Source organism: Zootoca vivipara, chromosome 5 (assembly GCF_965207765.1).
Source record: "Zootoca vivipara chromosome 5, rZooViv2.hap1.1, whole genome shotgun sequence".
Lineage (NCBI taxonomy): Eukaryota > Metazoa > Chordata > Lepidosauria > Squamata > Lacertidae > Zootoca > Zootoca vivipara.
The window spans coordinates 72367629-72655986 of record NC_142588.1 but is presented as its reverse complement, the minus strand read 5'-3'; the positions used below and the strand labels follow the sequence as shown (position 1 = coordinate 72655986).

General features: G+C 42.9%; 2 protein-coding genes and 1 long non-coding RNA gene across 3 annotated transcripts in view; 1 reads left to right on the top strand and 2 right to left on the bottom strand.

Annotated features, from left to right (window-relative positions):
- Positions 1-168746: 168746 nt before the first annotated feature.
- On the bottom strand, positions 168747-256147 carry LOC148685728 (uncharacterized). Its single transcript, XR_015949873.1, has 2 exons — positions 255944-256147; positions 168747-169145 (listed from the first exon to the last, which is right to left on the bottom strand). It is a non-coding gene; the product is annotated as an uncharacterized LOC148685728 (long non-coding RNA).
- Positions 256148-264748: 8601 nt separating this feature from the next.
- On the bottom strand, positions 264749-270111 carry ZIC1 (Zic family zinc finger 1). The gene is made up of 3 exons (XM_035133215.3): positions 268247-270111; positions 266956-267119; positions 264749-266024 (listed from the first exon to the last, which is right to left on the bottom strand). The coding sequence occupies exons 1-3, from the start codon at positions 269229-269231 to the stop codon at positions 265827-265829; spliced, it is 1347 nt and encodes a 448-aa protein (XP_034989106.1). The 5' UTR covers positions 269232-270111; the 3' UTR covers positions 264749-265826.
- Positions 270112-284086: 13975 nt separating this feature from the next.
- ZIC4 (Zic family zinc finger 4) overlaps positions 284087-288358 on the top strand; it is a 7198-nt gene continuing 2926 nt past the window's right edge. The window contains exon 1 of the mRNA XM_035133437.2: positions 284087-285281. Within this exon, the coding sequence (XP_034989328.2) occupies positions 284087-285281 (1195 nt within the window). The remainder of the gene's footprint in view (positions 285282-288358) is intronic.

Genomic DNA, 288358 nt, shown 5'->3' with positions numbered 1-288358 from the left:
AAGAGAGAGGGTGGGAGACATAATAGGCTGTAAAGGAGGTTAATGAACAACCGTTTACTGTAGCAAACCATCATTAAAGTCAGTCAAATCCACACACAATGGAAGATGTGGGTTTTCCCTACCAACGTTCAGCTTCACCTCAATATCTGTTATTTAGTGTTACAACTTTTGATGTAGACGAGAATAAAACACCAAACTTATCTCCAGGCTACATTCTGGCAACATTATAGCACTGGAAGAAAAATCTCACGCAAAACTTTTCTTTGGGGTTTGCAAAGGATTCCATGGCAAGTGACACAACAAGAAAGACCAGCACAATTAGCTTTGTACAGTATATGTGATATAATTTAGTACTGATTTAATGAATTATATGGAAGGTACATGGTGGCAGGGGCGGGGACGACGACTAGTGGAACACCTTCAGAATGGGGAAGCAGACTGACAGCTCAACCTTTCACATGTTTACTGGGAAGCAAGCTCCATTGTGTTCAGTGGGACTTACTCCAACGTACAGTATACATAGCTGCCAAGTTCTCCCTTTTTTAAAAAAGGGAAATTCCCTTATGCTGAATAGGCTCCCTCGCAAGAAAAGGGAAAACTTGGAAGCTATGACAGTATATGATATGACATACTTTTTAATTTATGGTTTAAATATGAAGAGTTTGTAAGAACATTCACAGTGCATACATTGGTTTGGATTCAGAATGTCCCAGAAGGCCCTTCTGCTCCTATATGGAGGTATCACTAATTCCCACCAGTTTCTGACCCTGCTTATGCCTGCCCTTCATGTTGTAACACATGCTGTTCCAGATCTTCAAGTGTGATTTTGAGAATATGTGATTTATATTTTTAGAAACAAATAACAGAATGGTCAACAATAATATAAAGTCAAGTAGGTAGCCATGTTGGCCTGACGCAGTCGAAATAAATAACAACAACAACAACAACAACAACAACTGTCCAGTAGCACCTTAGAGACCAACTAAATTTGTTCTGGGCATAAGCTTTCATGTGCACACATTTAGTATCAGAAGAAGTGTGAATGCACACGAAAGCTTATACCCGGAACAAACTTAGTCAATAATATAAAGTGTCATGGTATCTTGCAACTGCAGTAGAAAGACAATTCCTAGTTCTCTTTCATTTGCCTCCAACTTATTTCATATTCATTTATCAATAGATTTCTAGACCACTTTTCAAGGTGTAATGGTCTTCACAAGACAGTATACAAATCCCAGAATGAAGCTTGGTAACATGTAAAAAACATCAAATTTAAAACATTTTGCTCCTTAAATGTCATCAGCTAAGTTTAAAGCAGTCGTTTATGGACTGAAATTAATTATTACCATGGTTTTTCATTCTAATTTCTTCAAATGAACAACAGAAAAATAGGTTGACATAGAAATGGGGCGTATGCTTATGTTTTCTCAGTTTAAAAGTCTTCAGCAACTGCACCTCTTCCCCTCATACAAATACAAAGTAAAATACAGACAGGACGTGCTGAAGAATTTCCCTGGAAGATATTGGATTTTCTGTTCATAAACAACTTTGGCTAACATCAAAGACTTCAGCTCATATAGCATGCTGAGTCGAAATGACACACCTCCAAAGTAAAAGTTAGTAAGTTACCTCAGTAGCAAGCTTTTAAAAAGTCTTAATGAAATAAAGATCAAAATGATATCTCCTTTGTTTTTGTTTGTTTGTTTGTTTGTTTAACTAATTCAGCCTTTTTTGTATTCTACCTGTGTTCAGGTAAAGTACATTAAAACACTACTTCAAAGGCAGTCACAGTACAGTACTGCTTTATTCTGCCTTGGTCAGACCACACCTGGAGTACTGTGTCCAGTTCTGGGCAGCACAATTTAAGAAGACCATTGACAAGCTGTAACGTGTGCAGAGGACAGCAACCAGGAAGTCAAAGGGTCAGGAAACTAAGCCTGATGAGGAATGGTTGACGGAGTTGGGTATGTCTAGTCTGTATAAGAGGAAGCTGAGAGGAGATATGATAGCCATCTTCCAATATCTAAAGAGCTGTCACATGGAAGCTGGAGTAAGCTTGTTTTCTCCTGCTCTTGAAGGTAGGATGTCAACCAATGGATTCAAGTTACAAGAAAGGAGATTCCGGCTAAATATCAGGAAAAACTTTCTGATGGTAAGAGCTGTTTGACAGTAGAACAGACTCTCTTGGGAGGTGATGGAGGTTTTTAAGCAGAGGTTAGATTGCCATCTGTCATGAATATTTTGGTTGGGCTTCCTGCATTGCACGGGGTTTCACTAGAGATGACTCTCAGGGTCCCTTCCACTTCTGTGATTTAATACTGATTGATTCCTTTATTTATTTTATCAGTTGCCCAGTAACAATTGTTCTCTAGGTATCATACAAAATAGTTCTCTGGTTGACATAAAGTGTAATGTGTTAGTTATCTAATGTGTCATAATTACTAAGTCTTCCTAATTATTAAATAAAAAAATTCCTTCAGTAGCACCTTAAAGACCAACTAAGTTTTTATTTTGGTATGAGCTTTCGTGTGCATGCACACTTCATCAGATACACTGAAACAGAAGCAACCAGACCCTTATGTATATTCAGAGGGTGGGGGGTGGAGGTGATGGGAATGGGTGATGGGCTGATAGGAGTGGTAAACCTGTTGATGACTGTTAATGACTGTTAATGACTGCAATTGGTCTAGCAGGGGGGGAAGCAAGGGCTGAGGTGCTAAGGAAAGCTTGATCATGTATAATGAGATAAGAATCCAATGTCTTTGTTCATTCCAGGTGGCTCCATGGTTTTAAACTTATTATTGTAACTTTGCAGCACACCAGGTTGGGGGAGGCTGACACAAATCAGACTCCCATCGTGCTCCCCAAAATATACATTTGTATTGTTAGAGTTATTCAATTGCTTGGGTTGACAGTGCCGGATATTTACGTATAAGCTAAACAAGCTATAGCTTTTTTAAAAAAACCACAAAGAAAATAAACCACTGGATGTACATTTCCAAAATATAAGATAAAAAATAAAATAAAATAAAACCTACATATAGCAACAGTGTTTTGTGATGTAAGTAATGGGCCCGACCTGCTAGCCTGCTCCCTAAAATATCACCGGTTTGCTCATTTCTATATATAGGGTGCCTACATTCTGCATGTGCAAATGGCTTTAGATACCTGTTAGGTCCATAAATTACCATATAGCATATATTCAACACAAAAAACAACGACAATTTGTTGTTGACAAAGGCAGCTGGACATATAAAGAGCCCCACTACATTCAGTAGCTTAGGGCCTCATCAAACACAAATCCGGCCCTGGTTGAACATCTCCTTCCGAGGCATTCTGCGTATCTGTTGGAGTTTCACTAAGATTGCAATCTTATACCCACATACTTGGCCCATTGAAGTTAAGGAGGGGTTACTTTTGAGTAGACATATATGGGATTACATTACATGTCAAAGTCAATTATCTTCAGCCTTAACCAGCTCCCTATGCAGATACTCCACTAAGCCTGTGATGCACCATCTTGTTTAGCCCTAAATGGCCTTGGCAAGGTATACCAGAAGCATAGCTGCCAAGTTTTCCCTTTTCTCACAAGGAAGCCTATTCAGCATAAGGGAAAATCCCTTTAAAAAAGGGATAACTTGGCAGCTATGACCAGAAGGAGTGTCTGCACGCCCAACATTTAGCCTCCTCCTTTAGATCCTCCTCCAAGGATCCTCTGCTGGTTACCTCACTGCAGGAAGTGAAGTTACAGGGAACCAGGCAGAGGGCCTTCTCGGTAGTGGTGCCCTACCTGCCTTCAGATGTCAAGGAGATAAAAATTACAGAACTTTTAGAAGACATCTGAAGGCAGCCATATATCAGGAGGTTGTTAATGCCTGGTGTTTTTATTATGTTTTTAGATATGCTGTAAGCTGCCCAGAGTGGCTGGGGAAACCCAGCCAGATGGACAGGATGGTATTATTATTATTATTATTATTATTATTATTATCATCATTGTTATGTTGTGAGTGTGATTTCAGCTCTTCGTGAAGTCAGCTCAGAAGTGATTCAGCATACTAGCAAGGAACTGCTAGGAGTCAAGTATAACAAGAACAGTCTTCTTTATTGCAGTAGGAATCTTGACTGGCTGGAGGGAAAGGGTGAGCTCCTTTTATACTCTCAGGAGCAGGGGTTGGGGAAAGGATACATTTAGATTTTGGCGGGAACCTATCAGAGTGAGGATCCAAATTGTGCTAACAAGTTAACCAATAGCAACTGTCCCCGCACCCATTTGAATCGCCCAGGAGCGGGAAAGGTAGTTACAGGACTAGCAGAGAAACTCATGAACACAGATTAAACCAATACATAACACCCCTTCCCTCCTAGTGCGCGAAGCACTCAAAGTCCCTCAAGTAATTAGGTGGCCGGCGGTTCCGCTGGGGCCTCCTAGGAACAGGAGTGGCTGGAGTCTGCTGCACCGGAACTTGGGGTGACGGTGGTGTTGCAGGCAGGATGGGCAGTGGAGACACATCCCTGGCTGGGGGCAGCATCTCTGAGGAAGCGGGGATGCTGCTACCTTCTGGTGGAGGCATTTCCAAATCGCTGGAACTGGCCTGGGTAGGAGGCTGCAGGGATTCGGTGTCAGGCAGTGTTTCCTCTAGGTCGGCCGAGTTCCCATCACTTTGGGTACTGTTGGGGGCACGCCGACGCAGCTGGTCTATATGGCGTCGCATCACTCGACCGTCGTCCAGCGTAACGAAATACGAGACTGGACCACTGGCACGGGTGACAACACCTGGCACCCATGCCGGACCTCTGGCGTAGTTTCGTACCCAGACTAGCTCTTCTGGGGTGAGGTAGCGTGTGGTGTCCCTTTCGGGCTCTGGCTGAGCTCGAGCAGGACGGGACGGGTTTTTGTCCGGGTGTACAAAGTCCATGATGGTGACCAACCGACGGCCCATCAATAGTTCAGCGGGTGACTTGCCCGTGACAGTGCAGGGCGTGGCATGCTGCAAAAATAGCATCCGGGCAATTCGGGCTGCCCAGTCCCCCTCCAGCAGGCGAGCGATAGCCTCTTTTGCCGTCCGTACCATCCGCTCTGCCTGTCCATTAGACGATGGGTGGAACGGGGCCGACGTTGCCCCCCTAATAAAGTTGTCTGCCAGGAATGCCTTAAACTCCTGAGATACAAAGGCCATTCCATTATCCGACACGATAGTCTCTGGCAGACCGTGGGTTGCGAACAGCTGCCTCAACACCCGAATGACCGCAGCGGAGGTCATGCTGGGAACTACTGCCACTTCCAACCACTTTGAGTAGGCATCCACTACTACCAGGAATACTTTCCCTTGGTGGGGTCCCGCAAAGTCAATGTGCAGACGGCTCCAGGGAGTCCGTGCCTGCTCCCACCAGTGGACTGGTGCCCTTGGTACATCAGGTCTCACCTCCTGACATAAGGTGCATGTTCGTACCCATTTCTCAATGTCCTGGTCCATTCCAGGCCACCACACATAGCACCTAGCCAAGGATTTCATTCGGACCATACCTGGGTGCCCCATGTGGAGCGTGCCCAGCACCCTGTTCCTGAGGGGTTCTGGAATAATCACTCTGTCCCCCCACAGCAGACACCCCCGGTGCAGGGAGAGCTCATGCTGCCTGGTTTTGAATGCCCTGAAACACTCTGGCTGGGGACCCTCTGGCCATCCCCTCCCCACCCAAGCAAGGACACGGGCAAGGACGGGGTCTCTCATTGTTCGGGTGGCAATTTCGGGGGCCTTGACCGGAGGGCCCGGCAGCGCCTCTAGCATCATGACACACTCAGCAGGTGCAGGGTCCCTGTCGGAAATATGGGGCAAGGGCAAACGGCTTAGGGCATCCGCATGGCATAGATGTGTACCCTTTACATGACACAACTCATACTGATACCCATTTAAAAATATGGACCAACATAGCATGCGAGGAGAGAGCATCTGAGGAGTCTGTTTGTGAGGGACGAACAACCCTAGCAGGGGCTTGTGATCAGTCTGAATGGTAAAAGGCCGACCATAGACATAATCATGGAATTTTTTAACACCTGCCACAATGGCCAGAGCCTCCTTGTCTATTTGAGCATAGTTGCGCTCTGTATCGGACAGAGTCCGTGAGTAAAACGAAATTGGCCTCTCACTCCCGTCAGGGTCCCTGTGACTAAGGACAGCCCCCAGACCATACTGTGATGCGTCACATGCCAACACCAGTGGCTTGGACTCGTCAAAATGGGTGAGAACACTCCGGTTCGAAAGCATACCCCTAAGCGCATCAAAAGCCCTCTGATGGACCTGGGTCCAACACCAACTACTTTTTTTTTCTAACAATCTGTGGAGGGGCTCCGCAATGGTCGCCTTATGAGGGAGAAAGGTGTGGTAAAAGTTGAGAAGGCCTAAGAAGGCCTGAAGTTCTGTTTTGTTCCCTGGCCGAGGGGCCTCCGCAATGGCCCTTGTTTTGGCTGCTGTGGGGTGGATGCCAGCTGCATCAATCTCGTACCCTAAAAAATCGACTTTGGGCACCCCAAAAACACACTTCTCCTTTTTAAGCTTAAGCCCCGCATCCTGCAATCTGATTAAAACAGCACGGACACGCTCAAGCAGGTCCTGAACATTTTTCCCAGCGATAAGAACATCATCAAAATAGGGCAAGACCCCCGGAAGCCCTCGTAAGAGGCGCTCCATAAGCCCCTGAAAGATTCCCGGTGCCACACTGACCCCAAACTGGAGCCTTTTTACGCTAAATGCACCCTTGTGGGTGACAATGGTCTGAGCCTCAGCAGAGTGCTCTGACACTGGCAGTTGTTGGTATGCCTGAGCCAAGTCAAGCTTTGCAAATACCGTGCCCCCAGATAACGTGGCCAACAACTGAGAAACTACTGGAATAGGGTATGAATTGCCCCGTAACGCTTTGTTAATTGTACACTTGTAATCTGCGCATATGCGCACTTCCCCATTTGCCTTCAAGGGCGTGACAATCGGGGTCTCCCATCTGGCGGATTCAACAGGTTCTAATACCCCTTGGGCTACAAGTTTATCTAATTCAGCATCAATTTTTGGCTTAAGGGCGAAAGGAACTCGCCTGGGCTTAAGCCGGATGGGAGCAATACTTGGATCAAGGGCAAAATCAATAGGGGCCCCCTTGTAACACCCCAGGGATCCATCAAAAAGCATTGCAAACTCCTGGTACAAGACATCAAATTTTTCATTAGTCACTGTAACAGAATTAAGCCCCGAAATCCCCAGTCCCAATGCTGGAAACCAGTCCGTGCCCAACAGACTGGGACGGTTACCCTTAGCAATCACAAGCTTCAGTACGGCTGTCCTGGCTCTGAACTGTACCTTGACGGAGCACATTCCCAAAATTGAAATGCGGCCTGCCGTGTATGACTGCAGTGTGACTGGAAAAGTCTCCAATGAGGGAAACTTACCCCCCGGAAAGAAGGAGCGGGCAGTTCGGTCGGAGACCATGGAAAATCCTGACCCAGAGTCAACTTCCATGTCGCAGGGATGCCCTTCAATCTGGACCCGGATGGTTGTCTTCTCCTGTGCGGGGAAGGGTACGGTCTTCCCATTTATTACGGTGAGGTAGTTGCAGTCATCAACGAGGTGAGTGCTGGATGCAGATCTGCGGTGCGAAGATCTCGGGGACACTGCAGAATCAGAGGTGGCAGAACGACAGACCCTTGCAAGGTGGCCCAACCGGCCACATGCCCGGCACGTGACGTCACGGAAACGACAATTTTTCCTGTCGTGGTTTCCCCCACAGCCGGCACAAGCGGGGCGATGGTTTTTGGATGCAGTGGTACTCTGGCGGACCAACTCAACCCCTTGCACGGGGCTCTGGTCTGGACTGGCTACAGGGTCTCCTGTGAAATGGGTGGTGTTCAACGGTGCTTTCGCTGGCTTGATTACGTCAGCGGACTCTTCCTTCTCTGTGGCTTCCGTGGCAATGGCTTCCTGCAGAGCGGAGGCAAGGGTGACCTCTTCTTTCGCGATGATGCAGCGGCGGGCCTTGCTGCTACTGAGGCCACAGACAAAACGGTCTCTCAGGCTTTCCTCGAGGTTGGAGAACCCACAATGCTGTGCAAGCTTCCGGAGCTCAGCTAGAAACGTTGCCGCAGGCTCCCCTGCTTGCTGCTGCCGTTTGTAGAAATCGACCCGCCTGGACATCTTGGTTGCAGTCGGAGCCAAATGACTAGTCATTTTGGCTATGATGTCTCTCAAAGAGGCATCCTGTAGTTTAACTGGTGCCAGCAGTGCCTTTGCTAGCTCGAAGGTCTCTGGGCCACAACAACTGAGAAATGTGGCCCTCTTCTTGGCGGCGTCTGTAATACCCCTTGCTGTTGCATAGAACTCGAACCGCTCTGCATAATCTTCCCATTTGTGTGGAGAGCTGAGCTGGAAGGGTTCCAACACTCTGCCGGCCTCCATTCCGCGGCTGGTCAGGCTGACTGATGCTGGTCGGTGAGGGCTTGAGCGTGAACAGCAGTTTTCGTTACTCAACCCTCGAACTCGGAACCTGGGCCAAGGGAATGTCTCCTTGCAGCCTCAGAATTCCGATCCCATCCTCGTCGCCAGTTGTTATGTTGTGAGTGTGATTTCAGCTCTTCGTGAAGTCAGCTCAGAAGTGATTCAGCATACTAGCAAGGAACTGCTAGGAGTCAAGTATAACAAGAACAGTCTTCTTTATTGCAGTAGGAATCTTGACTGGCTGGAGGGAAAGGGTGAGCTCCTTTTATACTCTCAGGAGCAGGGGTTGGGGAAAGGATACATTTAGATTTTGGCGGGAACCTATCAGAGTGAGGATCCAAATTGTGCTAACAAGTTAACCAATAGCAACTGTCCCCGCACCCATTTGAATCGCCCAGGAGCGGGAAAGGTAGTTACAGGACTAGCAGAGAAACTCATGAACACAGATTAAACCAATACATAACAATCATCATCATCATCATCAACAACAACAACATCATCATCATCAACATCATCTAGAGTACTTGGATTTAAACTGATTCAAACCTATTGAAGTTAGCCAGAGCCAACCTAGGGCATTTTGTTCTCTGAGGTCAAGGATAAGATGATGCCTTCACCTCATTTCATGTGCTGAAAGTGGCCATCCTGGAGAGAAGTGACTAGTGGGGTGCCATAAGGTTCTGTCTTGGGCCCATTCTTATTCAACATCTTTATTAATGACTTGGATGATGGGCTTGAGGGCATCCTGAGCAAGTTTACAGATGACACCAAATTGGGAGGGGTGGTTAATACCCCAGAGGACAGGATCACACTTCAAAATGACCTTAACAGATTAGACAACTGGGCCAAAGCAAACAAGATGAATTTTAACAGGGAGAAATGTAAAGTACTACACTTGGGTAAAAAAAGAGAAAGGCACAAATACAGGATGGGTGACACCAGGATTGAGAGCAGTACATGTGAAAAGGATCTAGGAGTCTTGGTAGACCACAAACTTGACATGAGTCAACAGTGTGATGCAGCAGCTAAAAAGGCCAGTGCAATTCTGGGCTGCATCAATAGGAGTATAGCATCTAGATCAAGGGAATTAATAGTACCACTGTATTCCTCTCTAGTCAGACCTCACCTGGAATACTGTGTCCAGTTCTGGGCACCACAGTTCAAGAAGGATATTGACAAGCTGGAATGTGTCCAGAGGAGGGCAACCAAAATGGTCAAAGGCCTGGAAACAATGCCTTATGAGGAACGGCTTAGGGAGCTGGGTATGTTTAGCCTGGAGAAGAGAAGGTTAAGGGGCGATATGATAGCCATGTTCAAATATATTAAAGGATGTCATATAGAAGAGGGTGAAAGTTTGTTTTCTGCTGCTCCAGAGAAGCGGACACGGAGCAACGGATTCAAACTACAAGAAAGAAAATTCCACCTAAACATTAGGAAGAACTTCCTGACAGTAAGAGCTGTTCGGCAGTGGAATTTGCTACCAAGGAGCGTGGTGGAGTCTCCTTCTTTGGAGGTCTTTAAGCAGAGGCTTGACAGCCCTCTGTCAGGAATGCTTTGATGGTGTTTCCTGCTTGGCAGGGGGTTGGACTGGATGGCCCTTGTGGTCTCTTCCAACTGTATGATTCTATGATTCTATTCTATGATTCTATGACAACTGAATCTTCCTTTGACACTGAAAATAATACTGTGTTCTCTACTTCAGCTGAGGGAAACAGGCTAACAGCCCCTCATTGCATGCTATTCTGAGGTGCTTTCTTCCTTCTCTCTTGTCTCTGTTCTTTTTACTGTTTAATTGTTGTTCGTTTACTGTGTGCTTTCATTTTATCTACTGGTGTATTATTTTGTTTGAAGAATTTGTAAGCCATCTCAAGTGGACATATTGCAGAATCCAAGACTATCTTGGCTGTGAGTCCTGGAAGACCTACTCCCTGCCTTGCAAGCCTTTTTCTGCCTGGCCTAGGAGAGCAAGGCCCTAACTGAGTCCAGCTACAAAACGTGAGGCTGCTGAACAAACTCTTGAGCTGGGGTTTTGCTTAGGGATTTTTTTTGGGGGGGGAGGCGGTTGTTGCTGTTATTGATATTATTATTATTTTGTATCTTTCTTATGATTTATGTAGAAGTTATTCAATTTCATTGTGTACTTTTTGATGTCTTATTTCTTGTTTAGGACTACTTTTGTTGTATTTGTAATTATGTGATTTTTTTTTGTCGTGCTGTAAGCCATGAGCATGGTTTGAACTATGGAAAGGCAGCATAGAAATGAAATGAAATGATATGTGCATGTTAATGTTAATATTTAAAACAGCAGCAACAATTATTGATGGTCCATAGAGATTAACTGTTTTCAGTATTACATTACAGAAACTAAAACCCCTTAAAGGGCAATTTTACAATCATTTTTATTCTCAAATGGCACTGTTATCAGAATTTGGTTGCTTGAGGAAGTTCCGATCCAATGAGTTTTGCACTTCTCAGGTGGCTGAAGTTGCTTGACCTTCAACCTCATGTCTTTAAAAGTCCCTCGGAGGTGTGCTAAATTGCCCAGAAATGCATTGCCTGTCATATCTTGTTGCTTAATGAAGGGCCAGCCCGGATGGTCTAGAAGCATTGGCTTTGAGTCATTGCTAATTGAACTTCTCCTCAAGTAAAATCATTACGTTCCTTAGCTGCCACCCTGTCGCAGGGGATTTACTCAGATTCATGTTCCTTCACTAGGTAAGAGAGAAGTGGGAGCCTGAAAGGCAATGGACTATAGAGTCATCTTCAGCATTCCAAAGATGTCCCACATCCTTTGAGCAATGCAGGCAGAGTTGACAGTTAACTGAGTAAAAGCCCTTTTTTAAAGTAGCCAAATCTTCTCAGTAATGCTGCAAGAGCCTGATTTTGCACAATTCCCAGCCCTATCATTGGCCAGAGTGAGGCAGCTGCCTCAAGCAGCAGATGGTGGACTGGGGGGAGCAGTGTCGATGTGTTGGGAGGGCTGTAGGGGCCACACAGCCTGCCCTGTAAACTAGCTTGCTGCATTCAGGTGAGGTGGGAAGCATTGTCCAATTAGTGTTGAAATAAGATTCAACTGACAGTCTTGTTAGCTTCTGCATGCTATCTCATTTTTTCCCTCAAGCAGGGAAATGCATTGGGCTGGTCCAGATTGTAGTGCAAAAATCGCAGTTCCATTCTCTTCACCCTATTCTCTTCACTGGTACTAGGAGAACTGGGCCCTTGCCTGATGACAGGCATAGCAGGAGCTATTAAAGTCATTGTCACACAAGGTAATATTACAAGCTCTGTGATTCTGGCCCCTAGCTGTGGCTAATGTCAAATCACTGAAGTACACGATACAACCTTTTATTTATTTTTTTATCTTCATAAGTTTTTCAGTCTCTGATTATTGTATCAGAGCAATGGGGGATGGGAAGGCACAGAGCAGCTCCTAGAGGAGGTGCCATGTTTTCCCCAAGATTGAGGAGGCCTGGCACCCTTAAACAAACATTGAGGGGGCCAAGGTACCTTTGGCCTCCTAGAGTTGATGTGCCTGGCTCCTGGTGATCAAGACAGAAGGCTGGGGCAGAGAAAGTTTTGTTGTGTCAGCTCCCGGCTGATAGAACACAAGGGCCTAAATTGGCTCCTCTCCCATTTATGGGTTAACATGAGTCCATAACCACCCCTGGTCTGTCCCTACCCCATAATGGCCAGTTTAAGGGGCCCATAATGACTACCACCAGTAAGAACACCACCACCACTTTCAGTGGGCACAGTAGGGACCTCCATAACAGCAGAGACCCCGGAGTGAACCCTAATGAAGGGACACCTCTGCAACATCTTAATCCACTCCAAAAGAATGAACCAGGAATCATTCATTCATTTCTTAATTACATTTTATTTCCTACCTTTCCTCCATGAAGCTCAATGGTTGTCTCCCTGCCATTCCCAAGGATTTCTGTTAAGGCAATCATTTAAGCAATGAATTCAGTTAAATGAAATAAACACTTCGCCAACAGTAGTGCACCAGAATAAATTATCCATTGGACATTATATATATAGACATGTATCCTGTTCATTGTGAGACCATCTTCATTTTGGGCTATTTACAGATGTTGTGGTGTGTTGCATGTGGATGGCTTCTTCAGAACCCAAAGTGGAGTGTTTTCATCCTGGCCTGTAGTATATTACCTTTCTGCGTAACATCCCCACCCCACCCCTGTTAAGTTTATTTCGTATCCTCCTTCGTGTTGTTACGGCATTCTGGCATAGGTTGGAATTCAGAGCATCTGAGCAAAATGTAGCAGAAAAAGAACTTTTGGATGAAATGTCTGGGATTGTTCAGATCTGTTAAAGTAATAGGGGGGAAGCACAAAAGGATAAAGAAAAGAAAGGCCTTAATCTTTGTTCAATGAGTGATAAAGCAGCCATCACATGGGTGAAAATTGGCCTGACCTTCACCCACATGATGTTGCTGCTGCTTCAGCTACTCTTTTTTTCCTTTTTTTGGCGTGCTGATTAAGTGAAGATAGCCTCTTTCTCTGCGAGGAAAAGTCAAAGAACAAAAAGCGAGGGGAAAAAACCTTGCCTTAACTATAAAAGGCATATTTTTTAAATCACAGTTGGGCTCATGCAAGGCGGTTTCTAATCTTTATTTTTTTCCTCTCCCCCTAAGTGAAAAATGTGCCTTTTTAGAATTTCTTTGGTTCAGTAGTTTTAACCCTCCTGAACCTCGGGGTCTAGATCTTCACTCGCTTCCCCTTGGATGTTCTCTCTCCCTCCTGCTCATCCCCACTTTTACACGATAACTGTTTGACTTAAATGGATTGTTCTCCAAAGTGTTGCCCCTTGGGGAACATCAAAACTGGGGGGAGGGAGAGGCGAGGCACAGCTCAGCTGGCTTAAATGGCAAGCCTAGTCTATCTATTGGCAGGGTATTGGCAGCCTCTGAGGTAACCTTTACTGCACTTACATATCTCTGGGTTTTCCACTGGCCTGTCATACACCAACGGATACATAGTATTAAGTATCACGTTATCAGGTTATCCTCGTTTGTATAGACAAGGGAGTTTTACTGCTCCGTTGCATTTAAATAGCACTCTGTGTGACTAATATTTTTAACAGCATGATACTTAAAATTTGACAAGGATATAATAAGTCATTCTTCAGATAGTCAGCATTACATGCCAGGGAATAAGGTCTTCCAAGTGGGTCTTCAGTAGCTTTCAGGGTACAATTTATTTATGCTAATCTGTTGTGATGATATGCAATTTTCGTCAAGGACTCGCCATAAAATAGATACCGTATATGAAGAGTAAATTATGAAATATTGGCGAGAGACAAGGAAACTGGCTGAGTTCCAGTGTTCTGCTGCTAAAGTCCACTGGCTAGCTTGAGTTTCCAATGGCCCATCTTTTCTCTTAGTCTGCCAGAGCTGAGACTGTAAGATGTCGTTCAGCATAATGGAATGTTAATGTAGAAGATATTACATTACATGGCTGAGCTGGGGTATGAGAAAATAGTTTTCAACACACACATACCTATGATGTGGTGGCATGAAACAGTAAGATTACTATGCTTCTAGCACAAGGTACTTCTCTAAATTAGGCTGAGGAAGGGTGATTTCCTTAGTGTCACCTTGTTGTTGTTGTTTAGTCGTGTCCGACTCTTTGTGACCCCATGGACCAGAGCACGCCAGGCACTCCTGTCTTCCACTGCCTCCCTCAGTTTGGTCAAACTCATGTTGGTAGCTTCGAGAACACTGTCCAACCGCCTCGTCCTCTGTTGTCCCCTTCTCCTTGTGCCTTCAATCTTTCCCAACTGGGGCGGGTGGGTTTACACCTGAGATTTCTTTTTCTTCCTGTGAGAGACCTGGCCCTACCATTTGGCGGAGTAAACCAGCTGCTTCACACAGCTGATTTTGATTGTCAGGCGGTAAGGGCAGCAAACAGCTATTTATTCCATTCCGTTTTTATTCTGAGGAAGACGTGTTTGTGGGATTTTCTGTTTCAATTGCAAAAAGAAATTGGCCAGCCCTGGGTATTATGCACCTTTACTTGTGGGGCCACCATTTCCTGATTCGTCCCAGGCAGCAAAATGTTAGGGCGAGCTCTGTATTACATCCATATCCATGGGCCCAAGGCAAGTTCTCCAACGTTTTTGTTTTCATTTCTTTTATTTTCTGACATTTATGCATCCAGGCACCAATCAAACCCAGGCCTGCTTAACGTCACCAAGATTTTGTGTGCCTGAAGAATATACCCTGTGATTATTAAAAACTTGATTTAATAATCTCTTAAGCATGTTTTACCAACCAGATATGCAGAAACTGAACACTTCTTCAAATTTAGCCACACTTATGTCCCTAGCAGTCCCTATCAACCCTTCTGTCCCCTAGGGGTGCCAATAAGAATGACTACCCTACATCTCACACTTTTGGAGGGCCAACACCAGCAGTTCCTGATCTTCAATAAATTTTAAAGGGGCATTTAAAATCTAGACATTGTGCATGAGTTAAGAATGATGGGCATGTGGTTAAAAGGCCTGTTTTTGCACCAGAATGGGAGTAGGGGCCTGATTCTTTCCTAGTCGCTTCTTCTATGCTCTTTGCCCAGTAGAAGAAAATTCTGAAATTGAGGTGAGGAAAATATATTATTATTAGTATTATTATTATTAGTATTTTAAATTGCAGCAACTCTTAGCATTAATAAACAAGGACACTTTCCTTACTTTTGGTTCATTGTTTTGCCCTTTATAGAGTGGGGAAAGGCTAGTTTGTGAAGCCCCCAGATATATTTGCCCTGAAATACTGTACTTTTATTTCTGCTTCACATTCCACATAAAAACTGAGAGGTCTGGTTAGGATGAGGTTAGTCCCTCACCCTGAAACCTGTTTGAGCTATTTCCATCCTCAGGTATAAAAGTACCCAACTCACATCTGCTGGTTGGCACAACTTTCCATTTCAAATTTGGAATGTTTCTGCTCATTACTGAGTAATGTGGGCCTGTGACTTTGTTTATTTAAAGAACATTTGAACCTACTGTCACATTATACTGAACATACATTTTTTCTTTATGTTCAGTCTTTCACATGGATTTTCACGACATGGCAGCTGCATTAACACTAGCTTGAAAAAGTTCCATTATTGTCTCTTAGGTCAGAAACCAGCCTTTCTTTCTCAAGCACCAAGATGCATACTTAGTTACAGTAAATTGGTAAGACAATATCCATGCTATAATGTGCATGTTTGGTATGAGTAAAAATGAATAATTTATGAATCATGTTTAAAATAAAAGCATAAATAATACCTACTGTATTCAGCAGATCCCCTTCAATCCAGTGCTAATGGAAAGAGAAACAAGTTTTTACATGTTCACATAGAAGAGCAGAATTGCTCAACATTTGATAGCATGTCTCAGTTAAAACTTATCCTTTACATTATAAATTACACCAGTAACAGAATTGTAATATTTTAATAACTATGGAAAATACCTTCATAAATCATAAGACCAGCCCTGCGGATCAGACCAAAGACCTATCTAGTCCAGCTTTCTGTTCTCACAGTGGCCAACCATATGCCAGTAGGATGTCCACAAGCAGGAGAAGAGTATAGTTGTCCTTTCCTGCTCGGTAGAGAATAAGACCCTTAATCATAAGGTCATGGGTTTGAGTCCCACGTCAGGCAAAATATTTCTGCACTGCAGAGGGTTGGACTAGATGACCTGTGTGCTCTCTTCCAACTCTGTGATTCTATGATGGACAATTGTACATAGCTATCATGAATAGTAGACACTGAACCCATTCAAAGCCATCCAAGTTGGTGGCCATCACTACAACTCGGGGTAGGAGGCATTTTTTCCATATTAAATATCCGTCTTTGACCACTAATTTAATTCATAAAACACAACATTGAACCAACTATCTTCTTTACATACAATTAGTCACCAACATTTTAACCCTTTGTGCAATTTTTCTCAGCTAGGACTTGGTCATTTGTGTCCTGTTTAGTATAAAATAAGCTAGGTTAGCTTATTTGTATCACTTTATATAATATTTTATATAATGGATAGATTTAATCTCTGTATTTATTGGCATTGTGATATATATATATATATATATATATATATATATATATATATATATATACACACACACACACACACACACACACATATATATATGTGTATATATATATATATATGAATGATATTTATTATTGTTTTAGATGTTGTGAGCCACTTTGAGCAGTTTTGTGGAAATAAACAAATAAACAGATTGTGAGTATGATGGACAGGGAATACCCCACTGGGATTGAAGGGTCAGAATGCCTGATCTCACCCAAGCTGTCATCTGACTCTGCGTTTTCCAACAACTGAAGCATATACAGAAAGTCTTTTCATTCTCACCCCACAATTCTAGAGTTTCATCTAAGTGCTTTTACTTCTGTCCATTCATTCAATTACAGGTCCATAAATGGATCAGAATTATTCTCAGAAGGGTATATGTTTAAACTGGCAAAGAAAAAATGATTGACATAAAGTATAAGTATTTTTGTCATGATTCTGGCATGTTATTAGGTGGAAAAACTCTTCTAATGAGCAATGTCCACACTTCCCAGATGTGCTACCAAGGGTTTGCCAGAGATGTACTAAAATCCCCTTTATTGCTGGTGCCAATTGGATCAGAGGCAAACAACTTTATGCTACTGCTCCAGCTACAAATACTGCGCTTTTAAAGTGCATATACGGTAGTTTCAAGCGATGTCCATGCTTCCAAAGAGTATATTGTTTACTCTGGTGACTGGCAGGAAAAATAGATTAGGTTTTGCTCAAACATTACTCCCTGTACAAATTGGGCCAATCATCACATTGCTGCAGAAGATGGAATCTCAAAGGCACTGCCTAGCATGCTAAAAGCTAACATCCACAGTAATTTTGGATATATTAGGCTATCCCAACAAATTAGCCAAGCACAGGGTGACTTCATATCCCACGAAAGTGCTACATGTGGCTCCATCTCTTACAAAACTAAGTAGGTCTAGATTTGACCAGTGGATAAGCTACTGCTTAGGGAAACCTCTTTGAGATGCAAATGTCAAACTAAGTGTTTATATTTCTCAGAAATCCATAACAGTTGATTCTGAAATCAACCTCATGCTACACTGATCTGAGCCAGGTAGAAGTACTTTAATTTGGACATGTGACACAAGTGAACAAACTATCAAACATGGAACTCAATATGTCTTGGGGAAAAGCAGAACATGCATCTAGGACCTTTTTGCTTTGTTGATTGCCGCAAGTCCAGTGCAAAAGATGGTGGCCAGGGGGACCTGCCTTATACTGAGTTTGGACAATTTGTCCATCTAGCTCAGCATTGTTTACATTGATTGGCTCACTAGGTTTTCAGACAGGAGACGTTCCTAGAGCTGGAGATGCTGGGGAATAGATCTGGGACCTCTTGCAGGCAAAGTGTATGGTTTTCCAGGATGTAGCTACAGAACAGCATTGAAAGGTACAGTGTGGGGAGGGGAACTGATAGGAAGTCTGATAGGAAGAAGTGAGGTTATAGGGAACCAGGGAGAGGGCCAGCCTTCTTGGTATTCACACCTGCCTTGTGGAACACTTTCCCTTCAAATGTCAAGGAAATAAACCACCTGAGTTTTAGAAGACATCTGAAGGCAGCCCTGTATAGGGAAGGTTTTAATGTTTGATGTTTTACCTTGGTTTTATAAATGGTTGGAAGCTGCCCATAGTGGTGGCTGGGACAACCCAGTCAGATGGGCGGCACATTTTATTATTATTATTATTATTATTATTATTATTATTATTATTATTATTTATATACCACTCATAGCTAAACAAAACTCTTAAGCGGTTTATAACAGCAAATACCAAAACAAAAAGGAGAAAATTTCTATGTTCTATAAAACTTAACTAAATAAAACATCCCCAATCAGTATCAAAATACATAGCCACATAAAAATCAGCAGCAAAAAATCCATAGTAAAGGACTAAATCCTTGTTGTTGTTGTTGTTGTTGTTGTTGTTGTTGTTAAGTTCACAGTTCAGCACACTCATTTTCTTCTTCTAGCCTCAAGAGATGTAGCTCAGTTGGTAGAGCATGAGACTCTTAATCTCGGGGTCAGAGGTTCGAGCCCCACATTGGGTGAAAGGTTCCTGCATTTCAGGGGGTGGACTAGATGAGCCTTGTGGTCCTTTCTAACTCTACAGTTCTGTGATTCAAAGGGTTAGTTGTGACACACGGAACTTCCAATGGATGGTTTTGTAGCACAGGGCAGCTGTATGAAACCATTATGTGCAGCCTAAGGCGTTAAGGCTAGATGGCCTTTGTTAGCATTAAACACATTAAGCACCCCAGTCCTCCTTTTCTCCCTTCCTTGTTTCAAGTGATTGTGGCTGTTTAGGAGATTAAGAATTTCCCATATATTGAGCTGCCATAGTGCTGCACTAAAGTGTTGCCACACTAGTCTCTTTGGTAGAGAAGAAGAAGAAGAGGAGGAGTTGGGATTTGATATCCCACTTTATCACTACCCAAAGGAGTCTCAAAGCGGCTAACATTCTCCTTTCCCTTCCTCTCCCACAACAAACACTCTGTGAGGTTACAGGTAGGTAGCCGTGTTGGTCTGGATCGAAGTAAAATAAAAAAATTCCTTCAGTAGCACCTTAAAGACCAACTAAGTTTTTATTTTGGTATGAGCTTTCGTGTGCATGCACACTTCTTCAGATACAGTGAAATGGAAGTTTCCAGGCACTTATGTAGAGAAGGGGTGGGGAGGGGTGGGGATGGGGATGGGGGATCACTCAGAAGGGTGGTGGAAATGGGTGATTGACTGACTGATAGCTGTTGATGACCGCAAACGACTGCAAATGGTTTTGCATGAAAAAGCAAGGGTTGAGATGGCTGAAGATCGCTTATCATGTATAATGAGATAAGAACCCGATATCTCTGTTCAAACCAGGTCCCTCCATGGTTTTGAGCTTGGTGATAAGTTGCAATTCAGCAACTTCTCTTTCCAGTCTATTTCTGAAATTCTTTTGTAGTAAGACAGCTACTTTGAGATCTTGTATAGAATGTCCTGGGAGATTGAAGTGTGAGGTGAGTGGGGCTCACCTCACACTTCACCTCACACTCTGTGAGGTGAGTGGGGCTGAGAGACTTCAGAGAAGTGTGACTAGCCCAAGGTCACCCAGCAGCTGCATGTGGAGGAGCGGAAACGCGAACCCGGTTCCCCAGATTAGGAGTCTACCGCTCTTAACCACTACACCACACTGGCTCTCAGTTGGAATGGAATGGAAACATGGTGCACATGGTTATGATGAGCACTTATTTCAGGGCAATTCTAGTCAGCTGGTAGGAGAGGGAAAATGCACGGCTATGCCTGGGTAGCTTTACAAGTGAATCTATAGCTGTACAGAGTCCCCCAACTTCCATTCCATATTACATTTACAGATGCTGATGTTCCTGAACAACAGAATATGTGAGGTTATCCTTTCTTTTAGTACTCTGAAACTGGCTTCACTATTTCCATGAATGAGGTCTCTCCCAGAGGTAACACTGTGTGCTTTTATGTTGTTAAACACCAATATTTTATAGTGGCATTAAATTAACCCCCTAAGAGGTTATTAAAATGCATGTCAATATTAATATCAATACAGAGGTTGATGTTTGTGTTGATCATACCTACTTATGCATGAACCTAATTTGCATTATTTTAATTGCATTCTCCAGAAACAAGATTAAATTACTTCCATTTGATATCTGCTGACTTTTTATGTGTAGCTCACGTGAAAATAGGCTTTTCTTCATTTGCTTTATCAATAATATGAAAAATTAATGGAGCTCTTATTAAGGTTAAAAGTACCTCAGAGACAGCACCATGCATTTGTTGTTATTTTGTTATTCTTGGAATTGCTGAGAAAGTTGTGTGGTTATCACTATCAGAATAATAAAAACTCCATTTGCCTGGCAGGAGGTTAGAGGAGGCTCATTGTTGCTATTTTAGAACAGGAGGTTTATAATAATTGACTAGTTCCACCCTTATGGTTAGACTGTCAACATGATCTGCAACCGAGGTAAATGGAAGTACATGGATTTAAGGCAATTTAAGTCCAAAATACTATGGAACTGATGCATGAGCCAAGCAGCAGTCAATATGCAACACGGGCAGGGCAATTTTTCCAGCAGGAACCTAACAGAACTTAGTTCCAACACCTATTGTCATTATAAGAGAACAAGGAAGGTGTTCATGGTGAGTTCCAGCACTTCTTTTTCTAGAAAAATAGCACTGAACAAAATACAAAATATTCAGTGGACAAAATAAAGGAAGGTCTCGTTTCAGCCAATGCCCCCAGAAGCCACTATCCAGATCTTTAATGATTCCACAACTGAATCTTTAGGGGCACCAGTCTACTAACCCCTCACATTGTGGTCATGAGGACTAAATTGCAAGAAAGAGATACCTAAGTAATGCAGACTGTTATGTATTCAGTGGTCTGTGTTTGCCTGAGCTTGAGTCTGGACTAAGGATCCTGAGCCCCTGTGTTCTGATTCGATAGATGTTATCCAATCACAGAACATTTCAGGATTTGGGCCTCTGCCATTGGCCCTTAAACCCTGAGTTGTGATTTGCAGCTTGAAAGTTTAGATAGCCAATCACGTTGGGAGTGGGAGTGGTCCAGGCCTTCAGAAATGAATATAAGCAGATGCTTTGTCCCCGTTGTCCAGTTCTGTTAGTTCAATAAAGGCTCTTGCTGTTATCGATGTGTCTTGTCTCGTGGGAACCCACCTACACTTCAGACCATAAACAATAGATGCCCTTACAAGCTTATCACTTGCAAAGCAACAACTCCTTATTGTAGGAGAACTACTTGCTCTTCCATTGCAATCATGCCAGACATCTCAGAAATCATGGGAAATGAAGAGCTGATTAGCATTTTGCTTTGACATATACATTTACATTCAGACAGATCGTGAAAGCATAATTCAATGGTTTTTTTTAAATGAGAAATCCTATGGGTGAGGTGCAACATGGCACAATGGGACTCCTCCTTCCTATCCCCTGCAACCCCAACAGCTGCTGCAGTGGTTCTGGGACCTATTACACAAGTGGGTTTCTGTTATGCAAGTGGGCTGCCACAGTTGGATCTCACCCTATGAATTTAGCAGGATCAGGAATCTGACTTAAGGGAGCTTCCCAGGAGGGTAGCTAAGGGGACACAGAATGTGGTGGAATTGCCACCTTGTCAGAGAAGGGCAAGTTCTGCTGGTGGGACAACATATGTGGTCCTAGAGGTCCCCTGGTCTGGTGGGAAACTTAGCTGCCATTACTGCCCCCTATGTGGGGTTCTGTGTATGGTGGGGCCAAAATGGGGCATTCAAAGGCATGTTGAGAGTCAACAGTATTCACTGAAACATAGGTCAGTGCCCACTCTGCATGTAGAAAATCCCAAGTTTCAGGTAGGTCAACCTCTTAGCTGCAGACTGAACCTGCGAACTTCATGCATAACAGGTACTCCACAACTGAGCTGTGTGTCCCCCCCCCAAAATGAATGATGCAGGAGAGGAAATGGGAAACTGAGCCATAATCTTAAACTTCTGCCTCTTTCAGAACGTTTGCTAGGCAATAAACATATTTAAGAGTTGTGCAGTTTCTGTCTAGTTAAATATCTGTTTGGAATAGAGGGAAATGGAAGGGCTGTATCACAGCTGTATCAACAGCATCTTTCTCCCCCCCTTTTTTTAAAGAAGCAGCTGACGCAACATGTCAAGCATGACAGACTTGGCCACGAATGTAAAGTATAAGCTTCATTGACCAATAACACAGCTTTGGACTGGTGCCATAAGAACGTTCTTCTGTAAACTGATGCTACCTTATTCCTTGGATTCTGCGGAAAGCTTTCTAAGACTTAAGAGCATATCAGTGCAACCACCAGCTCCTGACTAATGCTGCTTGATACGTGAGAGTAATACATTTTGATGACATTTTGATGACAAGAGCAAATGAACGTTAGGGTCACAGAGCTTCAGATGTGGAGGCCCATTAGGCTTTGGACAAAGGATTAAACTTTGCTAAGCTGAGATGCGTTTGTTTTACATTGCATGCAAAATATGAAAAAGAGCATTCAGGAAATGAGTTATTATTGGTTATAGAGCCAAGGAGGACAACAAAAACAGCATAAGAATAGCCTGCTGGATCAGAACAATGGCCCATCTAATCTAGCATCCTGTTCTCAAAGTGGCATCAACATCATAGATAGCAAAATAGTAACCACAACAGCAGGAGCAATGACAACAAATTAATACTACTACTGAATGAGATACAGTGGTACCTTGGTTTAAGTACACAATTGGTTCCAGAAGTCTGTACTTAACCTGAAGCGTACTTAACCTGAAGCGAACTTTCCCATTGAAAGTCATGGAAAGTGGATTAATCTGTTCCAGGCAGGTCTGCGAAGTACTCAACCTGAAGCGTACTTAACCCGAAGTATGATTGTAATTGGTTCTGGAAGTCCGTACTTAACCTGAAACGTACTTAACCTGAAGCGAACTTTCCCATTGAAAGTAATGGAAAGTGGATTAATCCATTCCAGACGGGTCCGCAGAGTACTTAAACTGAAAGTACTCATAACGAAGTGTACTTAAACCGAGGTATGACTGTACTGTGATGAGGATGACTGCTGCTGCTGCTGCTGCTAAAATAATCTTCCCTGTTCCTGCCCCTCAAACATCTGATTGGGGGTCTATGAGAGGCTTCTGTTTTGATGACATTATGATGGGCCATTTCCCATGATTCCTGGTCTAACCCCTTTCACAATAATAGTTGCATGCAATAATGCAGATGTTTTAAACATGGGTGTTAATTAAAGGTTATGGAATATTAGTGCTAGCAGACACAACACAATAAAATGAGAAGTCTGGACATCTATTTAGAAGAACTCAGAAATAGCAAACACACACACACACAATATACTGACAAAATTTGTAAAACCATATTTGAGCCTGATGTTCTTGTTGCTCTCTGGCTTTCAGAAACTGCTGCCACAGATATTCCAGTGCTCTTGTAAACAACTGCCACCGTGTTGATATTAATCGCTAAAGGAACAAGAGTGGCACATTAAGCAGGCCATTGAAAAAAGTTGATGTAGCCTTCTGAGGAAAGCAACACAAAATATAAGCGCCCCAAACCACTTAGATGGAAAGGACCTGGCATTCTTTCACGTGCTATTATTTGTTTAATGGCCTAAATAACTCACAGAAGCACACTACTATTCATATTATTGGAGGATATAATATGCTGATTATTTTGAGGCGGCTTCATTTTCTGGGGGAGCTACCGGGAAACTATGGGAATAGAACAATGCATACGCCGGCAACTTGGCTAGTTTAATTTAGGAGGGGGATTCCAGCAGTCCTGTTAGTGTGGAGAACACAGAGAGACGCTGGGGTAGGAAAAAATAGATGGAGTGGGTAACTAAGGGTTTCAAATTAAAAATCTGGGGAAGAATTGTTGTGATGGTGTAGGATATTTGAGAAATATATCCAGAAGGCATTGAAGCCATGGGAAGCAACTGCTGGAATCTTTATAGACATGCACATACACAGGAAACATTTTCATAGGCTGAGCTCTTAAGAGCTTCAGTACAGAAATACAGTGAGGTGACTTTTCTGCCCTTTTCAGCACCTGCCTAGATATAGAGAATGTCGACATGTGTTTCAATCAGGTTTTTAGCTTATTGTTGATTTCACATAGTCGTTTTTTTAAAATTGCTTTTACTGACAATTTCATTGTTTTGTTCTTTTTGTTAACTGCTTGGTTTTTACAATCAAGCAGTATGTAGCTAATTTTTTAGGAAATAATACACAAAACGTATCAAGAGAGGAAGATCTCCTGTACAATATATCCAGAGGATACATTTTTTTAAAAGGTCAGAAGCATTTGTTGGCGACAGAGGAAATGACAGAATTCAAAACGGTCTGATACTCTTTGCGACGCACTTCACTGAAAGGGTGATGTGGAATTTAGTTTGGTTTTGTTTTCTTTGAGGGCAAATTGTATTAAAGAAAAGTTATTGCTATGTTTTTCGTTATATAAGGTAACTGGAGGTTCGGCAGGCAGCTACTCAGTTTTTTGAGGGGCTTTTTTTTTTTGTCAGTGCCTTCAGCTCTGGGGTAAAACTGTTCCCAATACATTCTTGAGAAATTTGGCCTTGTTTCCACTTTATCAGTTTCTGCCTCTGTCCCAGCTAATTCCCAGTCCTCCTCTTGTCACTTTTGTTCCTCTTTTTATTCATGAATGCCTCTCTCTCACACACTCCTTCTGACCAAAGCAAGCTCTATGAAGAAAAGACTGACTTTCCACACACAAGAACTTTTTAATTCACTCTTCGACGTCAGCTAGGCAGATATCCTCCCAAATCGTCTACCTGTCCAATTATCACAGACCTGTCTAGCACATTCCCACCATAAAACCAATACTGGAACCCTGCCACCTCTTGGATCGCTATGTCACTTTCCTAATTTTCTATTCCCCCCCCCCATATTGTATTTGAGCATTTTCATTTTCAAGGTTCACTAGAACGATACAGCTCTCTGCACCTTGTCTCCTTCCTTTGTATTCCTCTCTTACATACCACAGGAAGGTCCATCTTCTTATGTATTTCTCTCGTGTCTCTTGGTGCTAAATTGAGGTCTTTAAATCAACATCTCTTTTTGCCTCTTGGAAAACTATTTTATCCTTCTTCTTCTTTTAAGACCACTAATCAACTTACAAGAAATGTACACATTTCTAGCAGATGGAGTCTTTGTTCTTCATCCGCTAAACCACGCAGACAATCGGTAACAGGCATGGTGTTCCCTGAACATTTTCTTTTTCTTTGCATGTGCAATAGAAATTGATGGATGAATGTGGAGCTAGTCAGGAGGGGAAGAACTGTAGCTCAGTGACAGGTAGGTAGCCGTGTTGGTCTGAGTCGAAGCAAAATAAAAAAATTCCTTCAGTAGCACCTTAAAGACCAACTAAGTTTATATTTTGGTATGAGCTTTCGTGTGCATGCACACTTCTTCAGATACACTAGAAACAGAAGTGTCAGACCCTATATATATACAGAGGGTGGTGGGGGTGGGTGGGAATGGGAGATGGGCTGATGGGAGTGGTAAACCTGTAGATGGGTGTTAATGGCTGAATTGGAAGGGAAGTTGCTGAATTGGAAATCATTACCAAGCTTAAAACCATGGAAGCACCTGGGATGAATAGAGATATCGGATTCTTATCTCATTATGCATGATCAAGCTTTCTTTAGCACCTCAGCCCAGGACTAATTGCAGCCATCAGCAGCCATTAACACCCATCTACAGGTTTACCACTCCCATCAGCCCATCTCCCATTCCCACCCACCCCCACCACCCTCTGTATATATATATAGGGTCTGACACTTCTGTTTCTAGTGTATCTGAAGAAGTGTGCATGCACACGAAAGCTCATACCAAAATATAAACTTAGTTGGTCTTTAAGGTGCTACTGAAGGAATTTTTTTATGTAGCTCAGTGAGACAGCATCTGCCTTGCATGCAGAAGACCCCAGGTTCAATCCCTGGCATCTCCAAGTAGAGCTTGGGTAGACTCCCTGTGTGAAATCCTAGACTGGTGGTCAGTGAGCTAGATGGACCAGCAATCTCATTGACAACTTCCTAGTATTGCCGTCAGTGCCTAATTTGTGTACAGAATTATCAATTTGCTGTCAATTTTGCTAGCCTATCTGCACCAATGTTAGTGCCCTCCCATATTGCTAGACTGTAGGATTATCCTATTCATATCAAGGCCACGTTCACTGCATATGCTAATCAAGAAAGCATGATTGACTTGAATTCCATATTTTCAGATTGCAACCAGCCTTTGTAACATTGTATGCCTGGGGGATAATGTCCCTTTGTCTGATTATCTTCATTTAACCCTAAAATGATTAGGCACCATTACTTCTGATGAGCTCTCACAGCTCAAGGGTTCTTTACATTTTGGTTCTGACAACCCTAAGGAGATAAAAATGCATTCCTAATAGGCAAATCTGTGAGGAATACCAGGATATCTAGAGACTGCATTAGAAATCATTGTTTCCTCTCTTTATTTTATCTTTCCATTTCAAGAACAAAGCAGGGCCCCATGTATTAAACAGATATTGAATCCACTGGCCTGTGTACAACATTATATCCATTAAGGAAAGGGCAGAAATTTGATTCAGTTTGCATTTAAAATTCACACTTCTCCAAATTCTCCCATGTAGTTCTGCAGCCAAGTAGTGTGTGCAAAATGCATTTACTGAAGTTAAGTGTGCATAAAAGTGTGTATATTTATCTAATTACCATGCATTATATCGGGGAAAGCATTTTTAAAAAATATACCATAAGCAAAATAAGCAAAAACAAGCAAAATTGCATACAAAAATATGCATATTGGAGGAAATTCACACTAAAATGCAGATTAATTATCATGTGGACTTTTAAAAACAAAAATTGCAAGTCGATGTGGAAATGCGGCAAACTGAACTTCAGGTTGGACAAATGAGAAACTGAGAGAAACAAAACCTGACAGATTTTAAATGTTCATCCTGCACAAATTTTGCTGGCAGGTAAGACACCATTGACTAATTGGCGAGGTTTCATTTGTTTGTGGGGAGGGTTGTTGTTGTTGTTTTATTACCTACCCTTCACAAGGTTGCAAGGTGGATTATAGCATTAAAGACAGCATTTAAAAAATGTATATAACACTCCATCAAGCAACAGTTGTCCACATTTTCCAGTGCAATTTCCCATCACTTTCTGTATAGAAAAAGGCCATGGTGGGGCAATGAATTTGTTGCGCAAGAGCACCGAATCAACTAATTGCATAAACTGATTTTGCCAGAATGTGATTGAATCCCACCTGAAAATAGTCTGGGAGTACCTTTTGTTAGTAGTTGGAAAGTTTAGTTCATGTATTTTCATTTTATCAGAACAAGTATGCCAAACACAAGACTTAATAATTGGTGATCCACCAAGCTGGTGAACACAGTATACCAGCAATGTATTGTGGCATGCAAGGAGGTCAGTAAAGTTCTTCTGTTTGTTGCTTTCCCTCGTTAAACTGTAATTAACTGCTTTGAGCTGTAGGAGGAATGATGACGATAGAAATAATAAAGTAGAATTTTAGCTGCCAGCAGCAGTTCTATTTAGCCTCTGGGAGCTTGTGACCAAGATTTGTGAACAGGGGCATTGGCAAGGATGTTTAGCGGGGAAGTTTGAGGAGAAGGCCCGGAGCGCTGTCTCATGGTGTACATAGGACCAAGAGACATGGACAGTAAAGGACCTGCTGCAGTTACTTGCAACACCGGTGCCATGTTTGTCTCCCTTCTTGAGAATGTGCAAAACTACATCTATAGCAAGTGCAAGCTGGCTGCCTTGTCGGAAGAGCAACTTGCTGGAAGGTACAGCAACTTGAACCCCACCTATCCCCACTTCGAGCTATTGGACAAGATGAGGAATTTCTCAGTAGAGCAGAGTGGACTGCCCTGGAACAGTGATGCGGAGCGAGGATGCCCCTAGGGAGGAGGGAGATTGCCTATTTTAGGGGACAAAACCCTGGAGGAACATGATACACAGAAGCAGGACTGTCAGGAGCCATGTTGTCCCATTGGAGCTGCAAAATCGATTCCATGCCCTCACCTCAGATATCAATTCTGGGCCAGAGGAATAAGGGCAGCAGTTCCAGACCTCAGAACACCCTGAGGTAGCTGTGGAAGATACGAGGTACAGAATGATTCATGCCACTCCCCAGAGGAAGACACAGGTGGTGGTGGTGGTGGTGGTGACTACCTACTGTGGGGGACAGAGGCAGCTATGTGTGGAGGTAATAGGATGTCTCAGGAGGTGTGCTGTCCTCCAGGTGCAAAGTCTTATAAAGCCCACTGACCACAATCCCTTCATTATTATTCACGTGGGTACAAATAGTACTGCCACACACAGCTTTCAATGTATAACAACAGACTGTGAGACTCTGGGCAGGAATCTGAAGGTCCTTGAGGCACACTTGGCTTTCTCATCACTCTTTCCTGTTGAAGGTCATGGACCAGGAAAAGAGGAAAATACTGGAAGTAAATCACTGGCTGTGCAGGTGGTGTCAGGAAAGGTTTGGCTTATCGGCCCATGGTCTCTCCTTCTTTGAGGAAGGACTTCTGGCAACAGCAGTTGACAAGAATGTGTTTGCTAAGAGTTTGCTAAGAGTCTTGCAAACGTGATCAGGAAATCTTTAAACTAAATCCTGAGAGGGAGGGAGGCAGTACAGGGAAACATCTGTACTGGGGATAATAGCTTCATTGATGCACACAAAATTGAGGTGATGCTTCAGAAACCTGCCAAAGGGCAGAAAACTACAAGAAGGAAGCAGCTAGAGGGAATGAGTCATGGTTTCAGTTGTTTCTATGCTAATGCCCAGAGTATGGGAAAGAAGCAAGATGAATGTGAGCTCTTTAATACAGGATGGCAAATATGACCTAATAGGCATTGCTGAAACCTGCTGGGATAAGACTCATGACTGGAATGTAGAAATTGAGGGGTGTAACCTGTTCAAAAGGAATAGACTAAACAGGAAGGAAGGAGTAGCAGCATTATATGTAAAGGTTGTGTACACTTCTGAAGAGATCCATGACCAGGAGCATGAAAGGCAGATTGAGAGTATCATATATAGGTAAATATTGTAGGAGAGGGAACAAACAGTGACCTTACTGTGGGTGTCTGCTATAGACCTCTAAGCCAGGCTGAAGATTTGAATGATGCCTTCTTGGAGCAGATTATCAAACAAGCAACAAGGGGATCATCTATCTTGTACTTGGTCCTCACCAACAAGGAGGAACTGATCCACAAAGTGGAATTAGTTTAAACCTTGGGAGGACGTGGTTGTGTCCTCTTGCATTTCATGATAACAGAGGCAAGGGAAAGCTGAGTGTAGTTGGACACACACTCTGGACTTTAAGAAGGCTGATTTTGAAAAGCGTAAAGGTGAGATCCCATGGTCAGAAATTTTTTAAGAGAAGGGAGTCCAAAATGGATTGGAGTTTCTTATAGGTGAAATATTGAAGTCAAGATGCAGACAATTACAACAATATAATAACAGCATAATAAGTGGCTGCATAAGGAGCTTACAGGTTCAAAAAGGGCATGTATAAAAAAAATGGAAGGAAGAGGAAATCAGGAAGGAATACACGAGTAACCAACAGTTGCAGGGAGGTCAGGCAGGCCAGAGCTCATAATGAATGGACTCTCCCTCTTTGGAGGTTTTTAAGCAGAGGTTGTATGGCCACCTGTCATGGATGCTTTAGCTAAGATTCCTGCATTGCAGGGGGTAGGACTAGATGACCCTTGGTGTACCTTCCAACTCTATGATTCTATTATTTTATGCACATTACAAACAAAAGCAAAAATCCTACTCCTGTTCCAGTTTGATAAGGTACATTTTAACAATTTCTTCCCCTTTATAAGGTGCCTAAAAATAGACTGGGGACCTTGAGCGTTTTATACCCAAATCCCGCTCACATTAGAAGTCTTTGGATCCGATCTGCAAAGAGGCACCCGTGGACTGTGTATGTGGTCTCAGAATGGGCAGCAGATTGTTTGGCTCTAGTGCCTGAAAGGGAAAGGCATGCCTGAAAAGGGAAATGGAACAATTATCCTCTTCTACAAGGTTGAAATGCCTTAAGTGAGCAGAAATCAGTCACAGGAGACTGCTTGCTTCACTTATTTTTGTTAACTGCTCTAGGCAAATAAAGATTAAGCCATTCTTTTACCAGGCATGCCCTCTCCTCCTCTGTATAAAGACACAATCAATCTCAACCTATGACAACATGAAGATGGATAAAGGTGTTTGGGCAGGTACTACCTTTGCTAAATAGACATAAATGCTTAGACTTCATTTCCATTTGTATTTTACTCCTGTTTCACAAGAGGAAGCCAAAGCTAAACACTTGATGTTGAAACCGTCTTAGCATTTTAATGCATTAATTTGCACAAGAGCTAATAAAACAGCCCAGCAAACTGTTCATATAAATTTATGGCTTTCTCAAATATGGAGATGGCAGTAAAGCAACTCTGGGAACATACTGCTACGAGTGCAAGATCAGTTTCTTTCTCTCAGGAGAAGATCAAAACCGTGATGTATAAAATAAATATTTTTCTCATCAAACCATCCCAGCCCCTGCTGAGCATGAACATTTAATCCTGGATCCTTTTACAGTTAAAGAGATGAGCTGAAATAGCTAAAGAAAGTTCAGGTACTTGGGGGTTATTTGTTGAGATTGGCAAAAGTGATTCTTCAAACAGGCCTTTCTCTCTGTTCCTTTTCCTTTCCAAATTCAATTACTCTGACCAGATGGACTTGGGACTGGCTGGAGCGCATTCACACTGAAACTCCCAACCCTTTCGTTTTGCAAATCAAACCTAACTTTAAAAAAAATTAAAAAAATCAAGTGTGTCCTTTCACGAAGGTTATCATTTATTTATTTGTACAATTTATACTCCACACCTTCAGTAGAAAATTACTCCCAGAGTAGCATTACAATCACTTAAAACCAATTTAAATAATAGAATAATAAAACATCCAATCAATAAAAAAGAAAATAAAACAGCAGGGCTGTCTAAAACACCATTATTATTTTGCATAATCTTATATAATATGACCTATACCTCTGTGAGTCGGCCTGCCTGCCTTCTAATGGACCATAAGCAAGAAAAGGACAAGTATCCCAGAAAAGTTGAGAGGGAGGAGTAGACTGGAGAACCCACAACCTTTCCTTTCAGGGGAGAGGAATTCCCACACAGCTAGTTTGGAAGCATATTACTTCCTCTACATCGGTGCCTTTGTGAAATCAGAAACCTGCATTCCAAACTCTTCTGACCCCCAGTTCTCAGGTGCGTTTGAATGCCTTGGAAACCTTTCCTCCAAAAACATCAGGATTTATGCCTGAGTTGAGGAACCCTGAGCCAGCACTAGTGCCTCTCTATGGTATGGATGGAAGCCCTGGTGTTTGTTGATGCTGGCACCCAGATAAATATTTCTCACCACCATGCTCCACAATGGCAACTCAACTTCCATGCATTTCTTGGAAATGCCTATGGCATTCCTCCTATAGTCCAAGGGTGTTCTTGGTGTAAAAAAAAGTCCCAAGACTCTTCCCCCTCCCCAAGAATACCCCTTGGAATGACACTGCCTGGCAGAACGTAATTCCCATGGGGTCTTCTGCCCCTGAAATGCCACTGCTCTGATGAGGGCAACCAAGCTCCTACTTAAAGTGGCAGCAGGGCTTCTGGAGAAGGAAGGAAGGAAGGATGTAAGATCTCAGGCACTTCATCTTTAAAGGAAAAATCACCCCCGTACAAAAAAACAAAAAAACAAAAAAACCCTCTTAGATTTTTACCCTCCCCTTCAATATTAATCTAATCTTCAGAGGGGGCCAAAACTGACAAGAACCTGCCTTCCACCTTTATTCTGATTAATACTGTCCTGCATTTTTTACCCATCTATTAATGAATTAAACTATTGCATTCAAAAATATGGGGGGGGGGATATCCATGACATTCTCATGGGTTGGGATGCAAGGTTTCTGTTGCCTTTACCCAGTGCTTTTTTTTCTGGGGGTATGCAAGGGTACACATACCCCTAAACATTTTGTGAATCTAAGTTTGTCCTCATTGAGGGGCAGTATTTCAATATGAGCAGGAAAACGAGAGCACCCCTAAACATTTTTTAAAAAGAAGAAAAGCACTGCCTTTAGCTTACATTTGATGTGCCCAAGAGATGCTTGTGTATTTTATTTCAATTCATACTTAAGGTGGCCTGTCACCTTCCTAAATGCCTTCAGTTCTTGGAAAGTGCAGGACCGCAGCAGGGTTTTCTCGTAGGCACAGGAAGATGTGGAGGCTAGCTACTGTGCACCTAATAGATTTGTCATTTTCAAGTGAAGACACTTAGGATATTTAAAGAAATCAGTATGGAAACTTTTTAAAGGTAAGATAAAAGGAAAGATGTGACAGATGCACAGAGGCAGCCAGGGAGACTGCAAAACACTGGAGGGATGTCAGAGCACTGGGGGAGTGTGGAACAAACACCCCACCCACAACCACCACAGGTAAATTCAGTCCTACAATCACCAATCTTTTAAAGAAATTCAGAGGTGCCCTGAAAAAGAGAGAAAGATGGGAGTTTCTTTCACAGGGAAAATGCTTTCCAGAAACAGGACGGCAGGTTTTGAATCAGCAGCAAAGGGTGTTGACGTGCAGAGAGAGATACTGATGAGATCAAAACATGAAAATAACAATGGCACATCTTTCTGCATCCATTTAATTGCAAGAATGAAAAATGTGGCAATCACAACAAGCCATTTCCCTTTCTAACAATTATACACAATCTTCCCTTCAGTTTCAGATTAACATTTCTTTTCATATCACTTCTGCCCTCACATCTTGACACTATTGATTCTAAAGCAAAAAATGGAGTTGACTAGAGTTGCCTAGAATTTTGGCAGAGATTGTTGTGTTGCAATGATAGCAAGGATAAAAAAATCCTGAAGAGATCTGCCTTTTGTCCAGCAGGTTGCAATCAAATAATTGAGTCATTCAGCTTAAGCCAAAATAAAAATAAAAATGGATAATGCCGCAAAATACAAATAAAGGAAAATAATCAATGTATGCTTAATTTACATAGGAATTGTCCAGTTCATTTGAATTGTGTACTGTTTATTTATTTCCTTGTTCGTTTGTTTCAAAAGGAGCAATATCACCTTTGAAAAGAAGCGATAACCACAAATATTACTGTATCATGATGAATAACATTCCTGTAGCTTAGAGCTGGTGGAATTACTTGTAGCTCCTGGTTTCACAAAAAAATGAAAACTTTATTTCTGTTCTTGTGGAGTGTTTTTGTAGGTTTTAAAAAAAGTATTCTGAAGGTTTTTGATAAGATGGTTTATGCAAACATATTTTAGCATATGGATTGCTTGGAAGCTGTTCACAGAGACTGCTACTTTGAGTATAAACTTCTTCTAATTAGGAGTTCATACTGTGTGATTAGTCATCTAAGTCATATGGTATTTCTGCCTCTTGATGGATAATTTCCAGATACACAAAGAGTTTTCAGTGTGACTATAAAATAACATTTTTTACCGAGCATGGATGTATTAGCAAAATTATTTATGACATTCCATTTCTAGTAATGTTTTTGTGCTGTGGGGTGGGGTGGGGTGGGGGGAAATCACAAAATGTCAGGTACAATAGCACCTGTCCTTTTCACCTTCATGCACAAACACATGGCCAAGCTTTCTAGATCCAAAACAATCATGAGAGAGACTGTGAAAGGAGAAATACTAGGGGCATCAGCCCCCTGTAACTAACCCAAAAGGCCCCTGCTGGTTTCATAGAATCATAGAGTTGGAATGGACCCCAAGAGTAATCTAGTCCAGCCCCCTGCAGTGCAAGCATCTCAACTAAAACATCCATGACAAATGGTCATCCAACTGCTGCTTAAAAACCTCCAAGGAAGGAGAGTCCACCATCTTCTAATGGAGTCCATTCAACTGTCAAACAGCTCTTACTGCCAGAAGGTTCTTCCTGATGTTTAGTTGGAATCTCCTTCCTTGTAACTTGAAGCCATTGGTTTGGGTACTGCCCTCTGGAACAGCAGAAAACAACCTTTCTCCATCTTCTATGTGATAGCCATGTGAAGATGGCTATCCTATCTCCTCTCAGTTTCCTCTTCTCCAGGTTAAACATACCCAGCTCTCTCAACCCTTCCTCATTAGGCTTGGTTGCCAGACCCTTGATCATCTTGGTCGCTCTCCTCTGCACTTTCCAGCTTGCCAATATCCCCCTTAAATGCCCAGAACTGGGCACAGTACCTCAGGTATGGTCTGGCCAGGGCAGAATAGAGCAGGTTCCATTGCTTTGGCTTGAACACATGTAACTCTCTTTAAGTTCATTGAGTGTAAACCAAATATACACAGGCTCTGCCTTTGTGGAAAGGGGGATTTCCTTTTGGTTGCAAACAGGGCCGTCTCAAGCAGGTCGGGCGCCCTGGCGCCGTGGTGCGGAGATCGCTCCGGTGCCCCTGCCCTGGTGGGCGGGCGCAGCGCGGCTTCGCCACACAGCACCCGCCTACCAGCACGGCGCCCTTACACCCCACACCACCGAGACTACCCCTAGAGCCGGGTCTGGTTGCAAACTGTAGCTGGGCAGCTCATTCTCGCCTTTGCTTTAGCTCTATGGTTCTTTTGATTCATAACTTCACAGAAACAATGCCACACTGCTTCTTATCATGTTTCTAGAGTATCACACATAGGAAAAGATGTGTACAAGGCTGCAGAAGCATGAAAGAAAATGCATTTGTACAAAGTCCTGGAATCAAATCACTGTAAATGCTGCTGTGCTGCATACAAAGCGGTTGTCAGAGCAGTCCAAATCAATACATTTTCTCCCAGCTGTGAGTATAGGGGTATAGGGAAGCCAATTCTTATGTACACCCCTTCACAAGCAACATGTGCTTGTTCTGCCAAAGGACATCTCATATTTTATCCTTTGCCCATTATTCTCAGTAGCAACTACCACACTTGAGAAGGTACCTAGTTTTAGAAATTCCCATCCATACAAACTGTATTACAATTTATTGTTTATTTGTTTCATAAAATTTATATACTGCTTGTTTGTAGAAAAAACCCTCAAAGTGGTTATAATAGCATAAGAGGAGCCTGCTGGATCAGGCCAATGGCCCATCCAGTCTAGCAACTTGTACTCACCATGGTCAACAAGATGTTTGTGACCACAAGAGCCCTCTCCCATCCTGTGGTTTATATTAACTGGTATTCAAAAGCATACTGCCTACAACTGCCTACTGTTGATAAGTCTATCCATGGCTAGTAGCTATTGATAGACTCATGCTCCATGACTTTGTCTAATCCTTACAGCATTATTAAGCTTACTACATTTCTCTTGCCACCACCTCATCACATGCAGTGGGATGTGGTCTCCATGCTGTAAACACTTAGGTGGGTGGTGGAAAGTGTTAAAAATAAATAAATCTATTGCTGAATTAATTAAACTAATTTGAGGAGATAGTCTGTAGTGGTATATATCATTGCAGCTAGTAAAGTCTTCCAGAAGTCTTCTTTGCTAGATATGAATTGAAACTCTCGAGGTATTTTCTTGACTCTCATAAACATTCAGAGAGTAGTGTGATGACACAAATACAAGGCTATGCTGGTTTAATAATCCACATTTAATCCCCTTCATTGTGGAGGAGTCGGAATCCTGTGAACCCATCTTCTGCCTTCAGACCATGCTCTGGCTGCACATGAGTTATACATGGTATTAGTTGAGTTCTTGCATTGTGTGCTAAGATCAGATCACATTTTTCCTAGGAGTGGATGGGCTTCTATTAACACATCGAGACCGAATGGATGTCCTTTTGGGAGCCTGAAGGGCCCTGCCCTGTTTCTCTCCACCTGGCTTGGGGCAGGGCCTAAGAGGCTCCATAAACTTAGGACTCTTGCTGCTGCTGGACAGAGAGGGCTCCATTTTTGTTTTTGTTTTTAAATTGCTTTTATTTTTTATCCATGCCATTTTAAATTGTGATTGATATCAATACTGTATTCTTAGTTTTAGATGTTATGATTTATGTGGAAATTGTTTTCCATTTGGTTGTGTACTTTTTGATGTGTTTTATTTACTGTTTATGACTTTTGTTACGTTGGCACTTATGTAAATCTTGTCATGTTGTAAGCCACTTTGAGCACTGTTTTAACTATGGAAAGGTGGCAAACAAATAAAATGATGATGATGATGATGATGATGTCCATTCATTCTATTTTTGGCCTAATATATTTACGTACAGATCAGGAGTTACTGAAATATGCCCCTCCTGAATTTCAGTGGTAATTTAAAATAAAAAAATGTGTTTGGGAAGAACCCACAAAGTGCCCCCTTCCTATGCTGGGGTTGCCCTAATTCACATACCTCCCATGGAACCAGGGGCTCTGGAGCAAAGTAAAGGCTCGAGGTATTTTCATGGCTTTAAAAACAGTGTGATATTGGCAAACCCTTATCAAAGTCTTCCTCATTTGATCTCATGGAGTCCTGTGGTATGTTGATTCGCTTCGTTCACACAGCAGATGAAGATGGCAAATTAGTTCAATTGCAGCTGAGGACCCAGAGGCTACTGGACGCTGATTGGTTTGTCAGCAACTGGGAACTTGCAGTATGAGGCACATCTGCCCTAACCACACTTTGCCATGTAGGTGGGGAGCATCAGTCCATATGTATCAAGCTGCTGCTTTGGGATGGGCCAGGTATCTCAGTTTCCAAATAACCAGCTTTGACATTAGGCATTTAACAATAAATTGGTAACAAGTAAGGCACTGCTTTTCCAGGTGGAAAGAAGACAGATGGCCCGGCCGCCTTTTTCTCATTGATGTGTGTCCTCCAGTGAATCAAGTCACAAGAAAAGGGGGGTGAGAGGGGTGCATGGGTCCAGAATATGCTTCCAAGTGCTCTGGAGATTTGTTTCTGTTTGTAACGGATGATCGTTCTATAGAATAGTTGTTCTACAGAACCTCAGCACAGACTATAAGGATGGACAACTTGTAACTGCAGCCATAACTGTGCAGTGAAGAGGCATGGCACAAGTCAAGGTAGGGAGAAAACAGAGGGCCCCAAACCCATATGTCTTTTTGCGTGTGTGATGCTGGCAGCTCCTGGCCATGTGCGCTGGCAATGCCAGGCTGAATATCCTGGTCAGAGGTTGGCAATATACCGGTAACTATCTTTTGATCATTTATCTTTTGATGATTTCTATTAAGCTATGTTGGCCAATTATGAATATGGACTAGAATGCTATAGGATGAGACTAACATGGGTTACCAATGCAACAATGATCTGTTAATGTTGGAAACTTGCCAGGCAAGGTGCGAATGAATTGCAGTAAGAAGCCCTGAACTTGCATTTGTGTGTGTGTGTGTGTGTGTGTGTGTGTGTGTGTGTGTGTGTGTGTTAAGGATATTAAAGGTGTAACTATCAAAGCAAAGACTGAGGACTCAGGTAAAGGTAAATGGACCTTTGACTGTTAGGTCCAGTCGTGACCGACTCTGGGGTTGTGGCGCTCATCTCGTGTTATTGACCGAAGGAGCCAGCGTACAGCTTCCAGGTCATGTGGCCAGCATGTCAAAGCCGTTTCTGATGAACCAGAGCATCACATGGAAATGCCGTTTACCTTCCCACCTATTTATCTACTTGCACTTTGAGGTGCTTTCGAACTGCTAGGTTGGCAGGAGCTGGGACCGAACAATGGGAGCTCACCCCATCGCGGGGATTCGAACCACCAAAGTTCTGATCGGCAAGCCCTAGGCTCAGTGGTTTAACCCATGGAGGAGTTATACAGCTGCAAATAAAACATTTTAAGTGTGTTTTAAGTGCAATATACAATGTGACACTAGATGGCAATGGTGAGCCTTATGGAAAATTCAATGTATTTTTTAAAAAACACTTTTTTAAAAAAAAAAGCATTTTCAGAATGGTTTTTATATGTGTGTAGATTCCACCTGAGACATCTGTAAATCTCAGAGCATGGCCCTCCCATTATTGCCACAAGCTAAAATGAAACAGATCAGTTTCAGTTAAATGAAACAGATCAGCAGGTGTGGAGGACTCCCTGGTCCTGAATGGGGTAACTGTGCCCCTGAAGAACCAGGTGTGCAACCTGGGAGTCATTTTGGACTCACAGCTGTCCATGGAGGCGCAGGTCAATTCTGTGTCCAGGGCAGCTGTCTATCAGCTCCATCTGGTACGCATGCTGAGACCCTACCTGCCCGCGGACTGTCTCGCATGCTCTAGTTATCTCTCGCTTGGACTACTGCAATGCGCTCTATGTGGGGCTACCTTTGAAGGTGACCCGGAAACTACAACTAACCCAGAATGTAGCAGCTAGACAGGTGACTGGGAGCGGACGCTGAGACCACATAACACCGGTCCTGAAAGACCTACATTGGCTCCCAGTACGTTTCCAAGCACAATTCAAAGTGTTGGTGCTGACCTTTCAAGCCCTAAATGGCCTCGGTCCATTATACCTGAAGGAGCGTCTCCACCCCCATCGTTCTGCCCGGACACTGAGGTCCAGCTCCGAGGGCCTTCTGGCGGTTCCCTCGCTGCGAGAAGCCAAGTTACAGGGAACCAGGCAGAGGGCCTTCTCGGTAGTGGCACCCACCCTGTGGAATGCCCTCCCACCAGAGGTCAAAGAGAACAACAATTACCAGACCTTTAGAAGGCATCTCAAGGCAGCCCTGTTTAGGGAAGCTTTTAATGTTTGGTGGATTTCTGTATTTTAACATTTTGTTGGAAGCCGCCCAGAGTGGCTGGGGGAACCAGGCCAGATGGGTGGGGTATAAATAAATTGTTGTTGTTGTTGTTGTTGTTGTTGTTGTTGTTGTTGTTGTTGTTGTTGTTGTTGTTTTCCTCTTCCTGGAAAAAACCTGTCCAATGCCAATGTATTAGATTTTTTCTTAAACTTCCTAATTTTAATTTGTTTAACGTTAACGTTGTGACCATATACTAATAACCCATTTCCCCCATGTACAGCCTTATATAGGCAAAAAGAGAGAGGTATCACAAGAACGAGACATCAGTTGTTGTTGTTGTTTAGTTGTTTAGTCGTGTCCGACTCTTCGTGGCCCCATGGACCATAGCATGCCAGGCACTCCTGTCTTGCACTGCCTCCCGCAGTTTGGTCAAACTCATGTTCGTAGCTTCGAGAACACTGTCCAACCATCTTGTCCTCTGTCGTCCCCTTCTCCTAGTGCCCTCCATCTTTCCCAACATCAGGGTCTTTTCCAAGGATTCTTCTCTTCTCATGAGGTGGCCAAAGTATTGGAGCCTCAGCTTCACGATCTGTCCTTCCAGGGAGCACTCAGGGCTGATTTCCTTAAGAATGGATAGGTTTGATCTTCTTGCAGTCCATGGGACTCTCAAGAGTCTCCTCCAGCACCATAATTCAAAAGCATCAATTCTTCGGTGATCAGCCTTCTTTATGGTTCAGCTCTCACTTCCATACATCACTACTGGGAAAACCATAGCTTTAACTATACGGACCTTTGTCGGCAAGGTGATGTCTCTGCTTTTTAAGATGCTGTCTAGGTTTGTCATTGCTTTTCTCCCAAGAAGCAGGCGTCTTTTAATTTCGTGACTGCTGTCACCATCTGCAGTGATCAAGGAGCCCAAGAAAGTAAAATCTCTCACTGCCTCCAAAGTTTCTAGAAATAGAAAGAAATCTTTAGGAGAAAAATTCCTAAAGAGGTATGCACACAGGCACACAAAGAAAAAAACAGTCCAGTGAGGACTGAGAATGCTTAATGACCTAAGGGTTGAGAAGTCTGAAACCCTTTCAGAGCTGCTTGCATCACAAGCAAGTGTAAAAGCATGTGGACTGAGGAAGCAAGGCAGAAGGAGAAAACTGGTACCCACGATGGGTATAGAAAGGTCACTCTTCAGAAAAAGACCATTCATGAAGGAATTGTCATGGTCTCACATTATTGTTATTTTCAAGTTTGGGAATTCCAGCTTTTACTCAATAACTGACCACTTGTCAACATACACAGGAAAGGGGAGAATTTTGGATCAATTATGGAACAAAGTGAGAATAGCTTCACTAAGACTGTGATTTATGGTTCTTGGGAAATTGAAGAAGGACAAAAATGACAAAACCAAAAAGGAAACCCATGTTTTATGTATTATTTAAAGCAGTACAATTGCAACAGATTTTAGAGCTAGCAATCTTGGAGGCTCTCATTACTAGAAGATTTTTTTTAATTTTATCCATGCAGGTTGTATTCAACCTGACAAGTCATGTAGCGATTAAAAATTGGAATGCTGCAACAAACAGTGTTAGAATTAGGATCAGTGACTGGTTTAACTCTCCCTGACAAGGAGAGCCTGGCAAATGACTCGGCCCCAGCCAGTAGGAAATCTTCGGCCTGACTGCACACAGCCAATGTGTCCTGACAAGTCCCATCAAGACAGCATACATGGACCGAGCAGATGCACATTGAAAAGTTTTCACTTCTTGCCAATCTCAGTCCCAGGTGGGTTGTGGTGGTGGTGCCATACTGGAAATTGGTTTTAGGATGCTTGGGAAGAAGCCTGCAGGAAGCTGACTGAGAACCTGGGCAAGTATCACAATTCGGTACCCACTTGGATGCCAAACACACTCAAAAATAATCAGAAAGTTGGTTCCCTAAAACAAGGCTGAATGTTCCTAAAAGAACCATATCTCAAGAGCTCCTAAGCCACAAGACCTCTCAACCTAGAATCATAGAGTTGGAAGAGACCACAAGGGCCATCCAGTCCAACCCCCTGCCAAGCAGGAAACACCATCAAACCTGTGCTACCATATCCATCAATACACTGGATCATTTCACTGAGCAGAGGGAATCCTTTGCTCACTTGAGAGATCAGCCTCAGTTTTCCTTCCATTATGTCTTCTGAGAAAAATTAGCAAAGCCATTTAGACTTAATTGCACCAGAGAGACAGTTCCCCCCATTTCAGGTTACGTGGTGTGGAGTGGGGAAATAGAAGAGGATTTGGTAACCAGCATTTGCAGGAGATAAGTCTCAAGGCCACCTTCTACTAGTATAACTGGGAGTAATATATCATCATGTATACATATACTGTATATACATAACATTGTGTATGATTAAATATATATAGGTTCAGCTTTGGAATGCAGGGCCCTGGCAGTATGAAACCATGGAACTACTTATTTTAAATTTTCCCATAAAATTTTATACATTGCTTTAAAACCCTCAAATAGGACTAATAACATAGCTGCCAAGTTTTCCCTTTTCTTGCGAGGAAGCCTATTCAGCATAAGGGAAAATCCCTGTAAAAAAGGGATAACTTGGCAGCTATGACTAATAAGCATATGTGTCCACTTTTTGACTAAATGGGATATCTTCCATGAAGTCCCAATTTTCACATACATCTCTTCCTCCTGGAATAACAGACACCTTCTGAATACATGCTGCTAGGGCTTTTGGTGGTCAAGAATGTTCAAGAAACATTTCTCTCCATTCTTCAGCTTTTTGTACACCAACCAAATTGTAGATAAGTATGCCTGCTTCTTTTCAGTTCCTTATTTGCTTGCTTACAGTTACTTACATTCGAATAGTAGGTGGCCATACACCCTACTTTACAGAGGATAGTCCTGTATCTAAAGTTCTCTATTTGAGAGGCTGTCTGGTCTGAGTCCTATTTAAAAACAAAGAACCATAAGAAGGTAGAGCAGGGTGCTTGAAACTGCCCACCAGCAATTCCCACCTGGACAGCAGATTGAGCAGGGACACAGGTCATCTAGAGAGTCTTCTCCAATAGGGTCAGATGTACTATATTTCTATTTTATTTACAGTAAAGTTTCAAAATGTGCACCTAGACATGTAAATTAGCAAATGTACACGTTGTCCTCTTTCTATTGATGATGTATTTTACATTTGCAGGGAAATGTGTGTGTGTGTTTTTTAACAAATCTTTTTTATTGGTTTTCAAGTTTTTACAAATTGGTCACTAATTAAAACAAATTAAATTAAGACAAATGTTGCAATTTTCCAAATATGAACAAATTTAACATTTCTGCGAATCTGACTTTCTGCACGCCCTCCTAGATGTGTTGATGGTTCTCCTTAGTGCTGTGTGGTTTTCCTCGATGAATTCTAGTTGATCTTCAAACCTTACAGATGACCTTACTTTACAATATATTTGCTTTTGGACTTAGATCATTTCCAGACAACTATCCATCAATCAATTCCTGCCCGTGTATTAAATTAACATTTCCAGTTTCAACACGTGAGGTTACTTATCAGATTGTCAGGGGAAATGTAGAATTGGCCATCCTATCCAAAGACTATCAGGACAATGTCCAGTTTGTTCATATTGGTAAGTTTCCAGATTCTTCTTACAGATTTTTGGTACTTGGAACTTTTGTTGGACTGCTTCCCCCCCCCCTCCCTTGTTACATGGAGAAGATCCTGTTTTCACTCCCCCACCCCCCACAATATCTCCTCCATCTAGGAACTAACTGATTCTCTCCAACACTGTACGCTTCTAAATTTCTTTTTAAAAAGGGGTGTGGACACAGAAATATTACTCCACTGCAAGCCTACTTCCTCCAAATAATTGCTCCTTGCATCTGTCACATAGGATCTAGATCATGGGTAGGCAAACTAAGGCCCAGGGGCCGGATCTGGCCCAATCGGCTTCTAAATCCGGCCCACAGACTGTCCAGGAATCAGCGTGTTTTTACATGAGTAGAATGTGTCCTTTTATTTAAAATGCATCTCTGGGTTATTTGTGGGGCATAGGAATTTGTTCATCCCCCCCCAAAAAAAATAGTCCGGCCCCCCACAAGGTCTGAGGACAGTGGACCGGCCCCCTGCTGAAAAGGTTTGCTGACCCCTGATCTAGATATAGTGATATTGGCTTTGCTGGTGGACCTGTGGGTTGCTCAGGTAGATGGAGGGGGGAGAAACATGATGCTAGGATGTGCTTTCTAAAAGTAATGCCTTAGAGACCAGCTGGAATGCTCAGCAAAAGAGAGTAATCAGATGGCTAGTGTTTATTTCACATTAAAACACATTCCACCTCTTATCATTCAGAATGCCACTCTACATAGGTGGGACAAGCAGTGGTCAAAGCAACAAGCCATTCAGAGACGGTGAGATTGCAGGCACTTCAAATTTTCCATTCACCTTCCATGATTAAGGAAAACAGAGCTGATGACATCTTGTGATCCCACCCACTCTGAGTGCAGGCTTTTTAATTAAAATGGAAATGCGATCAATTAGCAAAAAGTACTCGCTGACCGAGTAAGCCATTCATCTTTTGTTCACCCTTGCATCTGCAAAAGGAGTGTTTGCAGATTTGGCAATAACCTAGGCATTCAAAAAAACTACTGCTACTCCCATTTCTCCTCTTCATAATACTAGAATAATGCCACACTGTATACTCTTTAGTGTAAAATGCATCTATTGCACAAGTATTGGCAATAGCAGAATGATAGGTATTACCTAATTAATAATTGTCCATCCTCTCAAAGTGCCATTATAGGCTCCTTTGTTTTTTTATTATTGACTAATGCATTTGATCTCTTTTTAAAAGTTGATAAAAAGCAGAATACAAGCTGCCATGATAAATATGAATCTATAAACAAAAACTAGAATATGTTCATTTCATTGATTGTTGTGTTATTTTGATTTCCCATGATCAAACAGTTTGACCCTTGGTACATCAGACATAGAGAGACGTTACGTGTGAGTCAGTGAAAAGAAAGCTGTGGTTGAACCCAGAAATTTAAATGCTCCTCAGTTAATTGTAGGGAAGTTTAAGGCCTTTTCCCAGAATCAAACAGAATGTTTAGTTTTTGTGTTTTTTGTTTTTTGCTAACTCAGGCAGCAAAAAAGCAGGTTTCTTGAGTCTTCAATAGGCTGCCAGCCATAGCTGGTGGGGTGTGCTTGACTTAATGGAAACTGTCATGATGAGCTCCTGTACTTCAAAATTTACCATTATATCACTGGTTGATATAAGTATAAAAGGAAAGGGTGTATAACTATACGGCTTCTCTTTTACTCCTCAGGATAAATGGGAGAATTTTTTTTAAAAAGAGGTAATAAATAAGCCTGTATAAAGATAGTTACATTTTAAAAACTTATTTTAGGCTTTCAACACATGAAATAAATATCCCCCTAAAGGGATGATGCATGCTATTCATGAACGGTTGTTAAAGCCATTATTCACAATATCTGGGTGTTGTTGTTGTTTTAACTACTGTAAATAAATAAATAAAAAGGAGTGTGATGACCAATCAAAAAAGAGTTAAACCTGTCTGCACAAGTTATACCAGTCATAAAAATAATCTTTTTTATGTATCAGTGGGTCAATAGTTCAGGAAAAGAAGGCACTATAACTTGAGTAGACACTAATTAAAAGAATCAATTCTTATCCTACTACATATGTCCAGTCATATTAACACATTTCTAGATTTCTTACTCAGTGGACTAGTCAAGATTAAAGGATTTGCTAATATGGATGAACCGAGAATGCTTCCAAACTGACTGAGCAGATTTGTGGACAAATTAGTTCATTTAAAATTGACAGTGAAAGATTGATTTTGCACAGAATGAGTTACCTAAGGTATTCATCATTTCCTCTGCTTCCATGCGCAAGACAGGGATCTGCTTCCCCTTTCTTTCTGATTGTAATAGGGCTGCTTACTGAGCACCTTTATTTTGCAGCCTTGATTGCTGCTTGTCAGTTCTTTTAATTTAGACAGATTTTAGCCTCCATAGCAAGACCTCCAGAAATAACTTCCCTAAAAGCCTTCACATAATGACTCATTTCGCGAGTTGCTCAATTCAGCCATACTACTTAAAATTATAATGCAGGGTGGGAAATGGCTAATTACACAGAAAAAGATCCAATTACTGCTGAGACCATTTGATTCATTATTCAGATTGTTTGCAGGGGAAATGCGGGTATCTAAACATGGGATTATAGGTGCCGAACTACAATGCCGCCTATTACCGCACCAGTATTTAATGCCAACTGGCCTTGCACGGGGATATCTGGGATGTTGCAGTTTTCATGGACAGGCTGGAGGTGGTAGGTAGCCCAATCCTATGGATCGATTTTCGCTGACAGTGAGAAATCCTCATCCACTCGGCAAATGTTCCCGACACATCCTTAATGATCAAGGAGCAGTACTGCAGGAAAGCACTGCTCTTCCTAGCTGTGCCGATTAACATTTTGTACATTGCCGCCTAAGGGTCTTTTCCAAGCCTTTGTCCCTGACTTTATCCTGGCACTATGGGTAAAGTACCTTGCAGAGTACAGCTACACCATGCTAAGGCCAAGTGGAACAGCAGCTCAGCAGCCAAGATTGCTGTGCCAATGATGGGAACCCAACAATGTGCCAGTGCTGGCTCAAGAGGAAGTCACCCCTTTTTTAGCCAATGCCTGGGTGACCATCTGCCCAATCACATGAGGCGCCATCACCAATTGGGCCAGAAAAGCAAGTTGCCAAACAGCATCCTCATCAGCTGCAAGTGATACGATTGCTCAGATGGTGTTGGTTGCTCTTCTGGTATCTGTAGCTTACGACTGCATCTGCCAGGTGATCAAACTTCTCGACTGTCAAAAGGGGAGTGTGAGGGAAGGGAAAGACTCTGGGTGCCTCTTGTACTGAGGGGAAAGAGACAGAGAAGCTGCTGAGATACTGCATTATTAAAGACTGTGTAGCAATGAAAAGGTTTGAGAAGACCTGGCTTAAGCTATAAAATAACCACGGTGCCTTTTAGATGTGCACCAGGCAGTGCAGCAACAAACCAGAACTCCTGTCAAAGGACACGGTTGCCTGCTTGACTGCTATGGCTGAATAAAGATGGAAATAGTTCTTGTAACGCATGGTACTCAGACCCCATTGGCATGTTGCATGTCACTTGGGGAAGCAGCATCTTCATGTTGAATTTATTTTTGTTTGTCTTTTGGGTAGTCCATTTACTTTAAACCACAGAGCCTAGGGCTTGCCGATCAGAAGGTTGGCGGTTTCGAATCCCCATGATGGGGTGAGTTCCCATTTCTCGGTCCCTGCTCCTGCCAACCTAGCAGTTCGAAAGCACATCAAAGTGCAAGTAGATAAATAGGTGCCGCTCTGGCGGGAAGGTAAACAGCGTTTCTGTGTGCTGCTCTGGTTCACCAGAAGTGGCTTTGTCATGCTGGCCACATGACCCGGAAGCTGTACGCCAGCTCCCTCGGCCAATAAAGCGAGATGAGTGCCGCAACTCCAGAGTCATCCGCGACTGGACCTAATGGTCAGGGGTCCCTTTACCTTTACCTTCCATATCATTGCATGAGTTGGGTTTATTTTGTCATGAGTCTTTCTGCCATCTCCATGAAATATTACCAATATGAGTTATTGGTGTGAAATTCCTATGTCTTGTCCCTAGCACATGTGGTATGTTCACTATACAACACAGCCAGGGGGTGTTTATAAAGTTTACTTGTGTGCACTTTACACTTCAATTCTTTATTTTATAAACACTTGCACCTATTCTTCTTGTTCACCTGCATAAATTAAACTCATTACTGTCTTCTGGTATCTCCCATTTTTTGCTATGTCTCCCCTTCTGGGGGCGGGGGGAGAGACCCAAACCTGATCTTGGCAGTCTTTCCTTCTGTAATTATCATTCTAATTCTTTCATTATTATTTTTAAACTTTCTTGGAAATCTTTGTCCTTAACATCTGAAAAGGAAGGTTTGAAGTCAGTGCGGAAGAGCAGCATGCAAAGGGATAGATAACTGGTCACCATGATATCTGGTGATTGACTGGTGAATGGCCCCACCCACCTGCTAAAGCTGCCTATTGTGAGCCAGAGAGCTAAAGATCCAGCCCACTGGGCTGAAGAGGTTCTGCCACCCCTTTTAGTGGATGAAAAGTTAATATTGGTACAGAGCTGAGATCTCAGTGAGATGTCCAAGGAGAAATTGCACTCATTTCCTCAACAAGATTATTCTGCTCCATGTAAATGCATATACACCGCAATTTCCATCTCCACTTTTAAAATGTTTTGACAGACTTTATCTAACCAGAAGGCCCATTGTTAGGTTTTGTTTTTCAGCTGGCAAGCTTGCTTATCAAATATTCTTTTCATTGCTTGCTTATCAAATATTCAGTTTAATTGAACCTCACATTAGCCTCCTTGAGGGAATTGGAAAACTGAAGACAGTTTCCAATAGAATATTGCTTTATTAGCTATTCACAATCATATTTTAAGGCACATTGTCCATCTAAAAAAACAGGCTTTGTTCTTGTTTTTATAAACAATAATATTCTGAGGAGAGGTATTGATCACAATTCAGAGAACTGAATGACAAGCTCCTTACATGCAGCATATCTTTTGGACTTGCATTTTTTTTCAGGTGAATTTCCATGTGTTTTTCAGGTGAATTTCTATGCACAGGTGCTCAGTTGCAGCAGGTGGGAGGGAGAGAAACAAACAGGATGCGAGTCAGCCCTTGGGCATATCTAGAAATAGTTTTCTATATTGTGGCAAATGCCTATAATGTTAGCAATTAAAGACATCATAATTGCTGGCTATCACTAAAGATGGCTTTAATTTAAGATCATAAATAGAAAAACTCATTATGCAAAACGCCCTTGTCCATATGTTTTCATTATCTGAATTTCGTGTTTCACTCCTCATAGAGGAAAGGGCCATAGCTCAGTGGCCAAGCATCTGCTTTGCATGCAGAAGGTCTCTAGTTCAATCTTTGCCATCTCAAGGTACAGCTGGGAATGGCCCCTGTCTGAAATTGTAGGCTGAGCAGCAACCTCCATTCAGCTGGTCAATCGGATGCCTGTGGGAAACCCACAAGTCAGGCCAAAGCACAGGAGCACTCAACCATCCCGTAGTTTCCAGCAAGTGATCTTCAGGCTATGGAGACGGGGCAATAACCATCAAACTACCCTGTTTCCCCTTTTTTAAATACGTAGTCATAAAGTAAGCCATGGCAGGGTTTTTAAGCATTTGAGAAATATAAGACATACTCTGAAAATAAGCCATACTTGCACGCCGTGGAAACCAACCCCCACAGGCACCTCCACTCACAGAGTCGCTCCATGCGGCCGGCACTGCAGGAGCGCGATCAGCTGTGAAGCAGCGCTCCAACAGCGCCGCTTCACAGCTGATCGCGCTCCCGCCTTGCTGGCTGCATCCCCGCGCTCCGCCTTCTCGTCCACTGCCGTCCCTGCTGCTTCCATGCTTGCCGCCACCACTGGGCTCACTGCTTCTTCCTTGCCTGGCCCGGCCAAGGAGCTTGGAACGCCCTGCAGTGGCGGGCGGAGTGCCTGAGCCAGCGGCCTCCACCTGGCCCGGCCAAGGATTCCTGCCGCCCCACCACCCGGAACCGGTGGCTGCTACAGCGCTGAGCACACAAGAGAGCCCAGCAGCGCCCTGAGCCAGCGCCCTAAGCCATAAAAACTGTACCAGTAATAAAAAATAAGACATCCCACCGAAAGTAAGCCACCCTGTGTTTTTTTGAGGGGGAAAAAGTTATAAGATGGTGTCTTAAAAAGGGGAAAACACGGTAGTAGCCACTGAGAGCCTTATCCTCCATGAACTTGTCTAATCTGCTTTTAAAGCCATTCCACATCGAAAACACACTGAAATAACATGGCTCCCTCCTGGGAATCCTGGAAACTACAGTTTACTCCTCACAAAGCTACCATTGCCGGCACCCTTCTGGAGCCCATTGGATTCTTTGTGAGAATCCATGTGGTTCAGATGTGCTTTAACTATATGGTGTGGATGTGACAGGCCATCTAACTCAGTCCCCACTTGATGAAAGGAGATTCAGAAGGAGATCTTCCTCAACAGACAGCTGCCCAGCATCTGCTTCAAAGACTTTCAGTGTGGGAGGGCCCACCACACCTTTAGGTAATGGTTCCATTGCCAAACCAATTTTTTAATGGTCAAGGCGTTTCTCCCTAATACTTAACCAAGATGTAACTTAAGTCAATGAGATATAGACCAGCCCAATGGGGAAGTAGAAAACCAGATTTGCCATTACACTAAAGAATGACACTGCAAAGGGTGCGAAAAAGATATAAAGATGAGAACTGTCTGTTATCTATGGAGATGATTTACGGTAGAGACAATCCTCTTATACAGCTGTCCTCATAAATCAACATATGTTACATAATGATAATAGGGACTGGTTTCTCGATAAGCATTTTTTTAAAAGCAACTGTAATCTTGTTATGAAAAAAAATATGTGCAGCCAAATCACAGATAGGTTTGAAAGTGCCACAATATTTCAGGGCTTTGAAGAAAAAAATATAATCGAGAGTTGAAGCTGATTTTATTTTAATTTATTTTCATGTTTCAAAGGGATGTAACAAAGGGGCAAGTTCTGCTCTCATACCTAGGAGGAAGAGAACAAGGTCTTCCATGCTTCTGGACTGCATTAAAGTCCTCACTGTTTATCTGCAGTACATTGTTTTTTGTAGGGGGGGGGTGGGAATACTTGAAAGGGGAAAAAATGAGACTATATTCTAAGCATTGGAAAACAGAGGCAAATGGAAAGGTTAAGGAAAACTATTTCATAAAATGACATAAGGCATGTGGGATGAGTTACCAGAGACAAGAAAGGTAATTTATAACATCTGTTTATGAATAAGTATGTTGAAAAGCAAACTGGATGGGGAGAAGCGAGAATAGAGGAGTGCAAGGAATGCAGGAAATTAGAGATGGGGGGGAGCAGAAAGGTCAGTTTTATGAGGATTAGTTGCTTTTAATAGAGCAGGAGTGTGAGCAGGTGGAGTTCCCACCCTCTCCTGTAACATATGCATAGCATTCATCCTTATGGTTGGACTTTATATCAGTATTTGGATACATGTGTGTATAAACTTAAGATTGCTTCATCTGTTTTGTTGTTTCTAAGATTTCTTTTTAGAAGAATCTCAGTCTTGGAGACTTGCCTCCCTCTTCCCATCTCCCTTAATACCCTGGCGATTAACAGAACACACCTGCCATGATAAATAAGCAAAATTTCCTCAGCTGCTTCAGGGTTGGCCTTGCAGAGTCTATGCCAAGAGAAGGGTTTGGAAATAAGAACCTGAACTCTCAGTTACAGGTCTCTCCTTGCAGACCTAGTAGTGCTGACAAAGCACATTCGTGTTTGAGCGATCCATTCTCAAAAGACTAGAGCTGCAATATACCTTATAAAATTGTAAGAACAGCCCTGCTGAATCCGGCCAATGACCCATCTGGTCCAGCTTCCTGTTCTCACAGTGGCCCGTGAGAAAGCTGCAAACAAGTCCTGAGAGCACAGCAATCTCCCCACTTCCATCCCTCAGAAATTCAGAGAAACCTTGCCTCTAATAATGGAGGCTGAACATAGCCATTGCAGCTAGCAGCTACTGATAAGGTAAAGGTAAAGGGACCCCTGACCATTAGGTCCAGTCGTGACTGACTCTGGCGTTGCGGCGCTCATCTCGCATTATTGGGCGAGGAAGTTGGCGTACAGCTTCCAGGTCATGTGGCCAGCATGACAAAGCCGCTTCTGGCGAACCGGAGCAGCACACGGAAACACCGTATACCTTTCCGCTGTAGCGGTACCTATTTATCTACTTGCACTTTGACGTGCTTTCAAACTGCTAGCTTGGCAGGAGCAGGGACCAAGCAACGGGCGCTCACCCCGTCGCGGGGATTCGAACCGCCGACCTTCTGATCAGCAAGCCCTAGGCTCTGTGGTTTAACCGCACAGCGCCACCCGCGTCCCTTATAGCAGCTACTGATAGCCAGTGCTATTTTTCTAGAAAAAAGAGGTTCCAGAACTCACCACGAACACCTCCCTTGTTCTCCTGGAATGGCAACAGCACCCACCTAAGAGGTGCCAGAACTGAGTTCCGGTGAGTTTCAGCTGAAAAAAATGCCCTGCTGATAACATGACCCTCCATGACTCACCCTCTTTTAAAACTATCTAAGCTGGTATCCATAAGGACAATTTGGCATCAGTTGCATCGGCATTGCTGTGGCAATAATGACTTACTGTCCACTGTTAGAAACATACCGTAGCTGTCAAGTTTTCCCTTTTTCTCGCAAGGAAGCCTATTCAACATAAGGGAATTTCCCTTTTAAAAAGGGAGAACTTGAGAGCTATGGTTAGAAAGAAAACACTGGAATGACAGGGTGGACTCCTGGATTGAACCAGACTGGTCTTTATCAGCATGGTTAGCATCTATGGTCAGGCCTGACAATGACAGCCATTGCTCACCTTCTTTCATGTGTACTCCAGGAAGTTGGTTTTAATAAGGGCTTTTTTTTTCTTCAGCACAAGAGGTGGCGAAACTTATTGACGTTTTTTTAGGGGGAGCACCCAACCGAAGTTATTGAGCTTTTTAAAGTGGGGGGGCTTCTTTTCTTCACCGCCACCAGCGCTCCACCCCAAACACCCTGCCGCCCAAGCACTGTGCTGAACCCCACCTCTGTCACACAGCCCTGGGTGCTGTGCAGGGGGATGGCAACGCAACACCAAAGAAGCGCCAGAACACAACAAAGAGGTGCTGGAACTCAGCTCCGGTAAGTTCCAGCTGAAAAAAAGCACTGGTTATAACGACCTTTTAAAAGTCTCTGGCTCTATCTACACATGCAACAGGAAAAGTTGGGGATGATTTGAGAGAAAGTGGAGGTGTCAGACTGGACTGCAGCACTTCAGAGAACATTATAAGTATATATATATATATATGGCCACTGGTCCCATCACCTCCTGGCAAATAAAAGGGGAAGAAATGGAGGCAGTGAGAGATTTTACTTTCTTGGGCTCCTTGATCACTGCAGATGCTGACAGCAGTCACAAAATTAAAAGACGCCTGCTTCTTGGGAGAAAAGCAATGACAAACCTAGACAGCATCTTAAAAAGCAGAGACATCACCTTGCCGACAAAGGTCCGTATAGTTAAAGCTATGGTTTTCCCAGTAGTGATGTATGGAAGTGAGAGCTGGACCATAAAGAAGGCTGATCGCCGAAGAATTGATGCTTTTGAATTATGGTGCTGGAGGAGACTCTTGAGAGTCCCATGGATTGCAAGAAGATCAAACCTATCAATTCTTAAGGAAATCAGCCCTGAGTCCTCACTGGAAGGACAGATCGTGAAGCTAAGGCTCCAATACTTTGGCCACCTCATGAGAAGAGAAGACTCCCTGGAAAAGACCCAGATGTTGGGAAATATTGAGGGCACTAGGAGAAGGGGACGACAGAGGACGAGATGGATGGACAGTTTAAAAGCAGATTAGACAAGTTCTAGCTCATACCTGGTTGTCCATTTGCAAGGAGGAGGACACTGGAGAGGGGGCTGATGTCACGGGCTGGGCAGAGGAGGAGGAGTGGTGGAGACCGCCTCCCCAGCCTGACCCTTTCAAGGAGGGGAAGGAGTAAGACATTATAGATTTACAACAGGGGGTTGCGGGAGGTCACAGCTCAGAGGCAGATGAGGGGGAAAGTTGGGAAATAATGGGAGAGGAGGAGGAGGCAGAGCCAGAGCAACAGCTGGCTGACATGTTGTCACTAGAAAGCATTCCAGACCCACCATCTCCCAGAATCCGGCGAGCCTTAAAAGTAGGGGAGCAAGGAGCTAAGAGACAGAGGGCACTTAGCAGCGCCCATAGAGGAGATGATGAGAATGAAGAATGAGGAAGAATGAGGAAGAATGAGGAAGAATGAAGAATGAGGAAGAATGAGGAAGTGGGAGAAAAGGGAGGTGGAGATTCACTCGGGACAATGCCATTATCCAAGAGGCTGGGTTCTATAGCCTCTCTCTATAAGTTTGAGATAAAAAATGACTGTAAGAAACTTTTCCTTGTATTTATAATTTCCTGGACCAACAACTGGGAGCCATTGACTGGACCCAGACAGCGGCGGGTGAACTGCATACAAGCTTTGTACTGCCCAAAATGGCAGCGTGGGGTTTGTGTCTGCCTGCCGCTTCTCCCTCAGCTGAGGTGAGGGAGGCGGTGGTGGACTCCATGGAGGCTTCACACAGCACGCCCTGCCCCAGCTCACCCCACCCCGTGAGTGCCCAAGTGGCTAGCTATGCCGCTGCATATGGCAGCCATATGTAATAGAACCTTTAAAAATTGTGATTCCCCAGCTGCAGCCTAATGTGGTATGGTACATTTCCCCATTGCCAGTCACTATTTCGTTTGCTCCCATTTGCAAGTTCTATCAGGCTTGCAAATCTCACCTTTCCAAAGTTCCTTCAATCATATTCATGGCACTATATTGGCGAATAGGTTGCAGAAGGGCAGTGCGAGGAGCTCTGCTCATAACCAAGCAGCTCAGTTATTGGACAACTCATCATGCCTAATTTCCACTTTATCTGCAGACCATATTTTTATACCGCTTTTCAATTGTCTAATTTACAAAGCACTTCACAACATTAAAAACAAAAGTGCAATCCATTAAAAGCAATGAAATAGACACTATCTAAAACAATTCAGCAGATCAACAGCATTAATCCTCGATGCCTTTCAGTAGCGTAGGCCCCTCATTTTCAAAATCCTGGATAAGGGAATTTTACAATAATGGAATTCTATAGGTTATCCATAAAACTGATGCCCTGAGCAAAGGTGGGGAGACATGAGAATGATCCTGTTCAGTGGGGTCTCCCCACTTGTGGAATGCTCTTCCCAAGGAGGCACACCTGACAGCATCATTATCTACTTTTAGGCACCAGGCAAAAACATTTTTTTTTTACTCAGACTTTTGGCCCTTTAATAGTATTAAATATGCCTGTAGTCTCTTCCTTGCCTTTTTAAAAAAATGAAATAGGGTAGGCCTGCCTTTTTATAGATGTAATGGATGGGCTTTAGCTTTTATTTTGTTCTGGTTATATTTGGTTTTTTTGTAAAATGAAAAATGACCAATAAAGGTAAGTTTTAATCATCGATGTAAGGGGGTTATAGAGAACCCCCCCTCATCCGAAGCAGCACGTCTCCCAGCAGTCATGAGAGCGAAGGGTCTGATGGAGGGAGTCAGGAAATGGAAAGGGAGTGCCAGGGCTCTGGCAACATCCAAGAGCCCCTGCTCCATAGGCAGGAAGAAAGGGAGGCGGAGAGAGGACAGGAATTGGTCAGACAGAAGACCTGTCCCCCCCGACGCTGGAATTGAGGAGGAGGAGGAAAGGGAGGCGCTTCTCAGTTCCGAGGCTTTTATGTTGGTCAAGAACGCGAAGGGGGGCAGTGCAGGAATCTGACTCGAGCGAGTAGACATGAAACCAGCCGTTCGTTGCACTGTAAATAATGTGCACTAATAAAAACGTCTGAAAGACAAGCATGTGAAAGGTCACAACAACCCTGACAATCGACAAACCTAAGTGACAGCCTCCAATTTACTCCTTTGTCCAAGTATCACCTTTTAAGTCATACTTCCTGTTCAATGCCATAACCAGGGCAGAATCAGACACCTCTTCTCCACTGTTGTTGTCTTGCAAGCTTCTGGTTGGGCGGTAGTTTCAGCTAAAGCAGAAAAAAGGCTCAGATTGTCTCTCTGTTTGCTTACATAATCTTACATTACAGCAGTTTAGTTTAGCTGCTTTTGCATTGAACTACCCACCTGAATGAGCAGTACTGCATCATTTTAATTATATATTAGGTATGGTACATCAGTAATCACCGTATACTTCTTCTTTTCTTCAGGAGGCAACATACCGTGTGAACTGTTTTCAGTCAGAGATCATTTCCTGTGCGGAACAGTGGTAGCAGATGGTCTCTCTGTAGTAAGATGAGCCTCGGCCATGGTTCTACTGGCAGGGCAAGCCAGCTCTTCTCGGCATGACAGCCAGTTCCGTTTAAATAGCCTAGGGAAGGGAAGGGGGCCAGGAATCCTGGGTCACAAAAGAAACCAGGCCTCCTTCTCCCAAATAGCTGCCAGCAATTTCTGACTATGTAGTACCAACCTACTCTCCCCAAGAAGTTCATCATTGAGAGTGTGAGGATAATTTTAGAATATAAATCCAGAACCTCCTGTGCTTTAAAATCCACAGGGTAGTGCCCCACCTCCTTGGTGCTAGTTCCTCACACTTCAACGATCTTGGAACAACCTATGGAAATATCACCAGAGAGAGCAGCAAGCTGTTTCTACAAAATCGCAGGATGGTTCGCTCAGCTGGTCAGAGCAGCAAGGAAGCAGGGAAGCAGCAAGGAGAAAATCATCTCCTGCCAACAGATTCCCACCCCCACCCCCATTTCCAGACATGCCTCTGACAAGGTCACACTTAGCTGTACCATTTGGTTAACATCCTCTTATCATATAAATATTCCCATTCACGTTTAGGTGAAGCCACCCTCACATTGTTTGCCTAAGGTTCATCTGTATTAATCCTACAGATTTGGCATCTGTGCACGTTTGAAATGCAACATGGTTTTACTAATCTGCAGAAAGAATAGGAGGAATTACAGCTCTTCCTGTAATGGGTACCAGATTTTCTAATCCTTCCAAATGGTGTGTGTGTGTGTGTGTGTGTGTGTGTGTGTGTGTGTACACACCCCACACACTTGTTTTAAAATCTAGATATCCCACCATCCTAGTCCACAAATGAACTCTTATAACTGCTCCCCACAATCAAATAAAACAGAGACCGGGATCTTTGACCTTCTCCACAATTCATGGCAAATTGAGTAGACACTTTTGATTCTCTCTAGAACCATTTCACCACATCTTCCCCCATAGAATCCTGCTTCTTTGTGAAGACATTTATATTGATATACCCTCAAGCTTATTTTCAGTGCCTAAGAAGCTAAAGGCATGTGAAAAAGAAATGTGTGCCTGAATATACCACGCGGATTATGTACAAAGGAGGAAGCAAGCTTCTGGTGAAGGATAATCAGGAGTAGAGATGGGCATGGTTCACAAACCCAGCTGAAGAAAAGCTCAGAAGAAACCTACACTATATTCCCCGCTTTTGAGTCAGGGTTGAATTTCAGCACATATGCTTAATGTTTCTTTTCTACCCTTATGGGTCACACATTGCCATACATTGGTTTCTCGCTAGCCATTGGCACTTGTGTTTAGTTTACAAAGTGACTATGCAGAAATGGTGCAACTAAAGGGATAAAGTAAGAATTATCTGAGCATATGACAAGATGGTGGATACCACTTGGCTTTTGCTGCTGAGTCGCACCAGCAGCTCAGACCACACAGCCACACACACACACAAAATAATCATGATTATAGTATACCGTATCTTATTTTCAATTACAAAACAATCTTGGTATATCATAGTCTAGGTTTTTTGTACATATGAGAACTATCAACTGGCTAGGTTTGTATTGTGGATGGTCTAATAAGGAATTTCAGCATCACCACTACTCAGAGAAAACACCAGGCAGGCATCTAGATTTCCAATCCAGTGGATTAGACAAAAGATTTATCAGATTTACAGCACAATCCTTTGCAAGTCTACTCGGACATAATTCCTATTAATTTCAATGAGACAGTATTCCAGGTATATATAACCCCACCCTTCAGTCACATGAGTCATGCAATGATTACTAAAGGTCAATATTGCAAAGTGATCAGTCAGTGTCACAGATGTCCACAAGATTAACAGACGTGGTATTTCCAGTTCCTCTGTAGAGGAATTCTGTCACAAATGAAAACACTTTTGAATAGACAACAGAGCAAGTTGTTCTTTGCTATGCATAGATTGTTAATGAAATACTCCATACAGAATGATGCTGGGTAGCGAATAATCTCATAAAGTGTTTTTTTTATATTATTATTAGTAGTAGTAGTATTAGTATTATTATTTATACCCCACCCATCTGGCCGGGTTCCCCCAGCCACTCTGGGCGGCTTCCAACAAAATATTAAAATACAAAAGTCTATTAAGCATTAAAAATAATCATATTTTTATTGCCCGGACCACTTACAAATTCTAGGCCATTAAGTTTCTAACATCCATAAAAACATAGCTTTCTTACTAAAATGAAATAATTAAAAAAGTAGAATCTAAGCAAGACAAACAAAACAAACTGGAATGAAAATCTACAAGTCACATCTAAAATTGAGGTTTTTTGTTTGGGCCTTCATATTCTTCTCTCCCTCTCCCATAAGCTGCTGGAGTTCCAGGCCCCAGGGATGGGATTAGTAAATATAAAAAACATAAAACAAATGAAATACGGCCTTAAGTTATTTCTTTCACCAATGCATGGGCGCCTGTTTTTTATGTACAAGAGAGTTCTTTAACATCTTGCACCTGTTATAAATAAATTTGATACACATCAAATTCCAAATATCAAGGTAGAATATATGCCACTCCCTGTTTCCCATTTTATCCTTACCACAACCCTCTGAGGTGGGTTAGGTTTAAAGACAGTGACTTCCCAAGGTCACACAGCAGATTTCATGGCTGAGTGTGGATTTGAGCTCTGATCTTCCAGGTCCTAGTCCTGTCCCTCAAGCCTGTGTTTGTTTATTCAGAATCAAGTCCCACCAGATGCAACAGGACTCATTCTCAGGTATGTATGAATAGGTTGCAGTCTGGTAAGTGCCCAATGCAGCACAGAAGTGTTCTTAAAATCATTGCAATCCATGTTGTGTAAGGTTGTGTGGTCTAAAAACATAATGAAAACACAACAGTAAGCATCTTCTAAACCTTCAGGCTTGTATCCAGTCACTGTTGGATATGTCTTTCTTAGGTCCATTCACTTCAATGGGTCTACTCTGAGTAGAACTTAGATGCAACCTTCTGAGTATGAGTTGCAGAATGTCTGCAATTTACATGCGGGTTATGTTCCAAGGATTGCGCCTAAAGCAAAAATTGCATGTAGTCAAAAAACATTGGAATTGATGGCGACTGGGATTGCCAAAGTCTTTTTCCCCAGAAACCTGCCCCCTTTACGCCCCCTTCCTTTTTTTCTTTTTGCCAAGCGCATTAAGCTGAATGGGTGCATGTTAAATGTGTATAGGTTGTAGACTTACTGTAATTAATTTCAACAGCACACATTGCAGAACAGTGTAAAGAAGGGCTAGGCTTTATTCAACCGCAGGGAGGAAAATGTGCTCGTTCCCCCTTCTGAACCTTCTGGGGTGCTGACAGATGGACACTTTGTATTAACCAATCCCCTCCTCTACATGGTCTCCTGCTATTGGAGATGACATTCTTCAGATGTCTGTTTTATGGATGTCAAAGGTCACATGGCTCTTTCACGCACAACGGCATGGCTGAGACAAAAGGTTGCAATGGTTCTGTACTTCACATCTAAATCTGGTTATGGAAGCAGGAGTCTATTCTCTCCAGAAAAGAACATTCACCCTCAAACATGGCACTTTTTCCACAAAATAAAAGCATATACGTTTAATTTTGACTAACAGAAGGGATTGCTAGCATAATTACTAGCAGAGACCTTGGTAACGACGTGCTATAGAAATACCTTAAATTTTAAAAAGTGTTTTACTTTGGAACTGAAACTTATTTGTCAGTTTTGCAAAGAACACAATGTAGCTACTGATATTCCAAGCATTTGAGATACATTTTTTTTTAAGAAAAAGGGGGTTCTACAGGTATTTGTTATTTTGATGTTACCACTGTTGCTACTGTTTGACTTTTTTGAACTTCTCTTTCCTTGTAGAATGGTACCTTGGTTTAAGAACAGCTTAGTTTATGAACAACTTGGATTAAGAACGCTGCAAACCTGGAAGGAGGTGTTTTGGTTTGTGAACTTTGCCTTGGAAGCAGGACATGTTTCGCTTCCTGTTGAGTGTGTTCCATTTGTAAATTGAGTCCCCCGCTGCTATGGGAAAGCACACCTCTGTTTAAGAACCAAGGTTTAAGAACAGACTTCCGGAACGGATAAAGTTCGTAAACCAAGTTACCACTCTAATTGTTATTGAAAACGTTTGCAATAATAAAACTAAATGCTCGATCTGGTTCTGTGCCTAGGACTTTACTTCTGAGGCTGCAATACTTGGCACACTTACCTAGGAGGAAGCTTGAATAAACTTGCCGGGGCTGAGCTAACATATAGGATATCATATCTAACATATCAGATTGGTGCATTTGGTAAATTAGGCAGGAGCAGATACTCTCTGGAGGGGAATATCCACCCCAAAAGGGGCCCTTAACCCCCAAATAATACTGCCAAACAGTGTTTCTTCCCCCAGTCGATTATCAGCTGATCACAGTTTTATTGCCACCCAAGTGAAGGGCAAAGCACAAGATTGTATTTAATTCATCAAAGTAATCACTTCCTTTTACTGAAAGTGATTAAATGTATTTTACTTTTTAAAAAGGACAAGTACTGGAAAAATACAATAAAAACAACAACAACAACAGTGCTTCAGTCTGAAAATAACCAGAAAGATAAGTTCATTAGCTTGCCTACACTTGTGCATCATAAAACCCTTGTTAAAAAATTACTCCCTAGCCTGCTGTATTAGCTTCTTTATGAGCTAATTTCTCCATACAGTAATAAGATTTTTCTTTGACTCTCCAGTGCATATTAAACCCACTAATCTTCTTTTATAAACTATACTTTCAGCCACTTTCTCAATTTGCTCACTTTAAAGATACTCTCCTATTAATATTAAAGGTGGCAAATGCAGCTATGAACTTTGTAAAAACAATTTCCCCCCAGATTTATTGCAGTATCTCTAAACAGTGTACTACAGGAGCACACACAAAAAGAGGCAGAACAGTAAATGTCAGGCATGGTTTGTAGCTAACCAAACAACATTAGTCCCCACAGAATTATATTCCTATTCCCATTTGCTGTGTAAATGAACCAGTAGCATATTTTCTTCTTTCTGCACAGAATTACAAGCCCCAGATTATCAATTCATAGAACGAAAGTCCCTCTCAGTAATCAGTACAGGTGCCAGAGAGTGTTGCACGATGTTCTCAAAACTCGCCGGAATGGAAGCCTTAAGAGTAGGAAAGACCCAGAAATAAAATTAGATTGCATAAAACTTCCCCTAATAACTAACTTGAGTAGTCAAGGGCCTATCAGTCTGGGAGCAGAATGGAGCCACCCAAAAACAAGGTAGGCATTGCTAGATGCTCAGGAGACTCACTAACAAGAAGTTGTATACTTTTGTCTAGTTAGCGAGTCCCCTAGACATCTAGAAATGGCTACCTTGGTTTTGGGTGGCCCCTGTCAACATAAAAAATACAAAATTCTTACACACCTTCCAAATTGCCTGAGAAGGACAGGATCTATGGAACATTGAAAGGGCAGTAGAAGGGGAAACTGGAACCTGAAAATAAATGGGGAAGTGAGGAGTTAGTTACACAAACCCTTAACAACTCTAGGCAGGAGGATCAAGGTTGGCTGCCAATCAGCTACCAGGCTAAGTTCAAGGTGCTGATTTTAGCATGTAAAGCCCAAGACGGTTTGGGACCAGCATACGGTACCTGAAAGATTATCCCACTGCATATCTATGCAATCAATCGCTGAGCACTAAAGGTGAGGTACCTTTACTGAGAACATGTTCTTAGAACATGGAAACTTTGGAGTCCTATTTTGTTTTGAATATCTTTTATGCTTTAGTCTGGAGGCTTTCAGTGTTTTAAAGCCCCATGTGAACAGCAAAATGTTCTTCCGCAGCTGAAGAAGATATGAATTATTCTTCATGAATATACATGGAAGAAGATGAATTGAAGTCCTGCGTGCCGTACAATAGCTGCTGATGAAGCTGGGTGTCAAAGCACATTTGGCAGCTCTAGAAGTTGACTTCTAAGACTGAATTTAGGACGATCATTTGATTTGTAAATTATTGTTTCAGAGACTGTTTATATTTGAGGTTCCCCCATCTCATTGACTTGATATATTTTATATGTAGCTATTATATTTTTTTTTATAAAAATAAAATAGGTAGGTTGAATTTGCATCCAGCAAATCAGTTCTTTGTGAGTATAGCACTGCTCTGAGATTGCCTCTCTATTTTGCAGGTGTTCGTTAAAGTTTATATTCAGATGTCTATATATTCATCTGACCGCCAGACCAGATGCTGCTTGCCATCTGGTCTACTCAATTTCATTATTCCATGGCCTTACATGGGACGGTAGTGGGGGTGAAGCGGCTGCAATTAGGAAAAAATGTTTCCACTGCAGAGATGCTCGGCTCTGCAGCCTCTTACATCTGTACAGTTCTCAAGGTGATCTTGATGGGGCAAGAGAGGCAACCAAAAGAATGGTAAGGGGAAAGTCGCAAACATTGCTCCAGAGCAACATCTCTCAAGCTGTGGGATGGGGGCCTCCAGTGGACTTTCTCAGCTCACTTCCAGGTGGGAGCAACCCACTCCCTGGTCTAGACTAGCAGCAGATGTCCTATGAACCATCATCGTCGTCGTCATCTGGGAAGAAAGAGGAAGGGGGTAAGAGGGGGAAACAGTTATAGCAGGAAGAAGTAGATGTAAAAGAAGCCGTGGGGGAGGGATGAAAGAAACTGGCTGTTTGGGGTGAGAATAGGGTACAAACGAAGCATGAAACGAGAAGGGGAGAAGAAGTAACAAAAGATAAGTAAAAATATACCCATATGGAGAGGAGAGAAATTATTGTTGCACACACTCCAAATTTTAAAAGTTGAGAGACTCTAGGCATTCTAGTGTTTGCCCAGAGTTCAATTTCCTTGGAATGAAGGTCACTGCAGACTGTTTTGTCTTTAGGATATATGGTTTTATTTACACATACATACAACCTCAACATCAGTTGGAAGGTCTCACAGCATTAAAATCCCACAGATCTTGCCTTCCCATTAAATGCCCAGGGAGATCCCCATGCCATTACTTTGGGTCCAGCACACAGCAAGACAGGCCTCTGCATTTGCAACTGTCTGCATCAGCCAAAATTTGCACACCCAAACTAACTCCCCATGGTAGGGATGCACCCACTCCTTTCTCAAAGCATCTTCAATTGTCACTATGGCAATACATATCTTTTTAACTAACTCTGTAAGACGCTGATGAGGCGGGCCAAGGCCATTACCTTAACAAAGGAACTGGTTTGACTGGTTCACCAGGTTTTCTCCTGTAGATTGTAACCTCACAGATATAGGGTCACAGGTACTATGCATACTGACACACACACACACCCAAACCATAACACTATAAAATAAAAAAGCCTTCTCCATTTGGAGCCTCCAGACCAGGCACCCCCAAACTTCGGCCCTCCAGATGTTTTGGACTACAATTCCCATCTTCCCCAACCACTGGTCCTGTTAGCTAGGGATCATGGGAGTTGTAGGCCAAAACATCTGGAGGGCCGCAGTTTGGGGATGCCTGCTCCAGACCGTCAGTATGTTGCAGGAGGGATTCAAGCACATAACAGATTAAAGGTTAAAATTCCTTTAGGTTTCTGCAGTGGCTTAAGGGGTTCTGTCACCCTTGCATAACAAATCTACTTTTGAAAAGAATCTGACTTTTTGCCGTTTGGGAAGTGACAGGGAAATGAATTGAAAAGTGTAGGATGGATTAATATTCATAGCTGCCAAGTTTTCACTTTTCTCGTGAGGAAGCCTATTCAGCATAAGGGAAAATCCCTGTAAAAAAGGGATAACTTGGCAGCTATGTTAATATTTAACAGGAAAACACTCCACGAGCAAATCAGGCTGAATGTTCATTGTCATATAATGCTCAACAAATACGCAACGAAGTCCAGACAAGGAAATCAGAATGAATTCTCAATAAATAGATCATCCCAATGAAGCCTAAAGAGGAATTAGGTATTAATAGTAAATGATATCATTAAGTGGCAAGTAATCATGCCAATCCCCACCTCCATTTTGTTACTAGCCTTGCCCTTCCACAGCTACTTTGTGGCCAGTGGGTCTCAGTAACCTTTAGCTCTATCAATGGTGACCAATGTGGGTGGGATCTTAACATACATCCCCACCCCATTCACACAAACATTCTCTCTCTCTCTTTCACACACACATTCAGAGGGGGGGGGGAGATTCTCATCACATTTCCTCTATTCCATTTGAAAAATGACGTGTCTTTATTGACCCTCTCTGAGAGAAGAGACACCATACAAATGAGTCTAGCAGACAGGCAGTGACCTGTAAGAAGTTAGCAGAGTTACATTAAATGTATGTTGATCCTACTTGACCTAAAACACAGATGTTTCCCCCTCCCCTTCCACAGCCATACATTTAATGTCCTATGTGGACTTTTCTTGTTCAAAGGACCAAATGGCTCCAAACAGAATATTTCCACCAAAACCTTTTAAGGTTCATCCACATTTATTTTTTCTTCTATTTTTTCCCACTCTTTAAGGTCCTTTCACAAAGAAGATCAAAAGGCGGCTCTTCCAGCTCCCCTCTGCAGGTGGTCAGCTGCAGATTAACTACTAACAGAGCTCTCAAGTATAAATCTGGATGTCTTGTTTTACAGGCCATTATAACACAGTGTTATTACTAGCCTGGGCTATCTTTTCCTACATGGAACCATTGAATTATCAGAGATGTTCCGAGGGACCCCAAGATAAATCTCACAAACAAATCCAACAGGTGAAAGGAAGAGATCGGGATATGCATCTTTTATTTCTCCCTCTCCAGCAAGATGCAAGCTTATCTGAAATGCAATGAGTGTCTGGCATCCCAAGTCTTAAACACACTTTTAGATAAATCCTATTGATTTCAATGCATTATTTTTCCAAAGATGTCTGTGTGTGATCAAGGTTACCTCCAGAAATGCCTCATACCTTTTATCCCCGCACCCAGTCACTTTGATCCTTGAGAGAATCATTCTTAGAATGCTCCAAAAGTTGTAGTTCAGGGACTTTAGTGTAGCAGCACCTGCCATTTGGATTGCCACCCCATCCTACTGCCTATGAACATTAGGTATGTAGGCAAGCACAATACTGGCTTTTAAGCGCCTCCATGAAACTCACCTGGCTTTCCCTCAGAGGTGGGATCCAGCTATGTTGATACATTAACATTTGCAATGTGTTTTGTACTTGTGTTATGAATGTAATGTTATTGACGATTTTATGCTGTTCACTGCTGTGATATTTTTCCCTTAATGTTGGCAATGTAGACTTTTTTTTGCAAATAAAATCAAAAGGTGCCTGTCAGAGGGTCGTCGTGGCTACTCTAGAGTAACTCCACCTGAGTCCAGTTTGTCTTCAAATAAGTTTATTGTGCTATCTATTTACAGTGTAGAGACAGCTTAAAACATGACATCTCATCCCGAATCAGAATCCGGCAATGGCGTACGTCTGTTCCTATGCAAGCAAAGTAGTCTGGGCAGCCTAAAACACCACCCCCTTGACCTGCGTTGCGGTGCTCTCCTCATTCCTGGCGCCGGAAGGAGCGGTACCCTTTCAGTTTCCTCCCTCAGCAGTCGGTTCCCTGGCTCTGCAGTAACCCCAAGCATCTGCCTGCATCCCTCCACCTCCGAGCCTTCCCATTGTTCCTCACTCTGATTTCTCTCCCCCTCTGAGTCTCTTCCTCCCCCTCTGGCTGCTTCAGAACCACTGGTGCTCTCTGTACTTGATGAGGTGGACATTAGGATGATGGGGGCTGGCTCCCTGTAGGGAGTCCTCCTTACAGTGCCATTTAGGGTCAGGGAGCCATCTTCTCCCCACTCCCTTGATTTCAGATCACTTCATATTTATCAGGACAATCCTGAGGCCAACCATTCCTCAGGCCAACACACAAATCCACTTCACTGAGTGGCTAGATGCAGCTAGACATCTTACCATGCATCTGTGTCTTGAAGATCTTGTGGGATTTTGGAGAATGCCTTCTCCCAGTAAGAACTTCTGATGCCAGGAGGACCTTGCAAGCTCCTGAGAACCTGAGGCAGCCTCCTCCTCCCTCTGCGGAAGGAGCACATGGAGCTGTATCTTCCATTAGAGAGGAATGGACAGGTGGCTCAGGAGAAACGACCAAACCATCTGTCATCTGAAGCAATTGCTTCACTCAGCCTAATGGGAGGGCAGGCCTGCATTCCCCCCATTGTGTTCTTGTTGCTCATTTCTCAGTGACCATATTCCTTTATTTGCTTTCTGTCTTGCTAAGCACAGCAGACTTTTTGCCCTTCCATTAGTGCCATGTGCTAGTTGCTAGGTATGCAAAAAGGTCTGAGTGGGGTGGAGTTGATGTCTTTGCTGCTGATGCATGCCTTACTGAGACAGAGGAAACAGTGCTATTTCCCTATGCAGTAGCTCACAATATGTTCACAGATCCACAGCTGTAGCCTCATTTAATCCAGCCCACAGCATATTGGAATTTATTTAGGGTTGCCAGTTTTGTTTCGTGGAAGGCGTGCTGTCCGTTTCATATTTGCATATTGAGGGAAAAATTCACGATTCCGCACTGCTCAATCTGCATAACAAATTTCAAGTACTAAACGTTTGCTGTTAAATGCCAGCTGTTAAAGGCACCTGAGCCCTGAAAAAAGAAGACTGCAGCTCTGCAGGTAGTTGCATAGAAATCCAAAGAAAGACCAATGTGCATTTAAGTCCATCATTCTCACACACTGGTGATTTAAACCTGCACTGATTGCCAATTTGTACTATTGAGTTAGAATTGCACTGGTCATGCAACTTAGGAAACTTGGTGGTGGCGCATATGATCTACATGAAGAAAGTCCCAAGATTAATCCATGGCACCTCCAAGATAGGGAAAATCTCCTGTCTGAAATCCTGGGCAACCACTGCCAGCCGGATAATACTGAGCTAGATAGAACTAAATAGAAGACAACTTCATATATGGGGAACCAGTAGCCCTCCAGATGTTATTGGACTACACCTTCCATCAGCCCCAGTTAGAGTGGCCAAATGTCAGGGATGATGGGAGTTGTAGTTCAGCAGCACCTGGAGGGTTAAATATTCCCCACTCCTAGGGTTTCTTCCAGGCAAGGCTGATGTGAGAATTGTAACATACATTAAAGGCATAGCTTGGGCTCCATCAATAACAGATCACCCATTACTTGATGTTTAAGTCTGATATCATAATCTTTTCTATCTCCCTTTAAACAGGCATGAATTGGGTGAGAGGACATACTTAACACTATCAAAGAGCTTATTAGACTGGATTTGCAAGCTCTCCAGACCTCTTTGTATTTAATGGCACCAATAAGATACCTGGTGCCTCTTCTACAAATAACATTTGGATTAAGGTACCATTAATTCAATAGAGCCTCAAAATGTCATGTTAAAACAGTGGGAGTAAAAAACAGAGAAATCCCTCTTTCGGACGTTATTCACACAGAATAAAGCATTGTTCTTATTCTTCTTAGCAGCAGAAAAGGGGGATCTTGAAAGATTCAAATGGCTCTGAAGATAGTAAAAGAGCACTCTGAAAAAGGTTGCGCTCATGAATATTCAAGAGTTATGAAACCAGCACCAGTTTTTAAGGAAAAGAAAAGATGAAATGCGTTTGTTTCTGAATAAGAGTAATAAACAGTTTATTGTATGCCCTGACCTTAACAAGAAAGCACCACATCAAGACCCCTTCAAAACGTGGTCCTATATTAAACACCATGGGCTTTCTAAAATAATAATGATGGTGATGATTTTACAGCTGCAATGGCTAATTTATCAATGCTACCACACATGTTCTTCCCCTTCTATTTCCCAGGAGGTGATGGGACAAGTGGCCATGATCTTAGTTTTTTTGATGTTGAGCTTCAGACCATATTTTGTGCTCTCCTCTTTCACCCTCATTAAAAGGTGTGTATATTAGGTATAACTGCACGGAAAAATGTGTACGTTACGAGAAATTCACTAAAATACTAGTTAATTTTCATGAGAACTTTAAAAACAAAAACACACACAAACTGATGTGGAAATATGGAGAAGGAACCTTTGAGATTGGAAGAATTAGAATGGGAGAGAAACAGAAATTGACATATTCACCCATCCCTAACTGACAGGCAGTCATGTTCAGCTGCAAAAAGAGGCAGGTGTCCTGTACTTGAAAGCTGCTTCTGGGTGGGTATTTATCAAGGGGTCAGTGCTGCTCATGCATGGAAGTTTCTTGCAGCATCCATATGACATCATCAGCATCAAAATGTCAGCCCTACCTCCCCCCTCCCCATTTAATCAGGATGGTCACTTTCTGCAAAAACAAAAACTAACTAACAAAAACCCTGTTGTCAATGGCTCAGTGACCCATTGCCAGGCTGCTTCCAGCAACTCCCACGGCCAGTTGCCCAGGAACATACAAATACAAGGAAATGTTTCTTACCGTCCACTTTTTATTCAGTATTTACAGAGAGTGGCTATAGAACCCAGCCTCTTGGATAATGGCGTTGTCCCGAGTGAAACTCCCCCCCCATCTTTTCCACTTCCTCATTCGTCAATCTCATTGTCTCTTCTACAGGTGCTGAAGTGCCCTCTGTCTTTGAGCTCTTTGCTCTCCTACTTTCTAGACTCACTGGGAGAGGGGTGGTTCTGGAATGCTTTCTAAAGACACTGTGTCAGTCAGCTGTCGCCCCCCTGGTGCTTCCTCTCCCTGCTCCTCCTCTCCCATTTCCCAGCTTTACCCCTCATCTGCCTCTCAGCTGTGACCTCCCGCAAAACACTGTTGTAAATCTATACTGTCTTCTTCTTCCTCCTCTCTGGAAGGGTCAAGCTGGGGAGCCGGTCTCCACCATTCCTCCTCTGCCCAGTCCCTGACACCCATTTGCAATATTAAGTCCCTATCTGGAAGAACTCTTAATAGTGGACACTATGTTGGGTTGACAGTGCTCACTTGACCCCCAGTCAGCTGAGTTGCTGCTGCTTACCAGGAAGGGGATGGGGAGGCAGTGGGAAGGTTGGTGTAGTGCAAACACATCAAAAGGGGGAGCGGATTGCCTCTGCCAGAGCATTTGCACTGCATTGACCCCACTACTGCTGCATCCCTTCTGGTAAGTGGCAGTGACTCAGCTTTCAGATGAGCACTGTCTACTACTGGCATGAGGGCATCAGAGGGACCTCTGGTGGTCCTTTGTCAGTGGGCCTCTTCTTGTCTGAGTGAGCCCCATAAGTACCCTAGTCACAACTGGACACCTAGGAAGTACCAAATGAATTTTCCATGAACCCCATGATGCATTATTGCTCTGGGACACTGGCAAATCTTCAAATGGTGGCTCCCAGATGATGACTAGATCCAACTGCCCGAGGATTTTGCATGATACTAAGCTTGATAACAACCACTAGACTCTCAAGATATATTTAGTTTCTCTGAAGAAGTGGAAAATATGTAGTGCATGAAGAGAGAGTGCTGTGAATCAGGGGGACCCAGGTTCAGATTTTCCCATAGAAAAGCATACTCTCATCTCAGCCTTAATCCCACCCATTCTGTAATATATATGACCAATGATATCCATATACTATTATAGATTACTGAGATAATATTTGGGAACATAGGTGCCAGCTCCTGGGGGCCAAGGCACTTTGCATCCCACCCTGATTTTTCTTAGGGGGCTGGGCCCCCTCAGTCATCTTGAGAAGCTGGTGCCTCTGTATGGGACAGTCTACATTTATGTAGAATTTTACTGCTTTCAAATTTCAAATATTAGCCTCCAATGTAGCTGTTTGGTCATCTGGTGTATGGTCAACATCTGGAGCTTGAGGTTAGTTTTCTCTCTTTGATTTCCATAAAGCCTGCTATTATTCAGTATACAGTTTTGAAATGGATTGCTGACTATTTTTAAAGCAATGCAATATTCATTCATTTCTGGTTTAAATTTACACATAATCAAGTATTGGTTCTTTCTAACGCACCTTTTATTGGTTTTGAAAATATCTTTATGAAAAGGAGAAAGCCAAGAAATTTCACAGAAATTTATTAGGATGAGAGGAACTCTCTTTTTAGAAGCCAGAGAACACAAGTGGTGATCAATAGCCTTCACATGGTCATCAGAAGCTGCCCTCTCAGTCTTGCTTCAGAAATGCCTGCCCTTGTACCAGGGAGGGTGTTTTAGGGATGCCAGGTGTGTCCTACCATCCCCATGAACTTGGAACACAGGAAACTGCCTTAAATCTAAGTATAGCCATTGGTCTATCTAGCTCAACATAGTCTACAATGCCTGGCAGTGGCTCTCCTGGATTTCAGACAGGGGTCTTCCCTAGCCACACCTTGAGATGCTAGGGATTGATGAAAGGATATGATACTGCATATCAAGGCTGTTTGACACCCATGTGTGGCAGGATTGCTTCATTATTCAATGCACATGTGCAAGATAGGCTCATGCCTCATTCAGTATTCAAAACACTTATTTCCTTCAGGGTTGGCCCAAGACATGTTGCTGCTTCTGGCAAAGTGCAAAATGACATCAACTTCCAGTGGTGTAGCGTGGGTTGCCAGTGACCGGGGCTACGTGGAGGGGTGGGTGAGTGGGATGGAGGGAAACAAATGGAGTACGCATGAGCATTCAACTGCCTAACAGCGTCCACATCACCCAGGAGATCACAGCCACAGAGAAAAGAAAAGAAGAGTTGTCCTGTTGTTTGGAGACGTCATTTCCTGGTTTGCATGGAGGAGCCATTTTCAAGAGAGCCCAGCAATGGAAGTGTGCAGCTGTATTGAGGCAGGGTGTTGAAATTTTGCACCTCTGACAATTTTGCACCGGGGGCAAGTGTCCCTCCCCCCAATGCTATATCACTGTCGTCTTCCCCCACCCATGCATAGAAGTTGACCGGTATGGCAGCTCATGATGATAGTGATTAACAACAACAACAAGGAATTCCCTTCCACAATGGTCCCACAGCAATGTGCAAAAGATATAAAACAGCTGGAAAACAGTTTAAAATAGCACAAAAATATTGGAAGAAACAATACAAAATAAATACCTTTAGCAGAGATTTATTCATCCATTTGGGAAACGATGTCAGAACAAAAATGTCTCCATATCTTGACAGGAATGCTGTTCCACAGAGCAGAGGCAACCACACTGAAAGCCCTGCTCCAAGCTGCAGTTGAATCTTACCTCAACACCAGGTATGAGTCGGACTGCAGCACTTCACCTGGCAAGCAGCCGCCCCACAACATTCTCCCCGCTGCCACTCTTCCACTGCCTCACTCTGCCTAGCAGTAAACTGGGCCCCGATTTCCTGTCATTCCCCCTAAAAGCCCCTCAAGGTGGCTCACACAAGAGACTTAAAAATACAAATTCACAATCAAACAGCAGCAGCATAACAATAAAGGAAAGAGCATAATTAAAACCCACAAAACAGAGTCAGATAAAAATCAATCAAGATAGCAAGACTAAAGCTCAAATCAAATCAATAAGAAACATGTGTAATCTTAGATGAAACCATTTGGGTGTTCTTGTTTTAAAAAGAAGTAAAGCGGTCTAGTGGAAAAGTGTCCATTTTGCCTGTGACTGTGAGACTTTCCAGGATATAGTTTGCCTCAGCTTTTCTTCTGCTTTTGTACAGGTAACATATTCTCTTCCTTTTAGTTTCAGTTATTTAATTATGTCAGCTTATTTGTGCTGTTTTATACAGTGTTGCTTATTTTAAGCAGTTAAATTAGCTTATTGATACTGCTGCGCACAATATTGTATTTTTTAAAATTTAACAAAATTTATACAGCAGCCCCTGTATAAAACTCCTGTTTTGAGTGGGGGTCATGTTCCCAGTCATCACATGCCTCGGCGGAACACACATAAGCCTGATCTGCCCCATCATGCTCTCTTCTGGGTCCAAAAATGGCGCATGGGTGCACAGTCATGTGTTCTTTGAATGCGCACAAAATGTATATGTCTGTATCCATCTTAATTGTACTAAAACCTCTCAGCAGTTTACAAAAAAAAGCATTAAAATAATCAATAAAAGACTGTTAAAACAGGTATTTAGAAACAGTCAAAAGATAATTAAAACCAAGAATAGACTAAAATAGATGGGTATATAATTAGTTGAATGTTCCACAGTAAAATCATGAGCTTTAAATCCCAGAATCAGTGTCAACTCCTCCTCATAAACGTGAGGGACAAGAAGAACCACTCTTTTATTTTCTCTAATAGAAGATTGAAACCGCTTCACTGCTATTCTATGTTATACCTGGCACAGATAGAATACGTTGGCAGTGGTAATAGTACTTATTTATTTAAAATGATATCCTATTTTCAAAATGATATCCTATAGAAGTCTTCAAAGCAGTTTGCAACCATTCTTTTTAACCCAATGGATTATTTTTAAAAAAATTATTAATAATTATTAATAATATTAATAATAATGTTGTTGTTATTGTTTATTATTATTATCATTATTATTATTCTCCAAAAACTAAACAATTGATACAAGCAACATCAACAACAAGGCAGTTGATGTTGCTTGCTATTTAAAGCTTTGGTCAACAGAATGGACTTGGCAATGCAGTTGAATTTTTTGTGAGAGGTAATTTCAGGGGTGTGGCTCCTTGGCTGCCTCTGTCCATTAGACCAATGTTTCCCAACCTTGTGCCTCCAGCTGTTTTCGGACTACAATTCCCATCATTCCTGACCACTGGTCTTGCTAGCTAGGGATGATGGGAGTTGTAGTCCCAAAACATCTGGAGGCACAAGGTTGGGAAACACTGCATTAGTCATCCATGCAACCTTCCACAGTGGGGGCAGATGGAGAAGGGCCTCTGATGAAGATCTTAACTGATGGGTAGGCTGATTTTCGAAGTACCCTGAACGACACCATTACTAGTGGTAGAAGATACAATAGTGGTCGTGTTAATGGCAGCAGCAATTTCATCCATACTAGTCAGTTACTAACCTTGTTCTTGCAACTGAAGCAGATTTTGAGGACTGGGCTGTTATTCATTAAAAGAAAGTTGAGCCTCCCAGACTTGCAACAGATCTTGTTCTTCCCTACATCAAGCCACCATGAAGGGGGAGGGGGGAAGAAACTGGAAGTATGTTGGACATGCCAATAAATTAATGATAAATTATTAAAGCATGATTGGAAATATTGCCATTTTTCACAGCTGTCACTTTACGTATAAAAGCATCAGCACATTAAACTAGTTACTGCTTTTTCATAATTGAGACTTTAGCTCCAAGCTGTGCCCTCCAGCTTTTCATTAATCACTAGGACTGAAGTTCAAGCACAATGACAGCTTAGAAGGCATTAAATGGGCAAAGTATTTTCCAGGTACTGCTAGGAAAGGCCTTTTAGTCCTCTAATCCTCAGCTAATTGTTTTTCAAAGTCTCTAAACAAAATCTGCTCCTGTCGGTCTCTTAGTGACAGAATTACCAGCGGCCTGCCTTCTCTCTTTATCTTGGGCATGCTTTCTCTCGCTGTAAAATCGACTGAGTGCCTATTTGTTGGTTCCATAGAACAGGTGCAAAAGGACTGCGATATGTAAAACTGTAACTGATACTTAACCAAGGAAACATTGATTAGACTGGCTGGGAAACAATACTTCCTGGCTACTTACTCTAATCATACCATTTAATTTGTCATAAAAGAAGCAAGATGGCTTGAGTGCTTTTCTCTCTCTGTGTGTGTGTGTACATGTGTATGTGGCTGCACACACACACACACACAGTTTGCTTCCTTCCATTTGCTAGTAGAGGAAACCCATTCATTTGGGCTACCTTCATTTGACTATTTACTCACAAAATACATGCAGTACACACCACTGAGTAATAAGGCTTCAACTGTACTCTCATGTTTGGTTTCATTCAAACTCTCTCTCTCTCTCTCTCTCTCTCTCTCTCTCTCTCTCTCTCTCTCTCTCTCTCTGTAAAGGGCTGCAGATCAGAATTTAATGGATGTGCCAAAACATTCTTCCTTTTGTATAACAAATTATCAAGTGCATTGAGATTCATTAATTATGTCATCTAATTGGATTGAGGCAGGTGCAAAATACCTCAGATGAAGTGGTCACTGGCAGGAAGGCCTCAGTGCAAGCTTTTCTATTAGAAACCAGCATGTCTCCAGACTCATGGAATTACTTTCTACTTATTGATTAATGGCCATAATTTATTACAGTGCAGAAGATCTTGCATTGAGTTAAATGTGTGATTAATCAATTTTCCATCAAATTATGAACAGCCGCACAGTTGCCAGAAAGAAAATACCAAGTGAATTTTTCCCATGGCGTTGAGAATATAAGGTATGAGGACTTCTGCTTGAGGAGAACTAATAGCTGTCTATCACATGTATAATATTTCCTGCCACACTGATAAATGCTTAGCCCCACAAATAGGCCACAGGTAGGCGTGATTGAGAGACCACCAAGTACAGTTTGTTAGCTGTCTTTCATCTATAATGAAATATTCCTTAAACCCATTTCAAAACAATTTATTAATGCAAAATGCATTTCTGCCTTCAGCCGGAAATATATCATTGTTAAGTCAACAATATTATGTTATAAACTGATAATTGATATTGCAGGAAGGAAGTGGGGGGGGGGAGGAATCCCTAGGCAATGTAGAGATGAATTTGAGATTTCTGTGTACAGTAGCTCATTTTTATTTTCCATCAAAAACACAGACTTATAACTAATTGATGTCACTTCCAATCGGCTAAAAATTCACATTACATGGGTACCATGGGAATACTTGATACTGGGGCCAGTTGATGTTAAGAAGGTCCCATGGCACCTCGGTGACTCTTATTCTAAAGAAGCAACAATCTCACTGCTGCTACTTAAACTGTGCCCACTGTAATGTTTCATTAATTCTCCAAGGGGCTCTCCACCTCCATTACAATGCAGTTTACAGCACTTTCTAAACACAGAGATTGACAAAGAGTGTAACAGAACCTATTAAGGATGTCTTTTCTTTAAAAGCATTAAAAATGCCAACTACCTGCACACTGAAGACATAGGAAATCAGTGTACTGTACAAAACCACTCTATGGCAATCTAGACTCATGAATCAACAAACCGGATAGACTTCAGTATAATCTCTGGCACGGACTTTTTGGAAGTCGTGCATCCCTCTGAAACACAGTACTTGAAAGTTGCATTGAAAACCAATGGCCCTTCATTTCAAATCATGTGCATGACTGAAGTTAAGCACCCCTTCGTTCCAGTGAACTTAATTGTGTAAGAGGAGTACCGTTGCATCTTTACGTCCATGGGGAATATGAGCATGTATTTTAACTTTCTTTGAATTTTGCCCAGCAAAATAAATCAAAGTTCATTTATTTGGTTTTATCTAAAGAAATGTATATACAGTCATGGGACACGGGTGGGCTGTGGGTTAAACCACTGAGCCTAGGGCTTGTCGATCAGAAGGTCAGTGGTTCGAATCCCAGCGACAGGGTGAGCTCCCGTTGCTCAGACCCAATTCCTAGCAGTGCCAACCTAGCAGTTTGAAAGCATGTCAAAGTGCAAGTAGATAAATAGGTGCCGCTCTGGCGGGAAGGTAAACGGCATTTCCGTGTGCTGCTCTCGTTCACCAGAAGCGGCTTTGTCATGCTGGCCACATGACCTGGAAGCTGTACGCCGGCTCCCTCGGCCAATAATGCGAGATGAGCGCCGCAACCCCAGAGTCAGTCACGACTGGACCTAATGATCAGGGGTCCCTTTAACTTTACCTATAGACAGTCATACCTCGGGTTATGAATGCTGCGGGTTACGCATTTTCGGGTTGAGGACCGCGCTGAACCCGAAAGTACTGGAATGGGTTACTTCCGGATTTTGGCACTCGCGCATGCGCAGAAACACAAAATGACATCACGTGCATGCGCAGAAGTGCCAAATCGTGTCACGTGTATGCACAGATGCAGCGCTTCAGGCTAAGAATGCTGCAGGTTGCAAACGTGCCTCCTGCACGGATCATGTTCGCAACCGGAGGTATGACTGTAACTCTCACTAGAGCAAATGCCCACTAAGAGGCTTACAATAGGCAGTCTAAAATATTCATTAAAACACTAATAAGAAATAGAAAAGCAAACATTAAAACAAGTTACATGAACAATTTAAAGTATAAAATAAGCTGTGATTTTAAAACACTGTCACTAAAATAATGTGCTAATATTATATGTCTGGGTAGGCTTGCTGGAACAGAACAGATTTTAGCAAGTGTCAAAGACAATACAGTAAAGGTGTCTGCCTAGAAACCTAGAATGCTGATGTGTTTTTAGTTTATTGCTGCTTATAATTTTCTGAATGTTTTAATTGTTTTTGGTAATAATGCAGTTTTTTTGTTCTTTTTGTAAATTGCTTTGAAGTTGTTGGTTGTTTTTTTTATAAAAACCAATCGAGCAGTATATAAATTTTATGAAATTAGTCAATCAAATAATAGCAGTTCCAAACTGTATCTCTTAGTATATACATAGGAGCTATAGTGTGTACAAAGAGTTACCCATTGCTGATGAGAGTTCTGCAACCAGCATGAAGAATCAGCCCAAGAAGCTCTTGCAGGAACTTGAACTATGCACTAGTGTCTGTTTGCAATACTTGGTTCTTTTATCTTAAGACTCATCCCACGATTCCTTCCCCAGAAGTCCAAGGCATCTCGTCTCTCTTTGCTCCTCTCTTTTCATTTCCCTGTGTCTTATGGGAGACCAGGGGGAGGGGAGCTGGTCACAGCAGGAGGTGGAGACTCCTTGGCTTCTTCAGCAGCCTGCCTCCACTCTGTCTCCTGGCCCACCTCCTCTCCTGCCTCCAAGTCTGGACAGCCCTCTGTCCCACCCTCTCCCTGCTCACTGAACCCTGTTACTTCTTCATCTTCCAACACCTCCTCCTCCCAGTCTGTTCCCTCTTCTCCCTCCAACTTCTCGTCGTCATCCCACCAACAATTCCCTGGCTCTGAGTCTTCTTCCCCTGGGAGTTCCCCAACTGGTACCCCACCACCACCACCATTCCTCTGCATCCAGCCAATCCACGACACAGGCCCTGCTTCACAAGTGTTCTTTATTTGGGTGAAACATCCTTGAAGTCTGGCAATGCCTCTTCCTTGTTTACATGGGGGATAAAAAGGGCTGTACATGGAAACTAGCTCATTGTACAAAGGTAGAATTTGCAATCATTTCTTCACCCTTCTCTGCCTTTATCCAAACCACCAATTGCAAAGTGGCCCTCAGACAGTTGTCCAGGTGGGAATGGGGAGGGGGGAGTGAGGCAAAAAGTTATCCACCCCAGGGGTGAGATCTCTAGCTCTGTCTTTAGCTCCCCAAAATTCAGCTCTGTGTAGCAGTTGGCCTAAAACCTTGTTAGAAAAAATATACATTCAAAGCTGGAATCACTAGTTCCTTTCCTTTATGTACTATGGGAAAACGTTCAAAGTGTAAAGTTTTAGTACAGTGGTACCTCGGTTTTCAAACACAATTGGTTCTGGAGGTCTGTACTTAACCTGAAGTGTACTTAACCTGAAGCGAACTTTCCCATTGAAAGTAATGGAAAGTGGATTAATCTGTTCCAGACGGGTCTGCGGAGTACTCAACCTGAAGCGTACTTAACCCAAAGTATGAGTGTAATTGGTTCCGGAAGTCCGTACTTAACCTGAAGCATACTTAACCTGAAGCGAACTTTCCCATTGAAAGTAATGGAAAGTGGATTAATCCGTTCCAGACAGGTCCGCGGAGTACTTAAACTGAAAGTACTCAAACCGAGGCATACTTAAACCGAGGTATGACTGTAAATGATTGTTTAATGGCAAAGAAATGGCATGCTCATATTAATCTTTCATCACAAATAAGACCCAAATATCTGAAATATTTCACTTGCTCGGTTACCTAGCTACCAAGTAGCCATTTACTTTTCTGTGATGTATTTTGGAGTTGTTGTTGTTAATGCTAACTGCTTCTCCCAGCATAGGGATTTGTTGTTCTTAGTTGCTCACTTTTGGCCCCTAAACATTTTTTTTAATAGGAAAAAAGCACTGATTTTTCAGTTATTTCAATGAAAGCAAAATTATTTCTATTGACAAAAGAGCAGAGTGAGACTTCAAATGTGAGAAAAGTTGGTATGAAATCCCATAAGAAAACATAACAGACCGGGAACTTCTTGTGTTCTTGTGTCTGTACATCAATTATCCGCTCCAAAGGGAATGTCCGGACTCACCTGATTTGCACTTGGGGGATTAAGATTAGGAACACTCCAAGCCTTGTTTGGACTGCCTGGTTCATGCTAATGCTGGAAAACTAAGAGTCCTATTCAAAAAGAAATATTTGGCTTGCTTCCCTCCAATTCACATTATCATTACTCAAGGGAAGTATCTAATGCTTTTCCCTACATAAGTTGTTCTTGTGTGACATCTATTAAGCGTGTGTTTCCATACCCCAGTGCACCTAGTTTTGTGAACACTTCACTTTTAAGCACCTCCGAGATGTACAGCTCTGAAAAAGGGCATCGAGTCAGATGCTAAATAGGCCTGCATAGCTCTGAGGTATATAATGCACATATTCATCAAAAGCCTTTGAACAAATCATTAAAAAGTGGAGAACTACAAGTTACTAGTGCCCTGGGAGAAGCAAAAATTACATGCCGTCCACTCAAGTGAGTAATTGCCGGAGCATACAGTAAGGCAGTGTATGAACTACAGCAGCTTATCTATGAAGTGGAAACCTTTGGCCCATCACACCAAACACAGATATGTGTCCCTGGAGGAAGGGGCTTGTACGTGGGTATCTGTACAGTCTCTGCCAGACTTCAGAAACATTTTTGTGGCAGCTGAACATTGTAAAACAAGTGCAATATTTATTTGATTTGAGGCTGGGATTTATAATGATTACTTCAACAAAGGGTGTAATCACCTCTTCTCCCCTGGTGTTTTAAGAAGCAGTCCAAGAAATCCAATCATGTTCTCATAAGCTGAAGACTAATTTGCACTGCTGAACTGAGCTAGAATTACTGGGTTAACCAAATCGGGTCTAGATGTGGCATAAGGGTCTGACTTGGTGCAAGGCAGCTTCCTATAGGGAAGTTTTTAATGTTTAATGTTTTATTGTGCTTTTAATATTATGTTGGGAGCCACCCAGAGTGGCTGGGGAAATCCAGCCAGATGGGCGGGGTATAAACATATTATTATTATTATTATTATTATTATTATTATTATTATTATTATTATTATTATTACTCCTCATGTCCCAGTGGCTTTATTGCAAATGGCCACATGCTGTCCAGTACCTCATGCAGACACCAAGGCTTTCCCAGCCCTGCCTCTCACTAATGAAGTACAGAGAGATTTGCACACATGGTTCAATTGTATGTTGGATGGGAGTTGAGACATCCTTATGTAAAAAAGGTAAAGGACCCCTCACAGTTAAGTCCAATCGCAAATGACTCTGGGGTTGCGGCGCTCATCTCGCTTTACAGGCCGAGGGAGCCGGCGTTTGTCCGCAAACAGTTTTTTTGGGTCATGTGGCCAGCATGACTAAGCTGCTACTGGCGCAACAGAGCACTGAAACCAGAGCAGCGCATGGAAACTCCGTTTACCTTCCCGCTGGAGCGGTACCTATTTATCTACTTGCTTTCGAACTGCTAGGTTGGCAGGAGCTGGGACCGAGCAACGGGAGCTCACTCCGTCGCAGGGATTCGAACTGCTGACCTTCTGATCAGCAAGCCCAAGAGGCTCAGTGGTTTAGACCACAGCGCCACCCGCGTCCGTTCTCCATACATAGTCTCAGCCTATTGTGGGGAGGAGGAGTGGTTGGCTCAGAGAACCACTGATCTCTGATAATTTCTATAAATGTTCCCCCCATTTTCTGCAAGGATGTGGATTGCCTGAGAAAAATTACTATGCAGATTAAGCTAATTTGCATTGGGAAATTTTCAGTTTGCATTGCAAAATTATCTGATGCCCAAGAGAGTGATCTAAATTAGCACCTTTATTTTACTTGTTATTTAGTTAGCAAAGTGAAACACTTTGAAACTCCCAAACTTGTCTTATGCAGTATTGCATTTGCAACTTGTATCCATTCCACAGAAAAATAAAGCACTGGGGGGGGGGCAGATCTGCCCGTGGTTGTGCTTTTCTGTCCTTCATACTATTCCTGTGAGGCATGGGATGGGATCACTGAGATTTATTTACTGAGCACTTCTGATTTGGAGATGCCAGGGATGGGACTTGGTACCTTCTGCATTCAAAGCAGATGCTCTACCCCAATGGCGCTACTTGCAACATTCCAGCTACAATAGCTAAATACCGTGTTTCCCCCTTTTTAAGACACCGTCTTATAATTTTTTTTCCTCAAAAAAACACAGGGTGGCTTACTTTCGGTGGGATGTCTTATTTTTTTATTACTGGTACGGTTTTTACGGCTCAGGGCACTGGCTCAGGGCGCTGCTGGGCTCTCTTGAGTGCTCGGCGCTGCAGCAGCCACCGGTTCTGAGTGGCGGGGCTGCAGGAGTCCTTGGCCGGGCCAGGCGGAGGCCGCTGGCTCAGGCGCTCCACCTGCCACTGCAGGGCGCTCCAAGCTCCTTGGCCGGGCCAGGCAAGGAAGAAGCAGTGAGCCCAGTGGTGGCGGCAAGCATGGAAGCGGCAGGGATGACTGTGGACGAGAAGGTGGAGCGCGGGAATGCAGCCAGCAAGGCGAGAGCGCGATCAGCTGTTAAGCGGAGCTCTTGGAGCGCCACTTCACAGCTGATTGCACTCCTGCAGTGCCGGCCGCATGGAGTGACTCTGTGAGTGGAGGTGCCTGTGGGGGTTGGTTTCCGCAGCGCGGAAGTATGCCTTATTTTCGGGGTATGTCTTATACTTCTCAAATGCTTAAAAACTCTGCCATGGCTTACTTTACGACTACGTATTAAAAAAGGGGAAACAGGGTAGAACCTCAGTGAACAGAATAGGTATACTTATTCAAGGCATCTGCCGAGGACAAACGAGAATTTAATGATCACCTTGATGCCTTGTTCCTTGTGAGTTTCTCAGAGACATCTGATTGGCCTCTGCTGGAAACAACAGAATGTTCAACTAGATCCTGGCTGGTCTACCAAGGCAATCCTTATGTCTTTATTGCAGTATCTATCCAGCTAGAGAGGAACATTATTCTCCTACTTCTGTTGGCAGTTCACATGTCTCTTTTCACTTTGTCTCCACAATTTTAATGAGTGTGGTCACAGATGTTACAGTGGTCAAGGCATTTCTTGGACACTGATGCTCACTGATAATAGGCTGAACATATTCTTAAATCAAAGTCTTAGCACTGACTTCTAAGGAAGATATGTTCACATCAGTTACCAGAAGCTGCAAAAAATGAAATGAACATTTATTTGACTTATGTCCTATATTACTTGGTGAGCTACCGTAATTAGTTGTCTCCTTTGTATATTTTTGAGAGGGGACTCTGTGCATGCAGATATTCCAGAATTATGTGTACACACTAAAAACTGTTGAGAGCAATCTGTTCAGCATTGGAAACATGTGGGAGACAGATGAGCAAGAGTTACACAACTAATCTGCATATTCGAGTTAGACAAATTTGGCACTTTCATGAACAGAGACATAGTTTGTGTGGCTTGTGAGAGCTGAATGAATTCAGAGAAAACGTCTAACAATTCTTGAACTACTTTTATTTGTCCAACTAAACTCTGAATTATTTTTAAAAGATATTATGTGTGTGACAAGTCTTCTAGCATTTGGTGCACAGTATTCGTATTAAGATAAAAAAAGTCAAGCTTTGCATCTGCATTGTTTTGACCAGGCATCCCCAAACTGCGGCCCTCCAGATGTTTTGGCCTACAACTCCCATGATCCTTAGCTAACAGGACCAGTGGTCGGGGAAGATGGGAATTATAGTCCAAAACATCTGGAGGGCCGAAGTTTGGGGATGCCTGGTTTTGACCCTACCTAGGTATTCATTTAATTGGCTAAAAAGGTAAAGGTCAAGGGACCCCTGACTGTTAGGTCCAGTAGCGGACGACTCTGGGGTTGTGGTGCTCATCTCGCTTTACTGGCTGAAGGAGCCGGTGTACAGCTTCCAGGTCATGTGGCCAGCATGACTAAGCCGCTTCTGATGAACCAAAGCAGTGCACGGAAACACTGTTTACCTTCCCGCTGGAGCAGTACCTATTTATCTACTTGCACTTTTCGAACTGCTAGGTTGGCAGGAGCTGGGACTGAGCAACGGGAGCTCACTCTGTCGCTGGGATTTGAACCGCCGACCTTCTGATCGTCAAGCCCTAGGCTCTGTGGTTTAACCCACAGCGCCACCCGTGGCAGGGTCCTATTCAATTAGAATTATACCATCAGTTAAGATTTTCAAATGAAAAAGGCTGGAGGTTATGACTCAATAACACCAACAGAAGGCCAGCTAAATGCAAAATACCGTGTCACATTTAGAATCGCTGCATATTAGCTTACCTACCAATACAAATCACCAGAAATTCATCCAACCCTGAAGGTCTGAGAGCACACCTGGAAAATGTTATGATTTGAACCTTCTTCAGAAGACTGGAGCTATCCATGTGCTGAGATAAATGTATAGAGTAGGAGCATTACTATACCACTTCACCTGCCCCTGCCATAGCACACCCTGTTGGCCACACCTCCTGAACATCCATGTGTTGAGCATTAATTCTACAAATGGAACCTTATTCACAGAGCCTTCCCATTTTCAGACATTGTGCTCAGCATGCAGGTCTCCAAGGGCTGAACCAACAGGGTGAGTTATGTCAGGATCGGGGCCAAGAAACACAACCCTACTTTCTCTTTGTATATAGTCCAATGCATAGACAGCAATGTCCGAAGAGGCCTTTGGTCTGAAAGGAATTTTGTGGTAACCACCAAAAATGTAACTGCACAACCTGTTGACATGATCAGTGCACAGATGGAATAGTCGATAGCACGTTTATATACGATGTGGAAGATCTATGCTCATAATCTCTCACGTTCTGCTTAATAACAACTTGGGAGAGGCAGTTGTTATTACACTGAAGGAGAGACTTTTAACCCTTCTGCCTGTGGCCCATCAGTCTCACTCCAAATGCTGCTATTTGCACTGAAAGGTAAAACAAACAGAGGGAGAGGTGACTATATCACTTCCTCATGAGGCAAATAGCAGCTTGTGGGTCACCCTGATACACAGTGATATGATAAAAATAGCAACAACAACATGTCCATCAGCAATATGGGACACATTAACCCCACTCTTTTCCATCCTGGCCCTGACTAGATTTGGAGGCTCCATGTCTTCTATTTACTGTAAAATTAGACATGCAGGAAGTCCTGATTTCCAATCTCCCATGGATAGTTGTACCACTCTTCAGATTCAGGAGCTTGCAAAGGGAAACCAGAGAAAAGACAGTCTTCCATGATATATGGAAGTTAAGCTGTTGGTGTTTCGTTTCGTTTTGTTTTTGTTTGTTTTGAGGTGTGGGGTGTTGAAATGACTACCTTGAATTATGATCAGAAGAAAATATTGAATTGGTGCAAATGCTAGGCCACAGGTGCGAATTCCTGCTTTGCAAGGGATTGGACTAGATGATCCTTGGGGTCCCTTCCAACTCGACAATTGCATGATTCTATGATACACACAACACAAGAGACAGACTATGGCCTACAGTTTGAGAATTTGCACCAGCAATTCTCAAACTGTAGGCCATAAAACAGCTAGTAAGAATTCAATAATTTAAAGTTCTGGGGAAAATTCATTAATTGTTCAGCTTTACTCCTTTCTGTAGCAGCATTCCTGAAAGTACGTACCTTGGGAGAGTTCTAGGGGTGGGAACCTGGTCTCCATTAATGCCGCTGCATTTTAAGAAGGGTAACATAAGACCTTAGGAAAGCTGGGCATACATTTTCAAAGGCAAGAAAAAGCATGTGTGGTTTTATGCTTCGTTTTCATGTTTCATTTGTATGCCCTCTGCATTTTTTTTCATGTGGTTAATATCTCTCAAGCATGGCTGATATTTTAGTAGTTCGACTTCATGTTATTTTTATACAAAATATACCCTTGAGGTAATTTCAATCATTCCCAACCTCAAACTGAATTTAATAATAAAAAATAGTCTATTGAATTAAACTGCATATGCTAAATGTTATCATTGGCACAAAGATTAATTTTCCCTGGGCAAAAATTAACAATTTAGGCTGCAATACAGCTACCGCTGCTTGTCTCTAGAAGGGAACAAATGGAAGCTAATGGAGTTGGGTTCATATACACAGCAATATCAGGAGATTAGCAGTGTGCAGCTAGCTTGAAACAAACAGTAAAGGAGGCTCATCAACAGTAAGCAAGGCCCTTAAAGCATAGTGTTCCTATTCCAGAGCTCCATAGGTGTTCTGATGCACTTCTGAAGCATCCATTTGAAGAGGCACATGTGGCGTATTTCCCGTCATTCATGTGGATGGGGAAGCTCTTTGTTTCCATCAGATTTTCCACATATACAAGAATAGCTGGATCTGATTCAAGATGGACAATGGTTAAGTTCTCAGCCAGTTTATGTGACACAAGTTGACCAACGCTGAACATTGCACAAAGGTCAGAGAGAGGGAGTAACTCATGGTTTGTCTTTCCCTTTGCAGGAACAGTTGAGGAACCTTCAGGAGATCACTTGGAGTGAGGCAGAGCAGAGATGTCCCTTATGAAGTGGTGATAATAATCTGTGAATCCTAGGAAGTGATATTTCCTTGTGGGGTGTGTCGCTGTAGTGCTTGAACCTTAGCAGAACCTTAAGGTGCTGCAGCATACCCTCTGTGGTCTCCATCAGTTCTCCTCCTCCTGGGTCACCTGGGAATGGTCTATTCTCAGCTGCATAGGCTTTGGCTTGGCTGTCAAGGGAGGTCTGCAACTGATATCACTGAGAAAGGGGAAGGATTTTGAACCAGGCAATAACAAACTTTGGCAATGTCAATAAATTCAACCCAGACACTGAGGTCTAGCGCTGAGGGCCTTCTGGCAATTCCCTCACTGCAAGAAATGAGGTTACAGGGAACCAGGCAGAGGGCCTTCTCGGTAGTGGCGCCTGCCCTATGGAATGCCCTCCCACCAGATGTCAAGGAAATAAACAACTATCTGACTTTTAGAAGATATCTGAAGGCAGCCCTGTTTAGGGAAATTTTTAATGTTTGAAGTTTTATTCTGTTTAATATTCTTGTGGGAGCTGCCCAGAATGGCTGGGGAAACCCAGCCAGATGGGCGGGTATGTATGTATGTATGTATGTATAAACAAACAAACAAACAAATATTATTATTATTATTATCATCATCATCAACAACAACAACAACAACCGTGGGGGATTACCAGAGGCTTCATTAGTTTCACTATGGCTTCCCTTTTGAGCCATAAGGCCATTTTGGTCAAGCCACACACACTGGTTCTACTGGTTGTTGTTTAGTCATTTAGTCGTTTGTCGTGTCCAACTCTTCATGACCCCATGGACGAGAGCACTCCAGGCACTCCTGTCTTCCACTGCCTCCCGCAGTTTGCTCAGACTCATGTTGGTAGCTCCGAGAACACTGTCCAACCATCTCGTCCTCTGTCGTCCCCTTCTCCTTGTGCCCTCAATCTTTCCCAACATCAGGGTCTTTTCCAGGGAATCTTCTCTTCTCATGAGGTGGCCAAAATATTGGAGCCTCAGCTTCAGGATCTGTCCTTCCAGTGAGCACTCAGGGGTGATTTCCTTCAGAATCGATAGGCTTGATCTTCTTGCAGACCAAGAAGAGTCTCCTCCAGCACCATAATTCAAGAGCATCAATTCTTCGGCAATCAGCCTTCTATATGGTCTAGCTCTCACTTCCATACATCACTACTGGGAAAACCATAGCTTTAACTATATGGACCTTTCTCAGCAAGCAATGTGTCTGCTTTTTAAGATGCTGTCTAGGTTTGTCATTGCTTTTCTCCCAAGAAGCAGGCTCCTTTTAATTTCGTGACTGCTGTCACCATCTGCAGTGATCAAGGAGCCCAAGAAAGTAAAATCTCTCACTGCCTCCATTTCTTCCCCTTCTATTTGCCAGGAGGTGATGGGACCAGTGGCCATGATCTTAGTTTTTTTGATGTAGAGCTTCGGAACATATTTTGCGCTCTCCTCTTTCACCCTCATTAAAAGGTTCTTTAATTCCTCCTCACTTTCTGCCATCAAGGTTGTGTCATCAGCATATCTGGAGGTTGTTGATCTTTCTTCCGGCAATCTTAATTCCGGCTTGGGATCCGTCCAGTCCAGCCTTTCGCATGATGAATTCTGCATATAAGTTAAATAAACAAGGAGACAATATACAGCCTTGTCGTACTCCTTTCCCAATTTTGAACCAATCAGTTGTTGCATATCCAGTTCTAACTGTAGCTTCTTGTCCCTCTTAGAGATTTCTGAGGAGACAGATGAGGAGATCAGGCACTCCCATTTCTTTAAGAACTTGGCATAGTTTGCTGTGGTCGACACAGACAAGGCAGTGATCCATGAAGGAGCCACACACACTAGATGTCATATATTATGTCAGGTGTGTGGCAGGTAAAGGTGTAGCTGGGCTAGAAGAAGGTTGGCAGGCACTGCCAGTCAACTGATCAACAGCACCTGCAAAGCTCTGTGATCCAGCCCAGAGGATGAGCTGATAATTGAGGCTTTTGCACACAGTGCTGTGCAAAAATGGGTCCACCCAATGTCATTGTGACATCACGTGATTGGCAGTTAGATGACTACGCCCACCTGAGGCAGAGAGGATGAGGGTCTGGGTAACAGGTCCACCCCTGCCATAAATTCAGCCTAAAGATCTGATATTATGCATGTGTATTTTGTCCTTAGCTTTATCTATCAAACAAGCAAACAAAATGTAATGTGTAGAGCTGCCCTTAGACACATTGATCTCTGTATAGGAAGCAAATACATACATGTATATATCCCTGCTTGGTAATTGTGCTCTTTGGGGGAATCTATGCTGTTGCAGGTCCCCTATGGCTCAGTTGTGCAGCTCATAACTACCAGAAGCCCGCCAGACATTCAATATTGTGAGCCCAAGCCTGTGGAACGCCAGCTGAGATTAGACAGGCACCTTCTTCCTGAACATCAGGCATGTTCTAGCAGGCATTTTGGTTTTAGGATACATTTCTGTTTGTTATTGCCCCATTTTCTGTGGGTAGTTTTTATGTGCACTGTGTAGAGATGCAAATAATTAAGCAGTATATAAAATGTCTTAATTAAAAATGAATGAATAAAAAACGATCCCTCCCCTCTGAGAGATGGCTGCTGCCAACTCTCATATATTGAAGACATCACCTAAAGATATACCTTTTCGCTGGATAATCATGCCTGTGACTGTTTGTTGTCATTATTTTACATTTTTTTTCAGGTTGTTATTAAGAGTGATGTGCTATGTTTATTCCCGCTGTTTTACTATATGTGTTGTGTTTTAACTTTCCATGCAATCTGCTCTGGTATTGCTATCTTAATGAAGAGTGGGTAATAAATATTTTAAATAAATAAATAAAAAACCTCTATCCTGAAAGCTGGTGGGTTTATATTATGGTGGCTACCTAGATAAATCACCAGATGAGAGCAATCGCTTCCTGATGCATTTACCTACCTATGAGAAAATAATAGCTTCCCCATCTCTCCTCACCAAATAAAGGCTATTTCGATGAAGAGGAAGACAGTTCATGTAGGAAGAGGCCCGGAATTCTTTGATGCTTCCTCTTTCCTTCTGAGACCTTTTTGCATTGGGTGGAAGATCAGGAGGGACAACAGATATTCTCTCACACACATCTAGCTCTGCCACCCAACTACCACAATTTTGGTGGCTACTATCTAACCGCCACCACTACCACACTATGGGATGGATGGTGGCAGTCTAGGAGCCCCAGTGCCACTTTGTCACTGTAGCAAAGTGGTTGACAGAGCCTCTACGGGGCTGTGTGGGTTGCCCATGCCTCATTCTGCGGAAGGCTCCTTCCTCTGGACCAGACACTGTGAGAGAGATGGCTCCAGAGACCACCTGCGCTGCCACCATTTTGCGGCAGCAAGCATTGCTTAAGGTTTCATGGTCACAAACTACTCCACAGGAATCCTTCATAAAAACATAAAGAAAAGGCCCACTGGATTAGGCCAGAGGACTATCTAGACCAGCATCTTGTTCTCAATGTGGTCATCCGGATGATTTTGGGAAGCCTGCAAGCAAGACTGGAGTGCGACCGAGTGAAATATTGCCAGCTGAGAAGATGATTCTGGAGAGATTGTACACCTGCACTGCTGCCACTGATGTAGTGTCAGAAACTCAAACAGCAGGAGGGGGGCCCTAGGAGCTGAAGAGATAAGTGCTGGGGGATGTAGTGGCTGCAAGTATGATCCAGTGTCAGGGACCATGCTGAGGAGGGCTGCACTGAGGAGGAATGGTGGGAGCCTCCCCCTCCCCCAGCTCCTGATTCGGATCCTGAATCTTCCCAGGAGCAAGAGAACAGTATAGATTTGGAACAGTGGTTTGCAGAGGGGCATAGTTCAGAAGGCAGAAGCTGGGAAATACCGGATGGGGAACAACTAGGAGAAGAAACACTGGGAGAGAGAGGGTTAACAGATTCACTGTCTCTGGAAAGCATTCATCTGCTCTCCCCAAAGTCACGAAGAGCTGAGAAAGTGGCAGAACAGAAAGCACACAAAACGCAGAGGGTACAAACTCAGGTTACAAGATGGAGAAGTGACATGGAGTAATAGGGACGTAAGGTCGCGCTGTGGTCTAAACCACAGAGCCTAGGGCTTGCTGATCAGAAGGTCGGCGGTTCAAATCCCCGCGACGGGGTGAGCTCCCATTGTTTGGTCCCAGCTCCTGCCTGCCTAGCAGTTCAAAAACACGTCAAGTGCAAGTAGATAAATAGGTACCGCTCCGGCGGGAAGGTAAACGGCATTTCCATGCACCGCTCTGGTTCGCTGGAAGCGGCTTAGTCATGCTGGCCATATGACCCGGAAGCTGTTTGTGGACAAACGCTGGCTCCCTCAGCCTGTAGAGCGAGATGAGCGCTGCAACCCCAGAGTCGTCCAAGACTGGACCTAAAAGTCAGGGGTACCTTTACCTTTAAGGGGGTGGAATTCTTAATTGGGAGCACTGCCATTTCTAGGAGATGGGTTCTTTGTTCTCTCACTGTGATTATTAAAGTTTCTAACTGGTAAGAAGACTCCCTTTCCTTGTTCTGCTTATCTACTGCCACGGTGGGGAGAAAGCTGATTCCCTGAAGCCTGATATCTAGGCAGCGGAATACATATACTCACAGTCCATTTGACCTGTGTTTTCTGTAGCATTAGATGGCATGGATCCACTGCGTGTCTCACAACCACTGTGAGGTTACTGTGGAATCAGAAACAGATAGAATTAACAAGCCACCATGTTAATCTCATTTCATGAAGAAAGGTATGAGGTTAGAAACCAGAGATATTACTCAGTATGGACACAAGGGCTGTCATCCAGACATATAATAATATAATTGTGCAGATGGAAAGGGACCCAGTGGGCATCTAGTCCAAGCTCATGCATTTCAGGAACATTTGCAACTAGTTCTGCACTTCTGGTAAGATTTTATTTACAATAGGCCACCAACTGCTCAGACATTAGACAACATGGGTGGCCCATTTAGATGCAAGGGTGGGGTTCAAAGAAATGATGTACAGTACCACTGGGTACACATCCTTGGACTCACATAAAGTATATATTTGGATAGTGCCCACACTGCATGAATGACAACTAGCAAACTAGGGGTATACAAGTAAACCAAAAATGGGGAACACATGGATTTAATGGCTTATGACTTTCATTCAGGCTGCTTGATTGGTACAATACAAACTATACCCTTTGAAAGCACTATTTTATAGAGATGATTGTCAGGGGTACAGGTGATGAGGATACAGGGAATGAAGCAACCAAAGCACCTAAATCAGGATAGGTAAAGGTAAAAGGGCCCCTGACCATCAGGTCCAGTCGTGTCCGACTCTGGGGTTGCGGCGCTCATCTCGCTCTATAGGCCGAGGGAGCCGGCGTTTGTCCGCAGACAGCTTCCGGGTCATGTGGCCCGCATGATTAAGTTGCTTCTGGCGAACTAGAGCAGCGCACGGAAACACCGTTTACCTTCCCGCCAGAGTGGTACCTATTTATCTACTTGCACTTTGACGTGCTTTCGAACTGCTAGGTGGGCAGGAGCTGGGACCGAGCAATGGGAGCTCACCCCGTTGCAGGGATTCGAACCGCCGACCTTCTGATCAGCAAGCCCTAGACTCTGTGGTTTAACCCACAATTGTTATTAATTGTCATCCAGTGCTTGGGGAAGTCTATGGGTATTATGGATTTTCATAGACATTTCCTATTCCAAATCAATCAAAGCCAGTGTGGTGTAGTGGTTAAGAGCGGTAGACTCGTAATCTGGGGAACCGGGTTCGCGTCTCTGCTCCTCTACATGCAGCTGCTGGGTGACCTTGGGCTAGTCACACTTCTCTGAAGTCTCTCAGCCCCCCTCACCTCACAGAGGGTTTGTTGTGGGGGAGGAAGGGAAAGGAGAATGTTAGCCACTTTGAGACTCCTTCGGGTGGTGATAAAGTGGGATATCAAATCCAAACTCTTCTTCTTCAAAATGTAATAATGCAACATGCAATGATGGGAATGAAAACAGGTAAGTTCAAAAATCAAACAATAAGGGATTCCATTTTCCTTACATTCAGCAACAAGTGCTTCCATGTAGCTGGCTCATCAAGGGTAATGGATGCAATAGCGAAGGTAACTTTATAATGAAACTGGTCAGGTTAGTAAATAATAATGAAACTAGTCAGAGTATATGGAAGGGCTTTTCTTCTCTCATGTGGCTGTACTATTTCCCAGACTCAGATTGCGTTTTCAGATTTTTACTGAAGATATAAAATTAGCTACGCAAACTTTTCTCAAGTGTTGAATGGATAATATTTGCTGCAAATATTTGGAAGCTTACTCAGAGCTGCTTTTACATGCAACAGCTACAAGTCCGTAGAAAGAATTATTCCCCCAACCCACCCAAGTTTGTAGAGGCCCCCATGCCCATTGACATTTCTCTGTTTAATTGCAATTTAAATTGTGGTGTATTTCATTAGATCTCAGAATGGATTAGTATGCTCCATTAATTTAGTAGTTACATATTTAAAAGGTTTAACCCTTTATTTCGCTAGTCTTACGTGAATCTTGGGCTACAAATTTTAAAGAGCTTCTTCAGTTTTGGTAACTTCAGTGCTGTTGAAGGAGTATTTTAGGGATCAGGCTTTAAATTTCAAAAAGAGTTGATATTTTGGGTGTTATGAAAGTTCTTCACAGGAACTCAAGGCTGATATGGCCCATTCTTCTCTACTGTATTAAAATTACTAGATCGCTATATATTCCATTCACATAATTTATATTTTTTTCTTCTTTGCCTACATGATTTATTTTTTATTTTTGTATATAATGAGCACTCACACTTTACATTGTGGGTGCCCTTTGGGGGATCCCGCATGGTGCTACAGTTCCCAGGGAACTTACTGGCAAACAGGGGCTGGCCTGCCTCTCAGTGTTATTATTCGAGGTTCACGCCCAGCCTCAGTAGTCAAGTTTCACTGCTGGGAGGTGGGGCCAGTCCCATTATATATAGGGGCTGGAGCCAACAGTAGGCAGGCAGTTGGCTCAGGAGATTCACCCACCCTGCCCTTCCTTAGTTTAATGTTTTCTTGATTGCAAGTTAACTTTTTCTTCCTGTTTAGTGGGTGCTGCTACGGTCTTTGACTGGTCCCTGCAGTGGTGATTCCAGGGTCCCCTCTTAAAAGGGGTTATATAATGGGTAAAAGGTAAAGGTAAAGGGACCCCTGACCATTAGGTCCAGTCGTGACCGACTCTGGGGTTGCGCGCTCATCTCGCATTATTGGCCGAGGGAGCCGGCGTATAGCTTCCAGGTCATGTGGCCAGCATGACAAAGCCGCTTCTGGCGAACCAGAGCAGCACACGGAAACGCCGTTTACCTTCCCGCTGTAGCGGTTCCTATTTATCTACTTGCATTTTGACGTGCTTTCGAACTGCTAGGCTGGCAGGAGCTGGGACCAAGCAACGGGAGCTCACCCCGTCACAGGGATTCGAACCGCTGACCTTCTGATCAGCAAGCCCTAGGCTCAGTGGTTTAACCACAGCGCCACCTGGGTCCCAGGTGCCACGTGTATAATGGGTCCCAGGTGTCAGGTGTATAATGGGTGTCACGGGCCATACACTCAAAGGTTGTCAGTGAACCACCCTGTGTGCGGGGATATGGGCTAGGCTGCCTGCCTACACATACATCTCGCAGTGCACCCCCATATCCCATTTACCCTGATGTGCCCCAGTTCCCCTGGCTGGGGGGCTGGGAGGGATACACGCCCAAGGCCAAAGCCAAGGTCTTCCTACATTCAGACGTTAAACAAAGTTGTAGCCTAATTTTAATTCCATAACACATTGTCAGAGTCTTTACTCCTTCCTTATGATCCCTGGGGGCTGGGGCTGTCACAGCCTGATAACGCAATAATAATAATTTTATTATTTGTACCCCACCTATATTGGATGCAGTGGAGGTCTCCCTCTCCTCAGCCCAAAACAGTCCACTTCTCCAGCACACAAATCCTCTCCTCTTTCCACCTGCCAAAAGTGCAGGTGAATGGGACAGCCACTGGCAAGATTCCCACCACTGCTAGCCCATAGAAAGCCTCCCAAATTTGCATTCCTATGAGGGGCTGAATTAGCCCAAGATCCACTAGATCAGGCACCCCCAAACTTCGGCCCTCCAGATGTTTTGGACTACAGTTCCCATCTTCCCCGACCACTGGTCCTGTTAACTAGGGATCATGGGAGTTGTAGGCCAAAACATCTGGAGGGCTGCAGTTTGGGGATGCCTGCACTAGATCCTGAGCTGATCTCACTCCCATCGCTTGATGGCACTAGGCCTGGCCTGGGTCCAGTCACTCTGACAGCTCCAGGCTGGCACAGCATGGAACAGAGGATTGTCTCCTCCCTCCATGCCTTCCATCCTAGCCAGCCAGTGTGAGTGAAAAGGCTGTGGATGAGGTGGCAGCTGTCTGGCAGTGCGGGCCCACTTGTTCTGGCGGAGGCCCAGTCTGCATTTGGGAACGGTAAAGTTAAACTAGTGTCAGGGCCGTCTTAAGCATGCCCGCCGCCCTAGCGTTGTGGTGCGACAGATCCCTTTGGCGCCCCACCCCGTTTCCCAGCGCGGCGGGTGGGCAGGCGGGCGCAGCTGCACTGCACCACCCAGCCTGTTGTAGGGCTGACCCTGGGCCAGGGGGCGCTGCACGCCCCCTGTTGTGACGCCGCTGCACACGGCGGAGGCGGCCCCAGGCCCGCGCGCCTCTGGAGAGCGGCCTGAAGCCACTGAACAGCAGAAGCGCGCCTGGGGCAGCCTCAGCCACGCCTCTCAGTGGGCGCAGCGGCACCCCTGGTGCCCTGGTGCCCCGCGCCACCAGGGACGGGCCTAGAGTCGGCCCTGACTAGTGTGCCAGCCATGCCAATTCCTTGAGTTGCCTGATTTGGCCACAGCAGCACACAACCTTCGGTACAACCCATTTGGATACAACAGGTTCTACTGGTTGTTGTTGTTGTTTAGTCGTTTAGTCGTGTCCGACTCTTCGTGACTCCATGGACCAGAGCACGCCAGGCACTCCTGTCTTCCACTGCCTCCCGCAGCCTGGTCAAACTCATGTTCGTAGCTTCATAGCAGGAGTCTTTTAATTTCGTGACTGCTGTCACCATCTGCAGTGATCATGGAACCCAAGAAAGTAAAATCTCTCACTGCCTCCATTTCTTCCCCTTCTACTTGCCAGGAGGTGATGGGACCAGTGGCCATGATCTTGGGGTTTTTTTTATGTTAAGATTCAGACCATATTTTGCGCTCTATATCAACAACCTCAGATATGCAGATGACACAACCTTGATGGCAGAAAGTGAGGAGAAATTAAAGAACCTTTTAATGAGGGTGAATGAGGAGAGCGCAAAATATGTTCTACTGGGGCTGCCTTCAAAAGTGCTCAGAAACATCAACTGGCTCATAAAGCTGCAGCTGGTGCGCTGACCAGGGCTGGTTATAAGGAACATATGACTCTCTTGTTGCCGCAGCTCCATTGCATCTGAGAAAAGACCCCTTCCTTAGTGTGGGATGGTGTGGGCATTCTGAAGGCCATTTTATGGGCCAATAGGCAGCATTCCCTTGTCCAGCTAGCCAGTTGCATCCACAGTAACCACCAGCAATGACAATTGTCACGGTCCGGTCGGCGGGCGGTTGAAGCCCTGACTGAGGATGTCAGGACCAGAGGCAAGATGGTGATGTAGAAGCAGGAACAGATGCAGGGCTGAGGGTCCAGCAGCAGGCAGTCGCAGGGTCAAGGAGCAAGGCAGAGGCGAAGGTCTGGGAGTCAAGGAGCAAGGCGTTGGCAAGGCAAAGGTCCGAGGATCAAGGCGTCGGCAAGGGAAGGGTCCAAGGGTTGAGGATCAAGGCGTTGGCAAGGCAAGGGTCCAAGGAGCGAGAGGCCAGAGGCAACCAGGCAGGGGTAGTGTTGCTGTGGCAAAGAGCTGAAGGGAAATGCTGAGCTTTTATCCCTCCCAGCTCCTGCCACCAGGTGCAGTGAGGTATCAAGTGGCCTCACCTGACTGACCACTCCTTGCCTCTCCAGCACAAGCTGAGGTCTTCACCTGAATGACCACTCCTTGCTTCTCCAGCACAAGCTGAGACAGGCCCCAGTCCTGCAAAGCACTACAGGCCCCAGACCCTGACTCCTGCCCATACTCCTGACAACAGTGGCCGGTGAGCCCTGCAGGAGGCAGATGGAGGGACATGCAAACCACTGCCCCTCCTGATCCAACTCCTGGCTCATCATAGGTCTGTCCCTGTTGGTTGTGCTCAAGTGTTGAAGCATGTCCGGCAGGGGCATATTTGGCTCTCCTCACCCCCACCTTTGAATGGCAGGCACTTTCCTCCACCCCAGGCCAAATCAGAACCTTCATATGGAACTCCCTGCAGTTTCCAAGCAGGTTTGCCATGCGGAAGACAAACACAGTTCCCAAACTCCCTTGGTGGTGTAGAAGTAGTCATGTGATTCTTTGGATCCAGGCCATAATATACATTACTAGAAATACAGAGGTTGTACTTTTGGAAAACTGGCTTCTCTCTTTGTATTTTACACACTTAAAACTGCAATCCTGCAGAGCACTCAGCTGATTAACTCCCATTGCTATCAGTGGGGATAGAAAACTGCCTAGTTACGTACAGGATTGATGCAAATTATGATTTTCAATATATTTGTGGTTTTGGAAAAAGGTCATCAGGTTTCCTTGGGAAACAGTATACTTTGAATTAAGTGATAAAATGTTGAAATCATATACGGATCTTCTACTGTTTTAAGCTGACTGCCTGAAAGTCTTCCACAGAGAACTGTAACAAAATTTGTTCAGAACATTTAATAAAATTGTTGTGGCTCCATGAACTGCTGTTTGGTTTATTTCTGTTAGGAAGAATAAAAAATATTTTTGTAGGGGGGGGGAACGTATTTGTATTGTGCGTAGATGAGGTCAGAGCTGATTTAAGAAGTTCTGGTCAGGCATCACTCATAGCAATGATACGGTATGTATTTTCATCCTCACCCCAACCTATATACTCATTCCTAAACACACCTGTTTGAAAAGGGGTTTATTAGTTTAGCATTTATTTTCACATTGAGCATGCTTAGGATTTTAGGTTTACAGAAAAGGGGCAGAGGAGGGAGCATTAAAAACAATCCTTCTATTAAAAACAATACTTCTAGCCTTCTATTTTATGGAGCAAGTTCAAGTAGAAAACATGTCAGATTTTCAAGTAGAAAACATGTCAGATTTTTGTAATCATCTCATAATGGTTTTAGCCAACTTTGAATCCCCTGCAGAACATTTTTTGGAAGTCTATTTTAGTTCTAAACCAAACAATAAATTTCAAAACTTTGGTGTTCCTATAAATTTATACTGACATATATGCTGTGAGCCAAACTGGAAATGCAAGAGAAGATTGCTATGCAAGTCATTAAGTGTCATCACAACATCAGTTTCCTTTTATAAAACATATGAATCCACAAGATGCAAATGGGTACTTTTGGGGTGCTCAACTATCAGTGTAATATCGGACAGATGCACTGTGAATTTATCAGAAGCAAAAAAAGAAAGAAAGTAGCACAGTTCATTTGGGAATTTCTACAAACATTACAAAAATCAAGAATACAAAAATTAATATAATTCTGATTTTAGCTGCCCCTCATGTTAATTTGATGATTAAACATGCCAAAAAAACAAGACTGCTATTGACAGAATAGCACTGTCCACTTTTTTAAAAAATGTGATGATTAAATTAATATGCAAAAGTAAACAAGTTAATGTTTCTGCACTAACCAAATACTAACCAATTCAATCATACTTTTTGCCACCGAAATTATCTGAAAGCCCCATCTTTAGGACTTTCATTTTTTACTCTCCTGTCCCATTTTTATCTGTTTTAGGGATTTGTTGTCTTTCAGTTTTGTGGGTGATTTGCACAACGACTGGAAAGAGAAAAAACAGGTTTAAAACAGGGTCAGATCATCATTAACACAACACCTCACGAACAAGGTAGTACTGTACTTGAGAAAGTATTCAGTGCCAAATTAGATTGGCTCAGTTTCTTGATGATTATTTAAAAGTTTCACAAACCCAGTCGTAAACACTTTACACTTTAATTACAGTGGGACTAACATTCATGCAAAATAGTATGTTAGGATTAGAAAGCTGGGGAATAATGTATGAAAATGGCAGAGTGCTGGGTTTGTTTGTTTGTTTCAGTTTTAGGAGGGCATATACTCCTTGAAATTAATGTATCATACCAGCCCAAGCCCCACAAGCTGAAACTCTCATATGGGGAAGAAATTGAACTTATACCTTGACTGCATTTCTGAAAGAGTAGAATTATCTTGGCTATAAACCCTTTATTGATAACTGACCTCCCAAAATTCTAGTTACAGGTAGGTAGCCGTGTTGGTCTGCTGTAGTCGAAACACACACAAAAAAATCCTTCCAGTAGCACCTTAGAGACCAACTAAGTTTGTCATTTGTGTGAGCTTTCATGTGCATGCACACTTCTTCAGATACAATGTGTATCTGAAGAAGTGTGCATGCACACGAAAGTTCATGCCAATGACAAACTTAGTTGGTCTCTAAGGTGTTACTGGAAGGAATTTTTTTTATTTTGTTTTGACCTCCCAAAAGTTAGATTTTTATATGACTGCTCGTACACGAATTCATATATCTATTCCAGTCAACCCACTTGCATGTTCAGCATAGAAGCAGGACAGTGAATCTGAAACTGCATTCTTTGAAAAAACCTTTAAACTCAACAAGTCAAGTTCATAAACGAAAGCTGCTTCAAGCCTTGGCTGAATAGAACAGATATTCCTGTCAACTTATGTTTCCGAGGGACTATTAAGATTCCTTTAGTATATTATACTCTTCTTTGTACACACCAATGAAATCATGTTGCTGCCAGTAAATCTATGTATGATTTATATCCTGGGCAATGCAAGATAAAAACTGTGCCCTTCATGTCCTTTCATTACGTTTTCCTTGAAATTCATTTATTTTAAAATACTTTATATAAAAACCACCACATTTCACAGGCAGTTTGTTTTGCCCTTCTTGAAAGTTTCTTTCTGCATCAGAACTTCAAGCACTAGCCTTCAAAATGTGTGTGTATGTCTTTTAACTCTTTTGTATTCTTTTGCAATAATTTTATATCCATTACAGCCTCACGGTTATCACCAGAAACAATACAAATATCTATGACAGCAAACCCCGGCAACACCATGTTTACATGGTCCACCAATCCATGAGGGTATTCTAACTTCAGTTTTAGCTATATATTTCCCCACCTAATTTTGGGATCCAACCCATTCTATACCTCTCGCAACTCCAGAATTCCAACCCTCCCCACCATCCCATCGTATTTGAACTTGAAAAATAGAGAAGGGAGGAATCAGCTTGTAATTGAGACCGTTACCAGATTACCAAAAACGGGTGCAGGAATTGTTAATGAGTGACACCATTAGCAATTTTTCCCCCTGACTGAAGACCCTGTTCAAATACCTTGGACACCTTGTTAGCACAGAATGAGGTGTTCAATCAAGAGACTGGGAATTGGAAGTACCAAGGCACAGTTTCTGAGTGGTGATTACAAGGGCATGAGTACGAGTGCCAAAGTAGCAGTTTTCTACTCTGCAGGAAGCTGAACAACCTTGAAGTCTACATTTGTAAATCAGCCAGGATGATTATAGAAGTCACAAGTAAAGAGAACATATGAAACAATTATTTGCACCATTCTTTCACTGTTTTAATTTGCTCTTGACGTGAGGAGAGAACTGCTAAGAGCCACTGTATGTTTATTTCTTCTTCTTCTTTTTCTTCTTTTTGTAAATTTGGTACCAGGCATAGCATTTTCAGAGTAGCAAGCCAGAGTAGCAAGCCAAAAGTAGAAATGCAACAAAGAACAATTGTTTGCTGGTGAGCAAACCGCTTTCAGTGCAATAAGTATTTTGCTCTAATCCCTGTTAAAGCGCCTTTAATACATATAGTCTGTAACCTCCACTGACACATACGCACTTTTCTTTTTTTAAGATTCCCTCTTTTCCAAAAAAAAAAGGGGGGGGAGGTTTTCGTTTGCAAATTAAAAGTGTATGTTTTGCTACAGGGAAGTGTACTTCCTAAGCAATTGTGTACTTGCACAAGAAAAAAGTTTGACAACATTTTAAAAAGTTTTTCACTTGTGTCCAGCAAGTGATTTTAATTAGGTACACTGTAAAATAAAACAATTTTCCATGGAATATACAGAAAATCACAGTAGTTTTAAAGAAAATGCTATAGTATTAGCACTTTAATAGTCTGTGTTTACACAAAGTTTAATTAAGTGATGAAAATCATGGCAAGCATATCTTCCCAATTCTATAATGTACAGTTCTTTAGTAATCACCAGCCTTTGTTTTAAGCCTCTGATATGGTAATACGTTCTGCTGAAAATCATAGGGATCACTTTTAAGCATATGAGTCAAATCTCAAATACTTCCCTAGATATTTTTATTTCAAATTAATAAAACACTGATTCCCACTATTATGAGATCTGCATATTCACATGTGTGTGTGTGTGTGTTGTGTGTGTTTGCAATTAGTATTGGAGAATCTACCTCATTTAAATAATTTGCCTCATTTTATGACATGTGTAGGAAGAAAATGCAGTATTACAGTCCTTTTGTTGCCTATATTAGGTATACAACATGGCAGAATAGTATTCTACCCTTAGCTAAGTCTGAAAATTCAGAAATAAGAATTGTGCAATAATGAAGTCTTAAGAATCCATCATAAAATATATTTGGAAATAATAACTTTTTCAACACTTTTCACATCTTTTCTGGATTTCATTTTGCAGCTTGCACAAAAACACAGACATCTTTAATATCAAAGGAATCTGGGTGTGTTTGTGTGTGTGTGAAAGCTTATGGTTTTAATGTTGTTAAGGACTAGAACAACCATGTACTGTATCTAACTGCTGATGTATAAAAATGAGAGACTTTTAATAAATAATCAGTTGCATTAATAATACACTGGATTCTCAAAGCAGAACAGAACACGTTACTTTGCATAAATAATCAATCACAAAAAAGTTTCATTGTAAACCTTAGATATGATACTGAGAAACTTGCTGTTTCTGTCTTTTTAAAGAAGTAGATGCATTTGTTAAAACTGTAAATAAAGCCAAGCAAAACTGATGTGTACTTTGATAATTCTACACACCTCTCAAATTTATATTTCACCATCTCACAGACCCAAGATAAAAGCAGCAATTGACAGAACTGGTTTTTAAATATACTTTTCTGCAAGCTGTACATTTTCTGGGTTTTTTGAAATGTAGAGGGCGCTATTGCTCATGTATTTTTTTTTACTGTTTCCACATTTTGGGGGGAGGAGGAGAAAAACCTCACATTTGTTTAATAGCTTGATGTTTACATTTCAAAAGTTTCCCATACATGGGAAACAAGAACATTTTATATTCTCCATTATTTGAATACAATCACTGTCAAAGTTAAATGTCAATGTTTCCATATAAAACTCACTTGGCAGAGATTGATACGGTACCTCAGCGCCTACTTCTTGATATTCCAAAAGTTACAGAGGAAATAGTTTCATTTTTGACAGTTTAAGCAGGAAAAAAACCATACTTTTTTTAAAACTGAAAGAGCAATTCCAGTTATTCTAAAGCTGATACACAATCCTACACACAAAAGCACGCATTGTATAATCTTAGCATTTTGTGTTCAACGCACCTTACAAGCATAGAACAGTGTGTAAGGTTATATCACCATGAATAATTTTCAGGCATTCCATACCCTACATAGCCCTGCCTTATAAATAAACTCCTGTGATTATATATATATATATATATATATATATATATATATATATATATATATATGGCTGGCAATGTACCAAATGCAAAGTTAAGAACCTCAATAAAAGAAACTTTTAGGCTGCAGTACTTGCCTGGAAGTAAGTTCCATTGAACTTAATAGGACTTACTTCTAAGTAAAGCAATGCAAAATTAATTCAGTGTGATATTTTCTCCCTGAGTGCCTTTTGTATGGCACTTTTATTTTGTTGGTTTTTTTAAAGTATAGAACATTATTTTGGAACACGCTTTTTCTAACTTTCCCCCCAGAATAAAACACCTCAGTAGAACAAACTTCATTGTTCCTCAGCTCCCATTAGCTTTGAAAATTTGACTCGAGAGTAGGTACTCCTGAAGAGTACATTTAACATAAACTACCACCACAACTACAACATTTTCATACATTTTTCACTGAAAACTAAGGGTGGAAAGATGCTAAAAGCATGATCTTCATACTAACTCAGGAGTAAACACATTGGACTTACTTCTGAGTAGAGAGACACAGGAATGTGCTGTAAGTCTGTGTTGGATTGTGACTTGTATCTCTGAGGTTGAAGAGGGAGAAATGGAAAAGCAGCACAGTTAATTCCAAAATGCCAAGTTTCAACTCTGTGTCAGAAGTGTAAGAAAGTTGCTTAGCTGACAATACAAAAGCAGGTCTAGGGTATTTAATTAGGTCTTCTAACTTAGGCACAAAAAGTCACCTCTCCTTCTCAGTGTACTTGTTGAAATGAAATTTGTTGAAATGAAACTTGAAATTTGTTTTGGGATTTAATTATGGTTTGCCCGTATCGTCATCTTTATTTGCTTACAAAAGAAGATGAACTGGCATAAAATGAAACACTACAGTCTCTTTCAATATTCTGCTACATCTGTTGATTACAATGGGTTCTACGTGAATTCTATATGCATCATTTTGGATCCATGTTGGATTCGGAAATGAAAAGGTAAAATGTTGAAAAGAGTGTGTTTTATTTAGACAACTAAATTTTAGAGTGAAGGGATGTGTTCATTTCAAAGAACACTTTAAAATAAATTGACTACTTTTCAAATAAGAAAATAGGCATTAAAAAGAATGTGCTGTTATTTCCCACCACTACCCACCACCATAACTGCCCTTTTATTTTGGTTCAAGACAAGCTGTGGTTGCAAATACATTTATCAAGAACAGATAATACTCATTGTTTGCTTTTGTTCGGGCCAAGATTCATTCAAAAGTTTGGTGTGGTTTTTTTTTTTTTAAAAAAAGAATCTGAAAAAGAGGCTTAAACCTAACAGAGTAACAGTTGCATTTTATGATTATCAAGTCCTTTTGGACCAAGTCACCCAGAGCTTGACTGACTTGGATGCTGAGATGCATTTGGCCCTGTCTTGATGTCAAATCACTGCCATCAAAACAATGGCTCATATTACAGGAAAATCTTGTGCAAATGAGCCATAATGGAAGTGAATGACAATCTCCTAAGAGTATGCGGCAGGATTCGCCTTTGATCTGAAATACTGTTAATCTTTCTCAAACATAACACTAAGTATACTTGGCAAATCCTGTAAGAGAGAGTTTTCATATAGTGCAGGCCTGCAGAATCGAGAACCGTTGAGTGAAATACATGCCTATCAAGAGTTCCATATTAGCTACACAATTATTTGCACTTCTGAGCATTGTTCTGGATATTATTATTATTATTATTATTATTATTAATTTTGTTCCTTTGTAGCAAATGGGGTGGGGTCGAGGTTATTTGCAACCATGTGAAACAATAGATTTAATTCATCATGGGATATTGGTTGCCACATGCAAAGTACTCGATCAGAGGCATTTTAAAATTAAAATTCTGCAATAATTTGCAGTATCAGGGCTGGTCTTGCAAAACTGCTTTGTTTCAAAATGCACTCATTCACCCCTGCTTTAGATTGCAGTTTTATTATATCTGTAGAGCTGGAAACAAGCCAAATTACATACATTGATATTTTTCCTTCGTAACTGAAGCATGATAGGACATCTTAAACAATAGGAGAGATTTTCACGGCAAAATTCAGCAGCAGTACATCTTCTCTTGTGTGAAATATTGTGGATAATAAAACCTCCCATTTTGGCGTGTTTTATAGTCAAATCACACCCTGTGTGCATGTGCAGCCAAATATGTACAGCGTATGTAGACAAATGCAAAGAGGGTAAATCACATTGATTCAGTGCTGGTCGGAAATATGTCTCTCTCAGTTTTGTGCTGCTTTTGAAGTACTGCCTAAAATCAACCCTGGGCTTCAAAGGGATGGGATTATAGCCTTTATCCAGCAATTAATATGGTTGAAACTCAGAATGTCAGCACCTGACAACTATCCAGGCCGGGCAGTAGCTTCATAGGGGTCCAGTTCCCCTGAAGAATTGGAGTATACAATAAAATTAGTGCATAAATAGATTGAAATATTGGGAGGGGAGGGGAAAGAGCGTACAATTTCTAATGTCTAACGACCTGTCTCTATTTTGACATGAAGGGGAGAGAAAAAATGGTGGTGTCCCTTGACCTTTAACCTGCCTTATCCACCTAGATCATTTTAATCTCCCACCAACTGTTAAGCAGAAAGAGTGCTATTAAAGAGAAAGCTATTCCTTTTGCCTTCTTACATAGATCAGATGACAACCATCCCAAGTCCCTCCTCTCCGTCAGAGTTCAAGGGTTCAAAAATGGTCAGGATATCAAGGAAGGGTACGCCAGCAGGATGCAACAAGAAAGAGTTCTGAGCACTTTTTTTAATGCAGAGTAAATAGATATTGTGTGAGGGTGAGGGTGGGTGTACACACACACACATGTTGAAATTTTACTTTGGACTACTTTTCCTCAGAAAGCATCCTAAGGGTTATAATGGGGGGGGGGAGAGAGGTGCAGCGTTTGTGATCATCTGAAACGGCTTGCTTAAGAAGGCATTCAAGAAAAATTTAAGAACGTGACACGACAATTTAAAAAGAAAAAGAAAAAAACAACAGCTCTTTGTGCAGATAGTAAATAACACAAGGATGCATTTAGGTACATGCGTAAAGCATGAATAATTTATGACCTAGCCATGATACCTCTAATGCAGGGGTCAGCAAACTTTTTCAGCAGGGGGCCGGTCCACTGTCCTTCAGACCTTGTGGGGGGCCAGACTATATATATTTTTGGGGGGTGGGGGAAATGAACGAATTCCTCTGCCCCACAAATAACCCAGAGATGCATTTTAAATAAAGGACACATTCTACTCATGTAAAAACACCAGGCAGGCCCCACAAATAACCCAGAGATGCATTTTAAATAAAAAGGACACATTCTACTCATGTAAAAACACCAGGCAGGCCCCACAAATAACCCAGAGATGCATTTTAAATAAAAGGACAGATTCTACTCATGTAAAAACATGCTGATTCCCGGACCGTCCGCGGGCCAGATTTAGAAGGCAATTGTGCCGCATCTGGCCCCCGGGCCTTAGTTTGGGGACCTCTGCTCTAATGTATAGCTGGGCTATGAAATCTTTCCTAGGAGGTAGCATAAAATGTGGAGATGATGAGCTTCTTGCAGTTCTCTCTCTCTCTCTCTCTCTCTCTCTCTCTCTCTCTCTCTCTCTCTCTGTGTGTGTGTGTGTGTGCATAGTAGCCTTGTGAGGCTCACATTTTTAACTGCACATGCTGGTTGTGATGGCATTACCCTGTTTCCCCTTTTTTAATACGTAGTCATAAAGTAAGCCATGGCAGGGTTTTTAAGTATTTGAGAAATATAAGACATACCCCGAAAATAAGCCATACTTCCGCGCCGCGGAAACCAACCTCCACAGGCACCTCCACTCACAGAGTCACTCCATGCAGCCAGCACTGCAGGAGCGCGATCAGCTATGATGAGGCGCTCCAAGAGCTCCGCTTAACAGCTGATCGCGCTCCCGCCTTGCTGGCTGCATCCCCGCGCTCTGCCTTCTCGTCCACCGCCATCCCTGCCACTTCCGTGCTTGCCGCCACTGCTGGGCTCACTGCTTCTTCCTTGCCTGGCCCGGCCAAGGAGCTTGGAGCGCCCTGCAGCGGCGGGCGGAGCGCATGAGCCAGCGGCCTCTGCCTGGCCCGGCCAAAGACGCCTGCCACCCCGCCACCCGGAACTGGGGGCTGCTGCAGCGCCGAGCACTCAAGACAGCCCAGCAGCGCCCTGAGCCAGCGCCCTGAACCGTAAAAACCGTACCGGTAATAAAAAAATAAGACATCCCACCGAAAGTAAGCCACCCTGTGTTTTTTGAGGGGGGGAAAGTTATAAGACGGTGTCTTAAAAAGGGGGAAACACGGTATGTGTTTCTTCCCAGATCTTCCACTGGCTTTGATGAAAGCATTCCAGGTGTGTGTATGTGTGTGTGTTGCTTGCTCAAGAAACACCCCAATAAGTGAGTGAGACAAGCTAAGCAACATGTTTAATTTACGAAAATCCAAACTTTGTTACTAAAAGCAGCTGCAAAACTCTGCGTTGATGGAGGCAGGAGGGAGAATGACTGAACGGCAGAACTTTAATCATGATGATGCTTTGTTGGTTGCTGTTTGTAATACAGCAGGCTACCATAAATAATGGACAAGAGGAGAGAAAGAGATTTTCTCTTTTTTGTATCCTAGTGGTGGTTGTGTCCAGCAGCATTAGTCAGTGATAGGTGGTTAATAAGAACCACAAAACACCAAAAATCAAAGGCTTCAAAGTGCTTCTTGACTTGCTATTTCACAACATGGCATGGAGAACGTCAGGATTGTAAGGAGCAATACATGCACAGGAGAGACAAAGCCACGCACACAAAAATAAGAGCTTTGCTTGCTGTTTTGACCACAATGATGCCTTTCGCTGAAGAGACAAGCCATTTTTAAAACTGAAAAGCCGCTCACCTTTTCAGCAATAGAATCGCTAAAGCAAAAAGAACAAGAAAGGTTTTGGGTGGGTGCATAGGCTTGGAGCCAAAGAAGCCTGAGCAGAATTCCACTTGTACGATAGGGCTTCCCGAGCTCCGCTCCTCCAAAGCTTCTCTGGACCACCAGGGACTCTCTGCAATGACACGGGCACTGTGGAAGGGGACAGAAACCAGGGACTGCCTTGCATCAGTGCAAGGGCCTTTCACTTCAACAGTCAGGGAGACAGTAAGAGCTGTTTGGCAGTGGAATTTGCTACCAAGGAGTGTGGTGGAGTCTCCTTCTTTGGAGGTCTTTAAGCAGAGGCTTGACAGGCATATGTCAAGAATGCTTTGATGGTGTTTCCTGCTCGGCAGGGGGTTGGACTGGATGGCCCTTGTGGTCTCTTCCAACTCTACGATTCTATGATTCTATGACTTCTACAAGAACTGGTTTCCATCCCAATCTATGTTCTCTCCTGAAGTGCGTGTTCTTTCCCCCCCTGTAATCAGGTCAACACCTTATCTAAAGCATAACATGCTGAAGAACCATCCAGCATCTCTCTGCTGTGTTAGCATGAAGAGCAGGTTTTTGCCCAGATGTAATATTTGAACACCTGCCTAGCAGTGCCTTCTGCACTACATTGACATAGTTAGTAATTCCATTCATGGATTTGCATCAAAATACACTACAGATTGGCCTGTTACCTGAAAACAGCTATTCCTCACATTGCCTTTTACCTGGCAGCAGCCAGCCTCTCTCATTAGCTGAGGGCCAATTTAAATGTTACCTAACCCAAATGGGGCCACCCAAAATAGCTTTCACTCACAGTGGCATTCCAACATGCTGGGGGCAATATTTCAAAGTCTGTCACCCCAATATTTAGTGGCATTGCATACTGTGGGCAGTGGCGGACCTTGGGGTCTCAAAATTCAATGGCACCCTGTGCAACACAAAAACTCAGTGTCCCTTGCCTGTCACACTACATCATAGCTGCCAAGTCTCCCGTATTCCCCAGGAAATCCCCATTTTTTCCAGCTGTTCCTGTTTTGTTTTCCCCCAGTTTATTCTGCCGCCGCGGCCATTTTGGAACTGGGCAGAGCCTGCTCAGAAGCGACTTTTGATGCTGCTCTGCCCAGTTCCAAAATGGCTGCAGTGCGACTTCTGGCTGCTACTTCCGCCCGGTCCCTTATTTCTCCGACAGCAACTTGGCAGGTATGCACTACATTCCAAGTCGTAGTTGTGTCATCCCCTGGGGCGCACCCTGGGGCGCACTCTGTTCCCAGTGCAACCAAACCCGCCACGCTCCCCTAAATCCACCTCTGCTGTGGAAAAGTGAAGGAAAACAACAGATTTCAGAAAGCAGGTGTCCATGAGTGCAAAATGCCCAAAGTGTCCCACCCTGGCCAATAACTGTCACGGTGACATCTTCATTGGACTGCAATAAGCAGGTACAAGAATGGTCACTTGAGAAAGCAAAGCTGGAGAGATCCCACATAGGAAAGAGAAGTCTGTGACATTTTAGTTGAGGAAGAAAAATGATTAATGGTAGATAGATAGAAAAGTTGATAGATGATAGTGGGTAGGTAGGTAGGTCGACAGATGGACAGACAGACAGACAGACAGACAGACAGACAGACAGACAGATGATATCATAGGTTAAAAAAATTTCCCGGTTAAGGTTTGGTGACAATAATAGACTGAAGAAAGCCTCCAAGAGGAATAGTGTGATTCCCACTTCAAGTGTATAAATGACCATCGTCCTCCCAACTTTTTTTAAAGCAATCATACACTCCAAATTGGTTATTCTAACATCTTTGTACTCTCATCTTCTGTCTTCATCCCTGTCAAAGCATTCCTGACACTCAGTGGTGATTCAGATTTACTGAGCCAAAGCTTCTATACTGGCAATAACCACCATCTCAGGTGAGGAAAAGAAGCAGAACAGGATACAGAGCTTTTATGTGGCATAGAATTGAGCGGACAGAGGGTGATTCTGATGAAGACAAGACTGCACATTCTCCTAAGGCCATTTTCAGCTATGGAGATAATTGGGGAAAGCATATGTGTATTGTAGCAAGCAGCCACACCCATTTGAAATAATCTAATTACCGTAACAAGGAGCAAAACAGGATAGCTATAGCTATGCCAGCACAAGCTGCTCTCTGTGCCAGGTGTGGCCCTCTAGAGTTTGATGAAGTACAACTCCCATCATCCCTAGCCATTGACCACGTTGCTATGGCTGATGGGAGTTGTAGTTCAGCAACATCTAGAGGGTTAAAGGTTCCCCACACCTGCTCACAACCATGCATATTTATCATACATAGGTGCAAGCAAGTCTGAGTGTTTCATTTAATGTCTCAAAATGCAAACACGAGATATGTTTTCACTAGATCAGGAATGGACCATCTCGCCAACCTTTTTGGACAAGTGAGCACGTTTCAAATTTTGAGAGAGTGCTGTGGGCACAAGATGACTGCCATGGAGGCACAGCATAATATAAAGTCACAGAGTGTATAGTCATGGTGAAGATTTTCCCATAAACGTATTTCCATACTAGAAGATGTTTAACCTGTTGAACTTCTGCCTACCATATAGCTGTGAAAGGCACAAAAATCCTGTTTTCCCCTCTGTGAACCCTAAACCAAAACCTAGGCTGCTATCCTGTCTCATTTACATAGGAGTAATTCCCATTAAACATGAAGAGACTAATTTCTGAGCAGGCCTGTCTATCAATGAACTGTGAATTAACTATAGAGTAAATTCTTAATTGGTGCCTGCTCCTCAGCTCCTGCACAGCTAGAGACATGCCCAAATCTCTTTGCAAAGTATTCAAGTCTGGCATTGTGGCGGGGGATTCTTTAATATTCACCCACACTTTTTGTGTAGTCATATTTGCAGAAAAAAAGTTTTAGGGAGTACCTGATCTGAGAAGAACCCACCACAGGCTGCTAGAGGGATAGGAAGGGCAAACTATGGAGATTCCAAAGTGTAAAAAATAAGACAGAAGCAGGAAAAGTACACTAAAGGGGTGGGGAAATAGCAGCTCTTTAAGGCACCACAGATTCCTATTGCCTTGTGTCCAAACAACTCACTCATCAATTTCAGCTCTGACTTCACTCACTGGCTAGTGAGTGGGAGCTCACTCACTGGGAGCAGCCAGTTCACAAAAATTGCTTAGAAAAAAGTCTGCACGTTTTGCTATATAACTTTTTTCCTAAGAGAGCTATAGCCCTACTCTTGAAAAAATGAAAGCTCAGAGTCTAAGGGCCTTGCTCAGGCCTTCATGGGCATCAAAGCATTGCAGGTGCTGATTTGGCAACCCCCAGGTAATCTGTGGCCCTCTAAATGTTGTTAGACTCTAGCTCTCATCCACCCCAGCCAGGACAGTCAGTGGTCCAGAAAAATTGGAGTTGTAGTCCAGCAATAACTGAAGTGCCAGAGGTTCTCCATCCCATACTCATACTCATCGCCTTACTTTCTCAAGAGATATTAATTCTTTTGTTCTTGCATATTTTGTTTGAGATGCCCATACAGTCTTTGCTCGTGTATTCCATAGCTGTTCCTGCTGTGGTTCTCACTGTTTCCTGGATAATAGATCACTATCAAACAACAATCAATGGTAGGTTACAAACAGAAACAATGGGGTGGGGGGAAGTAACTTGTATACTTGTTTGCAAAATGACAAAAAAGAGAGAGAGAGCAGGATTTGGCTCCTTGGTTCGTTGGCAGTAGCAATCTTAGAAGAAGAAATGCACTGCCGTGATAAACTATTTTCACTGCTACGAGCTTCCTCCTCCTTAGTCTCAGTGCTGCCCATTGTGGAACTCAACAGGAAGGAGGATGGAGACCAACCTAGAATTACATTGCAGGTAAAGTGCTCCTGTTCAGGGTTCCAGTTACCCAGCCAAGTCTTATTTTATAACCATTGGCGGATGGTGCCTTCCGCCTTACCAGTCCCAATGGGCACCAGCTGCCAATGGTTATAAAATAAGACATGGCTGGGTAACTGGAACCCTGAACAGGATCACTTTACCTGCAATGTTTTGTTGCAGATGCCACCTGTATCTAATGTTTGTTAATGGTAGCTGCTCAAGGGAGATCCAGTCCAGAACCCAATGAAGATCCTGGCAAGTACTCCAATTGAACGTGGCTGCTAAAGATGGAGAAGGCAAGAAAATAAACTGAGTTGTGCCATCCCCAAATTCTTCAAAATGTTCCTTTTTTTAAGAGTATAAAACATGACCAGGTTCTCAATAGCTTGAGAAATCCCAAGTTTTTTAGTGAACTGCAGCTAGCTTGTTCCATTGCATTTGGATGAAGGAATCTTTAATTTTGAAATTCACTGCCTCTCCACCATTACAAGACCCTCCAGGGCAATGATCTATCAAGTTCTGACTGTCTCAAACTGTTTGTGCTGGATTCAGCATCTATCACTCCTCTGACTTGCTGCACAATCAGCCAAGAAACAATAATTTTCAATTAAGAAACCTGGAGAAGACTTGGGGACTTGATTTATGGTGCATGACTAATTACCAAATAGCTAGTCTAATGAAAATTAAGCTCCTGGTTACTACAAAGATTTAACTTCATGAAAGGATGTTGATATGACACAAGATATAATTTACTGAAATGTTATTATATGTGTTAAGACAATAAAATGCTATAATTCGTAATTAAAATGATCTCATTTTAATTGCATATCAATGCAGTATTTACAATATGAACAGTTTTGTCACAATACTTTTCTGAGTCCCGTCCCATCCCCCCCATCATATATCTAAAGGCAATAAGGCCCTTCTGACTAGCTTCACTCGCTCATTCATTCTCTCACTCCGGGCCAAACTACATGTTACGCTGGTAGATCTGTGATTGATCTCCCGGCTTTTTAATTTCTTTTTACTGAATGCAGATGTGGGAGCTGTTAATTTGGTTGGGGAAGCAGCATGGGGGCGGGAGGTGTTTAACACTTTCACTCTGTGACATTTTCCTGATCTACATTGCCCGCTGCAAACACCTCTTTGCTGGGGGAGGGGGAGAGAGGAAGTGGTGGTGTATTAACAACACACTCGCCCATATCATTACTGCAGTTTCCCCCCATAAAGGAAAGTTCATTTCAGGTTAAGTATGATTCAGGTTAAGTACAGACTTCCGGAACCAATTGGGTACTTAAACCGAGGTACCACTGTATTTGACCCTGAGGGTGATAGTCAACTAAGGGTTACTCAGAGAAGACTTATTTAAACTTAAGGGCCTAGCTCTGCTCTGAAGAAACATTGTTGAATACCACCCCATGTTCCACCAGGGTCATATAGAATGGCTCATCACTGTAGTCGCTGGACTTCTCATTGGCCCTTCCAATGGCACTGTCAATCCCCTTCAACACTGCCATGGGAATAAACCCTTAAAGTGCTGATCTGGGTTTGCAGCATTGCTTGGATAGCTCAGTTGGTTAGAATGTGGTGCTGATAACACCAAGGTTGCAGGTTTGATCCCTGTATGGGACAGCTGCATCTATTTCCATTGCAGGGGGTTTGAACTACATGATCCTCAGGATCCCAACACTATGATTCTATGGTGTGTGTTTGGGGGGGGCGGTGTTTTAGTGAGGCAGCCTGTAATCATGCAGTCCAGAACTGACACTAAAGGGGAAAGGAAGGGAAACTTAGTACATGCAGGAAACCATTTGCATCTTTACAAAGCCTTTATGGGATTATTCATTTATGGTCAGAAGGACAGCTGGCAGTCAGAAAAGAAATTTCAAATATGTTTCATTTCCTCCCTGACCCTTTTATATTGGTTGAGGTTTGTTTGAGTAGATGTGCCAATCTGACAATGGGCGGAAATTTTAAGTGATTCTTTTTCATCCTTTTCAGCACTATTCTGAAGCTAGTTTATTGATGCTCAAAGCATCCATGCATAGAAAAATTGTAGATCTGGGGTTGCCAACCTTTTCGGGCATGTAGTTACATCTGCAAACTGCAGCAACTGTTGTAGATGTTATTTTTTTATTGTTGTGCTAATGGTTATGATAACAATGTAAGAATAGCCTGCTGGAACAGGCCAATGGTTCATTCTAGTCCATCATCCTGTTCTCACAGCGGCCAACCTGATGCTTGTGGGGAAACCTACAAGCAGGACCCAAGCACAAGAGCCTTCTCCCCTCCTGCACTTTCCATTAACTGATATTCAGAAGCATACTGCCTTCAACAGTGTAGACAGAACACAGTCATCAAGGGGAGTCACTCCACCTCCTTGATCATTTTGGTTGCCATTCTCAGAACCTTCTCCAAGTCTACTATAGCCTTTTCAGTGCTATTTATCTAGAAAAAGAGGTGCCAGAACTCACCATGAACACCTCCCTTATTCCCTTATAATGGTAATGGCATCCACCTGAGAAGTGCCAGAACTGAATTCCAGTGAGTTCCAGCTGAAGGGGGGGGGGGAGCCCTGATCCTTTTTAGGTGATTGTACGTCACTTTGTGAATTGATTGCCTTAAAATGTGATATAGAACTCTAAATACATACATACATACATACATACATACATACATACATACATACATACATACATACATACCAAAGCTTAAACTTTTTTTAAAATAATCTTGGTCATTGATGATTGCCTCCTTGTTTTTTTATGGCATCTTCCCTTCACTCTATAGCATGGAATTCAAAGATATAAACACTTAAAACGTATGTAAATTAAAAACTACTGAGCTCTCCTTTTTAAAAAAAGAAAAATTTGACTGGTGATTTGTGTCTATTTGCATTCTTTATATTTTTTCATATAGAATATATCTTATTTCAGATAAAGTGTAAAGAGGTGTTTTACTCTCTCCCCCTTTCCTCAAGATTTCTTGCACTTCTGCAAACTTTGGGGTTAATCTGATCCTGGTGAAACTTCCCCCTTGTGCGCTGCTGCTTGCTTGGCTACATAAGCAATGGTACTCAGTGCCTAGAGGCAATGATACACTGATGTACATGTTTTGCCATCCACATGAAGGCTGGTGGAATCTGATTCCATGTAGCAACTGCTCCACACTAAACGTGCTGCAGTGCAGTGAGCTTGCCATAGCTTGTAATTACATGCTTCAGAATACAAATTTGTCCAGCTCTTAATACCCTGCTGTGTTATGAACTGAATGACCACCAGCCAAGTTCTCTGCTGGCTCAGAAAGCAGAACGTGATTTTGTAGCATGTGTGGTCACTGTTCTCCAGCAGACCAGGTGCCCAAAGCCTGCCATTTTGTAGGGTCATGTTCTGTAATCTGAAACCCATCGCTATCTCTGAAAGGTTTTAATTGCTGTGAAATTACATGAACCACAAAGCCAGCTAACTTGTAGGACTTTTTCATATTCACCCTTCGCTCTCGTTGAAACTCTCGTCAGTCGCTGGGAACTATGTAACCGGACCAGCTGCCCAACTTAGATGGCCTTGGTTTGGCAAGTATAGTTTCCATTTGGGCTGGTTCTCTTGGTTACTCCATGCAAATATTTTATGTAGTTGCTGTAATCCACTTGATCTAGAAAGCTCTCTTGTTGCTGAGTGTGTCTGCTTGGGGAGGGAGGGACAAAGCAGCCATCTGTCACTGCTAGTGCTGAGAAATCCCAGGCAGCTATGTGACAAAGCACATGTATGTAGCACCACGGTGCACCTGTGTCAACCTTGAGAAATCTCAGAAAACAGGTGAGCTTTACTTATTAAGAAGTCTTATGATTACTAAGCCGATTTTACCAAGCTGCCCATCACTAAACCCTGCATCTATACTACAGGAGAGCAGCAGGAATCTTTGGCAGTACCACATAATCTCACCATAGGTAACTCACGTAACAAGATGCTCTACACATTTCAGCCATGGCATGGAATAGTCACTGAGGGTTTTCATACCGAGGCTTAAATTGCCTTTGCAACTCGTATGTGAAATCTACACCATGCAAAAAGTGTTTCTGCTGGCCTTAAGGAAGCTGGCAGCAAAGGCTGGTGGTTACTTGGAAGGAAACCAGTTTGATTTGAGTAGAAGAGGGCCAGCAGGAACGGAAAAGGGATACATCTCAGTGGAGTGTTGGACTGATGTGACAGAAAGAGGGATACAGTTCTACAACAGAACTGACTTCCAAGAGGCATGTGTCAAATTGCAGCATTAGGCCTTAATCACAGCTAAGGGTTTAATACCCCATACTGAATAACAAGGAAGGTCTCCCTAGGTCACGATCCCAGCTCAGTTCACACCCCGCAGTGGCCCTGCTCTATGCCCTGTGCTTTTGAGCTGTGGTATTGCTTACCTGTATGGAGGATGGCAATACCTCCATACAGGTAAGCAAGTGCATTTGTAGAACTCTATGGCTTCTATGTGGCTGGCAGCTAAGATTGTTCTGCTCACTTTTGTCTTCGACTCCCATCCACAGGTGGCTCTCATAGGTTTCCCTAGTAGGGAACATGGCCTTCATCTGGAAAAAAAGAAAGAAAAAAAGTTCCCTACCCTTGTTCTAGGCTGGCTGAGGGAGTCTTTTCAGATGCTGCAGCGTGGCTGTCAATCTATGGCAGGCATCCCCAAACTGCAGCCCTCCAGATGTTTTGGCCTACAACTCCCATGATCCCTAGCTAACAGGACCAGTGGTCGGGGAAGTTGGGAATTGTAGTCCAAAACATCTGGAGGGCTGAAGTTTGGGGATGCCTGATCTATGGGGTGGGGGAGCCACAGTCACATACTGTATATGTGAATTTTTTGTTGACTAAGCTACAAAGAAAGCCATGCATGACTATTCTGATTTTCTTCCACTTCTCTGTAGGATACTGATTAGCAACTCAACTAAGAAACAAAAGATACTAGAAACAATCAGGATGTCTGGAGAGGTAGATAAATACACTAATTATTGAAACAGAGTAGATGGCTAGTTGGGGGAGCTCAATCCCCAACCATTCCTAAAATGAATGATGAGAACAGTGCCTAGCATCTAGCCTGCTGGCATCAGCTGGTCCAGCATTACGAAACATAGAAGCAGGCAGCCCCAAACTAAGTTCTCCATAGACATCAGCCAGCGATATTTATAAGAACAAAATATCAAGCGTCCATCTAATATACACATGTAAAACTACCAGGGTTAAAGGTAAAGGGACCCCTGATCATTAGGTCCAGTCGTGACCGACTCTGGGGTTGCGCGCTCATCTCGCATTATTGGCCGAGGGATCCGGCGTACAGCTTCCAGGTCATGTGGTCAGCATGACAAAGCCGCTTCTGGCAAACCAGAACAGCACATGGAAACGCCGTTTACCTTCCCACTGTAGCGGTTCCTTTTTATCTACTTGCATTTTGACGTGCTTTCGAACTGCTAGGTTGGCAGGAGCTGGGACCAAGCAATGGGAGCTCACCCCATCACAGGGATTCGAACTGCCGACCTTCTGATCAGCAAGCCCTAGGCTCAGTGGTTTAACCACAGTGCCACCTGGGTTACTCACCTAAAAAAACAGCAGCCATCTCTCTACACATCAGGGAATTTTTTTTGCCTTATAGCCTTTGCTGACCTTCATGGTCAGGAAGGTTAAAAGCCTAAGGGTTGGGCATTAAACTTGAACACATTTCAGATGGCAAGTTTGGGTCTTCAGAGCAGGCATTGTTTTACATGTGGCCAAAACAACAACAAAATACTTAGGTTAAGGCTGTACTGATCAGTAAGGTAGATGGAAGAAGGAGAAGGGTGTGCTCTGGCGTAGTTTGGAGCCCTCAGAAGTGTAGTCATCAAGGCAGGACTATGGGGCAAGAATTTGTGGGCCCAGTTCTGGATGAGCAGAAGAGGCCACCAATGCAGCAGGTCTTCGGATCACATTTTGAAGGAAGTGAAGTAATACAAATTACCAACCATCCAGAGAGCCACCAAAAGACCATATACCATAACAGCACCACTCTGTTTCTTTCTGTCTCTGTCTTTGTCCCCCCCAATCTCTCACACACCCCATATATGACATTTCACAGGTTATTATTATAAACAATGAATCTGTTCTCCATCATGTCCTCTTTATCAACTTGCCTAACATAACTAGCTGTTTTTTGTTTGCAGACTGATTGTTTGCAGACAATTAGCTAGGTCACCGCATTCCCAAACTGGGGTGCCTCAGGAAGGCTCCGCCTGCTAAATTAAAATCAAAGGCACAATTCATTTTTACAGCCCCAAGGTTTCCTGATGACTGGTCCTTAAAGGAGAACACCCCAGCACAAGTCACTGGTCTGGATACGCCTCTTCCTTGTAAAAAAGGCCTCGTGTAGAGAAGTAACCTGGCTCTGCAGCATATGGACCGACAGTGCAGATGTTAAATGTTGTCAACCATATGCCCCCACCAACAGCCTAGCCATTGCATTCTGCACTATCTTGCTGCTTCTGGACAAGGCTCACAGGCAGCTCCACATAGAACACACTGCATAAATTCAGATTTGAGATTGCCAGTGCATGGACTACAGTGGCCAAATTACCCTGATCTACTATAGCAGATGAAAGTGGTAAAAAGGAGTCCTAGCCACAGAGGCCATCTTAAAAAGCAGAGACATCACCTTGCCTACAAAGGTCCGTATAGCTATGGTTTTCCCAGTAGTGATGTATGGAAGTAAGAGCTGGACCATAAAGAAGGCTGATCGCCGAAGAATTGATGCTTTTGAATTATGGTGCTGGAGGAGACACTTGAGAGTCCCATGGACTGCAAGAAGATCAAACCTATGCATTCTGAAGGAAATCAGCCCTGAGTGCTCACTGGAAGTACAGATACTCCAATACTTTGGCCACCTCATGAGAAGAGAAGAAGAGAATCCTTGGAAAGAAGAGAAGAATCCTTGGAAAAGACCCTGATGTTGGGAAAGATAGAGGGCACAAGGAGAAGGGGATAACAGAGGACGAGATGGTTGGACAGTGTTCTCGAAGCTACCAACATGAGTTTGACCAAACTGCGGGAGGCAGTGGAAGACAGGAGTGCCTGGTGTGCTATGGTCCATGGGGTCACGAAGAGTCGGACACGACTAAACGACTAAACAACAACAACAAAAGCCACAGAGGCCACTTGAGCCTTTAATATGAAGATGAATCCAGGAGTACCTCCAAGCTACAGACCTGATCCCTTAGAAGGTCCCCATTCAGAACAGGCAACTGGATATGGGGCTCACTGACCCACAGAGTCTCTATCTTCCCAGGATTCACTTGGTTTACTGATCCACCATTGCATCTGGGCACTGGTTGAGGGTTTGCACAACTTCTCCTGATTCAGATGTCATGAAGAAAAAGAGCTGTGTACCATCAGCGGACTGATAGCATCATACTTTAAAATGATGTGTTGCAGGAAATTCAGTGCATGTGTGAACAGGTGCACATGCATATATCCCAATCACCACATTTAAAGGATGCCAGGTTGTGAGATGTGACTCTAATGTACATGTGTCTTGTCATAGCTTTCTGTTTACAGATGTAAAGGCCGGCTTTGCCGCTCCTGGTTATTCCCGGTTGTGTTTTTCCATTCAAAACACATGTAATGTTCTATGATCTCTTGTTTTAGAACCTTGATTACTCTATCACTTATTTATAGCTTCTAGTTTATGCTGGGTATTCTTATAACTTAAGTGAATGTATGTTATTAATTTCAGACACTCTTCTACTCATTAGCTACTGCATTAGGAGAATAATGCTACAGTACATTCTCTCCGAGCTTTAGAAGGCTGCAGGAATTCATTTGGACTTGAAACTAAAACAATGGCTAGGTTGAGACTTAATATAAAACCATAATTTGCACTAACTATAGATACAGTGAACTGCATAATGTGAACTTCCTGGTGTGCAACTGAAAAACCATGGTTTAGAGTGGCTTTTCTTCTTCTATTTTGTTTCCATTCATTCTAAAAGGCAATCTCAGCAATATTCTATAGGAGCCAGAGGTCACCTCCAACACCTCTGCCTTTACTCTGCCTTGCTCTCAATAAAGGGCTAAGCAGGAGTTCTTCATCAGAAGAGCAAGGCATTATGGGTGAAATGGCTGGGAGACTGCCTTTGTCACCACAATTTTGCTTTAAATTCTAATGAAGTTTTAACAGAACTTATAGCCCAGGCATCCCCAAACTGCGGCCCTCCAGATGTTTTGGCCTACAACTCCCATGATCCCTAGCTAACAGAACCAGTGGTCGGGAAAGATGGGAATTGTAGTCCAAAACATCTGGAGGGCCGAAGTTCGGGGGTGCCTGTTCTAGCTACTGCAACAATATGGTGGTGGTGCAGCCACTCTAACCCAGAATGCTTCACTCTTAAGAAAGGACTCCCTACACTGGCCCTTTCTCAAATGTGAGAGGCGAGGGGAAGAAGATAAGCTAGTGCCAAATGCTCTTACCCAAATAAGTCAGTGGGTGCAAGGATAAAGGAGTTGAGGCAAACGGATAGTGGCAGTTAGGAAAGGAAAAGGGGGCGTGAGTGGAGGCAGCAGCAGCGGGAAAGGAGGAAGAGGAATATGAGTGTTGGTAGCAGGGAGGGGCTTAGCTGCCAAGTATCCCGTTTTTCGTGGGAAACCCCCGGATTTTAATCCATTTCCCACTGTTCTCCCGAATGGAGAAAAATCCCGGAAATCCCCCGGATTTCCTACCTGCCAGGGAGCCTCCATTTTGGGTGCTGCTCTGCCCATGTGTGGGCACCGGAAATAGGGCAGAGCGGCACCAGAAGTCGCTTCTACGCATGCCCGGCAGCCATCTTGGTGGTGGTCGCATGGCGGCCATCACCAAGATGGCCGCCACCATGTGGCCACCACCAAGATGGCCACCGGGCATGCATAGAAGCAACTTCCAGTGTCCCTCTGCCCTATTTCTGGAGCCCACGCATGGTCAGAGCGGCCCCGGAAGTTGCTTCTACGCAACTTCCGGAGCCGCGCCACTGCTGATCCCACATTTTTCAGCAGGAGACTTGGCAGGTATGGGGAGGGGGAGAGAAAGAGTGGTGGGCAGTGGGAGCTGACAGAGAATGCAACCTCATGCACCAACCCTGAGTTTTAGTTTCTGGTTTTTCGGCCCCAAATAAACCACAGTTCGTGAGCAAGCTTGGGTTCAGACATCAAAACAAACAATAGCTTATGAAACAAACCATGGTTTTGCATTATGTCTGAATTCAGTCCATCATTTGGGGCTAAAGCAGCTTGAATGCAAGGACTGTTGCCTCGCTGTTTTGCTTAGCAAATAGTATGCAAGCCTTGCTGCACAAAGCTTCACTGATCTTGAAGTACAGATACACAAAAGTCTATTGGGGCCTCTGTCTTTCAGCCACAGCGCTCACTATAAACAGTACAGCTGTTGCTACACTTGTGATGGGTAATGCAATTCCATTGCATGAACGTATTTTTCTTTCAGTGTTCAAGCAAACCTTATTAAAAAGAGGAAAAAGCAGTATAAACAAAGTAGGGGGGGGGACATAATAGCATCATAACAACGGAAAGCTGAATCATCTCGTCTTCTAGTATTTGCCTGTGATTTTTCAAAGTGCTAAGTTTCTCTATTAAAAAGACATGGAGATCTTGTTTTACAGCATATTTGAAACACACAGAAAAATGCTACATGCTGAGCAATGAAATTGAATTTTTTCCCTCCTCTTGAAAGAGACCTATCCATTTCATTCACATCTGCCATATTTTTAAGTAAAAAAACAATAGGCATCTACAAAAATATTTTGGTAAAATCCATGGAAGTCCACAGGGGTCCTGAAACCCAGAGATATATTTCTTCCAACCTTCATATGAATAACTTATCCATTGCCCCTGTTCTTATTTAGCTCAAATGAAATAATAGCAAGGAGATGCAGAAAACCTATTCTCTGTTCTTCTTTCCAATACTTTGCACTTGTTATAAGGCTATTAATAGAAGCAAAACATTTTGTGTGTTAAATATTGCAGGGTCAGGACAGTTATATGTTGGCACGTAAATATTTACAAAAGATTGTGCTGGATAAATTGTTCATTGATTTCACCCCCCCCCCTTTCTTTTTGCCCTGAAAAAGGATAGATTAGATTATTACCCTATGCAGCCATGGGAAAGCAATCAACACAAGAAATCACGGACAGTGATTTTGCCTTTACAATGGTAGTTTTGTAAATAGCAATCTTTAAAACTGAGCACCTATAACTTACATTGTTTAAGCCTTGAAGCAGAAGAGAAAACTGAAACATAGAGAGTAAGCATATGAGAGTTATTATTAAGTGGATGTTGTTGTTGTTGTTGTTGTTGTTGTTGTTGTTTAGATTTATTGCCCCACCCTTTGGCATAAAGTCCCCAGCATGGTTTGCAGCAATGTAAAAACACAATGTTCAAATCAAGTGAAACAGCCATGTCCAAGGCATGTGTGTGTGTGGAATTTAGTGCAATCACTCCACCAGTGCAAGAATTTCTGCTCGTACAAAGAAAATTCTCCGCTTCTCCTCTCACGTGCCCCCAAAATCTGTTCTAGGGGCTCCCCCAACCCTCTGCAGTAGTTTTTGGACAGACACAGGGCACACACAGGAGGGGAAGAGGTGGGGAAACTCCACTTGCACAAGCAGAAATCCTTGCACTGCTAAGATACCCAGTATTGTGCCACAATGCATGCAATTATAAACAAAGCTTAGTAGATCAGCAGTCTACTACAGCAATGTTGGGATGCCATCTTGCTCTTATGTAGGTTTGCGAAGGGGCAGTTCAAAGTCTCTGCTTTTCTCATTCTTCTTCTGCTCTTGGTAAAGGTAAAGGACCCCTGGATGGTTAAGTCCAGTTAAAGGTGACTATGGTGTTGCAGCGCTCATTTCGCTTTCAGGCCAAGGCAGCCGGTGTTTGTCTGTAGGCAGCTTTCCGGGTCATGTGGCCAACATGTCTAAACCACTTCTGGCACAACGGAACACTGTGACGGAAAGCAGAGCGCACAGAAACACCGTTTACCTTCCTGCCACAGCAGTACCTATTTATCTACTTGCACTTTGACGTGCTTTTGAACTGCTAGGTTGGCAGGAGCTGGGACAGAGCAACGGGAGCTCACTCCGTTGCAGGGACTCGAACCGCCGACCTTCCAGTTGGCTAGCCCAAGAGGCTCAGTGGTTTAGACCCTCAGCCTAATGATTTGGCTAGCCTTCATCCTATCAGAGGTGGATATTGGACAGCACGACCATTTTTGCTGCACGGGGCACCGCACCTAGGGGGTGCTGGAGGGTATCACAATTATGTGAAGTGAGCAGAATGAAAGGTGAGAGGCGGTTTGTGTGTGTGTGTGTGTGCGTGCGTGCATGCATGCATGCATGCATGCATGCACCAGATTTTGGCCTCGCACAGGGCACTGCTGAAATATGAAAGACCAAAGTTTGCCCCTACCCTGTTAGAACCTCCGTGATTTCAGGAAGCAAATGAGGAAAACCTCTAAGCCCTTCTCAAACCTCACAGTTTGCTAATTTCAGAGGAGGAATCTTAGGCCTCCGTCAGGCAAATTCTGCTCTGGAAAGCTAAACCACATTCCAAACATCGCCTGTAAATTTCTAAAACAGATTATCAATATTAACCAAGCAGTTTACTGCTCTGTAACCCAAGTCTCATGCTGACAGAACCCTCCTGTGGCTGGATTGCATGCAAGAGCAGGGCCTCTTTCACTTGGCTATTACTGAAACAGTGTCTTCCGTCAAAGCTTTTACAATAAGGTTGAACAATCATGTTACCACCTTTTTCTTTCAGGAGAGAGGGGACTAAAGGAATCGGTTCCTGTCATATATTCATCAGTTTAATTGTTTATAACTATAGTTATTCAGCATGTAGAACTGATTAGGACAGAGAAATAGGTCCTCCTGAGGAATATAATTAAATACACATGTTCTGGGATTCAGGGGAAACAACTGCCTTCTGTAAATGACTTCCTAAACAAGAGAGGGAAACCTTTAGACAGTCCCATTAGACTGAAGGCTACTACAATGTGCCTTACTTTCCTAGGATTTCAGGTGTCCAATCTGACTGGATAGCCTTCCTAAAGCACTTGCAACGTCCTTATAAATAAAGGCTTTCTAAGAATTTTAAGAGCTGGCTGACTAATGTTTATTCCCATGGTGTGGGGAAGTTGGGAGAGCAACTGCCCCATAAGCCACTGCTGAGTAGAATACAAAGACTTTGTTCTAAAATATAAAGTAGCAGCCATAGGGAAACTGAACAGGCCTTCTCATTCCCACATGCTACACCTCATTTCTTTTTATAGGCTAACTCTCTTCAGCTGGCTATTACTCCCAGCTGTCTTTTCAAAAAGACTGAAAGGGAAAACCCATACTATATCTTCATAGCGTCTAGCTCAGTATTGTCCATTCTGACTGTCATGGGGTTTCCAGGGTTTCAGGCAGGTGATACTCCCAGCCTTACCTGGCGACAGCAGGGATTAGAACCCTAGGACCTTCTGTGTGCAAGGCATATGTTCAACCACTGAGCTATAGTCAAGAAGGAATACTTAACCATGGAAGAACTAGATAAAACCTTGGTTGAGCCTGGTCAATTGTTCCAAAAGGCTAGCTGGCAACCTAAACGGCCACGGTCCTGTATACCTGAAGGAGCGTCTCCACCCCCATAGTTCAGCCCGGACACTGAGATCAAGCACCGAGGGCCTTCTGGAGGTTCTCACTGTGAGAAGCAAAGCTACAGGGAACCAGGCAGAGGGCCTTCTTGGTAGTGGCACCCGCCCTGTGGAACACCCTCCCATCAGAGGTCAGAGAGATAAACAACTACCTGACATTTAGAAAATACCTAAAGGCAGCCCTGTTTAGGGAAGTTTTTAGTCTGTGATATTTTAATGTATTTTGATGTGTGTTGGAAGCCGCCCAGAGTGGCGGGGGAGACCTGGCCAGATGGGCGGGGTATAAATATATTATTATTATTATTATTATTATTATTATTATTATTATTATTATTCAAAGGTGATACAATAAGGGAGAACTTGAGACATCTTTATTTTATTTTATTTTATTACTTTTCAAGTTTATACATTTCACTAATTTTACAATCATTTTGACATTTCAAACTTGATTTCCTTCCACCTTTTTCTGCGGTTCCTTAAATTTGTTTCTAATATCTTCTGCATATCCAAATTAACTTAATTTGTTCATTTATTCATCTTCTTTACAAAGGATATTTTAAACTTGAGACATCTTTAGGCGGACTATTGGGAGGTGAAATATTTGTTCCAGATCACAGGTTGCAGATCAGAGGTTGCTACCCCTCCCACCTTCAAGAAAAATAATTTTAAATCACATAGACACCATCTACATATTCAAACCACCGACCAGTTTGTATTGTGTTTTCATGGGTGAGCAAGCAAGATTCTTCTTACTTTTAACCGCTATTTAAAAAGAGTTCCTTTAATGGCAAGCTGTTAAATGATGGTGGTAATCCCATTAAAAGTTCCCAAGTTTATAATCCTCACCAATTTCCCTGATGATTCTCACACCACCTTCTTCGGGACTTGGAGACAGGGCACTTCTCCCACACCCTTTGGCAGCTATGAAGTGAAGCATTGTGTTTCCCAAACCGGATAATATTGACTGCTCATATAGCCTGGATTTCATAAATTATCCATAGGCTCATCAATTTACTCCCACTGATTTATGATTTGAAAACAGAATGAGTCATTCTTGGCATTATGCAGAAAGTGTGGAAAATAAAAGCAATTGGAAAATGTATCTGGAGAACATCCTTCTAACAAACTACAGTTGGTTGGTTGCTCTACAGAACTCAACATGGAGGGAACCTTAATCAGTGTTACTCTGCAAGCAGGCTTCTCTACTAAGGACACTCCTGACTCCTGCTTCCCACTCTCATGGCCAGTGAGCTACTGGAGGAGGATGTTCTCAGGATGCATCTGTGGCTGCCCTTGTTGCGTGCCCTGGACTTGTCTGCTTCTCAAAATCGTATTTCCCTCCCTGGGTTGGTTTTTCTCCTCAGTGGGCAGTATGATCTCCGCAGGTACGTTTCCGATCTCTGCAGTTCATTTCCAAGCACAATTCAAAGTTTTGGTGCTGACCTTGAAAGCCCTAAACGGCCTCAGCCCAGTATACTGAAGGTGTGTCTCCACCCCCATCGTTCAGCCCGGACACTGAAGTCCAGCGCCGAGGGAAGGCCCTCTGGCGGTTCCCTCACTGTGAGAAGTGAGGTAACAAGGTGTCACGGTCCAGTCGGCGGGCGTCAGGACCAGAGGCAAGATGGTGGTGAAGAAGCAGGAGCAGGTGCAGGGCTGAGGGTCCAGCAGCAGGCAGTTTCAGGGTCAAGGAGCAAGGCAGAGACGAAGGTCCACGGGGCAAGAAGCAAGGCGAAGGCTCAAGGAACAAGAAGTAAGGCGAAGGCTCAAGGAACAAGAAGCAAGGCGAAGGTCCAAGGGTCGAGGAGCAAGGCGATGGCAAAGCAAGGGTCCCAGGAGCAAGGAGCAAGGCGAAGGATCAAGGAACAAGAAGCAAGGCGAAGGTCCAAGGAACAAGAAGCAAGGCGAAGGTCCAAGGGTCGAGGAGCAAGGCGTCAACAAGGCGAGGGTCCAAGGAGCAGGAGGCCAGATGCAACCAGGCAGGGATAGCGTTGCTGTGGCAAAGAGCTGAAGGGAAATGCTGGGCTTTTATCCCTCCCAGCTCCTGCCACCAGGTGCAGTGAGATCTCAAGTGGCCTCACCTGGGTGACTACTCCTTGCCTCTCCAGCACAAGCTGAGGTCTTCACCTGTGTGGCCACGCCTTGCTTCCCCAGCACAAGCTGAGGCAGGCCCCAGTCCTGCAAGGCACTACAGGCCCCAGAGCCTGACTCCTGCCCATACTCCTGACAGTACTCCCCCCATAGGGAAAACGGGGTTCCACCCCCGGTCATGGCCCAGGCTACCTGGGAACCTCCGATGGAAGACCCGAACCTTATCCCCAACCTGGAATGCAGGTCCTTGCCACCGCCGTCGATCCGCTTGCACCTTATAGTCCGCTTTGGCCCTCTATAGGTGCTGTACCAGGTCGGCTTGTGTCTCCTGGATGTGGGAGACCCGATCATTGGCGGACGGCACGAGAGAAGCCGCGGGGGTGCAGGGATGATTGCATGGGTGGTACTCTCGGAGGGCCCCAAGTTCAGGGGCCGACAAGTTCATGGGCCGACGTCCGGTGCGGTGACGTTCCAGGAACAGCCGAACCTTATCCCCAACCTGGAATGCAGGTCCTTGCCACTGCCGTCGATCCGCTTGCACCTTATAGTCCGCTTTGGCCCTCTCTAGGTGCTGTACCAGGTCGGCTTGTGTCTCCTGGATGTGGGAGACCCGATCATTGGTGGAAGGCACGAGAGAAGCCGCGGGGGTGCAGGGATGATTGTGTGGTTGGTACTCTCGGAGGGCCCCAAGTTCAGGGGCCGACAAGTTCAGGGGGCGACGTCCGGTGTGGTGACGTTCCAGGGACAGCCGAACCTTATCCCCAACCTGGAACGCAGGCTCTTGCCACCGCCGTCGTTCCGCTTGCACCTTATAGTCCGTTTTGGCCCTCTCTAGGTGCTGTACCAGGTCGGCTTGTGTCTCCTGGATGTGGGAGACCCGATCATTGGTGGAAGGCACAAGAGAAGCCGTGGGGGTGCAGGGATGATTGCGTGGGTGGTACTCTCGGAGGGCCCCACACCTCCCCCTGAATTTATCTGGCACTGGGACGGGAAGAGTCCGTTGGGCTGGGGCCGCAGCAGGGGCTGTTTGAAGTGCTCACACCTCCCCCTGGAGCGCAGCTACCTGCATGCAGAGGTGCTGCAGCACAGTGGCAAGGTCCATAGCCTGGGCTTTGTTCATCTCGCACCCTGGCTGGGACGTGGGTAGGCCACAGCAAACTGTCACGGTCCAGTCGGCAGGCGTCAGGACCAGAGGCAAGATGGTGGTGAAGAAGCAGGAACAGGTGCAGGGCTGAGGGTCCAGCAGCAGGCAGTTGCAGGGTCAAGGAGCAAGGCAGAGACGAAGGTCCACGGGGCAAGAAGCAAGGCAAAGGCTCAAGGAACAAGAAGCAAGGCGAAGGTCCAAGGAACAAGAAGCAAGGCGAAGGTCCAAGGGTCGAGGAGCAAGGCGAAGGCAAAGCAAGGGTCCCAGGAGCAAGGAGCAAGGCGAAGGATCAAGGAACAAGAAGCACTACAGGCCCCAGAGCCTGACTCCTGCCCATACTCCTGACACAAGGAACCAGGCAGAGGGCCTTCTTGCTAGGGGCGCTTGCCCTGTGGAACACCCTCCCATCAGATGTCAAGGAAATAAATAACTATCTGACTTTTAGAAGACATCTGGAGGCAGCCCTGTTTGGGGAAGTTTTTAACGCTGTATGTTTTGTCGTGTTTTTAATATTCTGTTGGGAGCCACCCAGAGTGACTGGGGAGACCCAGGGGGTTTGCCCGATAGATGGTGACATGTGACAGAGGCTTCTCAGTAGTAGTTACCCATTTTATGGAATGTCCTCCCTGGTGAGGTACATTTGTTTCCTTCATTATTAAATCTTACGAAGAATCTAAAAAAAATCCTGTTTGCTCTGCATTGGGTGACCGAAAGACCAGTTCCTGGCAACTCTGAAATGCTTAGCCATGAAGTTAGTTGATCGTTTCTTATAAGTTTTAGACTGTATTTAGAAGTTTTGATTGTATTCTGTTAGTGGTCTGTTTGCCCTCTTGGGCTCCTTTGGGAGGAAAGGCAGGGTTTAAATTTAATAAATTTAAATTAATAAATTTAAACGTTTATTGAATATTTATTAAATTTATTATGATTATTTATAACAATGAATGAGTGGTTATGAGCAGCATAGATCCTCTTCCTGGACCTGCAGTAACAGGTTCATGGCTGGTTCTGCCACTGGCTTTCATGGAGTGAGGCTGCCATGGCATCATCAGGCATTCTGGGTCATGCAATCATGCAGTCATGCGGTGGGCTCTCTGTTGGAAGTGTGGCTCCATCACTGAGAAGTCATTGCCTTTCTGGGAGAATTCATACCCTCCAACATTTTGCCAATGAAAATAAGGACGTCCTATTCCATCACCATCACCATCATTTTACTATTTATACCCCGCTCCATCTGACTGGGTTGCCCTAGCCACTCTGGGCTGCTTCCAACATATATAAAAACATAATAAGATATTAAACATTTTTTAAAAAACTTCGCCTTCAGATGTCTTCTAAAGGTTGTATAGTTACTTACGTATCTCCTTGGCTCGGGGGGGGGGGGGGCATACCGTGTTTCTCCGAAAATAAGACACCGTCTTATATTTATTTTTCCTCCAAAAAACACACTGTGGCTTATTTTCAGGGGATGTCTTATTTATTTCCTCCTCCTCCTGCCGCAGCTGTCTTATTTTTGGGGTATGGCTTATATTCCTTGAATGCTTAAAAATCCTGCTACGTCTTATTTTATGGCTACGTCTTATTTTCGGAGAAACAGGGTAGCTCCATATCCTCCAATATTTCTCTGATGAAAATGGTGACGTCCTGCTGCACACTTCAATATTTCTCCAGTGGAAACATGGACGTGCTGTGGAAAAGCGGGACACAAATCAGAAACCATGACGGCTTCTGTAAATCTGGGACTGACCCACTTGGAGGGCCTGGGAACTATCAGTGGCATAATTTCTAGCTGATGGGTGGACTTTGGTGATGTTTCCAGGGGCACTAGAGAACACATCTGCTGGTTTTAATGCCACTTCTGCATTTTCTGATGGTGTGTTTTGCTCCTCTCTGGCTGCACATGCATCAAGTATAGCCGACAATATTCTGCTGGTGTAGTTGCAGTGGTGGCGGGGGTCTCCCCAGTCCTGGTGCAATGTAAATTGAGGGCTGCTCTGTGAAGCATTACTGGACCGATGAGGTGGAATCAATGACTGGGGAACCAGACTGGAATTATTAGTGGGAATGCTTAATTTTACTCTTTCTTTTGTTGTTGTTGAAAGAGTCCTTTGAAAAACCTCTTGAACAATCAGAGTTCTTTCTTCTTAGTCACTTGTCAACATTGTTCTCTTGCCACTTTGAAAGGAACTCAAAGAGAACAGCTCTCGTGTTATATACTGCTAAGTGTTACCATATATATATATATATATCAAACTATTTCAGCTGCCTTCTCCCCCCACCCCCTGCCCTCCCGCCCTGTTCTCCTTCCAAGTACAGAATTTCCCTCAAACTTGTCAGGAGAAACAGCAGTGTATGGAGAGGAGGCGGCTGTATGAAAGTCCATTAAATGTGGTGGTGATCTCTTTTTTTAATGATCCCCCCCCACCGCCCCTTTAATGATCCAGCCTCCTCTCTGGTTTGCCAGTAGCAATATGTCAACTTCTTTGTTTATTTGTTTTGCGCTAGTTAATACCGGATGTCACTCCCGATGCTCGTGTAGGGATGGCTTTTGCCAGCTCCCAGCAAGCTAAATACCGTGTTTCATTGTCAAATGCCAGCGCCCTTTCTGTGCAGAACGTTTTTTATTAATCATTCCAGCACCTTGGGAGGAAAAGCTTTATACAAGAGTGTGTGTCACATGCTAACAATCAGTGAGGTGAAATCCCAAATCCATGCACAAAGGCTGCAAGCAGCATGACCCCCACATGCAATGCCAGCTGCTTATTGCTGGAGAGAGATGGAGTGGAGTGTTCTGCTTTGGGTCCCCACAGGGCAAATGTTCCTACCACTACAGCTTCTGTCAGATGGCCTTGGCAACACATGGCTGGTACCCCGTTGTAATTCACAGTGAACCTTTAGACAGTGGCAGAGCAAGCCCATCGGGCGCATGGGGCGACGCACGTGCCCTGCGCCCAGCATAGCTGCCAAGCCTCCCATATTCCTGGGAAACCCCCGTTTTTCCAGCTGTCCCCAGCCGAAAAAAATGGATTTTTTTTGTTTTTCCCCGGTTTATTCTGGCGCGGTGGCCATTTTGGAGCTGGGCAGAGCATGCTCAGAAGCGACTTTTGATGCTGCTTTGCCCAGTTCCAAAATGGCTGCAGCGCGACTTCTGGTGTGGCGGCCATTTTGGAACAGGGCAGAGCAGCATCAAAAGTAGCTTCTGAGCATGCTCCGCCCAGTTCCAAAATGGCGGCAGCACTACTTCCGGTCTGCTACTTCCGGTCCAGTCCCTTATTTCTCAGGCCAGAACTTGGCAGCTATGGCGCCCAGGGGCAGGGCAGGTTACTCCACGGGACCTCCAAGGAGTCTGCCTGCCTCCTCCCACTCAGCCACCCTACAGCTGAGGGGGAGGCGGCGGGCTGACCGTTTGGGGCAGCACAGAGCCTGGGGGCACCCAAGCACCACGTCACCCCCAGGAGAGATGTGTGGCTTGGGCCAGAGATGCACTGCAGGCCCAGCGGTGAGTGCCGCCCAGCATTTTGTCACCCCCCCCCTCAGTGGTGACACCCAGGTTGGACCGCCTCCACCGCACCCCCTCTTCCTCCGCCCCTGCCTTTAGGTGATTGTGCTACGTTTGTAACTCAGCTCTTGCAATGCTTTTGCAGCCATGATATATCTGTATATCGTGATCTTTAGCTGGTAATATATCAGGATGTTGAAAACCAAATATCGCCCAGCCCTAGTCCAAATTCAACCCCTGGCATCTCCAGGTAAGACTGGGAGAGACTTCTGCCTGAATCCCTGGAGAACCTCTGCTGGTCTTTGTAGACAATGCTGAGCTAGGTTTGACTCATGTGGCAGCTTCCTATAGTCTTATGTCCCCTTGAAATCCATGGGGAAATGAAATCTTCCACCAGTTCTAAAGTACAATGGTTTCAATATGATTTAGGCTTCTTTACACACACTTGGGGGACGTGGGTGGTGCTGTGCTCTAAACCACAGAGCCTAGGGCTTGCCGATCGGAAGGTCGGCAGTTCGAATCCCCGCAACGGGGTGAGCTCCTGTTGCTCGGTCCCTGCTCCTGCCAACCTAGCAGTTCAAAAGCGCATCAAAGTGCAAGTAGATAAATGGGTCCCGTGCGCTGCTCTGGTTCGCCAGAAGTGGCTTATTCATGCTGGGCACATGACCCGGAAGCTGTACGCCGGATCCCTCGGCCAGTAAAGCGAGATGAGCGCCACAACCCCAGAGTCATCCACGACTGGACCTGTTGGTGAGGGGTCCCTTTACCTTTACCTTTACACACACTTGGGCTCTATAACTACTGTTCTTGTTAATGTCATTTTCTGCAGTAGTAATGTCAGCGTCATTCTTCATCTTTTACGTATAAAGGGTCTAAAACAACTAGGCAACCTACACACATTAAAAATAAAGCAGGCCAGAGGTCCTTTTAGAGCCTAACCAGTGGTGGCGGCGGCTACAGCAAACAAGGAAAACCTTTCAGCCTCCATTGCTTTAGCAGTGTCATTGAGCAGAACAATTTTAAACTTTGCAGAATCTCTTGGGTGCGATATGTTTGTAAAAAACACTTTGCTGACAAAATAAGCTTCATCAAATCACTTGAATGATAAATTAGATACATCATGCTACATGATACAAAAGACTGCAGGCATATAATTTTCAGTTCCAAGCTAATTTTGGATTTTGTGGCAGAGAGTCAGCCTTAATGCCACCTTCCTGCTCTAACCAAAGAAGAAGCCGCATGAACCACGATGCTTCATTTTCTTCAGTTATTTTGCATGCTGTAATGTTTATGTGATTGCTCCAAAAGTTATCTGCACTGCAACTTATTATGTCCTGAAAAATAATAATATATGGACTGGTTTTGTGATTGGTAGGTTTCCAGTTTGTGGTGAACTGGTGGTGTGTACTCAGTGCCATGCGTACAGATCACATTGACAAGTGCTGGTGGGAGAATCATTCTCACCAATGGGTGCAAAAGCTAAATCCTACACATCATGGTGAATGGCCAAAATAAGCACATCACAGACTCAAGAACAACAGTAGTGTGAGTGGGCCCTGAATCACAATTCAGGCTTATGTTGGACCAAGTTACTACTCTTGTCTGTCTGTATCCAGTGCAAAGCTCCGTTCATATTGACTTCATCTTGTAAACAATGGTCACATGCAAACAGGCTTCAAAAAACTACAGTACTTGAAGGCTTGGAAGACACTTCTCACTTGTTCATGTACATCAGACCCTCCAAGTGTTCCTATTTTCCAGGGACGTCCCTGATTTACAGAAGTTTCTGATTTGATCCAGGAATGTCCCACTTTCTCTTAGGATGCCCCTACTTTCATTGGAGAAATCTTGGAGGGTATGGAGTTATCTGACCCCCTAAGCCATCTGGAGGCAATCCTGTATAGGGATTTTTTTAAAAAAAATGTTTAATGTTTTATTTCATTATTATATATGTTGGAAGCTGCCCAGAGTGGCTGGGGCAACCCAGTAAGATGTGTGGGGTATAAATAGTAAAATTATCATTATGGTATGGGACAGTATTCTGTTTTTAAAATAAACAAACTAAAATGCTGGACAGCTCAAGAATGGTTTGTTATTCCGTTTTCCAGTTTATTACTTTAAAAGTAAAGTAATAATAATATGAAAATTTCACGTGACACATGGATCACTTTTCTCTAGGATATAGTTTTTATATTGTAGGTCATATGTCATGTCTCTGTTGCTATAGGAACTATGGAAACTATAGAAGAGCAAAAGCTTGTGCAAAACCTTTTAGGGAATGGGGAAAACCCTGCATTCTCAACTGTTTTTAAGTTGAGACTGTCCTCACTTCAGAGATTTACAGCAAATGCACATGAAAGTATGATTTTAGCATTAAACATCTCTAATCGCATGTATTTGCAGTCTTGCAGTCTTGTCATTTGGACAGAAAGATCCAAGAGCAGATACCCAGATTGAAATACTATGGCAGTTTTGTACTGTTGTTAGAGGTGATTAATTACTCAAATCCACTGTGAACCATTCATTCAGCGCAGGGTGTGTAAGCCCAGTCCTTTTATCTCCAGTATTCTGTAACATCCAACTGGTTAGTTTTACTCCACTGAACGAAAGAAGGGTGTGGGGCCTTCAGAGGCACACACTTTGGATAAATACCACTGTACATTTGCCAAGAGGGTCTCCAAAATCAGCTCTGTAAATGTCATGATCCTTAGAGCCATTGTGGTCTCCATGAAGAGAGCTCCTTCAGCACATTTGGCGAGGCTGACTAGCGCACACTTTGTTTTCCCAAGAGATGAAAGCAGAGCAGTAAACCATTTTTGTACAATGTCATTCTCCCACAACAGTTTATGAAAGAAACATCTGTGACGAGAATCTCTAATGTTGTTCCTCAAAGCCGCAGCAGACGCTCAAAGGGAGTTGTGCAAAAATCAATCTCTTTCCAAGGCCTTCCAGAGCATGACACTTGATTTGCTCAGTTTCACATGTAGTAGCTCCTTCACATGTGCTGAGACACTGGGATACTGAAAGAGGGGGTTTCATTCAGGCTCAGCCTGAATAAACAGTTTTGCCAGATAGTGTGCAAATGTGTGAGTTTGCATTACCTCAGAACTGTTCAGCATCCTGTTGCTTTGGCAGCAACAGGGGAAAATTGCAAACACAGGCTTCTTATTTGCATCCATTCGATTCTGCGATACATTTACATCCCACATGGTTCTCCCCTTGCCCATTCTATCCTCAAAACAACCCTGTCAGGAAGGATAGGCTGAGAGAACATGATTGGCCCAAGATCACCTTCATGGTTGAATGGGGATTTGAAACCTGGTTTCCCAGGCCCTTGTCTGATGCTCTAACCAATATACCACACTGGCTAGATGGAGACAGATGCCAATTTACTACACGTTTTACCTCACCGCTGCACCTGTTTTGTGGGCAAATTCTCCTTACCACTTGGCAGATGATAAGGTGAGGTCTGGCACCCAAAGTTAGCTGTATCATCTGTATCAATCTGCCAGATATTAATAAGGATTTTTAATATTACTTCTTTACCCTAGAAGTAGGCACCAAAATCAGCTCTATAGCCAAAATGAGGTCCCACAACTTCCAGATGCCATGAATGAATCATAGAATTGTAGAGTTGGAAGAGACCCTGAGAGTCATCTAGTCTAACTCCCTATGATGCAGGAATCTCACCTAGAGCATCCATGACAGATGGCCGTCCAACCTCTGATTACAAACCTCCAAGGAAGGAGAGTCCACAACCTCCCAAAGGAGAACGTTCCACTGTCGAATAGCTTTCTGTCAGAAAGTTCCTGATATTGAGTCAGAATCTCCTTTCTTGTAACTTGAATCCATTGGTTTGGGTCCTACCCTCCAGAGCAGGAGAAAACAAGCCCCATCTTCCATGTGACAGCTTTATAGATATTTGAAGATGGCTATCATATCTCCTCTCAGTCTCCTCTTTTCCAGGCTAAACATACCCTGCTCCTTCAACCGTTCCTCGTAAGGCTTGGTTTGCAGATCCTTGATCATATTGGTTACCCTTCTCTGCACACCTTCCAGCTTGTCAATATCTTTCTTAAATTGTGGTGCTCAGAACTGGGCACAGTATTCCAAATGTGGTCTGACAAGGGGAAATAGAGTGGGAATATTACTTCCCTTGATCTGGACACTATACTTCGGTTGACGCAGCCTAGAATAGCATTAGCTTTTTTGGATGCTGCATCACACTGTTGACTTGTGTTAAGCTTGCGGTCCACCAAGACCCCTAGAATGAGCAATGAATGTGTACAGATGGGAGCCCATTCATATTCTTTGCATTCGTTTCGGACTGAAAGAACAATGTACCAAACGGGCACCATTCAGTCCAGTTTTTCATTTCCTCCCGAATGAACACAGATCTCTAGCAAAATGGACTCATCCAGCCTCCCTCCCACTCTCAAGTCGGAGATCTTATCCAGTCTTAATACCTGACATCTATTAACTGGGGATTTCAGGGACCAAACTTAAGGACCAAACACATGCAGATCATACACTTCACTGAGTCTTGATTATTGTTAAAGAACTGCCTCCTATTAGAGTGCCCTGCAGTTCCAGGAGCCACAATGTATGCTTTTTATTTCACAACACCTCAGCTCCCAGGATCAGACTCACAGTGAGAGGATGCTAATAAAAATCCATTGTTGTTGTTTATTAAGTCTCCTGCCTTTGACAGGCAAAGCCCTTCCGAAATCCCAAATTGCAACTCTAAGGAACCAAGTAACGCAATGTAATAAATCTGGCGCAATGCTGGACACTAAATATCCTCATCCACTGCAGTAAACAGGCTCAGAAACTGCTTACAGAAACAGGGTCATCAGCTTAGGTGCGTAAGCAAATACTTAAAGAGGGTGAATAGTTCTACTGATTTTAAAAGGACTATTCACAAGCCGGTGCCAAGGACCTCCTTAAAATGCTTTATTAACTTGGAGGCCACAGTGAAAAACAAATATAATCAGCAACAGCCAAAGGGGGGGGGGGGACTTCCAACATTAAAGGAAAGCAGCTGGGAGTCAAGTGTGTGCATTCCTTTCAAGAAGATAAACAAGGAATAGGACAGGCTGAATATTCCTGCACAGTGTATATAATGGCAACTTCTTATACAGTATCTGTTGTTGTTTTTTGGTGTAGTTTTTTTGGGGGGTGGGGAAGCATATATTCATCTAGAATAAATGATTTTCCATGTAGTGTTCAGTACATGGAATTAACATTTGATTTCAATTTCCAAAGCCCATTTACTCACAGGGCAAATTAAAGTTTTTTTCCCTCAAGAATGAAATGCAAAGATTCAGTCTCGTGCTACCTCATAACCCCCTCTCTCCCTTGGGAGCTGCAATTAAAGTTTTTTATATGAATAGTCATTTGGTGTGCAAGGTATTAAGCTGAAATACTTGGGATAGTTGAATTTTCCCATCGTACTGCAGCTGGCTTGTACAATGCACCCAGTTTTACTATCAAACATTAGACTTGTGAGTACGGATTATATAATTCGGAGAAACAAATATGTAATGGGATTTACTATGACATGCTGTACCATGATGCTCATATCTGGAATCTTATAGCAGATGCATTTAATAGAGTAATCAGTGTTAATATAGAACTATAATTCAGCACATTCTGTAACAAGATAATGACATTATTATATCACCACTATTGAGAGTTTATTCTCAAAAATGAAAAGATGGCTTCTAGATGTATTGCATTAAGGACAATGACAACGTATCTTTTGTCCGTTCATTTTCCCACACATCATTTGTGGGGAAATAGCACCACAAGATATGTACTCATGACTTAGAGGTTAAGGTAAAGGGACCCCTGACCATTAGGTCCAGTCGCGGACGACTCTACGGTTGCGGCACTTGTCTCGCTTTACTAGCCAAGGGTGTACAGCTTCCGGGTCATGTGGTTCTGGCGAACCAGAGCAGCGCACGGAAATGCCGTTTACCTTCCTGCTGGAGTGGTACATATTTATCTACTTGCACTTTGACATGCTTTCGAACTGCTAGGTTGGCAGGAGCTGGGACCGAGCAACGGGAGCTCACCCCGTCACAGGGATTTGAACAGCTGACCTGATCAGCAAGCCCTAAGCTCTGTGGTTTAACCCACAGTGCCACCCATGTCCCCCTCATGACTTGAGAGCTTATAAATTCCAGGTGCAATGCTGCTAAAGTAGCTTTTCCCACTAGACTTTCATGAACGTTAGTGTGTCCTCCCAGTTGCTGGTTCAGCTAATGGCTGTGTATCAGAACAGTTTACACAATGCATTTCCCCCCTGCAAAAACCATCCCAAGCCAATTCTCCTAAAGCACATGTTCATCTGAATATATTTAATGTGTGCAATGAACAAAGCTTCTCCTCTTCCCATGTATATTATTTCGTCATTAAGTGGGAGATGGGGCCTCGACTCACAACTGCAGATAAGACAGGCAGCAAGAATGGTTTTCCTTCCATCCCCTGCACTCACAGGACACCCGTATGAATGGAGCTTGAGGAGGAAGTTTGACCTCAGCTTGATTGCTATAATCACTTGAGTGCAGAACATTCTTAAAGCAGATTACTTTCTGTACATTTTGACATCTCTTACTTTTTTCTTCTGCACTTATTCAAAAGCTAAAGGACATTTGCGCCAATTAAACCACCCTCCTGGATCAAACCAAACATCCACCTACCATAGTCTAGCATTCTGTTTCTGACAGCAACAAAACCACTGGGAAGTCCATATGCAGGACACGAAGGCAATAGCCCTTGTCCCCCAGCAACTGCTGTTCAGTAGTGCTGTGCTGAAATTTGTCCTTCAGTTTCTCGAAAGTTCTCTTCATCTGCAAAAAAAAGGCTTCTGTTACTCTGCTTCTCTTGCAGGGTTCATTGGAATGTTTTTTTACTTTCAGCGGTTGCAAGGTTGAACATAAGGCGCTGCTCTTCAACTGGTGGGTCAGGACCCACTTGTGGATTGTGGCCTGATCCAAGGTGGGTCGCAACAGGGCCACCATGCAAATATATGATAAAAGATTAAGAAATGGGTCCCCAAATGCATGGGGTCCTGGGTCTGAAATGGTTGAAGAGACCTGATTTAATGTATTGTTATAAAGTGGCCATAGGCGTTGTGTGTATGTTTTCGCCAACTCTCTGTAGCCTCCCCAGCTGCCTGTACTTCCTGAGTTCAAAAAGCTTCATGGGAGGAATTGCCTCGTGGTGTCTCCCTTTCGATTTGTTTTTTTAAAAAATATTTTTATTAGGTTTTTGCATATATTTTTCATACATCATTTTACATCCACACATATCTTATACATTATTTTTGGACTTCCCTCAACCACGTCTAAAGATTTCAAATTTTCATAACTTCTTTTTGTATTCCCTAATTCACTATTACTTTTAATACTCATTAACCAATTTTCATTTCCCTAAATCTTCTCCATAATATTTCATATAATTCTCCTTACAAAACTTCTTGCACACCTACTAGCGTAATTTTTTGTTTACAATTGTTTTTCAAACATTTCTCAAATTTAGTCCAATCCTTCAAGAACCTCTGGTCCCATCAGTTTAGAATTCTTCCTGTCATCTTATCCAATTCTGCGTAGTCCATTAACTTCATCTGCCATTCTTCCATCGTTGGTAACTCTTCTTGTTTCCATTTCTGTGCCAATAGTACTCTTGCTGCTGTTGTCACATATAAAAACAGTTTTTAATCTTGTCTACTAACATCCTCTCCTACAATGCCCAGCAGAAAAGCTTCTGGTCTTTTTATAAATGTATATCATAACATCTTTTTCATCTCATTATATATCATTTCCCAGAAGCTTTTCACTTTCTTACATTCCCACCACATGTGATAAAACGTTCCTTCTTTCTCCTTACATTTCCAACATTTATTACTTGTTTTATACATTTTAGCTAATTTCACTGGTGTAATATACCATCTATACATCATTTTCATTATGTTTTCTTTCAAAGGATTACATGTGGTAGATTTTACTTCTTCTTTCCACAATTTCTCCCAATCCTCAAGCTGTATATTATATCCAAAGTCTTTGGCCCAATGGATCATAACCGACTTTACTTCATCTTTCAAGTGCCATTCCAACAGCAATTTATACATTTTAGACAATATTTTACAAATATTATTCAATATTTCAATTTCAAATTTTTATTTCATATGATCAAATCCACTTTCTTTTGATTTTTCTTTAAACACTTCATTGATTTGGCGATAGTGCAACCAATCATTTACATACTCCTTTTCATACAGTTTCATTTTCCATTTATTTCCTTCCTCTTTTATTAATTTTTCATATGTGACCCATTTTTCACTCATATTAATCTTTTTAACACTCATAACCTCCAAGGGTGACAACCACCAATGTGTTTTACGTCCCATATAGAGATCTTCGGAATGTATAGTTACCAAATCCTTTATGAACCTTTGTTTTATTGTACCATAAATATGCATGCCAAGTAAGCCTATTATCAAAACCATCTAAAGCAACAAATCTGTGTTTTTTAAGCAATATCCATTCCTTTAACAACAAAGGCAAGACGCTTCATAATATAATTTGAAGTCTGGCAGGGCGAAGCCTCCTGTTTCTTTAATATCTGTTAGTAATTTATATTGAATTCTTGGCTTCTTCCCCTCCCAGATAAATCTTGAAATCGTTTTTTGCCATTCCTTAAATATCGCAGCCCCCTTGATTATTGGAATTGATTGAAACAAAAATAACATTTTTGACAGCACATTAATTTTAATAGCCAATATCCTACCCCATAGGGATAGTTTCATCCTTCCCCATACTCCCAGATCTCTCTTTATTCCATTCCACACCGGTGTATAATTGTTCTGAAATAAATCTCATTTATTACCTCATCATTTAACAAATTTTCATTCAGTCTCCATCTAAAAGTCTTTTCTCCCTTTTCTTTAATCTCGCTTTTAATTGCTGAGCACATGAGATTGCAGTCTCCCTTTTGGTTTTAACTGAAAAGCAAGAAGCTGGGACAGTGATTGCTGAGCACATGAGACTGATGTGCCCGCCACTTTCCAAACACATTTCTCTGAAAGTTAAAAGACTTTGCTTTTTTTAAAAAAAAAAATGACCACAGTGACCAGGCACATGGTGGGCAGCACTCCACCATCTGCACTTACAGCAGAGAGGGTGTCTTGGGGTTTTCAGAAACTGTAGGCACCCAGGGATGCTGCAGAGGTCAGAACATCAGGGAGATGGCTTGTAGAATGAAAGAAAGGGTACCCACAAGTTAGGTAAGTGAACAAAACTCCTGCACCCCACATATGGTAATTTCTCCCAAAATGTTTTGTCCCATCTGGGAAATTATCATTGTGATTTCTTTTCTCAGTAATTGATGGAAAAATTGTTTTGTCAAGTGTAGAATAAATGTTCAGTACTGCACTAGTAATCAGAGCCATGCTGTCTCAAAACCTGAAGGCTGTATGTAGTTATTAATATTAGTAACCATTTATAGGTGTAAAGGTAAAGGGGTAAAGGGGCCCCTGACCATCAGGTCCAGTCGTGTCCGACTCTGGGGTTGCGGTGCTCATCTCGCTCTATAGGCCGAGGGAGCCGGCGTTTGTCCGCAGACAGCTTCCGGGTCATGTGGCCAGCATGACAAAGCTGCTTCTGGCGAACCAGAGCAGCGCACAGAAACGCCGTTTACCTTCCCGCCGGAGCGGTCCCTATTTATCTACTTGCACTTTGATGTGCTTTCGAACTGCTAGGTGGGCAGGAGCTGGGACCGAGCAACGGGAGCTCACCCCGTTGCAGGGATTCGAACCGCCGACCTTCTGATCAGCAAGCCCTAGACTCTGTGGTTTAACCCACAGCGCCACCTGGGTCCAGTCATTTATAGGTGTAACCACCATGAATTTATCGAATTCTCTTTTAAAGTCATCAAAGCAGAGAATTGTAGAGTTGGAAGGTACCCCAAGGGTTATCTTGTCCAACCCCCTGCAATGCAGGAATCACAGCTACAGAATCCCAGAGAGACGGCCACCCAACCTTTGTTTAACCAGCCTCCAATGGAGGGGAGTCCACCACCACCTTCCTCATCCTAAACCAGTGGCCATCCCCACTTCCCAGCCTTGCCCCATTATAATACTGTCCTTGTCCATCATGGAGAGCGTTTGCCTGCAAACCAGAGGTAACTTAAATTGTCTCACCATAAGGAACAAGCTGTTGCTATCTGCTTTATCAGAAGTGTCACCTATTTAACCTGGCATTAGACATCACGCAAGTGATCAAACACTGGCAAGAACAAAGGAAAAGAAACAAACATCAAACACTCTCAATTTCATGTTCTGATTTAGGCCATTCCTTCTACTCTGCCTTTATATCTATATATACATAAAAATTTAAGGAGGGCAAACAGACACACAAAACTTAAAACAATATATCAAAACTATCCATTTAATTATCAAGGCTGTGTTTATTCCATATGATTTCTTGAAGCTCTGCAGCTAAAACTGGTGAACAGGGTAGGGACTGTCATCTGTTATTAATCCACCACCTGATCACCATATTGGACTGATCTAAAGCCAATTTTTAAATTACCTAATAGTCGAAAAAGACAAAAATCATTTTCGATGCCAATAATAGACCAGTCTATCAAAGTTCAAAGTTCCCAAAGTAGGGTTTATTTTTTAACAAGGACCACTTATAACAAGATTTATAATGAATATGCTTTTTTATCATTATGAAATCTGTTGATTGCCAAAGGATGTTACATTTTGAAGAAAGAATATTGATTTTAATTCAAGTCAAACAAACAGATATAATAATAATTTTATTATTTGTACCCTGCCCATCTGACTGGGTTGTGCAGTCTTCTTTGAAAGGATGGTTTCCATGAACCACTGTCTTTGCAGGATCTAATGAAATTTTGGATTGGTTTTGTTTTTGTGTACTGTATGAAGTTTTATCATGTGAGCCACTCTGGATTCATCCTTGTAAGGAAAAATATGAGATTAAGGTTATTAAACAAATCATTTACAACAAAAATGTTCATCAAGGAAGGGAGAGAAGCAAATTAACATGCAAAGCAATAATAATAATAATAATAATAATAATAATAATAATAATAATAATAATAATTTATTTAGGTAAAGTTAAAGGGACCCCTGACCATTAGGTCTAGTCATGACCGACTGGGGTTGTGGGGCTCATCTCGCATTATTGGTCGAGGGAACCGGCTTACAGCTTCCAGGTCATGTGGCCAGCATGACAAAGCTGCTTCTGGCGAACCAGAGCAGCACATAGAAACGCCGTTTACCTTCCCGCTTGGAGTGGTACCTATTTATCTACTTGCACTTTGATGTGCTTTCAAACTGCTAGGTTGGCAGGAGCTGGGACCGAGCAACGGGAGCTCATCCCATCACGGGGATTCGAACCGCTGACCTTCTGATCGGCAAGCCTTAGGCTCAGTGGTTTAACCCACAGCATCACCCGCGTCCCTAATAATTTATTTATACCCCACCTATCTGGCTTGGTTTCCCCAGCCACTCTGGCCAGCTCCCAACAGTATGAAAAGCACAATAAAACATCAAACATAAAAAAATTCCCTAAACAGGGCTGCCTTCAGATGTCTTCTAAAAATCAGATAGTTGTTTATTTCCTTGACATCTGATGGGAAGGCATTCCACAGGCCGGGTGCCACTACCGAGAAGGCCCTCTGCCTTTTCATAACAATGAAATCTCACAGGTTAGTTTTATACAGGCTGATCATGTGTTCCTAAATCTACAAAGGACAGTCCTCTATTTGAACAGAGGTTCTAGGCCTAGGAGTGAGGTTTATGATCTGGAAACCTTATTCCAGGGCCATCCCAAGACATTTTGGCACCTGAGGCAAAGCACAAAGTGGCTTTCCCCACTAGGAAAGAAGGGGTGAGTGAAGAGATCCTGGTAGGGCATGCCATCTGTGTCCTGATGGTCAGCCTTCAATGCTTCTACCTAGTTATGAATGAAAGCTTCATAAGCCCTGTCCTCATTTGAGTGGTCGCCCCCTAAGATGGCCTCATCAACCACAGGCACCTCCCAGTATTTACGGTTCGTGCTGTTAAGCTGAACCACTGGTGCATAGTGCTGATTTGCTGGACTACTTTAGTGGAAAGATGTCTTACTAAAATCAATGATCCCATGAGCAAGTCCCCTTGGGCTCATGATGCATATGGGAGGAGAATCTTGGCCAATGGCTCACGCAATTGAGTTGTGCTTTCAGAATTTGAGGGTGTAAGCAAAGGCAGCATGTTTTTCCCCAGGATATGTATCAATGCTCTCTTGCACTTTGTTCGTGTTATACATGTAAAGAAATGTGTTAAACACCATTCCTTCTCTGAATGTCAGTCATCAGATGCGAAAATTAAGACATGGCTTGTTTCTTAGAATTCCATAGTACTTTCTGCAGTTCAATCCAGCCCAACCTGGAAGTACAGTAAGTGCTACATAGCACAGCATGCTCATTTTTAAAATACCAATATCTGTATTGTCATGTACAGGTAGCTCAGTTTCTTCTTTCAGGTGTATCATGGGCTGTGCACAGTGGAGTTCAGATGTTGATTACAATTCTAAACAAAACCTATGCCCAAACATTTATGGAGATTTCTTACAAATGTGTAACTAGAAAGCTGTGTTTTCACATGGGTTAGAGCTCCTGCCAATCTGAACCAAAATTTGAAATTATTTCCTAGTTCCATAAAACTTTTAAGGAACTGGAATACAATTTCAAATTTTGGTGAAATTTGGTATCAGGATGTTGTGCCTGGGACTCCTTTGCCTTATCAATTAACAATTGTTCTCCTCTAGTATCAAAGGGCTGTGGTCTATGGGCTGCTGTTTAGAGATGTGCATAATGTAGCTTTAAATTTCATTGAGAAACCAAACAAAACCTCTGGCCTTAAGGCTGCATGTTCAAATGCTACAGTCCCACAGTGCATTACACTAGTCAACACTTCTTTTCAAATGCCACCCGCATAACAATTAACCTCACTTCAACCTTGAGGTCTCTGATTAGTGATGGCCTATTGTTTAAGTTCCATTAACATAGCCCCTGTGTTGCCCTATTCTCACTCAAATGGACTAATCAAATCAGTCACCAAGGTCTTAAGCTCAAGGTCCAGCCTCTTTAGTGATCAGTGGCTTTCAATTTAAGGAGAATGGTTTATGTCACCAACACAGTCACAATGAGTATTGGCCTAGCATGGAAAAACATCCCTAATGATCCCCAATCTGGGAATATCAAGGGCCCCTGGAACCCACAATATGATAATTTCTCTCTATGCATACTAGAAAAATTACAATATCAATGGAGAAGTCATTAATTCATCCAATTGCAACTAGCTTGTATCTGAAAGACAGCAGACCTTCCATTGGTTTCTGCTTTATTTAGGGATACAAATAGTCTACTGAACTATTGAGACAGGGAAAAGAATATGTTTAGGCATACTCCCCCACCTCCTTTTCCCTCTATATTGTTCTTCATCTGTCTACAATACCATATTTCTCTGTTAAAGAAGTCAGTACTGTTTATTTTTCCAGATATTGCTAAACACAGTGTTGATAATCTACCAAGGCGGCTATTATAATTTGGGGCGTGTACAGAAGTTGATCTCATTCGCATAAAATAATAACTCGCTATTGTGCAGCTTAGTAGGTTTTAGTGATTTGTAATTAAAAATTCTGTAAGTATTATTTTTCTGTTTCTTTTTTTAATGTCTCTTGATTTCTTTCAAGGTAATGAGTGTGTTTATTATGTAACCTACTGGGGTGCTACAGCTGGGAGCATCATGGAAAGTCAGAGCTGCTTTATAGCGTTAACACCCAGCGCAGCTTCCTAACCTATACAATCAACTGAATTCTTGCATATGTATTGACACCGCATTAAAAATGCAAATGGGCAGGAGTCATTGGTGGAAAAGAGAAGCACATTTTGATTGGGTAGGCCCATGTCATGTAGATGAGCTCAGGAAATACTTCAGGTTGGAAGTGAAAGAAATTGAGAATGAAAAATGTAGAGGCCACAAACTTAATTAAGGACTTGCTTCAGTCAGAATAGATAAGAGGCTGAGTCCAGGGAGCAATTCATTTTAGGAGGACAGCTGCTGCCTTCGTCCGCCTAAAACAAAATCGGAGGTGATTTTTACCTGTACAAGGATTTATTTTAGGGGACTCACAAGAATTTCCAGAACGTCAGGAGGCTGTATGACCTAGATCTTGGGGTTACCTCATGTGAAGAGGTTGCTTGGGAACACACAGAAAGCTCCAGTATAAGTGATGATCCCATTAAGCAGCATGGCTTACATTGCATCATGGATCCAAACTGTTTCCCTCTGACCTCTAGGATGAACCCAGCTTCACTAGGAGAAAACAGGGCTGCAAGGAGTCTGCTTGGGTGTGAGAGGAATGCATCAGGTGGATTTTGTAGGCCTGCTAAAGAACAGAAAGGAAATGTTCTGACTGTACGGTCTGTGCCTGATTTCTGCTAGAACAGCAGCTCCCCACTAGTCTTGGGCAATTGCCAACTCATGTTTACATTGTTAACTTTGTCTTGGATCCTGATTGTCTACAGTTCTAGCGCCTGTGCCTGATCCTTACTTGACCCATGACACCTCTGAGGTTGCTTTTAGCGGGAAATTCTCACTTTGGTCTCGGTCCGCTTGGACCCTGATACAGTACAAAGAACTGCTCTCAGACATATAAGAAGATTGAAGTGTCTCTAAAAGTGAAAATAACTGTTCAATGTTTAATAATCAAAAAGTGAGCTGTGAGCCCTGTCCTTTCAAAAGCCAAGGCCTACAAGGGTAGGAGAGTGAAGGGGAAATGAAGAGGCAGGACGTTATTTTGACAAGACCAAATCAATAGTGGTGAGATGGAAGCATGCATTTATAGCTAGTTGGCGCAGGATGATCTTCCCTAGTTGTGCATTTAGCGGGTTGCTCTTAGTCCTCTGGCTGAAGGCAGGAGGAGCCAGAGGGGTTGTTTTGAGGCACAAACCTTGTGTGCTGGCCCCATCCATTCCATTCTGGCCATCACATGTCAAGCATGAAATTCTGAAAGGGGATTTTAAGTGCTCATGGGAATATGGTGGGTGAAGCTGATGTCCTTGTGTGTTGTTTTGAATAGGACAAGTATCCTTCATCTGGTGTGCCCCTTGTAGAGTCAAATTCTTTCTGGTAGGAAGAGGGAAAGACTCATGCAGTAGCTACAGTACTTCTTTGGCTGCTAGCTAGGCCCAGACTGCTCTCCTTGACAGGGAGTTCTCCCTGCTGCCCTTTGTGGTCAACTGCCGCCACCACTGCATACACACAATTTGCCTACTCTCTCATCGAACGTGGGGTCACAGTGAACAGCTGATTGGAAACACTGACCCAGTGTGCAGCCGCTGTGAAAAAGATGGATTCCATTTCAAGGATCATGAGGAGAGGGACTGAAAATAAAACTGCCAGCATTTTAATGGCGTTATGCCAGTCTATGGTGCAAGCACACTTGGGACGTTATGTTCAGTTCTGATAACTGCAACTCAAAAAGGATGTAGAGCTGGAAGAGGTTCAGAAAAGGGCAACCCAAATGATCAAGGAGTTGGAGCAACTCCCTTACAAAGGAAGGTTGCAACATTCAGGCAAGTCAACAGTTGACATGATAGAGGTGAATACAATTACACATGGTGTACATAAAGGAATCGTTATGCCATCCAACGAAGCTGAATGTTTGAAGTTTCAGGACACACAAAAGAAGAACACTACATAGTTAAACTACGGCATTTGATCCCACCATAGATAGTAATGGCCACCAACTTGGATGGCTTTAAAACATTAGACACATTCATGTACTTTAATGCCATCAGCGGGCGAGTTCTGCCTCCACTGTCTGGGGCAGTATGCTTTGGGATGTGAGTTGGTGGGAACCATAGGTGGAAAGAGTGCCTTTCTGCTCATGTCTTGTGTGGAGACTTCGCATAGGAACCTGGTTGGTCGCAGTGGGAAACAGGATGTTGAACTAGACAGGCCTTTGGCCGGATCCAGCAGGGATCTTCTTGTGTTCTTATGCCAGTACAAATAATCTTGGGAGCATTTTCAGCAGTGCAGTAAACTGGAATGGAAGTGCTTACCCAGGGGTTTAGAACACCACTTGAACAAACTGACACACAATCCAGAGGGTTTTATTGATTAGCCTTAAGGGGTCCCTTCCCCATATGAGGAGCACCTTTTAGCCATTTACATGGGATTTGTATGATGGCTGCTAATGTCGGATAGAAAGCCAAACAGAGCTGTTTTAAATTAGCTTACATTTTAGCCGCTGTTGATACATGTAGTGCAAGCCGAAGAAATGAAGGGGGGGGAGAGTGTGAAAAGTGCTTGAAGGCTTCCCTTTTCTAGTAGTTTTGTCCATTTCCTTGTGCTATTCCCTCTCCAAAATATCCAGCACAGAGTAGGGGAAATGCCGAGAGGGGAACGCGTTTTAACACTGTCACAGCACACATTTCTTCAGCCAGTGCATAATTAGCTTTCTGGCTGCATCACTGCCACAGGCTTTGATCATCGTTGTAAACGGGGGATTGACATGTCCGTGTAGGAGAGGACTGGCAACAGTAATTGCAGTGGTAGCTAACTAGAACCTCCAGGTTTAGATGCAGGGAGCCCAAGTCAACAGTGTGATGCACCAGCTAAAACAGCCAATGCAATTCTGGGCTGCATCAATAGGAGTATAGCAGGCATGTCCAAGAGGTAGATTGTGATCTACCAGTAGATCACTGGACGTCTGTGGTAGATCACTGGTAGATCATTGGCTCCCCCCAAAGAAGCTGAAGAACTGTGGCTCCCCTTAAAAAAAGCTCGACATTTTACCTCCTCTCTGGAAAAAAACTCAACAACTTTGACCTGAACTCCCAAAAATGGGGTAGATCACTGCCAGTTTTTAACTCTGTGAGTAGATTGCAGTCTCTTGGGAGTTGGCCACCCCAGGAGTATAGCATCTAGATCAAGGGAAGTAATAGTACCACTGTATTCTGCTCTGGTCAGACCTCACCTGGAGTACTGTGTCCAGTTCTGGGCACCACAGTTCAAGAAGGATACTGACAAGCTGGAATGTGTCCAGAAGAGGGCAACCAAAATGGTCAAAGGCCTGGAAACGATGCCTTATGAGGAACGGCTTAGGGAGCTGGGTATGTTTAGCCTGGAGAAGAGAAGGTTAAGGGGTGATATGATAGCCATGTTCAAATATATTAAAGGATGTCATATAGAGGAGGGTGAAAGGTTGTTTTCTGCTGCTCCAGAGAAGCGGACATGGAGCAATGGATTCAAACTACAAGAAAGAAGATTCCACCTAAACATTAGGAAGAACTTCCTGACAGTAAGAGCTGTTCGACAGAGGAATTTGCTGCCAAGGCGTGTGGTGGAGTCTCCTTCTTTGGAGGTCTTTAAGCGGAGGCTTGACAACCATCTGTCAGGAATGCTTTGATGGTGTTTCCTGCTTGGCAGGGGGTTGGACTGGATGGCCCTAGTGGTCTCTTCCAACTCTATGATTCTATGATTCTATGAAGTGTTTGAGAATGAGCAAGTGGCATCTGTTTCCTTCATGCTCTGACTCTGAGCTTCCAGGAACCAGCTGGTTGGCTACACTTGGGAACAAAATACTGGCCACTAGGAATTTATCATCATTTTTTATTTTTTTAAAAAGGACAAAAGGTGCTGCAGTTTTGCATAGCATTTGCAGATGCAAATTTAGAAATAATGGGTGGCATTCAATTGTTTCTGTTTAAACTTGTAGTCATTGGGTGGTATTCAACTAAATTTTGCTCAGAGTAGACTTACTATAATTAACGGACCAAATTATTCATGTTTATTAATTTCAGTTGGTCTACTCTGAGCAAAACGTTTGTTGAATTCCACCTAGTGACTACAATTTTAACCAAAATGCAATACGTCACACCACAGATGACCAGGTGGCCTAATGTCTGCTCAGTTTGCTATCCAGCTGTCAAATGTTGATGAGCAACTTCAAGGCCCCTCCTACTCTCCCTTCTTATGGATAATTATCATTAAACTGGCCTTGGACCAGGTAGCCCTTCAAATATAGAGGATTCCTTTAGAGGGCTTTCCTTTGTAATGTAGGACATAAGACCACCATACCATCCAGGAGGAGGAGGAGGAGGAGGAGGAGGAGGAGGAGGAGGAGGAGGAGGAGGAGGAGGAGAAGAAGAAGAAGAAGAAGAAGAAGAAGAAGAAGAAGAAGAAGAAGAAGAAGAAGAAGAAGAAGAAGAAGAAGAAGACCGCCCAGGCTCTTACATGATACTAATGGAGGCAGATATTTTACATACTGAAGATGCACTGGTGTAAACTAGTTTATTCTTTTTATATTTTTAAAAAAAATCAGTTTGGAGTCACAGGCCCCAGCTGTGGCACCTGATCCTTAACTTCCAAGAAGAATATGGGTGATTTTTATTATTTTTATTATTCAAGCACTTCAGAAAACTTAAGGTACAATAGGCAGGACTGAGGAAAATGCTTCACATTCCCTAGCCATTGTTTTTGTGACACCACCTCAAGGCTGCGATTCCCCACAAGCACACACCATCTACCTCCTGTTGCTCTTTTGTTAGGGAGGAAACTTGTGGTATAGAGGCTGATTATTAGTTTTCTTCTCTTCTCTTCCCCCAGTCGCCTTTTTAACTAGATCATCCCCCATTTTCGTTCTTTCTTTTTAAGGAAAACAAAACAAAATAAATACCCCCTTCCAAGTCCTTGTCAGAACCCTCTTACTATCCTCATTTTCTCCCCCCTCAACAAAAGAAAGAAAGAAAGAAAGAAAGAAAGAAAGAAAGAAAGAAAGAAAGAAAGAAAGAAAGAAAGCTGCTTTTTAAAAGAAATCAGGAAAGGGCACAAACAACTTTTAAAATTAAGCAAGTTTAAGTTGGTTTTAACCACTTAACTTATGACTCATTTTGAAAGCTTCTCTGTCGTGTGTATGTTGAGCTCAACTTGCCTATTGTGCAAAGTGGGGTTATTTGCCTTTTTGCATGGAAATGTGGCAGCCATTTTGAATGGCAATAACTCCATTCAGACAATTAAAAAAAAAACCGAAAGACTCTGCAGGTTTTGCATCCTTTGGGGTGGTAGCAGAGAAAGAGGAGAAAGAAGTAAAATGGGAAATGACCAACTTGGTGAACATTCCTGTTTTCTTCTTTTTTTAAAAAAAAATCAGGTTAGAAGCTGAAGTCAAATTCCACTTTCTCTGGTCCATTCATTCACCTATCAGAGAGGAAACTGTCTCCCCTGCTTTGAGAGCAGAGTGTAATTATATTTATACCCCAGAAATATGTTCTTCTTTCGGCAAATCTGTATCGCATTCATCATCTGGAATGTGTTCTCAGCGTCCGTAGTGTTGCTACGGACAGAGACTGCAGCTGCTACTAATCAGAACTGATCTGGCAGAGCTGGGCCTGAAGAAACTTCAGCTGGTGTAGCTGCCAGCTTTCTTATCAACACTCCTCAGAGGGACCAAATTACATCCGTTCTCTGGAGAAGCCACTTGCTTTCAGTTCACTTCCAGCTGTAATTCAAGATGGCATTTTGATCCACGAGGTCCTTGGAGGTTTAAGTCCAGTGTAAAGTTAGCGTGCCGCTATAACAAGTCTTAACCTACCATTTAAAGATCAGCTGGGTTACATATGCTGGCTGTGCCTAGGAAGCAGTCCTATGACTCTTTTTGGTGGCTTCACAATTTATTTATTTTTTAAAAGGCGGCTTTAGTTATCTGAAGGAGCTCCTGGTGTCTTTTTGATTATCACCTAATAGCTAAGTAGTTGTTCATATTTATCAATTTATTAGCACTTTCACTTTGCAGGGTGTTTTACAATCTTTGCTTCATTCATCATCACCACAATCTGGTCACTATTATTCCTTTTTTACAGACTACATTTTTGAGGAGTGTGTGATGTGCCCAAGGGAAACCTCACAAGTGTGGATTGATTGATTGATTGATTGATTGATTGATTGATTATACCCCACCCATCTGACTGGTTTGCCCAGCCACTCTGGGTGGCTTCCAACAAAATATTAAAAATACAATAAAACATCAGACATTGAAAACTTCCCTAAACAGGGCTGCCTTCATATGTCTTAGAAGACATCTGAAGGCAGCCCTGTTTAGGGAAGTTTTCAATGTCTGATGTTTTATTGTTATTAAATAGTTATTTATTTCCTTGACATCTGATGGGAGGGCATTCCACAGGGCGGGCGCCACAACCGAGAGAGCCTGGTTCCCTGTAACGTTGCTTCTTGCAGTGAGGGAACTGCCAGAAGGCCCTCGAAGCTGGACCTCAGTGTCCGAGCTGAACAATGGGGGTGGCAATCACATTCACATTCAAATTCAGGTTTCTCGTCACCAAAACTAGATCATTATCTATTGGCTACACTTGCTGTTTGTAAGGTCTCTCTAAAGCCCAAGCCACATGTTATTTTTGGCATGGTGGAAGGGAAAATCAAGTTGCTTTTTCCACAGATGTTTTATATGTTCCATAGTTTTTTTACTGCATCCTCAGACATTGAGAACAGTTATTTTCTGCACCATACTAGAGATGTCATTATATAGTTTGTGTGCCCATGACACTTGTTCTCTAAGTAAGTATTATTATCCCCCAAATTCTTCTCAGGTTCAGATTTTAATCTGAGCCAGAGAAGCACGTTCCCTCCTATCTGCCTGCCCACTTCCAATGCTTCTATGTCTATGCCCTTCATCCCAGCTGTTTACCTTCCTTCCTGTTCCAGCTGTTGTGGTGGTGCAGTGGAAGAAGGCAAAAATGCTACCTTGTTTTTCCCTTCCCCTTTCTGACATCTGATAGGTTGATATGGTTGTGAGCCAGGCAGCATGCTAAGAGTTTCAGTGCTACTAACCATGAACCACTACAGTTTTGCTCTAGCATGAAAAATATAAGCCAGGGGGTCCCCAGACTTACCGGGCTTCGGGCCGGCGCCCGCCGCGCCGACTGCGCGGCGGGCCGGAGGGCAGAGGAGTGCGCGCGCAGCAGGCCGGAGGGCGGGGGAGTGCGCGCCCATGCGCATGCGCACACGCTCGGAAAAAAATCGCCGAAAATCGCTTGTGCGCATGCGTATGGGCCTCCCCCGACCCGGAAGTGCATCGGAAATGACCTCTTCTGGGTCGGGAGAGGCCCATACGCATGCGCACAAAGGATTTTCGGCGATTTTTTTGCCGATTTTGAAGATCGCCGCCGCGCCGTGCGCCGTAAGAGCGGGCGGCGGCAGCGGGCGGCGGGGGTCATCGCGGGCTGGATTGGGAGGCCAATTGGGCCGCATCCGGCCCGGGGGCCGTAGTTTGGGGACCTGATATAAGCTCTCACTATGTGACGACACATTCAAACATATTCCTAATGGAAATGGATGGTTTTAACCACATCAAAAGGTAGAATGCGCCTCACACCTAAACTCTGGTTTCTTTTCTAGAAGAGAACAGGTATGCTGTTTCTAAGAATAGGACCTGTGAGCCAGGAAACAGAATGTTTCAGTTTAAAATTTCTCTATTGTCATGAACTCAGCAGGCAAGCCACTCTTCAGCCACCTATATGCAAAACGAGGGAAATGAGACTGATCCATTTTACAGGACAGCTCTAAGGAATATTACGTTAATGTGTGGATGCCACACCAAATGCAAGGTTCATTTCTTCTGACCTAATAGGATTGACAAATGGCAATATTGCATCCTGAAAATTCACAGGCCAAAGTGGATTCAATAGTATCTCAATGCAAATTCAAGTGACAAGTTGAATCTTATATTTGATGTTTCTCCCCACCCCCAGCAATCTCAAGTCTCAAATCTTCATTGTCTTCTTCTCATAATTCACCTCAATTCATCTTGCATATACTTAAGTGTCTCAGTGAAAACTGACTCTGGGAAAGCACAGAAATGGCAAGATATAGGTTAGAGGTTGCTGCGTATTAGTAACATACTGATATCACTTCACTCCAGTATCATACACATGTTGAACAGGAAATAAGAATAAAGTACCATAAGTGTCCTAAGGATGTGGGTGGCGCTGTGGGTTAAACCACAAAGCCTAGGGCTTGCTGATCAGAAGGTCGGTGGTTTTAATCCCCGCAACGGGGTGAGCGCCCGTTGCTCGGTCCCAGCTCCTGCTAACCTAGCAGTTTGAAAGCATGTCAAAGTGCTCGTGCCCAATGATTTAAAAAAATTGGGAAGTAATTCATGAGGAAATAATAAAATTATTAAAAATATCTTTTGAAAAGAAAGCAGAGATGTATCTATTAGGTATCTTAAATAATAGAATACCGAGTGAAAAAGTAAGTATTTTCATGTATGCTTCAACAGCCGCAAGGAATCCTAATAGCGAGTAATTGGAAAAGTACCAACATCCCATCTAAAGGAGAGTGGGTCAACAAACTATGTGAATATTTAGAACTGGCTAAACTGACAGACATAATTCACCAAAAACCCAAAAACAATGGGAGTGCCTAAACAAGTACTTAGAGAAACAAGATTTGGGAGCAAGAATCCATTTGTGTTTAGAATGACCTTGTTGGAAATGGGAAATGGAATTGGTTTGATTGTACTTTGACGAGTTACAATAATAGTGATATCTATGGAAAGACAGGACCATATATGCTGTAAAACAACTGTATGAAGAAGCGGTGGAAGTCATGACTTACTTTAGTGGACATTAAGTAATGTCCTCACTTTATTTCCTTTTTTTCCTTTTCTTCTTTTTTCTTTCTTCTGTTTCTCTTTCTTCTTTTCATTGTTTAATTATTGAGTTATAATGGATCGGTAATTTATATTCTTTTTCATATGTAATAGTGTTTGTTTAGATTGTCTATATATATTATTAATTTGTTTTTGTTTTTTGTTATTGTTTTTAACTTGAATTTATCAATAAAGGTTAATTTTAAACTCTTTTTCTTTTTAAGAAAGCACGTCAAAGTGCAAGTAGATAAATAGGTACCGCTACAGCGGGAAGGTAAACGGCGTTTCCGTGTGCTGCTCCGGTTCTCCAGAAGCAGCTTTGTCATGCTGGCCACATGACCTGGAAGCTGTATGCCGGCTCCCTTGGCCAATAATGCGAGATGAGCGCCATAACCCCAGAGTCGGTCACGACTGGACCTAATGGGCAGGGAACCCTTTACCTTTACCATAAGTGTCCTACAGTGATATGTAGGAGCAACCACCTCTATTTCCCACTTTGGAACCATCATCAGGCACATATAAAGTATACTGACGTTAGAGGGGCATATTCCCAAACAAGGATACACAGGACTTTAGCCATAGTCACATTAGCAGAACATCATGGTAATGAATTGATAGATAGATGATAGATAGATTATTATATTATATTATATTATATTATATTATATTATATTATATTATATTACTATAGATGGAAATGGGTGGGGGAGTATTGTGGTATGATAAAGGATGTGTGCAGTAGGATTTCCAAAAGAGGCAAGTATAATTACTACTAACAAAGAATATTTGTTTTCCTATGACATTAGCATAACAAATGAGTCATGCAACAGTTTCTTGTCCATAGCAAACATTTTCCCTCTGACCCCATTACATATACTCTATAACCAAAATCACCATTCCAAAAACCACAATCCCCTTTCATTTCTTCCAGGCATTATTATTCTGCAACTTGTGCAGATATGTGCTTATAAAAGTCTCATAATTCATATGGAATGTTGCCGGGATCATTTCTCATAACTATCCTTCCAAGAAAACAGCATGCCATTTTTGCTAAGACTCTCAAAAGCACAGGGTGATGCCCTGCCTTCAATTCGGACAATGTATAAACTGTTAGTACAGTGGAACCTCGGTTTATGAACACCTCGGGTTACGAATTTTCAGTTTATGAACGCCGCAGACCCATCTGGAACGGATTAATTCACTTTCCATTACTTTCAATGGGAAAGTTCGCTTCAGTTTATGAACGCTTCAATTTAAGTACTCCGCGGACCACCTGGAACGGATTAATCCACTTTCCATTACTTTCAATGGGAAAGTTCGCTTCAGTTTATGAACGCTTCAGTTTAAGTACTCCGCGGACTGTCTGGAACAGATTAATCTACTTTCCACTACTTTCAATGGGAAAGTTCGCTTCAGTTTATGAACGCTTCAGTTTATGAACAGACTTCTGGAACCAATTGTGTTCATAAACCGAGGTACCACTGTATAGATTTGGAAATTGCCCCAAAAGTATTTTGAAAATGATGTGCTGTATGAATATTACAATGGTGTGTTTTTCTGATTGTTCCACCAGTGCAACCTACTGCTTGTCAGATGGAATGTGCATGGCTTTCCTTCTCTCACATGTTGTTCTGGGGTTTCTCCTGACCCTCCAAAATGTTTTGGCGGAAGAGAAGAAGAGAGAAAGCTCCATTGTGCTAGTGGGAGCCCTTGTTCTGGCTTCTGCTAGCTCACCAAGTTAGTTGAATCCAAGACAGAGACACCTTTTGTACGATAAATACATACACTCATCAGTGCTTCCCAGAGACTTGGAAGCAACAGCACCCATTAAATTGTGGGAGAAACAAATCCAGATTAGCTATACTATATATGAAGAAACCGGGGCTGCTATCTTGCAATGTTTCGTAAGTATTAAACATTGAAGTTACAGAAACTGTCCCCCTCTCACCCTTTCTTGGGAGAGTCCTCTGAGTGGGGGAAAAGCAACAGACTCTGAGCCCTGCTTGCTTTAGCAGTGCTAGGAAAGGAAGCAATCTGCTCTACTGCTGCCAGCCTTACTCAGCCTAGGGACCTGAGAGAGATGCCCGAGGCTCCTCATTGGCAGTTGCTAGGGAAACATTTTAGGGAATCTTTTTCATAAATTCATAGTAATCTTCATTTCTCAAATGTCAAGGCTAATGACTCACCCTTTGATTACAAATGGGATTTGCTACTGCAGAATTGCTGGCAGCCTTCAAAGCTAAATTGTATTTGTCGGCATTTGAAGACTTTTAGTACGCTGGATACCACTGCTCCCCTTGAGTGAGCAGAAGAAATACAGACACATGAATATTTACCTCTTCCTGCAGCCCATTTAGCTGATGTCCTTACAGTCAGTCAGACAAAGACATCAGCTGTTCCAAAAGGGAGTGGGAAATCTGACAAGAAGGTCCCGCTCCTCCATTTTGTTTCCAGTCAGGAAAAGGTAAACATTATCCCTGCACATACCCATGGTTGGGATAAACCAAGGACACAACTGTTACTAATAATTGTGACATGAATCATTCCTAATGAAAGAATTTCAGTGAAAGTGAACTGGTCCAGACGTGAAACTTTAGGAACCTATTTTCCTCCCACTGTCTCTCCATGTACAAGGTGATTTCGCCTTGTCTTTGAGTGACTGTGTGTCTGATGTTACCAAGGGTAATTTTCTATTCGAAGGGCTGTTGGAGGACGGACCTCAGTTTGAAGGAGTCCTCTCTTCGAAAGGCTCTCCAAATTTGGTTTAAAGGTAAAGAACCATAAGATGGGAGATCACTATCACATCCACACCATACATTTAAAGCAAATGACTTCCCCCCAAGAATACTGAAAAGTGCAGTTTTAAGGGTGCTGAGCACTGTGATGGGCAAACTACTGCTCCTAGGATTCTTGGTGAGGAGTGGATATCAAGTGCTTAAAATATGTGGTGTGGGTGTGACCTAGACATTTAAAGCACATGACTTCCCTTGAAGAATCGTGGGAGGTATAATTTGGCCTCACAGATTTCAATGCCCAGCACCCTTAACAAATGACAGTTCCTAGAATTCTTTGGGAGAAGCAATGAGCTTCAAATGTGTGGTGTGTATGTGGCCTGAATGCCACCCAACAGAAAACTTATATACACATTATCTGCAAATATATGCCCTCTTTCGTTCTCTTATGCACTTATGCGCAATGCATAAGTGGTTGCTCTACCTTGGCTGAAACTCAAGGACAACCAATGGTGCTGTCCCTAGCTTTTTCATGTTAGAGGTATGATCAGAAGCTGTCCTACACACCTACATACACATGTAAGTATTGTGGGCTGGCATGAAGCAGCCTGTCCCAAGAATATTTCCCACGTCAGGTCTCCTTTTGGCTAGTAAGCTTTGCAAGGCAGGGTTTGTGGATGCACTTTCCGCGTTTGATGCCTCAGGGTGCTGATCAAATTAGCCTAATTTTGTACTGCCTAAGCCACAATAAGCACCGCCTAACCATGCTGAACTGAGGAAAGGCACTCTGTCTCTGGGAGTGTAATAAAAAGAAAGGCACTCTGTCTCTGGGAGTGTAATAATAATAATAATAATAATAATAATAATAATAATAATAATAATAAATTTTTATTTATACCCCGCCCTTCCCAATTTGAAAACCAGGCTCAGGATGGCTAACAGCAAATATGAAACAATAATTAAAAGTGACTTAAAAAACAGCTTAAAAACAGCATAAAATACAACACAAATGTAGCATCCATGTCAATAAAATTCAAAAAATTCAGGGTCATTTTTTTTGGGGGGGGGACCCGTTCATTAAACATCAAGTGATTGAGTGTAGAGTAAGTAAAAGAAGGCTTTGACCCCCCCCAAAGTCCTATTTGGGGCCTAAGTAGTACTCAGCAACACTTGCACAGCTACAACACAGAAAGGGCAGGATCCCATAGCCCCATGTTACTGGGGATGAGGCACAGCCAACTTTTAAAGGTGGGCCACCACTCCCAGTCTCATTGGCTAGGCACAAGGACCCTTAAGTGCTCATCTATACTTTATTCCCATGTTTCATTCCAGAGAAGAAGTTAGCAGTAAGCCAAGCCCCAATTGCATGTTGAAGGCAGCTTGGTACAAATAACCAGAATAATTTGATTCAGCACCTCCTCTGAGAATCTTCAGCCCTGGGACAGTTGCAATATAGAAGCCCCCTAGACTGGGCGGTCTCATCACATAGTTTACATCAGTCAATGAGAGTTTTATTGAAAGTGAAGTTTAATGTTAAAGAATCTATGCACATGTGCCTCCAAAGCAGGTGATGTCCCTATAGTTCAGGGGTAATCAGTGTGATGCTCTTCAGAAGTTGATGAGCTGCAACTCCAATAACTTGTTACTCCTTATGTCCCTTCCTAGGGCTGATGGAAGTTGTAGTCCAACAACACCTGGAAGGCGCTACATTGGCTACCCCTGAAATATAGCTGAACAAACAGCTTAGATGTTCATCATCCATCAGAGGTGACAATAAATTTTCTGCAGGCATCTACTGCAGGCATCCAGGCATTACTGGGTCACATCTTACATTCTGAGCTGGGGGATCAGTTTTTCTACATGTATATCTCTTATTCGCTCCCAATGAAGTCAAGTTGTGTACATAGTTTCTCTCCCCGCCCCCCATCAGCAATTTTATCATCACACCAACCCTTGGAGATAGGCAGGGCTGAGATATAGGGTTGCATTCAACAGAGCACAGAGGTGAACATTCTGTGAGTGACAGAATGTTTTACCCACCCACCCCACCTCGCAATATGTTATGGGGGTCCCCCAAACGTCCAGAACAGATTTGTAGATGAGGGAAGGAGGGAGGGGGGAAATGTTGATTTAATATCACCCATAATGACTAGTCTAAGAGAGGCCATTGTGCTTCATAGCTGAGTGGAGAGATGAACCTTTGATCCCCCAGTCCTATACTTTGTAATACAGTGGTACCTCGGTTTTCGAACGTCTCCATGATGAACATTTCAGTTTTCGAACACCATAAACCCGGAAGTCAATGCTTCAGTTTTAGAACATGCCTCGGAAGTCAAACATGCCATGCTGCTTCCTCTGAGTGCAAGATCCTGAGACCTAGCTGTAAGCTATTAAGTTTTTTGTTTTTGAACGTTTCAGAACTCGAACGGTCTTCCGGAACGGATTACGTTCGAAAACCGAGGTACCACTGTACATCTGAATATGACAAACTGGACAAATTTTCATTCCAAACACAATTATTTCAAAAAACTGGGGAGATATTTTTATTCAGCTCTCCTGAGCACACAACCTCATTGTCTGCCATCCTGAAATGCTAACTCACTACAGATTATAGTTAGCAAGCAATATGCAACGTGATAAGCACTTTTCCTTAAATGCAGTCCATGTACTAACGTAAGCTGTGTAATATGAATTGAAGTGAAGGGAGCAACTTTCCCAGGGGATGTGCATGGAAATTATTTCCCCAGAACTGGAGTCGGATTGCCATATGGGGCAGCTTAGAGAATTATGGAATCACACAGATGAAAGGGATCCAATGGATCATCATGTCTAACCCCCCGGCTTTGAGATGAGATGTTCTGAAGCGTCTCCCGCCAGATGTCTCTCCAACCATTTCTTGGAAAACCTCCAGGGAATCATGTCTGATCTCTTCCTGTCTAATCTGTTTATTTCAAAATATTTCCATGATTCATAGCATAATTCGGGGGAAGGGAATGGGCTGGGGATTCCCGTAGCTATTTCTTCCTCCGGTGCACATAAGATGGGTATTCAAGAACCTCTAGGTTTCCTGCAATGAATTATTCTATTATTTATTTAATTCATTTATATCCTGCCTGATCAGCTGACTTTACCAAATCATAGCACATCTACTGGGCAACAAAGAGCCTTGTGCTGCCTTGGCCTTTGTTGAATGTGACTGACTGGAAGGAGGAAGTGGGCTGGTGCACTTTAGAAATTCAAAGTGCAATTATTGGTTATCATTCCTAGTCCATATTTTCCATATTTTACAAGTAAAGTAAAGGATAAGGAAGCACTTGCACTCACACCCAGGTTAAACCATATAATTGTTTTGGGAATGCTTGGGAAATGTAGGATATTTAAACAAATAAAATCTCACAGGGAGGATATAAATGACAGGCAAGCCTATTGTCTCTTGTTGGAAGCAAGGCTGGGTCTCCACATACAGCAGAATATGATGGGCAGGATGTGATAAAATGGATAAATACCAACTCAGGCTGTTTGGAGAGGGAGTGGGGAACTACGACTTTTGAAAACTGCTGCAGGTAATAATAATAATAATAATAATAATAATAATAATAATAATAATAATAATAATGTTTTGATTGCTTTTGAACTACAAAGGACCACTATTACTATACTAACCTTTGTATGTGGAAATAATGAATGAAGATGACATGCTTCACTTAAAACCCTGGGCCAATACATGATCTCTTTGGCTTTTTAGCTCCCAAATTAACATAATATAGTCCTACATTTTGTGTTATTTTGTGGTCTATTTCTCTATCTCTCCCTTTCCTATCAGGATTTGGAGTAAGGCTCCTACTGTCTTTTTTAGGGGAATGAAGCAATCAGTAGCCTTTCTGTTTTCAAGTGATGAGACAGGGACAAGCCATGGATGGTATTTTGCTAAACATGAGATTATGGGGAACCAATGAAACTTGTACATGCCCCCCCCTTTGCAAGTAAGGGGCCAGAGAGAGGCTCTCCCTCACATGGAACACAACACTCTATTATTATTTTTGCCACAACCAGAAGCACAGATTTATAGGACTGGGTTGCAAGGCTATGAGATGTATGCCAGGTAATGGTATTATTTACTGCACTGATAAAATCAAGTGTTAAAAACAAATTTATAAAAATATTTAGAAAACCAGCAGATTAAAACAGATATAGATTAACTATACGGATAAAGGTCCGTATAGTTAAAGCTATGGTTTTCGCAGTAGTGATGTATGGAAGTGAGAGCTGGACCATAAAGAAGGCTGATCGCCGAAGAATTGATGCTTTTGAATTATGGTACTGGAGGAGACTCTTGAGAGTCCCATGGACTGCAAGAAGATCAAACCTATCCATTCTGAAGGAAATCAGCCCTGAGTGCTCAATGGAAGGACAGAGCCTGAATCTGAGAAGAGAAGACTCCCTGGAAAAGACCCTGATGTTGGGAAAGATTGAGGGCACAAGGAGAAGGGGATGACAGAGGACGAGATGGCTGGACAGTGTTCTCAAAGCTACGAACATGAGTTTGACCAAACTGCAGGAGGCAGTGGAAAGACAGGAGTGCCTGGCGTGCTATGGTCCATGGGGTCACAAAGCGTCGGACACGACTAAACGACTAAACAACAACAACCAAACAGATATGCACAATAAAATTATATGTTAAATTTGCAGGTAGGCTTGCTTAAGCAATAATTTTTTTAAGCAGGCGCCAAAAACCATACAGTAAATGTGCCTGTCTAATATCAATGGGCAGAGAGGGACTGCCACACCGAATGATGGATTCCTTGCACATTACGTGGCCCTTGTAAATGTGCCAGTTCTGCATATCAAAGTGGTCCAGCAGGCACATATAGGGTAAGGCGATCTCTCAAGTAAACTCGTCCCAAGGTATATTTTCTCAGGTATATGTTGGCATAGAATTTACAGGACAGTCGAACCTATCACACCTGCTACATCTGGGGTTCCTTTATAAGGGCAAATTTGCAGTATTATTATTATTATTATTATTATTATTATTATTAATTATCTGCCCTTCACTCTAGAGTCTAAGGTCTCAGGGCAGATTACAACATTAAAACAACAGTTTAAAACAATTCCTTTAAAAATAAAATTCCATTGCACACTACCAGAATTTTAATAAAGAATTATAATAAATCATAGGGGTTTTCTTTTTTCGTTAGTGTAACTCAAGTAAGTTGAACTTGCCTGGATGTTCCATGAATAAAGCTAAGAGCAAGGTTCTGTTTTGAACAGTGATTGAGAGGTGCTGAAAATTGTAAGAAGGAAGAGCTAGTTTGCTGATATCTCCTTTAGACACCTAATAAGGAAATGAATGACTTTGGCCACCTCTTATGTAACATCTTGCCCTCGTTTTGCAATGAAAAGAAGCCTATGTATATACATTTCCTATAAGATGCAGACTTACTGTTGCATCTTTATTCAACATCAGCTTCCAGATGGGAACTATTTTTCATGGTTCATAAAGCCAAAACCAGCTGCTACATTTGAACCTACATAAGGAGTCGGGGGTTTTTTTTTATTGCCTTAACAGGGCTTAGAAAACAATTGCTGTTGTTTCTTTGGGACTGCTGCACTTCACATCCCTCAGAAGACTTATGATATCAGGATATTCTTAAAAAATAAAATGAACAACCCCAACACTTGTAAAGGAAGACACTTTTTTTCTTTATCTCTAGCAGCTACAGGCTTGCTCAGCATAAATAAAAACAGTATCCCACAGAAAAGCGGTGTTCCTTCACCGTGCACTTCAACTGGGCTCAGACATTTTTCTAGAAAACTTGCAAATGGATATGAAATGCTTCTGGAATCTCTATTGTTTTGAGAAGACCGGAAGTAACACCCAACAATTTCCTCCTCCCCTTTGCCCACCCTCCCGCTTTCCTCTCTTCCAAGCAAAAGCCATTCTTTCATAGTGATAGGGGGGAAACCATGGCGATTCTCACAATGCATATAATATTCCCACAGTTTAAACCAATATTTAACCCTTGGCGTGCTTTGAGGAAAGACTGTGTAGTAGGCTGTGTGTCTGAGCAGAAGGGAGAAAAGGGAGGAGGGTGGGGGAGCCCTCATTAGGAGTAAACCTAATATTATGGGAGGAATCATGCAACACATGCAGCTATTATTATAGTCGGGCATAATTCATTTGCATTTTAGATGGGATTGTCAAAGCAACCAAAGCAAAGCACATCAGTTCCGGAGGAGAATTATTCAGGCTGGCCAAATTACCCATCTCTGTGTTTTTGTCATTAGTCGGAGATTTCGTGTGTGTGTGTGTGTGTGTGTGTGTGTTTGAATTCACTCAGTCACATGCATTAAGGATTCCCCCCCCCTCTCCCCTGCTCACACTTTGAAATAGCATATGTTAGCATATTCAAAGGAGCCCACAGAAAACCAAGGGAGAGGCACGCAGAGAGTTAACATGTGCGTATGACAGGGAAGCAAGTTTGCTGTGAATTGGGAAGCACAAACTATAGTAAACCATTGGATAATCCCCCACCCCGCTAAGTGGCTTCCCCAGAGGCCTGATACAGTGCCAAAGCCTCTTACGCATACTGAGACAAAGCCTCTTGCAAGGCGAATTCAACTCCTGAAGCCACCATACTGCTTCCTGACAGCCTCCAATTGCATAGTCTCTGTATTTGTGATTCCTGCTGCTTATATTTACTTGTTCCCAGGGCCACAACAGGCTCCATAAACAAATACTTGCCACTGGAATGGGCTTTCTATCAATTCAGGTACCGTGCTTGGCTTTCCCTTCCAGGATTCCCCCCCCCCTCTCCTTGCATAGATTTGTGCAAATAGGCTTTTAATACCTTGGAGAGATTAATTTGGCAATTACAAGCCAGTTTAGAAACACATGCTAAACAATTGGTCATATAATCACCATCCCTTCTAGCATAGCACTATTGAAGCTTAGGGAAAACATTTTCCGAAGCAGAAAAGGCATGTTTGCTCTATGGATTTATTAAGGAATAAACCTTAATGTGTTGATTAGTTCCCAGTGGATGTTTTTGTGTGGCTGTCTCTCTTTGGCCTGCAGACAAAAATGGGAAGTGATATGTCTGATTACAGGTATTCAAAACCTTTGTGGAACCATGTGTAGATATTAGAACAGCAAGGGTTGGACTCACTGCTACTTTACAACAGTTTGTACACCAATGGAATGCACTGGCCAAGGTCTTGCTTTGAAAGGAGAAAAGTGAAGTCTCAAGGGAATGGACTAAGGTAAGATGTTCACTTTAGTAGCAAAAAGGGGGGAAATTGCCTGGAGAAGTAATTAAGCTTCCATAGGTAATAGTTTCAGAGAGAAGATGCTTCAGTATAGCTAACATATCCAATGAGGCAGTCTCCGAATGTTTGGACTCCAACTCCCATAAGCCCCAGCTAGCACAGGCAATGGTCAGGGATGATGGAATTTGTAAACAAAAGCATCTGGAGGGCACTAATTTGGGACAAGGCTGCAATAAAGTCACTGTCTCGGCTGCCATTTCTTATCAACTTTAGGTCCAAGTCAGAACCACTGATGGGAAATATATGATCAATGAAAGTGGCACACTGAATTTCACCTGAGATGTAAAGAGAGCGTTTCACGTGATTGTTTTTGCCCTACTGCCCATCCACCCACTAGCTTATGCTGGTGTAAAACTGGTGTTGTTGTTTTAATCAGACCACTTCACAGGATTACTGCATGAACTGTTTTGGACCAAACTGCAGATTGCTGGGACCAAACGTTGGGAAGTTTCAAACAATGCACTCCTCTATAGTCTCCTCAAACAGATCTCAACAACCCAGCATGCCATTAAACAGGTGCTGTCATTTCTCAACTAACTCTCCAGGTGTATTCCCACTGCAATCTGCATTCCCACATAGTTTATTTGTCACCTGAGGCACCAGGAAACTGGTCTTAGGGGTGGGGAAAACAGTTGGTAACAAACATTTTAAGGTTCACCAAGAGTACAGATATAACAGTATTGTGTCCTTGGCCTGCTGCAGCCTTGTAAATAAGCCCGCAAAAGTTACTAGCCTGCAACAATGTTTACTATCTAGATGCAGGGTAGAAAGTTAGGGTGGAGTGGTCTGTTCTTCCTGCTGCTTCAGTGCTGAGCATTCTGACAATCCAAAAGCAACACGGTAGGCTAATAATATGATTGCAACACTTTGTAATCATATTATTAGCCGACCGTGTTGCTTTGGATCGTCAAATTATTTTGTTTGCATCACAGGGGATCTATGTTGTTTACCTTCAGTGCTGAGCATGGCGGAAGGGGCTTCTTTCTTCCAGTTTCTATGGTGGGTTTAAATAAGGGATGATGACCCAATTAGAATTTGTGGTCTCATCCTGTCATTGGCTCAGGCTCAACCTACTGCTAGTCTCCCTGCCTTCCACCCTACCAATCCCAATGGGCCTCAACCACCACTGGCAGACCTTCAAGTGTCCCTATTTTCCAGGGACACCCCTGATTTAGAGAAGCCATCCTGATTTCTGATTTGATCCCGGAATGTCCCACTTTTCCTTAGGATGTGCATATACAGTATTCATTGGAGAAATGTTGAAGGATATGGTAGGGTATCCCTTTTTTCACTGGCAAAATATTGGAGGCTATGGAATTATCCAATCCCTGGGCCGTCAGAAAGTAACCCTGTATAGGGAGTGGGTTTTAAAAAAATCTTTAATGTTTTATTGTTTTTATATATGTTGGAAGTTGCCCAGAGCAGCTGGAGCAACCCAGTAAGATGTGTGCGGTATAAATCGTAAAATAATCATTAGGGAATGGGAAGTCCCTATTTTTATCAGAGAAATGTTGGAGGGTATGCACTGGTAGCATGTCCTATTTAATTCAGTGGATCTTTCTCCCAGATAAGTGGGGGCGGGGGGGATTGCAGTCTTAGATGGGCATTAGGGTGGGTCATAAAAAACTTTTTTTGGAAAATGTACACCGTTTGCTTAATTGTTCCATATAATTTGTTCAAAACCATTGGTTTTTCATGTAAATTATCAACATGTTTTATCTTAAATAAATAAATATTGCAGAAAATAATAGTATGCAACTATTATTGCTCTACATAAAACCTAAAATTTATGTTTATTAGTTCACAGTTTAACATACTGAGAATAAATGAGTCAAATTCCTATGTTTTCATCACTTGTAGTGAGGCAAAATTTCAATCTGTAGGAGCAGGGTCTAAATATTAACCGATTTGTCCCAAATTTGAAATTTGACTATGTTTATACCATACGCCTGATATAAGATCAAGGGAGGAAACATTTTCCAAAAAAAAGTTTTTATGACCCACCCTATTGGGCATGATTTATGGAATGCAAATGAGAAACCATTGTGGAAACTCGACTCAGAGCAAGCTTATCATCTGAGCTCACCCCTGACCTCAGGTTCCTGTTAGGCCAATTCCACCTTCTAACCCCTTTAGTTGGTGAAGTGGTTGCCACAATTCACACACACACACACACACACACACACACACACACACACACACACACACCAAGAAAGGTGGGGAGATCTGTTGCCCAGCAGGAACACAATTTGCTCCTTGTTCCAGGGGATACTTACTGTATTACCAATTGGCACAAATGGCACACGGTCATTCTGATCTTCCAGTATTGTTTGCTGCCAGAATAGAGCCCTTATCAGCCCTCCAGAGCCCTACTCCCTTCTTCTCAGCCCTGTGCATGTGTGCGTTCATTCATTTGTTGTTTTGCTTGGCAGTCACTGCTTCTCAATCTATGAATGTTGGCATATAAAAGGCTGGCAGCCTTTCAGGCCCTTTAAATTATATTCTTTGAAAAGCACATTAACTTCTTTGCCTCATGAATAACTATAGTTAACAACTAATGCAAAAAATGTGCTAAGGTAAAATAACAGAAGACTTCCCAAAATCTATTTGAGATGGATTGAATCTAGAAGCCAAATTTCCAGCCCTGCTAAATTCCAGGATGTTGGTTTTGCCCGTGAAAACAGTAGAAATCAGAAGTGGCTTAAGGTTGAAATGGATTCTCTATATTTATATTACTGGGGAAAGGGTATGGTTGTTAAACTACTCTGGGAATTGTAACTCTTTGGGGATACTTGTGTCCTCCCTAAAAGAGGGCACGTGTTGCGGTGAGACCTGGAGGTGTTGTGGGTGGGTAAGATTGGTCAGCCACAATGCCCAATTGGTAGGTCCCTCGATGTTGAGTTCAATCTAGCCAATGGGGCGCAGTCCAAAACGGATCGAGGGACCTATAGATACCCATGCACATGACCCAGAGCTTCCGCTTTCAGAGCACAGCTTTTGACAAACGACAGTACAGGGTCGCCATCCACACAGCAGGTGTTGCAGTATTTGGCTCACCTGCGATTCATGGGTCATGCTGTGAAGTCCATCCGAATTCAGTCTTCTGCCATTTCATTTTTCTGTAAGTCCCTTTATTCTAGAGACCCTTGTGCAAAGTTTGTGGTGCGCAAGGCTCTTGAGGGATGGGCCAGGTTGCAGCCACCAAATTCGCCAGGTAGGAGGCCGGTGACATTTGACATTTTATGCGCTGTGCACAGCAAGTTGAGACTAGTTTGCTGGTCCGTTTATGAGGCGAGACTCTTTTCGGCAGCCTTTTCAATAGCATTTTTTGGTGCACTGCATGTGGGTGAAGTGGTGCTGAAGTCAGCACAGGAAAGGGCTCCCAGGGGCTTGCTTTTGCAGGACGTTCAGGTGCCTGGTGCTGAGCTGGTGCTCACTAATTGAAATTCCAAAACAGACCAGTTGGGCAGAGGTGCCTTGATGAGGCTGCCTGCCACTGGTAAGCCCGGCCCTTGTCCAGTGAAAGATGCCAAGAAATATTTGTCACTTCGCCCACCTGGGGGTGGCCCTTTTCTGGTCCACGAGGATGGGTCCCTGTTAAAGAGGCATCAATTTGCTGCAGTGATGTGTAAGGCGATCGCAGCATGCGGCCCGCTGGCCAGTGAGTTTGCACCTCATTCCTTCCATATTGGGGCAGCTACCACCGCTGCGCAATGGGCCCTGTCTGTTGACAGGATTAAGGATCTGGGCCTCTGGAAATCTGAAGCATACAAGGGTTATGTTCAGATGCGGCACTGAGGTGCAGTTGCTAATGTTGTTTTGTTCATTCCTAGGTCTGCCTACCCTGGACGTCTGGATAGCCAGGCACAGCATTGTTCACTGGGCCAGCAGGAGGGCGGCAGAGTCTGGATTCGGACGCAGGCTCAGAATCCCTGACCACGTGTGCGTCTCCTGGATATCCAGGAATGCGTTGGGAGGAGCTTCTCCTGGCACTGCGGACAACGGTGTCTGTGGAAGGCACGCCTGCGGAGATGGTGGTGTAGCTGGGCGAGAACGATTTGCCAGAAGCTCCTGGCTTGAGCCTGCGGACCCACATGCAGGAGGACTTGGAAGACTTGAAGGCAGCAGTTCCTGGACTCAAATTTTTTGGTCGCAGCTGTTGCAGTGGCATGTGTAGCATGGTAGCTGGTGCCCAGCTGCCACCAAGAGGGCCGGGAAATGTGTCCAGAGTGCAGTGGCCAAGAAGGTTCTGGCCTTGGGCGGGACATTAATCCATCACCCGGGCATTACCTTCCGTGATGTGTCCCTTTACAGGCTTGATGGGGTTCATCTGTCTGTGATTGGGAATGTGATTGGGAATTCTGCCAAAAACCAAACTAAAATTTGAGTCAAGTGTGAATTTATTTAGGGGGGAGGTCTTTGGGTCTGAATACGCAAATAGCGGTTTCCGAACAACTCTCAGCACCCTGAACAAGCTACAGTTCTCAATATTCTTTGGGAGAAGCCATGACTGTAATTATTATTATTATTATTATTATTATTATTATTATTATTATTATTTATACCCCACCCATCTGGCTGGGTTTCCCCAGCCACTCTGGGTGGTTTCCAACAGAAATATTAAAATACAATAATTTATTAAACATTAAAAGCTTCCCTAAACAGGGCTGCCTTCAGATGTCCTCTAAAAGTCTGGTAGTTGTTTTTCTCTTTGACATCTGGTGGGAGGGCGTTCCACAGGGCAGGTGCCACTATCGAGAAGGCCCTCTGCCTGGTTCCCTGTAACTTGGCTTCTCGCAGCGAGGGAACCGCCAGAAGGCCCTCAGCACTGGACCTAAGTGTCCGGGCAGAACGATGGAGGTGGAGATGCTCCTTCAGGTATACTGGACCGAGGCCATTTAGGGCTTTAAAGGTCAGCACCAACACTTTGAATTGTGCTCAGAAACGTACTGGGAGCCAATGTAGGTCTCTTAGGACTGGTGTTATGTGGTCTCAGCGGCTGCTCCCAGTCACCAGTCTAGCTGCCACATTCTGGATTAGTTGTAGTTTTCGGGTCACCTTCAAGGTAGCCCCACATAGAGCACATTGCAGTAGTCCAAGCAAGAGATAACTAGAGCATGCACCACTCTGGCGAGACAGTATGCAGGCAGGTAGGTCTCAGCCTGCGTACCAGATGGAGCTGATAGACAGCTGCTCTGGACACAGAATTGACCTGCACCTCCATGGACAGCTGTGAGTCCAAAATGACTCCCAGGCTGCGCACCTGGTCCTTCAGGGGCACAGTTACCCCATTCAGGACCAGGGAGTCCTCCACACCTGCCCGCCTACTGTCCCCAACAAACACTACTTCTGTCTTGTCAGGATTCAACCTCAATCTGTTAGCCGCCACTATGAGGCCTCAGTGCAGTTCTTTTAGTGAAAACAAATTTTAGGCTCAGTTTGTATACTGTTCTTTGGTTGGCATTCAACAAAATGCTGGACTTTGCACTGATCCACCAGGTAGTGTGGCCAGTTTTGCATTGCCCAAAAAGAGGAAGGTAATCATCAAAAAGAATACAAGAGAGTTATGTAGATTTGCATAATACCTGCATATGCTAATTCATATGTACACATGCAGGTTTAGAAATAATGGATATATTCAACTGTTTCTAAGTTTCATTCAGAGTAGATCTGTTGAATTGTATCGTCTTAACTTAGACATGTCCATTCATTTCAATGGGATTACCCTTTAATTATTGGCTGTGTGTCTTTTGTACTTGGCTCTGTATAGTAGATGTTTGGGTTCTAGTTAAAACAAAGTAGGTCCAATAAGCCTAATGTAACAGAATCAGATGCATACAATTTCCTTTATCTATCTATCTATCTATCTATCTATCTATCTATCTATCTATCATTTATTTATTCATTCATTCATTCAAAGCTTTAGCTCTCAGTATGGCTTATAAATATTTTTTTAAAATTAAAAAAAACCCTCACACAGTATCTGCCCTTGAGCTTGCAATCTAAAACAACATGACACAAAAGGGAAAGGTAGTGGCAGAGGAGAGAAAAACAGGCAGAGTTGGGTACAAAATTCTTGATGTTACAAAGTTCATATAAGGACTAGTTTGGATAAATTACATTAATATCCTAAGAATCTCAGATGTTAAGATCCCCTAAGTCACACAGGTTTTCTAGCACATCCTGGGTCCCATCATAGTTTCTAACATAAACAGAGTGATCATAGAATCATAGAGTTGGAAGAGACCACAAGGGCCATCCAGTCCAACCCCCTGCCAAGCAGGAAACACCATCAAAGCATTCTTGACATATGCCTGTCAAGCCTCTGCTTAAAGACCTCCAAAGAAGGAGACTCCACCACACTCCTTGGTAGCAAATTCCACTGCCGAACAGTTCTTACTGTCAGGAAGTTCTTCCTAATGTTTAGGTGGAATCTTCTTTCTTGTAGTTTGAATACATTGCTCCATGTCCGCTTCTCTGGAGCAGCAGAAAACAATCTTTCTCCCTCCTCTATGACACCCTTTTATATATTTGAACATGGCTATCATATCACCCCTTGGTGATTGCTTTTTTAGCAATACCATCTCTGTATCATATTCAGATTGGCAGGCAATATAGGGAGATATTTGGGGTGCCTGTCCCAAACCACAGGAGTCAATTCCTTTTGGAAATGGACTAAAACAGATTTTAAAGCAGACTTTATTATTTTGGACTAGCATTTGGAGCCTACTGAGGATCAGCAATTGTAATATTTGCCTTTATCTGCTTAATTACAGTTTAATTCAACTGCTAAAGGGCATCTTGAGATTTCAAGAGAGGGTGTACTATTAAACTTTCTTTAAACCAAAATTTCTCAAATTCTTTAAGTGGTAGAATCTGATAGTACTTTATTTATTTTGGATGCTTTTCTGCCCTAAAAGGGTTCTCAAAGCAGCATACCAAAACAAGCAAAGAAACTTAATTTAGGAGAAGATTATTTCAATGCCTGATGCAATACAATGGAAAATTAGCTATAAAATAAGAAATCAAACAAACAAAAACAAATCATAAACGATATGAAATAGGACCTTAAGTAGCACACAAAAACCAGAAACAGTCAGTCTCAGCAATAAGAGGGCAGCAGCTTACCTGAGACCTGCGAGTATAGGGCGTTATACAAATACAAATAAAAATAAAATACTGACAGAATAGGACAAAAAGAAAGAAAAAGATATGGCCTTCTCCAGATGCCAAGAGAAGGATCAGGAAGGGCCCAGGCAAGCCTCCTGGGAAAGGGAGTTGCACAATTTGTACTGCAACTGAGAAGGACCTGTCCCATACAAAAATAAATCAGATTCAGCCTATTTTTGTATGGAAATTATATTAAGCAGTTAATATATTTTTGAATGTGCGATAATCAGGGACAAATATGAATTACAGACTGGATAATTGGAAGAACAATCTCTTTTCTTTGTCTTTTTTTAAAGTCGTTTGATGTCACTTTTCTTTTTTCCTTTGTATATATTTTTTTTTCTTTTTAAATTTTTATCCTTATTTCTCTTCTTGTCTTTTTGGTTTTTTGTGTTTCTGAAATTGGGGGGTTTCTCTTTTTTTTTTGTATAGTGTACGGCGAAAGTTTGTATGTATGATGCTTGTAATTACATTCTTTTTAAAACAATAAAAGATATTTTCTGAGGGGGGGGGAGAGAAGGACCTGTCCCACGTCCCACCTAACCACATTTCTTAAATGTTGGTGCACAGCCACCATCCTAGACCTTCATACCGTCTTAATAGCAATTCTCATCACATTCCTTGATGTGGGATTCAACTCCCTGGCTTCATCACACCATTTGCTCTTCAAATTATATTGTTGAAGCATCCAGTCTCTTAGCCAGACGCTTTTATCCTTCCAGCATTTTTTTTATTTAAAAACCAACACCGAGTTTCTTTCTTTCTTCTTTTGTCTTGTATTATTATTATTATTATTATTATTATTATTATTATTATTATTATTTGGGGGGGTAGCACACTGACCATCCCACCACTTCAACCCAACCTGAAGGCATAGTTTAGATCAGGCATCCCCAAACTTCGGCCCTCCAGATGTTTTGGACTACAATTCCCATCACCCCTGACCACTGGTCCTCTTAGCTATGGATCATGGGAGTTGTAGGCCAAAACATCTGGAGGGCCGCAGTTTGGGGGTGCCTGGTTTAGATCTAAACAATAATAGCAAAGTTGCTGAGAGAGAGAGAGAGAGAGAGTCAGAGTCAGAGTCAGAGTCCAAAAGTTGCTGGTATCAATATAAAAGAAGCTGTTAACAACCATATATTGTGGGATGCGGCAGGTGCAATTTGTCCTGTAGAATCTTTGTTAGATGAATGGGCACCAGTCCATCATAAAAGTATAATGTCTTTTTGCCCTCTAGCCACACAAAGTCTTTGCATCAGTTTTTCCAGAAAATGCTATGTCCCGATTTTTTCCTTTATTCCGTTTATATTTATATGCCGCACTCTCGCACATATCAGGGCAGTGCAAAGCAATACAAAGCACATTTTAGAAACCATTAAAAGCAGTACAGCACTATCATTAAGATGATTGGCTACTCAAGAACATTTTAAACAATGGCACAGGCTAGTTGGCATTAAAAGATCTTCAAAGCATGAAAGGCAAAAAGCTAGCAAGCCTGTCAAATCTCTGCTGGAAGAATGTCCCACAGCATGGGACTGGCAACATTAAATGCCTGAATTCCAGTGGAGGCGTGTTGTGCTTCTGTAAGACAGGACTCTGGAAGGTTGGACAACCAACTTCATGCAAGCTGGCTGAAGTGACTGCTTGCCCTGTTCTTGGGTTCAGCTATCCACCTGTAAAATGAAAAAAAAGAGACACATTAATTACATAAAATATAATGTGGGAAGACAGTGTTGCTGGTGATGATGAAAAAGAGGAAGAATTTTAAACGTTGTAACTTTAGAAATGCTCCAAACTTCACAAAAGGGTCCCAGCTAATGATTCAAAGGGGTGCTGGCTTCCAACCTGCTGACCAAGGGGATGTCTTAAAGCAGGCATCCCCAAACTGCGCCCCTCCAGATGTTTTGGCCTACAACTCCCATGATCCCTAACAGGACCAGTGGTCAGGGATGATGGGAATTGCAGTCCAAAACATCTGGAGGGCCGAAGTTTGGGGATGCCTGTCTTAAAGCATCAATATATCTTGGAGACCACAGATAAAAAGGTAGGTCTGCTGGTTAAAAATTGAGGCCTTCTTGCTGTGTTTAAGAGTGGTAGCAAGCAAGCAATACGTTTTCCTATTAAGCATATTTGCCGAACAGTACAGATCTACTCTTCTGGACTAGCTGCCCACTCTTATCCATATCTGCTCTGCACAGCTAAAGGCAGTTGTGGTTCTGGATAAGGCCACAGATGACTGTGTGTGTGTGTGTGTGTGTGTGTGTGTGTGTGTGTGTGTGGAATGCCACTGTATACCAGAGATTGAAATCACTGCCTCCCACATCACCCATCATTTTTCTCCTGCCAGTAGGCGGCAGTGCTACAGGGACGTAAAACCCAGTGGCGACGAGGCTTAGATCCCTGAACTTACTAGTATTTTGACTTCCTCTGTATGTGGATCAGCTTCACATGTTCTGAATCTCCAGGGGACCCTGATGTGTGCCCCCACATGAATTAGGGGGAAAGGAGCCAAGTCTTGTTGCACCATGGCCAGGCATCTTCTTTTTTTCCAGAAAATTCTACCCATGATCCATTTTTTAAGCCAATGCAAATGTTGCTTTCTGAACATCTGTACATGACAAGCCACTTGGAATCCTGCCTGTCCCATGTGAATGTACACAACCGCCCCTCTAGGTTGGCATGTCTGGAACTGATTATATCCAGGCTTTTTCCTACAGCTGCATTCTATGAAATGGTTGCATGGAGGCCTTGACACTGGGTTAATTTATTTCTGAGATGATAAATTCCCCTCATTTTAGTGGGGGGAGGTGAGGTTGGAGTTTCTTTGAAAGAACTTCAATGTAAAAATCTCAAAAAGGTAGCAGAGAAAACCCTAGTTTTGACTGAAGACATTTAGGGAGACCACAAATTAGAGCAGGGGGCGTCGGGAGGAAAGAGAGACTCTCAGGCACACAGGGAAGTAGTTTAGTAGGTCTTCTTCTGGGTGTGGGTGGGTGGGTGGGTGGGTGAAATGTCTAAAAGCCTTGAAAAAGATCAGATAAAATTTTCTGAAAAGAGAAATATCTTTTTACACATTTTATAGCATCTTATTCCTCTTTTTAGACATTTTTATTGGATCTTTTCCAAGCCCTTCAGACATTTCAGTTTTTATATATATGTGTCCCCAGAAGAATATTTTTGTTGAAACACATCACTTTTCTGTACGTACAAATGAGCGCTTCTCTTTGCGTGCCGAGGTACCAAGACGTCCCCCCAATAACTCACACTTCACACAGAATTTAAGTTTAAGGTTTTTGGCATTAATTTGGCCACAACTTTGTTTAAATACAACTAATGTGAGTGGTTGCTTAGGCATTGGTTCCCGCCATCTGTCCCCTGTCTGGGACAGATCCAACTGACTCCCACTAGCGTACTAGGGAAGCCAGTAAAGGTGAGAACCCTCTGAGAGGATGGAGCAGGGAGCCACACTCTTCACCTCTCCCTCGGATGCTCCCCGAAGCTCATGCGCGGTCCTAGCCCCTACTGGGGGTACGGACAAACATGTGGAGCCCCAGGATTCCTTTAACGGAATAGCAGCAATTTTGAGAGGCAGGCCCAACCAAATCCTTACCCCTCCACCATCCAATATGAACCAATGCCTAACCACAACCTTACAAGTTGTGACAATTTGCTACGCAGTAGGCAAAAACCACATGGCAACAGCCAATCAGCCAAGTGGACAAAATTCCTACCAGGCCCCTGCTCCAAAACAGGCCACCCCATGACAGGCATAGCAATGTCAAGCACAAATGACCCCTAAATATAGGGAGGGAGGGAGGGAGGGAGATCCGTTGCAGCAGCAAAAGTAAAACTGTACTCTGCTTGCAAAGTATATATAACGCTATGGCTGTCAATCAAATCATTTGCAATATTGCGAATTTCCCAGCAACAGCAACCATCAATCATTCCTGTGGCCATCCAAACTGACCCACCCATCAAACCCGGGAGTGTCTTGTTAACCCTTCCGCAACCCGAGCTCTCCTTAAGGGGGAACTCGCTTTCCTTTCTTCCTGGGGTAGACAGTTTTTTATATTAAAAAAAATACCATTATGAAAATCATTTTGTGTGTGTGTGACTTTCCACTTCGGAAAGAAGAGGAATTAAAAATAATAATAGGAGTCGGTCACATGCAGTGGTTCAGGATGTGTGAGAGGAAGTCCTCAACCCATGGCCCATCTCAGCCGTGATCTCACCTTAGGCAAGGCACATTCTATCATACTTAGGCTTCATACACACCATACTTTTCAAGCACATTACTTTATCCAAAGAATCGTGAGAAATTGAGTTTGTTAAACATGCTGGAAATTGTAGCTCTGTGAGGGGTAAATTACAGTTCCCCAGTTTCTTGGAGGGGGGTTCCTTAAGTGTATGGTAACTGTGCAGCACACAGACATACACCATCTGAAGTATGGTCAGAATGAATCTTTCCTACCTTACCGTGTTGCTGTGAAGATTAATAAGGCTGCATAAATGCCATTCTTACATCTCTAGAAATGATTTTATTGGTTGGAATCCAGTTTGTGCCCATGTGCTCGCAGAAGGGGATTTGATCGAGTGGATGCCTCTCCAGCTAAGAAGAGTTTAGATTTGATATCCCGCTTTATCACTACCTGAAGGAGTCTCAAAGCAGCTAACATTCTCTTTTTCCTTCCTCCCCCACACCAAACACTCTGTGAGGTGAGTGAGGCTGAGAGACTTCAGAGAAGTGTGACTAGCCCAAGGTCACTCAGCAGCTGCATGTGGAGGAGCGGAGACACGAACCCGGTTCCCCAGATTATGAGTCTACCTCTCTTAACCACTACAGCTCTCTAAAGAGGTGATACCTCTGATGAGCCCCGCAGGGACGTCCTGGGAGGACTGATCGGAGGTGGAAGAGGCTTGGGATGAGGTCACTGAGTCTGATGTCAGGAAGGGACTGAATAGTGCATTGAGAGACATCATCAAGCAGCTAGAGCCAGACATCCCCATGGAGGCGGCGTCACCTGATCCAGCCCTCCACCTCCTTTCAACAAGGATGCTCAGGGAATCAGGGAGACACGTGAGCCTGAGTCGGACCATGACCCTGCTGAACCAGGCCAGCATCTCTCACCCAGGACATCTCCTTGGACGTGCCAGTGCAAGCAGATCCAGCTCACTCACAGGAGTGCCTGCCTGCTTGCCCAGATCCGTTGCTTGGGATGAGCACTATGTGAGTGACTGTGAGCCCATACCACTCTTCAAAAGAGAAACCATGGGGGGTGTCAGGGGTTGGGGATAACATATTAATTTGTGCCAACGCTATTTTTCTAGAAAAAGAGGTGCCAGAACTCAACGTGAATGCCTCCCTTCTTCTCTTAGAACGGCAATGGTGTCCACCTGAGAGGTGCCGGAACTGAGTTCCGGTGAGTACTGGCTGGGGAAGAAAGTCCTGGCTTGTGCCTAACCATGTATCTTGGAACCCTCTTTATGAACTGTTTAAACCATGTACTGGCTTGTGGTATAAAGCCTTCGGGAATAATCTAGCTGAGAAGCCGAGTACCATGTCTGAGAGTAGGAGCTGGGAGAATATTTGCTGCTTCCCTTTCCTCCTCCCCCTCCCCTGCACTCCAGCACTTCTTTAAAAGTTGCTCCAGATAATTACTGGTAGGAACACTTCAGAAAAAGAAAAGTAGTGCTAATATGCCCAGGAACCTCACCAAAATGCTGCAGAGGGTGCACCTCAACAGGCACATATTTCCACATGTGGTGGGAGTGCCCCAAAATCCAACTATTCTGGACAACAACCATGAGAGAAATATGTAAAATAACTAAGCAAACATTAGAAATAACCCCAGAATTGGCCTTACTAAACATCTTCCAAGACAATAATGCCCACCTACATCACAAAGAACTCATAACCCACTTATTCTCAGCAGCCAGAAACACCATAACCAGACACTGGAGAGACCTGTCAGGAGTAAGCATGGACCAATGGTACCAAATACCGTAGTATGGGAAATAGCCTTACTAGAAAAATTAACCAATAAGCTGAAACTGACACGGGGACAAATAGAAGAAGTATGGCTCCCCTTTATCACATACACAGCCCAACAAGACAATGACAAAAATCCACCAACAGCATACAAATCAATATGGCTAACCTGATCCAAAACACCCACCCACCCCACTCACACACGAAACAAAGACCACCACAGCCAACCACAAATGAATAACCATACCCTGCCTAGGCCAACCAACATCTCTCACCACCAAAGGAACACAAACGAACAGCAGAGAACCTGCACAGGCGACGCTGACAAAAAGCCCCACATATATTAAGTAAAATAGAAACATCGTCACCCGACCCCACCCATCTTTCCCCCATCTACCTCTTTTCCCCTTTTCTTACCAATGTCTCAACAAATGAAACTGATTTGTAAAAATGTTACGAGAGACATTGCACATATTTTTGTAAATCAAGAAATCTTTAATTATTAAAAAAAAAGGAACAAGGTAAGAAGTGGCATTGGCGGGGAGTGGAACCTCAAGGAGTAACTGGCGAAATTTGCCTCCCCTTCTATTCCCTTAGCAATGATATCTACTGGATCAAAAGCCCTTCCATGGGTATAAGGACACCAAATGGACATCCTTCCTTCCTTCCTTCCTTCCTTCCTTCCTTCCTTCCTTCCTTCCTTCCTTCCTTCCTTTGCTGTAACATGTTTATCATATGATGTCACTAGTGATATAAATGTTTACTTGCTACACTCATGCCTTTACTTTTGTTTGCTTTTGCTTGTGCCTCAACCTGCCTACAAATGCATGCCCAGAGCATGCGTGGCTGTTTACACTCTTAAAGGTAACATGTCACTGCAAATCAGCTGACTGCTAGCTTTTACTAATGAGCCAGTGCATTAGGTTTGCAGCCTTATTTCATCACACACAGAGAGAGAGACAGACACACACAAATACTTTCATCTTTAACCACAAGCAAAATAAAGGAAGAAGCTGATGAAGATCTCTGACAAGTGATGCAGCCTGCCTTCCCTAACTGATGTCACAGTTCCTGTGGCCAAAAAAGAAACATGTTTGTTGCTAAGCAACACTATGTATATATTTCACTTGCCTGTTCCCACTTGGGATTCAGCATATGCATTTTCACTTTCATCCCTGATGCATAGTTACATTTGTTTGCTTTGAGTGCCAAGATGAATGGAAACTGTCCAGTATAGGATATGCAAAAAGTACTGAAAGCTCAGGGGAAGATTTACCAACCTGAGCCATTGTTTTGCGGTGTAGTTTCAGTGGGAAACCTACTGAGTGCCATTCACCAGTGGCTGAGCCAGTTTCTCCATTGAGAAAAGATGCTGGGATTTATGTTTGAAAGGACTACTGGTCCCCAGAGGTGCTGCCAATGAAGCCAAGGGACTTGGGCTTGGAATGATTTACCTCTGGTGCAGTTGAAGGGAGCATAGCTGCAACTCTAAGCATACTAATAGAGGGTAACTTCCTTTCAAAAGCCTTTCAGATTGGTGTATAAACACTACTTGAATTTAATTGATTGTGGATGTGTTCTAGGTAATGGGATATTTTGACCCATTTAGTCACATTCTTTTTAAAAGTCAGCTTTTCTAGACCTTATCCTCTCCCTGTTGATTTTTGTATATTAACCTCTTCTTTCTGATGAACCTTCCTTGTTGAAAGCAATGACACGCGTGCCCCCACCCCACACTTTTTGTGCCATACCCCCAAACACATACCCCTTTTTCAATTTATTTAGAGCAATAGCATGTACCACATGTTTTTAAATCCACGAGGCCTGAGAAACGGAAGATAAAAACAGATATTAGTTATGATAAGCAACATGATGAAGTTATAAAATACTGTACACTAAAATGTGAAACCCTAGATATCTTTTAAAAAACACTTTTTTAAAAAAAGTCCAGTAACAAATTTCACTTAGCGGAATTCCAAGGGAAATTATTCGTTATTTTTTCATGCTTAGTCACAATGTGCGCTCAGTAATTAAATGACAATATCTGGCACAGGATTTTCTAAACAAAAGCCCATGTTATGATGAAAACTAGAGGGATATAAGCAGCTTCCTTCTAGGTTTACTATTGTCTCTATTAATAAGCATTAAAGAGAGAAAAACACTGGAGGAATTCTCCCAGTGTACATGGTTTGAATTTTACTATGCTTTTCAGATTAGTTTAATTTCCCACTGGAAGTTGGCTCTTCATAAATATTGGCCTAGGATTATAATCATGTAAGACAAAACTATTGTGTTTGGGCTGTTCTTGTCCATTCCCATTTACTCCTAATATGCAGAACTTGAAGCTTCAGACATGGGACCCGAGCATTCAGCAAGAAAGACATCACGACAAATGCTGGTCTCTGGTATCAAAGTTCAAGCACTTGGAAATGCATAAGGAAAATATGTTGCTTTAACTTCACAGAACATCTTAAAATACTAAGCAAACTGGCGATTGCAGACTCTCCCCCTAAAAAATATATAAATTAGAAGACACTAAAAGATTTCCCAGCCCAGCATTCTACGTTTTGCACAAAAACTAGTGTAACCTATAGAGACAGAGAATCCTTCAAGTTGAAGTGTGCACCAGGCTTGTTCTGTGTCCCCAAATATCAATACCGCTGTGTTATACAGTTGCCATGCCGCTTTTGTTGCCTACACACACTGGGCTGTATTCAACACTGCTGTTCCATTTGGGCAACAGACTTCTGCTTCTTCGACAAAAGTTCTCACTTCTCTCCACTTCCCTACAGCTCCTTCACAGCCTCTAAATCAGCTCCAGAGGGCTGAGGAACCCTCTGAAGCATATTTTTGGGGTGAGCACGGAGACGAAGGGGAACTCCCGTTAGACAAGTGGAATGTCGCACATATACAAGGTGTGGCCGGAAAGTTCAGTGAATGGTCACAGAAATCGGACAGCGGGAAATACTCGAACATATAATCGGCATCAGAAACCCACAAAATGTTCACAATTGTGTACGGAGATGAAGCTGTAACTCAAAGGACAGTGTATGAATGGTTTAAGTGTTTCTGTAAAGGGTGGCAAACCATTGAAGATGACCCTTGGTCTGGCAGACAGTCGCTGAGCAGAACGGTGGCAAATGTCGACAGAGTTCGTGAGTTATTGTTGCGGGATCAACATTTGTCTGTCCGAATGGTGGTGGAAGAATTGCATATTCTGCGTGGAATCATTTCTGAGGTTACTGAGTTGTCCCACTCTCCATATTCTCCCAATCTGGCCCCAGCAGATTTCTTTCTTTTTCCAGAACTGAAATCTGCAATGAAAGGGCAGTGATTTCCCAACATTTCACACATCTAAGCTGCTCTACGAACATGAGTTTGACCAAACTGCGGGAGGCAGTGCAAGACAGGAGTGCCTGGCGTGCTATGGTCCATGGGGTCACGAAGAGTCGGACACGACTAAATGACTAAACAACAACAAGCTGCTCTGACAAGGGAACTGAGAGCAATACAAAAAGAGGACTTCTCCAGAAGTTTCCAACAATTCTATGAATGTTGTCAATGGGGCATTGTATCAGAGGGGGCCTACTTTGAAGGCTTGTAAGGTATGTATGTTTGAATATTTCTCGCTGTCCAATTTCTGTGACCATTCACCGAACTTTCCGGTCACACCTTGTAGCATTAAAAAAGAAGAAAGAAAGCCTCATATATTCAGTTGTGACATCCCACTTGTGCAAATGACTTCTGCTTGCTCAATTAAGACTTCCTGGCTCTCCTTTTTCTCCTGCCTGTCCAGAGTGCCATAAAATCTGTTTTGGGTAGTTGGGGGGGGGCTGCAAAGCAGATTGCATGGGGTACAGGAGGCTGCAGCGAGGAGGAAGTTAATGGGAATCTCTTTGAATCTGCTGGTGTGGCATTGGATCTTGCCATTTATGTAGACATGTTCATAGATCATAGGATTGTAGAGTTGGAAGGGACCCCAAGGTTCGTCTAGGCATGTCAAACTTGCGGCCCTCCAGATGTTTTGGACTACAATTCCCATCTTCCCCAACCACTGGTTCTGCTAGCTAGGGATCATGGGAGTTGTAGGCCAAAACATCTGGAGGGCCGCAAGTTTGACATGCCTAGTCCAACCACCTGCAATCAATCACCAGCATCAATCACAGCTATGGATGCGAATATATTTGAAACTGCCATTTACCAAGCTAGACACTTGAACCATTAGTTCAGTATTGCCTACCCCAGCTGCCAGTGGCTCTCAAAGGCTTCAGGCCAAGGTATTTTCCAGTACTCATGTCTGTCTGCGGTCCTTTTAGCTGAAGATGCCAGGGAATGAATTTGAGACTGCCAGCATATAAAGCACATGCTCTATCGCTGAACTGTGATATGTATGCACATACAAAAAACCCGTCTTCCCATTACAGCCCAGCCCTTTGTTACTGTCTGGGTCTATCCAGCATATACAGAAATGAAAGAGAAAATTCTAAGTGTGTCAAGACTGGCCACTATTGGAAGCAGAACACTAGATGTACCTTTATCTAATGTAGCAAAGCAATCCTTAGCCTTTTAGAATATAACGTTCAAGCAGACTTCACATTGCAGAAATTCAAAACTTATGTTTATAGGAATTCTGCATTTTCTTTTGTACAGAAATTGTTGCATTCAGCACTTATTTGTTGAGAACAAGAACTCAATTTTTAAAAACAAAGACGGCTAACGACCATTCCTGCCAATCCATATTGCTAGACAGAGGCTGCTCTTATGTAGGGGATAAAGTCACAGAGTTTACAGTACACAGAGATTTGCTGAGATTTGCCATTTAGGCATGCAAATCAGATTGTAGCCTAAAGCCATGAGAGATTTGTGCTTAAACCATCTCCAAAATTTGGAATGCATTAAACAGTGACAGCAGCTTCAGAGTTTAATTTTGGATGTGCCAGTTTTTCACTCCAGCCTGGTTTTACTAGAGGATAGCTATTCTTGGTCACAATTTTCTAGGGAAAGGAAAGCTGGAATCAGTACTGGTATAATTTAAACAAAGTCATTTGGCAGTACTTCCCATGGATAGAGACAAATGAGTTTTTATATTAAGCAGTTGGGCATTTATGAACACTATTATAATGGGTGACGTGAGGGAGCCTGGTGGGTTACTTCTGTGTTTTGCTCAGACTTTGCAAAGCCCCACAACTGCTGCTCCGCTGCTCCATATAGTTTACATTTGTGTAGAGCCAATTTAAATGTTCAATAGGCAGTATTGTACAGTCAGATATCATAGGCGGGGAATTGCTTGTGTGAACGGAGAAAGTTCTTTCTGATGCTTAGTCGGAATCTCCTTTCTTGTAACTTGAAACCATTGGTTTGGATCCTACCCTCTGGAGCAAGAGAAAACAAGTGTTCTCCATCTTCCATGCGACAGCCCTTAAGATATTTGAAGGTGGCTATCATATCTCCTCTCAGTCTCTTTTCCAAGCTAACATACAACTCCCTCAACTGTCCCTCATAAGGCTTCTAGAGCCTTGATCATCTTGGTTGCCCTCTTCTACACACCTTCCAGCTTGTCAATATCCTTCTTAAATTGCCACGCCCAGAACTGGACACAGTAATCCAGGTGTGGTCCGACCAAGGCAGGATACAGTAATGCTGCTTTTGTGCATATGTACACCAAGGCCTGAGGTTCCCCACCCCAGTTCCAGAAGGTAGGCAGGGATAGTGGGCAAAAGAACAGCAAGCCATGGCTATTTGTACGCACTTCTTCAAAACTGTTAAGAAAACAGATGCCACTCCCAGGCAAAGACGGGCAACTTTGCCCTCACCAAACTCTTCCTGGCTGACAGGAGCAAGCCAACATTAAATCACACCAAGCACATTGAAATTAAGTCTCTATTATTAGCAAAAACAGGATCTGCACAAGAGCACCAGGCCTAATGAACACAGCAACTCGTCTCCATGAAGTTTTGCACCCATGAAGCAGTTCCTGAGACTAAAAGTTTCCGCCTTCCCACAGCCGGCTATGTCTCCTCCTCTCCAGGGTTTTCTACAAGCAATCAGAGACTGTGCCTGTGTGCCTGTCTTTGCTCCTTCTACTTCATGCCTCTCCTGGTTCTAGGACAGGGGTTCCCAAACTAAGGCCCAGGGGCCAGATGTGGCCCAATTGCCTTCTAAATCCGCCCTGCGGTAAGACATGCAGAATGTACCAAGAAATGATATCTCATGGTTTTTATATACACTTGCATAGCACACATAAATGCGTACCGGTACTCTGAATACGGAAGATTCTTGATCCTTCCTCATGCCACAATATAAAATAGTTATATCATTACTGGGGAAATCCTACTAGGGAAGTACTTGAACCATATATAGCAGGGCTTACAGGTTGCAGGGGAGGAGAGATGCTTTCTTTTTGTTTTAGACTGGCAGGACACAATCCTTTTGATCTGGCTTTTATGTTGGGATAAGGAATGAATGGAGAAAAATACAATTAAGGCTACACAAATCTCACATCCCAATTGTAAGCAATGCTAACACTGAGGCCCAGAATAGGATTTTTTAAAATTTATTTATCTGCATCTGCTTTGCCTTTTAAAATAAAATCTCACTCAGCCTTAGGAAAATATTCATGAGCTAAAGCTGGCAATAGAAAAATAATTATTTGAAAAACATTCTATGAGGAGAGTTGTGTGCTTCCCTACTGGATGCCAGTTAAAATGAGCTAATTTGTTTTACCAGTAGCTTAAGAAAACCCCAGCACAGCAGCACGACAATTATATCCAGGTGCAAGGACTTAATTCAAGCAATTCTAGGTGGATCTTTCCAGTCTGCTCTATGGGCCCCATCCTCAGCAGCAGACAGGAACAGATGCCCTTGAAAACGCGATCCAGCCAGTCCTTCAATATTGAGCTTGAAATGCTTTCAGAAGGAGCTGGGGAGCTCTCTCTCTCTCTCTTTGTGTGTGTGTGTGTGTGTGTGTGTGTGTGTGTAGGAAGTGATGTTCTTCTAGCCAATAAATCAATTAAAACATAAGGAAGAAATACCAGTGCTGCGAGTGAAAAGTGAATCTAAGTGAATCAATTTCCTTTCTCCCTTGGATTCATTCCTATTCTCAGCATAAACACAAAATTTGAAATTCTGTGGCACATTTTTTAAAAAAATAAATTTAAGGAACCGCAGAGAGGGAAGACAGTCAAAAATTGAAATGTTAAATTGATTGTAAAACTAATGAAATGTATAAACTTGAAAAGTATTTTAAAAACGTTTTAAAAGAAAGCACTTTTTCACACAGTGAGTCATTAAACAATGGAACTCGCCAGCACAGGAGGCCACCAACTTGGATTACTTTAAAGGAGGATTAGACATTCATGGAAGATAAGGCCATCAATGGCCACTAGCCATGTTACTAGTTACAGGTAGGTAGCCGTGTTGGTCTGACGCAGTCAAAAAAAATAAAAAAAATCCTTCCAGTAGCACCTTAGAGACCAACTAAGTTTGTCATAGGTATGAGCTTTCGTATCTGAAGGAGTGTGCATGCACACGAAAGCTCATACCTATGACAAACTTAGTTGGTCTCCAAGGTGCTACTGGAAGGATTTTTTTTATTTTGTTTTGACATTTTTTTAAGGTGCTGAAAATCCTCCAATCTCTTATTCTGGAGTGTCATGGTTTCTTTTAGTGGGTACATTCAGGAATCAAATTTGAGCATTAAACTATTCAATTTGTTCTTGGACAATTTTAATAGAGTGGCTGAACCCACTCCTCCCAAAAGCTTAGCTGCATATCTTGGGTGATAGCAAAAGGAAGATAGTGACTATTTTCAGCTACATAGTTAGTTATTTGTTAGGCATCTCGCTTCTGTGGATTAGCTGCATCGGCCTCCAGTCCTCTTCTCATATGGCTGACTCCAGTTTGTGAAAGTTTCCACGAGGCCAATAAGCCAAAATGGCACATAAGATGCTGCTTGAGGAAGTGGGAAGAGATTTGGCTGCTGCTTATTTGTTGAAACCACCCTTCATCCCATAGGATCTCAGGGCAGCGAACAAGCAGTGAACAACCACGTAAAAAGTTAGCTTAAAACATAAGCGAATTTGAATTTAAAACAGTTCACCGATGGTCATTCTAATAAGCACACCCAACCTTCAGACCTCCTTCAAATGTCTCTGTGAAAATCTGTTTTAAACCAATGCCTGATGTACCGCTAGGAAATGGGAGCTAAGATCTCAGGATTTGTCATATGCCACTTGGCAGGGGCGTAGCTAGCTGCTCTGGCACCCGGAGCCACGGGGCAGGGGGATCCGTGCATGGGGGCGCTGCGGTGATCTGCCCATGGAGCCCACTGCTGGACAGCAGCGTGGGGCTCCGAGCCACCGCCTCACTCCCAGGAGAGACGTGTGACTTGGGCAGGCCAGGCTCCATGGTAAATGCCCCCCCCGTGGTGTGCCTTTTTTCACCCCCTCAGGGATGACACCCGGGTGGACCACACCCACCGCACACCCCTTCCTATGCCCCTGCCACTTGGACTTCCATTTACTGGTAATATATTCAAATTCCATGTTTTCCCAGCCCATCGTACTTATTAGAGAGTGCCAGTTGCCATACGAAAGGGGCAAGCCTAATCGTGGACTTTTCCACACTGGCTTTCCAATAGCAGTGTAGTCCTGAACTATATTCTCTTATAAACATGTTCCAGCTTCATTTGGCAGGTCTCTCTCTGTCTCTCAGATTGTTTTCAAATCACAGATTAACATTTCAGCCATTTACAGTATTTGTGGCCTGGCTGTTCTGCAATGATCACATACCACCTTACCTCCCCAAACCACAGAATTGCTGGCTCCAGGCCTGACTCCATTGTATTATTGCACTTTAAGGCTAAAAAGTTGATTGAAATATTATCTGCACCAATTGTAAACCTAATGCATTTCACATCTCTTGTTGGCTTGCTGACAAATAGACTATTAAGGCACTTAATAGGAGTCAGTCAAAAAACTTGGCTAAACCTGGCTAGTTACCTAGCTCCAATCTAATTTTTCCAAGGTCTGCTTGCAAAACCTTTGTCTAGCAGAGGAGACTTGCTAATGTTATCTTAATGCAAGGAACCTGCAATGATTTTCAAGGGGTAGAAGTGCTGAGCTGTAATTTTGGTTTTGCTTTGGTCTTGCAAGTTCAGTTGACCTTGGGAACGTAATGTGGCTCCTTTAAATCATAAAATATAGTATCCCATTATTGTTCTAATTTTACAGGTAGAGGAACAGAAACAGGCTGCTGTAAACTGGATTTTCTCTTTTGCACATTTTCCTGGGCGTAAGCCCTCTTGGAAGCAGTGGGACTTGCTTCTGAGTAACAATGCATAGGATTGCATGGCATATATGGAAGCGCAAATTATTATTATCAAAACCTTTACCATGCAAATCTGTTAACACCTGAACAACACAACCCCTGATGCTATTTACATATAATCAAGGTAGCAGGTGCAATTTGCATAATCAGAAATGCTAAGCTGGAGTGTAGTGGATGCTTCCATACGGAGAACTTTCAGAGTGTCTGGCTCACTGATTCAGCACAGCTGAAACCCACAAGCCAGATGAGGGCAAGGCTGGTTCCTGTGATGGACACCATCAGTCCAAATGGCAGAGGGTTGGGGGAGCTAGCAGGACCAGTACAGATGGCACAGTCCAGAGAATCAGTAGCACAAACTCTTGCATTACTTGGCACATCTTCCTTGCCATGTACAACAGCCCCCCCCCCTTCCCGCCCTAATTCTGGTGTAACACTACAGTGCTAAATCAGCCGTGGGGAAGCAGCCGTCTGGAGGTTGCCATAGTTATTGATTCTGTCCCATCATGACAAGGGAAATAGTTAATGGTTGGCTAGCTAGGCCAATATGCTGACAACAGTAGTCCAGATGTGATAATAGGACGCTACCACACCAGACTTAGGGGAGCACGTTTGCTGCTGGAGATTCTGCTTTGTTTTCCTCAAATGGACAAAGCATTAGTTGGTATTCCAGATTTTGCACACAGGCTGTGATGCCGATTTCCGTGGATTTTAAATGTCTTCATATTGAATGATACAGTGGTAAGCCAGGCAGATGACAGGTTGAAATCCTTCATGCGTGTGTACACACACACACACACACACACACACACACACATGCATCACTTACATCCCATTGGACTTCTATGTCTACATATAGGTTTTTGCGGGATTAAAACAGCCACACCAACAAAGAGATACACAGCTACTGTGATAGATTTCAAGCCGGTGAGGTTAGGGTTTATTTATTTTATTGCTTCCATGGTAGCAGTCATATAAATTTACACACTAAATGTTCACACAGAAAGGTCCTAAAAGTTCTTTATATTGCAGATTTACAGACAAGCCCCGCCAAACTCCGACGGCAACACTTTGTGCTGTTATGATTTTCCCATCTTAACTAGCACTAATGAGAGGTGTACCAGGCAATTCAGATTAAACTAGTGAGTCGTGCTTATTCAAATATAATGTGAGCAATCTGGACATCTTGAAAGCCTGCCAAGATGGGGCTCATAAAAAAACCTGCCAAAAATCTGAGTCCTGAGTTCAGCCAAGCATGTGTGGCTGGTTCCCATGAACATTACAAATAAAATTAAAACCAGTTGGAAGCCTTGTTTTTTCTTTCTTTCTTTCTTTTTCTTTCCTAAAGCAACCAAACTCCTTCCCCACCCGAAAGAAATACTTGGGCCTAATAGAACCTGCCCTTTTAAACCACCTCTCTGCACCCAGAAGAAATTTGGAGGATGAACTAAAAAGAGGTTTTTGTTTCAGCTCTTCCCTTCTTTGGATCCTGGTTTCTTGACAAGGGGGGGTGAGGAGGGGGGGAACAGCCAATGGAAACACATTTTTTTCCAAGGGGGATATACATTTCATCCTGGAATCAAAAGCACAGTATTTCACCAGCTCCTAATTTAAAACACACTTTACAGAGGCATATCTTATTCAACTGAGCCTTTGAAACTGATTTAAGGTGAGAATTAGGAATAAAATATATAGGGCCAAATTTGCTGCCAGATATAAAGGCACAAACACATTACACCAGGTTTAAATTTGTGTCAGATTTTGCTCTCAATTGCTTCAGATTTATAACTCCATTTGGAGAACTGACTTCAGCTGTGTGGCTTGAGACTTACGGCAGTGACAATGAATGCAGAATGTTCCTTGCAGAGGGAGATTTAAGGTGAAGGCAGCCAAGCCATTCCTTTTACAGCCAAAGCATTTCCTACAAGTCTTTCAAATCCCTAGCATAACATGTACAATGATCCTCAGACAATTAGCAATTGTGTGTGTGCTTGTTTTGTTTTTTTAAAAAAGTAAATAGCAGTCCTAGCTGCATGATCCAGATTGAGCAGTGGTGGGAGTGGGGAGTTAACCCTTCCACACTGCAGTCCCAATGCAAATCCCTCCCACAAATATTGCTATTTTCACCAGGATGATCATCAGTATCAGCCAGAACTCTGCAGGCTGGCTTCATTCTCCATACTTGCTGGCCTTCCTAAACTTTTATGAACTTACTGAAGAAGGAAGTTGGACACAGAGGGTTGTCTAAATGCATTAGAACCTGTGGCCCTCCAGATATTGTTGTACTCCACTTCCCATCTATTCTGACCATATGCCATGTAGGTTGGAGGTTGTAGTCCGAACACATGGAGAGCCAAGAGTTTCTCATTCCTGTATTACAATACAGTGGGACCTCGGGTTGCGGATGTAATCCGTGACGGAGGCACGTCCGCAACCTGCAGTGTTCGTATCCCGCAGCGCCGCGTCTCCGCACACGCATGATGCGATTTGGCGCTTCCGCGCATGCGCAAGTGGCAAAACCCAGAAGTAACCCTTTCCGGTACTTCTGGGTTTCCCCGCGGTACGCAACCTGAAAACACGTAACCCAAAGTATCTGTGTCAGGAGTATGGGCAGGAGTCAGGCTCTGGGGCCTGTAGTGCTTTGCAGGACTGGGGCCTGCCTCAGCTTGTGCTGGAGAAGCAGGGAGTGGCCACTCAGGTGAGGCCTCAGCTTATGCGGGAGAGGCAAGGAGTGACCACTCAGGTGAGACCACTTGATATCTCACTGCACCTGGTGGCAGGAGCTGGGAGGGATAAAAGCTCAGCATTTCCCTTCAGCTCTTTGCCACAGCAACACTATCCCTGCCTGGTTGCATCTGGCCTTTTGCTCCTTGCTCCCTCGCATTTGCTGATGCCTTGATCCTCGACCCTTGGACCTCTGCTTTGCCGATGACTTGATCCTTGACTCTTGGACCTCTGCCTTGCCCAACGCCTTGATCCTCGACCCTTGGACCTTTGCCTTGCCGACGCCTTGCTCCTTGACTCCCAGACCTTCACCTCTGCCTTGCTCCTTGACCCTGCGACTGCCTGCTGCTGGACCCTCAACCCTGCACCTGTTCCTGCTTCTACACCACCATCTTGCCTCTGGTCCTGACGTCCTCAGCCAGGGCTTCAACCGCCCGCCGACCGGACTGTGACAGTCTGTAACCCGAGGTACCACTGTATATAACTTTGTACCAAAGGAGTGACACCATAGGGGTTAACAATCTAGTGTTTGCAGGTACAGGTGCACCTGCCAGGACCTCTCATGGCACCACAAAAGTCTCAGCGAATATACCCTCGGCAATCCACAACACACAAGAGATGTTTGCTCTTCCTGCTCAGTTCGCATTTACACTTGCTTAGCCTCAACTACATTGAACACCCCCACCCTGTTAAATATGCCCACATTTTATTGGATGCAAGGATTGGGCATCCATCCACCCTGCCATCCTCTAAGATTTGTGCAAAGTGCTTATCTCTGTGAGCAGCAGAGTGGTAGGTGGTGTTGGTGCCTTTTCCCCATGGAGGGGGACATCCCTGCACCATTTTGTGTCCCTGTCTCTTTTTGCTGCAGTTTCTGATGCAGCTGCCATTTTGTGTGATGGCACACATCCCAGGGCAGCTGTGTGTTTTTTACTGGCACCCAGGGCATTGTCTCAGATTGCCAAATGTGCCCGCTAGCCCAAAAAGGCTGGCGCCCCCTGGTGCACGACTCTGACACGATAAGCTGAAAACCTGCATGAACACACACACATATTGGTTACACAGTGTTCTAAAGTCCATTTTGGGGGCCTAATCCAGCCCGCCCCTCATGGCCCTTCATGAAATCTGGCCCTCTTTGAAAAAAGTTGGACACCACTGTCCTAAATCAATGTACTGTACAGTCATAGCTGCCAAGTTATCCCTTATTTTAAGGGATTTTCCCTTATGCTGAATAGGCTTCCTCACAAGAAAAGGGAAAACTTGGCATCTATGTGTACAGTATAGTCTTCAATGGGATTAAAGGAGCCCTAACTGCATGCAACACTGTAACCTCAAGCGAGACTGGTTTCAAGCTTCCCACTATTCAAAAAGCATAGTTGCCCCATCCAACAGGCCTTCCAGATCCATTCTGTGCAGGACATGTTAGGAAGCATGCAATTCAGCCATGTGTGCATGCCCCAAGCAGTGCCGGGTTTACATATAAGCTAAACAAGCTATAGCTTAGGGCCCCACTCTCTCGGGGGCCCTAAAAAATTTAAAGGGGAAAAAACTGGGTGTACATTTCCAAAATATAAGATAAAAAAAAAAACCTACATACAGCAACAGTGTTTTGTGTTGTGTAGGCTCCTATGATGTAAGTAATGGGCCCCGCCTGCTAGCCTGCTCCCTAAAATATTTTGCTCATTTCCATATATAGGGTGCCTACATTCTGCATGTGCAAATGGCTTTAGATACCTATTAGGTCCATAAATTACCACATAGCATATATTCAACACACACAAAACAGCGGCAATTTGTTGTTGACAAAGAACAGCTGGACATATGAAGGGCCCCATTACCTTCAGTAGCTTAGGGCCTCATCAAACCTAAATCTGGCCCTGGCCCCGGCCCCAAGGCATGTGCGCATGGTGTCAGGACGCCGACGCCCCCCCCCCAGCAAGTGCATGTGACATCAGCATGCCCCCGCAGCATGTGCGTCAGCATGTTGTGGGATGTGCGTGCACGACACGAACATGCCGCAGGCCGTGCTTATGTGTCATGCAGATGCCTGGCAGTTTGTGTGCATGATGCAAGCATGCCCCACAGCATGTGTGCACAGATGCCACAGAACTTTGAAGGGGCCCAGCCCGTTCATTGCAAATATTTGGGGATGCCTGTCCCTCTCCACTTGGTGCACCTTTTAGGAAGCTAGAAAAGAACTTCATTCACTCTCTCCAGCAAGTGCAAAGCAGACACAGAAAACTCCAACTCCATCCAGATACAGCTGAGCCCAGAAATGCCTACTGACTGAAATGTATACCAGGGATGAGCAAGTAACCTGCACAGGCTTAGGCCTGCTTTACACTTTCAGCAAAACAAGGCAATTAAATTATGAGGCAGAATAATGGAGTGTACTAGCTTATGTACTCCAGTTTATGTAAATTATTCTGAACGCCCTGGCATGAAACCCCCACTGCATTTAAAAACTAACAAACAAACAAACAAAGATGTTCTGCCTGCTTTCTCCTGTGCTAATTTTCTGTTTGGATTTTTTCCCCATTATTTTATGTAGCAAAGCATTGAAAATGTGATCCCTCCCTCCTCCTGAAGTCTGAAATGGCACAGTTCATTCTACCACCTCAGACTCCTGCCACATTGCCTCATCATTCTGATGTCTGTGTTGTTGTTGTTGTTGTTGTTTAGTCGTTTAGTCGTGTCCGACTCTTCCTGACCCCATGGACCATAGCACGCCAGGCACTCCTGTCTCGCACTGCCTCCCGCAGTTTGGTCAAACTCATGTTCGTAGCTTCGAGAACACTGTCCAACCATCTCGTCCTCTGTCGTCCCCTTCTCCTAGTGCCCTCAATCTTTCCCAACATCAGGGTCTTTTCCAGGGAGTCTTCTCTTCTCATGAGGTGGCCAAAGTATTGGAGCCTCAGCTTCACGATCTGTCCTTCCAGGGAGCACTCAGGGCTGATTTCCTTAAGAATGGATAGGTTTGATCTTCTTGCAGTCCATGGGACTCTCAAGAGTCTCCTCCAGCACCATAATTCAAAAGCATCAATTCTTCGGCGATCAGCCTTCTTTATGGTCCAGCTCTCACTTCCATACATCACTACTGGGAAAACCATAGCTTTAACTATACGGACCTTTGTAGGCAAGGTGATGTCTCTGCTTTTTAAGATGCTGTCTAGGTTTGTCATTGCTTTTCTCCCAAGAAGCAGGCGTCTTTTAATTTCGGGACTGCTGTCACCATCTGCAGTGATCAAGGAGCCCAAGAAAGTAAAATCTCTCACTGCCTCCATTTCTTCCCCTTCTATTTGCCAGGAGGTGATGGGACCAGTGGCCATGATCTTGGGTTTTTTGATGTTGAGCTTCAGACCATATTTCATGGATCACTGCCTTGTTGTGGCGAAGGGGCTTAAATAACTTAGAGAAGTTATGTTTTGACCAAACGTGATCCACCTGGAGAAGGAATTGGCAAGCCACTCCAGTATCCCTGCCAAGAAAACTCAATGGACAAAGACAACAGGATGTCTGTGTATACCAGGCCTAAGGTCTAAAGATTATTATTATTATTATTTTCAAGTGCTGCTAATGTTCAACAACAGTTTGCATGAGATCAAAATCAGGTTCATGGCTGAAAAGGAACACACAGAATATTTCATTATTAATCCAATACTTTTTTTTTCATACCAGTGCTTTTGGTTATTAAAAGGTAGAAAATAACATGTCTGAATATATTGGGAATTAAAAAAATTCCCTATAGTGCATTTACAACAACAGAAATAGAGATTTTGTCTTTATTTTGCTTATGCAACTCCTTATATATCTAATTTCTTGGGGACTAGAAGCTACAAATGTTTTGTCAAATACAGTGGTACCTCGGTTTACAAACACAATTGGTTCCGGAAGTCTGTACTTAACCTGAAGCGTACTTAACCTGAAGCGAACTTTCCCATTGAAAGTAATGAAAAGTGGATTAATCTGTTCCAGACGGTCCGTGGAGTACTTAAACTGAAAATACTCAAACCGAGGCATACTTAAACCGAGGTATGACTGTACTGCAAACCGGAATGTATTTCCTTGTCAAATGCTTCTATTTACTTCAGTCTTGTCCTGCCCTTGGGAGAGGTTTTCCATTTTGGGGTGGGGAATATAATGTTATATTCTTAAGATGTATTAATAAGACAACAAAATTTCACAACAGTTGGGGACACAAGTATTTAAACATGCATTTTAAAGGGTTTACCCAGAATTCCCCACAACATTAACAACAGAATCACCACTGAAAAAATGGCATTTACAATTTTCAATTGTTCCTTAGGCAGTGGGATGAAAAAAATATTTTTGGAAATATAATTGGGGGAAAACTAGAACATTAGTATTCAGCTGAGGAAAGCAGCTTACTGTATATTTTTCCAATGAATTGCAAATATAATTTTAGTATTGTTTAATAAGATGAGTAATTTTAGCTTCAAACACACTGGTTTTAATTTCAGACTTTTTTCCTGTTTGCTTATACTTCATAACAGATAATTACTGATGTAATCATTATTGGTCATTGGCCATTAGTTTGCTTCAGAGCGTGTACCTCGGTGGGCAGTAATTACTGCACAGCCTTCAATAAGATATCATTAACAAAATGAGAAGACCAGAAAAAATATCTTAATTACTGTAAGTGCTGTATTGGTTTCTCCATGGGATAAACAAAGTCAAACAATTAAGATTGCACATGCATTTTCCCAGATTGTATTCTGCGATGCAAAAGGGGGGCTGGGGGTGGGCATAACATGCAGATAAAGAAAAATAATGTATCTTTTAAAGTTTGTAATAGGGAATTATAATGAAAACAATAATGAGCATGAACCATTGGCTCACACCTTTAGCAATTACTCAGTCAAAATTCCCACTGAATCAAGCTGTCATTAGGATATATGTATCAATCTGCCATAACTAACAGAACTTGCATATTATAACAGCCGTAATGATGCTGCAGCAGGAATTGTAAGCAGAAGTGCAAGGTATTTGGGCAGTTGCGTGGCAAGGTCCCCCCCACCCCAAGGTTGAATAAAGACACTTGACAACAGTATTTTAGGTTAATGGGCTAAAAAAGGCCACAACTATATTGGTTACAGATTGTGAGCGGTATTGGCTTAGGCATTGGACCTAACCAACTATATCTAACTCCCGCCCGTCTGCGCGGAGTCCAGGAAGCGTTAACCACCAGTAGGGGGAGTCCTGCTGATGCACATTAACTAGGAGCTCCCCAGGGCCACTAATAAAGGTCGTGCCTTAGGCCCTAGCCTCCCCAGGCTTCAGACAGGGACACACCCCTGGAATCCTTTAACGGCATATCCTTCAATGTGCGGGGGAGCTAATGGCGCTACCTCCCCTCCTCTCTTCTCCAGCAATATTCCAATGCCTAACCGCCAAACCTTACAAAGTTGTGACGATTTGCTACGAGGTAGGCGAAAACCAAGTGGTCGGTGCCAATTTGCCAAGTGGGGAAAGTCCTACCAGGCCCCTCAACCAACGGCGACCAACCAAAGTCCATAGCAAGGTCAAGAGATGGGGGGGGGAACCTAAAGAGCGGGAGGGTGGGAAAACTGGAGCAGCTGGAAGCGTGAAAAGGGGTGAGATTCCCGCTACGTCCTGCTTAAATCAAGCAGGCCACACCCCCAGAGCAATCGGCTTGGTTGCCTGGGTAGCACCCGGGAATCCCCCCCCCCCAATTGCGCAGGGGTGACCACACCCCTGCTCACGTGAAGGGGTTGTGAGTGCCCGCAACTCCACCTTCTCCTAAGGCACAAGTGTATCTGCATTAACTACAGCTATACTTCCATCAGCTTTATCATTTTTAGCAAGGTTGATTGGCTATTTATTTGTTGCCATTTCTCCACAGTTGCGTTTAAAGATCTCTTGTGGCTCTACCCACCCACCCACACACCCCTTAAGTGCAGCATGTTCTAGGTTGGTGCTGTCATGCACCATCTTGCATCCTAAGTCCTGGGAAGGCTGCAGTTCTGGTCAGGCAAAGTCACAGTTGGTGAAGGTCAACAGAGAGAATACATGCAAAATAAGAGGGGTTTTTTGCTGTCAGTTATTTCAGGTTATAATTTCAGTTGTGGGACTGCCCTGTCACAGTGAACTCTAGGGCATACTCTTACTTTGGCAGCTGTCCCATTAAAGTCTGATGCAGTATGCAGGCCAGAGCATACTTAAACTGAGAAGAAACACGATGTCCACTACATGCAGCAAATAACCTCCTGGCTGCTAGACAAGTCAAGTTCAGCTTCATGGCCTCTGTCTGTAAAATAGGGGAATGAATGCCCTACACCAGGCATGTCAAACCTGCGCCCCTCCAGATGTTTTGGCCTACAGCTCCCATGATCCCTAGCTAGCAGGACCAGTGGTTGGGGAAGATGGGAATTGTAGTCCAAAACATCTGGAGGGCCGCAGGTTTGACATGCCTGCCCTACACCATCAGGCAAATGAGAAATAGGTGGTGATTATGTGTTTTCAGGAAGAACAAGCAGAATGGGTGGTCCGCAAATAATGATAATAATACCTTTATTGTCAATAAAGTGTACAATGAAATTAACCGAGCCTCCCTTCCCCCCCACAAATACACAATCTCATTGCACTCTGTGTGCTTGTCGGACAACACACCAACACCGAAAGTCAGTTGCACTACCGATATATTATTTTCCATTGAGCAGCCTAACAGCCCACATATAGAAACTGTTTTTTAGCCTGTTGGTACGACTGATTAGACTTCTATATCTCCTGCCCGAGGGTAGAAGATTAAAGAGGTGCTGCCCGGGGTGTGAATCATCCCTGAGAATTTTTCTCGCTCTCCTAAGGCAACGATCCCTTGCGATGTCATCTAGCAGGCTCAGGGCACAGCCCATAATATCATGTGCTGTGTTCACCACCCTCTGTAAAGACTTTCTGTCCGTGGCTGTCTAGCCAACGTACCCACTGTGATACAATATGAGAGGACACTTTCTATTGTGGACTGGTAGAAGGAGGTCATCAATTGCTTTTTAACATTGTTCTTTCGCAAGACCTTGAGAAAATGGAGTCTCTGTTGGGCCTCCCTAACCACCTGAGATATTGTTTTTCCAAGTGAGGTCTTCACTAAGGTAAACTCCCAGGAATTTAAAGGAAGAGACTCTCTCCACACAACCCCGCCGCTGATATACTACAGGACTAGTTCCCCTCTCTTCCTCCGAAAGTCCAACACCATCTCCTTTGTCTTGCTAATATTTAGGTGCAAGTTATTCTCTAAGCACCATGTAGATACTTTTTGAACCTCCCCCTTGTATGCTGATTCATCTCCACCTGTAATTAGACCCATTATGGTAGTATCAAATTCGTTCCATTGCATTTGAACAGGTTTGTTTCTATCCATATCAAGGATATCCAAAATATCAAGGTTCTCTCAAACTAAAAAGAAATTGATTCATTTGTCAATCACTTATCTCATCTCTACCTATCTTGGCATTTAACTATAGACCAGACATACAGTAACTGTAGGCAGAGGCGTAGTGTGGGTTGCCAGAGACCAGGGTGAGCAAGCCACTGATGCCACCAGAGCGCCACCCACCCGAGCCAAGTGGACCTGCACTCATGCAGGAGAAAGCCTGGCTGGCCAAAACATGGCCCTTGGTGGGCAAATCCTCCTGATGCCCACAGAAAACAGCACCAGGTTGGGCTGCACTGTGGTCACCCCTTTCCCGCTTTCCTCCGCTGCACCCACTCGCCACAGGCCTGGGCTGCTCCACCGCTTTTGCCAAGGTGGGGATCCCTGTGGAAATTGGTGCCTGCATTGCATCCCCTCTGAATTTTGCACCCGGGGTCACAGCCCCCTGGCGCCCATGCTACGCCACTGACTTTAGGGGTACTATAGTCCAGAGTCAGTTAGCATGGTGGGGCCCTTTAGATGTTGCTGGACTACAGTTGTCCTCATCCCTGACCACTGACCACACTGGGTGAGTGTGATGGATATGGGAGTCAGGGGCATCTTAGCCATAGAGGCTAGTGGCGCGGGGAACCATGGCACCAAGTTCTAGAGGGCGCCAGGGAAGAAGCAGAGGCTGGACGTGGCGCCTCCTGGCATCAGCTCGCCGCCTTCGTCCGACTCCACCATGCCACACTCGGAGCCTCCTCCCTGCCAGAGGAGATGCCCTCCAGCGCCGCCAGCAGCGCCACCCTCGCCTGCCTCCACCATGCCGCGCTGTGCCACACCCAGAGCCTCCATCCCACCGGAGGAGCCACCCTCCAGCTGCTGCCCGCCAGAGGGAAACATAGGGGGGCACCGGAGGGATCTTGCACCACAGCGCCAGATAAGCTTAAGACGGCCCTGATGGGAGTCCAACCTCACCTGGGGGATATCACATTGGCTACCTCTGCCTCATGCAAAGCACAGATATCAAATCACTTCTGCCTTTCCTATAGCACCTAGCATTTGCCTGATAATGAAGGGAGTATCAAATAGTCACTGTCATATTTATCTAGGTTTGTTTCTTCCACTCATGTCAGTGAAGTTATGTGACCCCCTGAGCCATTCTATGGCCTTTTAAGCGTGTGTCTGTGGGACGGGGGTTAATTGTTTTGTTTTGTTTTATTGTGCATTTTGTGTTTTGTTTTTGTATTTTAATTTTGTTAACCGCCCTGTGATCTTCGGATGAATGGTGGTATACAAACTTTAATAAGAATAAAAATAAGAATGGGGGACCAAAGCCTGAGTGATTGGGCCACATGATCCATATGCTGCTTCTGCACAATAAACCACAATAAACCGGGACTCCTGTCATGTCATGATGTGATATGCAACCAATCTGTATCACAGTGTGGACTCTCCTTCCTTGGAGTTTTTTAAGCAGAGGTTGGATACCCATTTGTCATGTATGATCTAACTGAGATTCCTGCATTGCAGGGTGTTGGACTAGATGACACACACACACACACACACACACACAACGGACACCTTCTAACTCTACAATTCTATTATTTTGCTTCAATTACTTCAAAGCATGGTAAGTCAGTACTGCTTTGGGGGGGGGCTCCTCATTTTGCCGAGGAGGGTCCTGGTCTCCTGCCCCAAAGTCCTGTCTTGATGGTGAGGACACCTGAGGCGAACCACAAAGTGGTACGCTCCCACCAGGGGGAAAGTGGTGAATGATTATCTACATCAGGAACAAGAGTGGGAGGAGACCAGCAGAGCCTCCTATTCACTGAGAGAGCACTCTAGAGGCAACATTGGAGGACGGCTGCCAAGGATGCAGCAGATCCAGCCACTGCGGCAGTGGCAGCAGGCGGTGCATTCCTTGGAGACTAGATCTGCTGCCCCTGTGGATCCTGCCACCCAAGGCCTCACCTTGCCTCATGGGTGGGCCAGCCCTGCTGATGGTACCACTGACTAGAGCAAAGTACGTTAAACTTTTTATGCATGTGGGCACATCTGGACACAGAAAAGAGAGGAAGCTCATTTGCTCATACTTTACCTTTCCAAGTCAGAGCCAGTAGAGTTAATCTGAGCCGTAGGGCTGAAAGAAGAAGTAGGAAAGAGCCACCTTTCCAATTTTCCAATTCTCTCCTTCACATCTATGTACTTTTCACCATCTCATGACCAAGAGAACGGCAAGGTGGGGAGCCTCAGAGGTTCTATGGGTGTCAGAGGAAGACCTCAGGGTGCAACTGAGCCCACGGGCACCACGCTGGCAATCCCTGAACTGCACAATATACTGTGGTACTATGCATTTTCTCTATTGTAGACCTCTGTGCTTTGCTTGGTGCCCTTAACAAATCCACAAATTGGTTATTTAACTGTAACCACGATAGATCAAAAACTATTACTTTATCCTGCAAGTCCGTTGTGGTGTTGTTGTTTTTTACTCCTCTTCAGAAGTGAACAGATTAAGCACCAACCAGTGTTGTCCTCTCTGACAGCTCTACACTTGAATGGATCATATTGACTAAACATGACAGACTTGACACATTCTTAGCTTTTGAAATAACTTCGGTTTTTAAGCTCTCCGACATAGCAGTCAAAACTCTGCTAATATGATTTGCAGCTAAATTAAACAGGGGGAAAAATCATTAAAAGAACTGCGATAAGGTTAAGACCTATTGCCACAAACAGAATCTAAAGGCAGCTGGGGTACGATGACTCTGGTGTGTGCCTTCCACTTAGGCTTCAACGCACACCAAAGGATGGCAGAATTAGACAACATCCAGTATTACAAGACCGGCCAACAGTCCACATCATAAAATAAGGTGCTGATTTAAAACTACTCATATCCATTTATTAGGTAGATTGAGAGGAGTATGCATGGAAGCAAGTATTTGCCTGTGGACTGCTGGGAGTCCAAGACCTCAGAGTCGTAGAAGGGATTCTAGGATGCTTGGCTGGTAGTTTTGTTCCCTAGCATGCTGCCTCTGCTCTGTAACCTGCTACATAGCAATATGGCGGCTGCCGCCACCACTGCATTCCACCACCACCATATGTGGTAAAACAGCTGCCATATATACAGTATTTACAGGTGAAGTTCTTGACCAATGCCCTTTTTCTGGATGTGTGCAAAAGACTTTGGCTCTCCTGCGTGCTCTGGGTCATGAAATGACTCATTGGCAAAAGATGGAATGTGGTCATTTCAACCAAAAAGCATTCCATTCTCACCAGCGGCCAGCTCCTTGAATTGCACCCGTCCAAGCATGAGGTGTCTCGCAGTGGGAAAGAGTAAAACAAGTGCCCAATGTTGCCGCATACCAACATTGCAACAGCCCCTTCCCCCACTCATTCCTCTCCTTTTGCAGAAAAGCCTGAGTAAAATCCATAAATCCAGTGAGGACAGATGGGCCCAAGGCATTAGATACATGTGATATGCATTAGCAAACCATGCTGACAGCACCATTTCACCCAATCACTTTTAGCAAGAGGTTGCTGCTGCTTAATAATATAAGTTGACACAGGGATTTGCTTGTTGCAGAATTCCACCAGCTTTACTCATCAATATTGTACAGAGAGTCCAAAGTCCAAACTTGAACAGTGCCTCCAAGTTGAGGAAATAAAAACAGATTTTTCTCCTATTTTAATTATGTTATGTTATGTTGTTATGTTAGTTTGCATTTCCACCATTAGGTTTAACCTGATTGACAGAGAAGGAATGCACTTTGCTGTCGGGTTTCTGGATTTGGTATGGGGCTCGAGAATTCTGAATAGTTGGATATAACAGATAGTTTTCATCAGGAGCAGCTTTACTTATAATAATGAGTGCAGCATGAAGAAATTGCATTTTCTTAATTTTTCACTCCTGCATTACTCCATGGCCAGCAGCATGGAAGGCAGGTTGAGAGTATAGAAGAAAGTACACAAGTTACAAAAAAGGAGATTCCAACTGAACATCATGAAGAATTTTCTGGTGGTAAGAGCTGTTTGACAGTGGAACAGACTCCCTGAGGAGGTTGTGGACTCTCCTTCATTAGAAGTTTTGAAGCAGAGGTTGGGTGGCAAGTGGTCACCCTCATGGCCCCTTCCAACTTATGATTTGTTTGGAAGCTCTTATAGAGGTAGGAGTCCTATCCTGCACTGAATGAATCTACCAATTGTGCATGCTAGATCAATAACAGCCGGACTGAAACATAGTAAGGGTGTAACCCCTTTTAACCCATCTTCTTCTTTGGCGATCACTTGTAGCCGAGTAAGATTGTCTTCCATAAACACGGTTTTAACAATGAGTCTGTAAGTGACTGTGGAGGCCAATTCTGGACCCACACATCTTTCTACAATGAGGACATTGGTTCCCGGGCAGGAGTTGATCACGGTGTGGATTTGCCAAGCGTGCCTTCCTCTTAGAACTTTTCTCCCTTGCATTCTAAGTTTGAGTGTCTTCAAAGTCCATGACACCTTACTCCACCCTCTGCTGGTGCTGTCCAATGATTTTAACCTATAACTCAACTCCCACCAGCTCCGGCAAAGGCTTCAGGTTGGCAAAGTCTGCATTAAGGTGCATTAAGGTGCTTCAAGAAGCCACAGTACAGCAATTCTAACTAGAGCTTAAATATCTAGAAGAAATATCTGGGATTGCATGGCAAATACACAATGTAACCTTTCATCTCCAACCATGCCACAATCTAGAAGACATTATGCAATGTTCATGGCAATGGAATGTACAGAGTATTATAATATCCTGGACATTTAGAATATACAGTTTGGGATATTAGAGAGTTCACAGGACATGCTGTGCAGACAGAGATGCATGAGGATCTTTGGCTGATAAATGAAGTAACAAAATCAACAGATGACCCTGTGGAATAGAGCCCTGGTAAACAACAAGTCTCTATACAGAGTGGCTGGAAAGCACAGCCTAACTAGAGGCACCCTGGTAATTAAAATAAGACATCAACAACTTTATCCATGATGAAGATAGCAAACTTCTGACTACTTGACTGCATCTCCTAGACACTTCCCTCCACATTATGACAAGTGCTGAGTCCTAAATTCATCAGTTTAGAAGCAAGTTCCACTGGTTTCAGTGCAGTGTACTGTTATGAGAAAGGGAAAGTCACCTCACCTCCCTGAGTCACTGTCATTTTTGGGTTTGGGCAAGGTGGCTTTCAAGTGGCAGCTCCATCAATAGCCTCACCTGCCTTCTCTTTGCTGTTGCTGCTTCCCTTGTGTCGTCTTTTTGGAGTGGGTAGACTTGTAATCTGGGGAACCGGGTTCGCGTCTCGGCTCCTCCACAAGCAGCTGCTGGGTGACCTTGGGCTAGTCACACTTCTCTGAAGTCTCTCAGCCCCACTCACCTCACAGAGTGTTTGTTGTGGGAGAGGAAGGGAAAGGAGAATGTTAGCCGCTTTGAGACTCCTTCGGGTAGTGATAAAGTGGGATATCAAATCCAAACTATTCCTCCTTCTCTTCTTCTTCTTCTTCTTCTTCTTCTTCTTCTTCTTCTTCTTCTTCTTCTTCTTCTTCTTCTTCTTCTTCTCCTCCTCCTCCTCCTCCTCCTCCTCCTCCTCCTCCTCCTCCTCCTCCTCCTCCATGGCTCTCCCTTAGAGGGCAATGGAAGTGAAAGCTGCTTTGGCCCTTTCACCTTGAGAACACAGGTGACAGCAAGGAGAGGGAAGAGGGAAGAGCAGTACTGGGGTGGGGAACAACCCTGAACAAATTTTCATTAAGTGCCAAGGGATGCAGGGAAGAGGGGAAATCAGGGGGAAATCAGTGAATGATTCCTGTTGGGTCTAAGGTCCTTGTATTTGGGCAAAGGCACCGTGTGGATAGAGCTCCTTGTACTGACTGCATTGCCACAGGTGTATAACACATCTAATAGTTGAAAAATTGGTAGTCCGTAAACAATTCCTATTAAAGCTATATACAGTGGAACCTTGGTTGTCAAATTTAATCCATTCCAGGAGTCCATTTGACTCCCAGAACTGTTCGAAAACCAAGGTGCTGCTTCCAACTGGCTGCAGGAGCTTCCTGTACTCAAGCGGAAGCCGTGTCGGTCGGTCGGCTTCCAAAAAATGTTCGCAAACCGGAACACTCACTTCCGGCTTTTTGGTGTTTGGGAGCCAAGCTGTTCGACAACCAAGGTTACCACTGTAGTAATATTGTTCTTGGGCAACCATTAGCCATGGGGAAAGCACAGCTATGGCTAGCCAGGCAAGCTCATTCCCCAACATACCTTCAATTTTGCTCTGGCATGCTCTGGCATGCAAATACTTTCAAATTTGCTCTGACATGCAAAGGCTCAAAAATTACATGCCAAACACTGAATCCTACTCAGTACCAGCTTGCTGTAAACTGGGACTTTTCCCAGTAGTAACCATTTACACAGATGACCATTATAGTAGGCCATGGGTAGGTTGAAAATCAATCTAGCCATAATCTAAATAAATAGATTCCTTTTTTAAAAAAAAGATTTCAAGCATTACTTGCATAGGTATATAATACAGTAATATTTTTATAGGCACCCAGGAGTTAATAGCAGCTTATGTTAAAACTAGAAATAAGAGTATAATTATGAAAATGAATATATAATTTATGCAGAGAAGATGGAAAATATGCAAGGTGTGTACAGTATATGATTATATTACATTTCCTTGTATCTATTGATAGGCAATAAATCTTTAGAGGATGGCGAAACTACACATTAGCTTGCATTACTTTGAGAGTGCAATGATTTTTGAAAGGGCTTTTTTGTTTTTGTTTTTAATTAAACTACATTTCTCTGCTTTACTATGCCGAGGAAGCATAAGGAAATATAAACTTTGAGATGTTTCTGATTTATTTGGATATCCAAGCATTTTGCTCTCGCGTAAACATTTCTTGTGACATGAATATGGATAGCTTCAAATCTTAGACGAGTTCATTACGAAAGGTAACATATGTTTTTGACTCCTGAACCAGGAGGGAAAATGAGAATACCCAGCTTTGCCAAACAGTAAATTGTAAACAGTTGGTATACCCGTAAGCAAAAGACTGAAATAATTACTGTAGCTGTGCCTTAGAGTAGCCAGCTCATTTTATGTTTCTTGTCTGGTTGTTGGTTGCTTTTCATTTTGCTGATTTAATGCTCCTCTGCAAGTTTTGTAGATACAGGCTAAATATATGCTTTGGGCTTGCAGCTTTGTGTTTTTCCATATACAGATGTCACTGCTAGATTCCTAGAGCTAACAAGTTTTTGTAGTCATCACACATGTAAAAGCTGCAGTTGCCATTTGGCTAGTTTTAAATCAACTTCATTGTCTGCCCCAAACGGCTCCCACGTATATAATTTTTCAAAAAAAAAAAAATCTGTTCAGCCTACTTTGTGCTTAGCTTACTCTCAGTTCTAGCCCTCTGCTTAGATTACTGCATAGCACTAAATAATCTAACGTTTTCTAGTTATAAAGCTAGTATCCCAAGAATGGATGGAGCACTGCTGTGGAGAGTTATGAGCTTTTCTCATGTTAGGTTTTACTAGCCTTGATTGAATCAGGGAAGTACACGTAGAATTGTAGGGTCACAGAGTTGGAGGGGATCTCAAAGATCAACCCCTTGCTGAGGCAGGAAATCCACAACTACAGCAGCCCTAATATTTGGCCATCCAGAAGCTGCTTAAAACCTTCACCGAAGCAGTGTCTAGCTCCTTCTGGGACAGCCTGCTCCATTCTCAAATAGCTTGTACCATCAGAATGTTCTTTTTAATGTCCTAAAAGCCATTTTCTTGTTAGGTCCTATCAGTGCTTTTTTCTGGGGGGGGGGATGCAGGGGTACGCATACCCAGGGGCGGCTTGCCCGTTGGCCCTAGTGGCGCGGGGCACCCCAGCAAGTGTGGGATCTGCGCGGCGGCCTCCCTTTCCCTCCTCCTGGACGCCCGCCAGCCGTGCCGCTCGGAGGAGAGAGGTAAACGAGCGGAGCAGGGGCACTAGGACCCTGTTCCGCTCTGCAGCAGAGCTTTCCTCTTTTTAAAAAAAAAGAGTGGGGGGCGCCCAAGGGATCTGCGCCAGGGCGCCCGATGACCTTATGACGCTACTGCGCATACCCCTAAATACTTTGTGAATCTAAGTTTGGCCTCATTGAGGGGCAGTATTTCAAAATGAGTAGGAAAATGAGAGTTCCCCTAATCGTTTTTTTTTTTTTTAGGAAAAAAGCACTGGGTCCTATATTCTGGCACAACAGAAAACAAATGGGGTCCATGATCTATATGACAGCCCTTTAAAATATTTGAAGATGGCTTTTACATTGCTTCTTAGTTGTCTCTTCTTCAGGATAAACATGCCCATTTCCTTCAGCCTTTCCTCATAGATGCCTCAGCCTCTCACTATAGCTGCTTAGCTGCCAAGTATCCCGTTTTTCACGGGAAACCCCCAGGATTTTAATCTGTTTCCCGCTGTTCTCCCGAATGGAGAAAAATTCCGGAAATCCCCCGGATTTCCTACCTGCCAGGGAGCCTCCATTTTGGGTGCTGCTCTGCCCTTGTGTGGGCACCAGAAATAGGGCAGAGCGGCCCTGGAAGTCGCTTCTACGCATGCCCGGCGGCCGTCACCAAGATGGCCATCGCCATGCGGCCGCCACCACGATGGCCACCAGAAGTTGCATAGAAGCGACTTGCAGTGCCACTCTGCCCTATTTCTGGTGCCCACACATAGGCAGAACGGCTCCGGAAGTTGCTTCTACGCAACTTCCAGTGCCGTGCCACTGCTGATCCCGTATTTTTCAGCGGGAGACTTGGCAGGTATGTATAGCTGTCATCCTGCTCTGAATATGTTCCAGTTTGTTGATATCCTTCTTAAACTGTGGTGCCCAATCCTGGACACAGTCCTTCAGGTGAGATCAGGCAAAAGCAGAACAGAGCAAGACATACAATTACTTCACAGATTCTGGGCACTATACTTCTGTTGAGGCAACCTAGAATTGACTGGTGTTTCCAGCCAGCATGTTGGACTCCTGTTTAGCTAAAAGTCTACTAAATCCTCCAGATGTTTCCATATGCACTGCTGTAGAGCTGAGTGTCATCCATCCTATATTTGTACATAAGATTGTTGCTACCTAAATGCAGAACTTTACATTTCATAGCATTCTCTTGATCAACCAAATTAGTAAATATATCAAAAAAATTCTCTATATATAAAAAAGATCTGGCCTAATGTATGTCTGTCATCACAAGCGATGTTATCGTCATTGGTCAATGGGTACTTGTAATGGTCTAACAATAACACTACAATGGGAACTCAAATAATGTGCTAACTGGGGGGGGGGAATCCCATTTTCACAATGACAAAATATTGCCACTTGAACACTGGGATTATGTTATTACTCCACAACAGATGTGTTAGCTTGGGAAAAGACCTTTGGATACTTCATGACTACAAAGCAACAATTCCACTTTTATTGCACATAAAAAGATCATCTGGAAAGCCCTGAAGGGAAGTTCATGATACAAAATTATAAAATTTTAGGACTCCTGATTTAATTTCTAAAATGGGATGTGCTGTAGTCATTCCCACTAAGCAGAATCAATGCTATATGTTTAGATATATTTAAAAAGTATACTGTATTCCACTTATAATGACCATGAATATACCCAATAAATGTTTTTTTAAAAAAACAATGTTTAATATTCATGGCTAAAAATCAGACATTTGGATATATTTGGGAGGCAAAAGTAGATCTCACAATACCATTCCAGACACCATACCTGTGTCTCTCCTCAGAAATTAAGACTGGCTGGAATGCTGAGACATAAAACTTAATGTTTTCAGAGTCTAGTTTTATACACTTTTATAGCATGTTTACAACCTATCTAATATTTCTAAGTATGTGTACATAGAAATGGTGGTTATGCAGGAAGCCTTTCTGAATTTAATTAGCCTTATCAACAAGAAAGGGTGCATAGGATTGCAGCTATAAAGTGCACCCTCTATTGTTATAGTCTGTTTATCCTATGTTGCAGGCCTCTCTTATTCTCTCTCTTTTGCCAAGAGAGGCTAGAAAACAGCAACTTGTCAGAGGTATCTAATAAATACATCAAAAATGTGTGTGCTGAAGGCAGTTCTCAGGTTGTACATTTAACTTAGTAGCCTGGTTCACATGTCACAGTAAACCAGAGTATGGCTTATTAAGAACATACCGGTAGTGGTTCCTGGTGAGGAGTTCACACCTGCTTTGTTAAATCTTGGGGTGGGTGGGTGTAAATCTTAGCTTAGCATGTTGTCCGAACCCAGCATCATGGTTATGCTCTCCCGACCTTAACCATGACTTTGTAACGACAACCTATAGCATAGGACAAAACTGAGCTACAGGTTTGCATGTCGTGCTAAGCCAAACTTTGGCTTAGCTACTGTGTCATGCTGATTTAAAAGGCCCAGGGAGGAGCAAAGTGACTGCAAACTCATTGGGAATCAGAACGTTTGCACATTAACACTCAGCAATAGTTTATAATAGCATGATGAGCGAAGAATCACAAGGCATTCTTTCTGCAGTGTCCGCAATGCTAGAAATTCTGGCTTGCTCTAATCTGGCCAACAATGAAAGACAGGCACTTTTTAGCTCTTATTAATTATTATTTTTACAAAAATATTATAGCTAATTATTATAATCTATTTTAATTTAAATGAGACCCATAATTCTTAGGGACTCCTGCATTTTAAACATTTTAAAATTAGTGTATGTTTACTGTACTCTCAATATTGTACGCTACCATGGATCTCTTAACACTCTTAATAGGATTAGGCAAGGTGAAATAAAATAGTTGTTAACAACAATAACGACAGCAAAATATGTTTTTCAATCCATCTCTGTATAAAAAACATCAAGGCTACTGACACTGGTAGGACAATTGCAGACAGACAGAATAGTCTGTTTGTATTTTCCATGCTATCCATTAGAATTGTGAATTACTCCTCCAATTAATATTATAGCTGAAAGCTATATTAGCTGAGATCACTATGGATTTGCACTGTCCATCTCTTTGAATTTTAGGTTTGCCTTTGTTTCAGCAAGTGCCACTGTTTAGGCACATTCTAGATTGCAATATAGCACAATTTTACAATGAAACCACAAACTTAATATGCACATTAACAATGAGCTTTTCGTGCTCCGTAAATGAGTCTTGGTTCAAAATCTGCAGTATACTTGCCTGAAGTTATAATTTTTAACAATGCTCAAGATTCTGCATATGCCCCAAAGCAATTCATGCACCTCTAGGAAAAGCTTCTTTTGTTCCTAAGATAAATATTGGTAGAGTCTAGTATTTAGAAGACAAAAGCCGATTCCTTTATTAACTGTTTAAATCTTTCGAAAAGGGGTGTCAAGGTTCAAGCAAATGAACATAGCTTTGAACTGCAATATAACTTGCTCCTTTGGGCAAAGAAGGAAATCAACTGCAAGGAACAGATCAAACAGTAACAAGGCCATTGTTCTGTCACTAAAGAGTATAACATGGTCCCTTTGTTCCACATTTGTTCCATGCAGTTCTCAAGTAGAATTTGTTCTGGCTTTATTCAAATGGCATTGTGTGAACTTATTCAAAGAATGTGAACACAATGATGGTCCAGAAGACAACTGACACATTTGTCTCTCTTTCTCCTCGCTCCCTTCTCTCACAGTCTCTCACAAGCAAATACCAACATAAACACATAATCTTTAAGTTTGACCTGTTTCGTTGTTGTTGTTTTAAAGACATGCAAATTATTGGAAAACAGGAAGGATCAGACACAATTTCCCATTAATCTAAAGCATTTAAATACTTTGCAGGATGATTCTGGCATATTCATTGAAGGCATTCATATCTTCCTTTTATAGGCTCACTGCTTCAGCTTTAAGAAAGGGCCATTTACACCACTCCTGCAACCTCTTTGGCAAATCACATGTTTAGGCAGAAATGTGTATGCTTCTGTGTGTAAACTCTTTAAATGGTAAAACGGAGAATCTGTACATGCTTGGTGATGTCTTCTGACTGTGTGTTTCTGGAAGTTGTAGGCCTAGTTTGGAAACACCACTGAGGTATTTTTAGACCCCATACACTTGACTCGGCTAAGCTAAATAGTTGGCAGTTGTACTGTGTACACCACAGTGTGCCATCTTATCCCCAGTGTTGTTTAATATCTATATGAAGCCAATGGATGTGGTCGTTATGCATTTGGGGCACAATATCATCGGTATGCAGATGACATGACACTAGTTCACTTTGTCTGTTACATCTTTATCAAGTGTGTTTGTGGAAATCTTAGTACAGGGAAACAGTGGTGGGCTCAATGAGGGCCAATAAACAGAAGCTGGCTCTTAGTAAGTCAGAGGTTGTGGGGAGCATATTTAGTCCCTGAGCCTGAGGTTCCTTGCCGCTGATAGGTAATACAGTGCTACCTCGGTTCTTGGACATAATCTGTTCCCAGGGCCGGCTCTAGGTAGACCCCCAGTGGCGCAGGGCACCACAGCGCCAGCCCGCCAGGAGGGCACCGCAAGCTGTGCCCACCCGCTGGCCAGCCGGTCCGCCGGTTTGACAACTGCGCTGTCCCTACCTGCCGGAGGGATCCGTCGCTCCACGGCGCCAGGGGCGCTTAAGACGGCCCTGTCTGTTCCGTAAGACTGTTCGACTTCTGAAACATTTGAAAACTGAGGCACAAAGGGTTGGCTGCAAATGCAATTGAGAAGATTGAAAAACATGCAGTGGAAGCCATTCAACTTCCAAGGTGCATTTGAAAATGGAAGCATTTACTTCCGGGTTTTCGGTGTTCGGGTTCCGGAACGTTCTACAACAGAGACGTTTGAGAAGCGAGGTACCACAGTATATGCTTTTTGCATTCTTACTCCCGTGGGAAGCGTCCACTAACAGAGGGAGGGAAGGAGGCAATGCTTGGTTATTAAGTAAGTCAGAGGCCTAAGGGGAGTCCACACATGAGGGGAGACGATGCAACTTACTTTGGGTGTCAGATACAACCCCCTCCCCATCCTTGCCAGTGCAACACTGCCACTGTTTCATGGTGGCAGCGTGGAGGCCGCCACAGGGAAGGGTTCAGTTGAGGTGGCAGGGCTGATCGCAGGGGCAGAGAGGAGGAGGGGACCAGATGTGGGGGCAGCATCCGTGTTGGGACAGGGGCAGTGTAGGGACACATTGCCTACAGCAGCAAAACATCTCTGGGCGACCCCGTAGAGACTTTGAGGGTGAGCAGTTCCAGGACTGGGATATAAGTCAGCTGCTTGTACTGGATGGGGTTGCAGTCCCTCTGAAGGAGCAGGTCTGAAGTTTGGGGCAGTGGCGTTGTGTCCTTTTTTTTTGGTGCACACAGGGTGGGGGCAAGGCACGCAGGGCCAACAGAACCCACCACACCAGGCCAGCCCTCGCAGCCAACGCTGTCGAGCACAGAGAGTTCACAGAGCCTGTGTGCCAGCCTCAGCCCTGGCCACCACAACCAATTGGGGCTGCGCTGCGCCCCTGCCCACTCATGCAGGGAGGAGCCCGGCCAGCCATTAGCAGCCCTTGGCAGGCAAATCCCCCCCACACACACTGGCCAGGTGGCCGTTCAATGAGGGGGCTGGGGACGTGGCGGCAAGGCAAGGCTGGGCCGGGCTTCGGAGCTCAGAGACCCCCAGCAGCAGGCATGGGGACACCTGGCTCATTCCCCCTAAAAAGCATGTACCTGGGGCTCCAGGCCCCCCGCCCCCCCACACACACTATGCCCCTGGTTTGGGGATCCATCATATTTATTCCAGCAGAGTCAAGCACTATTTTTCTCTGCAGTTTTCAAACCATGTGTTGCCCTTGTCACTAAGGTTTGGAAGTGCTGAGCAGACACATATGACAGTACTTACTGTCGTGACTGTATTGTTCTGGTTTTTCTTCACTGTAGCCATTCATAAATTCATATGGATCTCTCTAGTGGCTTATTGTGTTTCATATTCTGATAATAACAAACAGTTTTAAGCATTTCCCATATGTCCGTTGTCAGTTTTCGCGTTTCTAGAATTACCAGTGTACAAAATCTTGAATGGCTAAACTATCATATTCTCAGAACCCGTACATTTTTTTAGAAGCTCCTGAAAACTGATTTCACGAATCAGTAATTTGCCAATGAAAACATATCAAGACTGGGGTTTTTTTTTTCTCTGTACCAAGACTGCCAGGAACTGCAAAAGGGAGAATCGGTATGAATGATAGCTAGCTAGTCAGAAAAGCAAACATAGATAAATAGGGGGGAAAGATTGGTGTGGTTTGAAGGTGAAGCATTAATTCACAATATATTTGTGAGAAGGCCAAGTGACACTCTTGTTGGCTGAATTCAGTTTTATCTGGCCCCATATGCCCATACCAAATGTTAAACAAGGTTTGGAAAAAGGTTTGCACAAAGTTCTGCTTCTAAGCAAAAGATGTTTCCCAGCTGCAACAAATGAATATCTCTCTTCTTTTGGATTTTTTTTAATTTAACAAGTATGAAAGATGTAAATGTATTATTTATTTAAATTTATATCCCACCATACCTCCCAAAGTGGTGGCAAACCCTTCTGTAACAAAAAATACTTAAAACGTTGAAAATAAAACAGAAATGTTGAAAACTGTTGAACACATTTAAACACTATAAAACATCTGAAATAAATTTAAGAAGCAATATAGCAAAATCATGTGTCTGGATATGCCTACCAAAATAGAAGAGTTTTGAACAGGCATCTAAAGGAGTACAACGACGGCACTTGCCTAATGTCAATAAATGTACATATTAGTAGTATATAATAGAGCCCATGATCTCCCTAAGTCAAACCTTTGTTTTAGAAGCCTTTGTTCTTTATCAGAAGCCCTCCACAAGGATCCCTTGCCTTCTATATTTAGGTGAGCCAGCCCAAAACATTATGCTGCCTCAGGCAGAGGACAAGGCAGTGTCTCTTCCCATTCCAGTGACGAAACCCAACCAGACTGACCGTTAGCTCTTAATTCAACACTGGTGACAAGACCAACACCTCCGCTGCCGAGTTGGCGAAATTAACTGGGGGAATTCGGAACCAGCAAGACCAAACTTTCCTGAAAGATTGGAAGAAATTCATGGTACATTTGAAAGACAATTGCAATCAACTGACATCGCTCGTAGGGTGGCAAGAAGTTTTGTAAGGAGAACTATATGAATTATTGCGAAAAAGGACTAAGAAGGAGTTTATTTAGGATTTGGACTGTATAGCAATAAAGAAGATCAAACCTATCCATTCTGAAGGAAATCAGCCCTGAGTGCTCACTGGAAGGACAGATCCTGAAGCTGAGGCTCCAATACTTTGGCCACCTCATGAGAAGAGAAGATTCCCTGGAAAAGACCCTGATGTTGGGAAAGATGGAGGGCATAAGGAGAAGGGGACGACAGAGGACGAGATGGTTGGACAGTGCTCTCGAAGCTACCAACATGAGTTTGACCAAGCTGCGGGAAGCAGTGGAAGACAGGAATGCCTGGCGTGCTGTGGTCCATGGGGTCACGAAGAGTCGGACACGACTAAACGACTAAACAACAACAACAAATTAAAATAAAATGCAAAATCAGAAAGAAATCTAGAAAACCATTAGTCGAGGTTGGTGGAAGTCCTAGGCTGTGATAGCCAAAAGTTTGTTATACTGTGTATAAGATGGGATGTTATGTTTGGAAAACATGTGTAATAACCAATAAAAATTATATATATTTTTAAAAAGACCAACACCTCCACACTTGAGGGCAGCAGGTTAGCTTAGGGAATGCAGGGTCACATGACCCACAGAGCTCTGCCCTCCACCATCTTGCCACCGTCCCCTGTTCCCTAGCGTCTGTGGCAGCTGTCTCACTCTGCCTAATGGCTGGGCTAGGGAGAGAGCTTTCTTAGCAGCAGTTGTAGCACAAAATGAGGCTAGGAAAGTGATAGGGGGAAATATACTTCAATTCTGTAGAGTCAAATATAAATTCAGACATTGTCAGATGAATAGTTGAGCTGATCTAATTAGTAATAGTCAAACACAATCTCTATGGTTATACATTGACACCAATATATCCAAATGAAAGACAATATAACGCCAATGTTGCTGCCATGGTCCTATTTTTAGTGAACTCCATTTCGGTTCTTTTCGCTGACTTCTGTGAAAGCAAATTCCAGAAAAAGCTGAAAAAGTGATGTGCAGCGGAAATGCCCATGAAAATAAACTGATTCCTTTTCTTAAGTCAAAAAGACTTTAATCCTTCATTAAACCTTAAGATTCCCTCCAGTTCAATAGCAGATTTGTTGAAATTACAATGACCTTAAAGATCATTGTGGACATTTTTGACATTACTTCTTCCTACAGCTATTTTAACTATAAACATAGTGTTGTTGATAGAGGGGAGGAAAGCTGAAGAGAGCATCCTATCAAAACAACTGACCCTGATGAAAAGACAAAAATATGGCTTTTAAATTAATCTACAGTGTCCCATCTTTGCAGGGCAGTTTGTTCAAGCATAGTCTGAAGAATAAGCATTCTTACCAAAACACCATCATTATCATGGTCTTTTGTGGTGTATTCCTTGGTGTCAACTAATTTGGCTGGGTGATTATTAATAAGTTAGGTGCGGTTGTTTTTGTTTCAATATTATTAAGTGGCTGAAGAAGAGAAACCTTGAGCAAAAATTGCATAGCTCTGCATGATATGAAAGGAACTGATGTATTTGTCAATGAAAACAAATATTTCTGTTTTTAAACCGGTTTGTAACCCTGGAAGGACATGAAAGCCCTTCCGTTTCAGAGTGTCCATCTGATTTTACTTTCAGACGTATGCAAAAGATTGCAGTCCATAAAATGCTTGCCGTGACTGAATAGTCCGTGTGTGTATGTGACAGTAGCTATAGCTCAAACCCAGCAACCTCTTAAGTGTGGGGAATTTTATGTGCACACAGAGTTCTCTTGCATAGGCTTCTCTGCTGATTTCAGTGCATGCAATTGCATTCCTGCGGCTTTTCTTGTAGTGAATGTGGGCAAGTAACACGTAGAGGTTTCACGTGCACCTTGGACTTCGTGTAGAGCTCTTGATCAGTGTGGCTGGCTTCTCTGGTATGAACTGAGACTTAGTGGAGAGATTTGCCACTGTGGGGCATTTTATGTACAGATCACAGCCCTGTCGAGCTATGGATCATATGCTAGCACTGCTTCCTTTCCACAAATGTTATAATACAGTCAAGTGGAGCATTTTGATCTGGTTTGAAAAGAAAGGCAGATAAATGCATTGTTCTTTGACTATTTAAAACTCAAGGAACATTAGCTACTTCTAATAGGCCCTAATTATGTTGCTTTTTTAAAATAGTATATAAGCCTAAAAATGTCTAACGGTAGATATGCCTATTGTAGTTATTCGCTTTACATTATTTTCTTAAGGTAAGATTTTTACATTACTGGGTGTTTGGCTTCCTTTCTTCATAAAGGGCTGCCATCATTTTGTTGTTGTTGTTTTGTAATCTTGAAAGATTTCCCGAGCTTCTTTCCTCTTAAAGCTTCAAGGTCACACATTGTTGTTTTTCTGCCAAAGGTCAGAACAATTTTTTGATTACCATTATGTTGACTAATTTAATCTTAACTGATCCATTTAGCTATATGATTTCCTAGTGAAGGGAGCAGCAGAGCAGCAATGTGAAAAATAAACTATCCAGTAATGATTAGAACACCCACCGACTGCCATCGTTTAAGTGCAACAATGGCAATCATGTGTTCAAGACATGTCAAATCAAGTGTAGACAACACAGCACAGTGTATTTCAGTATCTTAGATGGCAAGATTGTCTCTTCAATACTTTATTAAGTTTTTTAAGGACCTCAAGTAATATAAAGAATAAATGAAGGTTACATAGTAAATCTATTTACTTCCTGTGTTATTATTATGAGAGAGAGAGAGAGAGAGAGAGAGAGAGAGAGAGAGAGAGAGAGAGAGAGAGAGAGAATGGGGTGCTTTGGGGCTTACTTTATCATTTGCATACTCCAGAATGGCCTTTGCAATGCTGCCACAGTTTGGGTGTAAGATGAGTGTTTTTTTTTATTATTGACTGGTTCTTGATGCCTGTCGTTACAGGTTTTTATTTTATTACATACTGTTTCATTGCATTTGTATTGTATGTTTTGAGCATGTCATTTTAGGGGGTGAAACTTAATTTTTACCCCCAAAAAATTCAGTGATGGATCTTAAAATATGCTTTTGGGTGTGAGGAATTCAAATCTGCTATTATTTTTGTGATTGGACAACATTTAGCTTGGGTAGATTAAGCTATATTTGATTAGCTATATTTGATTAAGAAACACATAAACTGTTCGGTAAACCAAAGAAATTGGATTTTACTTTCTGAAAATGTCAGGTAATGCCAAATTATTATTATTATTATTATTATTATTATTATTATTATTATTATTATTTAACTGCAAGTACTTGGCAATCTTTTTTATCATTTCTATGCAATTTTACACACATTACCAAACAAAACTGAATTATATTAATTTAACCAAAATATATTTTAAATCCCAAGACATATTACAAATCTTTAGCACCCCTCAATTTTAGACTTCAGAAGTTGAAAAATTCAACATGCTCTAAGTATACTGTTATTGTATCCTGTCAAAAGATACTTGCATAACAAATGGCACCTAAATATTCCAAATAAATTAATAAAATAAAACTAGTCCCATTTTAAACAAAAGCATTCTTACTTCCCTCGAAGGACCAAAAGCTGGAAATAGCCCCCAAACCCCTCTCTCTCTTTTTTGCAAATTTGCCACACAAAAAAGCTCAAAAACTTTGGGCAAAACAAAGAGCTCAACAACCTTATTCCAAACATTTGTTAGGTACTAACTGAATGAACATGGAGGCATCTTCATCATTCTCATCCTATGTGCAGGGGTAGCTCAATACATTTTGCTGCCTGAGGAGAACGAAAAGGGAGATGACACTCCTTCACAATTCCATTTACAAAAGTCAACTTGAAGCAGTTGACTCTTGCTTCAATACTGTTTCGATACTTCCATACGCCAAGAGCGGCAGGACACATGTGGAAGCAGATGGGAATGACTAGGAGCTCAGGAGGATTAGCCAGGGGCTGCTGCTGCTGCTACTGCTGCCCCTAAACACTGGCCAGAGGTGGTTGGCTCACTCTGTCTAATGGTAGGGCAGGCCCTGAATATGTGTAGCTAAACAGCTTCAGCTGAACCCTGCTTTTGAGCCCTTTTGCCCCACATTTTCACAAAAAAAAATAAAACGACGCTGACTATTAATGACGCAGGGTGACACTTTCAATCTATTTTCAACAGAATACATATATATTTCCTGCACTGAAGTAATGGTCATAAATCTGGATTTATGTTCTTTAAATATTGTGATTATGACATCAAATGTGTACCACATTTCATATGTTTTGTATTTAATTTTCTCGCTCTTTTAATATATTTTGCTTGGATTCTCTTTAGGAAGTCATTAGTCCTCCCACTCTCTGACATCTTGATGATATGTAATTTTGTGACATTTATATGTCACAAATGTATTTGCAATTTTAAATTATATCCTCAGCATGCCTGTAAAAAGGAAGTTGCTAAAGTTGGCCAGACAGTCTACTCTGTATTGTACCTGCATTCATATTTCAAGATATGGAACTCAATAGTGATTTATGCTTCCTATGTTTGCTGTGTTTATGGTCATGCGAAATCCAGTGTGAACTGGATGTACATAATCATTTCTTTGCACATGTACCGCATTAAAATGAATGGAGTGCCTCATGTAAAAGATCCCTCTGCTCAAATATACAGTCTCCTGAACAATTGAAGAATCCTTCAGGACACTTTAATAATATTTTTATGACAGAGGTTAGATAATAACTGTTGAACTGTTTCTAGTGAGACATGGTTCTATATGGTAGGGCTGAAGAATGGGTAGCCGCCCTTCAGCTTTTCAGACTACAGCTCCCAATATTCTGGAATATTGACCATACTGGCTGGAGTTGATGGGAGTTGGAGTAGTGAAATTCTTGGTTTTGGTTGGTTCAAGGTCCGCCCCCTCCCCCCAGTGCCAGATTTACATATAAGCTAAACAAGCTATAGCCTAGGGCCCCACTCTCTTGGGGGCCCCAAAAAAATTTAAAGAAGGAAAAAAACTGGGTGTACATTTCCAAAATATACCATAAACAAATAAAATAGAACCTACATACAGTTAGAGCTTAATAATTTCACTATTAATATACTTCTTAATTGTCTTTCACTATCAATATACTTCTTAATTGTCTTTCAGTTCAACAATTACTTTGATAAAATACCTATTTTGTTATGTGGAAATGGCTTTAGATACCTATTAAAGGTAAAGGGACCCCGAGGGAGCCGGCATACAGCTTCCAAGTCATGTGGCCAGCATGACAAAGCCGCTTCTGGCGAACCAGAGCAGCACACGGAAATGCCGTTTACCTTCCCGCAGTAGTGGTACCTATTTATCTACTTGCACTTCATGTGCTTTCGAACTGCTAGGTTGGCAGGAGCTGGGACCCAGCAACGGGAGCTCACCCCATCGCAGGGATTCGAACCACCGACCTTCTGATCGGCAAGCCCTAGGCTCTGCGGTTTAACCCACAGTGCCACCTGCGTCCCTTAGAGACCTATTAGGTCCATAAATTACCATATAGCATATATTCAACACATATTAGGTCCATAAATTACCATATAACATATATTCAACACAAAAAACAGTGACAATTTGTTGATGACAAAGGACAGCTGGACATATAAAGGGCCCCATTACCTTCAGTAGCTTAGGACCTCATCAAACCTAAATCTGGCCCTAGTCCCCCCAGTAGAATCATAGAATCATAGAGTTGGAAGAGACCACAAAGGCCATCCAGTCCAACCCCCTGCCAAGCAGGAAACACCATCAAAACATTCTTGACATATGCCTGTCAAGCCTCTGTATAAAGACCTCCAAAGGAGGAGACTCCACCACACTCCTTGGTAGCAAATTCCACTGCCGAACAGCTCTTAATGTTAGGAAGTTCTTCCTAATGTTTAGGTGGAATCTTTTTTCTTGTAGTTTGAATCCATTGCTCCGTGTCCGATTCTCTGGAGCGGCAGAAAACAACCTTTCTCCCTCCTCTATATGACATCCTTATATATATTTGAACATGGCTATCGTATCTCCCCTTAACCTTCTCCAGGCTAAACATACCCAGCTCCCTAAGCCGTTCCTCATAAGGCATCGTTTCCAGGCCTTTGACCATTTTAGTAGCCTTTGACCATTTTAGTATGCTAAAATGAGGTCATATTACCTACATAGGTGCCTCCAGTGCCTTGGGGAGGTCAACTGCATCTCTATCATCTTTCTAGGCTTCTTCATAAAAGTATCCAACACAACTTTAAAGTGTCTTTGCTTCCATTTATAGGGAATTTCCCTTATTTTTCCATAGGTTGTGCCGAATAACAAATATGATGGTAATTTTTTTATACAAAGTGCAAATATAGCAATGCAATTCCACTTCACATATTTCAATATGTGATTTCCCTGAATTTTCTGGGCGCACCAAGGTTCAAGTTTCCCCAAACCACACCTACCTGTCAAACAGCTGGTATCACTGGGTATCATCAGCTGATTGGTGGGAGGGCTGTGTTCATGCCTGCTGAGGCCCTCCTGTCAAATTTGACTTTCTTGATGTGGGAAAACAAATATCTAGCCTGCTAGTCAGACAAAATACCTCACCAAGGACTCCTGAGTAAACCTAGCAGCCGTGGAAGAAATCCTTTTGTGAACCATTAGCTGGTTAAGAAACAGGAACCAGAGAGCAGCAATAAACGGGCAATTCTCCCAACAGAAGGATACAGAAAGTGGAGTGCTTCAAGGACTGGTATTGGAACCTGTGTTTTTTAAATAAATTATAAATAATCTACAGTGAGGGGTGAACAATGAGGTATCCAAGTTTCGGGATGGTGCCACATTGTTCAAAATGGTTCAAACAAAACAAGGAGCTGAACTTGGCAAAATGAGTGAATGCGCACTAAAATGCCAAATGAAACTCATTGTAAACAAGTGAAAGTGATGCATGTTGGGGCAAGAAATCTAAATTTCACACAGACACTCGTGTGGTCTGAAATGGTGGCGACTGACCAAAAACAAGACCTTGGGTTGCAGTGAATGGCTTGATGAAGGTGTTGACCCAGCATGTGGCAGGCTGTGAAGGAAGCAAATTCCATGCTAGGAAACATTAGGAAAGGAACTGAAAATAAAACCGTGAATATTGTAATGCTGTTATGTAAATCTATGGTGGGACAGCTCTTGGAATACCGTATACAGTTCTCGACACCTCACCACAAAAAATGTCACTGTGAAGTTTGAAAAGGGCAACCAAAATTATCAAGAGGATGGAGCAACAACCCTTTGCAGAAAAGGTTACAACATTTGGGGTTTTTTTTTAGTTTAGAAAAAAGGAGAGTAAAGGAGACCTGATAGAGGTACAGTGGTACCTTGGTTTACGAACTAAATCCATTCCAGAAGTCCGTTCTTAAACCAAGGCGTTCTTAAACAGAGGTGTGCTTTCCCATAGCAGCGGGGGACTCAATTTACAAATGGAACACACTCAACAGGAAGCGGAACATGTTCTGCTTCCAAGGCAAAGTTCACAAACCAAAACACCTCCTTCCAGGTTTGCAGCGTTCTTAATCCAAGTTGCTCATAAACTAAGCTGTACCAAGGTACCACTGTATATGAAATTATGCATTTTGTGGAGAAAATGGATGGAAAAGACTTTCCCCCCTCTCTCATACCAGAACTCAGGGGCATCCAATAAAGCGAAATGTTGGAAGATTCAGGACATACAAAATAAAGTACGACTTCACACAACACATAATTAAACCGTGGAATTTGGTGCCACAACTGGTAGTGAGGACCACCAGCTTGGTAGCTTTAAAAGAAGATTCGACAAACACATGGAGGATAAGACTATCAATGGCTCCTAGCCATGCTAGTTTTGCTTGTTCTACCTCCTCTGTCCGAGACAGCGTGCCTCTGAATTCCAGTTGCTCGGAATTTCAGGTGGAGAAAGTGCTGCTGTGCTCATTTCCTGCTTTGGGTCATCTCATGGACATCTGGTTGGCCAATATGAGAACAGGATGCTAGACTAGATGGGACTGTGTCCATTTCTTGATCTCAGGGTTGTCGGTTTAATCCCACACTGAGCAAAAAGATTCCTGCATTGCAAGGGGTTGAACTAGGATGGTCCTCGTGATCGCTTCCAAGTCTACAATTCCATGATTCTTCTTATATTCTTAAAATACCCAGTGTTTATGCAGGACACAAAGGATGCAATCCATGTAGTTCATACTTGGCTTCCTAGAAGCATGTGGGTGTTTTTTTTTAATTTCAGTATGCCAATGTTACCTAGTAAACCATATTAGTTTCAAAAGCAGTTTAGTGGTATACAATGTGGTGGTGCGAGGAAGGGTTTCTGATGTCCCAAGAGAGGGGGTGTGGGAATGTGAGAAATCTTCTGGCATGCAAAGCCCTTGAGCACGCCTAATGTAACCTTTTGGTTTGTGCTTCAAATTTAATATAATATTCTAAGTTTTACACTCTCCTCTCCTGTATTCAAAAAAAGTAGAACAAAAAACATTCTGTATAAACTCAACTAGCATTGAAGTTTCTTAAGCTGTGTTCTATGATACTATAGCTACATAATCAAATTATTCTGTTTGATAAAACAGCTAAAATTTGAGTTACTGATTTGGGCCGTTGGTAGTCTATTGAATGATATTGTTGAATATAATAGGAGTATTTGGCAAGCTTCCAGCACTAGGAGTTTTCCCAAACATTGTTCAGTCCCAGCTGCATATAACTCTAGTAAAGGTTAGCACAGAGGTCTGCCAGAATTTAGTCTTTGACATGATGATATAGGTACAGATGGCATAGACCTACTCATGAGCTGTCTGTCACCCTGAGGAAGCACCAGCACATGGATCAGGTGTTTGTGATCTGCATTACTAATTTTAAGCTGCATTAGTAGTGCCCCAGGGTAAGCCCCACAGAACACAGTGGGACTTACTTTGAGTGAACTTGGAAGGAATTGCACTATAAGTCACGTGGTGTGACATTTTCTGGGTCACATGTCCCAACAATTTGTTAATATAATTCCTCGTGCATAAACTGAGGGCAATAACAGCTGACGGGAAATAAATGGGAAGGTGATGCAAATTATGAAATGACCATACGTTTTCAGTAGATGAGACATACACATGCTTGCATTCACTCAGTCATTTGATATGCTACTCAGCACAAGGTTCAGTCTATCTGTCCATCTATCTTTCTATCATCTTCACCCTTGAATGCTTATAAAAATATAAACATTTTTAGCATCCAGCAAAATGAGTTCATTGGATGCACAAACTGGGTCAGAGCCTGGCTAACTTCAGTGTGCAATGAATGAATTGGCAACTTTATGGACAATGTAACACACATGTTCATTTCCTTACCATGAAATACGCAATTCTTTATGATTTTTAACTGCATAAAGATCACACTCTGCTTAATTGCTTTACATGACTTGCAATATACCAGGTCAATCTCGTAGCTGTTTTGTGTCGTGTATTTTCTTGTGGGAAATAAAAATGTGCGAGTTTTTATTAATTTCAATGAATGGTTTAAATGCTCATTTCCACTCCAAACAGCTTTGCTAGAATTATGTCATAGCAAGTGCGATAAAAATAAACCAGTACAGGGTAGGAAATCATGTTCTGTCTAATAGTAGCATTTCTCTAGCAGCTTGCTGGAGGAATAATATATATAAAAATGTAGAATGTTGTTACTGCTTCAAAAACGGGGGATTTTTATTTAAGCAAATCATATCAGCGACTGAAGCCTACTGGATTATCTTCTAACATATGGTAAGTATTGGTTATGTGGTGTGCTGGCTTCCATTTCATTGTTGGAAAAGCATAGAAAACTGATTTTAGTATGCCTTTGCTCATAGCAGCAGGGTATAATCACTCTAAAAAGAAATTATGGAATCAAGCATTAGCATACTGTGTAAATTTAGGATTTATGAAAGGATGTCATATAACACACACATGCATTGCTGTTAAATGTAGGAGGAAATCTTCAGTGGCACATGTCACTGTTTCACATTTCCTTAAAGCTGTAGCCATGAACGGTAACAGTAAGTTCCTTTGGAAAGATTTATTTTTTGAATGTTGAATTATGTTTATAGAGCCGTTCCCCATCTAAGAATTTTACTCTATTGACATACCATTGATTGATTGATTTTTACCGCTTTCCTGTATTACTCTTTTCCAAAGTATGAATGCCTTAATTATCTTTCTTGGGCTTCAGAAACTAGGCAGTATATGTTCTGTACAGAAAGTGAAAATTCACAAAGAAGCTAAAACCCTAGTTCTGAGTGGAAGTCTCCAGCTGCAGTTCTAAACACACTTACTTCCAAATATGGATAGGGACATAGCTGCCAAGTTATCCCTTTTTTACAGGGATTTTCCCTTATGCTGAATAGGCTTCCTCGCGAGAAAAGGGAAAACTTGGCAGCTATGGATAGGGAGGATTGTGCTCTTACGATGTAATGGTATACCTATTTACCTGGGAGTAAGACCCCTTTAAAACAATGGGCCTTATTCTGTGTAGACCTGTATAGAGTTTCTCTCTTAATTTTACGTCCTACCATTCCTTTCAAAGGAGGCCAGGGTGGGAAGCATATCGGGGGAGGGGGACCCATATGAATTAAAAATAAAATAAACATATTTTTAAAACAGTTTAAAACATTTCCAAACATGAAAAATAGAATTGTACTATTGTTACTGTTATTCATTAATTGCCTTGCAAATATATGTCTCAAGGCAATGTCAAAAATATAAGGCAAAAAGCTAAGAAACAGTTTTAAAAGCACCCATGGTAGAGACCTCTTAATTCAGCTGGCAAAGTTGGTTTGCACAACAACAACAAAAATATTTAAACTTATTAGTCGCTTGCCACCCAAAGGTCTCCAAGCAATTTACAGCAAAGAAAAATATACAATACATAATACCAGGGGGGAGGGGGAAATCATATAATACATTAATATTTCACATAACATAATATGCATGGGGGGAACATATCAACCGTATAAATAGTAGCAAACAATGCTAACAATACTAAAATAATAAACAAAGCAATACTCTGACCCACTGAGTAGCAAATAAACAAAACTTCAGCCTTCCCCTAATCCAGAAATCATTTGCATTGAACCAACTAATTTCCCCATTTAACCTCCCCACCCAGAAGTATGTTGTCAAGGACAGCTGTTACAAATCAGTGGTGGGTGGGTCCATCTTTCTTCTTCCTTCAGGAAGGAGCAGTGGCAATGCAAAGCAGAAGAGGATAACGAAAGTTTTACCTGCTTTGCATGTGTTCAATTGTTCTGGGACCAGGGTTGTGGGTTCGAGCCCCACATTGGGCAAAAGATTCCTGTATTGCTGGGGGTTGGACTAGATGACCCTTGTGGCCCCTTCCAATTCTACAAACTCTAAGATTCTATGAAAGTGCAGGTAGTGGGTGCCTGTCATATCTTAATAGAAATCCTATTGCACAGAACAGAGGTTGTCACTCTGCTTTCACTGCAGAGAGGCCTTCTGACCTCTTTGGCACCTTCAGGAGAAACTCTCCCGTAAACCACTGTGACCTACTGGCAATATATGGGATAATATGGTGTATCAAGTAACCTGTTCCTGAGCTTATATGCTATTACCAACACCTTGAATTTGGCCTGGTAGCTGATTGGCAGCCAGTACAGGTCCAGCAAATAAGGTCTTTGCTGGTGTTAGTTTGTTGGGAGACTAAGAGCCAATGGCACACTATATTTTGCAGGTTTTTCTCATGCATGGTTAGGCAACGCATCTGCATACATAGAAAAACATATCATGCAATATAGTTGTACATGGATCAGAGGGAGAGCAGAAGTGGAAATACCTGGGGGCTGATGGCTGAGTTTTCATGCCTCACCCTTCCCACTCTACAGATATTCATTTGAGAGTTACTTGAGAAAGAGGTTATAAGAGTTGTTTGTTAAGCATTTCCATATCAAAGGGAAAAAAGTAAATTAACCATAAAAACTCAAAGCATATGTTTGTATGCTTTGGTCACAGTAAACATATGTAAACCTGGGGAGAACTTATATGATCAGGCATAAGAGCAAAATATGGAGACAACATACAAATGTCGGCAAATATACAATCCATTACACACAAACTAAAATGTTTTCACTGTATTAAGAGACTGGGAAAGTTCAGCTACAGCACCAAGATTTAAAACCATCTTGATCTGGAATCTATGGAGTAGACAGTACTGAGTTCTCAGGTTGTGAATGGTCTGGGTGGTATTGCTGTTCTGCTTTGGGTGTGTGAGTTCCACAGGACAGGGAAGGAGAGGTGTGATCTAGGTGCTCAATTGTTCTTTCTTCATGGTCTGCCATTTTGTTTTTGCCTTTTTGATTATGTTGTTTGGAACTATTTAATTTGTTGGAACTGATTGGGGCTATTTTGTTTCCTTGCTAATATTTCGTTGTTATTATCTTGTCTATATGTGAAATGGATACCTGAATTTTGTTGATTTTTAAAATTGTATTTTCAATTGATCTAGGATCGCAATGTGGTATTTGTTGTATAATTATGTTTGTCAGATCATTGACAAACTTCCCTGAGTACAGTAATACAGTATAGAAAGGTGGTACAGTGAATTAAAAATGAAATGAAACCTCACCCATGATCATGTTTATGGATGACAATTACTCCCAGAATATATTTATCTGACAGTGGGTAATATTCATGTGCTACTATTTTGTAACGCATTGCACTTTTTGGACTATGCAAATTCACAAGTAACTCCTGATGTGGCAAAACCCAAAGCCTTGTGTGAATCAATTCTCAGTTTCCAACTTGCCTTCCTGTTCCAAGCCACATTTACATTCTTCTATGATAAACCCATCCCTTTCTGTAATGTGAACAGAGAAGGCGATACACTTTCCACAAACTCACAAGATCTGCCACTGGTTATTTAGTTCAAAATTTCCCTCATATATTTTACTGCTAACAAATAGGCCATGAATAATAGTTTCTCTGCCAATATTTCATGTCAAGCTGCATTTATTGCCCTTCATATTTTCTGCCAATGGAAGCTTAATTTTTATTTTTATTTTAGATCTTGGAGACTAGAACAAGGCTCATCATTCTCCTTCTCAGCCAGATTCCTGTTTCCACTGTGGCTCTACCAAATACTCTCAGAAAATATTCAAAACATAGACAATTGGTAGATCCATACCATATTGTTCACCCAAGGGACTCAACCATGTTTTTTCTCTATGTGAGCAAATGTGGGCAAGTAGTACTCCTGGTAGCAATTTTGGTGAATGATTCATTCTTTTTCCAGGTATTGCAATAATCGAGATTGCTGCCAGCCACATCTATGCCTTCCTAGTTAATCTACCAGTTGACTGATCATATAAGTTCTCCCCAGGTTTACATATATCCTGAGAATGATGTTCTATTTCATGGACTATGTGATACCGTATACTTTGCTGGACATTTATGTCATAAACTTATTTAGTCTTCCATTTTTTAAAACTTGATTGGCATCCATCTGTCTCAGAAGACAAGGGAAGAGTGTGCCTTTAAACCTTCTGCTGTGGATGTAGAGACTGATATGGGAGAGACATATTTTGTTGCAGCTGGGGCACATGAAGGCGTCCAGTAGTGTTGATACAGGTGTATTAAAATGCATTTGTATTATTAGGTTTCACCACCCACTATAGTTGTACACTGAGTGGAAAATCAAACTTACTTTTTTACTGTCTTAATTAGTTTTTAATAGTTTCCCTCTCGTTGCTCTGGGCACTTCTAATCGTCTTTAAACTGCAGTTCTGTCCTAGCTGAGTTTTGCACTTTCCCTACACTGAAAATGCTCCATTTGCCACAGGGGAGGGAAGGTTCTGCTGATTACCACTGCAGGGATAAGGCTAGTGGTAGCTTCTGCCTTCCCACTATTTGAATGAACTCGTTTCATCCATCCTCAGTTGCAGGCCTCCTCCCACAACTAGCGGACATCCCCTGCTGGCAGACCCTCATTCTTCTTCCCTCCTCCAGCATAGTAGATCAGGGGTTTTGGATTGCTCTGTTAGGCATTCCAGAAAATGGAAGGGAAGGGAGAGCAGTGAAAATTTACAATAGTTATACTAGTTGACACAGAATGTATGAGGAATACAAGACACTACTGTTAGAATAGCTGTCAGGTTTGCTATAAATATTAAATGATGTAGTTCTATAATTGGTCACAGAATACTTCAAGAGCAGTTGATAGTATGGCATGGAAATATTTTTCCTGTTCATGTGGAAGAAGAATGCTGTAGTCATCGTATGGTTCCTGTCTCCTCCAGAAGTTTTGTTGAAAATATTGGAATCAGTGCAAAACAAGTTGCTTCCTTAGCCTCTAATGACACTTGCTTTATCAATTATTAATTTTTTGAACTGATTAGCAATATACTTGTTAAAGAGATCTATAAATCATCACGAGGGGAAATTCACTGGCCATTTACACAGAACCACTGAAATCAATAAAGGATTTTATAAAACTGGCCTGATATTTTCTCTCCTCATCCTAGACTGCATTTTTCCAAAAGTGTCAGATGGCTCCTTAAAGCCTTGAAGAAATATGCTTGCTCAAAATACAATTTGCACTCCTTGTCCTGCCACACAGAGATAGTATTACCGTACATGCTGGGCTAGTTAAGACATCCTGTGTTTGACCTGCATTACCTAACTTCCTTGATATGAGGCTTTCAGTACAAATAATAATTGTGCATGACTCAGTCCCTACATAAGAAAGCAGCTCTGCTAAACAGCAACGGTACACTTAGTTTAGCATTGGTATAAATAGTGAAAACCTTTAAGGGAGAAAGCCCCCAACCATTTGTCTTCCTAGTGGGCTGTGTGAACCCTCACTCTCCTGTGATCCTGGTAAGAGACTGGCATATCACCTTGAAGCATTCTCTGTTTTCGTTGCAGTATTCACAATCAGGAGAAACCCACGGTGAAGCTTTTCCCAGAAAGAGAAGGCTCTTTCCCTGATCTTTCAGTGCTAGTTTTCTGCGAGCAAGGATTTTTGCTGAGATTCAAAAACAGGCACCATTTCACTTTTAAATATAAAACCTTTAATTGCATCTGCGCATGCAATATCAGGGACCAGGTTGAAGCTGCAATTATTTGAAACAAAACAAAGCATAGTAGCCCATATGATAAAGGAATTTGATTATATAGCATCTCGTAACATAAACTTGCTGTACCAAGAAAGAAATGTTTAGCATCCTGGTGGTTGCCTAGAGTGAAAGTGTTATGTGAATTATGTAATTGCAAAGGTCAAGTATAAAGAATGCAGGCAGCCTGCTGATGGGGGTAGATTCCAGGGGACACAGAATGATTCAATAATAAAAGACTAGAGGGAGAAGTAGGAGAGAGGAGTAATCTGCAAGAGCAAGGGGCTAAGGATAGCATTGAGGTTCCAAGATAAATCAAATGATATATTGTATCTAACCCTCTTTTCTTCATTTCCTAGTCCGCACCTGTAACTGAATTGTTTTTTTAGTTTTTTTAGATCTTATTTTACCATTTGTTTGTATGACACTCTGAGCTCCTTTGAGAGGAAGCTTAAATTTAAAACAATTAATCTCTCTTTTTCCTCCCCTTCCACACCTCCTAGATCCTAGACCCCACCTTCATTCCACCTAACACCAAAACTCAGGAGTGTTACATGTTTCAGAAATAAAACATCCCTTAGTGAAACTGATTTTCTAGTTCAATTTCAATTGGGTTTCAGACCTGGCTTGGGCATGGAAACTGCTTTGGCCGCCCTGTATGATGACCTCTGTTGGGAGAGAGGGGGGGGGATGTGTCCCTGTTAATTCTCCTTGACCTCTCAGCAGCTTTCAATACCATTAACTATGGTATCCTTCTGGAGTGGCTGTCCAAGTTAGGGGTTGGTGGCACTGCCTTAATGGTTCCAGTCCTACTTGGATGGTCATTTCCAGAGGGTGATGCTTGGGGAGTGCTCTTAGGCCTGTGGTGCCTTCAATGTGGAGTTCCTCAAGGTCCAGTTTTATCCACTATGTTGTTTAACATCTACATGAAACCACTGAGTGGGGTTATCCAGATGTTTGGGATACGTTGCCAGCAATATGCCGATGACACACAGCTCCCCTTCTCCTTTACATCTGGCAGGTGGAAGCCACATCTTAATAAAGATTTAGAGATGATCGAATTGATTGCTTTGAATAGGCTTGAGCATGCCAAACTTAATTTCCCCACCTTTTGTTTCTGATAGATTAAGGACCCATTAAGTGCTGGAGGAGACTCTTGAGAGTCCCATGGACTGCAAGAAGATCAAACCTATCCATTCTTAAGGAAATCAGCCCTGAGTGCTCCCTGGAAGGACAGATCGTGAAGCTGAGGCTCCAATACTTTGGCCACCTCATGAGAAGAGAAGACTCCCTGGAAAAGACCCTGATGTTGGGAAAGATTGAGGGCACTACGAGAAGGGGACGACAGAGGACAAGATGGTTGGACAGTGTTCTCGAAGCTACGAACATGAGTTTGACCAAACTGCGGGAGGCAGTGCAAGACAGGAGTGCCTGGCGTGCTATGGTCCATGGGGTCACGAAGAGTCGGACATGACTAAACGACTAAACAACAACAAAGATCATTATATTATATTTCTTTTGCACATTTCCCCACACTACCTACAATATTATAAGAATCTACTAGAAGTGGAACTACTAAGTCAGCAAACTGGTTGGCCAACAGAGCCAAGGTTGCTCATATGTTTGGCCCCCTTCCTAGTTCTTTTGTCCTGAAACTTCTCTGATCTGATGCTTCTGCCATCGTGAAGAAATTCCCAGACAGCCTTCATTGGCACAGACATGGAAAGCTGGAATCAGGGTGCTTGACAGCTGTACAGGCTTACTTTTGTCGATTATTCATACTCGGTGTTCTTTCAGTACTAAGCAAACAATAAGAAACAGGTCACTCATGGGCGTGTGTTGGTCTTTAGATTCAGCACAGCTGAAGAGTGAATAGGAGGACAAGAACACTGGGGCAACCCAGAAGAGAAATATTCCATTTGCACTCTCCAGACAAGAATAATAATAAAAAATAAGATGCCTTCCAATAGGAAATTACTAATCTAAAGTTAGATCAAAAGCAAACTAACAAAAAGGGGGCAAAAGTGAAAGCATGTGCAGACCAGGACAGGCAGAAATTAAGTGCTTCCTAATGTAAAACATTAGAAGTAAGACACGTGCGCCTTCCAGAGATTGTTAAAACACATTTCACGGGAAATTATATAACTACAGTATCATGCTTTGTTCTGATCTAGTAACTATTGAACCAACAAAGTGCTGCTTTGGGAATAGACCCCCTTCACTAAAAATGAAACAAGTGTGCACTCTTGGTTTCTGAAAATGGAGCCCATACAGCCCAATAAATACCTTTCTTCTTCTACCTTCGTCTCCCCTTGTTTGCTGCCATAGCAATCATGGTCAAAATATCCCTCCCAAAATAAGACAAGCTAAAGATTGCAAGAATGGACTGTAACATTAAACAAAACAAAATACATGTGATTTAATGAACATCTGTGTAATTTTTGAAGACTCAGTGTAGAATTTGGGGTCCCTTGGTCCAGAGTAGGTTTTTTTCCCTTCACCTCCATCCTGTGTGCAATAATCCTTGGTGGGTTTTTTTCCTGTATTTATGTTGCTTCTTATTTTAGGGTTTTGTGTTTTATTGTATATTTAAATTGTTGTTTATTTATGTCACCTTGAAAGGAGAAAAACCCACTCAAAGTGATGCACAATTAAAACGCAATGCAATTCAGCAACAAAAAAATCATTAATATTTACTGCTCAGTCATTTAAATTATGACAGTGCAGTCCTATACTTCCCTTCAGAAATAAGGCCCATTAGCTTCACTTCCAGATAGGTGAGTATAGGATTGCATGCTAAAATATATTATTGGGAATATACTCTGCTGAACACAGTGAGTTTCACAGTATTTTATTATAGAACTGAAATCTTAAACCCAATTACTAGGAAGTAAGTCCTACGGAAGAAAAGACTTACCTGTGAGGAAACATGCTTAGGATTATGCAGCAATGTATTAAGATGTTGTCTTTGTTTTGGGAAGTGTTAGACTTTTACTGTTCATGCAAAATGTATTGGTATAGTTTATTTGTAAAATAATATTATTATACTGTATACAGAAAACTTTGTAAACTAATGGCCCCCCTTTTAATTATCACTTTCAAATCAATATCACGAAAGCACTGAAAGTTCCATACATTTAGCCCTTTTTGAGGAAATGCCATGCATTTAAGATTCATTAAGAGTTTAGTCCTGACTTGGCTTACAACTTTATAAAAAGTGGGGGGGGGGCGTATTCTCTAAAAGTTCCTGTTGTGTGTGTTCTTTTAAATGCAGTCAGCAAAAAAAAGGCCTTTAGACCTTTTGAAGTTGCGCACATTATTGGCATACCAAAGCCCTGAGTTAGACTTGCAGCTGGGTAACTTCAATTTGCCTGTAAGCAGAAGAACATTAATACAATCTTTTGCAAATATTTGTTCACACAGTTGCATCCTGTTGCAAACATTATCTCTGATGTACTAAAAAACAACAAATTTTCCATTGTCAAGTATCCATTGAGAGCAAAGTTGAAACTTGGAATATTTAATTGTGCAAGCTGTTCATCTAGTTCATTTTCTTAAAGGCTTGTTTCTGTTTTCTTTCTGATATCCTTCATTAGTAATTAATAAATTATTTGTTTATGTACGCAGTGTTGGTCTTGAACATTTTTGCACCTGAAGCAAAAAGTAAAAAATAAAAAAATAAATCACACACCACTCAGCTCTTTAAAAAAAAAAATAGAGAAAGTGACTGGAGGCCAGGAAAATATTTCTTGAAAGTAGTCCTGGCCCTTTGCATGTGTTTCTTTATATTCTTAAAAAGAAAGGTCCTGGAAAAGCTGTTTTCTAAAAAAAACTGAGCTCTCTCTCAGGATTAAGCATATATTAATATGCCAAAGAAATCTTTCTTACTTTCTTAATTTGTTACTATGAATGTGAGAAATTTGTCTTTTGTGTAAATTCAATATGTTTCGAATAAAACTGAATATCAGAACATGACCATAACAGAAAACCATGAAACAAGAGTAAAAACACTCTAGGCAAACAGTCAGCAGTAGCAGAATAACTAAAATCAAGTGTCTTGAAACATCCGCAGAAATATTAATATAAAAATAACAAACATGCATGATTCTCTAAAAGCAAGGCAGGAAGAACAGAAGGAAACTGTGGCCATAATACAGAAATCCCTGTATATATGCCTTGCTCTTTTAACATTATGAATCAAATTCTGAGAAGGGCTTCCTCCACTAGTGAGCAGAGTGTATGTTTATACAGGAAGAGAGATGCATATATTACATTCTCTTACCATAAACTGAAGTCTTGGAATGAGTTCTAAAACAGCATTCTGGGCACAAACAGTGATCTATAAAAGTTCTGCTGGAATGGGTTGTACATGAAACTTCTCCAAAGATACTCAAGATTCCTGTTGGATCCTACTTATGGGTCTGTCCCTCAAATAGTTATGTTGAAAAGTCTGCTTTTTCCTGCCCGTCCCCCATAACATCCATATTTTCCTGGAGATGCTCCATGTTTTTAGAAGAGATTCTAGAGAATCTATGAAGCATTTTCAAAAGAACTAGAGAAAATGACCCTTTGGCTATGGGTAGCAGTTTCAATTTCTTAAAAATCCCAAAGGTTGTATAGAATCATAGAACCATAGCATTGTACAGAGGGAAGGGACCACGAGGGTCATCTAGTCCAATCCCTGCAATGCGGGAATCTCAACTCCAGCATCCATGATAGATGGCCATACAACCTCCACTTAAAAATTTCCAATGAAGCTGCTGTATCACACTGTTGACTTATGTGAAGCTTGTGGTCTACTAAGCCCCCCTAGATTATCCTTCATTCAAGTCATTCATAAAAATGTTGAACAACAATGGGCCCAGGACAGAACCCTGTGGTACCCCACTTGTCACTTTTTTCCACAATATGAGGAACAATTAGTGATAACTCTTTGGATTTGGTCAGTCAACCAGGTTCAAATCCACTTAACAGTTACCTTATCCAGCCCATATTTTACCAGCTTCTCCATAATAATATCAAGGGGGACTTTATCAAAAGCCTTACTGAAATCAAGATACACTACGTCCATAGCATTCTTCAATGAATAGGGCACAAGAGATGAAGAAGAAATTGGAAAGAGGCGATCATCTCCAGTTGTAACCATTGGCATGTTAGATTTATTTTTCGTCTGTTTCCAACAGCAAAATTGGAATATTAGAACTTTCACAATATGCATTTCCCTTGGGCCTTGATGGGCACAATTACCCAAACAACAGAGTGCTGAGTGCTTAAACAGAAATATTATTATATTTTATTGTATCATATTGTATATGTATTAACATTTTTAATTTACAGTTCATTAAATTCATTGATACTCAAAGATATCAGAGCTGTGTTGCAAAGTGATGTCTTTGTCCATGACAAGAAAATCCATCTGTATTCAGATGCTTACAGATTTGTGGTATTTCAATAATAAAACAGCAGGATTGAAGGCTCATGATGAGAAATCTGGCTAATTACCTGTTAGATGATAGATGGTTGTAACTCAGCAGTGCCAGTCACTGAAAACAAAACACTTTTAGATATCAATCAACCTCCTGACAAATTCCATTTCCATCATATTCAATGGGCAATGAAAATGAATTTTATCTACAGTATCTATGTAGCACTTACTTGTAGCTTTCAAATATGCACAAATGATGTGTTAATAAAGTATAGAGCTTTTTAAGGTAAATTAGTTTTTTAATATCTGATGTATTCATATTTTAACCTGAGAGCTGATGGAAACCATTAACAAAGTCTCGTTCATTTCTGTCTCGTTCCATCTAGGATGGTAAAGTACAGCTTTGTTTCATTGGAATCACATTGTGCACCACAGTTTTAAGAACAGAATCAGTTTTAGAATCATAGAATCTGTTTAGTCACTTTGTGGTATTGAAACACATCCAACACACAATGCAGTAGGCAGGAAAATTCACCTTAGAAATGCACCTCTTCTCCCTCTGGTATAGCACCATTGCCAGAAGATCTTAGAGCTCAACAGTGCTTCTTCCTGTTTCCTGTGCCTCTAAAACTTTCTAGCAATGGCACCAAGTCTAAGAGAGAAAAAGCACCCAATTTTGGTAGAGCGCTGGTAGACCACCAGAAGTGGTTTCACACCACCATTTTGACTAGAATAGAATAGATTAGAATAGAATAGTTTATTGGCCAAGTATCAACCATACTTGGAATTTTGCTTCGACTACATTGCCATGTAAAGAAAAACGTACTATTCCCCTCACAATACAACAGCACAGCAATATAAAACCCATACCACCAACTGGCATCCCAGTTGTTTGCTCTCCTTCAGTATTTAACAAGTCATTCTGTACTCTTGTGTTTTCTCTTTGAAGGGTAGTCCATATTTTACTTTCATGTTGAACATAAGAAGAGCCTGCTTGACCAGACCAATGGCCCATCTAATCCAGCCTCCTGTTCTCACAGTGGCCACACAGATGCCTGTGGGAAACCAGGGAGCAGAACATGAACTCAAGAGCACACTCTCCTCTCACAGTTTCCAGCATCTGGTAATCAGAAGCATCACTTCCTCCAACTGTGGAGGTAGAACATAACCATCATGGCTAGCGGCCTTCAAAAACCTTCTCCTCCATGAATTTGTCTAATCCTCTTTGAAAGACATCCAAGTACGTGGCCATTAATGCCTCCTGGGCAAGCAAGTCTCATTGTTTGGCTATGCACTGTATGAAAAAGTACTTTTGTTTATCTGCCCTAAATCTTCCAACGTTGAGCTTCGTTGGATGTCCACAAGTTCTTTTTAATACGGAAGTTATATATGTTAGCGTGTGACCTTCACCCTAAGTAAAAAACACCTGAGGAACTTCTGAGAAAGCAAATTGTTTAAGCAGTCCGTCAAAAGCTTTAGTACGGCAACTACTAGATCGTAAGTGAGGTATTAGATGTGAACATCTGTCAGATATAATTTAAATTTAATGAATTCTTATTCAGTTCAGGAAATATCATCCTAAGGTTCCCTTCCAATTGTATGATGCTGAGTTTAATATTGTATTAGAGGAAGAAAAGAAAAAACAGGGACAATTGGAATATTTATTCGATGTTCAATGTATTCATATATTGATCTGAAAGAAAAATGGTCCCCATTGCATTAAGCCACATATATACAAATACATACAAAGGATGAAAGATTTGGCTTTGTCACAAACATAACAGTACAATTTTATAAAAGGGTCAGGTGCAAAATGTCAGCATGTCAGCACACCAACCATGTTCTTAGAGGAAGGTTTTGTCTAAACCTAACGCCTCAATGAAAGGATGGCTGACAATTTTTTTGAACAAAAAAGTCACTACAATGTGTTTCCACATGTACTGCTTTAAGGAAAACAAGCACACTAAAAATAGCTTTGTTAGGTGGCCTGATTTCTCGGCAGAATGTAGGAAGCTTTTTTCCTTTCAGGGTAAATTTTCCCAAGCACGTAACACCTTAGGACCTACATATTTGTTGCATGAATAAGCGCTGATAGAGTGACGCATGGAACAGCGATCCTGTCAGCAGCCAAAGAATAGGTCAGTGTTCGTTTTAGAATAAGGTTCACCTCTAATCTCTCTACCATTGAAAAACATTCCATTTCCTTTTAAGAAGAGAACCTTGGTAGTCGAGGGAGTAGAAAAAGTGGAATATAAATTGGATGAGAATGAAAGAGAATTTTCCAGATTCTGGTTGGAAATGGAATTGTGTGCTTTTAAAATCTGCATAACAGAAAGACTCTCAACAGGTCCAGCCTTTCCCACCATAGAGCTATGGTCAATGGAGAAGATGTACCTTCTCAACATCTCTCAGAAGCCCATCATTCAGAGGAACTCAAACCTCTTTATGTTTGAAGTGAAGGTCAGAATACCCTTCAACATTAGATATGCCAGGTATTGATGACTGGTTGCAGGACCCTTGGCAGTCGGCAGGTCATTTGGAAGTCCTATTTAATAAACTGTGCAAAAAAGTGAGTTTTCATGAGTTTTGAACTGCTTAGAACTCTTTGCCAAGTGGAATCTAGTGCCAAAGGGGTTTCCAAGACACAACACATGAAATGAAATGCTTTATAAGGTGATTGTTGTTTTGATTTTTCAATTCTTTATTGTTATCTATTCATTTATAGTCTTGTTTGATTAATTATCTGTTGTTTGATAAGTTGGTAAGTTGGCCTTTAGATGCCAGTTAAATACTTATTTAATTTTTCACTTGGAACTTTGGGAATTAAGTGCCCAGGGGCCCAACAGTTGTCAGTGTCAGGCTACATTTTTTTTAACAGCATGACTTCAAGCTGCAGCCAGTAGCAAAAGCAAAAGAGAGACCAGGACTGGGAGCAGGGGAGCTTTTGTCTCTGGCATCAGTGAAGTCAGAGCTAAGCCTTGGGCAATGAAGCTGTGAGGAGAATGGGAGCCCTTCACTGATAAGAGTAACAACCTGATAGCAAACATCTTCCTCTCTATTCTGTGTGGAAAAATCAGAATATATCTGGCTTCGATGAGGTAAAAGCACAATTGCTTTTCCTGAAGGGGTGGGAAAGCGAAAGAAACTAGCAAAAGTGTGCTAAGCTGATTCCAGAGCAACAGTCGTCACATGTGAGGCTGAGCTACCCAGTTGTAGTCCAGCCTTGCACATTATATATTCTGCAAACTTGAGTCCTAGAGGCTGACCAAAGGCAGCTGGCAACTTTCCCGCAATTCTGCAGTCTGTCAGCACATATGGATTGCATTTGTCTGCCTGGTGTTAGGTTTGGTTTAAATGGGTTTTTATGCAACAGGAGCTGGAGCCAATTTGTCTTCCAAACCACATCACCATCCTTTTTCAATGTAGTTTGTCATTTTGGTACACACATCCAGACTCTGGTTCAATATTGTTGTTTAGTATTTATAGCCTGTTCTTCTGAAATAGCTACCTAGAGGAGCTTACAAAAAGGGGGGGGGAGTGAACATGTTGATCCGTGAACATGACCAGGAGCTGGGGTTTTGAAAATAAATAAATAAATCCCAACCAAACATTACACTAACACATTCTTGTAAGAAGGATATCATGTCCCAATCTCAGTTTATCATCAAGTTTTGCCGTGGTGTATGTTTGTCCTCAAATCTGCACATCATTGTCTAAATCCTTCACCAAGTCTTCATCAGTAGACACATCGTAGTTGCATACATACCTGCAATATCAGCTCATGGCTATCTCTTCCATTAACAATCACCTCTCATGGAAGCCTGTGGCAGGTTTCTCCATTGCTCACCATAAACCAAGACCAAAACTGCTTAGGTGATAAATCCTCACAAGGCTACCTCCCCACTTAGGAAAGCAAAAGTGTACTAACTCACTGACCCACCATCTTCCCCATAGCGAGGGGTGCTGTGCCATTGCAGGTCTTAATTTTCCTGGCAGAATTCATATGACAATTTTTCCCACCAAAGGTATGTTGATTCCTCCCTTTTCAGTAATAGCTATAAGCAAGAATAAGGAGCTGGTTAAGCTGATAGCATGCATATGGATCACAGGCTAAGACAAATTTGGTAACACTTAGAATTCAGGTTCCTGAACTTGTATTGAGCCTGTGCACCCAAGATGTTTTCAATGCATGTCTAAACATTTTTAAAGTATTATTGCAACATATTTCAAGCTGACTGAACACTTTTTAGGGAGCTATGACTTGGTACAGCTCCGTATTGAATGTAGACAGTGGCAGATCCTGATTTCCCTCTGTGTAACTCTGTAATCCTGTATCCACTTACCTTGGACTCAGTTGGACTTACTATAAGTATGCATGCATAAGACTGCATTGCAAATATCTGTTGGATCAAAGGTTTAATCTGAGCCAAGGCTGCCCAAGACTCTGTCTCTGAACCTGTTTTCAATGTCAGGTCTCAGACCCAGAAAGTAAGAAGCAATGAATGGACTGCTTTTTAAAAGCTTGTGAAAAATGCCTTTTCTTCACTACAACTTGTCCCCCAGCTTCTGATTATTATTATATCTATCAGGCCTACGAAAAAAGCATTTGACTGTGTCGACCACAGCAAACTATGGCAAGTTCTTAAAGAAATGGGAGTGCCTGATCATCTCATCGGTCTCCTGAGAAATCTCTATGTGGGACAAGAACCTACAGTTAGAACTGGATATGGAATAACTGATTGGTTCAAAATCGGGAAAGGAGTATGACAAGGCTTTATATTGTCTCCCTGCTTATTTAACTTATATGCAGAATTCATCGTGCGAAAGGCTGGACTGTTTGAATCCCAAACCGGAATTAAGATTGCCGGATGAAATATCAACAACCTCAGATATGCTGATGACACAACCTCGATGGCAGAAAGTGAGGAGGAATTAAAGAACCTTTTAATGAGGGTGAAAGGGGAGAGTGCAAAATATGGTCTGAAGCTCAACATCAAAACAACCAAGATCATGGCCACTGGTCCCATCACCTCCTGCAGGGCCGTCTTAAGCATATCGGGTGGCCCCCCCGCCCCATTTCCCACCGCGGCTGTCTGGCGGGCGCAGCGCCGCTGCAGTGGGAGCAGCCATGCGGCGCCCCCCTGGTGGCCCAGCGCCCTGGCGCCCTGCGCCACCCAGCCTTGCCTTAGAACCGGCCCTGACCTCCTGGCAAATAGAAGGGGAAGAAATGGAGGCAATGAGAGATTTTACTTTCTTGGGTTCCATGATCACTGCAGATGGTGACAGCGGTCACGAAATTAAAAGACGCCTGCTTCTTGGGAGAAAAACAATGACAAACCTAAACAACATCTTAAAAAGCAGAGGCATCACCTTGCCGACAAAGGTCCGTATAGTTAAAGCTATGGTTTTTCCAGTAGTGATGTATGGAAGTGAGAGCTGGACCATAAAGAAGGCTGATCGCCGAAGAATTGATGCTTTTGAATTATGGTGCTGGAGGAGACTCTTGAGAGTCCCATGGACTGCAAGAAGATCAAACCTATCCATTCTGAAGGAAATCAACCCTGAGTGCTCACTGGAAGGACAGATCGTGAAGCTGAGGCTCCAATACTTTGGCCACCTTATGAGAAGAGAAGACTCCCTGGAAAATACCCTGATGCTGGGAAAGATGGAGGGCACAAGGAGAAGGGGATGACAGAGAATAAGGTTCACCTCTAATCTCTCTACCATTGAAAAACATTCCATTTCCTTTTGGACAGTGGTTGGACAGTGTTCTCGAAGCTACCAACATGAGTCTAACCAAACTGCGGGAGGCAGTGGAAAACAAGAGTGCCTGGTGTGCTCTGGTCCATGGGGTCATGAAGAGTCGGACACGACTAAACGACTAAACAACAACAACATCAGGCCCATGTGCACCCATTTAAGTGGAATTCTAAACTCCTGGTTTGAGTGGTTTGTGGCTTACTTCCATACTCAAAATAATCACACCTCTTACTCTGAAGTAACTGCATTTTCACTGTGTTTTGCTATATATTCATGATCATGCATACTTAAAACTAAGTATTTTGCTTACTGGATTGTCTAGCTCTCTGGCTGACAACTAACTTTCAACAGGGGGCAGATGTGAAGAGCAGAGTATGACAGGCTAGCAACATTGGCTCTGCCTACAGACTGTGTGCAACAGAGGCTCTGGAATAGTTCTCCTTATACCAGTGATGGGGAGCCAGTTGCTCTCCAGATGTTGCTAGCTAGACACAGCCCCAGTCAACTGTCATAGCTGAGGCCTTCGGCTGTTATTATGTTGCAGGTCTGTTTTGCAGGAGCTGTTTGGTGATAGGTTTGAAAGTGGGGGGAGAGAGCGAGAACAGCAGTTTGTGTTCATAGACAGAAGGGCTGGATCACTTGGATTCATTTTGATTGGCCTGGGAAGCAACAGGCTCTGATTGGTTGGATGTTCCAGTCAGTGAAGAAAAGACAGCTAACTGTCAGTTGGGAGAAATAGGGTGGAGTTGAGAAAGTTCATTGATGAAGGACTTGTGAGGCAAAAACTAGAGAAAGCTGAGGGGAAAGTGAACAGCTGAGGCCTGAATATTAAGCTATTTGTCTCCAGTATGATAACTATCCAGGTGGCGGACCCAGGTGGCGCTGTGGGTAAAACCACTGAGCTTGGGCTTGCTGATCAGAAGGTCGGCGGTTCGAATCCCTGTGACGGGGTGAGCTCCTGTTGCTTGGTCCCAGCTCCTGCCAACCTAGCAGTTCGAAAGCATGTCAAAATACAAGTAGATAAATAGGAACCGCTACAGCGGGAAGGTAAACGGCGTTTCCATGTGCTGCTCTGGTTCGCCAGAAGCAGCTTTGTCATGCTGGCCACATGACCTGGAAGCTGTACGCCGGCTCCCTCGGCCAATAACGCGAGATGAGCACCGCAACCCCAGAGTCGGTCACGACTGGACCTAATGGTCAGGGGCCCCTTTACCTTTACCTTTATGATAACTATACATTGCTGGTGAGGAAAGGAGCAGCTGGCTGTGTTAGGCAAAGAAGCTGCCCTGTGTAAATCTCTTGCCAGAAAAAGGTAACACAAGTGAATTTTTAAGTTTGCCAACTGTCCAGGCAGCCAGAAATACAACTGGAGGAGCTTTGGAGTCAGAGGTAAACTATCAAGTTGTTGGACCAGAATGTGGGTAAAATTGGCTGGTGGCGGGGATTTGGGAAATTTGACCTGTGGTAAAATCCATTTAGAGGTCAGAATAAGCAACAGTATCTCTTGAGTCCTTAGAAACAGTCAACAAACACCTGTAAGATCCTAATATGTACATCATTATTCCCTTAATGTACAAAATGTCCCTTTAATAAACCATATTAGTTAATAGTTTGTTCTTCCTCCCATATCAGTCTCATATCTAAGCTTATGTTGGAAGCTTCCCAGAGTGGCTGAGGCAACCCAGCCAGATGGGTGGGGTATAAAAAATAAAATTATCATCATCATCATCATCCAAAGCTAGTAGGAAGCTTCAAAAGCATTCTCAGGAAGTGACAGTAGCAAAAAAGGGATACATTTAGGCACCCTGAAATTCCCCTTTAGGGTTGCCATCCAAACACAATTTGAAATCCTGGTAATGCCCTGGAAAATCCAGGTGTATGGCAGCGCTAAGTTCCATAGACCCTGAAATATAAAAATTAAAGAAGCACAAATATCTAATCTAGTCAGAGTCAGCCCACCCATGAGGAAGGTGAGGAGACCACCTCAGCTGGCAAGATCCACAGGGGCAGCTCATCCAGCCTCCAAGGAATGCAGTCAACTGCTGCTACTGCCACTGCCATAGTAGCAATGACAGCTGCTGCGCACTCCTTGGAGACCAGATATGCCACCTCCCCAGTAGCTGCCCTGCCCTATGCCACCTCTACAGCAGCCTCTTGGCAAATAGGAGGCACTGCTAGTCTCCTCCCACCCCTAGGCAGGAAATGGTGGGAGCTGCCCTCTATGGTCTCCTGGTCTCTGCACCCACCCAGCATGATTCAGAGTGGACCCATTTCCACCTTGCAACAGCCTCTGATTCCCACTTTAACCATAGGGAAAGGTTGATCCGATTCTCCCTCTGGTTCTCAATGTAGATCTTTACTCGCCCATTCTTCCCTGGCCAGGGGGAACACCTTGGGCTGGCTCCCCTGGCCACTATAACTCTATAAATCTAGTGCAGGCTTCCTCAACATTGGCCCTACAGATGTTTTGAGAGATGTTTTGAGACTCTGTGTCCAGGGGATGTCTATCAGCTCCATCTGGTACACAGGCTGAGACCCTACCTGCCTGCAGACTGTCTCACCAGAGTGGCGCATGCTCTAGTTATCTCTCGCTTGGACTACTGCAATGCGCTCTACGTGGGGCTACCTTTGAAGGTGACCCGGAAACTACAACTAATCCAGAATGCGGCAGCTAGACTGGTGACTGGGAGCGGCCGCCGAGACCACATAACACCGGTCTTGAAAGATCTACATTGGCTCCCAGTACATTTCCGAGCACAATTCAAAGTGTTGGTGCTGACCTTTAAAGCCCTAAATGGCCTCAGTCCAGTATACCTGAAGGAGCGTCTCCACCCCCATCGTTCTGCCTGGACACTGAGGTCCAGCACCGAGGGCCTTCTGGCAGTTTCCTCGTTGCAAGAAGTCAAGTTGCAGGGAACTAGGCAGAGGGCCTTCTCAGTAGTGGCGCCCACCCTGTGCAGGGCCGTCTCAAGCATGTCGGGCGCCCTGGTGCCATGGTGCAGAGATTGCTCCGGCGCCCCCGCCCTAGTGGGCGCAGCGCAGCGCTCCCCCTACCGGCCCCGCGCCACCCAGCCTACCCCTAGAGCCAGCCCTGACCCTGTGGAACGCCCTCCCATCAGATGTCAAAGAGAAAAACAACTACCAGACTTTTAGAAGACATCTGAAGGCAGCCCTGTTTAGGGAGGCTTTAAATGTTTAATAGATTACTGTATTTTATTTTTCTGTTGGAAGCTTCCCAGAGTGGCTGGGGAAACCCAGCCAGATGGGTGGGGTATAAATAATAAATTATTGTGATGATTATTATTATGATTATTATGATTACAATTCCCATCATCCCTGACCACTGGTCCTGCTAGCTAGGGATCATGGGAGTTGTAGGCCAAAAACACCTGGAAGGCTGAGGTTGAGGAAGCTTGATCTAGTGTGATATAAAAGTGGGATTGAGGGAGCTGTTTCCCTAAAAGGGTCATACATTGCCCACCATAGCTGTCAAGTTTTCCCTTTTCTCGCGAGGAAGCCTATTCAGCATAAGGGAATTGCCCTTAAAAAGGGAGAACTTGACAGCTATGCTTCCCACCCATGCCTTAAATATTTCCCAGTAAGAGGTTGGAGAATCAGTTTGCTATTGCTTTCTCTGTTAATATTGGGGGCAAGGTGGTGGTTCTCTGATTTCAGAGAGTTCTCTCCTGTATCGTCATGCTGATTGCTGACGCATTCACTGGTGGCATCTTACGCATTTCCTTAGGAAATTGTGCTTACTTCTTATTGAAGCCAAGAATAACCATTGTGACACATTTGTATACTGAACTGGGTAAATATGAATTTCAGTAACATCACTAATTTCAATTGCTACTTTGTGTTATGGCAAAAAGAAGAGGGGATGTGTTATCAAGGCCTGTGCCTATATGTCACATTGACTATCAACCACATTATACAGAATTAGGTGATAGGCAGGTATAGAATTTTTAGGTATATCCAATGGTGACTAGTGATTGGGACTGGTAGGTCAGGAGAAAGAGAGAACAACTGCTCTCTTGTGTGCAATGGCCAAACTAGCTGTGATGTGGGACAGCCATGTGTAGGATTTCCTATGGTATGTTTTAAACATCAAAGCAGCCCAAGAAGACCCCACTGTTGGTGGACTAGGAAAGTAGAGCATCTGTGTTGCACAGAAGTTCTCTGATCTAGCATCTCCAGGTAGGTCGGAGAGATACCCTGTCCGAAATCTTGGAAAGGCAATGCTATTCAGTATGGACAGTACTGAGCTAGATAGACCAATAGTCTGAACAGGTATAATGTTGCTATGTGACATTTTCCTAATTGAAATCAAATGCACACTGAAGCTTCTATTTGCCCCATGGGGCAAATAACAGTTTGAAAGGGGTAATTGTCACTGAAATTTGTTTTGGGTTTGTTGTTGTTTTAAACATTTATATACCTTTTTGAAAAATAAAATAAAAAGCAGTGCACAGAAATGGCATGGTGTGGAGAAGAAGGACTTTTAAAAAGCCAAAACCCTGTGTTGGCTGTGATCTTTAAAATAAATGGAGGTAGAGCCTGTTCATGGACTCCTGTATCACATCTGGTTTGGCCCTTAATTTCCTATTTTAGGATTTGTCGGGAATTTAGCTGTATGTATGATTCTATCTTGATAGAATCAGAAATGAATATTATTCCCTGTTGTTGTTGTTCCACCTTTCCCCCTAAAATGCATTCCATTAAAATCTGTAGGAACTGCTTTCATGCAAATACATTTAAGCCTGAAGTGTCAGCTGTTTTATTGTACTCGTAACAAAAATCCAAGATATATGTAGATATGTTTCGTACTGCTTTACAGGATGGATCTTGACTGACTTCATGAAGGATTCACTCAGCTGCAAAATGATGAACCAACCCCAGACATGTAAGTGAGACTATTGTATCATTGCCTATCCTGACATATCAACATAGCTGCTATTTAATTACATTTTACTAGAGCAGTAAATAAAAGTTAAATGCCCTTTCCTCAGAATATCAAGAGGCACATATATATATCTGCTTGAATAAAATGTCATTTCCAATTTATTTTGATGTAATAGGGTTGCAAGTGTCCAATTTGTAGGCTCAGTGCACAACCGCAATAAGGTCAGAACCTGAAAAATTGTGATCGTATTAGCCCCGTTTCCATACGACCTTGTAAAAATGTCTTTTAACTCAACACATGCTCTATCATGCAAGAAGAATAGTCTGCCAAATGATTTAACTCAATTGAGGTTTATGTAAAAATAATTCACTGGTGGCACCTGAAATGTTAGCCATCACTGTCTTTTCCTCTCAGTCTTCATTTGTAAGTTTTTAAAAAATTAAAGAGATGTTTGTCTTTAATGAAGATAAAAATATACATAGAAAAGTTTTATGCTCTCTGCAGAATTTTAACAGCAGCAAGTACAAATGCCTATTACTAAATAATGAATAGGTAAAGGTAAAGGGACCCCTGACCATTAGGTCCAGTCGTGACCGACTCTGGGGTTGCGCGCTCATCTCGCATTATTGGCCGAGGGAGCCGGCGTATAGCTTCCAGGTCATGTGGCCAGCATGACAAAGCCGCTTCTGGCAAACCAGAGCAGCACATGGAAACGCCGTTTACCTTCCCGCTGTAGCGGTTCCTATTTATCTACTTGCATTTTGACATGCTTTCGAACTGCTAGGTTGGCAGGAGCTGGGACCAAGCAACGGGAGCTCACCCCGTCACAGGGATTCGAATGAATAGTGAAATACTAAATATTACTTTAAAAACCGTCAAAAGTATAATATTTGGGAAGCAAACCTATAATCCTAAAGTATAGAAAATCATGAGTTTTATTGCAGTAACTTTTGTTAACAATTTATCGTAGAAACTTTTGTTAAAATTTATGTGTGCGTTTTCCAATCATTAATCAGACTGAAAATTTGAACAGCAACTTAGATTAATAATAATAATAAGCTTGCTGACTTGTAAATTTGTGTTAAAACTGATATAGTGGCACTGAGAGTAGACTCACTGAAATCAAGTTAACCATACAACTCATAGTGTCTGAACACTTGCCAAGTGATATTAGCAGCAGAGGTAGTGGTGAGTTGTCACCACCAGGGAGTTAGCCACACGAAAGGACATTTACTTTAGTGGGTTTACACATATCTAGCTCTGTTTAAAAGGGGATGCAGGTGGCACTGTGGGTTAAACCACAGAGCCTAAGGCTTACCGATCAGATGGTTGGCAGTTTGAATCCCCATGATGGGGTGAGCTCCCGTTGCTCGGTACCTGCTCCTGCCAACCTAGCAGTTCAAAAGCAAGTCAAAATGGAAGTAGATAAATAGGTACCACTCCGGCAGGAAGGTAAACGGTGTTTCTGTGCGCTGCTCTGGTTCGCCAGAAGCAGCTTAGTCATGCTGGCCACATGACCCGGAAGCCCTACACTCTCGGCCAGTAAAGTGCGATGAGCACGCAACCCCAGAGTCATCCGCGACTGGACCTAACGGTCAGGGGTCCCTAGCTCTGTTTAAAAGCTGTTTGAAAGCTTTCTACAATGTTCGACTTCATCAGAATCCCAGGTTCAAATTCCTGCTCAGCTATGAAACATGCATCGCAGGTCAGAGCAAATCACTTTCTTTCTGAGTATCCTTCCTTGTGTGATTTTGTAAGAGGAAAGATAGATGGTATACAAATAAATGGAAGTTTGGTGGCAGTGGTGACCCACGTAGATGTTTTGGGTTCAGATCTAGCATCCCTCATGTCCTTTTGTATATTCAAGGACTGGCTGTTACAAAGTCTTGCGTGTGAAACTCAAGACTATTAAAAGGCTACAACTGCTGCCAGTGATGGTCCATCAGAAGCATAATAACCCAATAATTCATGATGTACTGTGGCTTCTTAAAGCCCTCTGGGCACAATTCACTGTGTTTGTTCTCTATAGAGTTCTGAATTACCTCCTCATTTAAGTCCCATCAAAACTATTGAAAGGAGCAATTTTATATACTGTACAAGAAACTAATGTAAAACAAGGTGGTGTGGAGTACACCAGATCCAAACTCTGTTCTGGAGCAGGGCTACTGCTGGCTGAGCAGTAAGACTGGCAAGGACTGAATTAGGAGTTCACTAGGCAGAAGTACCCAGAATGTTTCCCTGAGGGGAGGGTAATGATACCCTGTTTCTCATATTTTAAGACATACCCATAAAATAAGCCATAGCAGGATTTTTAAGCATTCAAGGAATATAAGCCATACCCCGAAAATAAGACATAGTGATAGGCGCAGCAGCAATGCCGGCCGCGGCAGGAGGAGGGAAAAAATAAGACATCCCTTGAAAATAAGCCATAGTGTGTTTTTTGAGGAAAAAATAAATATAAGACATGTCTTATAATATGAGAAACACGGTAGAAGAAGAAGAAGAAGAAGAAGAAGAAGAAGAAGAAGAAGAAGAAGAAGAAGAAGAAGAAGAAGAAGAAGAAGAAGAAGAAGAAGAAGAAGAAGAAGAGGAGGAGGAGGAGGAGGAGGAGGAGGAGGAGTTTGGATTTGATATCCCACTTTATCACTACCCAAAGGACAAAGGAGTCTCAAAGCGGCTAACAATCCCCTTTCCCTTCCTCTTCCACAACAAACACTCTGTGAGGTGGGTGGGGCTGAGAGACTTCAGAGAAGTGTGACTAGCCCAAGGTCACCCAGCAGCTGCATGTGGAGGAGCGGAGATGCGAACCCCGTTCCCCAGATTACGAGTCTACTGCTCTTAACCACTGCACCACACTGGCTCAGAGTGTTTTACTGACAGTGTAAGTCCAATAGCTATCCTAGGAGGAATTTGTCTATTCAGAGACAGTTTTAAAGTAGAATTTTAAAAAAGTTCTTAACTATCTTTGTAAAGAGTGTTTGGTTGAAATGAAGTGTTGTGCCTTAACAGAGTAACCACTAAGCTGTAACCCTCACTGAGTGTAAATAAAGTTCTAGTTTTGTTCCAAAGGTGCCACATCCTTACTTTGATTCTCTGGGTGAGGAATAAGTGTTAAGAGGTTCTCCTTTCACATAACTGCAATACCTTGCTGCTGATTATTAAGAAATGTATCACTTACAGATAATAGCAGACATCTCAAGTGTCCTGACTGGGAGAATCTAAGCTTTTAAAAAAAACCTAGTTGCTCACTCCCATCTTTCTTTAGGGAGGTTGCCATTCCATCTTTTATGCCACCTTAACTAATGCTGGGTCGCCAGGGCATGTGATTGAGTTGAACAAGATTAGTATCCATCGGAAGTCTTCCCTCTGCATGTGCCACACCACACCCCATTTGAGGGGACTTAAACTAGCTTAAGATCTGCCATGCTCAACTCAGCCACCTGAAGCTCAGCTGGGGTGGGGAAAATACATTGGTGAATCTCCATTGGAGGCTAGGAAGGAGAGTTACTGGAATACCCCAGTGATGCCAGGAAGCTCCTGACTCAGCTGGAGATCTGCCAGACCCCTAAGTCCCAACAGAATTTGCTTTGGATTGTTTCCTTAATCGCTCAAATGTGCTCTCTTATTTATTCATTCATTCATTCATTCATATCCCACCATATAAAATGTCAGGGTAGTTTACAACCATCGTGGGCTATGGGGGGGAGGACTGATCTCAGACGGTGTAAGACTGTTTGGGACTGTTACTTCCACTGTGGTGGAAGGGTGGGTATGCAGATTGGGCTCAATCCCTAACCCATCTCCAGGCTGTGTTGGTGCAAATATTCCTGGGTGCCAAGATCCAAGTTTGGGACAAGTACTCTTTGGTGAGAGAACTGCAGCAGAGATTTAAAGTGACACAATATTCAGCAAAGTAAAGTGTGGGAAAATATTTGCTATTAGAACTGTAAAATACACCATTCCAAGTGAATCCAAAAATTTCCCAATTCCCCTAGCATAAGAAAAGACCACACATTTGGTAAATTGAAAAATGGTTTACTTACAAACTCTTCAAATGTCAGGTTCATGTGCTTTCCCATAAATCAGTCAGAAAAGTTGCACAGGCAATAAAATTTAGCTTAGGTACAAAGTGGTAAAAGTTACTAAATTAATGACATAGGAACACAAGAGTGGCTGGTGAGAGCTATGTGGTTGAGCTGCAACAACCAGCTCAAACCTCACACCCTATTTCCCAAAGTGAGAGGAAGTCATATAGCTAACAGGACAGCTTGCTTTATAGTGTTAACCCCTTCTTGCATTAATTAGACTTCAGCAAGTTGGTTATATGAGGCTTGTTATCTCACACACTGGCATACTGGTTCTCCCTGGAGCAGATGCTATTCTTGCCAGTGCTGGCCGTGAGAGTGGCTTGGGATCCAGCGGATCCTGAAGTTGCTAAGCCTGCCTTGGAACAACACTTTTCAGTGCCTTCTTCTGAGCTACAACAATTTTTGCACTCACCCACCCACATGCTTTGCAAGTAGCAGGAGGCCAGCTGAGCTAGCAGAAGCAGGCACTTCCACTCAAGCCAAACCCCCACAATGTAAGGGGAAGGCTTGGATTGCAACTTTAATCAATTCTTTTGCATGGAAAATGCCACTATTTTTCAGCCACGGTTCTCCAAGTCCTAAATCTAGGAATTATAATTTACTGTACAAGGTTGTTGAACAATGATTGAGATAAGAATCATAAAACAATTTCGTTGACAATAGGCATTGAACAAAATACTCCCTCTTATCCTATTTGTTCCCTCCAGACTCTTGTCAGCATATGATATTTGGTAGATTTTGAAACGATAAAAAAACAGTACAGGTTTACATGCATAAGAAAAACCCAGGCAAGCTTAAGAGTCCACAGTCATACAATCTTAACAGGTCTGCTGTGGCCAACACTTCCTTACTCGTGAGTTTGGGATAAACTTTTAGACTGTTCTCATATATGTGCAGCCTCAGCATGTCTATGTGCAATCATTTGGTCATTTGCACACTTGTGGGATGCTTTGAAAGTCTGCCTTCTCTCAAACACATATACAGTGGTACCTCAGGTTACAGGCGCTTCAGGTTACAGACTCTGCTAACCCAGAAATAGTACCTCGGGTTAAGAACTTTGCTTCAGGATGAGAACAGAAATCGTGCTCTGGCGGCGCAGCAGCAGCAGGAGGAGGCCCCATTAGCTAAAGTGGTGCTTCAGGTTAAGAACAGTTTCAGGTTAAGAACTGACCTCCGGAACGAATTAAGTTCTTAACCCGAGGTACCACTGTACCTTTTTGCATAATGTTATAAGAGGGCTACATGAACATGAGTTTGACCAAGCTGCGGGAGGCAGTGGAAGACAGGAGTGCCTGGCGTATTATGGTCCATGGGGACACGAAGAGTCGGACACAACTAAACAACAACAACAACATGATCCTCTATACACAAATAGCTTCCATTTGTCTATCCAAAGTTACCAGCAGGATTTCCTGGGCCCAGTACATTGTATATGGATTATGTTCCCAGTCCCCCAATCTATTGGCAGGAACTATTGCTTATGTGCATATATTACTTTATCCTAGTCTCAGAGGTGGATTTAGAGGAGCATGACCAAGTCACCCACACTGGGCACTGAGCTGAGAGGCCACCACAGGGGGGTGCTGCAACAATGACTTAGAATGGAAGGTGGTGTCACACAGGGCACCAACTAAACTTGAAAGCCAATGCTAGCCTACCTCTCAAGGCCATTATCATTTTTCTTTATTTGATTTGGATCCTACTGCAAAGATAAAAGTGGTACGGGGAGGAGAGATAATGTACATAACCTTGCACTCCTGAGTGGAAAAGCAAGATAGAATTATATAATGTGATTCATAGCTGCCCCTTTGTTTTAACTGCAGCACTTCATAGTCCTGACATTTACAGCAAAATGCCAAAATGAAACCAAAACCAAAAATTGTGGGGTTGATTTAGAAAATGGCGTGGCATACCCGCCGATCCTCTAGAGTTTAGAAAACATAGTGCTGGCAGGCCAGCAAAGTGACAGGTCAGGAGGTAAAGGCACAGGTCAGTTGTACTGGATGGGACATGGTGGATCTGGAAAGATTAGGTTAGATCTGGTTGGTGCAGGTCTGGCAGGAGAAGACCAGGATGGGTCGAGCCTGGGTCAAGAGAAGAACAATGGGAAACAGGAAGGGTTCTGGAAAAGTACCAGGAGTCACAAGATGGAGAGGAGGGGGGTGTTTAAAGAGCAGGCATGTGACAGACACACGCTGAAAGGGATGTGAGGCTCAGCACTTCCTTGATGGCTGAAATTTTGGGTGTTGGCAGGAAGTGACATGTACCAAAACATTACTATGCATGAGGTTATGCTCCTGTCATTGGTTGGGAGTTACATTACGAGTTAATCATTAGCTGTCAAAGTTGCTAACAATAAATACAGGCTCCTGTGCTATGCCCAGGGGTTGGCCTTTTGGAACTCTACCTTGTCTCCCGTCTCGTTACTGGGTACCCATTGCAACAAAAAATGTTTGCCAAACCTGATTAATAACAAGCAAACAACAACCACAACAACCCACACACCTCGAAGTGTGTGCGGTTTCATAGCTTTGATGTCTGATCTACCAACTCTCTGATTGCTTAGAAACAGTGATTAAATCTCATTAGAAATGGTGCTGCCTGCCAAGTGGTGAACCTTAGAGTTGCCTCTGTGTCTTGTGCTCTAACTTTCTTCAGAATGTCCAACTAATAATCTCCTTCTCCTTCAAGCTTTGAGTCTGAGGCCCCTGCTAGCTCAGAACTGGTACATGTATACACCCTGTACCCTCCTGTTGGTGGCCCTATCTACCCATTCATTCATCCAAATTTAAATACAAGCATTTATTTGACTTTATTCCAGTAAAACGAGTGCAATTTCTGGGTACTGAAAACAATCCATTCCTTTATGGTACTATTTAAGCATGCATCAGTACTTTGAGATTTTTTAATGTTCAATTTTCAGCTGTTCATATATTCTCAGAAAGTGCTGTTTCAAAAGATAGAAACTATTAATTTCTACCTACATACCTTTTTTTAAATATTGCAGTGTGATCACTTGTTTTCTTTAATAAATATAACATATGAGGAGCCCAGCCATACATTTACTGTGCACACAAAGAACTCCATATTTCATTACAATTTTAACATATGCAACTACGCAACAGAAAATCTAGCTATTTGATTGTTAAACATAGTTGTGGCTATGTTAATGTCTATGATGTTTCTCCATATCAGAAACTTCATTTAATCATTGTGGTTGTTCAGAGGCCAATGGTACAATTCACAAATTATTTAAGAGAACTTTGAGAATTTAAGAAAAATTAATCATATTGAATGTAATCTAAGGTATACAAATAATTTATTACTATAAGTAGTATTCAAATATTTTTTTAAAAAAACAAATAAATCAATGTAAAATTAAGCACAAATTCAGGTGATTACATTCCTGTGGTGTTTATAGATCTTTCTTATAAAAAGTCTTGCTGCTATCCTCCTCCTATGGGCATCTATGAACAAACTTTCCATCACACGACCGTTGCCTTGTGATAAAGCAGATTCTCTCTCATGTATTAGAGGAAGAGGCACAAGTGGAATTCTCTGCATACATAAGATATTCAATAAACATGTACAGGGCAAATTAGACTACCCACTTCAACACATTTCTGTTCCATTTTTCATCTTCAGAATTACAGCATCACCCTGAGTTCATGGGAACAGGGTAGGTTACAGAGCCAAATAAAAGTGTGATCCACAAGACAATAAAGATGATGTGTGTGTGTTTTTTAATTTAAGTTGAATTAACCTCATTGAAGTATACTAAGTTGCCATACGCAGTTCAATCAAAAAGTTCACTTCCTATGCCTAATTTGAAAAATCAGAATTTAATGAAGGTGTTCAAGCTTAATGCTGGGAAAGAAAATCTCTCTCTCTCTCTCTCTCTCTCTCTCTCTGTGTGTGTGTGTGTGTGTGTTATGTATATATCATGTTTGTATGTGCTTATTATTACATTTCAAAGTTCCCCACTTGGTTTATATCTATAATGCTGTTGTTTCACCTCTCTGGAGCTGTGCTGGCTCATAGCTTTCTATGCCCACTATTTGCTCCAGTAAAAGTGGTTCAAGTGGTTCTCGGGCAGCTGAGCTACCACGGGACACTTACAGAGTTGTTCTCTTTTCCACATCCATGCACATTTCCCCATCATTTGTCTCTCTGAAACTCAGTTTTCGTAGAATTGAAAAACTGCCTGTTTTTGTGCCTATAAATAATGATTGTTATTTTTAATTTGCATGTCTATACTTTCTGCCATAGAGTCCAACTGGGATGCATCTGCTAAGGTCACACAATTGCACAAAATATGATAATAGGGTGAGAGAAATAGGTTGCAAGGCTTTGGGCTTTTGCAGTGGCTTTGCCGGAAGTGAGGACGTCTACAACCTTTTAATCACTCTAGAGCCAATCTAATATGATTGTATAGTAATATTGTAATACTATTCTAGTGCCCTGATATTCCCAGTGTACTGTACAGTGTGCTGCTTATCACAAACACATTGCATATGCACCTTGAAACAGCTCTTACTGGCCCTATGGCAAGGTGGCCTAAATTACCTGTTGAGCTATGGGAGTTGGAGACGTCTTGTTTTATGGCTGGCCCTGGTAGAAATGTGTGTTCTTTTCGCACAGTCCAAGAGTACTGTCAACTTGTCCTTTAAATTGTTGGGATGTAAATAGTGGAGACATTGCACAGAGGTGCTACAGACAGCATTTCAGCATCCTCCTAGACACAACTCCCCTTGAAGTCACGTAAAATATTGTTCTCTGAGTTAAGAGCAGCAAAGGATTGGGGCTTTTGAATTTATTTTAGGGTGAACAGATAATAAGGGTGTTAGAAAAGCTCTATGGGACATTCCCAAACTTGTTTGTGTACGATCAGTGATTGTCAATGAGGTGCTGAGAAACTAGTTCATCAAATCAGACCATTAAATGGTGTTACATGCAGCTGCGCAACATGTTGTCAGTGCCTCTTTGTAAACCTTCAGAGATTTACAGCACCATACACTGGAGCAATGGTATCTAATATTTATATTCTTTCATTATTTTGTTTTCCTTGGAACAAAACCTACAGACTTATATAAAATCCAGCATGGTGTGTTAGAAATAACAGTGCTAGCTTGCAGGATTTATAGTCACACACAAAGCACAATCCCAGTGCTACAGTAATTGCAAGCTACCAAAGAGCTGCATGGCATTTACTCAAAATACTTTATGCACTTAGTACACATATTGGGGGGAATTCAAACTGCTTGCTTTGAATCTGATAAAGGCAAAAACAAATGGATCATTTCTCTTCCATGAAAATACATGCAGTAAGGCTGCATTATAAACTAGTTTGCCCTCTCCCCACTTTCTCTCGAAAATTCTGCATAGGATCTGCTGTCGGGTTTAGACTTTGCATTCCTCCCTGATATTCTTTTTCTTCTGAATAAAAAAGGAAAGATACTAGCCCTCATAGATCATGGTGGGAATTTCACTTGTTACCTGGCTTTAATTCTCTCCTACGTGTGTATCCCACTGTCCCTTAATAAGAACACATTTTCTCACTTCACTGCACAGGGTTGTTGTTGGTTTTTGGGGAGGGGGGTTGCAATAATACAAGAAAACAAATCCCACATTCTACGCACACACATAAAAAGACCCTCAAATACTGAGTCGATAATATAAAATATACAGTGCATTTATACAAAATACAAAAATTACATACATACTGTTGTTTTCTTTTTTGTTAAACACAGAATAAGAATTTTTGGCACATAAAATGTAACACCTCATGTTTATACAGTATTGTCGGGCAAAAATACTATATGCATATAACTGCCCAATCTGAATAAGAAACATGCACTGATAACATATTTTAAAATGGTGTATCAATAGATAACCAAAGAAAATAGCTCATGACAACGTATCTTTGCCTAAAGGGACCTGATCCTGGGCATGTTAACTTATAAACAAGCAATAGTGATGTAAATGCTTCTAACTAATTTATGAAATAAGTGACATTAGTTTGCTTGTTAATGTTTGACATTAACCACTTGCTAATGTTTTGTGCTGTTTACTTAAAAGAAGAAAAAGAAAGAGACATACATCTAGTACATAAAGAAATGCCCAGTGAATTCACAGGTATAAAGAATGGAGTTTGTTCCATTTGTTTTCTGGCATTGCTTTCCTAAGGCATCAATTTCATTCCCCACAATAGAATACATTTTACTACTGCAGGATTATGATGGTAGCAGTGGTGGTGGGGTGTTTTTTTTAAGGTACATATTCTTTCTGGTCACAATCCAACACAGATTTAAGAATATTTAACTAAAACTCTGTGTTGGATCATATTCCTTATCTGATAAGGCATAGTTGTTACAGAATATGAGCCAATTGTTCAGAAAAATACTTGATGCCAAGTATTTTTTTTTCTTAGTGGCCCACAGGTGCATTTTAAATGCACAAATATGAATTTGAGTTTATTTATTGTTTTAAAAAAAATCTAATGATAATGATATATATCTAAATAAGCAAGTAGGGGGAGTTCTGGCTTTATTGATAAGGTAATCAAAAGGATGTGTGTAAAAGAGTGAAACACTCCATATGGTTGCCAGATAGATTTTCAGTGTTTTCTGAGGGTAGGGTTTTGGTTCTGTTTTTATATTTTCATTCCAGGGTCTCTGTTTCTCCTATTAAGCGACTTCGTGATGGTGTGTATGACTTTTAATACCTCAATGGGTAAATATAATTGCAATTCTGATATGAGAAAATACAGTTTATGTCAATGAGATTTATTTTTCAGTAACAAGGAACGATTTGGCCTCGTATGATAGATTAAAGCCCCATATAATATTTTGGAATGCATTTTCATATGAATTACACTATTTGAATTTGTGATATAGGATATATCCTTCCAAAAAGAAAATCTTTATGCGTGAAGATTTTAATCATAAATAAGGTATGCATGATTTTGGGGTTTTTTTGACGCCCTCTGTTATAAAGTTATCATTTAAAAGGGGGTAAGTGAATTAACATTATTTCATATATTTTTAATATTAGATTATAGAACTAGAACGATGTTAGTCTGTTTCTGATTCTGTAGTACAGTGTCAGAAATCATTTTTAAAGCAATTAACAGAAATATTAGTCATTATGCAGGTATTATTTTGATGGCGTTTTTATTATGTTAACACTTGTGGTACTTATTAAGGATCTCCTTCAGGCCTATAAAACCCTAAGGCTACAATCCTAAACATGCTCACAAGTGAGTAAATCCCACTGAACACAGTGGAACTTGGTTCTGACTAAACATATATATATGATTGTTTTTTAAAACAGCGAAATCAGCTGTGTTTATTTAGTTAAGGTTCTACCTTAAAGGTAGATAAGGAACTGGTGAATTCTGCTGTTGGAGATGTTTACTTTCTAGTTTCTCAGTCTTTTTGGGAGTCAAGTATGTTTATTTCTAAAATGAAATGTTTGCTAGTGACTGCAGGGGGAAAAATTGGTGCCACCAGGTACATTAAGTCCCCAATACAAAAATTAATAATAATCAAAAGCAGCCCTTCACCTGTGCAACCATTTTACTGCCTTCCCACTTTCAATTTAAGGTCTGATCCTGTTCCCAATAAAACAACAGGAACCTCTCAAATGATTCAGAGGAAAGATGGATGAATCCAGCCTAGGGATCATACTTCATGATTATTAACACAAGTTAATACCTTGAAAACATTTTCTGTCTCTTGCTGCTAGTGGTGAGCCCAATCCACAAGCCACTTAATATGGAGTGCATGGATTGGGAAACCCCTTTCAAGTCTCTGAAAACACACCATCATACATCTAACCATTCTGGCTTCAATGACTTGCAACCAGGAACGTTCAACAATTAAATATATTGCGGGGGGGGGGGAGAGGTTAGACTCCCGTTAGAGGGAGAAAACTAATTATATGAGAAAGGTGCAAATTTAGAACACGTTCTGTTGACTCTTCTGCACCTCCTGATTACATAAATTTTACATCAAAACAGTTACGTAATACAGCAACTCATTTTCGTTTTAAGATATACACAATGGAATTCATTCACAAACACTAGGCTAAAGAGCAATAGGTGCTCGTCATAGTGACTCCCCCCAACAAGCTAGCTGTAGTAACAAACAAAAAAACCCAGGGATGTCTAAGAAACAGAAAGATGCTAAAGAGTCTACCAAATAAAATAAAATAAAAACTTTGCACACTGATCTTAGTTTCCTTATTATATGAAAGAAAATCATGCTGAAATCCATGGTACTTGATTGTTGGGTGATGTTAGGTGATACTCTATTCTTGTAGTAGTCAGTAGAAAATCTGGCATTAGCTATGGGGAGAAGAGTTGCCCCTTTTCCCTGAATGGGCCATCTTTCATTTTCCCTTTCCTAAAATTATCCTTTTTATATTAGCCCAGACATATAGGTATGTCGTAGTTCTTTCTTACAGCCGGCATGCTAAAGTAGAGATAACAGCAGTAGACAGTAAACAGTCGTCTATAAGCGTGTGCTACGCCGAACCATTTCGCATTCCTTAAACTGTGGATTCCAGACAAGAAAAGAAAAACGCAAGCATGATTAATTAACTAAATGTTCTGCAGATACAAAGAACCGTCTAAAAATGACAGACTGCAGGATGAAGATAGTATAGACAGTGTTTACAAACTGCTTTTATGTGGTGCCTTGCAATAAAAACTGGATTGAAATAGAACTGATAGCAATTCTAATTTATTTCCAACATATGCCTGTTTTCAGGATATTGTCAGACGACACCCACCCACTCCGCTTTTAGATGAGTTGTTCTGCTAAGACAATTTTTAAACTTGCCATTATTTTTCTATTCTGATTTACACACACACATACACCCAGTTTGTTTCCATCTTCTCCCCGGCTATTGGTGGTGAATTTATACACATGTGGTATACACAAGTGAAATACACGCACACCATCCTAAGGTGATGTTTCCGCCAGCAAGCCAAACTGTATTCCGACCAAACTGTGTTATAGAAACCCCGTTTATGTTAAATATATATTTGGATTGATTTCAGAGAGTTCAAATCCGACCTGGAAAAAAATAGTAGGGTGTGTGGAGGTCTGAACGCGCGCACAGCGATATTGGCACCTCTCCCTCTGGAAAATGGATTGGTAGATGTCTGTAATATCAGCAATGTAATCAGATCTCTGAGCTTGTTCCCAATGCAAATACATTGCAATACTACTTGGATTTGAACCAGTTTACACCCGAATCCTAAACACGCTGGGCACTATCCACCGGAAAGACCTTTTGCATGAGCCTCATTCTCAGCTGACTTCAATGAGAACTCCAGGCTCGTCGACTTCAGTTTGGATTGGAATACCTTCAGGTGATGTGATCTGGCTATGGGATCGCAGCTGCTGTCCGAAAAGCACTTATCAGTGCCTGGGCCCCAGTGAGGTCAATCACGTTTCTTTAGATACTGTTTAGGATCGGGCTGCCATTCCTATGCACTTCAGATCGATTTACATCCTGGTAGCTCCGCTAACTAAGGTTTTCGAACTAAATCAGGAAATGTTGCAGTTTGTGATTTAAGGCTTACTCTTTCGCCAAACTTAAAATATGTTTCCAACCCCTCTGCCCTTTTACTCCGCATTTACTTATAGGCTAGACGATATGCCAAAACTAGTGTTCGAGATGGAGCCTCCAGGGCCAGACCTACTCTATATTTGACGGGGAGGGCGCTTCATCCACTAAAGTAAACCTGCTGCAACCAAGGCTCCTACGTCTTACACTCCTCTCTTAAATACACTTCCTTCGACGCGAGTCCCCTTGATTTCATTCTAATGCACTACGTTAATGTACTTAGCATCGAAATGCCGTTCTTCCACGTAGACTGTCATGACCTTGTCAGCATAGTCTAAGACTGGGGGCAATAACAGATGCGTATCTGCTGTTTTATGGACATATATAGCGCACTGTATATATCTTAGAGAAAGCCAGGTACTTTACCAAAACCTGGCTACAAAGAATGTGACCTGAGTGCGATTCCACTTCTCTGTCAGACATCCACCATCCCTCTAGCCTAAAGTTATTCCTTGATCATTGCATTTATTATGAAAGGGTTTTGCTCCCCAGCACACTTGGTTAACTGGCAATGTCTCCCCCAAAAGCCTGTGGAAGAATGGGGTCCAAGTCCTTTTTTGGGGGGGGTGGATATTGAGATCTATCTATGTACAGCTGAAATCTCTCTCCGACCAGGATAAGGACTTAACGGAAGCAGAACCTCGCTGCTAATTAATTTGGTGGAGGGGGCTGTTCACTTCTACACCAGTCACCCCAGAATTTGTCTAACAATAGAAAATTTGCTAGCTTAGAGAATGCAAAATCGCCCGCCGCTTCTTTCCTAGTCAACATCATTTATTTCTGTTTCCAAGAAACAGTAAGTTTGGCACGGGATCTTGTGCAAAATGGCATAAAAGTGAGATTCGTTGACGTGCGCCTGGAGTAGGAAGACTTTACCTAGTTAAAATGGTTGAAAACGTGGACTTCGTGGAATCTGCCATTCTAGGATGCTAGGTGAAAGTCTATTAGGTGGGCAAAACAAGAAAACCGTTAAATGTCTACACACACACAAACACACACCAAAAAAATCTTGATCGGAGGGAGAGGGGGACATTCCTACCGAAAGCAACTTACAGTACATTGCTATGTGATACTCAGAATTTAGTCCCAATGTATTCAATGGGGCTTACTCTCAGGTAAGTGTGTATCGATAGGATTGTAGCCTTCCAGACATTAGTCCATTGCAAAAGTTGTCAGTACGTGGCACGACTTCACTAAGTAACCCTTGACAAGTTAACAGAGCCGGGGGCAGGTGTGCGAAGGGAAGGGGGGGCGGTCCTCTGCAGTTATATTGACATTTTCTAGCATTGAACCTCATCTTCGCCCTTCAGACAGTGGGGAGTCTCGTATTACCGTATCAAATCAAACAGCTTGATTTTAATATAACACCAATGCTATAAAAAAAAACAAAGCACATACTAAGACCTACCCAAAGATATGAGGGTCTTAAACTATATAAAGTTTAATAACACGAACAAGCATTCAAGGGCGAGATTATCTCCAGCTCCTTTAAACTGTGTAAACACAGTAAGAAGAATGGAGGAGAGAGCGGGCAAGAAGAGTAAAGGCTTTTATTGTTTTGTTTGTTTGTTTGTTTGTTTGTTTGTGCAGCTTTTGCTTTGTTCCGGAAGCCAAAGTCTCTTCCCCCCCCCCCCGGTAGAGATCCATTTGAATTCACGAATAAACTCGGTGTGCAGTTTTATAAACCGCGAAGTCCTTTATTTAGACCCACTTTTTTTTAAGGACGTTGTTTTTGAGGAATGCAATACGTTCACACTTCCAGCGTTAAGAAAGTAACACCACTTGTTAGCACAACTGTTAGCCTACTGCTTCACACGCTTGCTCGGCGCTGGGTTTTCTAAGAACTGAAATCACTGCGCCACGCTATTGTTATAACTACTACAGAAAAGTGAGAACAACCAAAGCCAAAGCTTTCGAGAAGCGGAAAGTGCAATGAACTTGAAGGTGCTGCTGTTGTTGTTGCTGCCGCCGCCGCTAGTGCTGCTGCCTGTGCTTTTTCACCCGAGGGAATCATCTTCTCTTCCATTATAATTTCCAGGGCTCTCTCGAGATGCCGTTCAGACTCCCTTGAACTTTGTTAAACTTTCAGACCTCTAGGGCTAACTACTTCTCTGGCTAATTCCAGTGGATTTATCGCCGGGTACCATCTAAACCCCGCTAACTTTAGTATCTAATTTATCCAATCCTCATTTGCAAACTGTCTCCTACCAAGTCGTGTCAACGAAAGGTCAACTCTACACAGCAGTTATGTTCACTTTCCTTTCCTTAAAAAAAGAAAAAGGAAAGGAAAGGGGGGGCTAAGGAAGAATTCAAATTAAACCTTTTCTAAATACCTGTGAGTTCCAGTCACTCCGAGTTACAATTTAATAGAATGGGCGCATTCAGAAGCCTTTCATAAGAATAGTTTAAGTTCATGTGAAAACCTGTATTTGGAGGAGGTTAGAAAACGCTACATGCAGATATCATTTAAATTGCAAAATGATATTTTAGGTGCATTATTTCCAACAATACTAGTGCTAGTGTGATTAATATTAATAACAATAATAATATTAAATTGCCCTTAAATTCTAAATGAATTATCTCAGAGCCCCGTGGCAGCTTTGTTATTACGCCCTGGTATAAAAAAAGATGTAAATATCAAGATAAGGCAAAACATGGCCTCAATCTCCTCAAAGTAGCTCCAGCAAAAACAATACCAGCCACAAAAAGTTGCTGGGCAGATTCAGTTTTCGTGCCATAAAGTCTGTCCGAGCCAACAGATAGTGATCATGCTTGTTCCTGTTGCGATTTCAAACGCCACAATAGTTTAACTCTGTCCTGTTTGATGTGAAAGTACTTTGGCAACGCTGCTCGCAAACAAAACAAAACATACACACACACACTTCCACACGTCACAGACACACGCGCGCGCAGAGGCTATCCGAGCAGTGCCATTTTGCAATGGAGCAACGCCTCACTTACCAAAGCTGGAGTGCAGATTTTCGGCAAATGCTGTCAGTAGGGTTGAGAAGTGAATAACTGGAGGAAAAGTTGGAAGAGGACTTGGTGTGTTGTTGTTTTTAAAGGAAGCCAGAGGGAAGTGAGAGCACAGCGCTCTCTTGCTCTTTCTGGCCGCCGCCACCGAAACAAAGATCTGGGAGTTAAGAGAGCAAAGCCGTGCCAGATCTATACAGAAAGAGGGAGAGGGAGAGAGAGAGAGAGGGAGAGGGAAAGAGACGGGGAGATTATATCCAGGGCCAAATCTCAGTTCCACATTCCCTCCAGCTAAGCGAAAAGTGTAAACGCTCCGGAGGTAAGAGACGTGGCGGGAGGGGAAATCTCCTGACAATAAATATTATTTTGTAAACAAAACAGCTTTCAAACAAAGCTCCAGGCTGGTGTGGGGTTTTTTTTGGGGGGGGGGTACTTGTTAATTATTGGCCAAAAGAATGAAAGAGATACTTAAATAGGCTAGATAGTTTGAAAGGGAAGGGGAGAGAGTCTAAACATCAAACTATGCATCTTGTTCTGTTTCTGCATTTTATTCTCTGTTACCCTAGCATTTAAATATTTCCCCCCAAGAGCAAAAAAAAAGGATCTAAACATCTTTATTTTGGAAGAAGAAACCGGGATTAAATTGGATCTATGAAGTATAGATTAATAGGTTAATTTAGTGTGCGTAAACAAAGCAACCTTGCTACAGTGTTTTTAGAATGCAGTGATCTTAAATAAGGAAGATAAAAAGGAAGATGATCAACAGTTGTGGGGGCGGAGGTTTCTCCACCCACGTTTTGAACAAAATGAATCCATCTGTTTACACAGACATTGACTGGTCACGTGATCAAGGTGTGTATGCTTGTGGTTCTCTATGCTTCAATCCTCTCCTTAAAAGTCACCAAAATCTCTTACGTTATCCTGCCTAAAATATGCTCTGTGGGCGCAGGGTTGTAGGACTGCGACAAACATTTGCAGTCGTTGAAGTCTCCATTTTTTAAAAAGCCTCTAGTTTTAAATTCCAACCTGGTGTAAACAAATGGTTGCAAATGATATTGAAGTCGAGACAGTAGATTTAAGCCTTTATTCCTATTTGCAGGCTCAGAGTTATTTACTTGTCGCATACAGTGCTAAGATGTCAGGGGTCTGAAATTGAACGCCAAAGAGATTTGTTTGTTTTGTTGCTGTTTTTAGGGCGAAATAATCTTGATAATGGCAGATCCTTTATTACGGGAGGGGGGGCAAGAAATATGGGAGGAGGAAGAGAGAGTGTCCACAAATGAAATGTGGTCAAATGCTATTCATGTAGCCTTTTTACTCCACCCATAATAGCCCAGCCACTAACTTTGAAAATGAGTCTCTAGTCTAAACCAGATTACTATCTCTTGAGTCATCTTGAGGTGAACTGGACGAGAGGAAATTGTCATCGACAATTGGTGATTGTGTGTGTGTGTGTGTGTTTGTATCTATATTGGAGGGTGGGGAGACAAAGCTGATTCTGAGTGAGGTTCCACTGCATTGTATGAGGTGCCACCTATTTTACACGCCTTTAGTCCCACCTTTAACTCAGAGTGGCTTAAGTACCGCTAAGCATTAAGTCAGTGCCCTCTTACAGACTTTAATGGCACGCTGAAGGCTGAAATCCAAGAGCTTTGACCGAGTTGTAAGGCTAGCTAAACATAGCTCGAGCAGTCACTGCTGTGTACCTGGTGTGTGATTTCCTCATTATGACAATGGGCTAGAAAACAATAGCTTCTTTTAAAAAGAAAGTAATGTTTTATTTATGCAGCTTTTTCTCCCTCTTGGCCTATTAGGGTGGTTCTGTTTTCATTTTAAACACACACGTTAAATGGTTGTAAATGACACATTTACCTAGAAAATTAGGCCAACTGAAACCACTGCACTTCCAGGTCCGAGGTTCCAGTCATATTTCACGCTGTTTATCTTTTAATTCCAAAAGAGTAGGACAAGATCTGGAAGTAAATTACTGCCCCCGGTGTAGGCGGAATGGCAGAGAGAATGTGCGTGTTTCCTGCTCACCACCTAGGACCCGAGAAAGCCTTTGGCCTAGGCAGACATCTCATCTGAAAATTATTAGTGCTGAGGGGTCCAGTAAAGGATTCATTAAACACGATAGGTTGTGCTCGTCCGGTGTGTAGAGGCTTGGGAGAAAGGGAGGAGGGGCAGACTGGAGGATATTTGACAGACAAGCCAGAGCTAAGGGTTAGGGTCTCACTCTGTAGCGAAAAGGCCACCGCTGGGGCCTAAGGAAAGATTTATTCGAGAGGCGTGGTTGGGCCCACCTAACCGTGGAATAAAATGCATTTGATAACATTATGTGATGTGGATATATGGGGTCGTGAAGAGAGTAAAAAATAAAGTTTTCTTTCAGAAACAGTACTGCGTGGCAACTCTAGGGCTTCCTGGTTCAACCGATGTGGAATGATTGTTCATGGAGTGGCTGCGATTACAAAATGCTCCTTGAGAATGGTCTTGTCGTCGTCGCTGCTGCTGCTGCTGCTATTGCTGCCGACGCCTTATAGAGCCTCTCGGGGGTTTTTTCCGGGTGGGGGTGGGGTTTTACAATGTTTGTTGTTTATCTCTCAAGGTTTATGAACCTTCTGTGCCTTGTTGTATATTGCTTAAACCATAGATGTCTGAAAACAAACACGTGCATATTCCCCTACCAAACTATTTTGGGAGCCTCGCCAACGGTTTCCCGATGATTTAGGCTCTGTGTGGTTACCTTCTCTAGACAGTTTAGGAAGTGCTGAGAGTTATAAATATGCAACAGCACGTGGAAGCTGTGCCCAAGCTTGAGGAAGGCGCATGCGCGTCGAGTCTACATCTAACGCCAAGCGTTGTGTGTACTTAAAGAGAGCAGCCTGTTTCATGTGTGGCATTGGAAAACTCTTTTAGAGACCGCTGGCAGCCCCGATATAGCCAGAAAGCACAGCGAGGCTTCTAAAAACGTGGTCTTTTCTTGTTTTCCAGGAACTCTCCTTAACAAAAAGCAAAGCAGAATACGTTACCTATCTCCAAATTCCCAGATTCACTTTTCGTGAAAGAGGCAGTATCGAAAAGAAACCACGTGGCCTTACAGTGGTTTGTTTTTTTGTGGCGGGGTGTGTGTGTGTGTGTGTGTGTGTGTGTTTAATGCGATTTATTTGTTTGTTTGTTTTTCCCTTCCCTGTTTCTCTGTCGTTGCCCTTTGCTTTTTTAAATTGTAATGGTTTAAAACGCACGTACATGAGAAATAACCGAATTGGGTGACACATAATAAAAATAATTTAAAGTATGGTAAAAAAAAATGGGTCGTAGAAGGACATTCGCAAACATAAACAATCTTTGAATACGTCTATCCTGTATAATCCATATTTAAATAATTGTTATGCATAACAATATGAAGCACATTGCTTGCAAGGGAAGTGGCATAAGCCCATGCTTCATACTCCCACTGAAATAAATGTGACTTCAAAGTGCTTTATTTTGCCGGATCATGTCCTAGCAAACAAGATTATCACACACTACACATATATAAATACAGATTCTCGCAGGATAACGTGTGTACACACACGCACACACTATCTTGGAGAAGCCAGCATGATTGGGTAGTTAATTTGATTTATTATTCTTCAAAACACTGCCTCCAATATTGGTGTCATCTGGAAACTTCATGCTATTTTGTACTATCATTCTAAGGCTGAAATAAATGTTACCAATTGATGACAGCTTCCAGCTGCACGGTAAAAATAGCCCTCTGGTTTCACATGATCCTGTTTCTTGTTAATTGAAGATGAAGCAGGCCTGACTTAAAGAACCTAGAAGGGGAAGGGTGGGTTTAAAGATTGAATTGACTTATTACTTTGGAATTGTTTATTATTTGTTTACTATTTGTTTATTTTATTCAAAGATTTATATCATGACCATCTAGTGCTTATGTTCTGTGTTATGTATTATGTAGGAGACAGATTGAAAAGATAGATTTAGATATACATAATAAAATGGGCTTATTACAATTGTACACAAGAAGCATTGTGTGTGTGCGTGTGCGTGCGCGCACACACACACACACATCCAATTTATTTTCTAAAATGAATGGAGAAGTAAGCATTTCTTTATTTTATTATATTGGTCTCTTTATACATGTACATGTACACTTAAGTTAACATACATGTACACACACTTAAGTTAACAAGTGGAGTAAGTAGCAAACGTCTAAGAGTGAGGAGTGTGTGTGTGTGTGTGTGTACATGTGTGTGGTGGGTAGACAGAGTAAAGAGGGGGAGGGAGAGAATGTACTACGGTAAGACCACACACAAAAACATCAAAGGCAATGTGGGAGGAAAGCCAAATAAAAATTAATTAAAATGCGAAGTTACCAAATGCAAAAGAAGCAGGGATATGTGATTTGAACCAGTATGCATGAAATTTACAGCTAAGCCATATAGTTGTCCATCAGATGCAAATTAGATAACAGGTATGTGTGTATCTGGTGTATTTTTAGCTCCCAAACAAAGTTTTATATAAACAGGGGAAACCATAACTAGGAGGTCCTATCGAAAACCCATGTAAAGGAATCTCAGCAGGTGTAAAAAAGTGGGTTTGTCACGATTTCTGAGTGATATATAAATTGTCCTCTGCCTACTTTTAAAAAAAATTAAAAATCTAATTTCTGCACACATCCTTTGCCGGCAACTCGCCATCAAAAGCTTCATAGCCTTATTTTGCTTTCTTCTCGAAAATGTTATCTGACTCTCTTTATCTCTTTGTAATTGGTGAATGGCTCGATATCTTTTTATTCTGACATCATTCGAGCAGGTTAAGTCTATTAATGTGCGCATAAAGGCTACATAAACACACCCAAGTAAAGAAATACACCGAACAGGGCAGTAATGCGGGGATAGGTGGACAATGTAGCTATACGGAGGTATATGAAGTAGAAATAGTGTAAAAGTGCCCGTCCATTTCTTGTGCTCAGTTCCTTTAAATACAACTGCATTCCCTTTTTCGACAAAAAGACACCAGCTACCACTCCTCTGCCAGAAATATAGATCTTCCCATATAGATTTTCGGGGGGTTGTCATACTAACTTCTAAGAAAATAATGCGTCAAGTTTATTATTTAGAACTATTCCATCCCTGCTCTCCCATCCCGCCTCCCTTGAAGAGCTCACATCTGTGCAGGCCAGCGTGTCCTCTCATTTGCCTCTTCCCTCTCCTGCCCTTAGACTCCTATCCTAAACAGTTACTTAGAAGTAGATTCCATTGAATCTTACAGGGAAATAAATGGGAATTTCAGTCAGATTTCCACGAAAAATCAGTAATTCAAAATGGAATTTCATTTTCTGATCGTTTCAGTGGAATCTCAAGAGGAAACCGAGAGCCTGCATTATTTAGGGTTGGGGTATAAATATGCTCTCGAGCAAAATTCTTTTTTAAACAACAAGAGAGAATTGTAGTTTATGTTTTACGTTTGTAAACAAAATTATTCCTGCTGTAAAGCATGCAACCGATTGGCCACTCTACTGTCGAGATTCCACGTGATCTTGCACTATAAACCCCTTTATTCCAAATGTAGCTCGTTCTTAAAAAGCTTAATTTTAAGATTTAACAGAACCATGTTTACTCAGAAGTTGATCGTATTGGCATCAGTGGTTTTTACTTTAAAGTATGCTTCTGATTACATCCTCAATCTCCCAAGAACGGGCTCCTATTTCTTATTTACAGAAAGTATGGGAGGGTGATTGATAGCATTGGGGGAAAATAGTTTAAAACGTAAATATTTATGAAAACTTCAGGTTGCAGACAGCTTCTGCCTGCGAGCATGACAAAAGTATGATCTTTTATATTGCGTGTTTACTCCTATGTAAATTATACTAAGTTAAATGGGTGTTACTCCCAAGTAAATGTACACAGGATTGCAGCCAACGAAGTCTACCTGCGGTTTGTGTGTGTGCCTATAAAACCCGCACGAACATAATCATATCCACACATTTTCGACAGTGTTTCTGGGTGGTCTTCAAAGGTTCCGCATTGGCGTACAGAAATCTTACATCCTTTGGAAGATGACGCGGAGTCTGGGAATAAAACAACAGCAACATCATCTGAGCTACAGGCTGCTGCCTCAATAATCCAAACGCGCGGCTCTACATGCCCCACAAGCCCGCTTCTGCATTGTCTGGAGTTTCTGCTAAATAGACTCTAACAATTCATATTTCTCAGCCAGCGTTCACGTCTTTCCATACCTAATAGCCCATGAAGAAAAGTATGAAATATACATCTCACGAAGCAGACATTAAAAGTACCCGCACAATGAGAGACTGGCTTGGAGTTTAAAAGGCCATTTAATGCAACCTCTCTTCTTAATAGCATTCTTGTCAAGTATTTTTTTTAAAAAATAATGATCTTCGCCAGGTATTGATTTAGTCAGTAAAAGAGTTAATTAAGCATTCTTACAAGAAGCCACGATCTTTCTCCATATATGTGTGGGTGTGGGTGTGTGTAAGCACACACATACATATAAATAGTGTGTGTCTATTTATCTGTTCAAAACCATACAGATGCAATATTGTAATTAAATGTATTAAACTTTAAAAACATTTTAGCACCCATCGCTGAGTTGTGTAACCAAATAAGTATGGCTGACTGGTTATTCCGATAAGCCTGTTATTTTATAGGTCGTGGGGTTACTATGGGGTTTTTTTTGGCGGGGAGTGTTACAATACAACTTCAAGCATAGATAGAACTTAGTTTTAATGATGTTCAAAATCGTCTGATTTGAAAATGACAAAATACTTGGTATTGGTAGCCAGGCAATCCATTCAGATAAAACGTATTTCTCTAACAAACTACCACTGGAGAAGAAGAAGAATAAATCCACACCCAAAGAAGCTATGGCATTTATCTTTTAAGATTCTTCTAGATATTGTAAAATGAACCGATGCTTCTTTTCAATCAGGCTGGGGGGGGGGGGGGTCGGGTAAGGGAGATAATATTGTATATTGCCCTCTATCTTCTTTCCTTTTCCATTTAGGCTCGCATACTAAATCGCTGAAACTGGTACGTTCCCGCTACTAAGGCTAACGGTCTGGAGACGACTAAACTTTATCACTGCATTTCTTTAGGGTTAAATGAATACCCAGCGTGTGTTTCGGCCGCAGTTGCTCCGGATTGTGCCTCAGCCTCTATGGTTCTCTCGAACTTCTTTCAGTATCTGAAGGCCCTGCAAGGTGGCGCTCTTTGCACTGGAAGAGCTGATAAATGAGCTTCTCATTAGAATAACATTTTCTAGGAAGTGAAGTTTAAAAAAAAAAACAAAAAACAAAGCAGGCTCTACCATTTCTTAACTGTTTCTTTGCAAATGAAAATATCTATAAGACATCGCAGTACATCTCCGCGGACCAGATCCTACATCCTAAGGGTCCAGAGAGGCCTAGGTAGATTTAAGTAAAACATTCCAGCAAAACACCAAAACACAAGCTTCTCCTTCCCCCATGACTCTGTTCACAAAAATCCTGCACAAAATAATAAATGTATACCAGGACAATATACACTGTTAGTAGCTAGTAGACATGCGTATTAAGAACTGAGGATCCAAACCAGCTTCTCTATCCCCAAATCCTCGTCGCCATTGATGCTGGGGCTGACTCGCTGAACTTCTAAATATCTATATATCTATATTTTAAAAGAAGCTGTTAAAATGCCATCTTGGCCTACAAGAGAGGTCAGCAGGTGCAATTCACTCTGTGACATAATATCCCAAACACAGAGAGCTCATGATCTGTGTTGTCTGTTGATATGTTGTCTGCTTAATGGGGCGATCATGCAAGCTACACCAAGGAACAAAGCCTTGCGGTTCCTACAAGCGTCGCTAAGTTAACGGAAGCACCACAGCTTGCAAATCTATCAAACTAAACTGCAAGAAAGACAATCTGATTTAGAGAAAAAGGCGTTCTGCCACAGTCATTAAGCACAAGTAATTTAGATTTTTTTTAATATATATTGTCTTCTCATTTACAAATTTACTGTATCACCGCCAGCCAATGGAACGAATTTCTTAAGTAAATGGGGGGAAATAAAAGAGATAATCAAACTACATAAACCCCCTCCCACCCTCTCTGGGTTTGTTTTATTTTGCTGCTGTTGTAAGGAACAACTCTGGGAAAATTATAGTAAAAAAAAAAAAACTGCAAACACAGAACGTAGCATCTAGAGGAATATAATATAATGGTGTGGCTTTGGGGGTAAGAGGTGAGAATCGCAGAAGGCCTTGCAAGAATTAAAAAAGACTAGACTTTGCTTGTGATTTCAAATGACTCAGATTAAATGATACCTAAAAGCTTCTCAAATTTAAACATCTCATATGAATTATTTTCGCAATTACTGATTGTAGAAAGGAGCAAATCCATTTTAAGATATTGTAGCAACACCTCATCCCCCCCCCACAAGATTTGCATGGTCATATGCAATCTATATTGCTACTCTGCTGTAGTAGTTGTTGTTTTTATTATTATTAGGAGTCAGCAATGGTCATTTAAATTATATTGCAGCCCAAAACTTTTGTTTCATAGGGTTTTATATAAATACTAATTACCTAAATGCCAGCAGGGGCACATCAATTTATCACATTAATATCAAAGTTGCTGGTCTAGTGATGACATAATGGTACTACAGTGGGACAAGGAGTGGAAGTCATGGGGCAGGATTCTTGGTCCTGTCTGTAGTTTACTGTCCTGAAAACTAGCTAAGTTGCAGCAGCAGGCTGAATCAATAAGGATTCCTACCACGGATTATGGGATTTCAGAATCTTTAATAAGGTACGAAATGTTACCAAACAGTTCTGTAAACTAAATTGTACATACCAATTCTTCTAGCCATAAATATTGAATATCTGTAACATGTATAACCGGACCTTTACATGCGGATAAATATGGAAATTAGGAAGTATATACAGTATGTGGTTGTATTTGCCAAAAGCAATGGACAGGTTATAGTTTATAGCTTTTTTTAATACCACTTTACATAAACAAATGTAACAGTTTGACACGCAGATCCAGGCTTGCACTATACGAATTTCTTTGACAGGACGTGTAACAACATTTTACTGCACTACTTAGACTGGACTTTGGGACGAAATGTTTGCACTTTATACAAAAGAAAAGCACATTAATACCAATAATATTCTGTTAGGTCGACGTTTAGACTGTAATAATACAAAGTAATTCACATTTTGGTACACATTTACTAGAACATCCTTGCCATTCAGTACAAATAGATGATTTGCTACCTCCTCCCTCCTTCCCCCCCCCCATTTTTCAACCTCCTCCCCTATCCCCCTCCCCTATTCCCCTCCCCCCACATATATATGCAAAGACCACAATTCCACGTATCCCCTTATTCAACTTGTGGTATAACTATTTACAAAATCAAACAGTACATTGTAAGCTAGTATTTCTGTATTTACAGAAAACAAGGCGCTGCCCAAAGAGACATGCAGTTGGAGAACTCCAGTCAGTGGTTCCATTAAAAAGCCCTGCACATCGGCAAGATGGCCCAATAACCCTGCTCTTCTCACGCACTCTAGAAAAAAAAACCATTTGCTTTCCAAGCCTTTGCCCCAAACACGACAAAACCAAAACAAAACAACAGAAATTGAAGAAGAGAGGGAGAGAGAGAGAGAGAGAGAGAGAGAGAGAGAGAGAGAGAGAGAGAGAGAGAGAGAGAGAGAGAATTCTTGATTTGATTCGGTCCTGGGTCTATGGGCAGCATTAAAAAAAAATCAAAACACACAAAAAGATCGATTTTCAAAGTGTTCATTAATTTTTGGAGTCTTTTAAATAGGTTGGATTTGCATTTGTTTGTTCGTTTGTTTAAACGTACCATTCGTTAAAATTTGACGTGAGCGTGCTGTGGCTGGATGTGTGGTGGACTGCTGAAGATGAAGGGGATAAGGAGCTTGTGGTCTGGTTTTCTGTGGATGGAGAAACGATTGTTGGGGGGGTTGAAGATTCATAGCCTGAACTGGCAGCGGGAGAAGGCTGAGACCCCTGGGAGGACGATTCGTGGACCTAGAAAACAGAAATGAATAACAAAGGGAAATGCTTGAAGTGTGTGTGGATTCACATATACATACGTGTATCGCTGGGTGCACACACACACACACACACACACACACACACACACACCTGGCTAGATAAATATATAAATATTGTTATACCCATGCAAACAATATGCATGTATGCATTGGCCCATTTACTTGCCCAACATGCTAAATCACGGAGCTGAGCTCACAGAATGAACTCTAAATGCCACGGTGGGGGGAGGGTGGCGGCGCGGGGGAAGCGTGAAGTTTGAAATACTGCTTCGCTAATCAGGATGTTGGCTGATCTCATAGAAACGCCGAGCTCTTAACTTAACTATACACACCGAGATCGCCCGTTCTCAGCTAATTTCAGGGAACTGCCACGCAAGATAAATACGGCCCTGGGATACACAAAAGAAGAACGATATCCTAGCGGAGGCTTGAACAAGAAGAACCCAGAGTTTCTATGCCTGCCTGTGTCCCTTCAGACTCCCCATCGAGTCTTTTTCTTTAAATTCTCCCCCTGAAGCAATGCACAACCCCAGGCTAGCCCAAACCGGGATCCATTGTGAGACAATTTACAGCGTAAAGGGCTGGAATCCCGGGTCTCCAGAAACGAAGACTTTCCACGCCTTTAAGCAACGTAATCACTTCTCCTTTAATAAACCTTTCCAGAGTGACAGAACAATACGGGCTAGTTTCCCAGTTTCCTGTCCGGAACGTCGCGTCGCTACTGTATAAACTACTGTTCATAAGGAATAAATGTTTATTTCTCTTTCCCCCCTCCCCCCTCCTCCAGTAAATAGCGGTGTGCAAAGTCGATGGTGGAAGGAGAGAGGCGAAGGCCACCCGGCCCAAGCAGATCCCAATGAAAAGAGAAGCTTAGCGGGGGGGGGGAGACAGCGTCTAGCATTTACCTTCATGTGTTTTCGGAGGGAGCTCGGATGCGTGTAGGACTTATCGCACATTTTGCAGAGATAAGGTTTGTCTGAAGTGTGGACGTGCATATGCTTTTTGCGATCACTGCTGTTGGCGAAGCGCCTGTCACAGCCCTCGAATTCACACTTAAAGGGTTTTTCACCTATTACAAAAACAAACAAAGTCGATCTAATTGGAAATCTGGCACCTAGATTTTTATAGTATGGAGCAACACCTACAGACAATTCTGACCCCCCCCCCACTTTACTGCACAAGAGTAAATTAAATCAAAGCCTATTTTCTTTTCCCCTTTTTCTTATCTTGCTTTTAAACAGCGAACTGTGGCACCTCACCAGAAAATAAACGCCTTGCAAAGCAGTACATTTGCACACAGTTTTGGAAGGGGGGGAGGTTTCTTGCCACTTTTATGGCTAAATTTGGCCTTTTGTTTACCTTCCCTTCCTTTCCTTATTTATTATGTAGTGTACACATAACCTTCCACGGCTGTACAGTAGTATTAGTTATTAAACTTGCAGAGCATTGCACAGTTCTGATTAAACTGTTCAAATCACAATAGCGCCAGCTTTAGTGTTGTTTTTTTAATAGTTTTTTAGATAAACACACGACAGGTTGTGGGATTTCTTTTTCCAGAAGGAGGGGGAGAAGGGGGGAAAAACACAAGAAAAAATAGAACAAGGAGCTGGCTCTTTGCGAGTGATTTCAGAGCTCCCAACCCCCACGTTTCCTTGTAATAATACATAAACTCGTACAGCTCAGATTGCTTACAATAGCCCCACATAATTAAATATTTACAGAGGGTGAGAAATAGATAGCAAGGAAAGCTGAGGTTAGGTAGTCATATATTTAGCAAGATTTCTCACTGTAAGACAGCCAGTGCCCTCGACTACCAATTAATTAAAACCAATAAATTTTAACAATTCAAATCGCTGCCATCTTTTCCCCTCCACCCCACACCCTAACCTCCCTTTTTTTTCTGAAACATTTAGAGCCCTACCGTACCTTTGATTTTCCCCACTTAAAAAAATAAATAAAAAGAAAAGCAATGTTTGGTTTATAGAGCCAATTAATTCACCAGCTGAACTGAATCCGGCTCTTGATGTGGATTTGTTTAAGAAAGGAGCCCCCCACCCCTATATTTCTTCCCTAATCCCCCTCCCTCCCCCTCCCCCCCTTTGATTGGTTTTGAGCTGCCTCCTTCTTGGAAAGCGCGAGAGTTCGCTTCAACAGGCAACGGGCGGCTCGGCCCCGTCGGTTTGTTTGGGGACATACCTGTGTGCGTCCTTTTGTGGATCTTGAGATTTTCCGAGCGAGCGAAGACTTTCCCGCATCCCGGGAAAGGGCACGGGAAAGGTTTCTCCCCCGTGTGGACTCGGATGTGGTTGACCAGTTTGTATTTGGCCTTGAAAGGCTTCCCTTCCCTGGGACACTCTTCCCAGAAGCAAATGTGGTTGGACTGCTCGGGCCCGCCGACGTGCTCCACGGTGACGTGAGTCACTAGCTCGTGCATGGTGCTGAAAGTTTTGTTGCAGGACTTTTTGGGGTTGGCCAACTGCTCGGGCTCGATCCACTTGCAGATGAGCTCCTGCTTGATGGGCTGCCTCATGTAGCGGAAGAAGGCCCCCGGCCCGTGGTGGGCTGCCATGTTCATATTCATGTGGCCGTAGCCGTGCAGCTGCGGCGTAGCATAGTGTTCGGAGCGCGGGCTCGTCACCTGGCCGTACTGCTCCGGCCGGCCGTACATGTCTCCGGAGAAGCCCAGGCGCATCTGCCCGTTGACCACGTTGGGCGACGCATGGCCGGTGGCTTGCTCGTGGAGGCCCGGGAAGAGGAGATGGCCCGCCGCCTCGCCGTGCCCGTGCGGTCCGCCGAAGCTGCCGGCCGCCGAGGCGAAGAGGCTGTGCTGGGCGCTGGCCGCCGCCTCGCCGAAGCCCCGGTTGCGGAAGAGAAAGTCCCGCGTGGAGTTGAAGGCGGCCGCGCTGGAGTACGAGCCGACGTGGCCCGGGTGGTGGTGGTGATGCCCCAGCGCCGCTGCGGCCGCGTAGCCAGGGGCCTGCGAAGTGAAGGCGGTCTGGCCGGCCGAGGCCAGCTCGTGGCTGCTGGGGTTGAGCTTGAAGGCGCCCATCCCGGCGTCCGCGAAAGGGTTGATGCCCAGTCCCACCTCGCGCTCCGTCACGTCGCCCGTGGCGTGGTGGCGAGAGGAGCCGAAGGTCGTCACTCCGATGGCGGGGTACTGCGGTCCGGCATCCAGCAACATCTTCTCCCGGCTCTCAGGCAGCTGCGCCAGCAACCGCCGAGGAAAAGTGATGCAAAAATGAAATAAGATTTAAGAAAATATAAATTAAGGAGGAAAGGGGGAAAGGACGTGGAAGAAGTGGGGGTAGCAGCAGCAACAACAACAGCAGCCAACAAACTGCCGGATCAGCCGACGAGGAGGAGAGCCGCCGCCGCCGCCGCCAATCCAAGCAGCCTCTCTCTCTCTTTCTCTTGCAAAAGTCCGCGCGACGTTCACCACTGAAGCGACCACATCAGGAACTCCCCCTTCGGCATCCGCGCACCCAAAACACACACACACACACACAAAACGAGAGGGTGGGTGAGGGCTAGGGGTGGGCAGAGCCCGCGGAAGAAATCTAGAAGCTGCAAAAATTGGAGAATAAGAATAAAAAAGACATCGGCGCGCGCACAGAAAAACCGATCGCCCCCTCTCTTGCCTCTCGGACTGCACTTTTTCAGGGGGGTTCAATGGGGAGGAGGGAAAGGATTCAGAAGACTCCGCTCGAAAATAACAATGGTGAAGAGAGAGGAGGAAACAGGCTCAGACGGGGGAGGGGGAAGCAAAACAAAAATTAAACTTCCTTCAGTTCTGGTTATTTTTTTTAATTTTAAAAAAGAGGCTAGAGGAATGTAGCGGACTAGCGAGCAATTTTCTCTTCTCTTCCAGTTCTTGCACTCTTTTCCCCCTTCCGTCTCTTTTCCCCCTCCTTGGGCTTTTTTCCCCCTTCACTTTCCTTTTTTCCCCCTGCTTTGTTAAAAAAAAAAAACGGCGCAAATCATGCACAATATTGTCTTTTGCGGTTTATCTTCCTGGGGAGAAACTTTCACCTCCTCAGCCGGGCGGTGAACGCGAGACTGATAGCGGCAATCATTCCTGCAGATAAATGAATTGAAAAGACGACACGTCCCCCCCTTGATGAATGGGAGAAGGAGGAGGAGCTACGTAAAGACCGACGTCGCTGATCATTGGTGCCTCGCGGTTCCCACTTTCGCTTGCAACTCCCTCCTTCCTCTCCAACTAAGGGTGCGCAAAACCTTTCTTCTCTCCTGATTGGCCAGCTCAGCTCATCAATCCCAGGTATTGTGAAGCGCATTGACATCGCTTTTGACAAACAGGCTTGTACAGGAGTAGCAACTTTTTATATACATAAACATATAATATATAGATAGATATAGATAGATAGATAGATATATTTCGGCTCGACAATATTCCAAAGCTCTCTTTTCTATAGATGTTTTATGGAGATAGAGAAAGATGTAGATGTTATTTCTGTGCCCATCTTTTGCTTCTTTCTTGTGATGGTGATGCTTGGTTCCTGGCGATCAAGATCTTTGAACAACACAACTTTTTAAGGAGTTGTCCAAGGAAGTCCTTTTGTGACTTGCTCCTTTTCCATTTGGGCTTCCTCCTTGTTTTCTTTCAGATGCTCTCCAAAATGTATGTGTTGGTTACATTAGATTTTGCTTTAAAACAGCAGGCGTGATTTTTGTGGGGAAACGGCTGTAACGTTCCATCACTTTGTTTTTCTGAATTATTTTTTAGCACCCATCAAAAGGCAGGTGGGTGAGAGCGCTTAACTTTCTGCCTGTGTGTGTGTGTGTGTGTGTGTGTGTGTGTAGTGTTGTTATTGTATCTCCCTGCACTTTGTTTCTTGTTTTTCTTTCTTTCTTTTTTACGCGATCTCTTTCATTCAGGTAAAAAGAAAAAAAGACTGTATTCCTCCTCTCCCCCCCCCCCCAAAGTTGCTTTTGTCTCTTCTGTGCTGCATGAAGCTTTTGGATCCTGGGGTTTTATAATGTATTTGAAAATCCTCACTAGATAGGAGCAATATAAATTTTCTGACGCTCAAACCTTTTCTAGTTCACAAATCAGTCACCCTTGTCACATTTATTGAAATTCCTCAACTTGCCACACCAGGACGGTGGAAAAAGCAGGCGGCGCCTTTGTTGCTGACCAAGCTTGTGATCGCCAGAGAAAATTTACTTACCTTCAGATGAGTGAGCAGAAAAAGAAATAACACTCCCTTTGATTTAGTTAGGAAAATGCAGACATTTGGATTCAGTGCAAACATACAACACTTGCTTGTTTTCTAGATGCAACCCCTCGATTAACCTGCCTTTACCCAACTCAAGTCTATTGAAAAACTACGGATAGTTCTTCTTTGTTCCTGTTACAAAGACCCATTGACTATATATTAAAATGATTGTCGAGAAGTAGAAGTATGGTTACTTAAAAAGAGACAATCTTTGTGACTCAATCAATTAAGCAAAGCAACTTGGGTATGTTATTCCATGGGATGCCCGTGTAGTTTTGAGAAAGGATGCGTTTTGCTGAGAACAGTGTTTTTAGTTTTGTTTTGTTTAAAAAAGCAACAACATAGTAATAATATTTTAACCTGGACCATCCCCACCCCCAATACAGAAAATGTGAGCCTGTGTGTTAGACGGAGAGGGAGAGGGGTGTTAATAAATGTTAACTAGAAATCAAAGCCCTTTGGGTTTTGAACCTTTGTCCAGCTTTTATGTGACTTCACTATGACTTTTCCCCAACCTGATTTATGCTGTTTCCTGTTAAAGGAGTTAGGAATCAATTCCCTTGGCAGATAAAAGTGCACGAAAAATATTTCATATTTCAGAGCTGTATATTTAAGTGAAATGTGGGAGGGGCACACTGTTTGGTTTAAGTAAAACAAAAACCACCCTTTTACTACCATTCGGCAGTGTAATACTATATATATATCAGATTTCCGAGAAGGTTCAATGCATAAAGGAGGATATTCGGGGCAGTTCTATTAGCACGACTTCATAGTTTCTGACCGATAGCGGAGGCAATGCTGCTTGCATGAAAGAAGGCTTACACACACACACACACACACACACACACACACACACACACACACAATGGTGTTTTGCTTTTTTTTTGGTGTGTGTGTGTCTGTGTACACAGACGCATACAAACATATGCATGCATGCATGCACACCTCTAAGGTCCTAAAGCAACAGGTCTGAAGCATCTTCCCTAGATAAGGAATATAAAGAGCTTTCATGTGTTAGACTTGGTATATGTAATGAGATCTTGCTCTTTCGCCCTTTCGCTCTAGTATGCCTAAATCCCAGAGCGACGGGCAAGAAGCTCAGGAACGTTTGGTCTCAGAGAGAATAAGCTACACATAATTGAAGTTAGCAAAATGCAGAGCAACACTTAACCCAATCTCAAGAGTCAACAGTCGTGGAAGGGTACAGTCAAAAGTTTGTTTGTTTGTTTGTTTGCTGTTGGGAACATGTTCAGATATAAAGTTCATTTGTGTGTGTGTGTGTGTGTGTGTGTGTGTGTGTGTGTGTGTGTGTGTGTCTGCGCGCGCTCTGTGTGCAAGTGTTGTGGGCTGCAGAAGTTATCAAGTGGGATTTGCGGCATGCTCTCTGCAGGAAACGAAAGCTGCTCCAGTTCAAAGCCACATGCACCAACGTGACATATAAGCCATTAAGGTTCATTTCTGCCTCTCCATACAATCCCCAGCTGCTCCCAGAAAGCAAGAAAAGAAGAAATGAAGGATGACCGCCTCGATGAAGTCGCCCAAGAGGTGTTTTGGTTTTGTTTGATCCAACCGCTGCCCACCCTACCCCCTCTATCCCACCCCACCCCCAGCCTCTCCTCTCGTCTCCCTCTGTCTTTCGACTTTCTTCTCTTTTTTTGGTCAGTTCTGACATGCTAGGCAGAAATGAGGGGATGTCTGCTTCAACAGGTGGAGTGGGGTAAGTGACTGAAGTGGTGATCAAGGGGTGGGAGACGCGGGGCGGGCTAGGAAATGCGGCTTCCCTTCTGCCACAGTCAGGCCAAGCGCTGGAGAAACCTTTCACCTTCAGGAGGCTTGTTATGTGCATGAATGAACCTTAGAAGCCCCCCCCCCTCTTCGCACACACTCTGCGGATGTGGTTTGGCACCTTTTCAGGCACGTGGGCAGAGACTTTCCTCCACGGGAGACTGCTGGGAGGTAAAGCTGCACTTGGCCCCACCGCCAAAGGCGGACAGGGCTTTCCCTTCTCCGACCCGAAGGTCCACACCGCCAAGTGGATCGGGGCGTTTGTGATCAAGGCGCTTCCCATGGTCCCTCTGGAACGCTGTGCATGCACACGAAAGCTCATACCAATGACAAACTTAGTTGGTTTCTAAGGTGCTGCTGGAAGGAATTTTTTATTTTGTCTCGACTACAGGAGGGCAGACGGAGTAAAGATAGGGCAACGAAAGAGATGAGGTTGCCACGGAATAGAGGGAACAGTAGGCGGAGAACACCAGAGTGTGTATCCTAAGCAGACAATGCCCTAGGGTGCCGAGGGTTAGAGAAGTGCGGTTATCTCGGTCCACCTCTGCTCCAGCCTCCAAACCGTGGAAGATGAGTTGCTGCTTTGGGCTCGAGGTGCGGGGGGAACGGGGACCGAGAGGCGGGGATTGGTCAACCCCGGTCTTGCTCCCCCTTGAGAACTCGGCACCAGTTTCTCTGTTTCAGGCACTCTCTCCTGCGCAGTTAGGAAGGAGTTAACCATGTCTGTGGCTAAAGGTCTAGTAGCCAAGACTTCGTAAGCTTTTTACAATGGACTTTCCATTCCCATCTCCATCAGGAGCTTTCCGTAATCGGGTGACACTCCCACCTCCCTTACACCCCTCTCCACCATCATTTAACTCCTTGTTTCTTTTTTATTCGTGCAAAAATGTCTACTAACCTGCACGGTTTGTTTGGTGGTGGTTGTTGTGTGTTTTTTTAAAGACCAAACCCTTTCGCTGATTTATTTTGCTGCATTTTTATTTTAAATAATATCTGTAAAATCTGGATCAGAAGGAGGAGGGCGACAGAGCTTTAGGCTACCCAAGTCTTAAAGGGAATCGAGAAGGATTTCCACGAAAGTCACATCTCCCCCGCCCCCGCCCCCGCCATTCTCTCTCGCTCCCCCCCCCCCCCCACACACACTATCTTGGTCTGGCTATTTCTAGTAGTGGCGAGACCGGTGAAGCCCGTTGCATTTCCTTGGCTACTGTTGATCATGTAGTTAATCAGTTTGGATAAGTGTTGAAGGCTTGAGTTTTTGAAGTGGCCGGCTTTGGAAACACCCCTGGAGCTTGACCTCTGACCTGCGACCGGGAACATGTGCCGGGCCCACCGTATCCGGGACAATGACTCGAGTGTGTAGCCGCGGGCCCGCGCGCCCGCGCGCTCCCGCCTCTGTGCACATTGGTTCTCCCTTCCGTTTCGAACGACTAGCTCAACCTGATTGCCTAACCTTCGTCCAAGAATAGAGTTGCTCTAATGCTCCCCGCAAACAATTTGTCTAGCTTTTGAAATACAAGATCTGTCCAAGTGTCTTCTTAGTTGCTCTATAAGAGTAATAGACATTTAGGATTACCTTGAGCCTTGTATGCTCAGTCTCAGAGCTTTGAAAAAATATGTGTTATGCTTTTAAAATAATATGCGTAGGGTAGGTGGATTCATTGCAGCTTCCCTTGCCGCAACTAGGCCATTTGAGGATGAAAATAGTTCATAAGAAGAACCCCTAATTCCGCATGGGATTCCAAAGAGTCAGCTGGATCTGTAAAAGATTTGCTGGAAGTTTATTAGGATGGCTGGCTGGATCGAGAGTCGGGTTACCGGCCACGATTTGAGTGCTGCCAAATTGTTTTTAATATGGAAATAGAGGCGGTGGACTAGCTGACCTGCAGCAGAAGTACAACCTTTCTGGATGTAAATACTACACAGGCGCGTGCACAAACACCCACGCACGCACGCACACACACACATACACAGGCTTGTTCCATCTCATCTCAGAAGTGCATCTCACACAATAAAATCCATCTCATGCGCTTCTGGAATGGAACACATAAGAAAGAGTTCGGGCTGAAAACAGACGCTGTTTATGGTGCCCCCTAATTTAAATCCTTTTGAAATTTCGGTTGAGTGTGCGAGTCAAACTTTGAGATAGGAGAAAATAAGTGTTAATAAGTGAGGTTGAGATATATAATGCCGGGTTTCCCCCCCCCCATTCATGGACATTACAGCTATTTCTTCTCCTTTTTTCGAGCCAAAAAAGAAACAAGAAATCCTATCTTTTCCCCTCTTCAGGTCAGAACACTACTTCGGTGTTAATAATAATCCCCAATTTTATATGATGTGCAGAGACGTTGATAGGATTTGAGGCAATCTGGCCTCTGCGCCCCCCCCCCCCAATCTGTTTATTTTTAAAAAATTAAAACCCATTCCAGAATAAAAATAATTAATAGAATCATAATAATTTATAATGATTCAAAAGTGTCAAGTTTGGACATCCCATATAAAGCCCATCTTTGATTCAATAACTTTATTGAGAATTTTAAGATTATGGATTTATTTATTTATTTATTTCAATCCCCCATTGGAAATCTTTCTAATGTAGTTTATTTATTTTTTTAATAAAAACAACAACTACGAGCCATACAAAATCCCTCTTTGAGCTCACATATTTGATTATTTGGTTCTTATGAAATTAAATAAAGTATATATTCCTCTCCTTCCTATCTCCCTTTCAGGAATATATATATCCAGAAAGAGCTCCTGCAACAATATTTAGACTTGGTCATTTACTTCCTCTGCAATTGGCACAAGGGTCATCGTCACTCCTTCCTATTATTCCTACTTTACTGTTCACATTATAACCACTAGGCACTAAGTCATGAGCTGAATCTATTGCTTTTTGAAGTCACCTCTTAAGTCAGGCCATTGGTTCTCCTTTGAAAAGTAAGAGTTAGACAGTGCAAAAGAGGCAGTTTTAAAGCATCTCATCTTTGGATGGAAGAGTCTTGCAAACAAACACGACCATATTAGCGCCGAGAAAAGTTTAATATTAGGTCTGAAAAGTCTATAAACAATGCAGCGTCGGCGGTGGTAACACTTCTCAGTGCTCAGCCAGGAGGTATGTGTCAGATCAAAGCAGAATTCTGGAAATCTCCTGTCCTATCTCTTCCTCTAAATCAGCCCTAGGGTTGTTCTGTAATATATGCACGAAGTTTTGAAATGTTTTATTGTAAATATATTCCATCTCTTCCATCTCTCTCCCCCCCCTCCTCCCTTCTTTACTTCTGCCATATTTTGGCGACACAACGACTGAGTTCCAAAACAATTTGAGGTTTTTATTCGGGATGGGGGTATTAAAAAAAAATCACGGCATTCTTCAATTATTTATCAATTGCATATAAACTAGACACTTTAAATAATATTGCCACTTTTCTCTACTGAACAGGAACCAAGTTAGAAAATAAGACACAAGGTTCCCCTTGTAATGAGGAAAAGAAAACGACTTTACAGAAACCTTCTGGGACAGTCAAGTAAGTTAAAATATGACTTTCTAGACAATATATGATTCCTCCCCTCCAGTGTTTAACTTGCTTGCATGAACACAAATCAGCTACACAAGGTCCCACCAGCAAGTGCTTAATCCTGCTCTGTGCCTATTCATTTGGAGGTTCTAGAATTAATATTTGACAACTCTCTCATTGAAACAACAACCCCTGACCCTCTGTGATTGCACTGTCACATTATTCTATGACATATTCATCTTGCATTAATTTACGGGCGATTTGATTGGAATGAGGTTTGACATGTATTGGATCCTATTAAAGAAGAAAGCTTTGATCTTGGCGATGAGGTTTACATGATATGTATCATCGTTACCCGGTATACCAGCTTTCCACAATGTGGTTGGCTACCCAACTTCCACCATGCGAGGAGTTAAGTAGGGCATTGATTGACATCTTATCTGACAGGAATACCTTAATCTGAGGCACTAGATTAAGTATTCCATTTGAAATAAACATTTGATTGGGTTGATCTTCAGTAATTCAAGTTTTGAATTGGTGGAAGGAAGAGGGTTTGAAGCCATCCCATCTTCACAACTGGGATTACCTTTTACCTATTACCTGCTTTGTCATCCTTTCCTGCAGCTTAGCCCAATTAGACATTAGTTTTCAGCAATAAAAGGCAGGGCATATTAAAAGGGGGGGAATACATAGAATTTCTCCTTTATTTTCCATCAGTATTTTCCGTAATATTTTCTTAGCCAATACCTTACTGAATAAAAGGGAGGGTTCACGTTTAATTCTCATCATTATATTGCTGCGATTCTTCACCAATCCTTCCCACGTGGCTCTTCTTGATTTTGGTGAATTCCTTCCCTTCTCTTAAGTCTCTCGGCTGCCTAAATGCTGAATAGGTGATCAGGAAACACGGGCTTCCCCCTGTATTATGCTCTTACAGCCCATCAACAACTCAGTTAATCCCCCAGATAACTTGGGTTTTAAATGGATTGTTTCCCTTGAAATCATGTGCACGACACAAGTCTTGCACCCGTATATTAGGGTTAAGGCTTAAGGAAGCTTCTTATCGGGCTGGTTCATTTTCTATGAATTCCTACGCTGCTATTCGAAATAAGGCGACAATGTCCGTAGTACACCTTGAAGATTTGCGTTTACAGGCGATTTTTGAAGTGGGAAGGGGTAGAGTTGCATAGAAATCCCTTATTCACAAGACTTTCCTTCTTCATAAGCAGTGAAGACCTTTTTCGAAAAGGTCACCACTTCCCTGCACTGATTCAATGACCCTTCAGAGAGACAGACATAGAAAACGCGAAAAAAGTTTCTGCGGGTCTCAATCGCCCAGAGAATCTGGCTGTTTTAACTAAAAGCTAAAGGTCATATTCTGCTAGCAGATACAGCCTAATAAACTCTGTTAAAGAGATGGGGTAAAGAAAATACTCGCAGCGTATAAGACCAGATGATTGCCCTAAAGTTTAGGAAGTTTATTTATTTATTTATTTATTTATTCATTCATTCATTCATTTGTTGTTGTTTTTTAAAAAGCTTACACTCCCCCATTCTGTATTTACTTATTTATTGGGGAAATCAGCCAAGTGTCGTATTTATGCAGAAATGTAATCTATTCCTTGAGGAAGATAGGATAATATAAACTACAAATGTGATTATATCTGATTTTCGTGCAAAAAAAGGCACCTCAAATTTAGACTCTTTGGCTTTTGAGCCTTGGAACTGATCGAGAAGGTATTTTGGGGAAAAGTGTAAATCTCCTTCCCACAACAGATTTCTGCTGAATCTCCAACATTCAGAAATAATACTGTGGTTTCTCTTATGCAGAAATCTTAACCACATCTTTTCCAGTTCGTGTCTGAGGTCACTGGAAGCAACAGAACACGCCATTGGGCGGCAATCCTGCCGACACTTAAGCAGACATAATTGTCGCTGGTGTCAGTGGGAGGCAGAGGGCAGAATGGCTGCTTTGCTTCCTCCTTTCTGGTATGCATTTATTTCCTAGGCTATGATAAGCAAAACCTGAAACGGAAGAAGTCAATTGTCATTTGTTCAACTTTGCAATGGTTATTAGTAGGTGCTGTCAACGCCGGTTGTGTGTGCGTAATAGGAGGGTTTTTCTTCAACAAACCCCATCTCTCTCCTACCCACTGTCTGGCAGGGCAGGTCTGTGATTCCCCCCACTCCCTGAAACCACTAGGCAACGGTGTTCAAGTTGTTAGGATCCTCAAACCAGTTCACAAGACATTTAAGCAATCTAATTGAAACCCGCTTACATAGTCCCAGTCGTTTCAATAGGTGGACTTAACTTAGCTCTGTGAGTAAAGGGCACCTTGCCAATACTTTACAATTGGGCCAGGGCAGTCAGTAGGGGGAGAAACTGCGATCCGCAAAACATTTTTTGTGGACAAACGTGCAAGGACTTCTAATTGTCACTTCCACGCCTTATGCGGCTGCGGTCCTCGGGTGGGAAGCTAGTAGTAGTAGTAGTAGTAGCAGCAGCAGCAGCAGCAGCAGCAGCAGCAGCAGCAGCAGCAGCAGTCCAATGGAGCTAGTAACCAAATAGTCTTATTGCCTTTGGGGAGTTTAGATTCTGCTTTTGGCTAGTGGCCGTGTTAACGTAACAGGGCTGGGCGTTATTCTTGGAAAGTGCAGCTCTCCTTGTCATCAAGTTCCTCAGCTCCAGTATTTATATTAGAAGTGGAATGCCTCCATGAGGGCCATGGCAGTTTTAAAATATAAGGCGGAGAGTCCCTGCCATCCCGATTTGTTTATTTGTGGAGGGGTGAGCTCTTCTGCTCTTCTGGTCCTTTTATCTACTCAATATATAGAACAAGTTTTGCAGGCAAAATGAACTACTAAATGAACCGCGCGTGCGCGCACGCACGCACACACACACACTGAAGGAACCACAAAGAAAAGTGTACATTAGGCAGGTAAGAGCTGCATCGCAGATGCAGTCTCCTGGATAACTCTGCAACTTTGTTCAGGCCCTCCTAGTTCTGTTTTCTCCGCCTTCTGGTCATGTGTACAGCTCCATCTGCATCACCACCCTCCCTCACTTGCCTGCTCTTTCTCCTTTATGCGCGCGCGCGCGCGCGCGCGCACACACACACACACACGAGAGATATGTCTCCCAAGGTACACAACAAATGCTAGGAGTGAGAGCACTAACTTCACCTAATATAATGAGAGAGACACCATGGGCCATTTCTTTTCCATTGGACTCATGCAAGCAGAGGGGGGAACAAGGGGGGGAAACCCCTGTGAGGAACCTCAGGGTTTTAAGTAAGAGCGGATAAAGCCATTAGCGTTTGACAAGAAGCCATGCCAATATTTTAGAATGGCCTAAGCCAACCGATAGTAACATATATATATATATATTGATAAACTGTTCCAGATGTTTTCTCCCTTGACTGAGGACTGTCAGGACTGAAGGATGTCAAGTGTGTAGAGGTGAAGTGGTTGTAAGGAGGGATGAGGAAAACAGCTTTATTTGGAAATCACACTCTCAGTACCTTTGTAAGTAACAGACTTCCAGAGTCCTGCTTCCTATAACGTTTCTTTCTTTCGGAGATGGTCAGGGATGAGGAAGGGAAAAGACGAAATGTTTTTGGCTTAGGGCAAAAAAGCTGGCAAGGGAAGGTCGTCTTGAACTACTGGGGGGGGGGAGTTAAGTTGTCTACATAAACATGTTACGTAAGGAGAGCTAGTTAATTACAGCGTGTGTAACTTTTTAGGTCCTCGGGGCATCAATGTGTGCGCGCGAGTTACATTCATACAATAATAAATACCGATTTAGCTGCCTTTTATTTTATCCTCAGTATTGTGACCTGTACAAAAAATGGTCAAAAACAGGAATATAACTCCCGCTATGGGATAAAGTGTAACGAGATGCTTCTTAGATAATTATTTATGCATGTCGTACATCTTGAACTCAATGTTCCACGATTTAGCAATTCAAAAATATTTTATAGGAGGCAGGCTCCTATTTTTCTGCTTCACGTAAATTTGATTGGCAATTGCTTGAGTCGGGAATTGTTGTTCCCAAGCATTCAAAAACAACATTTAGCTAGCAACTTTAGCATATCCCAAGAAATTGTTTTGATGTTTGCTAAGGTCTGTCTCCGGGGTGATTTTTCTAAAATGCAGCGACGGGCAACTGTTTCCACAGTATAGCTAAACGTTGCTTTAAAAAATAAAAACAAAAAGTTCAAATATTTTTTTGGGGGGGAGGGGATAATGGTGGGAAAGCTGTAAGTGTTCAGTGCGGTTTCAGATAGTTTATTTACTGTATGACAGGATGTAAATTTTGCGATGATGAGAGGAAGAAATATTTGCTCTTGAAACTGAAGTTCTGTATCCCGAGAAATGATGTTATTCTCCTTAAATATGTGACTTCCTTTGAGGGGGGGCACTTTTAATTCACCACCTAGTCTTGCATCTGAAATGAGTTAAAGCCCATCCTATGCATGTTTCCTTGGAACTTCCACTGAATTCAGTTGGGATTACTCTCAAGTGAGTGTTGTGATTGCATCTTTAATAACACTGACCTCACTAATACTTAGGGCATTACCACAAGTAACTTAAGAGCGGCTTTGGGTTTCAGGACATCACTTGTGCAGCTATTAACACGGGACAGAAAGCGGAAAAGAATATTATTTTTAAAAGTACGTGTCGATTTTGCATTTTACTTTTGCCCAAATGGTTCAGTTTTTTTAAAAAAAATAAAATTAAAATAAAAGGCTCTTTTCGCAGGATGTCATTTAAAAGTAAAAAAAATGTTGCTTGTTCAATGGGGGAAAACATTCTCAAAATTGCAGTGTTTCTTACTGGATATTAAGTAAAATTTAAAGCTGCCCTTCTGCAGAAAGTGGGTATACTTAGAGTAACTTTTACGTTTAGGAGTTTAGGCCGAATTTTGATATTATCCCACTAAATGGAGGAGAACAGAAATACCTGAATTCAGTAATATCGGGTTCCAGCATTCATTGGAAGGGCTCTCAATGACTTTTTTTGTGTGGGGGTAAAAATAATAGACCCTAGACTTATATTTTCATCACGGATACAGTACACTACTTGCAATCGGTTTGTTTTCCTTTTGACAATGAGCAAATCTGAGCATCATAACGTCCGATAGATTTATCTGTTTATCTACAGGTTGCTTTTTAAATTGACTTGATCTTTTAATTGCTCCTTATAAATGAATGTGGGCGATTGCGTTTGACAGGGAGAGGCAGAGGGATTCAACACGATGTTTCGCACGCATCCAGGGCTTCATCAGATGGTCAGAGACTTATTAGTTGCCTAAGCCTCCTGAAATGATTTGCGACATTTGGTTTGGGTTATATGCGCCAGTTAATTGCAGGTATTAGGTATTACTTTTTGTATTACTTTTAAAACGGGGGACATAAATATCGTGTGATCGTGGGAAATGAAAGATGTGGTAGAGCTTAGCCTTTGTTGTTGTTGATGTTGTTGTTGGTTCTCCGGGCCGCCAACAAGTGTCAGAAATCTAAATACCTAGTTGCCCAGCTCCGCTTCCCAGGACGACTTCTGTATGCAAAGCCTGTCTCTTCCACATTGTGCCCATTTCTGTTGGGAACTGGAGTCTCGGAGATTTGCCTGTGCTATAAATAATCAGCAGTCAAACTGATGGCGCGGTTGGGCTGGAGGTTAGGAAGCGAGGGTGGAGGTAGGGGGGGGAAGTGTGTGTGTGTGTGTGTGTGTGTGTGTGTGTGTGTGTGTGTGTGTGTGTGTGTGTGTAGCATTGGATACCTCCGGTCCGGGGTTTGGGGTCCACCACCATCGCTGCATTGCTTAAGGGGAAAAAATCGAGACTTTTGCTCCTGGCCAAAAACAGGCTTGGTAACAAACCTGCGCGCTTCTCTACTTCCTACAATGGTGGGTCGTAGGCAAAGGAATTTATGAGGCGGTCTGAGAAAGCCCCGCGCGTCTCCCGTCTCCCGGATTCATTCATAATCTGGGCGATTGTGAGGGCAGGGAAAGGGGACGGAGGAGAGCTTGCTAAGTCTCGGCAGACCTTCTCCGGGCAGTCTCTCTCCTCCTTCCCTGCTGATTCCTGCGGCGGCTTGGCCTAGTCGTATTTCGCCACCCCACCCCCCGCTCCCCTGTCCCTCGAGAGCGGAAGTTTTGTGAAAGTCCCTGTGTGGTGTGTGCTACCTTCCTCCCCTCCCGCCCCTTCTCCATTTTTGTTGTTGCTCTTGCAGGAAGGAAACTGGAAGGGAGTTGAGAACTGCACTTTGGTTAGTCCACAATGAGCTGCTCGGTGGCCAATCAGGCAGTCCGCCCCGAAGCAGACACCGATCTGAGCTCTCCGTTAAATCGTCTGCTCATTACGAGGCTAAGTGAGAAAGAGAGACAGGGGTGGATGTGGAAGAAGAACCCTGTGTGTGTGTGTGTGTGTGTGTGTGTGTGTGTGTGTGTGTGTGTAAATGGTTGGGGGCTAGCAGGAGAACAGAAAGCAGAAGGGCCTTGAGCCACGATCCAAGCCATGCAGGAGTCAGGAGATCACTCCGGATACCTCCAAGCGCCTAGCTCTTCTAAGCAGATGATCGGGGACAACCCAAGCGTCTTTGGAAGGGGTGGGGAGAAAGCAACAGCCACCCGCCGGCCAGCCTCGCCACCCAGGCGCTCCCAGGAGCTGCCGCCGCCGCTTGCTCAAGGCCTTGTTCCTCCTTTGGCAACCACTGCTCATTAGCGCGTAAACGACTCGGAGGACCCCTCGTTTCGCGTGGGGAAGACGGTTCCAGCGGCCCTTAATCAGTTAAACGCAGATAAAAACAAAATGCGGGGAGTAAATGCAAACACCGGACAAGCTTGGCGCACTGGTTAGGACTAGAGAGGGAGGGGGGCAAAGGGGGAAGAGGAGGAGGAGAAAGGGAAGGAGCTTTTGGAGGGGGGGTTATCCACAAATGCCGCGCAGGCGCACTGCTTCCCGAGTCCTCTTCCTCCCTCCCCGCCCCTTTACCCCTTCCTAAATCTTTTCAGACTTCAGCGGGGACCTGTCAGCGCTGACTTCGGTCAGGCAGCTTCGGCCAATCAGCGACCGCCCTGATTGTTTAGCTCTCTGGGTTGGAGCCTAGTCTGTGAAGCGCTATTCAGTAGCCTCCCAGCGTCCTGCTGCTGCTTCTCAAAGCTTATGGGATTCCACGTAGGCATTAAAAAAAAAGGAAGGAGGAAAAACACACACACCAAAAAAATAAAAAAAGAAGAAGAGAAGGGGGAGAAAAGAAGGGGGAGGGGGAAAAGCGGGGAGCAAAAACAAAACAAAGCCAAATAGTCCAGACCAAGAGAGAGGGAGGGGAAAAAACCTTTTACTTTGCGGGTGGGGGGGGGGACTTTCAAAAAAGTTTTTCCACCGCTCTTTCCCTCTTCCTCTTTCTCCCTCGTTCCCCCCTCCTCGGCGTCAGGTGACTTTTTAGAATTGTAGTAGAACCAGGAGAGCTTGGAGGCTTTGGGGGAGCCCAGTAATGGACTCTGCTGCACTCTCCAAACGGAACACGGCGCTGAAATTACTAGGCTTGGCAGGGGCTCCTCGTCATCGTCATCACCGCCACCATCACCACTCCCCTCAGAGCATGACAGGCTTCGCCGGGCATCCCCACTCCATGGTTCCCACGCACCCTGGGGAGTACGCTGCAGAAAGCCGCCTCGGGCTGAGTCCATTCCGGTCAGAACACATGGGGCACCACCACCATCCTCTCCATCATCATCATCATCACCACCACCACCGCCACCACTCTCATCCTCCTCATCACTCAGCGGCCCTTAAGCTCAGCCCTGCCCCTCAGACTCATCCCCACCATCCTGTGACAGGCCAAGCCGAGGTGGTACCCAGTCCAGCAGGAGCATTTGGCCCGGCGCAGTCAACAACAGTCCCTTACGCAGTCCCTCACCCAAGTCATGCTCTTTCATCAGGTAGGGAATTCTTCCTGCGCAGAGATCTGACAGCCCCAGTCATGCCAGGGCTCCCTTATCAACATTCTGCTGCTACAGGTTCTCACCATGGAATGTTTGTCTCAACAACAGGTAGCTACCCCGGACACCATGCTCACCACCACCACCACCACCTCCACCACCACTCAGAAGCCGGAACTCCCTCGCTTTTTACTGGACTCCACCATGAGCAACCTCCCCATGCAGCTCCAGGTGGCCATCTAAACGGACAGATAAGGCTGGGGCTACCTGGAGAAATGTATGCCAGGTCTGAACCTTTCACGCCAGTACCAGTCTCCAGGACAGATCCTTTTGCTGCTTCCTCCTTCCACGGCTACGGTGGCATGAACCTGAACGTGAATTTAGCTCCACACCACGGCCCTGGGGCTTTCTTCCGCTACATGAGGCAGCCCATCAAGCAGGAGCTCATCTGCAAGTGGATCGAACTGGACCAGACTCCCAAAAAATTATGCTCGAAAACTTTCAGCACCATGCACGAGCTGGTGACTCACGTCACCGTGGAGCACGTCGGAGGGCCGGAGCAGTCCAACCACATTTGCTTCTGGGAAGAGTGTCCCAGAGAAGGGAAGCCTTTCAAGGCCAAATACAAACTGGTCAACCACATCCGAGTCCACACGGGGGAGAAACCTTTCCCTTGTCCTTTCCCGGGATGCGGGAAAGTCTTCGCACGCTCGGAAAATCTCAAAATCCACAAAAGGACGCACACAGGTCAGTATGGAAAGGTCTTTCTTCCATCGTGTTTTGTTCAACTATCTGCTGCATGTGCGATCTCCCCACCCCCACCCCCCCCCCACCCGCTATAATTCTACATAGAATTAATACTAGTCAATGAAGATCGGGTCAATAGTTTGTTTTGATTGTTGTCTTTCGTTTGAAGAATTGAGGCGTGTGTGGATGCATAATGCTGACGTGGATGTGTATGTACTGTACGTATGCAAGAAGGGTCTTCCATGATTTAGATCGGGATTTCCTGGAGAGGGGAGAGTTAAAAAGCCCTATAGAGACGGAAAAGCATCCAATCTTGATGCAAGCTCGCAAATTAGGAGCGAACAATGGAAGTTGCAACTTGTCTAGGCAGTTTTGAGTGATGCTGCTGGGATGCTGCTTCTGCCGCCTTCCTTGTGAGAAAAGCACAGCTGCAAGGTCCCCTCTTTTTGTTTTGTACGAGGAACCCTGCGATGTTTCATCCCAAATCTTCGTAAGAGCCTTTTCCTTCTTAAACTGCTACGGAGATTGAAATATGGGAAGGTGCTCTTTTGGAACCTGGGAAGGAGGGAAGTAGTGGTGTATGTTTGGAGTTAGTTTTGTCTTCCTAGCCTATTCATTTTGAATGGTCATGGTCCAGAATTATGAAGGAAATTTTTCGTCAGAAATAGCAACCATTTCTAACTAGAAAGGAAAGTTATTTGAAGGGGAAGACCTTGCCGACACCCTCTTTGACCTCGGAATCCACAGAAGCATCTGTGGTGAATGAATGAAACTGGCGATATAAAGTTTTCAGACTTCCAAATTCAGCTTGTGAAGTTGTACACTATGAGTTAGTTTAGCAGCCGGTGTTCTTAGCTTTTTATTTCCTTCTCCACTCCGCTCCTTCCTATCTGACTCTCTTTCTCTCTCACACACACACACCAGAAGATAATAAATAAGCCCTTTTGGAAAATTAAATCCGTTCCACTGTGCAGTGGTGGTTTTTTTGTTTTTTTTTTGCACACACACTCCCTAGCCTTATAAACTCCCAAGAAAACGACATAATCCTATTGTAAGATCTCCTTACAACCCAACGACTCTCTCTCTCTCTCTCTCTCTCTCTCTCTCTCTCTCTCTCTCTCTCTCTCTTTCTGCAGTTCTAAAATGTCGTTGCCTTAACTGAAGTATGGTTAGATTCGTCCCCTCCCCCCCTCCAAAAACTACGTTTAAAATAAAGCTGTGCATTTGATGGAGAATATTTTGTTATTTTATTTAAAATATTAATAATGCGAACGACACCAAGGCATCTTCGTGTTAGGTAGGAAAGCACTGAAGAGCACAGTTCATCCCTTAATTACAGTGTTTTTCTTAAGTAAACAAACTTTTACTGCCCTTTAGCCGCCTTCTCCTTTGAAGTCTATGAAGCAGAAAATGGTCGGATTCTTGGTAAATTTGACCTACATCAGTGCAACCAGTTGAGTGCTCGGGAAGGGTGCGGGCTTGGAGTTCAGCATTCAAAATGTAATACATTATGTAGTCGTTTCGCTTGAACTTCCCTGCTTAATTAATTTATTTTTGCAGTGGTGGTGGGCTAGGCTTGGGATGGAGAGAGGGAGAGGTGGAGGTGGAATCCTTAGGCCTTATTACAATGCAGCGTTTTCGATTGACCCACCCCGCCCTAAATTCTCAAACTCAAATGTTTCTGAAATGGCAATAGAACTTCCTGCAAATTATTCATGAAGACAGTTCTAGATTTAAACGAGAAAATAATTGCCTTCTCAAATATTAATGACGTTGCGTTTCCCTGAGCCTGGGCAGACAGGAATGGGTTTCTGGAGATGAGGGAGGGAGGGAAAGAGAGAGAGAACGAACTTAATTCACAATAACGTAGCACAGGTATCAAAAGAAGGAAAGCAAAAATCACTTCCTTACCATCAGAACTGGCCAAGGGACAATTGTGACCAAGGTGGTGTTTGGGCCGCAGTAAGAGAGGTATGTTTTAACTTGTAATTTATAGTGCTGGCGCTGCCAAGCTCAACATCCCTCCTCCCCTCCCCCTCGAGAATTTTGCAAATACTTTAATCCAGTCCCAGAGTTGGGAGGATTATGCTAAAATCTCCCAAGCTGTACGTATTGCACTCCACAGCGAGTCCTGTGAGAGCCACAAGTGTGGGTAGAAAATGGCGGCGCTGACTCGCTGCAGTGTGTGTGCGCGCGCGCCCTTCGCCCCCATCCATCCTCAGTCCTCGCTTCCTCTCTTCCTCTCTCCACCCCCAAACACACACTTTCAAAAGTGCGGCGGGTCAGAGACAAACATTCAAACACATTTCCTTTTGGCCGATACATATTTACGCGCGGGGAATCCTTTCCTTTTGACGGGGAACTGTAACATTAACCCCTAGGCCTGAAACCATTCACAGATAATGCGCTGCAGCCAACAACGAAGAGCCCCCTTCTCCAATCATGTATTGTGGCCGGGGCCTTTATTCACCCCTGCCAAGGTGCCGAGGTGTGGAAGGTGGGGGCGTAAAAGAAGCTGGCCATTTTTATTTTTTATTTTTTTGTTGCTGCTCGCGAGAAACAAGACCGGTCTTATACCACGATGTAACTCACTCCGCTCGATCGCTGGGTTTATGACGGGGCCTCTCCCCAGGGCCTCCTAACTTACTGCTTGCCTGTGCTACACCAATCCTCTTGATTTGTTATTTCAGCTGAGTAGCGGAAGGTCAAACTGTTTCTTTACAAGGAACTATAATTAAAATACTTAAAGAGCCGTCAAAATATATAGATGACCTTCCTTTTCTTTTCTCTCCCCGCCAAAACAAAGCAAAATGAGTAAATACCTTTCGATGCAGGTACACACGGAGCCTCACTTGTCATGCCTAGCCTGCTAAAAACGTCGTTTTCTCTCAGGGCCTGACCAATATTGGTATTTGCCACCGATATTCTTTAAAATGTGGGACCATATTTTACCCTTTGCAATAACTAGCCGTCCAGCACGGCGGATTTCCCTGATTCATTACACCAACAGAGAATGGAGGGTTTTTTTTGGGGGGGGGGTAGCAGTTGCTTAGCTCCCCACCAACATTTCTTAAAGA

Coding starts and splice junctions, on each gene's coding strand:
- ZIC1 (XM_035133215.3), bottom strand. CDS start 269,231: ATGTTGCTGGATGCCGGACCGCAGTACCCCGCCATCGGAGTGACGACC. Junction 267,120..268,246: donor CCACAAAAGGACGCACACAG/GTATGTCCCCAA, acceptor TTTTTGTAATAG/GTGAAAAACCCTTTAAGTGT. Junction 266,025..266,955: donor CCCTCCGAAAACACATGAAG/GTAAATGCTAGA, acceptor TCTGTTTTCTAG/GTCCACGAATCGTCCTCCCA.